Source organism: Cygnus atratus, chromosome 7, assembly GCF_013377495.2.
Source record: "Cygnus atratus isolate AKBS03 ecotype Queensland, Australia chromosome 7, CAtr_DNAZoo_HiC_assembly, whole genome shotgun sequence".
Classification (NCBI taxonomy): Eukaryota; Metazoa; Chordata; class Aves; order Anseriformes; family Anatidae; genus Cygnus; species Cygnus atratus.
The window spans coordinates 17,229,349-17,493,635 of NC_066368.1; the positions used below are offsets into that span (position 1 = coordinate 17,229,349).

General features: G+C 38.2%; 5 protein-coding genes across 6 annotated transcripts; 3 read left to right on the forward strand and 2 right to left on the reverse strand.

Annotated features, from left to right (window-relative positions):
* The first annotated feature begins 14,695 nt into the window (after window positions 1–14,695).
* PLCE1 (phospholipase C epsilon 1) lies at window positions 14,696–155,756 on the forward strand. The gene is made up of 33 exons (XM_035554342.2): window positions 14,696–14,805; window positions 25,045–26,649; window positions 66,323–66,608; window positions 98,940–99,256; window positions 112,768–112,913; window positions 114,724–114,982; window positions 115,688–115,896; window positions 119,956–120,631; window positions 121,146–121,328; window positions 122,278–122,395; window positions 122,787–122,946; window positions 127,582–127,704; window positions 127,790–127,926; window positions 128,903–129,141; window positions 130,296–130,357; window positions 130,477–130,642; window positions 132,465–132,572; window positions 132,999–133,115; window positions 133,197–133,355; window positions 134,367–134,490; window positions 138,199–138,323; window positions 139,028–139,145; window positions 143,436–143,567; window positions 144,781–145,071; window positions 145,897–146,060; window positions 146,985–147,246; window positions 148,170–148,282; window positions 149,413–149,541; window positions 150,292–150,501; window positions 151,969–152,130; window positions 152,299–152,517; window positions 153,634–153,846; window positions 154,775–155,756. The coding sequence occupies exons 2-32, from the start codon at window positions 25,462–25,464 to the stop codon at window positions 153,811–153,813; spliced, it is 6,882 nt and encodes a 2,293-aa protein (XP_035410235.1). The 5' UTR covers window positions 14,696–14,805; window positions 25,045–25,461; the 3' UTR covers window positions 153,814–153,846; window positions 154,775–155,756.
* A 4,443-nt stretch (window positions 155,757–160,199) lies between these two features.
* NOC3L (NOC3 like DNA replication regulator) lies at window positions 160,200–175,172 on the reverse strand. The gene is made up of 21 exons (XM_035554446.2): window positions 175,068–175,172; window positions 174,033–174,240; window positions 173,499–173,625; window positions 171,787–171,944; window positions 171,600–171,653; window positions 170,361–170,491; window positions 169,522–169,683; window positions 168,614–168,707; window positions 168,226–168,401; window positions 167,892–168,020; window positions 167,285–167,416; window positions 166,792–166,872; window positions 166,389–166,489; window positions 165,867–165,939; window positions 165,726–165,789; window positions 165,566–165,637; window positions 164,434–164,615; window positions 164,074–164,202; window positions 163,348–163,445; window positions 162,428–162,512; window positions 160,200–160,702 (listed from the first exon to the last, which is right to left on the reverse strand). Exons 1-21 carry the CDS (start codon window positions 175,074–175,076, stop codon window positions 160,583–160,585), a joined length of 2,385 nt encoding a protein of 794 aa, XP_035410339.1. The 5' UTR covers window positions 175,077–175,172; the 3' UTR covers window positions 160,200–160,582.
* Window positions 175,173–175,352: 180 nt separating this feature from the next.
* On the reverse strand, window positions 175,353–217,040 carry TBC1D12 (TBC1 domain family member 12). Of its 2 annotated transcripts, XM_035543220.2 has the most exons (14): window positions 216,294–217,040; window positions 202,211–202,334; window positions 194,979–195,035; window positions 189,513–189,628; window positions 187,282–187,364; window positions 185,655–185,772; window positions 185,229–185,335; window positions 184,583–184,663; window positions 183,075–183,169; window positions 182,265–182,336; window positions 180,357–180,485; window positions 179,931–180,040; window positions 177,927–178,185; window positions 175,353–177,038 (listed from the first exon to the last, which is right to left on the reverse strand). In XM_035543220.2, exons 1-14 carry the CDS (start codon window positions 216,995–216,997, stop codon window positions 176,970–176,972), a joined length of 2,124 nt encoding a protein of 707 aa, XP_035399113.1. In that variant the 5' UTR covers window positions 216,998–217,040; the 3' UTR covers window positions 175,353–176,969. The 2 variants fall into 2 exon arrangements, with proteins under 2 accessions (XP_035399113.1, XP_035399121.2); XM_035543228.2 differs by lacking the exon at window positions 194,979–195,035.
* Window positions 217,041–230,399: 13,359 nt separating this feature from the next.
* Window positions 230,400–232,150, forward strand: LOC118247023 (D(1)-like dopamine receptor). The gene has a single exon (XM_035544688.1). It carries the CDS (start codon window positions 230,400–230,402, stop codon window positions 231,768–231,770), a length of 1,371 nt encoding a protein of 456 aa, XP_035400581.1. The 3' UTR covers window positions 231,771–232,150.
* A 15,514-nt stretch (window positions 232,151–247,664) lies between these two features.
* Window positions 247,665–248,192, forward strand: FGFBP3 (fibroblast growth factor binding protein 3). The gene has a single exon (XM_035544676.1). The coding sequence runs from the start codon at window positions 247,665–247,667 to the stop codon at window positions 248,190–248,192; it is 528 nt and encodes a 175-aa protein (XP_035400569.1).
* The last annotated feature ends 16,095 nt before the right edge of the window (window positions 248,193–264,287 follow it).

Consider the following 264,287-nt stretch of genomic DNA (forward strand, 5'->3'; position numbering starts at 1 on the left):
AATGAGGTGCAGGGTGTTTGCTGAAGTAATGGAGTACAATGTATAGCAGTAAATCCGCCTTTCCAGTGTTCAGTTTTGTTCTTCCCTTAGAAAACAGCGTGACGAGCTCCTTGCATTGGAAGGGAACGAAGTAAATTAACTGTAAGTTTTACAGCCCTGTACTAGGACACGATCTCCACATACCTTGGTTATGAGAATTGGTGCCCTTCGTGTAAAAACGTCCAAAATAAAACCGTGTTATCTATGGCCAACTTACACCTCTTTAAAAAAGTAAAATAAATAAAAAAGGGAATGCTTCCTTCAAACTGAAACTTTTTGAGACTTTTTCTTCTTGTTTTACCCTGCATGGAAAAGATCGCATGTAAAGATGCACAGCTGACTTCACCGAAACTGTATTTTTCCACCGTGCGGCTGGAAGCCGTTCAGGGTTTCCCCCCACACCCCTTCCACAGGCTCCGCTCTTTCTTCCCGGAGATAATGGCTGGCACGGGCGCGCAGCGCACGGTCCCGAACCCGCTCCTCAGCTGAGCCGTTGTTTCCACTCCCGCAGCCCGCGCTCCTCACCGGGCAGCGACCAGGGTGCTGACGAGAGACAGAAAAGAAAATAACAAGAAGGAAAGAGAGCACCTCGTGGGCTGCTGCCGGGCGGGGGTCGCGCCGACATTCCGATGCGCTGAGGCAGCCGCGGCCCAGCCCGCCCCCGGCCCAGCCCCCGCTCCGGCCCCGGCCGCCGCTGAGGGGGGGCTTGAGGCGATGCCTCCGGGCCGGCTCCCGCTCGCCACGGGCTCGGGGACGGCGCCGGGCGCTTAGGCGAGAGGTAGGGGTCGGGTCTCCCGCGGTCTGCCCCTCAGCGCCCCGCTGCTCGTAGGGCTGGGGGGGGGGTGGGGAGATAACGGGACCCCCCCGGTGGGCACGGCCGGCTGCAGCGCCTCCCCCGGGGCCGCGGAGCGCACCCCGCCCGCTGCAGGACACCCGCTGGGGGCGCGGGGCGGGCGCTCCCCGGGGATCCCGCCCCGGCGGCCCCACGGCTGAGTCAGCCGGCGGCGCTGCCCCGGGGCACCTCCCTCCCTCCTCCTCCTCCTCCTCCTTCCCCCTTTCCCTCCCTCCGCCGCCGTCCCGCAGCCCCCGCCCCCAGCCCCGTCCCGCCGAGGCAGGCGCTGGGCTCGGTCCGCCGCCACGGGCAGCGGCGGCCGTGGAGCTGCGGGGGCGGCCCCGTCCCGCAGAGCCCGCCGCTGGCCCCGGGAGGAGGAGGAGGAGGAGATAAAGAAGATGAAGATGCCGGGGGCACGCTGAAAGGTGCGTGCCCTGCTCGCCCCGCTTGAGCGGCCGTCGGGCTCCCTTTCGGCCATGTTCCTCGCCCCCCGCAGGGCTGCGGAGCCCCCACATTCAGCCGCCGCTCGGGGGGCGCTGCCCGTGCCCTGCGAGCCCTTGCGGTTCCCGCTGGCTTTCCGCTTTTTTTCTCTTTTATTCCCGCTCTTCGCTATGGAAGCGCGGGGGTGCTGCAGGGGCCCTGAGCCCGCAAACACTCGGACAAGTGCCTTGGGTGAAGTGTTTGTGGGATCGGGGCCGGGGAGGCGGGTGCGGGGCTTATCGGCGCTGCCGCACGCTCTTGGGATGCCACCGGCATAGGTGGTGTGGGGAGGAGCCCGGGGAGGCGGCTCTGAACCAGGTTTCTGGGGAAGGAGCTGTGAGAGCGGGCTCGAAGGGTACGGGAACGCGTACAAAATCAACCGTGCTTCAAGGATCAGTCAAATGCTTGGTGTTCCCCAGTTAAGGAGCTTGTGTGAACAGTAGAATTAGGCTTGCTGTTGTATTTATGCAACAAAAGTTTGCTAAATATTTTAATCCCGCGCATGTTATATACTTGCGTGTTTGAAAGGGTGTTGGAGAACCCGCCGGTTATGGAAGAGCCATTCAGCAACTGTTGCAGGGCAGCGATCGCTGTGTGGTTTAAGAAGTCATGTGTTTCCAACTACAGATAATCCCCTCTGATCCCTGATACCTCATCCTGTGAAAAGTCAAAGGCAAACAACCTGTGTCTGTGATTGTTACGAAAACAAAATGAAAAACGCCTAAACAAATCTGGGAGCAATCAAACAAGGTGAAAGCAGAACCAGATGCAACGTTCAACGTGCTAAGTGCTTGGTGTTTTGTATGGCCAGTGAAACACTACAGAGAGAAATTCCCAAGTCATAAAAGACTATGTCCTCTCTGTACATAAGTTAGTAAAGGTTTACTGAAATCTCTTAGTTGTATAGAGTCTATTCATGTTCTGCCATTTTGAGGTATTAATGTAGTACGTCGAAGAGAGCTCATTCCTGTTTTCGCCCATGCTAAAAGTTTGTTCTTAAGACTCTTTGTGACCACAGACCGGAGGGTGCAGCTCCTGGCCTCCGAATTCATGATGATTTCATGTGATTTAACTTACCCAATAAAAGTGTACTGTTCAAGCCAGGGTTCTGATAGTTTAATAAAGGGAAAAAAAATCAAAGTCTCACTTTGTTTGAGAAACTTGAAAGCCATACTACAGAATGAAAAGTTTCTGAAAACTTTGTCTGCTGGAAATCATAGAACAAGTTCGTGAAAGAGTTGATGAGATAACTTAAGGTTTAGGAAACTTATAAAATGAGGAAAATAAATTCTCTATAGTAAAAGTTAAGCAAAATAATGTTGTGAAACAATTTGACCACTGTTTTTAAGTACCTGCAGAAGAAAGTTTTTGTTTGTTTGTTTGGTTTTTTGTGTGTGTGTATGTGTCAAGGGACAATTTTATTTAAGAGAAATATGAATATTAAGATCCAGTGAATAAAACTTGCACCAAAATCCAGAATGGAAGCAAGACATTTATGGAAAAGACACTGTGTAGCTGTTCATGAAGGACTGTGGTAGATATTTGATGACTGGAAATATTTAGCTCAAGATAGCGACTCTTTTTTGGAGAAGAACAGTTGTAATTTAGCAATAGTTCTTGGATTTGAAACAATAATTAGTTAAAGGAAGACTTGAGTTATAAAGGAGGCAAAAAGTAATTAATCCATGTCCATCGTTTGCATAGGGATTTTTCATTAAAGATTGCTTAAAAATAGTTTAAATCAGCTTAATTTACCTGCACGTAAGTGGTTCTTTGGTGGTTTAAAAGAAGAAAATCTTAAAGACAGCAATTTGGAAGAAGGATGGTCATTTTGTTTTCTGTTTGTATGGCACCAACCACAAAATGGATACTGGTTCATGACTGGGAGCCCTGGACTTTATAAGTGACAATAGTATTATTAACAATAATTCACATCTTTTTTTTTTTTTTTTTCTTTTTCCCATGTACTTTTTGAAAATTCCAGTAACCCAAACGCTGGAGTGAATCATGCGGCTCCGGCAGGGACAGACTTAGTGTCTCACCTGTTCACACTGTAGTCGTTGGTGGTTTCATTTCAGCGAGGGCTATCAGGTTGTGTTGGTACCTTTCATGGGCAGTCTGATTAATTTTTAAAGAACGCTGGTCATCACGGCTTCGTTATAGAAAGTTAGCATGCTAACGTGAAATCCATGTTTTTCCTTAGGTTACTTTGGTCCCTTCTCGAGCTGCCTTTACTTGCCTTTAGAAGAGGTTGCTGCACGTGTACTTGAGGGCCTTTGTGGCTGAGTGCATATTAAATGAGAGCTGTGCTGCTTACTCTGTCTTCTGCTCTATTTGTCTTGGCGGACCTACACGTGTATCTGATTGTGGGTGGGGTTTCCATAGTTGTGGTTCTGCCAAATATTGGTCATATTTCACTCTTAGATTTTCTTGAGCAAAGCTTCCTCAATTTACAGAAAATACAAAAAAATAATGGGATTTGTGTTTAAGAGTCGAGGATAAAGTGGTGGCAGTGGCATTTCCCTTGCATTTCCTATATCGGGAGCTCTAATACATTCACACCCCACCCCCATTCTTGAGGTACAGGATTTTGTTCTTACTTGAAACAGTGGAGTTAATTTTTTAGATACATCACTGTGGGATGAAAATCTGTCCCTTGGTGGTCTCATGTATATCAGACCACTCTCTGTGGGACAGAGTGGCATGCTGACATCTTTGTGCAAGACATAATTAATGTCACTGGTTTTAAGCTAGGCCATCTATGGTACTCCCTTCTTCAATGCCCAGTCATTCATAAATCATCCAACATGTTCAAACAAATGCTACACGTGCTTGCCATCAGTTACCAAAAATGGGTGAACTGTCAGAGCTAGAATACTGAGCTCAACTTTAAGCTCTTTCCACCAGATGTATCCTTCTTTCAGATCCCACTACATTTCCTGAATTTACAAACTGCCGGTAATGGAGCCTCAGGTAATTCTGGCTCTTTCAGAGAGCAGACCCAAACCTTGTGAAATATGTGACGTGACAGAGAGCCGCCTTCTGTGCTCTTGACATCTGAAATTCTTCCCAGTATAACTTCTGAGTATGGAGACGATACAGGCTTCAGTCTTGTGCAAGGAAGTATATTCTGTAGGCCAATGTATTTACTGTAATATTTTATTCATAGTAGTTTGAGGCATATCTTAATAGTTTAAGTAGGCTGTCAACTCTTGGATACTTTTTATTCTATGTTGCTACCACTAATTAATACTTAATTTGGTACAACATTTTCAATGGAGCAGCTCATTTAAACAAATTGAATATTGTTAGATTTTGCAAATGCTGTACCACTTCATAAGTAAAAAAAGAATATTGAAAATACCGGAATATTTCTTTTTTGTTGTTGTTCGTACTGAAATGTTTTAAATAAGACAGAAAAAATGGAAACATTGAGCGCAAAGGCAAAGCTACCATTTAAAAACATTTATTTTGGTGGTAATGGTTTTATTCCATTAGTATGCACAAGTGCTGCATAACTTGCATCTAATAATAGTATGTTTTCTTAAACAGATGACTCTCCAGTTGCATTGACCTTGCCTTGTGTCGTAGGACCTTGCTGTCTGTTGTTTCAGACAATGCGCTGATGTGAGACCTCTCCTCCCACAGTATTTTTCTGCATCTGTGCTACAGCACACAGCAAGAATGCTGCTGCAGCGATCTCTGGTATTTGAGGTTTTCGTTACACTGCATCTTCATTCTAACATTTTTATAATGCATTCCTTTATTCCAAATACAAAACTCTATTGCTTGGATTAGGTGAAATTCTTCATGTAGCAGCGCAAGGATCTTTCAGCAGTATTAATGGCATTTGGTTTCCCTCTGGAATTCAGCAAGATAAAAAAGGGGTCATGTAGCAGAGGAGCTACTGCTTTGTCCACTACCAGCAACTCGCATTAAAGAACGACCTGTAGACTTCCTCTTGTAGAACTTCCTTGATGTGAATGCCTCCTTTTAAATTCCCTCGGGATTGCTATGATTGTTTTGAATTACAGCTACCTACCAAATTGAAAAGGAAAAACAAAACCCAGTGTTTTAATATCCAGGCTGAATTACCTTCTGAAGACAATATTCTATTTTTGTTCTAATTTTATGTAGTTTTCATACTCTTAACATTTCATACCCTTAACATTTTTCAAACACATTTTTCTAATGTGTAAATGTAGATTATAGTTAGTTATTTAGTTTATGTTAAAATGCATTTATAATCTGATTATGTTGTCGGTGGGCAGAGATTTCTAAGAATTGGTATTACTACTAACTTTTAGTAACTAAAATTCTGATGTTTTTCAAATATATTGGATGTTCTGTGAAAGTCTGCTTTATTTCTTCTGAAAGCTATGGGAAAAGGATCTAACTGCAGGTATTTCTTGTGAAAACTTCAAGTCTCTGCTCAGTTTGTCTGCACCCATTTTAGTTCAACAGGCTTATGGGAAGTGGTGAAAAAAGAGGAATATCTCTCCAAGGCTGCAACTGCCCAGATCCCAGACTGTAAGAGAGGCTGTCTCCCTGTTTGTTTCTGTAGTTCGTGTTCACGCTTTAGCTGTGCTGTGAGCTGCTTTTCTGTAACATCTTGAGTGGCAAAGGTGTCAAAGAGTACCAGGCAGATAATGTTCCTTGAAGTCTTTCATATTGCAATACTTTGCATTTTTCAGATGAATAATACTCCGTAACGTGACTCCTCTAGAGCCCTTGACATTTTTCAGTGTAGCTGTTACTTTTGTGAATGGTCTGTTGTTTGCATGTTTCCCCAGAGAACAAAGTGGGCATACAAAAAGGGGGGAATCTTACATAATTACCTTTGATTTGTTGTGATTGCACCTTTTCTTTTCTTTCTTTTTTTCTTCTTCTTCTCCTTTTTTTTTTTTTTTTAAATAATTGTGCATTTATGGAAGAGGCAGCAAAAATGGGAACTATAAAATCAAACAGACAGTTGCGTATATTGGAAATATTTTAATCTTAATAACCACTCAAAATGTTGCTGTTATAAGTGATTTGAATATACATCTGCTCTTATTCTGTGCTTTAATTTAGCAAAGTATAAACAAGAAATCCCACTTCGGTGGTGGTGTTCTCTCAGTAGACACAGAAATGAAATACAGACAAATGTTTTATAAAAAAGAATGGCTTCGTATGTGTCTTTAACTAAAATCTCCACGGCTGCCTGTTTAGAGACATTCCCAGTATCATTAGTCTGAGCAATTTAGGTATGTGAGGCCAATTACAGGGCTTTTCCTTTGTATGTTTTATTTTCCTAGGATGAATTGGGAAAGTAGCTATCACCATGTCATCATCTGCCACTGAAAGACAGTTTTGGCAAGTGACACCATCCAAATTAAATACACTAATCTTTGGATGGTCTTGATACCAATATGCAATATGTAGACTCAGTGGTTCACTTCCAAGACGGTGTGTTTGACTTTGTTTTACCTTTGTTTTTTACAGAATGATCTGTTCTTGTAAGATATGGCTGTTGGGGGGCGCTTCTAGTAAGTGTTGCGTGGTGCTCCCTGCACACCAGTAATTCATCTAGTTTCAAATTCTGCTCATTCTGCATGCTTTCCAGTTTCACCTTCATCTCCATAGTGCCAAATCTTGTGTCCTTTTATCCAGAGTCAGATGCTAAGCAGGCATGGTTGATACTGGGGGAGAGTGACACCTTTCAATTCTTTTGTCTTTGGTACTTTTGGTTTGACATAACCGCAGTGTGGTGTTAGTGTATTGCCAGTTGTTACCTCAGACTGTGTTATGTGGAGTTAGAGATTGCTTTCCACAAGAGAAAATTCAACGGTTGCATGCTGTCAGTTCCTGCAGCGTGACTTTCGGTGAATGGAAGTGAGGAATGTCCCTGTTTTCAGGGTGTGTTTCTGTGTGCCTATCAGGGATGCTTGCCTCAGTGACCATGCCCTTGCAAACTGGACACCTGCAGAAGCTGGGCCCAGCATCTTGAGAAAGGGTCAAATCTAGTAGAAGGTTGTCTGTGTGTTTACACACTGCAAAGTCTACTCATCCAACAAGCATGTTGCTTGACAGCGCTGTGACCGTTCCCTGCGCGAGACCTTCCAGGGAGCCAGTATCCAGCCAAGCAGCTCAGTCATGCCTTTCCCCTGTGTTGCAGAAAGTCTGCAGTGTTTCTGAAAAAGCAGAATTATCATATCTTACTGTGAAGGGAAAAGTAGACATCTTTATCTTTCCTAAGCATTGAATCTGCTCTGTGTGTACTCCTCGCTCATACCTAAAAGCGCTTTGCCTCCCATAACTTTGTAAATACAGGATCTGCTATACCATGTCATAGAAACCCACAATCCTTCCTGTATTTTGGGTATGTAGATCATGGGATATGCCTTAGTTTAAGTCAAAATTATAGAATAGTTAGCATTAAGATGTTACCATTCAACTAATTAATCATATTTAAAGATGCCAGCTGCATGTATAGTGTTGCCTTGTATCTGAAATGTTGAAAGGGTTCCTGACTTTATATGAAGTCATCTTTATGACTTTTCTGATTCTTTTTTAAGCAAGAGTAAACCTTGGGTCTGTGCTGTGTCTGTCAAGGTATTTATGGATAGTTTCTTCTTGTCTCTATTGAAAATTATGCTAGTTTAGCCCAAACCTATGTAACATAGGATGCTGGTCTTTTTATTGTGTTACTTATTCTGTGTTGGCTGAAATACCATGTATATAAAAACGGTTTTTGCTATCCCATCCCCTTTTGGTCTCCTGTTAAAACAGATTTCAGAGAGTGTTATAAGATCCAACTACAGGGTTGGAACAACTTGCAGTCTGAAACAAAAATGTTCTTCTTTAATTTTAAAAAAAAAAGGACACAAAAAATGAAGGAGAAGGGGCTTTTTACTTAAGCCAAACTTCCTTCTTAGTACTTATCCAGAAAACATTTGTAGATGACGATCTAGAGTTTAAACTTGTTTGGGAATACAGTTGAATCCCAAAGTGCATGACTCAATTTTTTCTGTTCACATCTAACTTTCCTGAAATCAGATGTAAGTTAAGTATGTCCATAGTACCCAGGTACCAGAATGTCGCATTCATTAAAAATTGAGATTTAGTGGTCAGTTTTGCTATATAGCAGCAGTGTCAATTTATTAATGTTCTTTCCTGTTTGTGTTGAGCAAATATTGCCAGCTACCAATGTAGTTGTGCAGATTAAACTTGATACTGCTTATATATAGTTTATGGAAACATTTTGGATTTGTTATGGAGACAGAATATTTATCTTTTAAAATGTCAGTATAGGTAAGAGGGACTTATGAATCTTTAAAATTATTAAATGCATTATTTTTCTAGTGGTCTGCTGAGATTCTTCTTGTTCCAATGAATTCTGAGCTATAGTAGTGTTTTACTTGTAACAGAATTTTCTGTCATTCAATTAAGAACATTTTTTTGAAGTGTTTTGCTCATTGTGATTATGCTTGTGCAGCAAATTCTGTAACTCCCTTATGTCCTAAAACTGTGTAATAGGAGGTATAATCAACTGAGGTGGATGCAGAAAATATGAAATATTATTTTTTTTAAGATTTACTTATATGGAACAATAGGAATTTCTTGGAAATCAGCAAGAGTTTAGGTTGTAAATGGATCTTTCCCCTTTTCCAAGATAAGAAAATACTAAAATTTTAGATTTCTTTGGTAGAATCAGAAAAATAATAGGTAATTTCTGATATTAATAAATGAATCATATTTAGATTTGAAATTAATTTTCACAATTTTTTAGTCACTCTAATCAAGTCCATTCTAGGGGTATATCAACAAACTGATTTTATTATGAAAACTGTGTTTTCATAATAAAGAAATAAGAATATTTCATAATAAGAAATGTGGAACCTTACTCTTTGTCTTAAAGCCCTTATTGTTCCCATTTTCCTATTGTTTTTTATAACTAAATATTCTATTTTTAAAAGTAATAGTATGAGTAATTATATAAAAGTACAACTAGTGGCTTCTAGAAAAAACAGCGCATTTTACGAAACTGAGTACATGACTGCAAGAATTAGCAATACTGTGAAGCCTATTTAGAAATTTAATTCTCCACACTATTTGAACTGTGATTCTAGACTTACAAGCCAGGTTCAGTAGTGGTTTGCAGAAATAAACAGTTCCCTAGACAGCAGGCTATAAAACAGGTCAGCATTAAAATATGCAATAACATCTTTCAAATGGCCATATAGTAATGGACTACTATGGCTGCCTGAATTCTTTTTCAGGATCCAGATCATAACATCTGTTTGGTGTTTTGTTACCTGACAGGCATAAGAATGGGGGGGGGGGGGGGGGGGGGGGGGTGTAGACAGCAGTGGATTTCAGTGTCTTTTGCAGCCACCCCTCCAGAAGAGTAAAGTTCATGTGTTCCCTAAAATTTGTAAACGGCATTCTCCACTTAGCTAAAAGCTTCCTCCATGTTTGTGTCATCCACTCGTTTTGTCCCACATACTATTTATTCTTCTGTGCAAGTTGCTAATTAATTTTTTTTTTATCCTAACAGGCAGTTATTCCAAGTTGCATAGGTTCATAAAGGGCTGTTCTTGAGGCCAAAAATTCTGAGGACAAAAGATAATGTATGGCAGTTATAATGGTGCAACACAGGATTTATCCTATGTAACAGCTGGTGCACACCTGGACTTCATCTCAATTGAGTGCTTTACAGAAAGGTTGCTCTGGGTTTTGATTTATGAGTTGGGGGAGAGCTGTAAAAATACCTTGAGGAAGGTGTGTGCAAGGCAAAATTGTTTGGTATAACAGCTTTTGAACTATGACAGCCAATAAAGTTTTAATCTGTACGTGAGTCATTCTCTGCTTTAAACTCATGTGCCTTCCTCTGACTTGACATGATGCTTGATTACTATTCTTTTGTCTTATAATGCTATTTTCAGTCTTTTATCAGCTTTTCTGTTCTCCTGAGCTCTAAGGACAGTATTGTGGATACCAGAAAGCCCCCAAGAAAATAAATAAATAAACCCCGAAATAATAAATAAATAAATGAAACACAAACCCTTCCTTACTCTCCTGCTTGAATTACATTTACTGATTTTTTTAAACATTTCATGTGCACTTAAATTATTAATTTCATTGAGTCAAAAACCTGATAGCCCACTTCCTGATAGATTCATGTTTTTCCCACATAACCCATCTTGCTTACAGTAAAGCTCTATTCTGTTAGCAACCATATGCATCCCAATAAAGTTTTGAAGTTTGAATTGAGACAGAGACTGTCTCAGCTCTTGGCCAGCAAATGCAAAGAAGTTGGCCATGTTCCCTCTTCTGCCAGAAAAGCAAGAAAGCTGGGGCCCTTCCTCTGTCAAAGAAAAAAGGGAAGCTCTGATCTTTCTTCGTATGGATTTGCACGCACTGAGTCCCTGACCTAATCTTGGTAGAATTTGTCAGTCTCCTGCTTGCGAGATGTGGCCCAAGAGCCCCCAGGAAAAGAGCTGTCATGTACAGCAAACTTGTAGAGTCTCAGTCTGTGCTTTCTCCTCTGACTACTGGTTTGACAGTGCTTTTTCCTCTCTAGTTAGTCATAACATATCAACAAAAATCCTCTCTACACTAATATTATGGTTTTTATGCATGTTGCTTTACTCTGTTACTCTTATACTAAATTTTGCTTCATTTTTTAGTATGTAATGTACACATGAATGTATAATTAAAAGAACTCAGATGTCATCATCTAGTACCCTGCTATTGTGGGTTTGGGTGTAGGCAATTTCAATGTCTGGTCTTCTCCCATACATAGCTTTAAAACTTTCACTATTCAGATAATCTGACAATCCATTACATGATATGTGACCATATAAAAGAAAGTAAAAACATTAAGAAAAAAGGAAATTATCATTAAAGAGTAAAGCTTAGGCTCATTTTTAATATATACTGGTACATTTTATGAAGGTTTCATTCATTATTGTCAAACATTTTTTAAAACCTTAAAATCAGAATGTTGAGTTTAATAATTGTACAGTAATAATAACTACTGGAATTTATTGCTGAATAGAACTGACAGACAATCTAAACCCGTTCTGTCCATATATGTTAATTACATGCTGGAAAGTAACTAAAGCACTGACATGGAGATTTGTATCTAATAATTCTATGAACTGACATAAAATTTAATGCATGCAAACCATCAGGATAAAGGTTCCACACTTCTTTGTTGTTGTTGTTTGTTTGATTCCTGTTTCAAAGAGTTCAAAATAAAATTTAAAGGATGAATCTGCTGCAGAATTTACTTTTCATTTCTGTTTCCACTTTGTATATTTGGTCTGAGCTCTTAAATTCAGAGTACTTTATTTCTGCCACGCTGATTATCACTGTTAACAGTTATGCCAACAGTTAATTGATCTCAGACTTTTTCTAATTGTTTTGTGGCTGCAGAGCCACAAAAAAGTGGCTCTTAAAAAGTATAAACTTATTTTGTTAAAAAGGCAACTGCTGTTTGGACTATGCACAAGAAGCAAATTGGTTAATTATAGAATCGTATGATACCTTTTGTGTACCCTTCTTAACATAACTCTACTGAAGTATATATTGAAGTTGCTAAGTAAGTTTTTTCTGGTGAGTGAATGATGAAACAAATTTTTAGGTGTATTTTGGCCTATGAATCATCATAATTATAGACAATTATGTACAACCTGAATTTCATACAACCATTCTACAGTTATATAATTAGTGGACACCTGACTGCTGGCTTCTTCCTCTATAGTTATGTGAATTTTTTTTTTTTTTTTGGTGAAAAACCTTTTTCACAGAGAAGTCACATGCAAGATAGGTGATGAGATACATATATTGTAGTTTTAAAAAAATATGTTGAACATTATAGTACTATTAATGTTGCTTCATTTCCTGCTTCTGCTTTTATAATTACATTAGAATGCTTAAAGTCAGACAGTGCTAATGAACTGTTAATAAAGCCAGAAAACTATGCAGAATCCACGAAGACCTTTGTGGGGGGAGCATGCTGTCTGGTTCTAATTTAGCCTGTTCTCAGGTTGTTCTTGGGAACTGCTCAAAGTTTGTCAAAAACTCAGAGAGACATACAGTAGATTTTGGTTCAGGAGGCAGAGTTTGGTTTGCCTAAATTAAATTTCACTCTACTGATTTTCTTTTACTTAAAGGAGGTAAAAAGTGAAAGCATTTCTAATAGCTTTGGAAGTCAATAAAAAGATAATTTGAATATATAGGGGGTCAGTGTGTGACAAGGTCTCTGTTGACAGGAGCAATAAAAGCAGGTGTAAGGAGGTACTAAACAGTTTGCAACAGAAATCCATTATAAAACAGGTGCCTGTTTTGAGGTGTGGCAGTAACATGCCTAAGAGAACAAATGAACAAGATTTGAAATCTCAAAGGACAGGTTAGTCTGCATTTACCTATGCTGGTTTTATATGTTGTTTTTTCATAGTTCATTTGCTGTTATCCATGAACTTTATTCTAGATTTCTAGATAGTATTATTTTCCTTGTGTATGATCTGCTTCTTCCTTGTTGGCTTCCAACAACCAGCAAATGACATACAGGAAAGCAATGGCATCCATAATGCAGATTTGTGTCATAGTTTGAAAACCCTAGACAAGTGGTGTTTCCTTATTCTGTTCTTTTGAGGGGTTACTGTTAAATGTTCTGAATGTTTTACATTTTCTAATTGTTTCTAAAGGAGACTAAGCTATGTTAGCTTTTTTAATTTTTTAAAGAGCTATTAGTAGATTCTACTTGTTGAAGAAGAGCAATATTTTCCTTTTATTCTCTGCACTGAATGCTTGATATATTTTGTTTCTTTCACCATGTTGGTTGTTTCAGTTAACGTTTTTGTCTTGTCAAAGGTGCTGTTGCCAGTTATTTTGACCTGTTGTTTTCTTAAATGCATAAATTTTTCGGCTGGTGTTCTCAAGAAAACTCTTCTGTGGGGTTACTTTGTTTTATCTCTGTTTATTTATTTTTAATTCTGTAGCTCACAGGTAGCCTGTTTTTAATCAATTATATAAAGTTAATCTCATAGGGATAAGTCGTTGCTCAATTCCATCTTTCTAGAGACGGTCTAAATTTCTGCAGGTCTATTTGTAGACTTTTTTTTTCCTTTTCCTTTAGAGAGAAGGATAAACTAATCCCTCTCTCTCTCTCTCTCTCCTTCTCTCTTTTTAATTGTTTGAAAGGTAGAGAGAGGTATCAGTAGTGTAGTAGTAGCTGAAAGTTCAAAGCTGAAGTTTGTGTTATCTTCCTTCTCCATCAGGGGTACAGAGACTGCTGTAGTTCAGCAGATTGACTGAATAACTGTAATACAGATTTAACTTGCAGAATTTGTAGTGTAATGTCTCTTGATTGATTTTTGTCAATGAAATCAATAAAATCTGAAATCTTTATTTGAAGAATAATCTCTGAAATCTTGATTTAAATCTGCATTCAAGGTGGTAAACCCAAAGATTGACTAGATAGAAGGAAGACTACTTCATCATAGTGACTGGGAGATTAAGTTATTGCTGTAATCCAATCCAAATAAATAAATCTACCTACATAAAATAGTGAATAAACTCTTTAAATTGTAAGAGTTCTGTAAAACCACAAATAATTTTATCAGCAGTCAAAAAATCCTAAAATTGTTGTTATATGGAGCTGTTTTTTATTTTAAAAAATACATGAGATACTAGTTAGGAAAACTGAGAGCTGTTGAAGGCCCAACAGATAATCTGAAGTACTGGTATAGGTGGTGCTTCAGGTAATAACCTCCTTGAGTAATCATTTAAAACCACTTTTTCTACTTATCTCCAACGAATTTGACAAGTTATGGCATGCAGCTGATACACGTTGCATTACAAACTGTTTTGAAATAATTTTGTTTTTATACTGTTATGAAACATTACATACAATGTTTATGTTGTAAGCAAAGCACTGTTGTTAGCTTAAGCAGATTTTTTGTTGTTTTGTTTGTTGGTTTTGAAAACTGTGTAGATCACACAGACCATTAGTTTTCATTGCTGCCTTGCCTCTCCTCAGGGGTCTCTCTTCATTCCAGATATTGTTTCATAACCCTCTCAGCTGCATGCCAAGGTCATTGATTGCTCCAACCATCAGTTCCCCAGGTGAGTCTGGGTATCTAGTGTACAGTTTTTTTCCTTAGCTAGATGAAGTCATTATTGCCATCTTGCACAAGAGAAGCTGGATTACAAGACTTTGTGCTGTTCCTTATCTTCTAGTTTGCCACCTGATACCGGCCTGATAGTGTTTGATTGCGCACTTCAGAATAACCTCATCACTGTTCTTGGCCTTCCCGTTGCTGGTGACGTACAAACGTCCATATTCAGTGCGCTGTTCTGTGTTACTACATCATAAATTTCCTCAACAGCGTCTTATCACTTGCCAGGAGAACGTGGTCCTAGCTCGCAGTGAGTCAAAGACCTTCCTGGCAAGGAAGCCGCAGGTGAGTGCGGCGGGAGGCCGAGTTGGGCCTGGGGCCCTGTCAGCAGATGCTGAGGGCAGCGCGAGCTGGGGAGTCGGGCCTGGTGTCAATCTGACAAGTCTGGCTGGAAGGCGAAAAGTGGCAGAGGACTTTGCCCGCTATTGACTCATCCCCCCCCAGGCTCATCCTGGGGGGGACAAGCCTGAGCTAAAAGGGCACCTGGGGTGGCAGGAGGGAGTTGAAGGTGAGGCCGATGTGGCAGTTAAGTACTTGGTGCGCACAGGGCCCTGACACTCCTTCTGAAAGAGATTTGTGCTGTGCTGTCCTGTCCTGGGTTAGCATCACAAGCTTTGTGCTAGTCACAGCATTGGTTTGTCCTTATCACGTCCAAATACGCTACAGAAAACAGTAGTTTTATCCCCATTAACTGTTACAGCTGAAATAACCTTGAGCATTTCAGCATGTATTTGCTGGTTTATCTTTTCCAGTACTTTTGTGGTTGGGTTCTTTGGCTTGTCTGACTGTGCCACTGTTTTCTTTCTTGTGCTTTCCCTCCTTGCTGGATCTTGGGATATCTATTGGGCATGTGTATATGACTTCTGCCTTCTAGGACCTTTTTGGGCTAAATAGTAAGTAACTTGTTATCAACAAGGATGCACAATCAAATGGACCTAAAATAATCTTCCTGCTTGACTGAGAAATTGTAGCCTACATATGTAACAATCATTTAAAGTAATATCTTATTACCTAAGCATACGGCTATTAGAACATACTAGATATGTATATCTAGTTCAGGGGAAGAAACCAACAACATGCCTTAGTAGCATTTTCAGATTTTAATGTAGCAGTGTTGTTTGGATACTAGCAGAGTCTCTGGCACATATTACTGCTTATGTCAAAATAACATAGGGTGTTGCAGAGAAGGAAATGTCCTTTTCCAAATTATGACTGCATTTTTAGCCTGTTTTTTTTTTTTTTTTAATGACTTTACAAAGTCACACTGTGTCTCTTTATGTCTTTTCTGCCAACTTTTGAAGTTGGCCTGTAGCAATCAGTTTTATTACAAAAGCACAAATCTCAAAGATGCTAAAGACAACATATTTCATGTCAATGTTATTCAGGTACAGAAGTTCTATAAATCATTCTGGCTGTGAAGGAGTTGCTCTGAGAGTTCACACTAAGATAGCAGAGGCTCCATATAGGAGCTAGTCCTTAGTAATACCCCCGTTGTAAGAAAAGCTTCAGTTGGAGCAGGTGTCTCCTTAGACATAATTATTCAACTTAGAGAAAAATCTGAGAAAAGCCAGAATTTATTACTTTTAGAAGTAACTGAGGTATATAATGCTGTGTTCTGTTGTTTTTAGCTGCTGCTTACTCCACAAGGATGTCAAATATCCTCTGAAATTTTTGTCCATTAATTTTGCCAACAACTTCACTGTGTTAAAATCGCCATCTATTCAGCTAAAAGTACAAGATCTTTTAAGCAATATAACAAACTTCGAACAAGCGATTGTTTGCATTAGATAAATATAGAATTAGCTTTTGGCACACATTCTTATTCCAAATAACTATATTGTGAAGACTGAAGTACACTAAAGATTTGGGATCAAGCCCCATCTTATCAAGGGAGATGATTTTCATGTTTAGAATTCCAACTTCTCACTATTCTTGAAGCAAGGAGCTTGACCGTACTAGCCAAGAGTGAGTTGTTTTATGATGACTGCACTTGTTGAACACTTGCTGAAGGTTATTTTTTTCTCCCAAAAGAAAGGATGAAACCCAGGTGCACACAAATAAGTCACTGGTTCTAAAGAGGAATCTCACAAGCAGAAGAAAATGCTTAATGAACTACTTCCATAGAGGCTCTGCAAGATAACCAAGAAAAGCAATAAATGTGCATTTATTCAGCAGGGATGCAGGCATTCGTTGCAATTATTTTAAAGATCCTCAAATAAAGGATCGCCTAAGTGTATTATAATTGTATATGGAGGCAAGCTACCTTGGTCTTCAGATGCCTCTCCTTCAGAGGTTTAAACTGTTAAAGAAATACAAGCAGAATTTGAGGAACATGGAAGTTGCTGTGAACATGCAGTCTTCTTTGTGTCTGATTCCATTTATATTAGTGTGACAGCATATTATATAGAAACTTAATTGTCACCACACATGTATTTCCGTTCTACATATTTATTGAATAAAATTGAATTACTAGTATCTATAATGAGAGCTCCAATGATAGCTACAAGAGCTTTTAAATATCGAAGTATTAATTTAAAATGATCACTTAAAATAATTATATGGGCAATGACCTCTTATGTTAACATAGTAAATATCTTGGAATACTACTTAAGTTATTTGCAGTTGCATGGTAATTTGCTGCTTGCGCATTTAATTCTGGCAAGAGCCAACATCTTAGAGATTACTTCATGGCTTGAATGAGTCAGATGTCAGGGTGGGCTTTCTCCCAGGGAATGATGTGGTTGATAAAGCCATTGTAGGCCAAAAAAAAAAAAAAAAGGCAGTATGGATTTGCTGAGACAATATTGTTTGCTGTATTTGGGTAGTAGTGTTTTCAGTGTCACTGTGCTTAAAATGTAGAAATGTTAGAACAGTAGTGGTGGTATAGAAATTATTTCCTGTGTTTTCAGGGATGCTTGATCTGATGAAAGTGACACTTCTCAAGCAGATAACTAATCGCTTCTTAAGCAAAACGACTTTTTTTCTCTTGCACTCTCTGTAAGACATGATAATATGCAGATGAGATGGCAATAGTCTCTTAAAATTCTTTTTTTCTTTTGAACAAATATTAAGATTCTTGAATGAATGGTATGAATAGGTCAAGAATGATATACAAAGAAAATAATTGAGAAAGGACAAGACTAGCACAGTAATTTCATAACATTAGTCTTCACCATTTGAAACATTTTTGTATGCTTTTCTATAACTGAAGTATAAATGTATAGCTTTGACAAATGACCAAACTCTTTTTCACTTACAGATTATCTTTTCATTTTTATTTGAAACACATACTGAGATTCCAGTTTTAATAGACTTACTTTTGTTATAGTTATGACAGCTGGGCTATAATATATGTTATTACTCATGTAAAGGTTTTTAATGGGACTACTGTAGCATAGCATAATATGAATATAAGTGTTAGTGTAGATTTGTAGAAGATAAACTCTGGTGATGTAAGCACCTCTAACATGCCATCAGACTTTGAGCAGTTAGAAATATTTTTATTACAGATTTGTTCTGTTCTCATCACATGACTAGTGGCATACATGCAGGGCTGTGAGAGGGGTTAATGAGAGGATACTTGAGTGCTCACACAAAAAAATGCAGCAAGGAAGGAGGAACAAGATGAGGAACCTGAGGTGTTCTTTTTTCATCATTGTTTGACCTGGCTTGGAGTAATATTAAAACTTGAGCAAGGAGACAGTTTTCATGGCAATGTGAAGTAGTAGTTTTCCAAATGTGTCATTGTGTCACTTCATGTACCTTAAGAGCATGGTTTCCCATCGGGCAGAAATGAAATACTACATGAGCTCAGATGGGAAGGCTACCTACCAGCAATGCTTTATTGTTAACTGGGACTAGATAAGAAAAGGGATTGCCAGAACTGGAGATTCCTGTTAGAGGGGCAAGGATTTCTGTCTTGTGATGCTAACCTCTCTGCTACCCCTTCAGGAGAGGGGAGGATGAGAGATAATGGTGCTGGTAAGAACCATTTCCTAAATGCCTTGAGTCTGAAGTGTTGCTCAGTTAAAAGCTGCTGAGCCAAGGCATGTAGATCCTTAGGATTAATACTTGTTCTTGCAGTGTCCAGGTAAACAAACCTACCGATGTGCTTGTTTCTTTCACTGCCGAAGCTTGGGTGCCAGTGGAGACATAGATGGTGCTTCAGGCAGAGCATGGAGTACGGCAGGCATGCTGTGATGTCTCAGCCCTGTCCACAAGTCTGAAAAGGTCAGCTTGCTGTAGGGCTGGGCTGGTGGCTGGCTAGCCAAGGCACTAACTTCTGAAGGCTTGAAGCAACTTAGACATACAGTGTCCTTTGATTAAGGTGACATCTGTGAAAGCATCACTGTACCAAAATGTGCTAGCAAGAGAACAGGTTTTGAGCATGAAACACCAGTTCTGTCACTGGTCTACATTTCTGAAATTGTGTGTGTGTTTTTGTTTTGTTTCATTTTGTTTTGTTTTTCAAGTGAGTGCCTGCGATCAGTCTCCTACTTAATTTTCCTTAGTATTCAGGACCTCATCTGGCTTTCAAATAATGTAATCTCTTCCTGTTCACAGGAAGAGTTTGATAATGATTCTTTGAAGAGTGATAGTTTGATAGGAGGGAGTATAAATGTTTACAAATGACACTTGTATGCAGTCTGAGGTTCCTGTTGACTGTTTATTGTTGTGAACAGTTAGTATTTCAAAGCGGCAGATTTTGAATCTGATAAGTTCTCAGAACAATAATGCTTGTATGCAAGTTATTCTGTTCTGAATCAACATTTTGAGGCCACAGAGGTGACTGGCAAATGACAGGAAATACATATAGTCATTCTTCCCATATTTATTATTTCTGTTTTAATGAAAGTCATTGTTGTCATTTGTATTTTAACAGAAACACCATTCACAGTATTTTGAAAGATTTGAGATTAATTGTGTACCAAACTCTTGCACCTCTCCTTCTGTTTTCTGGATTTATATTCTTTTTCTGGATTTTATCTTTTCTTGTGTTGTATCAATGGTGAAGTTACTGCTTTCAAAAAGTAGGTTACTTAGCATGAAATGCAAGTAACCACTGAACAGAAAGACTATTTAAAGATGTTATGGCAGATCAGATCTAGAAAGAAATAAAGAACTGACACTGACAGTAAGATAAATTCAGTCATGGGTTCTCTCAGTGCGTCTCATACAGAAAAGGAAGATGTACAGTAAAGAAATGAAGTTTGGAGCTGGTATCTGTCAGTGACTTCAGATTCTGCCTGACGGAGTGATGAATGATGAGGCAGTTGACCACCTGGCAGCCATTTGCAAAACGTGAGACATCTAATACTTGATCATGTTTTGATTAGTGTTCTAGAAATTAGGAAAAAAAACACAAAACAACAACAACAAAAAACCTCTGACTTGACAGGATATACAAATACTGTAGTTCTTTTTTTTTTTTTTTTTTTGTTGTTGAAACACAGACACTGGTGGTAAATCTGAGGTTCTGCGTGATGCTCTGTGCCAAGTAAAATGTTGTTATAACTTGCCTCCAACTGTTCGAACAGAGTTTGTGCACATCTTGAATGATTCTTAAGAGTCTGGCTATTTCCTCCTTACTGTTGCCTTTGGTTCCCTGGGCAGAAGAAAAGTTTAGAAGACTGATAATGACATGTTGGTGCCCTGTTCTTGTACTGGTCTGTTCTGCTCCTTTCTGAGATAAGGCACTATAGTTAAAAACTTTAATGTGCATGCTACAGGGTAAATTAGAGGTGTTAATAAATGTGGTTTTCTTATTATTTTCAAGAACTTTGGGACAAACTATAGTTTACTTAAAAAAAAAAAAGCAACGGTTAAATTTACTTTTATTGCAAATGGATAGTTGTAGTATACTAATAACCTCATGAATCAGTTGTTTTCTTAAGAGCTTAAACTGAGATTATATTGTTTAAACACAGTTTTGAGGGTGGCTTGAGATAATGATTTAAAGTTTTGTATCCGCTTACCCAGTGCCAAATTCTTCCACTAGTTTGCTTTTTCCCAAGAATCTCTTACTCGTTGATGGTTTATACCATGGGCACTGTGTCCATAGTTATTAATTTGAACTAATTAATATAAATATTTGATTTGTGTGTGTGTTTTCTGTGCTGAAACTTGATTTAGGATTGATAGTCACCGAGTATATGTAACCTGTAGGATTAAAGTTGGATAAATAGGTATAGGCATCCCAGCATAGACTAGGAAGAAGGGGGGATTTTCAGGCAGTTTCCACATGCCCTTCAGCTGTCTTGAATTACTTTTCAGCTTGGTCTAATAGCAGTTTGCCCATGGAAACCATCCATGTGCATTTCATATTCTCACATATCTTGTCTCTCAGTCCCCCTCTTTCTCTGCACCTTTGGCCCCTACCAGGCATTCACCCAGTTCCCGGTAAATCTCCCACAGCATCCCGCATACTGAATTGCATTCGGCATCTCCGACAGCATGCAACTTCTCTAAATAATTCCCATCTTTACCCTTAGTCCTGCTTGCCAGGGTAAAGAGGCAGTTGCTGCTTCTTCCCACAGTCCAGCCAGCATCCTCAAATATTTATCTAATCATCTTTCCCTTGACAGTGTAGGGTTAAAAGGCTCTAATTTACCGCATTGTGTGACTGGTCTGATCCTTTAGATGCCTTTACTTAGACTAAATAGTGCAGTACTTGACATAATGTTTTCTTCTCTGAAACAGCATTTCTCTGGACTTCAAAAAGAAATTAGCCTGAGTAATGTACTGAAGGTTAAATTGATGCTAAATTAATACAGTTTTATAGTCTTATGTTTATTGTATTTTCTGCATCTTAGGTTATGTTGGAAGTTTTTTTTACCCAGTCTGTTATCGTCTATAATCCCAGATAGCTGAGGAATAAGGAATTATTAAACATTATTATTATTAATATTAACTAGAACTGGCTTGAACGTTGTCTTAAAGTGTATGCAGCAGTGAAAAAAGTATACAAATTAGTTTCATGTCACATGTTTTCAGGCTTAATACATTTTGTGAATGTGTGTACTGAAAGGTCACTAGATTGTTTATTTTCATTATTTGCCTGTCTTTGTTGGCTGACCTCTGAATCCACGATGATTCACTAATGCTGGATCTAGTTTCTTATATTTTTACTTTCCTTTACTGGTCGAAGGAGCACATTACATTTCTGACATAACTTAAGCCTTGTAAAATGAACCAGTGTAGTTATTAATGGATTTCATCAGCTAATCTAGTGGCTTTAGAAAATGTCAGCATGTGTTGAGTACAGGGTAGGTTTAATCATCTAGTTCAAGTGCTTTTAAATGCAGATTTAACTGTGGATCAGAGTGTTTTGAGTTGAATGTGCAACAGGAAGAATATGGTTTTGAATAATTTTATATGCAAATGCACACATATGTTTGTATGAAGCTTTTATACGAGGATCTAGGCTTTGGCCACCCATGTGCAGACATGTGAGTACGGGAAGCCAAGGGGAGTGAAAGTTCTGCAGTTTTACAGAAAGTTACAAAATACTATTTTATCGGTTGAGCTTATGAGTTTTACACTTGATAGCATTTATTGCACTGTTAACATGCTTCATAACAAGTTTAATGAATTCCAACAGTTTAAGGAATTTGCTGGGCACAGTGAATTGAATTCTGTTGATTACAGTGGAAAGCAGAGACTGGGAAGAGAGTAATGGGGGACACATGAAACCCTCGTCATCTGTTCAGCCTAGCTGCAGCTTCAGATATTTTTGCAGTTGTCCATAAATCAGAGGCTCTACCATCACACTTCTTACTTGCTATTTTATGAGATTTTGGCATACTGATACACTAGATAACTTCTCTTAGTCTATGATTTTATCTTCAGAGTGTGTTTAGACAGCATAGCAAACATTTAGACATCAGATCTAAACTGAAGCTACTACTGGGATGTGTGGTCCCTACCAAGCATTTCTAATATTTCCTTTCCTCAGGATGTAATGATCACATGGCCACAAGGTAAGTCAGTTCATTTGGATGAGAAAGAAGAATTTCCTGACAAATTGGCTGGCTCAATCAACTTAAGCTGGTGGATTTGTGGTGTCGAGATGTGTGAGATGAGGGGAAATGGGGATGGAGGGCCAGGAGTGAAGGTAGAAGGGAATCTGCCAGCTTTGGTGGTAGCCAGCTGCTAGAGTGACATACCTGAAACAACAAACCGCATTTGCAGATAGCAGAGGTGTGTAAACTGATTGAAGCAGCCTTTTTCTCCCTTTCCCTTGCTGCCTGCTTCCCCCCCTCGTGCTGTTGTAACACACGTGTTCATACGACCATACGTGTACTGGATTGGGAAAATGATCTAGCTGTAAAGTAACTTGAGCAAAAAATTCTTGAGGTGGATCAGTTCCCTATCATATTGCAGTGGCCATTAGAGGATGGGAACAGCTGGACATAGGCAGGGAGCTTCTTATGCAGACATGATTCTTGAGGAAATGTATTTCAAAGAGGGCCCTAAAGAAGAGTGATGGTGGTGTATAGAAGGGGCAGGCACATAGCCTCTGGAGCTAGGGAGAAGGGTGAGCAACAAAATCTGTGGTGGGGAAGAGTTGAGATGAAAGTTTCTAGAAATGAAAAGATCTGAGAGAAGCGGCTTGGAGGGAGCATGTGTGGAGACTCTAATATAAGAGAAACAGGAGAATAAAGTTGAAGGAAATTTTTGGGAATGCTGTGGAAGAGCAGTCTTGGCCTCTGAACGAGCTTTGTGGACAGTCTCTCGGATATAAATGGACCTGTGGTTATAGCAGCTTTCTATTTACAGAAGCAAATCAGCAATATGTTTATTTTTTATTTTTTTTAAGTTTTTCTGTTAAAGAATGATGTAAAAAACGTCAACGTGTATGGCTGTTTTTGCGATCTTGAATTCGTTGTGTGGTTGGAGTTGTGTAATTAAATTGTTGTTTTGTTTTCCCTGTAGAGTGGTGATGTTTTGCAAGAATTTCATTCAGCAGCCACCATGATAAACTATATATTCTTTGCAGTAACAATCCATTCCTTTAATATCTATTCATGGCTTAGCAGTATTACAGGGAGTACATTTATGAATATATTTCAATTATTTATATTTTCATTGGATTGCCTAGAATCTTTCTGTAGCAAACAGGAAAGATGAATCAGTAGACTGAGATGTTTTGATCAGATGAAAGAAATCCTTCAAAAATCAGTACCGAAGACTAATACATGTATGTGTTTTGTACCTTTTACAAACTGTTATTGTTACTTCGTATAACAACAAAGAGACTTAAGAGTAACATAAAAGATCAAGAAAAAACAGCTTTCTCTTGTCCAGGACCTGAGTCCCATCTTGACTGTCCTCCGGCTGCTCTGGCATGCGCATGAGTTTTGTAATGCATGGAGAATGTAAAACTTGTGGTTCTTTGTTCTGTCAGCATCACTTTCCTTTATAATCCTCCCGGGTCTCTCTTCTGTTGTTAAACCAGTAAAGTTGAAGTCTCGATTTAAACATTAATTTATTTTGTGTGTGTGCGTGCATAAACTCTAGTGACTTTCTGGAAGAGAATGCTCTTCACTGGCTAGCAAACCTTAAGTCATCAAATTTATAGCTAAATGTAACTTTTCAGTAAATTTGTTTCTGCTTTCTCCTGAGATGGATCAGGAAAGCTGATGCATTCAGTTACACTGCTGTGTTTCCTTGTGTAAGAAAATGGCATATTAAATATCCTGTTAACTAAAGAGTGTTTTATCTTTTGATTTGTGCCAAACTACTTTAGGATATAAATCAATAATAAAATGTCAACTTCCTTTTTTTTTGAAGGTCAAAACAAAGTTGTTAGCAATCATAGTTACTTGAGCATCAAACTAGTTTCACACATCAAATTGCTTTATTAACCTTTCCTCATTTTTATTTATTTATTTATTTTTTTAAATGAATATGGGTTAGTCTCTCGGCTTGCTGCTTGTCTTTTTTGGTGATAAACTTATGGCAAAAAAAGTGTGTTTTGTTCATGATTGGAAGGTAACTTAGTAAAGGTTACTGAGAAGAGAAACCATGTAACACCAAAGCAGTTGCAGTTGTGGTAGGGTTCAATTCTGAACAGGAAAAGAGTTAGTTTTAAAAGACAAAATAGGTTTAAAAATAATATATTTCTGTTGTATTATCCTGGCTATGAGTCAGAGAGATTATATAAAGCACATTTCCTTTTTTCTCTTTATATACATTCACTTGTATGTTCAATTTCAGTATTACAGTTTCAGCAAAATTATTTTTCTGCAGTTATGTAGCTTTCCATAGTGATGTGAATACAGCTTTTTGAACATGCAAAATGTGACTGGACTTTTGCCAAATTGTAAATTGAGACTGTAAGACATTTACTTGTGTATTTTGTGATTTTGTAGGTCTCAGTACAATTATCTTCTGTTGTTTTGTGTTTCTTCTCTTTACATAAAAGCAATTTTTTGTCCTAATTGTGATGATGGATTTTGTGCCATGGATTCTGTTCAATACATATAATACATATATATATATGTATATTTCTTTTCTTTACAGAAGACCTCAACTTCTTGAATGTCCCACGGGGGGATGCATCTCTGGAATGGATTATGTGTTTGGTCTTTTTCTGCAACCAGAGGCAACAATGTATGTGCAACGTAAGGTAGAAGAATTAATTTTAGGAAGAGACGAGTCTAACGGCTACATCACATTAAGAAGCTGTTTTTAAAAATGTTTGCATCTCGTGCCAGTAATCCACAACTGGAAAAGACTGGTAGTCCAGTAGTTAAAACAACAACAACAACTTATTACTTTTTTTCCCGAATTCAAAAAGAACAAGTAGTCAGTTAGTATTTTACCATGTGTTTCTTGATTATTTAGCACTGAAATTTTTATTACACTGAAATCGTGGTGTGAGGATTGCTAGACACTCCCCTCCCCAACACACATCCAGCAACTAAAGACTGTGGCAAGATGACCTCTGAGGAAATGACAGCTTCTGTTCTCGTCTCTGTGGTACAGGGTAAAGTGATACCTGCTCAGTCAGCTGGAGATGAAAATACTGAAAATGCTTTGGACACCAGTGTTATAAAAAGACATACTGCCAGTCCAGGAAGGCAAACCACACGCGCGCTCTCATACTTACACAGACTGGAAGGAGAAAGTCTTCGGGGCTCAGTGCCCAAAATATTCACTCTGGCAAATGAACAAATGACTGATGACAATAGTAATGAAAACTTCTGGGAGAGAAACAGCTCCATCCCTGATTCAGTGGAATTTCTTAACATTAACTGTAACATTGTACAGAAAAACTACAAGAGCAATATCCCGTGCAGCCAGATGTATAAATCTTGTGGCACATTATCAGGGGGAGAGGCATGCCTAGAAACTGGAATTCCTGTTTCACTGGAAAGAGCCATGCTTGCAGAAATTCAGTTGAAAATGAATGGACCTTCTTTAAGAAGCCAGACAGCAATAAATAAGAATGACAGCAATGATACTGATAAAGTAGCCTTTTTTCACTTTCATTGTGCTAGTGAAAGGAATATATCAAAGGCTTTGTGCAATTTACACAACAGCTTCATTTTGGATGACTGCTTGCAGCCAGTAAGTGTTGGCGGTCGTAACACCACTGGTTCCACGGCCTGCACTTGCACGTTAGTGGAGTTGACAAACAACTGTGAGGATGAAAATGGGCAGCAGTTGTATGACGACGCTTTAAGGGATAAGTACTTCTGTCTGGAAAGAGCACCACGAAAGGTTAAAGTGGCATGCTCAGGTCACAACTTCTGTGGAAATAACTTTACTGGAAGAATGCCTTCAAAGCCCTTTCTGAGCCATTTTGAAGACTGTAATGATAACTGTGAAGAAGAGATGGAGGAGGATTTTTTTAGAAACAAAAAAGAACGTTCCACATTATTAATAAGACGTTTCTGTAAAAATGATAAGGAGGTTAAAAAATCAGTTTATACTGGAACGAGAGCAATTGTTAGGACTTTACCTTCAGGGCACATAGGAAATGTTGCTTGGAATTATGTTGAGCAAAGGAGAAACAACAGGGGCTTGAAGTGTTCTAGGATTACGACAGAACAGCTAACTATAATTCAGTCCTTAATAAACTGGGAATTTAATTCCTTTCTTGAGACCTCTTTATGGCATGAGGTAAGCTTTTCATAGTTTGTTTTCACTTGTAAGAGTTTTGCAAACTTGATGACCTTTCGTTTAAAAAGATGCCTTCAAATAGTAAATATATGGTAACTATAGGACATTTCACTTAACCATTGAACCTTATATTGAGCACTGCTTTTCAGAAGAATGTCTTGTCCTTAAAAACTCATTTTGGTTTAAGATTGGCATGAGGGAAAGTGCATAATTCTATATTTATGTAAAATTTATACATATGTGTGTGTGCATATATATACACATTCATATGTGTATTTGTATAAAATGTTTATAGGTATGTTTTTCTCTACATATGTATGTATAAATTTGACTTGATAGGTTTTTATATAAATAATGTGTAATATACCTATATACAGATATTTCTGTATACATATACATTTTATAAATGTTTACATATAAAATATAATATACATTTATATTTTTATATCTGTTTTAATATATATTATAGACATGCATAAATTAAATATATATGGCATATTTGTGTTTATAAAAATCAATTGTATAGAATGATATATGGTAGTATTGGATCACAGTGATAAATTTTTTTGCTTTGAAAAAGAAAGCATAGTATTTTCCCCCAAATTACAGATATTTATAATCCTTCTACACTTGCAAAGAATTTAAGAAAGAAATTTATTAAATGTTATTCAACTATTATGAATGTGCAGTTATTGCCCTAATTCTTATTTTCTTAAGATAATACAAAAAAAAAAAAAGATTAGAATGAAATCATAAATGCCTAAGATATTATCGTAGAAATGACATAGCACATCTTATGTATATTATTTTAAATAGTAAAAGATTTTCTGTGGTGGTAGCAATGAAATAGTTGTCAGTGGGATCTATAAAAGAGGGTTTTTTCTGTTGGTACTCAAGAAGTATTAATCTGAAACATGACTACTGAGAAAGAATGGCCAGCAGGATGATCACAGCAAGAGAAACCGTTCTGAGAGGAGTAAGAGAAGAGAGGCTTCCTGAGCTTAGCACAAAAAATAAGGTGTGATTCTTCTCCATTAAAATGTGTGAATAAGGTCTAGGGAGGGGAAGACAACCATGGTAAAGAAGACTGTGGTCGGATAAGCAGCCATGCTTATAAACTGGTCCTGAATAAACTTGGGTTGAGAATTGGGAGAAGTATCTAACAAATGGTGATGAGACTCTGCAACAGCTTTCTGTAGGACGGAAATGGTAGAAAAATTAATTACTTTCAATGGTGGAACTTGTTAAATTGATGAAATGGGTTGTACGAAGTTTTGTCAGTGATAACAGAAGAAGGGACTTGATAGCTCAGGAGCTTCATGACAGTTTTGCCCTCTGGTAATATTCCTCATATTCATCCAAAACCTGATATTTTTCCATTTAAATAGACAAATGAAGAGTTGTACAAACAAGTATATGCCTTTTTTTTTTTTTTTTTTTTTTTTTTTTTTTTACTAGGTGGCAAAGCTTTATGGTGCAGTTTATTCTTGTGGTAGTCACTGTCCTAAATGGTGGAAAGCACGAACTTGCTGGTACAACATGTGCCCTGTATGGTGCGTGGTCACACTTCCACGAAGGAATTAACATGAGCCACATATTTACCTAATGTGATACCAGCTTACTATGTTTGCATTTACATTATAAGCCTTTTTTTTGGAGTAAAAAGGGAAAATATTTTGTAGCTGAGGTCTAGGGTAACTTTAATTTATGTACGTATGAAAAGGTAAGGATGCATTTAGGTTTCTTCACGGGGCATTTCCAATTTGACTCGAATTTCTTGGCTTTAATATGCTTGAATTATTCACTAGTTTACACCACTGCCATGTAATACTGAATGCATATCATCTTAGGGTTTGATGGATTTAATTAGAAGACTTCCGTGATATATAAACTAACTCAGCAATAAATGTAATATGTTCTTGCTGAATAATAACTTAAATAGGAAATATTCTGTCTCTGAACAAAAGAAACAGGTACAGTGAAGCAGTCTGCATAACTACAATTCAGAGAATGTTTTATTGTCAGAAAAAGTTTCTATGTGCATATTTCTAAGCATTTTTTTCTTTCAGATGGTGGCTACAAATATTTTCCTTCTTACCAATTGCTGTATTTGATTACTTTATGTATAACGTGTATCAAGCATTCTTAGCATTTTTTCTGTTATTTTAGTATAATGTTATTTTTGTAATAATATGGCTGTATTTACGGCTTATATTATTAGTCTTATAGATTTTTTTTTTTTAACACAAACATGGAAATTAACTCAGTGGACGTGACAAATACAGACCTGTTGTCCATACGCTGTGGGTTAAAATAATTCAATGAATTATGGTCATTTGTAGGAAGCTTTCATACCAATAATCAAATGAAGGATAAAGTAGTAAATGAATGTAGTAATTTGTTCTTTCTTTCCTCTTATCTCACCCTTTGAGCATGCATTCTGTTTGAAACAGCTAAATGAACAGTAGTACTGTTCTTTTGGGGGGGAAAAAGTCAGAGAAATTAAGTTTTCATAGCAGTGCTGGTGTAGCGTGGAACAATAGAGACCTTTATGTTTTAAGCAGGAAAATGTGCGTCTCATTTGTGCATATCCCTTACATAAAAATTCTAGTGCTAATAAAGGAAAGACACTGGACTGTTTCCTTGCTACTTTTTTTTTCTTTCTTTATATAGGAGGGTCGAGATGAGGCTTTGAATTATATAGAAAACACATATATATTTAATGTATTTTTAATGATTATTGTTTAGAAATATTTTACATACAGACTTAGACTCCTCTGCTCTGACCTTAATGTATGCATTGCATAAGAGAGATTTTTTTTTTTGAATTATTTTGAAATTTTGCATTAGTTTTTGCAGCTGTATATAGTGCAGGGCTTACCTTTATCAGGTGGATGCACATAATATGACTGTTTTAACTCTGTGAGAAATTTACTTTTCAGTGTTGAAACAGTGAATGAGTAGTAGTAGTTCATCATAAAGGTGTCCCAAATATGAAGAATTTGCCGTAGAAGCAAATACTGAGAGCACAAGTATTGGTGTCAGCTTTGCTTGGCCTGGCTGCTTCTTTGGGCCACCTCAGCTGCATCATATTGGCAGTATGCATAATCCTAAAATCCAAAGTTTCTAGAATCATTGAACCACCAGCATCTGTGAGATGTTAGGTTCGTAGTGCTGAAGTTGGCTTCTTTTTTTGTTGATACGCTGCTTTTGTGTGGTTGCAATGCACTATGACTCAAGTATCCACGTCCACCAACGACTGCGATGTTAGACTTGAGTAGCTCACTAAACTACCACTGGGTGATTCTTTCAAACAAGGTAGGTGACCTCAGGATCTCCAGACGACAGCTGCAACAACATAGTTGCAATCTGTAATAGCTGAATTCTGTAGCTAAGCTAATTTTGTAGGCGTCAGGGCCATCTTTGCTGTGTCATTACATTCCTGATGCCAGTAGTTTGAGCTTTAAGAAGCAAGAATTCTGCTGGCTGTCTTAACTCTGGTCAGCTAAATGTTAGTGCAGTAGCGTTGGTCGTGCAGTAACTCTTGGTAGAACCTAACATCTAAGAACATCAGTCATGGAAACGACGTCTGTAACATGCTGTTTCACTCAGATGACTGATATGATTTTGAAAGCTTGTGAGCATGGCCACATGAAGGCACGTGGTGATAGGAGTAGGAGTTGTACTAGTAAAGTTATTCTGCCAGACTCTGTGAGCTTCCCAAGCCACAAAGCAGAAACAAACAAACAAACAAAACCCCACCACCTTATAGGTTTTCACTTTTCAGATTTTTTGTTTTTGTAGGAAATTCAGATCTTGGTTTGCTATGATAGCATCATTCTGATAGGATTATGTGGTTTTCCCACAGTTTTTTTTTTTTTTTTTATTTCTTGTTCCATACTTAAAAGGTTGGAATTCTTTAAATGGACTCCCTCCCAGTTTGCATGCATACCTAAAATGCAGCACTGCTCTTTATACTAAAGTTTATGCTATACTCACAATTCTATAAAAGAGATAGTCCACAATAATTGCAAACTACAGACAGATTTGGGGTTTAATTTTTTTGTTTGTTCGTTTTTTGACTTTGAAATAAAATTTCTAGTCCAACATTGAAAAGAACTTACAAAAAAAAAAAATGACATGAAGCAAATAATCTGCAAGCTGTTGGGGGTCCCTTCCATACTGACAAAAATTTTTTCTCTGTGTATAAGGATTTTGCCTGTTACTACTGTTGGTATGTTTTTAAACTTAAAGGTTTATGTTCATATTCATATGTTAAAGTAGTTAGCATATATGGATGAGCTGTTTGCTATCTGGACCTGAGTTTCTTTTTTTTTTTTTTTTTTTTTTTTTTCTTTCATGGGAGTTTGTCTTTTGTTTAAAGAAAAAGAAAAGTGAGCAAAATTGGCTGTTTGGAAAAAAATTCAGGGAAGCAAAAGAGAAGCCAAATAGGCAAGAAATTATGTTTTCCTTTCAGTAAGTGCTGTAAAAATATATTGAACTTTGTTAAATGGAGCTCTATGCTTATATTTGCTTTGGGTTGAGTTACTTCAGTTTTATAGGCTAGCTTTAAAAATAGGAAATTTAGCCTCTGTCTGTTGAAGTAGTCAATGTTATTACCATAATGCGTGATAGAGTTAGACATAAATCTCTAGATAGTTTGTGTCATTTTGTAGTTGACTTAGAACTTTAACAATCTGGGGCCAAATGATGAACAATAAGTTTTAGCTGTGAGCACACTTAAGTATTCAGAGCCAATAGTGTGGGAGTCTTGGCAAGAGCAATGTATTATGCATTCAGTTTTTCCACATTTTCTGACTTTCCTTCTAGTGACTGCTCACCAACTGTAAAGAAGCATGAAGATCTGTTTTAGAAAATCTCCCTGCAGCACATTAAAGTGTTCATTTTAGAGTGTTAGAGTGTTAAGGTTGGACACTGTTCTGAATTCTTTCTCAGGTGAAACTAACTTATCTCCATTACATATATGAACTGTTGAAAAGTTTGAGTTGCTAACTCTGGTATGCTTGAATAAAAGCAGTGACATATAAAGATCACTCTGGCAAGTGAATAATTAAAATCTGAACTTAGGAGGTTTCATTTATATTTTAATTTATCTTGCTTTTCTACAGTCTTCTGGGACATTTTAAAAAAGTTTTCTAAAATAGAATAAGCTTGGGTTGACAGTAATTGGTAGGCATATAACTTATTGTTATGAAATTTCAAGAAAACTCTATATTGTAAAATGATACTTGCCACAATATTTAAGGCATCTTCCATGAGATGTAAGGCTATTCGGTTTATTTATGAAAAGCGATTTGATATCGTATGGTTATGAGCCCCTGAACACAAGGAATTTTGGCTGAAAACACAGACTGGTGACAGCTTAAAAAAGGAATAAAAATTGAACATAATCCAGCTGCCAGGTACTATCCAAAGACATACGAGCTGCAGTGTTAAGGGGCAGGAAAGTTCCGAGGGTGCTCCCACAGCAAGCAGAGCCAATGACATCAGTGCAGCGGCTGGATCCGGGGTGACTCAGGGCAGCGAGACAGCACACAGCTTTCTGCAGGAATGTCGGAAGTGGGGCAGTGCTGGAAGCAAACATTCAGCCCTCACATTTGTAACTACATTTTTTTCTTCTAGTAATTTCACTCAAAAATTGCCTAATTAAAAGCTGTTCCCTTCCTGCAAAACATGTCTCAGTGCTGTGAATTGTGTGATGGTATCCATTTTTAATATTTTGAAACTGTAACTGGATGCAGTCATTTTTGGGCTGAGATTGAAGACTCATTTTTGAGATGCACTCATCAATCCCCTAGCTGAGAGAGGAAAATATGTTGGATTGGCTTGTGATCATTCTTACTTACCGATGTTATTCTTGTCTTCCCATTTGTATAAGATTCAGAAGAGTCTTTTCATCTCTGTAGTCATAACCGTTGCTGTACAAAGTTATGATTTCCTTAGCATAATAAATAGATTCCTACAGATAAGTGTGCCATCACAGTATGGGACATGCAGCAGTAGCAAAAAAAAAAAAAAAAAAAAAAGGTAGGACTGAATAATTTAACTCCTGTGAAAATAAAAGCTTTTTCTTTTTTTTCTTAGCATTTCCAGGAACTGTAATATCTGTTGATTTTTGCAAAAATTTGGACTTCAATTCTGTAATAAAATAATGTGAGCTTCTTTTAGGATGATTAGAGGTGATTCTTGTAGTCTCCATGATTATTGTGATTTTATTCTCCTGACGCTAAAAATTGTTTTCAAGCAATCAGCAGTTTTACTTCATTAGTAAAACGTGGGCAAAACAAAGGATTATTATTGACAGCACTAGTTTCATGTTACAGCAATTTTAATTCTTAGAGTTCAGGAATTCCCTTCAAGTATTAGAGAATGGGTGAAATCCTGGTCATATTGAAATCGATTTAAAATCTACTATTGGGCTAAACTGACTTGAAGGGAGAAAAAGAACCATGTGGAAAATGGAGCTATCGGTTTCATGGGATCCATAATTTTGTGTCAAATACTTTAAGAACAAGACATACACCAAACTTATATTAAGCAGTTGTTTTAAAACTACAGTTTTAAACAACAACAAAGTTGTTTATATGAATATTGAAGATGAATTGTGGAAGCTGCAATTATTAACTTGGTATATAAAACCTCTTTCAGTACTCTTCCGTTGCACATAGCTACTTACTTTTCATGTTACCACACTGCTTGGAAGCCTTTCTTCTGGATTCGAATCTGTTGTCCTCACTGTTTTACAACCCTTAAAGATCTTATCTGCTCTGCAGACTCAGAGGCAGTTGTTAAGGAGTTCACTCAGGTGCTGGAGGAGACATATGGCTCCCAAGCACTTCCCTGTTGTGGCTAAATTTTCTTTTATCTCAACAAGCTTAGGTAGTTGTGCCGCACTGTAGTCTGCAGAAGAGATGTATCCTGTTTCCAGTAGTTTAAAAAACAAAAATGTTTTTTTTTCCCCACTCATTCCAACTTTTAATATTTGGTAATTTGAGATACATGCATAAAAGTAAAGAAAAACCAAGGTTATTGTTGTTACTTTTTAATATGTAGCCAATCAACGCTAAAATACTTGCAGGCTGAGTAAAGGTCTAAATAATTATTCTGAATAGTTTGTCTTTCAGCAAGAACTTAAAGTATCTGAGCTGTGGAGAATTGTTTTAAATATTGCTGTGAGATGGATCAAGAAAAAGGCCCTTGAGAGACAAGTCATCAATCTTTTCTGTTTTAAAATAGGAATTTATTTGAGTAACTTTGCGGACTTAGAGCATCATGCTACAAACCTGGTGCAGTTATAGTCCTGACCCTGTGCGTATGTCAGCTATTTCACTCTATATAAGCACATTACAGTTGCTGTGGGAACCATACCATTGGACTTCCACTCTATTGTTTACAGTCTGAGAATTGCAGTGGGTGAGTTGTGTTTTAAATGTAAATGTATGTTTTCCTAAAGGGGAAAATATTTATAAACATTCAGAATGGCTCCCTGTTTTTGAAATTTACTTGTATTCTGGCTCACCTACAAATCCTTTTGAAACTTACAATACAAAAGAAGTATTTCTTTGACATCTCAATGGTTTGCCATGAGTGTAAAGGAGGCTTTGGTCTCTGCTGGCACCAAGTCACCCAACAGCTTGAGCTGTGTAAATGATACGTAGAGGTAACAAATGATACATCAGAGGTAACAAGCGGGAAGTATAGCATGGATTATATTTAAAATGGTAATGTATCAATTTTGTCAATTCTCCAGCATTCAGAAATATGTTTTTTTGTTTGTTTGTTTTTGCTTTTTACTTTAACCAGCAGGTTGAACTTTCCTTTGAGCAGCAAAGTTCTTTAGGTTTTCTGATTAACAGGCATTTGTGAATCATTTCATATTAAGTTTAGCTTGCACATTGTTTCTGTGCCATTGGTTTGGAAAGACTGGAGATCCAACCTTTGTAAATGATGATAATTTTTGACTCATTTTTTAGTTTTGAACACATTTCTCATCGCACCTTAGCTCTGACCAGCTGTTTCCTGTTTTTCCTCCCAGTGGCTCAGCAATTGAGGAGATAAAATGCATCAATGGTTTGTTTCAGAGTTAAAATTACCTTTATAAAATGATGGGAGATTAAAACAAATAACCTTAACTTTTAAAGGTGTCCAACTTGCGAGAAAAGTTCAGATGAAATTCAGAAGATGAAGGTTTGTTTGCTGTGTCTAGAAGATCTTTCACAGATCACAAAGCTTTTGATACACAAGGAGCTCTTTTGATACCGGAAAATTAATCCATCATCAGAAACAGCAGGGTGAAGCTTGTGTGGGGAATTTGGGTGTGGGAGACTGAATTTTTCAGGCAGTGTCAAGTTTTTTTTTGTTTTGTTTTTGTCCATATGGGAATATTTTGATTTATCTGATCTATATAATGACCTGATCATTACAACATAATTGTTTTTCCTCCCTCTCCCTTAGTTTATTAGACTGATTTGGATTGAGAAATATATTTGCTTTTGTAATTATTTTTTTTTTGAATTCTAGAACTGAGTTTGTACATATATTTTTCCAGAATAAAGCAGGGCAGTTCTACCAATAAAGATGGGGTGAGAGTTGGGATATTACCTTTCTATTAGAACTGGCTTGTGCAATACCCTTTGTTTCTTTTTGTTCGTGGTAAAGTTACTCTGTGTCCAGATAGCAGCTCTCTTGTCCTGGCTTCAGACATCTTTCTTCAGTACCTTTAAATGAGTTATAAACACCCTTCTGGTTAGTAAATGTTTCGGCATTTTTCCTCTTCCTTTCCATGTTTTTTTTTTTTTTGTTTTTTTTCCCCTATTAAGTTTACTAAACAGGGTTTAAACTTCATATTGGACAACTGAGGTGCACATGGTTGTAGTATTAGACTTTTAGACTGGAATCAGCTTTCCAAAAGAACTGGTGTTCTTGGCTGAAGTTAACTGTCCATTTCATCATACTATTATAGAGAATAGTAAATTTGTTGCTTCTTTTTTCTGTTGTACTCATCAGGAAGTCCATTAGTCTTTATATTAAGCATTAATGATCAGATTCCTCTGATACTTCCTAATTTTAATTTCTCCAGTCTGCCAAGAAACACAAGAAAAACAACAGCCAAGATGAAAGCAGATTCACAGGAAATACCCATGTGGTTGTGACTCGGTGGATCCAAGAGAACAAAAAAAAAGGAAGAAAACTTTTTCATTAAGTGAAAGAAGTGGGAACTGATTTAACAGTACAGAACAGAATTTGCTAATGAGATATAAAAGATAGTTAACTGAAAGAACTAGTGAGAAGGAGCCAGGGTTCTATGAAAAACTTGGAAGGAAAATAAAGGACACTGTTCACAAAGAGTCCTTTGAGTTTTGGGACTTTAAAAGTGTAGAGAGAAAAACAACAACAAAATTCTATTTCTAAACCTACCTTTCAACCTAACAAGAAATAAACCTACCTAACAAGAAATAAAACTTTCACAGGTTTTTTATGGAAATAAGACCTACGTAAACTAGTGCTAGTACTACTGTGATGGTAAAACACAAAGGTTATGCTTCCAAGTAGAAGTGCTAGGAAAATCAAAAGAATTTGGAGAGAGATTGTTAGTCATCATTTGATTTCTAAACCATTATGGACAGAAGCACTCTGTCAAGGGTTGGTATGACAAGGCCAAGCATGTGTGGCAAGGCTCAGTTGGGCTATTTTGCTAACTTCTTCGTTTTTTCATTATATGATACTTCATAGTGTTGCCTTTTTTATTTTGTAATTTATTTTTATTGTTTCCCCAGCAGTGTTTTCTCCTACGGAAAGTATCTGATGAAAATAATGTACTTCTTAAAAAATGGTTGTTGGTTTAAATAATTCAATTCTGCAAGATGAGCAAATGAGTTTCAAAATATCATGTTTGAGAAAAATTAGTTTAAAATTCTTATCTGGTAAATAAACAAAATCTCTTTATGGTAAAAATAAACTTAATTTTGGAAAATTTAGAATAACAAAGATTCTTAAAATACTAAGATGAGGCGTATCAGAAAATTCAACACTTCAATTTGATATCTTGAGTGTCCATGCTTTCCAGAAGCTTAGACTTCCATCTCTCTCCCAGGAGGGGCAGAGATCCCAAATTCATCATGCTCATATATTACCATTATCGTGGTAACAGCAGCACTTGACATGCATATGCAGGAAGAGTTGTTTGGCTGCTGAGGTGACATTTAAAGTATATGCACCGCAGTTTGCAAACCCATGACTGGATGCACAATTTAGTTAGATCAAATATTGTAGTTTTCAACTGAGATGAGTTTGTGCTCATGTTCTCTTGGTAAATGTTATATTGCCCTAAGTCTAAGACAGACTAGACTGTACTACTGTACTTTAATTTTTTTTTCTGAAAATGGAAGGAAAAGTTGATGTTAAGTGTACTTTTTAAAAGAAATTAAAATGAAAAGCCCCCAAAGACCCTTATAAGTAGTGTCATCATCTTGTAGTCTAACTCCTGCCTCTGCTGTCTCATCCTGTTTCCTTACCTGCCTCTCCTCTGCCATACAACCTGCAGTCTAGAAAACTTTCACCTTCAGATATTAAACTGCTACCTTCTGCCTTATGGCCCTCTTGTCAGATGTGCTGATTTCTTTCGACATCGTGAGTAGGCTGGGGGCCTTTGAGCCCACGGTCCAATCCTGCTAAAAGTTTGGTTTGCTGAAACTATGGATCTGAGTGATGTTATTACTGGGGGCTCACAAACCTTTTAGAGCCGCCATTTAATGTCCAGATTTAAAAAGGGGAAAGGAAACGATATTCCACCCATCAGCTGCTCATCTCAGGCTTGGAAGAAACACATCCTTGAGCTTCTGTCTGGGCTGTTTGTCCCTCTGTCAGCTTCAGCTACTCAGGAGGGGATCCCACAGCTGTATCAGGGGTCTGGAGCAGCCACAGGTGCTAAGTGAGCAGAGATTGGATGGCACAATAAGCCTGCAGGATAGGAAAACAAGTTCAAGTTTTCTAGATGTTTATTTCTGGAAAAACAAACAAACAAACAAAAACCCTTGCCACATTGCAAGGCCACAGTGTTAAGGTTTGAATGTCTTCAAGACTCCTTGAGACTGGGGAGCAGCTTCCTAATGAATTGTCAAGATTACCTACCATTTGTGAGAAAATAAATAATTTATGGCAACTGCCATATAACAAGAAATAATTGATTGGAGCATATATCTGTAGAATAGATTAGTCATTATTGTCTAACACTGAAAGGCTTTTTTTTTTTTTTTTTTTTTTTTTTTACCCCTTCTACATACTTGCCTCATTCTGAAGGCTTTTTTTTTTTTTTCCCCTCTTGCAGGAAGAAAAGTCTATAAAGTTATGACTTGTCAGAGCTTAATGCATTTTAAAAGGGAAAATTGAAACTACACTGTTTCTTTAATGTGTCGGAGTGGTGTTGCCACCGAGCATCCAGCAGTCTTAATTTCTTTATTTTTTTCTGATGTTTAACTCGCACATTGTATAAGCAAGCAAGCATTGTAAGCAAGTCGCTGAAATCTGTCTTTACTACAAAGCTTATTGAAAAACATTACTTGTTTTTCTTTATCCGCTCTTCTTTAATAAGAGGTTCTCCTTATTAGTTAGTCTGTTAACACATCATCTAGCTGTTGATCCTCCAGAAGACTTAGGTAAGAATGAAGGACATAAAAGCAATTCTGTTTTGTCTTTTCTGCCAAAAGCAAGTTCTTGCAAAAGTCAAGTAGGACTTGCTGGATCAAATGGCTCTAGGACCATGAGACTTTGTAGATCTTCAGCTCAGAAGTTTGACAGTGCAAGTTGCTACTGTCCAACCAGCTGTTGGCATGATGTCTAACATGGGGTCTTTGTCATCACCTAATACCATGGAGAGGTACAAGTGATCTGACCAACATCAGTCAGTCAATGAAAGCAAGGCGGTTATGAACTATTCTTTATCAGAGTTGATCCCCCAAAACAGGAGGGGGATGACGTGAAAAGCTTTGTAATTTTCAATATACTTTTTGGAAGGTAGAATCCACACTTTAGTGTACTATTCAAAAAAGCTACAGCTAACGTTTTTAAATACAGGCATTGAAATTGGACACTAAAGATTCATGATTAATTTACTGGAAAAACCATCATGATTTTAGAGGTGCTGGATGCCTGGTATTTTTCATATTCAGACCAGGAACATTTAGGACTCTTAGGGATTTTTAGGAGGCCAATTTGAAAAAAAAAAAAGATGGACCTACATTCCACTGAAACACTGTCTGAAAATGTTGACCATACTTATTTCTGTTTGGCTACAATATCTGCATAACTGTCATCACTGTTTCCCAGTTAGATCTGGTTTGCATACGTGTATATATATACACATGCACATACAAACAGATAGGTGTAAATATCCAGATCACAAGTAATTTTGAGTATGATATCTGTAACAATAAAATCTTTGTCTTGCTGTGGTCCTTTGACAATACAACTAGTTTAATTAGAGAACTTGGAAAAACTGTAGTCGTATAGTAGTATGTGTTCTTCTACCATCTTTATCCTGAACCACATCTCTGCAAGGATAGTTTTGCAAGTATAACTTTCCTAGTAAACTATATTAGCATCTTCTTGCTTGGAGAGAAAAAGCTGAGGTTTCAAAACAGCTCATGACTGTGGAGTTTAAGTGTGAAAACTCATCATTATTCAGTACCTTGGCTACAGCATGTCTTTTATTTTGTCTAAAACTGTATAATTTCTAAACTGTTATTGAAATTTTACATTAGAAGAAAAGAAATTGGAAAGGTCTGATCTTCATGCATATCACTGAAGTTGACTTTATTAGAAGCAAAGTGTGAGGCATATGCCACCTGGTGGATAAAAGTATTCATACAGTTTTATTGGAAATTTGATATATTTAGAAAGCAGCTTCTATTAACATTTTAAATTTCTGTGTTATGCTGTGTTATCACTTTTAATTGGCATTGGTGGATGTTTCTGTAGTTGGAAGTAAACAGAAAAAAATGTGGAAACTGAGTTCCTTTGTTATTTCAAAGGCAAAATGAAGTTGTAAGCTTGGCTTTGGTGTATGACTAATGAACTGGTTCTTACTGTTGCTAGGAAAGAAAACACAGAAAAGTAACCCATTTCCCCAAATTTCAATATTAATTCTAAAGGTTTAAAAATATTTATTATTCAGAGACTCTGATACGCCTTACTGAAGCTCATGCATTACTGCAAATTGTAGTCTGTCTGACCTGGTCTTTGCAAAAAGACTAGATGTTGCTGTGTGTCTGCACTGACATGGCAGATGAGACTGGAGTGGCCTTTCGGAGCCCCTAGGCTCACGTCGCACAGCTGCCTTCAGGTTCTGCAGCCTGCAGAACGGAACTGCGTCTTTCCAGCAGTTTGGGGCACTTGTTAATGAAGCACAGTTTTATACAGAAAGCTGTGCTTTTAAAGATGTTACATTGCTCGTGGATGTGAGTGTAGACCTGAGGAGTATTTGAAAAACCTGGATTAGTCAAATACTGTAAAGAGTATGTGGCCAGTGTTCAAACACTGCTCTTCTCACACAGACAGATCTGTGGCTTCAGGACTTATGTTTCAGGGTTGTTTACAGAGTTAGCATAGTGCGGGGTAACAAGCAGCAGAGTGGTCAATGTATATGGATTGTGTTATAGAACTTCTGTTATTTGTGGGGATAATTTTTATTTTCCGTTTTAGTAGACATGGAGGAATCTATCATCCTGTTATACACTGGAAGGCAGATATTGTGACTGCCTCATTTTTTTCTTTAGACTGAACAAACCTAGTATATTCACTATATTTTTTTTTTCTAAGCTTATTTTTAGCATGTAAGGAAAAAAATCGAAAAAGTACTTCACGCTGTCCTTCATACCATAGCTTACTACAGATTGGATCAAATAAAAGCAAGTTAGTGCTTATAGTCTGAAAAGAAATAAATTACTGAAGTACATTGTATACAATGTGTGTGAAGTGGAATTGTCATCACCACGTTATGTACAGTTATGTTTCCATTAGCTAATGTAATGGCAAGGAGAGAGCTGAAATATGACACAATGGAAAAACCAGGTAATGCTATGCTTCGGTGCACCCCTGGCCCCACAGCGCTGCTTCAGGTGCCCGCACCATGCTGTGCTGAGTTCCCAGCTCTGAAGCGTTATTAGTTCAGTCACGGTGCACAAACAAGATGGAGATTTAATGGCACATGGAAACATTCACGGTTTGTTTTAATGCGGGAAGTAACTGGCTTCTTCAGAAGTATTTAAAAAGATGCTTACTTCTTGACAGTAAATTTACTTCCAGTAGACTCAACAGATCTGTTATATGTGACTCTAAACCTTATGGCTCTGTTACTACTCCTGTAACTAGTTTATTTCTTAACATTCAAAGATAAATAACATTTAAAAATCTAGAAGAAAGCACTCACTTTATTGGCAAAAATTACAATTGTACAAAAATTACAAATTACAATTTTATTTTTTTTCTTCCCACCTTGCTATAACACAGCTTATTTCTGAACTAAGCTTCTTTGGCACTTTTCTGTGTCAAATACTTCATGAAGGAACAGCATGTACAAGCTCACCCCATTTTTAACTGTTTCACTGGTTGGGAAGCTCTCCTTCAGTGGAGCATTGCCAGCTTGGCTACAGGTTTATATATCTTCACATGGTCCTGTATTCTTTCAGAGACATGTATGCTACGTTATTTCATTTTGTGCTATGACTTTTACTGTGTCTAAAAGGTTTTATGTGATTATTTACCCTAAAAGGCCCACAGCACTTCAAAGGCTTCAACAGACATTGGTTTCTGAAGTTGCTTTGAAAAGATCCTTTCCTGTCAATTTTTTAAAGTGTTTTCCACATATTGTTTTCTTCTTCCTGTGACATTCTGAATGACTCCTACCATATTACATTAAAAAAAAAAAAAAAAAAAAAAAGGAATTTTTCCCAGTCTGATTGGAATGGTGGTCAGCCAAAGGAAAAATACAAGTAAATTCTGGCATGAATTAGGCCAAGAGAATTAAAAAAAAAAAGGGGGGGGGGCGGGGGAGGGAAAGGTACATACATTTTTCTAATGTTCTTGTGGGGTAGAGGGTAGGTATTTTTATGGTATTTAAAAGGTATTCAAGGATCCTTTCAGGCAAGTTCTGGTGAAGCACTCCTCTACTTTCATTGAAAAGATGGGCAAAAGTTTTTTTTTTTTTCTTTATTTCCAACTTAAGAGGTACACCTAGGGAGCCAGGTCTTTTCCCATGCTTTGAGACCAGGTGAAAGAGTTTGGTCAGTCCCTTTTATCTTTTTACAGGCTTTATGATAGCATGTAGGTCAACCAGTCCGTATCCCTTTTTTATTTAGAAGAGTAAGGTCCATGGAGTGGACCTTAAGTATGACAAACCTTAATTTAATGATTTTTTTTTTAATGAGATGAATATAAATAATAAGATTTATTCTAAGTAAATTATACGAATATAAAATATTCAATTTGCTTTTTGTTGCTTCAGATATACTGTATATTCATACATGTATTTGAAAAACATTTAGGAAAGCTGTATTTATGACGTTGCTCTTGTAAAGCTCTTGCTTCATGTAAAGAGCGGTGCAAGCACTAAATAAGATAGATTGTATAAGATAAAATTTAAAAATGGATTTTATTTTTTTTCAGTCTTCACTGTTCTGTATTTCAAACAAGTTTGCTTTTAAATTAGGAACTTTTACAAAAACTCAGATTCCCTGTCCAAAATACTCAGTTGTGTATTTTACTTTCTACTAATTGGATAAGATTGTGGGCAAAGCTTTTATGCTTGTTTGTACCATTGTCGTGGTTGTAGAAAACAGTTTTCCTACCAGTAGGTGGAATCTGATGAAAATCTTAACTGTTAAACACAGTGTAACTGTTTTATCTGACCAACAGTAATCATCTGAATAGCTGCAGTTTCACAGTTCTCAAATAACAACAGCTTGCTAAAAAACTGTTTAGCTCAGATGAGTGAAAATGAGGTTGATATAAAGTTAGCCTTTATGTTTAAGAGTAGTATAGCTAACTTTGATTCTGGTTGCCTGTGTGTACTTTTGAAGGGTGTTCCTGAATGATTTTAAAATGTTGTATTATCATATCATGTTTATCACCGTCAGACTGCGAACCTCCATACAACCATGTTCTAATATTTTTGCATAGCATGAGTGAAAGAAAATCCTGTTATTTATTAATATCCAAAGCTGTCCAGTAGGCAGTTTCTTCCAAACATTTTTTTTCCCACCCCTAGAAATGTAGAACTATAATCTTCTAACTACAAATACTGACCTAGACCTATATGGTGGGGAAAAAAAAAGTGCCAAAAAACTTAGAAACGTGAACTTTGTAGACAATATTTTAGAAAAGCATTCTGATCACCTTTTTAGTTTTTTAGAATTAGGTTTTCTTTCAGTTATTTTTTGAAGAAAGTTGGCATTATAATTTCTTTTCTTTGTAAGTCTCAGCTGCATTCATTAAAAAAACAAACAAGCAAAAAAGAAAACAAACAGAAAAAGAGGAAAAGGTAGTGAAGGTTTGACAGCTATTTCGTGTGTGAAAATGTCTGGCAGTATTGATTCTTTACTAATTTTATGTATAATTATTGAGAAGATAGCAAGGTTCTCATATATTTGCAAGTGCTTTGAAAAACAGGAGTTTGTGCACAAAACTTTATCTAAGAGTGACTGATGCATACACCATTTTATCTTTACCCAACTCATCAAAAAGAGGTATCTAAGGAAAGGACATACAGTAGAGAGTGGTTCATCTAGCCTTGTAATTGTGGCAGCTGAATTGTTGCTTAGGTAAGCAACAATTTGCAGTTGGTCTTTGTCAGGTATAAAAAGTGCAAGCTAGACTTGAGTCTGTTTTTATGAATTCCTCTAAAATGGTCTCCTGAATTTTTGTCTTCCTTCCTTCTTACCAGTAATTTTATGAGCTGGAGAGTTCCCATTTATGTTCATGGAGGAAATAATTTTTCACAGGAATGTTTTTCTCCTTTCACTGAGGAGCAGCCTTCCAGGAATGGTTTGGATCAAATCATACAGAATATTTGTGATGAAAAGCATAAGTTACTGGAGCTCAAAACATAGCTCACCCTTTCTCAGTGAGAGGACAGGAGTACTTAGCATACATAGCATACATTGCAAATGCTTGTCTTGGTACAGACCCAGGTTCCAAAACGTCTAAGAAGTTAAAGCTCTTAGGGAAAAACCTACACAAACAAATTTAACGAAAGGTGTGTAAAATTTGTAATGCCTATGTTGTGCATCTCTGGGTTTTTCTGCTTTGGGACAGACTTGGCAAGTAGACCAAAAAGGATTGGTTGGTTGTTGTCTTTGTTTTTAATGTTTTTTTTTCTTTTTTTCTTCTTCTTTTTTTTTTTCCTTTATTTTTTTCCTCCCCCTCCAGGCTACTTCTGTATGCTGTAATACCATTCCCTGCAGAGTTGTGCTCTCCTCAGTTTCCATTCATATGGAGAAGTAGAAAGCTAATAACATACGTATTTAATGATTTGAAGGAAATACGTACTTTACTTCCATGCTATAGCACAAATTCTCTGCTCTTTGCAGTGTCAAAGAAGGTCACTGTGAAATTAAAGCTAATTTAGAATTGACAGGCTCTTAATTAAGAGGTACTGGAGTCAGTCTTCTGCCGAGATGGTTTGTTCTCCTTGGAAGGAGAACAAAGCTGAGTAATAGTGCACCTTCAACATTTTTGTAAAGAAAATCCTGCAGCTGGGGTGAATGTCATCTTCTGCTAAAGCAGGTTGCACCATTTATGCCTCATGAGTTGGCAAACAAACTTTAAACTGTCATCCCTCAGGCATTTTGCAGTGGTTTGTTTACCTAAAATTCCTTGAAATTATTGAGAAAATATAACTTTTCTTCCTGGGACTGGAAGAAAAACAAATAACAAAAAGCTGTTGATGTGGGTTGGAGGGAACCACATTGTTCATCTGACGAATTCCACAGACAAGTGGAATCTATTGTAGATCTTCTCACGCCATTAGGTCCATATGTTGTGGCATTGAAAAAAAAAAACAACACCCTAAAAACAAACAAACAAACAAACAAACAAAAGACAAAAACCCAAGTAAAGTGTATTTGATAGGAAACGCATTTAGTTTTCTTGCTAAGACAAAGAGAGCAAGAATGTTTTGCCACTGCCTGACTCCTGACTGGTTTAGGCATGTCATCCCTTACCTCTTGTCCTGCATCCGATACTTGGAGCTCTTGATGAGATCTTAGAAGCAGATCAGGCCTGAAAGCCTAATGAGCATAGGCTTGTCAACCACCTCCCCGTCTTGCCTTTTTTTGTGTGTGTGTAAGGAGGGTATAAGCACTTTAGGGTGCTGTGAATTCAGTTAGTTCAGCAAGCCTGTTTGTGAAGAGAAGAATACGTTCAAGACTGTGGGGACACAATGATCTTCAATTCAGCTGGTAACATTACCAAACTATACATGGAATTTAGATACTGTTTTGATCTTCTGCATAAACCTTAAGTCTCTAAAGAGAAAAGAGAATTTCATTGTTTATCTGCCAGAAATGCACTTAAATTGTATTTGTTAGAAAATCTGTTAGATTTTTGTTTTGTTGGGACTGCCAAGAACAGATTGGCTGTCTTGAAGTGTTTCTTTGCATAGTGGATCACACTGCACATTAAAGAAGCTTAAAAGAGTAAATCAGTTTCTGTACTAGATGGTATCAGGGTTCATGCTATCTGGGTAATGACGTGGTCATAGGCACTTAGACTGAAGAATTTATAATGGACTCCAGAAGTTTGAAACTTTCAGTTCAAATTATACTTTTCATTCAGATGCTGTGTTCTAAATTTTCAAAGAATTCTTTTGCAGCTATTGTAGAGTAATAGCTATGAAATAATGTGTACTTTAGCAGCATAGTGTAGCTAAAGCTACAGATCCTAGAGCCGCTTAGCTAAATACATTGCATATTTATAAGTCATTATTTTTTATTTTAATAGTGTTTCTTATCACTTCCTTTTTTCAAAACCATTTTGCTAGCAGATTGCTAGTGTGTCCTTTAAAACATCCATATACTTGAAAATGTTCATACTTGAACTAAATGTCTGTACATGTTTGCCAACAAACTTGAAGTGTATCTTTGAATAAATTCCATTGTAGTTAGAAAAAGCAATTAAAACTACGCATATGAACTTTATTACATTCTCTAGTTCACTTAATTCAGGGTGACTGCTCTTCCCCTACTTTACAGGGGAAATAGAAGCTGCTGCTGGAATTGGAATGTTTATAGAAAAGTTGGGCATCTTTTCATTAATACCTCCTACGTAAACATGGGGCTACCCATTATGAAGAAAGAGGTTTCAGTGAAATGAAGGAACAGACTTGTTATGTAAGATGTTCAGTTAGGGGACAGAAATGAGGCAATCAGTAGACATTTCTCTTTGTTTCCAGTAAAACTTCTGGTAGGCCAGGTGAGGAAGAATTGCTGCTTTTTGTAGCTTGCAGTTATAGGGCACAAAATTATAGAGGGAGCTAATCTGTGCTGCAAACCTCAGCTTGGTTACAAGCGTATCCAACATGTTTCGGTGGGAGAGGTATCTTTAAATATTTGTATGTCTCTGTCTAACATCCTTGATTTTGACTGATACACTTCAACAGAGTATATCAGTAGCTAGAAAACAGAAAGTGAAGTGTATGTACCTACCCCATTGTTGTTCTACCTAGGAACAAAGTCCTTATTGGCATAAAATAGGCAAAGAAGGAATAGACGTCAGCCATCTCAATAATGACCCTGGCTCTCCTTCCAGTGTATGTTTTCTGTTGCCCTTCTGCTCAAATGTTCTTGATCTATCCATATTTCCAAATAGTATAATGACATGGCTGCGGGTGGAAAAGGTGTTTACCCTGTCTTTTTGTGCTTGGGAATTCCATGATGGGACTTCAGCAAGTATTGATACTACTAAAATGAATAGTCTTCTAGACACAAAGCCTGACAGGAAACGAGAGTCAAATTTTAGAATATCTTGTAGTCGTGCCTTGACATACAAAAGTATATTTTTCCTGACAGTAACAGGTAGGAAACTTATCCTGGTTTCCAATGCTTAAGGAAATAAACCAAAACTTATGAAATTTTGGGTGCCAAAGCAAGTGGTATAATCTCAAGGAAATACCAGGAAATTAGTGAGTAGAAACAGAGAAACTATTTTCTTGAAAGAATAGTTTTCTGTATGCAGTCACTGATAGTTCATTATTTTAGTAAAAGTAAGGATTCTGTAGAAGCATAGATGCAGATCTTGATCAACAAAACCATGCGTTTGAAATCATTTATGCTTCAGTTTTGGAATAGTGAAAAAAACTGTATTGTAACAGCAGTAATAATGATAGAGCCTACACTATTTAAAATGGCTGTGTTGTCTTTAAAGCATTATTGTGATTTTTTTTAGACTATTTTAAAATGTTTTTACATAATTCTGCTATTTTCCACTGTCTTTACGTTATTTGCTAGATGATTTGGTATATTGAATAATGATAATCCTGTTAATATTAAAATATTTGTTACAGGGCTTGTTTTTTTTCTTTTTTTAAAGTAATTTTATGTGCTTTCAGTGGATAGGAAAGCCCTGGTCTTTGCCATGTGCCCTTTCTCTGTACTTGCTGCTGTCTGTTAGTTATTGTATGAGCACCCTGAAGGAACCTATCTGGTTTGGCTGGTAGTTGGATATTTTCCATATTGTTCACTTTACCTACACTCTAGCATGCAACAGTAGCATCACGTTTTCATTGTTTTTCTTCTGCATTATTTTTTTTTCCATAATAAAGTAAGGGAAAGTATTTTAAAGACAGTAAGGGGGTTGTGATGTTATTTTAAACATGTTTTCAAAAGATATGCAACTGTCACATTTCCTGCATTTTTTGCTACCCAGTGGCTTTCCTACTACCTTTATTGTCATTGCCTTTATCACATATTCCTTTTTTTTTTTTTTTTTTCCCTTCCATGGCATGTTATTCTCACCTATCATTGCTCTTCAGTCAGTGTTTGTCTGCAGTAAAGTTATTCAAGAGTGGTATTTGAGGGTAATCTTAATAGTAGCAAGGCCCGCTTCTGAGATAAAGTTACCCAGGTTACCAGATAGAGATTTATGCAAGAAGTCTATGTGAAGTGTGGCCTGTTTAAAGAGTCTTCATGAGGAGTATATGGCCATGAAGCCACAAAATACCCAGTGTGCTGTAGCACTTCCATGTTGGCTTCTTCATCTATACTTTAATCAAAAGAAAATGAATTTTTAATGCTGCCTATTTCAGTTCCTGTGCTAGGAAAAATTCTCTTTTGTGCACTTCATGTTCCTCTGCAACTCTTAAATACTCTTCAGGTAGCACACGGTCGTCTATGGAATTTTTGAGTTTACAGAAATTACACGTGAAACAGGTCTTTGCTTTCCAAATTGTGCCCCCTTGTGAAGAAATAGGGTGGTGAATGGGAAAGGACATCTACAACTTCACAGCAAAGCACTGTGCAGCAACCTCAGCAGCATGCTTGGGAACTGTTTCAAGAGGATAGTAATTAGAAATCATCTCATTGTGCTGATATAATTTGGCTCAAAGTTTGTATCTATTAATCTGTGTGTTTTCTGCAATAATGTAATCGTATTAGTAGTTTAGAGCTGAGAAATCTAATGTGGAAAGAATTATTTTACTTTTACTTACAATGAGTTTGCATTGTACCAGTGACATTATTTTCTGTATTAGTAAACAATTTTTAGAAATTGCTTAATAACTAACTTTGTAAAATATTCTTTATATAAATTTGTGTAATATCACACATAGTCTATAGCAATGTTTTCCGATAAATTTAGCATTGCATCATTTCAGTTTGCAGTAATATAAACACAAACTCCAGCATGTCAGCACAATTAAACGTTAAATATTTCATATTTTATTATCTATGTGTCAGTGGTTAAACTAAAGTGCTTATGGAGTTTTTACAATGAACACATTTCCACTGACCGTTGGAAAAGTAGCCTTGTAGGAGCTGCAGAGGTGAAGCAGGACCATGTGAAAAGCAGTGAAGGGATTACGATTTGGCAATGCATGTCTTTTCTCTCTGGGCTCTTAATCAGTCTCTGTAGACGAGAACAGACTGTCGTCTTGTATTGCTGAAAGCTAACTTGCAGTTTCTGCTTGTGTCTGCATGTTTCAAGTTCTATACAACTGTCATTTTTACTACCAGTTGATAACGATATGGATATGGTGAAACACAAGGGAAAAAGGTACGGTTCATGTAAGATAAAATATTTAAAAGTTTTTTTTACTACAGGAATTACAGGAAAGTTTTCCTTCAGAAAGAAGAACGTAGAGCTGCAGAAGAATATATTCTTGGTGTATTAAACAGAATATTTCTTAATGGAACACACTTCTTTTTCAGTCGGTACTTTGCAGATGTAAACTATTATTAATTTCTAAAAGTCTGTGTTGTTTCACTTTTGTTCAAGTTAGGCATACTGCATGTGAATGTTTATTAGTTTGTTGTGGTTAAATGATTGTAGTCACTTAAGAGATGTTAGTATTTAAAGTTATAAAACTTGTACAAAATTTTGCCTACTTGTTTGCTTAGGATTATATTCTAACTCTAGAAATAATGTAATATATTTACAGTCTTTGCTTTTTCTTTTTTCTTTTGGTAAACAAAATTCTTGTTCTCTAGACACAGTTAATGATGTCAGCAGTGAAGCCCCTAACAAATACTTTGCTGTTACTGTATATTGATAAAGAAATATTGCATGTACAGTGAGGATTTATAGAAGATGCTTACAATTCACTAGAGAAGTATATTGAAATAATAAACTGAATATATAGGGGTTTTTTTTGAATATTCGGTAAAAATATACATGAAAAGTAAATTCCATGCCTATCGGTGTAAACGATAGAAAAAGAAGAAGGAAAAAAAAGGTTTTCAGTAGAAATACAATCAGGATAACATTTGATTATTATGCTTGCTTTTATACATACTAAAAATATTCATCTTACTCTCACATCATATATGTATGAAAGTAAAATTAAAGGCAGCTCACACTACACAGTGTGGTAGTGAGAAGTCATTCACTTTCCTCAGACGCACCACACTTTTAAATAGTTGGAAAAACTTCAGAATTGTGTAGTGTTTAAGTATACCAGACTGGTCTTCCAGTTGAAGTACTGTATTTCAGGAATTTAAACTATGAACAGTGCTTTTGACTTGACCCAAGCAATGTATTGTGTGGGTTGGTAAGTGAGGAACACAAGTACCTACTTTTGGAAATAATGTAATAATGTAATTTTGTACATGTGATGATTAGTAGGAGTAAGTTGTGTTATTCTTAACACTTGATAAACGCAATCTGTAGCTTTGTGACACCTTGTCTCATTTTCACTCATATAGCGGGAGGAGTTTTGCCTCTCTAATGCTTCTGTAGTTCAGTGTCGTACCTTTGCTTTATTAAAATAAAATAGGATGGGAATATTATGACAAAGATTTGAGGCCTTCAGAAAAGGGTCCAAATAGCAACTTTTTTCTTTATGCCACTATGAAGTTGTTGTCAGTAGGTTTTACAAAAGGTAACGGAAGGTTGATATATTATGATTATTATAAAAAGTCATGTATACTGTGTTAATTTCTGGTATCATAAGGCTGTGGGACTTATTTTACAAGGATCTGAGTAAACACATAGGAAGATAATTGTTTTGTTTTAAAGTGTGTACACAGTCAAAGAATTGGTAAGCTGTGGCATATAACGCTATTATATATTGTTAAATTATTCTGATGCTTAGCAGCATGTATGGGCTTTTTTTGTTGTTTTAGTAACTGCAGAGGAGTAATGCCCTGTAAAGAAAGTAAATACAGAGGCATCAGGCAATTAATTGCCATCAGGCAATTAAAACAAAAACAAGCAAGCAAGAAAAAGAAAAAAAATAAATTGCAGTAACATAAGTTTTTCCAGTATAAATTGAGAGTGCAGGGTTATCAAAACCGTCTTAATGTAGTTAATGGACTAGCATTTGCTTCCATCTTTACTCTTCACTTCTCTATTAGTTTTGAGAGAGACTTTGATTCTTAAGAAGTGACATTTTTGTATCAGTTATTTTAACAATACACTAGTGCTCAAACTTCCCATCTTAAATTTTGAAAAGCAACTGAACTTCCATCATTGCTTCATTTTCTGTTTTCATATGCTCTTTGACAGATAAATCTTCATAGATGGGTTTCATTGTAGAAGAATGTGTTAGTCCAGTGTGTTAAGTGTTGACTTTTGGAATAAAAAGACCTGATTTTAAAATGGATTTTAGAAGTAAATCTCTGAAATTACTTTTTCAGTAAAAAAGTACATAGAGTACTTCAGGCACAGTATTGCTTTTTTCTATGCTGGTATTTTAATAGATTTACATAGTTTATGTGGATAAAATATTTTTGGGTTGATGAGACCTCTTATAAAAAGCATGTGAAATCTTTACCTTCCATGGGAATAGATTGTCTGTGATATGCTGCTGAGAAAATAGGGGTCTGGAAATTCTGTTTGTTTATTCTGTGCTACAGTAAAGATCAATTAGATCCACATAACCTTTATAAAGGATTTTTTTGTTGTTGGTGTTTTGGTCCCTGATGCCGACTCAAGTTCTTACTGTAGCGCTGTTTGAACAAGAAAGGATTCCTGCTTATTCTCAGAATGATGCTACTGTGACAAAAATGCCATCTAGAGATCTTAACAGTATACTTGTGTAGTTTAGAGTATTTGAGACTTTAGAAAAATGTTATGCTACTGCTGGAGTTTTATGGAAACATACAGTGCTTTCAAGGTTTTTCTGTCCTTCAGTGATAATTATTTAAAACTATAGAGCAAACAAGCATTTTTGCTTGTTCACTGAAACAACACTACAAATTCTCCTCCCTCAAGTACATGCATACTTCATTATGTGCATGAAACCTTGGTGCAGTTAATTCAAAACAAATCTGTACTCAGCTCTCCCAAAGTTATTCAAGAGCACTATTTCTTACCAAGATGAACCTTTAGAAAGTTTTAAAAATCTTAAATTGGGCATATGTAATTACAGATAAACGAGTCAGTTTTTTTTTTTTTTTTTTTTTAACTGCTATGATGGTATTGAAGAAAAGCTTTTGGTTGGAATGTAATTTTTATCCTTCATTTTGAGAGGATAAACACATACATAGATCACTTATGCATGTAATTCAGTGTAATATAATTGCAATTTATAAAAATGATTGCACTGAGCAGGATGGCTATGAATTCTGGTAAGGAAGCTGTTGTATATACAAAGTTTAGTTGAAGCTAAAGCAAAATAAATCTCATGGATGACTAAACTGTAGTCCCTGGGTCTGTAACAATCCCCAGAGAATAAGGAAAGTTAATTTAAAATATTTCTGTTCTTCTGGTCTTAAGCCAGATGCCTTAAATTCTGAAAATCAAGCCTCAAGTGACATTCCACTCCAGTGGGAAAAGAAAGAACATATACTCTGGTCCTGCAGAATCACATTTACTTTATTAACAGCTAAAAACCATAATTTAAATACTAAACTAATGCAGTCTTGTTCCTGCTCTCACACCCTCGTTCCCGCTCCCGTTTGTTCATGCTCTCATTGTCTCTCTGGTAAAGCAAGCATATTTACTTTAAGAACATCATTTAATCTGAGGAGGGAATTAGAATTTTTGAAAACTGCAGAACATTAGATTATTTATTTTGTGGATTTTGTGTAAGTAGAACTGAACTGGAAATACAATGAATGAATAATCATCCCTTGTTTAGATCTTGAAATTGGTTTCCAAAACTGTTTGGAGACAAAGAAGAAACTCAAGAATTTTATCCTAATTGTAGTGTTGCTATCATTTCATCTTTTTAGCAGATTTGGATGAAATTCAAAAACTCTTCTAGTAACAATTATTTCTGTAAATACAATTTTATTCTGGTATACATTTTAATATGAGTATGGCTATTAGTGTATATTAGGTATCCACTATCAAAGTTGTGTACCATACAAAATGTTATGTGAAAATTGAACATACTGCATTCTGCAGTGCAGTTATTTAGTTTAAGGGAGCATTTGAACTTACCAACTGAAAATGAGGAACAGTGGAAATTAATTCTTTAGGTCACTGCATTGTGTATTGCCTGTTGACAGCTGCTCTCTTCTCATCTTAAGCTCTCTAATACTTGAGATGTGTTCTATAGATACAGCATGCTTTTCCTGAGCAGCTAATGGCTAGGGAAGATGAATAGTGTTGAAGGTACTCCTACTGATTCAATATCAACATCAGTACAATTGCTTCATTGTACTACTCTGGATTATTGCAATTGTTTATTTTTAGCCAAAAATTTTCTTCTAAAAATTTACAAGATAGGACCATACCCCTACCCAGTTTTTTTTTAAAGGATTTTTATTAAATGTTCATTTTGAGCAATAATGAATGAAGACTCACTCTATTAGTAAGCTAAGATTAAATGTGTTATTTAAAAATTAAGTTCAGTATATGAATGTTCTGTTCTAACTTTGGTCAAGGAATAGTGCCTTTTCTATTTCTAGGTAATTTAAGAAAAAAAAAAAAAACTTTAAGTGGAAAATGCCTCTTTATAGAACAAAGTTGTTTTGTTTCATGAAATCATGTTCTGTAGCCTGACCTAAAAGTCTATTAAACAATTCAGTCATGAAAACTCTGAGAATTTCCTGGCCCCTAAGTACTATCCAAAATAATCTTATAATTATTCATGTGACCCTATGAACCCAACAGCTGAAGTACAAGCAAACAAATAGGCATGGATTCAAAGTCTACAAAATTAGAAAATGAGAACTAGATTTCCTGTGTGAAGGAAAATGCTTCAAGTTGCTCTTCTGTTAGCTATATGCCTTGATTAGAGATGCATAAGTTTTACAGCTGTAGTAATATACCTCTGAGTCTTTTATATCAATATCAATTATAACAGGTTTTAAATGAAAATATTTAAAGATACAGCAAAGTTCTGTAGCACTTCTCATTTATGAAATACTTAAGTTTCTGATAGGTTGTAGCTCTAAATTGCAGACTGTTTCTGGTGAATTTGGAATGCTTTGCCTTTCAGTATAAATCCACGGTGTATGTTAGCATGAGTGTTTCATTAATGCAAGTAATAATAGTGGCTGTATGAACATGAATATGGTTTTCTTACAAATATTTTATCTTAAAATTATAACCATTTAATTACTAATTATAAAACTTTATTTTTAAGATGTTTTTTCTGATAGGAGATATTTTATTTTTCCCTTGTACTGTGGGTTATCCCTCAAACTTACTGTCACTTTGTAGCTCAGAAACATGCTGCGAAGCTCATCTTTCAAAGCTCTTTAAACAGTTAGTTCACGTGTGTGGGTGCAGTTATTTTTAAGTGTATGAGTTCTGTGGGAGTCTTTCCTCAAATGGGAAGACTGCTATTAGTAAGGTACAAATGCATATGGATTTCTGCCTGTATCTGATGCATGGTTTTGTTGTTTGTCTGTTTTGTTTTAAAGGAAGTGTAGACACACTATCACACACGTAGAATAAGCGCTGAAAAAAAGCAGAGGTGTGGGAAGTGGGCTGTTCGGCTCCCTTGGTGGGCCAGACGGTGGTTTCCTCTGCATTGAATGCTCACCATTCATCTCTCTTGAATACACCTATCATACTGCCAGTGTTTGGGAGATAGTAAAAATTAACATGAGGCTTGTTTGAACTAATTAACTTATTGAGATAATTAAAATAATTAATTTATCTACCTTTGAAAGAAGTAACCCTATAAGAAGGTATTAAATACATTTTTGATGGTTTCTGTTAGTATTTCTTCTTATTTTTATCTGTGTTTGAAAAGCTCAGGGAACCTATTTTAACAGTTGCATCCCATTACAGTCTGTTGTTCCAAAGATGTATAACGAGAGGTGGAATTTACAATGAACATCTGTGTGATCATTCTTGAGTTGAAATTATTCAGTCATGGCACATTTAATTTCTAACATCTAAGCAATTTAACTGTGAATGATGTCAGTTGGCTTTCTGACATGGAGTTTTAATCCTAGTTACTGCCTATTTTAAATAATGTACTTAGCTACAGTAAAATTATCTAATGAAGAGTTGACCAGCTAGTCTTTTCCTTGTTTTAAATACTTTTATAGCATACCTATACTCTTTTAAATGAATAGAATATCTTTGGTTTTAATCAGTAAGTTACCAAAAGACATTATTAAAATATAAAAAAGGTAATATGACTTAAGAACAAAGGTATTTGCAGCACTCATGCTTTTGTGCTAAAATCTTAGTAGACAGTTTGGAAGTTAATAACTCAAGAAATTCCATTCTGCATGATAAGGTGTTCAAAGACACGAACCACATCAGACTACTAAAGCTATGATCTTGGTAAAGAAAGGTATGCATTACCTTTGTAGTTGCTTTTAGACTAAAGCTGAAGTACCAGAAATTTTTGAGCACAATATATTTGATTTCTTTTGCTGCAGATTGTTGTAAGTGAAATTGTTGGTAAAAGCTCGGAGGAATTAAATAAGCATCCAAAATAAAAAGGGAAAACTTTCTGCAAGAGTAATTAAGAGTATTCATTTATCTCAGAAAACTAACTTGAGAAGTATTAGAAAAATAGAAAAATTATGATTTAGACTGAAGAAGTCCTCAAGAGATCTTAGCAATTAAAAGCTATTAAGAAAAATATATTTTCATTTATACTTCTGTGTCAACAGGAATATGAATAGAGAAGGCTGACCAGAAGGTGACTGGCCTTTTCTGGGTAAGATTAGAGAAGTCTCTCTTGCTGATAAGGGCATTGTTTCATGTTGCTGAAAAATGAGGCTGCGTTTTGTTTGGTGTCATCCTTTCAGTTTCTCCTTGATCAAAACGAGCTTTCAAGTACTTATGAGCAATCTTTTGAATGACAGTTAATTGATGTGTCTTTTTGTCAGCCTCTGTTTTACATCTGAACTTGACTGTTCTTAGTAGTTACTTGGATCTAATGTGTAGTACCTGCCATGAGAAGTTAACAAGCTCTGTTGTACTGATCCTTCTGCAGAGGACTGACGATTCTGTAGGAGCGGGACATTCTGGGGGTGGAGATGCTGAGGTAAATATCTGCGCCATTTATATCACACTCTTTTTGTTGTCTTCCAGGTCTGTAAGGTTCATTTGTAAGATCTTTGTCTGTACTTGTTCCATGCTAATATACTATGAGGAAAACCACTGAAGTCATTATTGTTTCTTGAAGATCTTGAGAATTTAATCACTCAGTGAAGTAACAGCTGCCCATGAGACGATAATTTACTTTGAATGTTTATCCCTCTTGCTGTTAAGGAGATCATCTTAAGAAGCCCATCCTTCCTTTGGTAATGGCTTTTTAAATACTTAGCAGTGCTGTCTTACCAAAATGGAAAATTGGTAATAGCAACCAGGATTTATCGAAAGTGAAAATGACAACTTCTTAGAAGTTTAGTCATGGCTGTAATGATTTACTAAGTCCATCTCTCAAATGTTCTTGGGGGAGGTGTTTGTTTTGTTCTGTTTTGTTTTGTTTTCCTGGCGTTTTAAAACTCTATCATCATTTTCAGGAATTAAAAGATTTCCTTACTAAGGCACTGATGGTGTACCAGAACTGCAAGAAGATGACTGATATAATTTTTGAAAAATGTTGAGTTATGTTTAAGGTTTGCCTCTGCAAGACAGTTTGATACTCGTTAAAGTCAGTTTCTGCTCCTTGAAATGATCTCATCCTTAACAGGATGCAATTCATAAGAAATATTGGCGGGTGAGGTAATGCACATCCTGTAATTGCAACTGAAGCTGCAGAAAGTTCACAGAACATCAGTTAATGAATATTACAATTTGAGCACATCTGTGCTTGTTCGCTGTTGGCAGCCTTCCAGCTGCCATTGATGCTGCTTCCCATGTTGCCAGGACAAACTCATCTGTTTTCACGTGTGTCTTCTGCTGCTGTGTGCTGCATTGCCCAGTTACGACTTACTGTGTAAAATTTAATACACAGCAAAATTGTTGCTGAATAAGTGGCCATTATTGCTCTATGGAAGGGTACTCTATCTTGCGCTCTGTCCTGGCACTGTAAAAATCTGCATCTTAAACATTGAAGAGACAGAGAGTTTGAAAAGCCTTTGAGGACAGACATTGCAGACATAGCAACAAGGTTATGGACAAGACGATTGCTTGAAGTGTGACCAAAGGATACAGGTCACTGCAGTATTTCATCAAAATTGTTAGAACCTAAAGCTCAGACAGGAAAGCAAAGGAAGACATTTGTGCCTCTTACAGTGACTGTAGCACTGGCTGTTGTTAGAAAAGCAGGATTTTGTCACGTGCCGTGAGTGAATTAGAACTTGTAGTGAGTGTATGCTGGAACAAGCATTGACTCCTATGATGAAGAGGTGCCTGAAGGCCATTATTCCTTTCCTGTGATGTGTTCTTTCCTTCAGAGGTATAAAGGGACCAAAACAGACACTGCTGCCCATATCTCATTTGTAGTCCTACACACTCTTGGCAGGACGTCTTCCTTTAGACTCAGTAAACTGATCCCAGTTTATTCCCTGAACTCTCTGGGTTTCTGGGCAGTGAAGGTACAACATACAACATGTTTGCTTTTACTCACTACCTGCAATTGCAAATGATGCTAGCAGAGGTCTTTTTTGAAAATCAGAGTCAGTTTCAGCACCACACAAAAACCTTACTTCATTTTACCATGTTTACTTTCTTTCCTCTTTTACCTGCTCATTCTGTGGACTGCATTCAAAACTTCATCAATGCAGTGATATTTAAGTCCTTACTACCTCAGTTATTGACTGAGAAATCTTTCTCTTTGCCTTTCCTGATTGTTCCTGTTTTTTCTTCTTTTTATTGTCCCAGAAAATATGAACAACGCCCTGAACATGTCTGAACCACCCCCATAGAAAATAGTGCACTTGTCAAGTACTGGGCGGAATAGTAGCATCATTGATTACTGTGTGTTTGTGACATTTTAAGCAAGGTTTTCTTGCCCTTTTTTTTTTCCCTCCCAAGTGAGACAAGTGTTCCTAGGATGTTAAGAGGTAGTTTTCAGATTGTACCATTGCACTGTGTTCTAGGCATTCTTTCAAATGCAAAACAGCATTTCAACAGTCCAGAGATATTTTAAGGAATTTTTCCATTACGAAAATTAGCATCTCAGCAGTCAAGATATTCTGTTTAAGCACCATGTGAAAACACATAGAGATAGCAAAATATGAGAAAATTAAGATGTAGAGAACACTGTTAACCCCTGATGTTCTGAACAGTCTTTGCACATTTGCATATATTTCGCTGCAAACGTGTGTTTATAGCTCCAGCTTTCTTGCTGATGAGCTGCTACCGCAGTTCTGAGATGACCTGCCTACAGACCTCCTGAGGCTAGTCTTTGTCATCCTGACATGCTGTAGTGCATGATGGCCGTGTCACACTGCCAAAACAATCCTTTACTGCTGTTTCTTGAATGCAAACGTGCCAAATGTCCGTGTTTCAGCAAAAGTTCCTTCAGGTGATGGCAGTTCTCTTTCTCCTATGGGTAAAGCTGCAGACAGCCTAGATGGTAAGTTATCTGTTACTGAAATTGCTACCAGCTCTGCTTTCTAGGGCCATCATTGGCTTAGAGCCAACTGAAAGGCAAAATTCAACTATATCTCCAAAACTTCTGAGTGTGAATAAGTGTCATGATGTGTAACACATTTCATTTCATTTTATTTTATTTTATTTTATTTTATTTTATTTCATTTCATTTCATTTCATTTCATTTCATTTCATTTTATTTTATATCTGAGATGGTTGTTAATAGTTTAAGAATGTTGCCTGTTAGCCAAAAAAGATGGGTCATGAAATTCCGGGAGAGGATTCATGGGAATTTTCGAGCTTGACCCCAACTCGCTAAACTGTAGTTGCTTCCAGATAGCTTTTCTATATTTGCCACAGTATACCTAGGGAGAAACCCTGCAACAAAGTGTTGTGCCAAACAAGAAATCAAAGGACCTTGGGATACGTAGTGAATCTCATGCAAATCTGAGTGGCAGTACAATTTACTAATGCCCGTGGATGACTTTGTCATCATCTACTTCATCTTGAATAGTAAATTAGGAGTGGAATTTAGTTAACTATACCTTTCATCTTTTGCACTATTTGTCTTGTAAAATACCAGAACCCTGTGAGACACATGGCCAAAAATTTGATTGGCTGTATGTGCTTATTTGGTCACAAGCCATAGATAGCTGAGTGCCATCAAGAAGGTAATGCTTAAGCAGTCTAAATGTTTAACTTTTTATTCTGAACACTGAAAAATACTTAAAAAAAACAACAAAAACAAAAACAAAAACAAGCTCAAATCAATTTCTCAAAAGGGTTCTAAAGCCTTCACATATTTGGTTACTGATGTGAACAAGACATGTCAGTGAACAGAGCTCTAAAACAACCCTGACCCAACAGACATTTTGCTGTTCACAGCATCATCTCTGTCAAACACAGTAAAATCCTTTAGCTCTGAACTGCATACATAACTCTTTGGGATATGGGGCCCTGACATATCTTATTGGTAATATAAATACATGATAGAGATAAATATAGATATATACAATATTCTAGACAAAACTGATGTAACAGAAAATGCATTCAGTGTTTAATATATTTCTGTTCTCATGTTTGATAATTTAATAAAAAATTGTTGTAGCAGATTCATGTTTTAGACAGTCCACTAATTAAAGATTTCCTTCTTCCTGTAAATCAGGAAAGTATACATACTAAAGTTGTTACACTCTTCAGTCTTCTTCTATGAAAGTCATATAGGGATCATCAGTCTTTTTACAATGCAGAATATTTGCAGTGATAAACATTTGAACCCAGTGTCTCCTGCTAATATCCATCTGTACAGAATCTGATTTTTTGCTGTTGTCTTAACCAAATTTTGTAGTGAATTTCTCTGCAGAGATGCCAGAGCATTACGAGAACACAGAGAGGAAGTTGATAAAGGGAGCATAATAACTAGATTCTGTAGTGCTGGAAGCAATAACCATGTACAAGTAAGTAAGCCTGCCCAGAAGCGGGATCTCTTGTGAATACAGTGCTGAGAAATGGGTAAATTGTCTTAAGCTAGCTTAGGCCAGAAAGTTGCAGTGCTTTTCCAGAGCTGGCCTACAAAGTGTCATCCTAGCGTCTTTGTACCTGTAGCTTTTACTTAAACCAGATAATTGTAAATTACATAGAAAAGTAGAGAATTGACTGTATAAAATAGTGTGATTCCTTTCTATTTATGCATAGCAGAAACTATTTCTAAAAGTATGTGGTGGATGAAAAGCAAGGTCAGTGATGATTCCATATTGGCTTAGAAATCTGTATGACTTGACATGACCTGACTTTAAATCCCAAATCAGTAGCAGACCATTTTTTCATAGATTGGTCTGATTTTCAGTATTTTTTCAGATCCTGTTTGACAACTGTCTGTTCCTATGTCTGTGAAAATCAAGTCATTAGCATTGTAGTGTATGGACAGTAATGCAGTGACTGATTCTACCACAGTGAGTTAGATCAATCGATCCATGTTAAAAGTGATGTCCAAAATGGCTTTTGCTTTTGTAGCTAGAAGAAATGCTCCTGAGAGTATGGCCTCATTCTTTTTTAAACAGAATATAGTTGGGTGGTATTTTGAGATTAATGAGGTAAATAACTTTGCAGGTAAAAATGTCAGGAAAAGTAATTTATTTCCACTTTTAAAATAAAAAAAATAATTTTCCACTTTTAAAATAAAAGCATTTTTCAAAAGGTGATAACAGAAGTAATAATTTCACTTTTTGTTTTCTTAAAAAACAAAAAAAACACAAGAAGAACAAAAACACCTCACAACATCTTTACAAGAAAGCTTTTCTTAATCTATTCTGCAGTGTTACTTTAGCAGTGGTCTTGAAACATCATGGGCTAATCAGTGTAGGTAAGATCATAACTTCAATGAGTTTAAGTCTGAGAAAACGTAAGATTCTTCAGAAAGAAATGTGACTGACAGTATCACCCTTTTTTCAGTTTTATTAAAATCAGTGCTTTAGAGTGTGATGTTGGCATGCAATGTTGGAAGACATAAAACTGAAGTATTGAGCAAGTGCATTAGTATGTCTGATTCTTTTTGTTGTTCTGAGCAAATTCTCATTCTAGTAATTGCTTTCTCTTTCAGTCACCCTCTCCTCTGCCCAAGTTCGCTTTACATATTCCTTTTTTTCTGCCCCAAATGTTTTATTGTTGTGGTTTTGTTTTTGTTTTTCACAGCAGAATGCTATCAGATTCCATGCTCTAGACACTTGAATTGTACTGTTGTTGAATAAATACATATTAAATCTTACGGGATTGGTCTTTGGACATGACATCCAAGAGATCACTGTTAAACTCACTGAATCAATATTTCCAAGGGTATAGTACTCTTCTGAAAATCCTGCCATGCCAAAACAAACAATCACTATCAGAATTCATTCATATGAATGGAATTTTTCTTGGAACAGCAGAAATTTTGAAAGAACAATATTTCCTGTGGTGTTAATAGTTGTGTTTAAGCTCTCCTGTTCTGTAAATCTTTCATGTTTTCAAAGGAGACATTTAAGTGATCTTTGACACATGCTGTCCTGAGAGTTATTACTTGCTAATCTGCCATTCTGGTTTACAGGCATTTTAAAAGGTTTTACAAAACTATAACAAACAAAGCAGTTGTGTTGCAGATACACTGCACAAGGGCTTCCATCGTAGAAGCGTTCTGTGGGTGGTGACTTCAAGAGTAAGTTGTCAGCGTGTTACCCAGAAGTTGGACTAGAGTGCATAGTACCATCTGAGCATACCTCTTTCATTTCAGTGTTTCATTTTGATCGTTCTGGCTACATCAGTGAAGATTTTTTTTTTTTTTTAAACACTGGACGGATACCCATCAGAAACAATGCACGGAACTCTTAAAGCCCCTTTAGGGGAACATTTTCTATTATTTTTATAGCATAGTAGCAATAAGCATAATTTTGCATGGCTGTGTGCACTATTTGGGCTCACATATTCTTTATTACTATAATAAAGTTAGAGAAATTAAGCTTGTTTCATAGTACATGGGGATCTTTGGTCTGTTCTTAATTCCAATTTCTGGAGTTCATATAGGCTGAGCAGCTGCTAGATGTTTGGCAAACTGATTACATGCCCTGAGGTTCTAAGCTAAATACCTGAGGCAGAAAAAAATACAAAATGAGAAACAGCAAAGCCATTACAGTAAACAGGAGGAGATACATGTAAGTTTAACTAAGAAATCATAACAATTATTTTTGTGAACTTCTATATCAAATGTTTCCAGTACAGCAGTACCCATGAACTGCAGCTTCATTTTGGGGGAATATCTGTGTTAAACTGTAAGACTAAGAATGGCCGTGCTATTTGGGTTTCTGCCACTTTCATGTGGTAAATCTACAGTAATGTGTGAAGAAAAGGACATAATGCAATTTGCATTTGCCGTGATGATTAATCAGAAGAAAAGACTATAAGAGAAAAATGCTGAATAGTTTCAAGGCCAGCATGAATTCCTTGTTCTTATAGTTATTTTTAAAGAATATCTTAACAAAATATGTCTGTTGTCATTGTAAAGAAGTTTTATTGCCTGAAGGTTATCAATAAGTTAGCTTGCAGATACCATTTTAAATTACTAGAAGCAAAACTGAGTTTTCTTAAAGTTCTGATGATTTATTAGATACATTAGTAACAGCTAAAAGATGTATTTTGTTTCCATGTATTTTCCACATATGGACTTGTTTGAAAGCCAAATGGATGGAATTCGGCCTGAATTTAATCCTTATTTTAAAGCTAATTTTCATTTCTTAGTTGGAGGGCATGTTTTTCTTCTGCAGTCTTGTGGAAAATGTCATATTGCAAGTAATTTTTGTATTCTTTTTACTTACCATTAAAATCTTTTAGGCTTTAAAAACAGAAGAAAGTAAAAATCTTTCATAGTCACAGAATACTTTTACTGGAATACTGCTGTATTAGTACATAGAGTTGCCTGCTTCAGCTCATTTATTTAAAAAGTATCATGTAAAATCATGAGAAAAGAAAAAAAGATTAGAATGTATTGCTTTTATTTTCTAAAGTAAAACTTGGGATAATGTAGTTGCATTTAACTTCTACCATTTACACGTGTTCATTACAGTGGTACAGAGAAGAATGTCCACCCATACAGATCAATATAACTGCTAATAAATGTCAATGCTCTTTTTGAAACCACTGATTTATGTTACTAGTTAATAAGTTATTAAATTTTGAATAAAAGTTTTCTATTCTTCCCAAGAGGTCATTAATACAAAATTAAACTCCGTCCTGTAATGAAATTAGCACTTTACTCTGCACTATCTACAAAGAAGCTTGAAGTATGTTTAATATTGCAACACTTTTAGATCCAGATACTATCCTCAGTTTCTTGTGAATTACTGTTTTATATAAACTGTGCGAGATATGGCAGCATCAGACTGCAGATGGCTTTGAAATCTTTAATTCAATAGAGAAGGCAAAAGTGAATCAGGAGTGATATGCCCTTAGGAGATGTTGTTTTTTGGTGAGTGGCTATCAGTTTAGTGCTGCATTTTATCCTTCTTGGTTCATATTCATTCTTAATTACAGTAAACATTCTTCGGTGGAGAAAATAAGTGATACAGATCAATATAATATCTGTCAGGATGAGCCATAAGCCCTGGTTTGGAATCAACTGTTTTATCTCCCAGGCAAAATTAGTCTTCTGCATTGTCTGGTGCAGTCTCATTGAAAGATGATTTTCTATATCAATTACCTGAAGATAAATTAGAATAGAATAGTTTAGTTTAGTTTAGCTTTTAGGTGAATTGAGTTGAGTTGTGTTGGCAGGGACCTTCAAAGATCACCAAGTCCGACTGCCTGACCAATTTAGGGCTAACCAAAAGTTAAAGTATACTAATGAATGTATCGTCCTAATGCCACTGAATATGTTCCTATTGTGATGGTTTCCGTTCATTTCAGTGGCTGGTAAGTACATACATTGTAAGTCTATTTTTTATTTTTATTTTTTGTAACTTCATCTGTGTGCAGCAGCAGTAACACATTCAGAGCTTTAACACATCAAAACAGACACTATTTGAAAATGTTTTATGAAGCGCAGAGTCTCTGGAGACAGCTAGTGCCCTGAAGTCTACTTTATACAATAGAGATTAACACCATTATTCTCTGTATAATCTCTCCAGCAAAACACTGTCGCCTATTTCTGTCAACAAATGGTTTCTTTGCTTTGGCAGCTGAAAGAACTTTTAGTTGTGTAGGCAACAAAACATGCTTTTATAAGTTGCAGAACCCAATTTTTAAAATATTTTGGAAGGTAACTGTGGTTTTGAGAAGTTATTTTCATTAACTAAATATTTTTTAAACAAGCTAAAAAGACTAATTATGCCTGCTATGTGTGACATGTTCATAATTTATGAATAAGGCAAGTTCACTATCTCACAGTGCACCTTATGGAAAGGTGTATCATATGGACACATATGCCACAGTTCCCTGCAGGTGCATAGCCTGCAGAGTAAAGGTCTGCACGTATCCTGTCCAGATAGTGTACGCTCTAAGAGTGTATTTTTAAAGGTGGACATGAGCAGTGTTCTTAGTGAATGAGTCCATAAAACTCTTATGTAGCAAAGAAAAAAAGATAAAGAGGCTCAAGTAAAGGCTTAACATTTCAAGAAGCATGAGACCAAATATATTTTGGAAAATTAGCAGGAAAAAAAAAGTTAGATACCACAGCATTTCACTGTGCAATGAATCACAGAAGCTGTATTTCCAATGAAATTGAGTTATATGTCATAGTCACCATGCAAAAGAAATTTCTTTTTAAATGTATGTGTGTTAATAAATGTCAATGCTCTTTTTGAAACCACTGATTTATATTGCTAGTTAATAAGTTATTAAATTTTGAATAAAAGTTTACTATTCTTCCCAAGAAGTCATTAATACAAAATTAAAGCTGAGATAAGAAATATGTACATTATTGCATAGTATTTGATATTTTGTGTTCTGGAAAAAAAAAAGAAGGAAATTGTCATTGAATTTAGTAGGTGAATCAAAGCTTCTGCTATTCTCACAGGCTTTACCTGAGCAAAAGAGTTATATCACCCTTCACAGTTCATTGAGGGTCAGATACCTTGTGGGGATTGGGCATTGGAACCTCCCCAGCTTAATGACTTGGGATGTGCAAGGTTAGGACAGAAGTGTACAAGTGCAGATCTGTGCTCTGGGGGCTGCTGGCCTCCTTTTTTTGTGTTACTGGGCATGGATCTGTCCCCTGGTGAGAGTGCCAGTGCTGCAGCCATGTGACTTGCACAGACTGTGCAAACAGTGTCTGATCATTTGCCTGAGCACGTGTGCTTGCAGTGTAGGATTGGATGCGCTTTCTGCCATGTCAATGGATATCTGTATTTTTTTATGTGAAGGGAAGGACAGCAAAAAGTAACAAGCCATTAACCAAAAAAAAAATAAAATAGTAAGGCATCACCTTACTCCCTGTGCACTTCTAAGGACTGAAGACAGCAATATTGTACATTTTGATTTCCTACATTAACAATAAAGCTTGTGAAGTTGGATGAAAACTGAGTTTTAAAGTAACTATTTCAATCAAAACCAATTTATTGGCTTATGTGACAATACTGATTTAACGATAAGGTGCCAGTTATATGCATTACTGAGTGTCTGGGCAACAACCCCCTGAAAATTGCCTTGGCACCTGTCCCACCAAGAGTTATAATGACCATTTCCTATGTTAATCTTTTAATTCGGTAGTTTACACTATGCAATTAGAAAACACAGAACATTGAAACAAATTATTAATGTTAATCAGTAAGTCAGCATGCAAGAATGCAAAGAATCAAGTCTCTCCCTGCATATTAAATGAAAATATTTCTTCCAGATTCTTGCTTTGATCATTATAGTCTTTTAAATAAGCAAACATTACTTAGTTGCTAAGCCACAGACTGAAGTTCATTAGTGTGTTAGTACAAATATTGGAAAAAGAGTACTAAAGCAATATTAGATAGAGGACCTGTGCGTAGGCTGGAAGTAATGCAATGAACATGACACCAGAACATTTTGAATGATTGCTTACAATGATTAAAACCATTTCTGTTTACAAAAACCCGCCCCATTCGGCAAGCAAAAGTGCAAACCCTGAGCGGACCTGTTTTTCTGCTACTGATAGCTGTAAGACTTTACTGGAAACACAAAATATTTGATAGTTTTGTAATAGATTTTGTGTATGTTCTTTATTTGAAATGTTGACCACAGTTGTATTGCTGTGGCACCTTTTTGTGTAATGATGATCCTTAGAACTGATTTTCATTAGAATGCTATTAATCATAGATTTAAAGCCAGAATGTTATCTTATTTAAATAGACAGTGTGGAAACCTGACGCAAAATCTTTGCAAATCAGTTCTGGATTCTTAGAATCTTTAGGTTTAATGCATAAATGCAGTGCTTTGACACAATGCCTTCTTGCTGTTGATCTTTACATCAATTCATGCTAGTTTGGAATTTTTTGATATTCAGTTTATTATCCTAAACAAATGAACTAATTTCATACTTTTGTATTTCTCACAGATCTTCAATACAGTGAGAGAAGAAGGAGCAGAAGACAGTTTTGAATATTTTCCTCTTATTCTGAGAAAGCTCCCAGCTTTAGATACAGACTATGTATGCAAAGGTGATGGTTTTTGTGTAGAACCATGTGTAGTAGGTGCTTACTCTCGATATCGTGCCACTTTACAGAGGACTGCACTCTCTAACTATATAACTGGTGCTTTACTAGAAGCAACTACATCATTGGGAGCAAGAAGCGGTCTTCTAAGTATCTTCGGAGGATCAACTGGAAGAACAATGCTTAAAGGTAGGAAAGATTTAATTTTTTTGAAGCCTGTCCACTTTAAATATAGCAAGTATTGCAAAATATATACTACCATATAATATTCTGTACTTTATATACTCATATATTAAATTAACAGATAAATAGATTTTCATGTTTTCAAAGATTTTTCTTTGCAATTCATTCTGTGTCATAATAACTAGGATTATTAGTTTAATAAAGTAAAAATGCATGCAAAACTGAAAAGATTATTATAAAACCAGACAAGTTTTTTTCCTTTTTTTTCTTTTTTGAAATGTTTCTGTTAGTGTTGAAATGTTCCAAAGTTAATGTTGAAACCATTGTAGTTATGGTGTTCCTTTCTGTAATATTTGTCATTTATGTAGAGTCCTGTTCATGGTCTGACTTGGTTTAGGACTTCAGAATGTTGTATATACTACACTCAGTTCTTGTTGTTGTCATTTAACAACTAGTTGTCAGCAGAGCACTATGCGCTAAGTATATACAATTGATAACAGATTTACTGTTGGTCTTCTACTGAATTCCTCACCTTTCTAGGATCTGATCATTTTGAATAATGTGGGTATTGTCTGTTTGGATAATACTTATTGAGGATGGATGCTGCATAATAACCTAAACCTAAATAGTAAATAATAAATAACAGTAAATAATAAATAAATAATAGCAATAAATAAATAAAAAACAATAGTAAATAAATAATAAACTAAATAGTCTTAGTATGCAATAAGGATACCATTCTGTGATTTAGTTTGGTCACTTCTGGAAGTTAAACAAGAAAAAGGCATTCTTGGTATGAATACATTGTATTAGAGCAGGATTTTGTACAGAACATTAACTGCATTTTATAGTAATTTGTAATTAATTCCTAGAATATTTCCTAAGGTACTCAAGCATCTGGGGATTTATCAGCATGTTATCCTGTAACTAAAGGAAGTAGTATCTCAGTTGTACACTGTAGAATTGAAGCATGTGGATATTACGTCTTGTTTAAAGTTTTACAATAATATGACAAAATCAATAGAATTCTCAGTGTAGTTCCTTAATGCAGATACTGACCTCATTTTTTCAAACAAAAAGTCGTATAGTTTGTACTCAGATCAGGTTATCTTGTGTGTGGCACTTTCTAGTTTTAATTAGTCTATCTTTAGGTAAATCAAATGACAAAGGATATGTGATGGTAGAAGAACAGGTACAGATGGCAGACTGTAGCACCTGAATGAAATTCAGTAGTACGTTTAGACGTATGACTAAGCTTCACATATCCCCAGAGAGACAGAGGTATGTACAGTGTGGTATCCTATTTTGATAGTTTTTTTTCTTTCCCTTTTGTTTGTTTTTTATTTGTTCTGGGGACAGGGAGATGATTGCTTTAGAAAAATAAACATACACATTCCTGTGACAATGATGGAAGTCAAGGTTGAAAGAACTGAACCGTGTTCTGGGTGGTACAGTGTGATGGACCTTCTTCCTACAGACTGGGAGAAGAAAGCATGTCTTTGGAAGCGTTTGATGTCCTAGACCTGCCTGAGACCCTAAGGATGCTCAGTCCCCTGATTACCAATGTCATCCTCCCATGGGGCATGTTGGTGCGGTGCTCAACAAGCCCAGCTGGCGACCGTCGTCCCAGAGCTGAGGCAGCACCAACTGAGTTCTGAAACTGGAAGCAGCAGCAACAATTAGCTCAGGCTCAGACATGCTAATGTGATTGTACCTTTTTTTAGAGCCTGAGCCACTACCTGCACTTGTGTGCTTTGTGTACCAGCACACTTCGCACTAGTTTGGGGATCTCTGCAATCCCCATATTATATGGTATATGCTTGTGTTGATATTCTGAGCCCAAGCAATTGAGACCTTGAAGAAAAAGACCAAGATCTTGAACTTGATTTACAGTTCCAGGGGAAGTCAGTGTAGAGAGCAGAGGTTAGATTTCATTTGCTGTAGCTGTCTCTGTTGAGGAAGATTTGTATGTATGTGTTGTAGCTTTAGGATATTGACATTTTCTGAATGTGGAAGGTTCATGTTCAGGTATCACAGTGATGTAATATACTTGAGAAATGTCAAATATAACAGTAACGAAGTCCTTTCTAAAAACATTTACAGAGTATTACTTGGCAACATTATCACCTGAGACATCAGCATCAGCAAAGAACCCAACACTATTTTGAAGTCAGGGTTGCATTTATCATTCATGGGGGTGTGTGTACCTTTCAAGAAAGAAAATTATCTTGTACATGCTGGTTCTTAAAGGCGTTATTATAATCTGTCCAATGCTTTCTTTTACTCTTGGATTTAACCTCAAATTTAGATGGGATTAGTTTATGGTTGAAAAGTTTTAATTGATGTTGATAACAACTCTGATGTCAAATACAATGGAGGATTTACTACAAGATGCAGCATGTCATCTGACCAGTTCACTTCGCTGTTGAAAAGGAAAATAAATATATTGGTCCTGGTGTGGTTTAGTAGTAAAGGTAAAACTTCCATCAGCTTGTGGCTCTTAGCCCTCCAGAAATGGTTCAAACTGTTCTATCTAAGCCAAGTGTGATAAGTTGCAGAGAGGCCAGGGAGATTAAAATAAATATCTACTTTGACAGTCAAAAGTTGTGAGTGCCCATGTAGTAATTTCAGTGTTGTGTACAGCTCTGAATTAGTAATAGCAACAGGAAATTAGCATTGTATCTCTTCAGGTTGTATTTCTTCATGTTGCTTAGGCTGCTGAAGAACGGAGAGAAGACTCCTTGGATTTTGTTTTTACTATTTTGATCAGGAATAGCAAAATCTTTCCTGTTACTATATTTCACAAGCTGTGACATGAAAGGACAGATTTTTCAAGTGTTGTGTTAGAACATAAGTCTTACAGTTCTTCCTTTAAAACAGTGTTTGAGAAGGCATTTACAGTTTAGGAAGACGTCATAAAAGTCTGAGCATAAAGATCCTGTTAGAAGTACAGGACAACACCGATTTCTTTATTTCAGAAAGAAATTACAGACATGTCTGGTTTGTGCAGCACTGTGCAGTATAGAGACACTTGACCTGTTGCTGACTCATTCAGACACAAACTGGAGTGCTCTCATGATGCAGGGAAATCCCCTATAGTGATTGGTTTGAAAACAACATAGGCAGCTGCAGCTAACAGTCCTTCAAAATATGATCCTTTCTGGTGATGGCAGCAGTTGAGATGGTAGTTTGAGCATTATGGCACCATACTTCACCGTATGGAAGTAGGCATGCCCAGAAGCACCAATTATATTAATCACTTGAACTAAAAAAAAGGGACCACTAGCAAATGAAAATTTAAACAACAGCACTGACATGGGTGGAAGTAGGATATCTTATGAAAGCAAAGGATTATATACATTTATTTTAGTATCTTCAAAAGTAATTTGGGATGTTACATAGGCATAAATAAAAATTGGTGGACTACCTAGTTACTATTCTGCCACTCTGGAATTTGAACTCAAAGTTCCTTTCTCTTATAAACATTGTGATATCTAGACATGCCAAATAAATGCTGAAAGAAATGATAAATTATTATGAAGTAATTATAATAAAACATTTTGTGGTGAATCTGGTTTGATAGCTATTTTACCTTGGGAAAATTAGGTACATAAAGGTGCTATTGAAGACTTGCCATGTTGCACTTTACTTCCAGAATTTGACAATAACAAATACTCTTGCATATTAGAGTAAAAGCTTACATATGTGAGGCTCTTTACTGCCATTGTAAGTGGCAATTCCAGTGTCAACTTTCATCACCTCTCTCTTCCTCCTGGGTTCTTGTTCCTAGAAACTGATTTCACTTCAGAAAAATCCTGTAAATGAGGGGAACAATAGGGACAAACTCACCTTGGACTAATATTGCTACTGAGTGCTTCATTTTGTCAAATCATGTTCTGAGTTTGAGATCTCTAAATTGTCTTAGGTATTTGTATACATCTTGTGCACTTTGTTCAACAGGACTTCATCAAAATGTTTACTTGTAACATAGGCAAAATTCTACTGTGTTAAATACATGCTGTGGTTAATATTTTAGTTTTCAATGCCTGTATACATCCTCACGCATTTTATTTAAACATATCATTACCTCTGTGCAGGCATTGCCCAAGTATATTCTTAAGTGGAAGAGAATTATATTTATATTTGATGGAAGAGTAGGGATTATCTGGGTAATTCTAATTTTATTTTGTAAAGCACTTGGGAGTAGGAGGTTGCATATGCATCTTACTCTTAAATTACCTGTGACAAATGATTTTGAATAAAAATGTGTTTTAATAATGTATATGAAACAAGAACTGTTCTGAACTAGGAAGCAGGTTGGATAAACCCTTTATTCAGGGCTGGGGAGTATTGTCTACTGACTGTATTCTAAGTTCTTTTCTTTTGCTGTCAGAGAAACATGACATGCTGGAGGAAGTAGAAAGAAACAAATGTATGACTGTACTGAAAGGAAAAGTTGAGTAATCCACCTATGTAATTTTTCATTGAGAGTGACAGCTCTCTGTTGAGAAAAAGTTTCCATGTGAACCTAAAAGGTAGGATTTTTATTCTACTTGTAAAAATAGTTATCACAAATTGGTTAGCTAATCTTTTAATGCTGATGGGGTTTGTTTGTTTGTTTGTTTGTTTATGGAGTTCATTTATAGGTTCAGTGTAGTCATATATTTAACTGCATCATTGTAAAGTGTAGTAGAGTGTCACTTAGTGGACATTTGGCTAGGCACTAGGTGTAGAACCTGTTTGCTTCTCCTCATGCCTTTTGATTTTGTGGGTACTACCTTTTCAGTGCCATTTTTTTTAACTCAGTGGTACTCAGAATTGTGCTGAAGTGCTTCACTGACACAACCTTTTTACTGACTTTTTCTGAAATTGTGAAAATATACAAAAATATACTTATTTTTTGTCTAGAGCACAATGACTTACTGTCATACCTTAACAAAATGTTTAAAACAGCCATCAGAACTCTTTTACCATCTCATCTAGTCACAGAAGCCCTTACAGTTTAGCTGGGAATAGATGTTTTTTTCAAAGGTGAGAGGCCCTCATGAAAAGTGCTCCCTTTCTCTTTACAATAAAACCATTATTGCTTGTACATGCACCTATGCTGATCACTAGTACACCAATATGAGGGTGAAGGAAGTTTTTCTGGTAAGTCACAAAACATTTAGAAAGTTACAGCTCAGACTTCAGTTCAGTGTGAAAACAGTAGGAAGCTGATGCACGTGGGATGTAGGGTGGGTGGACAACTGAGTTCCACACATCATAATTTCTGAACTGCTCTAAGGAGCCACCACATACAGATTACGCTGCAGTACATCCAGCCTTATGCCAAAGACATGGCACCAAGGTCCATGTCAAGTAGATGTGTATTTTCTGCCAGGTAAAACTGTTCCTCAGCAACAGATTAAGTTTCAGTACAGATCTGAAGCTGTGGGCATAATTTAGGCATGGTTGTCCACTCTAGAGCAATTATTACTGCACTTGGAATGTTTTTCCAGATGGTTCCTAAAAAAAAAAAAAGGCAAAAAAAAAAAAAAAAAAGCTCCAAAAGCAGAAGTGTGTTTAAAATCTATCTGTACCAGCCAGTCTTGAAAAGATCTCACAGGCTGTTGGATTTAAGTTTGGAGGACCTCTTCTAGACCAGGCAACCTTCCACTACTTTTATTCCAAAATGTGTGGAATTCCTGGAGGTGAAGTTCAGCATGCTCTTGCACGATCTGTTTAAAAAGGAGCCTATTACTTTAATTGGAGTGTCCTTTCACAATTTAAAAGGAAGATTTTTCTCAAAACATTTATATGTTCTGTAGTTAAGCATTTTATGTGACGTTTGTCCCAGAAATGGGGAGCCTCTAAATACAGAGTCCCTAGTTCAGTGATAGCCCCCTGGGATTATGTCTCCCTAGTACTAAGAGAATGGCAAGTCTTAGTGTTCAGTCCTTCAGGAGTTCATTTGGTGACCTGAGCAATGAACCTTGCAGTCACAAGTTGTCCAGCTCTTGGAGGAATACCTCGTTTGAAGGTTTTGTTCAGTAGCTAAAGACCCTAAATGCTCTGAGTCCGCAGGGTTAGGATTGTCTTGCTGGCAGATGTGTTGTTGAGAGTTATAAGATCAAGTGAAAGCTTCCAAACATGTCAAAGCTCCAAAACAGAATTCCAAGTCACGTGAATCTGGGAATGAGTCTTTAAAAACCCGTGTAGGGTCTACTTTGTAGGAAACTCACTTCTTGGGTCTACAGTACGGAGCCTGGAAGCCGTGCTCTCAGACGGCTCCCTGCTGAGGAACTGCAACTTGGGTTCTGGTAGTCCAGGGACAATCTGAGAGTGGACTTTTGGGAACAACAGGTGCCTGGAGTTCACACAGCTAGTCATTGAATTCACATACTTGTTGGCATCTTTGTTAATACAAAGAACATGATTTTCACTTATGAACACTGAAGAGATTTCAGCTGCATTGTCTTAGTGTCTGTATGTAATTCATAATTTCTGGTTAATAAGAAATTTTGAGATCATCTTTCAATATGGTTTGGATTGAAACCAGATTGCTTCCCCTGGAAAGGAAATCCTGCTTTTCAGCCTGTTCTGTTTCTTACAAATTAGTTGTTACAGAAGTTTGTTCATAGTGGTTAATGAGCCAGAATTTTCACTAGGATCACATTTGAGGATAGAGTCATTGTTGCAGTTGTTGTTGACCTTTTTAAACATAAAATAGAAGAAGTGGTGGGGTCTTTTTTTGTTGTTCTTTTCCTTCTTTTAATCATAAAGAAGGAACTAGGGTATGTGAAAATGTTTTTGCTTTTTATTTAAAACCTATACCCAGCACCCAAAGTCATTGTAACATAAAAAAGTTGTACCCTTCTCTCGCCCCCCACTCCTCTCATTACAAAGACAACTTTGTAGCTTTCTAAATCAAACAAAAACAAAATGGAATTGAAAAGACATATCTGAGGATGAAGCACGTGGCAAACATTTTGTCAATATTCTTTTCACTTTAGCATCTTTTAAATTTGCTTCAGTCTGATGGTGCTTTCTTAGTTGATATATATTAGACTACATCCCTGACCACTGTTGTTCAGATTCCAGAGCAAGGTCACCCAGAACTTGCTGGATAGACAACAACAATTTTTGACCAAGAGCAGAAGAAAAGTAATTTGTCGTTTACATGCGGGCAGACTGTATCATTCTTAACCTTACGAGGGTTTACATGTCAAGTTTTTGGTAGTGGAGGGCTGCAGGGGTGGCCTGCATGAGCAGAGCCCAGCAGCTGCCCCATGTCAGATCAGAGCCAGCTTCAGCTGGCTCCAAAAGGACCCGCTGCTGGACAGAGCCGAGCCAGGGAGTGACGATGGTTGGGCCTCTGAGAGGGCAGATTGAAAAAAGGGGGGGGGGGGAAAACCTGCTGCACAACAGCAGCTGGGAAAGAAGGGTGAGAAATGTGAGAGAAGCAACCACACCTAATTCATTCATCCCCCAGTATTCAGAGAAAACTCTTTTTCTGTAATCAGACTTTGACATCAGCAAAGATTGGTTAGCAAACAAGTCTCTATGACTTTTCCCACTACTGTTTCTTGTACCCTTTGCACAAGGCATGTTTTTACAGTAACAGGGAAATTCCAAAGCTGAGGCAGTTGTATGTTAGTGTCATGGGTGTTATCAGCATTACGCACACAGACTTGGGAAGGCCAAAATAATTTAGCTTGTCTATGTGTGTGTTTGTGCCCAAAGGTTAAGGCCAGCTAGAGTGAGGGATAAAGCCAAAATATTGTCAGAATGAGCAGAGGTTCACACCTGAAAAGATGGGACATATCTCAGGCTTAGAATCTAAGGCATGAAGATGGGTCAGGCAACACATTGCAGGCGGAGAAATCCAGGAAATATGTCAGACAGTAAGTAGATGATGTGGCCTGAAGCAAGGGTGTGGGCCAGGAAACCAAGGATTTCATGCTGCCTGCTTGGCTCCAGGACATACACCAGGAAGACAAGGGCAAGTTCAGGTCAACTGGTCCAGGGTTAGAATTAGGGCTGACGTGGCAGGAAGCACAGGCTGAAGAAGAAAGATTTGGGAGGATAGCTTAGCCACGGGACACCTGGGACAATCTGGAGCTGCCTGTGGGGGTGGTCTCCGTGAACTGGCAGAAGGGGACAGATCACCACAGTCAGCCTCCCAGACCCATCGTTGTCTGGTCAGTCCCAGTTGCAGGCAGCTTGGCACAGCAAGGGCAAGAGGAGTAGGACTTAAGGAGAACCCTTGCCAACATTAATTTAACAAAAGCTTCCTTTTGTCCTGCTAGTTTCATACATCGTAGGCACAAAGAATTACGTTCTGCCAGCATAGCTCATCTCGTCCTTATAGCCATCTCTCTGGGTGCAGCAATGTGTTTACTGCAGGATGGGAAGATAAATAATTGAGCTGGGTAGTAGATTGAAGAAATTAACTAATGTAATCTAAGAAAAAAATATAAATATAAATATAAAAATTGGTCCTTTTGACAGAACAGGTAACATGGGTGCAGGAAGGTACGTGGTTATATGAACGAAGATAACGGAACTAATGTATAGTGCTAAGCAGTTAAGAAACAACTGAATTTAGGATAGTTTTGTATAGATTTTAGTTCCAATAATAATTTTTGGTCCTTTCACTTGTGTAGGTGAGTCTGCTTCCTGCAGTACTTTTGTTGGTGGTCTATGGCTGCTGTTTCCACCAAAAGACGGAGTTCCCACTAAAAGACAGGGGCAGTGAGTCTGCCCCTGCTGTGAGAGCTTTGTTGTGGAGAAGGGAATGATATATGTACTAATGTGTGTGTGCATGGAGGCTGAGAGATCAGTAGTTAGTGCAGTGATTATAGTTTTAAAACTTTTTTCCTTTTTTTTTTAAAGAGTAATTAGTCTTCAGAAACACTGAAGTGGGATTCTAAGTGCAGATAGTTAATCCCTAAACTACTTATTATTGTTTATTGTTTTAAAAATCTGAACATTTATTTGAATGGGCCTTGTAAAAGTAATGTCCATGGGAACTTTTGAAGTGTAGAATGGAACTTTTTGGTATGTTTATGTTAGCATGTCACTCAGAAACAAAAAAAAAACCCCAAGGACCTCAAGCCTAAAGATGACTCAAGAGTCATCTCCAAAGATTCCCTTGAAGTTTTGTTTCTAGGAAACAAATTAGAAGAAAATCAACAATTATAGAATAATGCTGTTCTATTTATAACCAGAAACATTTTTTTTGGTTAAATTCTAAGGCACACTTTATAGTTTTCTTCTTAGAACCAAAATTCTTCTGATTTTTTTCTTTATATTTTCAGGTAGTAACTTTTATAATCAGTGGAAAATTCTTTAATATTGACCCTATAATGATGAGAAATATTTAATCTAATGGTTTATTTTGTATTTTTGTAGGGAGATAGCATTAATGAAATTGATATTTATGAATAAAATTAATTTCAAAGTTCTATACTGTATCCCCATAATGGTCCTTATACTATCACGTTTAATAGGAATTCTTCAGAAGTCTAAGCGTACTAATTTTCAACCAGAACTTGGAAACAATACTAAATTGCTGCTCCTCCAATTAAGAAAGAATATGTTGGTGTTGTCAATGAAAAAATAGTGGTGCACTGGCTGTGTTCCATGGTAGCTTCTCCAGTAGAAGTTTTTCAGACAAGACAGAGTCACCTTATAAACAAAGTGACTCAAAGTGTACTACTTGCATTCCAGTTCTGAGCAAATCACTCCTCAGACTTCCTGGGGAAATGGAGAAAGGTTTCTTGTGGCAGTGTATTGTTTTTCAACCTTGTGTACTCTAGCAAATTTCATAACTAAAATTTCACTGATGTAGTCCTGCTGTTTGTGAAAGTGATGTAAACTGTGTGTAGACAAGGCTAAGATCAGAATGAAGAAAAGTGATAAAAATGCCAGAGCCAGATATTGACAGCTGCTTGGATCAAGGCATCATTTTGGTTCCTATGTAGTTTACCAACATACAGGCAGCCTGGAAAACTGTGCCATCTTTTTAAGTCCCTCACTCTGTGAATTCTTTACAGTTAAACACACTTCTGGAAGCCTCAGGGAGGTTTTCTTCTTCTTTTCCTCTCAAATAAACTCTTTTTGGGTTGTGCTAAGTCATATCCCTTTGTCCCACTAAAGCCAGTGCTATTGCATTTTATTAGAGACTCTAGTGCAGAGCACATAATAGCTGTGAAGGTAGGGCTAATAAAGGAACCCATGCCGCAGTTTTTGTAATGCTTCAGCTGAAGTTTCCTAAAACAAAACTAACTCAGTTTATTACTTTTGGCCTGTTTAAACAACACTGATATAAATATAACTTGTGCAAAAGCTTGGGTGTAGGCTAACTTATTTCTTAATATATTTGAAGACAAAAATCCAGCAGAATTAAAATGGTTCTTGTTTATAACTCTGCTGTCAAAATCAAATGCTTTTAGTCTTAGCAGGATGTATGCTAGTCCTTAATTTCTAAACTTCCTTCCATTTGAATCCCAGTGTTACAACTTTTATCTGAGGAGGTGGGTAACCTGACCTTTTAGCTAGCGAGCCAAATGCATGTCTTCTTCATGGCTTACACAAGGCACGTCAGTTATGCATTTTGCCACAGTTTGTAGCTTTAAACTGAGCAGCTGTTGCCTGACTGTTAGTTTGGACAAGTGCAGTGTGCAGACTTTCTGTGGTGTTGGAAGTACCTGCTCTTCTGGCATTTTAGGAGGAATCTGAGATTCAATGGAGGACGCATTTGCTGGTAAGATTTACATTTCTGTGGTCTGTAATACAACTCTCTGATTATATATAGGTAGCTAAAACAAAGTGAAAGTTTTATTTCCAGTGTTAGTAGATTGAGTGGGTGTGTTCTAATCTAACGTTGTATCTATAATGTCTGCATTTAATACCAATGCTTTAAGGACACTTAGAGCTGTTGCTAGGTGGAAAATGAATTTTGTAGGGATTTTGTTCATATTGCAACTATTTTGACATCAAGTTATGTAGTAGGGCATTCCTTTGTTTCTTGTTCTACAAAAATAGGTGACATAAAAAATGCTGAACTAAATAGGAATGTCAGATATAATGAAATTTTTAAGAGCACTAGAAACAGGCAATTTTTTTTTTTTTTAGTTTATAAATGATTTAGGTGTTAAAATTTAGTAACATATTTTTGAATGTAAATCCACTTCCATTTTTTCTTTCCCTTTTGCAAACTTGTGTTCTTGGATCTTCAGTATACAGGTATATATGTATACTGAGTGTATGTGTTATCTCAGTACACTTGTAACTAGCTTGTGTTTTGTAGGTGCTTAAGGCAGCGATTTTTTTCCTTTCTGAACGACATGAATGCATAGCAGCATGTAAAAAAATGTTTTGTTACTAATTGGCCATAAAGAAACGTATATTTACGAATGTTGAACTGTCATGTGTAACTTGAACGAAAGTTAGTATTTTGCTCTGTGTAAGGAATGTCTTTTATGTGCTAACCCTCCTGTTTCGCTAAACTGCCTGTTAGATAACGGCTATGAAAAACATTCACCATTCAAAGAGGTAGTATCTCATTGCAATAGAGAGATTGTATTGGTTGTCAACACCTTTATTTTCACTTCAGTGATTGAGAGAGCACAGGAAAAAAGAAAGAAAGAAAGAAAGCCTGCTATCAACTGTATCATTATTCCTTGTAAAATAGTGGGATTTTTGATGCCTTTTATTCAGTCAGTGATAGACAATGTAAGATACCTAACTGGATTAAAAGAAATTTAGGGGAAATGGTGTTAGGTAATCTCAGCAATGTTAACATTATTAACTCATCTGAGACATCGGTTTTGATAGGCTGATTTGTGATGTTTTTAGTTTTGATTTGAGGTAGAATTATGCATGCATTTTCTAGAAAATAAGCTGATACGAGAGTTTTTGCTAGTGCATAGTTTGTTTGGTTTTTGTTTAAGGAACTTCATATTGACATAGTTTTGTAATGTTTAAGTATTTTCTTTGGAAATAGTTATGTATAAAAATGCATTACTGCACATTTTAATTATTCTGAAATAAGTAAATTACGAGTTAGATTTATCAAGCACAAATTGAAAATACTTTTCTTACAAAATACCAAAACAGTAATAAAAGAACTGGAAGTACAACTTGAAGATAAAAGAACTTTTAAATGTTTCTTGTGAATACTTTAAGAGCTTTGCACAACTGTACAGCATTAAAATATTTTTATCCTTAAATTCCCTTGGACTGGGTACAACAGATTTCGTGCACATCTTCAGGTTTCTTTATGGAATCAAGTGTTCAGATCTTCTAGAAAGGGGATAGGTCTGATGCTGCTGCATTAGTTTCTGCATTCAGTTTTCCTTTTCTCTGATATCTTGGAGTAAAGCACAGGTACATGCCTTTTGACGTAACCGTGTTGCCACAGGGAGAAGTTGTGTCCTCTAAAATCATTGTTCATTGGGGAAAAAAGGAAGTCTCAATCTGGAAAAAAGTGAAGCTTTGAATACCTTTTAATAAGTTACTGTTAGATTTAGAGAAGATTTGATCGGAAGTTGTTCACCTGTATTTGCTTGTTCAGAATTAAATTGCAAAGCTCAACAAAGAAATTGAAAAAAGATTTCTTTAACATAAAGATTTCCTTATAAAAGCAGAATAGTGTATAAATGTGCACAACCTTTTATATAAATTCTTTTAAGATTTTTTTTTTTTAAGAACTTGCTCTTCTATTGGGTTTTCAGAAGTTGAAGAATTTGGGTCGGTGACATTGTCTTTGGACCCTAATCCTGAAAAATAGGAATGCCTAAAGCCATTAACTACGTGGGTTTGTTTGTTTTACTACGCTTGGTTTTGTAGAATATTTGTAACTATTAGTACAATTTCCTACTATCTCCAGGCAAGGAACTACAGCCATTGCAACTACATAGAAACTTCTACAAATCTCAGAAGGCGACAATGTGCCAAACATCCAACCTTATTTTTTACATACCTCGTCATCCAAGTTCATAAAATATGTAGGTTAAAGACTTGACTGATCTTTTTAGAGATCCTTAAGAAGTCATTTTTATCAGTGAATAAATTAAACAAAAACAATGTTAACAAAAAACACAGTAGGTAATTATGGCATGAACAATTCCAACTAAGAAACCAGTACAATAATTAATTTGAAGTTTAAGGGATCAAAAAATGGTTAGAGTAGTCAGAAAAGAATGATTTTGCTGTATTTGCCAAGAAGAGTTATTTTATAATAATTATTTGAGTTTTTGTGTCAGTGTAGGTACTTTTATGAACTTACTTGTGGTGACACGCATTAAAGCACCATGAAATGATTTTGTTATTATTTAAGTTTAATAATGTTTCAAGAGAGAAAATAAGCATTAAAAGTAAATTTTTCTTCTGAGTTTCAGATTGTCATAATGTGCTGTTCTCTAGCTGCCATAAAGTAGAAAAAATCAAATTAAAGCATACAGTTCTCTTCTGTGTCATATGTAAAAGATTTGTGAATATAAAACCTCCGAAAAACTATCAACAAACCATCCAAATATGTGCACAGAATCTAAAAAGCAAAGTGGGGCTGACCACAGTGAGTTGGTTATCTTGAATGTAGTATCAGAAGTAGGATTTTGCATATAAGCTTGGTGTTCAGGGGTAAAAGGCTTTGGGAGTTTTCTATAATCATATATAGAGTGAGTTGCTTTCAAAAAGATAACAGAGGAAAACTAAAATGCAGTTAAAGTTATTGTATGCAGAGATACAACTAGAACTGTGTCTGTAACTAAGATTTTTGTTTGCTGCTGGAACTAAAAAATACTAGATTTTTTTTTTGTGTGTGTGTATAAAAGAAACGGCCAACCCCCCAAAAAAACAAAACTACTTTTGAACACCAAAACGAAAAAAGTTGTGTTTTATATTTGTGGAATTATATAATTTAGAAAGAACAAATACAGATTAGTTTCAGAATGAAAAGTTGATACTTTCTATTTTGAAAACATGATTTCTGCAAAAGCTGTCTACTAATTGGCCAGAACATTTGGATGAATTCAATAAAAATTCATAAACATTTTAGTCACTCAAATACAGAATTTTCAATTGAAATAATTTTATTCTAAAGTTTTGTGCACTGATTTGGTGTTTAATATGTTAAATTTTGCACTTCTGCAAAAATGCATCTCTAAAATATATTTCTTCTTACAGATAAAATGTTATATCTTTTGAAAAAGATCATCATTCTCTTTGCATTTTCCATAAGCCTGAAAATGGTAGTTTTACTTTCACATTTTATTTGACTTACAGCAGACTCTTGTGGACTGCATTCCTGCATATTTTACCTCTCTTTCATATGACTGTAAGTTAGAGAAATACAGGCATGGTGGGTGGCATGTGCTGATTAATACAAAATTATGTCTTCAAGTTCCATTTCTATTAAAAAAAAAAAACAAAACAGTATTTGTGTAGTTTAGAAAATCACGTTTTTTCAAACAGAAACAAAATTGCTCATTCTATTACTTTTGGATGCCACAAAGAATGGAAGTTGCAGCCACTTAATTGATGTTAAAATGTGGTCAGTATTATAATATTTTATTTCTCATTTATAGCTGTAATGACAAAATAATTCATGGAATCATGTAAGTAAGAGTTTTCTGCTTCTGCTGTATGGAAAATTGTCTTATTCTTTGTCAGAGTGGAGGGGCTGGTGGGAAACAGTTGGCAAAAAAAAGCACTTGGTAGTTACAGTGCATCACAAGGTGCCTGTTGTTTAAGTATGGCATGTTGTGGTAATGTGTTTGCTGCTTGACTGAGAGGAACAAAAAGAAGGAAAAAAAAAAGAAAAAGAAAAGAAAAAGGAATTATAAGTAAAAGCCACACAGTAGTCCTCTCAGTCTTGTCACAGATGACTGTACAGTTGATTACAGTTGTAATACCAGATGATATGGAGCAATTGAAGAGAGTGCAAATCAGAGCTGAAAGAGAGCAAATATACAGAAAATACTATCAGTGAAGAAAAACTGGAAAAAAAATGGGTTGCTGTATAGAGAAAAGTGTGGAGATTCATGATAACCTCCAGATAGGTAATAATTACTGTAAGGAGAAGTAAGCGGTGTCCTTTGTGTCTACAGGGAATGTGACCAAAAATAATAGATCTGAATGGCAAATAGCAGGTATCGGAGAATGATGGAGGAAGGGATCCAGTTACATCGAAGAACTTCTCTACACAGATGACACTTGAAGAAAATGGACATAGGCAGTGTTGGCTGGCAAAGCTAGCAAGACAAAAACAGCAAGGTGCATGCGGCTGAATACGGAGGGACTGATTTCAGAAAGATCTTACATGAAAGAAGAGTCTTGAGAGGCAAAAAAAAAAAAAAAAATTAAGTGATTGAATGGATGATGGTACAGCCAATTTCAAGATAGAAGGGCTATAGGTAATATTATTTTACCTGATGTTAGGTAAAATAAGACAGTTTATAAATTGTAAAGCCTATTGTCAATAGAGACTTCTAGATATAGTCTAACATCCTTTATAAGATGTGATTTACTTTAACACAATAGTCTCTATTTTAAGCTCAGTGATTGCAACAGTGTTCATGTAAAGCCTTTGGAGGAAGCCTCGGAACCACCACCAATGTGCATAGCTTTTTCCCATGGTCAGTAGTGCTCAGAGTCAAAGGAGTGTGACTTGTTTCTGGTTTGAGTTTATCTGTTATCAAGTACCAACTGTTTATTCTTGTTAGGCTTTTATTCTGCTGGATTAAAGTATTTAAAAACTGATATATTTTCCCTGCTGAAAATGCTTATATGAATTCTACAGTCAAACCACCTCCCAATTCTCATTTGGTGAATTAAAGCTATGTATTTCTGATCTAAATCTTTCCCTCCAACTCATACCATTCGACCCTGGAATAATTTTATGGCTCTTTTCTGCATGCTCTGTGGCTTGTTGACATCTTTAAAAACAAAAAAGATACTGTGTTATTGGTGTCATCAGTTTAATTAATGTTTAATTAATGCAGTTTAATTAATGCAGAAGGATCTCTTTTTGCCATCTCCTTTTATTTTTTTTGCCATCTCCTCCTCCTAAAAAAAAAAAAAAAAAAAAAAAAGGGAAAGAAAATGTTTGTTTTTAGTGTCATGGAGTCATTCAGGCTGGAAAGGACTGTGCAGGTTATTTAGTCCAACCTATTTAGTCCAACCCTCAGCTCAAAGCAAGGCTGAGGTGTTTTGTTTTCCTACTATGCGAACAATATGGTTGTCAAACTTGGCCCTAACTCTACTTTAAACTTTAACCACGCCACAGATAGCGGTGACGCCACAAGGAAGACAAAAAAGGACAAACGTTAATTTTTATTAGGTACTTCTAGAGAAGGAACTAGTTTCACTTCACATTAAGAGATATCTCAAAATCTGAGGAAGTCATCTCAGATTTGGGGGTTGTTTTCAGATATCAAAATAATTAATTTTTTATGTTTTCATGTTAGAAAAGGGTGTCAAGCACCTTTTCCAGTATAATCTGCTAAAAGCTAGTGACAAAGACACAATTCATTAGTTAAATCTTGTGACTGTTTAGAAGAGCTTTTGTGTAGTAAGCATATTAATCCTGGGGAAAAAAAATGGAGTAAATACTTTCATTTTTATGACGATTGTCAACAGTAGAATATATATAGTCACGGTCCATTTCCTTGAATGCAATCTTTTATAACCGTATCCTTCCCAAGTCAGCTTACCCTAATTCCCCAGTGACATGCACCAAACAACAAAAAAAAGATAAAGAAAATAATTACATATAGCCTAGCAGAAATAGAGATAACTACTGAGGCTGTAAAAAGTCTTAGATAAATAGTATTTGAAGCTTTTATATTTGAGGTAGTATGAAATAAGTGGTATTGAGGCAAGCTGTAGGTGTTGAAATTTCTGTTACAAAGTAAAGGTTTGTTTAATGCTTTATGTAGTCTGTTGTTTTCACTCTCAGCTTCCAGACATGTGCCAGCCCTGTTCTCTGCAGTTTGCTGAATTTCACTAATCCTTCCATGGCTTAAACTTCTGAGCCATTGAACAGATTTCAGTTCCAAGGTTAAATCACACAGGCTCATCCACTCTGTAATTTACATACATCCAAAGGAAAGAAACAAAAGCTTTTCAGCTCTGAAATCTCATCAGTTCTTGTGATTTTGTTGAGTGTTTTTCATTAAGCTACATCATATTTTCGCTGTCTCAGGACTATAGATTCTTCTCTGGACTTCACAGTTTGTTAAGCACACTGGCATTTCCATCGAGATGAAAGCATACTTTAGAACTTTAGAACTGAGGCTTCTGAGGGCCTCAGTGAATTTCAGCAGACAACATAGTTGTTCTGTGACTGTTAGCCTAGTTAAATCATGATGTGGAATAAACTGAATTGAGACAGCTAGTAAGAACTGAATGGAAATTTCATAAGCCAAATAGGCTATTAACAAATGGTAAAAAAAAATAAAAATAAAAAAAATTGCAGTGTATCTAACTGCTAGATCTTATTAAGAAATTTATTCTTAAAAAGAAGAAATAACAAATTGAGAGATTAAGATATTTGCTGTAGTTTTTCAGGAAATCTGTAACATTCCCTCAGATCTGGGCCCATGCCATGTACTGTAAGTCAACCAAGAATTCAGCTTAAGACATGTTGTTGCTGATTCTCCTAATAAATTTGCAGATCAACTTTTATGTACTGATATGTAGATCTATAAATAATTAAACTAAAGAAATTACTTAAATTACTGGATCTGAATGTTAAGTAATTACAGAAACAGTATCCAAAATACTTAATTGGTGGTTCATGGTCTGCTCTCCATTATGAGTGCATTATATGAGTGAATACATCTACTTACATATATTTAGAGCAGCTGAAAATCTTTTGCATTTGTTGTTGATTGCTATAATCTGCATGAATTTGAGTATTTTGTTAAGTGAAAATTTATAAATTGGTACAGAGTTGTGGTACATTTATTCTGTCACTAAGTTCTTTGCTCTCTGGTACTTTTATGGATAATTTTAAAATGTTCTAGTTTGTTCATACAGCTGCACTTTTCACTTAGTGAGATTTATTTTTTATTATAGGAGTAGCAAAAGTTTTGAAAATTTCTAGCAAGTTTAATTTTAGGCCACACCATTGTATTCTACAGAGTTTAAAAGAAGCCCTAGCATTTGCTGACATATTTACAGGTGAATTGCTTTTGACATTTTACTAGCTCATCAAGAAAGATGTACAGAAAGATTTAAAGAGTGTAGGATATGGCATTATATATGGCATGTAGATGTACAAACCAAATGCAATTCTGAAGTAAAATAACTAGGATTTTATAGAATCTAATTTTTGATTAGGCAATTTATTTATTTATTTATTGTGTTTGGAATACTAATTACTTCTCCCCCCAAAAAAGTATTTTAAATGTATACTGAGAGATTTAACTTCATACAGAATGCAAGTAATAACTTCACAAATAGAGAAATAATTTTGACTAGTTGTATATTCACAAATAATAATGCATTTTCTTAATGTTTACTGTCTTTCCATTTCCACACCTATTGGCTGTACTGTCAAGAAAAGTATCTTAAAAATAGTCTTTCTGTCATAGATGGACTTGTTGAACATGAGAATCTGTTGCTAAAACACATAGGCAAATAACTAGAATTAGAGGAGTTTCTGCAATATAGGTTTCCATGAGGAAAATATTCACAAGGTGCTGTCTTGGCCCTGTCAGTTGGTGGCAAAATTGCCGATGACATCAGTGGAGTCAGGATTTCATGCAGTATATTTTTATATTTGAGTTAATACAATTTTAAGAATGATTCCCTCCCTCTATGTCATCTCAGGATTGATTTCATTACATGTAGCCGTCCTTGACAAAAGTTCATCTAGGCTAAATTAAATTACCTTATATCATTATTTGATTTCTATGACTCCTCTTTGTCATTCGTTTCATGGCTAATATCTGTCAGGTTTGTATTATGGTCATTTTACAGTAACATTTTTATAGTGTATACTTAGCTCATGTCAGACTAGCTGCCTTTGATCCAGCAAGTAACTGGCTCAGAGAATTACTTGTTAACCCAGCTAGACTGCTTCTTATATATAACTTTACGGTTTACACTAAATTCTAGTTTGTCTTTGGTAAAATTCATGAGTACCTGGGTGGCTCACCTGTCTGTGTCTGGACTGTACTGCAGTCATGGTTCCTACTGGAGTGGCGAGGTCCTTCGGTCACTGGTATAACCACTGAAACGAAGTGACCGTGAATTTCATGTATTCTGTATGTCAGTGGAAGGACTCTGATCATATTGATCTGACCAGAACACAGGCTTTGCTGATTTTCTCTCTTTTCTTTTAAAATGCCTCCCAGCATCCCTTAAACTGGTCTCCTGGCACAGCCCTTGTGATTCCGGAAAGCTTGCTAAGAAAAGCTTGCTAGTAGCAATACTTTCTTAAAAGAAATACTAGCATGATATAACATCACAAATATGACATACTGTGGTGGGAAGTTGTAAAATCATGTTACTCTTTTATAAAAATAGCATATTAATTTCCCTTAGCTTCCTGTCATCTTCCTCATATGGGAAAACGAACTTGCCAAGGATGCCTGCTGTTACAACTTGTTTGAAAGTTTTCTGGTAATTGGTTTAATTAGATTTTTTGCATTAAAAGATACCTTCTAAAATTCCCTTTTAAAATTTGGAAGCTGCATTCTAAAAGGAAGAAGTTATTTAATAGCTTCTATCATTTGTGTAAACATATTATGCAATCTTGTTCTTAGTATTAGTTATGGGAGCTACATTCTTTACCAAGTAGTAACTGTTCTACACTGGAAACATGCATTCAAACTGCAGTTTAGGAAGAAATGTGAGACAGGGATAACTAAGAGAATTGCTGCTATTCTAGTCAGAGAGATTGGTTTTGCTTTTCCCAGGTTAGATGGGGAAGTAATCTGCACAAGCAAAAGAGCTGAATTACTTCCCTTCTGAAACAACACGATGGCAAAAATTAGATTTTATTCATGTGTAGTTGCATGCTTTCCTTTTCTCCGGCTGGATTCCTGGGTTACAGTTTAACTCTACATGGGAAAAAAGAACAAAACAAATAATAATAATAATAAAAAAATCTAATTTGACATTATTTGTAAATGTACAGTAATCTACTTTTAATAGATACTACATATTTGCCAGTGAGCTTGGAGGAAAGACTGTGTCTGAGGGAAAAAAGAAAGAACATACACTGATTCACCCAAAGTAAACAATAAACATGTGTTAGGAAAACCACCTGTTCTTTTTCTGTACTGATCCCTTTGTGTGTGTTGGAGTTTTATATGTGAGATACTCTCCGTGTCTCTTTGGCTACCTGGGTTGGCAGAGACTCATCAAGCTCCCAGAGCTTTCAGCTAGTGTACGTTTCAAACTGCTTGGATCTTTGATAGTACTGAATGTACATGGAAAAAATATGTTACATGACCATCGTATTTTTAAACGTTTCTTTTAAGACGCTCGTAAAGCAACAAACTTTTTGACCTGAGAGCACTTGTAGAACTTAGCCTGTGATATCATATTTCTCAGGGAAAGAGTAAAACCTGTTTCTAATTCCTTGTCTTCATTTTATATCCCTTTTTATTGTTTTTATTATGTCTCTCCTTCACAGCCAATAAATGTTGAAGACATTTATCAGTTGTTAAAATCATTTTTAAGCCAAAGTACCTTTTATACTGCCTCCAAGTATATTCCTTTAAAACACGCGTGCTTAACTCAATGAGACTCTGCCTGTATATTCCAAAATTGGTTTTACAGTAGTTTACAGATGTGCCTCTATTAATACTAGCTTTGAAGAGAATTCACACTTAACTCCAAGAAAAAAAATGTAAATGGATTATAGCTTGCCTTAATTTCTTTTAATCCAAATATAAAATGTTGTATTTGTATTTATCTATGAATTTATGGAAGGATTACAGAAATTACATGGGCTCTTATTTTTCTTCTGTGTTTTTGCACACTCTAAATAGGTAAAATATTATTTTGAGTGTAGCACAGCTCTGGTGTGTGGAGGTAGAGGTAGTTGGCCATCCTTCCAGTACACAGCAGAATGTGTAAGCAGAGCCATCCACTTACCGCACAGCATTCCCAGGAAATATTGTGGCTGCTGCCATGTTATTGAATGGGTCACTAATGACTGAAGTTTCTATGGGTTTTCCTGTCTGCTAATTGTGTATTCATTTTCACATCTAAACCAATGTCCTCTCTTTTTGACCAAATCTAGTGAATACTCTTAAAATTTCAAAGTACCTGTGTGCTATTTCTTTAATAATGAAGTGCAAGTGCTAAATGAATGTTGTTTAAGAGTAGTATCTGCTCTTCACACTGTTGTGAAACCCACCAATTTATTTTCAGTTCATCATTCTTCTTCACTTTTTGGTATTTTGTTTAAAAGTATGTATCCTTGGTTCATTCATTTAGTCATGGATGAAAGTCCTTTTAAATTTTTCTTTATATAGTGAATTTTGAAATAAGGAGTGGAATTACTGCATTGTAATAAATATATCTGTATAGCAATACAGAATTCACTATTATTATCAACTCTTTTTTAGGAATCTTTCTAAATCCTGCTACTTTTTATAACAGCAATTTGAAAGACCATACTGGTTTTAGTAGTTTTTTCCTGCTGCCCACTGCTGACTTGTAATATGAAATTATTATCACAATAGTGGAGTAATATTCTAATACATTTTTTTGACTTATACCTTAGAATATTACACTACCTTAACTATTAGGCATGTTTAATGTCTTAGGACATTTATTCTGTAAGTTGATTTTTTTTATTTTTTTTTTTTAAACACAGAAAAGATTTCCTGGGTTTTATATTCATTTGCAATGTAAAAGTCTTAGATATCGAATTAAATTATAGTTTATGCATTAACTCTCATATTCATAAGTATTCTCCTCGTGGAATGTTCAGATCACACAGTAAATTAGTAAGAGAATTCTTCCCAAAACAAAGTGGTGAAGGTGTATGTCGGAGCATTTCTGCTACAGCTACAAGGATAAAAAGTTGAATTTGTGTCAGATAAAATGCAATATGAAAGAGTGAACATGATTCCTTAGCAAATCACACAAAGATACTTTGAACACAATGTCAACAGTATTTTCTGTTAGGGGTTCTATTCTTTGTCCCTTCTCTGTGAAATAATTACATAGAGGACAGAACTTGACCTAGTGTTATAATCAGATTCAGTTTAAGTAACTTCTGAGAGCCGACGAGAATGATGAAACCTCTGAATTGATCAAACATTTTTCAAGCGCCTTTACATTCCTTTAAAATTCTTTCACTGCTAAGCTTCAGGGTTTAAATCTGGAATGTTTAATCTAGTGTTGTTTTTACTGGATGTGACTTGGATTTGTTTTATTCCAATAATCAGAAATAATAGCAAGCAAAATATCTCATACAGCAGATTTGCCTCTTTTGGTTTATGTGGAAACTCTGGTAGCATCTTTCGCGCACCAGATTATCTTTTATATGATGATTCAAGAGGAAAGATTAATTAATCATTAAGACTACATGTATTGGATATTACTTAATTCTCATGTTATTCCTTGACCAAATTATCATTAAAATCAATTCCTCCTTTTGAAATCGAAGTCTTCATCTTGTAAATGCACTTGTAAATACACTGATGTAAAAATATCACTGCAGTTTTGCTGTTTGCTTCGCTCGGTATGACACTGAAGCTATAGTGAGCGTCTTTATCATTTTTACCTTAAAGGACTGTATTTAGGGTTGGTTTTAATCATGATTTTAATGATCGACAGTGAAACAATTTTCACTGAAATAGTTCCTTGAACTTAGGATTTCTTATTCTCTGCAGTATTTGGGTAGCTAGACAAGGTGGGAAAAGATGCCTGTCTTTCCCCCATATCTTTAAAGTGTCTGTTGTCATGCATAGCTTGGCGTTCAGGGTGAGACCAAAGTAAGGAAAAGGATGCTTGTTCTGAAATGTATTTCTGAAGACCTTTTTTGAAGGCAAGAACGCAAATTGGGGTCGTGTTTGTGACAGCTGATAAAAGTTGTGCAGCTGAGGAGCAAACTGCAGCAGCTCATTGACTAAATACATGGATAGGCAGTGTGGAAGGCCAGTGCCCTCAGGCTAGAAAGAAATGTTTCAAGGCTGCGGCTTTGAAACATTGAAAATGTTTCAAATGTGAAATGTTGTGGTTTTACAGTCATATAGGTTGTGAGTGCTATGGCTTACTGCAACTACACTTCATATAGTCTATAATACTTTAAAAAGGAAAATGTGAAAATTTGAGATGATGTGCCTCAGCTTTAATGGGTATCTGAGTTTATATACATGCTATGTTTACGTCCTTGTTTTCCACAGGTATACATGTACTGCGAAAATATATTTTTATTTAACTTTTCCCCTGTTCTCACTGATTCATAACAGATTTGTTTGATTCTTAAAACTGAAAAAATATTTGTGGAAAAAAATAAAATAAATTTAATTTTCATCCTTCTTGAACAAAATATACAAATATTGAAACCTGATCTGAACTTCTGGTGCTGCCTTTAACCACTGGGTATTTCTCTATTGCAGAGTTAACTCAGATGTGTGTGTTTTATTTTAATTTTGTTCTGTCAGTGCACAGAAACTCTTCTTTGATTTTGGAAGTATTTTGTATCAATTTTTGTGGACAAATGTTAAAGCATGGGTTCTGCTTTAACTCAGGCATAAACTTGTTCATTTTGCAATGAGAATTGTACAGTTCTTTTTCTAGAACACTTTTCTTCCAAAGTCAACTCATAAATCATCCTTTCTGACTGTTTCTTTCGTAGGTGCTGGAACTTATCTAGTAATTTATATATACGTTTATTTAGCATTTGAACTTAACATTCCATGTGGTACAATGTATTTATATCTAGTACTTTTAAAGCTATTGAAAACATGAATACAGATGCTGCATACAGAACTGTCCTGCTAGTGTGTTGCTAGATTGCCAGAAGCCCAAGTCAAGATTCTGATGGACTACTAATGTACCAGCTTTTAGCAGAAAGATTTGTGAAATGTATGTGAAAGCAGAATATTACTGAAAAGATCTCCAGAGGATTGGCAGAGGAGAGGATTCATTAGATGAGATTTCACTGCAGGAAAATAATGAAAAACCTGAAATAGTTCAACAAGAAGTCTGGCAGCGTACCTATGATTTCTTTCCACTCAGAGCAGACATAATCTGAGCATGGAGCACCCTAATTTGCTGGAGAGATTCTTCAAAGCAATAGCTATTACTACATGATTTGAGGCAGCAATATGGAACAGTGGGACAGATATTTATTGTTGTGCAAATCTGACACTGCAGTCTTATCTCAGGTTACCAGAAGATTAGATTTCTTATCTACCTGTAGAAAGAGTTCAACTGAATGGGCACAATTGCTTCAACCCACCCACCATTTCTGATTCGCAATGAGATTTTAAAATTCAAAGACACAGGAGTTCAGGTTAGCACTGGAAGTAGAGATGGTCCTCCTAAGTAGCCTGGATAGAAAGTGACAATAAAGCCATTGCCACAGACATAGTTAAGTAGGTATATATGTTCATCTTTACTGTTGTTATGGTGGATGAAATATCAGTGTAATTAGAAAGAATTCAGATATTATGCCCAATAAAATTATTTTGTTAGGAATAGTCAGTGCAAAGAAATGCCTTTAGCTTTAATATCTTGTGGAAGCTAAAAAAAAAAACAAACAAAAAACCACCACAAGTTCCTCTTCCATCCCACAACTGTCTGTCCACAATTGTTGATCCCAACTAGATTTCAGATTTGTGTGTGTATAACATTCTTCAACATACAAATCATATTTCATTTTTATTGTTTCAAGTGAAATTTACAGGGTTTTTATTTATTGACATTAATGTTCAGCTAAATATGAACTTTGTATTTGTACACACTGCTTGTTCTTGTAACCCATGACGCTGAGATTGATAAAGAGTTATGTTGTTGCTAGCACTCAAATAATGTCCAGACAGCATGGCTTATGAATTCCATTTAATGTATTGAAGAAAAATACCTCTTTGAAACAGCGATATTTGACTTCCTGCTCTTTTCTGTTAATACTGTGACAGAGCAATGAGAAAGTTAGGAACCAGCTGAACCTGTTGGCAAAGCCCTGCCCCTTAGTTGACCATCTTGTTGAGTGTCTTGTTCATCTTCTGTCTTTGAGAATTTTTCATAGAGTAAGAACTCAGACTTCAATCAGTTGTTTGTGAAGCTTCCTGTCCCTTCCCGTTGCCTGATATGCTGTCAAGATGTAATCTCCTTTTATAAACAGATGTAATTCCAAAAGTGGCTTGAAAAATTTTAAGTTGGACATGTCCAACGCTGGGTTCACTAGCCTGAAATGAAGTTAAAATTCTACTCTTAATCTGATGAGGAAACTGAATTCTCTTATCCTTCCTCTGGTCCTTAAAACACCTCTAAAAATGTTGATTTAATGTTATTTCAAAGTAGAGAAATCTGAAATCTTTGCCACTTTAGGGATGTCATCTGGCAAGGTGGCTAGAAGTTGTTTTTAAGTAGAAATGAAATAAAGGTGTATTGACCTGTAGACTGTCATGGCACAGAATTTAAAAAGGGGATTTTATTTATTTATTTATATGTTTGTTTATTTATTTATTTATTTCTGTGGGCAAAAAGCAGTATAGTGTGCTCTGTTCTTCTTAGGATGTTATATCAAAGCTGGACTGAGCAAGTCACTCAAGCATATCGATGGTGTGCTTGAGCGTGACCTGCTCTGTGCAGTGGATGGCAATCTTAGTTGTGTGTGGTATGGGTACCTGGACTGCCAAAGAAGAAACGAGTATCAGGAGATTAAGGAAGGAAGGAAAGAAAGAAAGAAAGAAAGAATTTAGAATACAGTGGTATATCTGAGATGAGAATAAGGAAGAGAGCAGACTCAAAAATACCTTTATGAATTAATCCAGCCTTCATGATTGTAGTTGCCTCTGAAACAATAAAACCTTGAGTCTGCTGTTGCAGTGTGAGGTGCAGTGTGCCATGTTGTGTCAAACAGCTTTTTGGATCGAATTTTCAACTAGCTGAACACACACTCACTGCCTATCTACCAAAATTGTAATCAAACCTTCTTCTGGCAGGTGTTTTGAAATCAGGATATAGTTTCATGAGCTACAGCAAGAGGTAAAGGTCCCCTAAAATAGCAGGGCTTGGGTGGCCCATTGCCAAACATGTAGAGTGGGAGCAGTAAGGCTGCTTTCTGACTGAACATGTAGATGGCGGGTCTCCTCAGACTTCTGGCAATACACACTGCTGATTCATCTCTCCTTAATGTCTGTGAACAAGCCCTTGTGTTCAGCCAAACCTTGCATAAGACCAAGTGCCCTTTGTAGCTGAGGTATCCATTTGCTTCAGTGGTAGCCCTGGGGTCATTTTTTAAGGCACTGCCTTCAGAGCCTGTTATTTCAGGCACAGTAGAAATGTTTGCTATCTGGGTTAAACCACAATATCACACTGATTCTTATGCAGATATTTTGGAGGCATTACTAGTCATCCTAATGTGTCTGCTGGAGGATGCAGTCCCAGCATTTCGCTAGTTGCCTTGAACTGGGAAGGAATTAGGAAATCAGAACAAAACAGGACTTCTGCTCTGGGAACTGCTAGTGCTTTTGCAGAGTCAAAAATACTGTTAAAATGCCGCTACCTATGTCCTTTTTTTTTTTTTTTTTTTTTTTTTTCCCTCCAGTGCAAATGCAGCCGGAAGCAAAACCAACTCATCCATTTCTTATGGATAGGCCTGGGATTGTTTCTATTGGCTGTAACCAGTACCAGTCATGTGGAGCTGGAAATGGTTGGTCAAATGTGTTGACAGTATATGGAAATTCAGAGACAAACAGACAAATTCTTCTTTGGTACAATGCAAAATATTTCTGTCAATGACTCAAGCTAGTGGAGTGGTAAAATTTCTGGGATACACTGCCAGATATCTGAGCAGCAGTGTAGATGTATTCACACAAGGCTCCTTATTGCTGTCCGCTTTGGATGTTGGAGGCAGGCATGGCAGGCTCAGGTGAAGTGAGCTCATGGTGTTACTTCACTTTAAATTCCTTCTATATATTGAGTTGCTGTGCATATATATACATAGGTTAAAGCCAAGATCTTCTGAATCCAACCATAAACACAGTTTAAATGGATTTTCAAGTTCATGCTTGTCAGTAGGAACTTTTGAAAAGTGTAAGGATTGCTATGTACCTGTTAATTTAAAGTTAAATATTAAAAAAGCCTTCATATTGGTTTTCTTTAATCAACTTTAAAATTTGAATTAATGTTTCTCTGTGCATAGGTTTTGCCCTGTGAGAGTATTTACGCATACCTTTTGTGGAAAAAAACAATTATTCTTTCCCAGGCCTATACATGTCTCACCTGTGCTAATAAGCCATTTGTTTAGTCAACTTAAATGTGTTTTCAGTCAGAATCGATACAGGCAGATTATATCTCTACCAATGCTCCTCAGTTTTTTTCTGGGGTTTTGTTTGACTTATGCTGTAACTGCAAAAGATTTAGGAAGAGAGCACGGTTCAGTCTGGTTTTCAAAAATTCCTAGGAAAATTGTTTTCTATAGCTGATATCCATCTTTTTCTTTTTCCCTTTTTTCGGTGGAAACTAATGTTCTTTTCACCTAGCCTGTTGTGACCTCACCGCTGCTGCACTGGAAATCACCTTTTCCAATTATCTTGTTATTGCCATGATCAAATTAAACTCAGAGTAGGTATTCTCAAACTAGCTATGAAGTTTGTTCTTTCTGTTCCAAACCTGAAAAAGATCTTGTGCATCTGGCGTATGCCTGTGATATTACTTGTCCTAATAAAAGATTATTTTCTCTGCCGACCCTAGCTAAATTCATTCTCTCTTCTTCAAATAGTCATCTGGGAATCTCCCTTTGCTCAGAGTATTATCTTCTGTTTACTGATGCTCAGGTCATACTGAACAACGATTTTATTTAACATGAGTGTCCTGTAGTTACAGAGCTCCCCTGCTAATGATTTAAATTGCATGCTGATACACAGTTTTAAGAGGTAACTCATATTGCTAGATTTAGGGGTATGGAGAGAGAGCATGTAGGTTTTCGATTCTTTGATTACATGACTCATATGTAAATTTGAAGAAGAAATGGGGTCTATTGATTTCAGTTACTTCTACAGTGAAATTAAATTCGCACTTGATCCTGTTCTGTGGCAAGCTTCCCACTGAGTTTAATATCAGGCTCTTTGATATCGGAGTGGGTTGTTTGCATTCAATGTTGATAATGGGGAATTCATGTTCATTAAAAGATAGAGATATGTTTTTAATTATACAGAAGAAGAACAGGAAATTAATAAAAGCTTGTTGGTTTGGTTGTTATGGTACTGCGATACATTGCAGCTGAGGGACACCAAAGTAACACTGTCCTGTTTATGCTGATCTGTATCTGAAGCTGTTGTTCAATTAAACTGTCATGTGCTGCATATTTAAGGGTATTCTGCTTTGATAGAGTTTTTAATTGTATTTTTGCTCTTTTTTGAACAGAATGTTTCAATATTATCTATATTGACAGTTGTTCGCCTTTGGCTCTTCAGTTTTTCTGTGGTCTGCTTTTATTTTTTCATTGAAAACATACTGCGTGTTCTCTTAAAGCATAGGAACAGTTTGGATGATGTCTGTAGCATTGTTTGTTAAAAAGGCTTCCATTAAGAGACACGTATTGCAAGATATTGGTACAATAGGAATATGTATATTTTTTTTAATGATGTAGATGTTTAACATTGTAGTACACATTACCTTTTAATATGGCTTTTCCCTGGGTATACTCTCACTGTAGTGATGCATAACGCAATACTACAAGTATCAGATTTAAGAGCTGTGGTGTTCAAGTTTGGATGAAAGCAATTCTGTACCACTGTCCATACTTGGTCAGAACTCACATGGAAAGTGATGTGATATTATCAAAGTACAAACTGCAGGGTTGGCAACTGTAATTTTGAGCAGGATTAGCACTTCTGACATTGGTGTGATCACAGTCAGCGCTATATTTATTTTCCTTCTGTATTTCTAAAAATGCCACTTATTTGCTCAAAGCCAGTACTGAATTTCTGCTAAGGGAAAACTTATGGCAGCAGCCCAACATTTATAATGTTGTGTATTAATAAATCATCTGGGTGCATGATGAAATAAAATTTAACAAACAAGCACATTTTAGCTTTACGAGTAATGTGGTAAATAAACATATAATTTTGCTTTTGTTGTTAGGTAGTGTCACGTATGTCACGTAACTGTTGTTTTTAGTAAAAATGTGGAAAAATAATAGGAAAGATTACAGATAATACTAGTCTTCTAACAGGATTTTTTATGTTTTTATTTATGAAATCTTCTTTTCACTTTTTGTTAAAATGAACTCCCTGTTTTTCATATTCAACAAATCCCAAATCAATCTCTTGCTAATATGTCAAACACAAACTAATAATAGAGTTCAATAAAGTGAAAACACCAGTAAAAATCAGGTCTTCAAGACTGTCTTGAAACTTTGTGTATACATGTACACACACACACAGTTTTTACATACGTGCATACTTGAAATTTGTTTATTCACCGTAGCTTTTATAGAGCCTGTATGTATCCAGGATGTATGGAAATTCTAGGTTTTATAATAATAAAGGCTGAGTTAGTCTGAGGCTAATCTGTTGATAGACCTCCTTAGTAAAATCTTATAAAAAGATTCTTATAATAAAAAGAAGAATGATTCTTGAGACAGTGTTTTTTCAAGAGTCTATGATGTGCCTAGGCTGAATAATACCTCAAAATCAGACATTCTGCGTTTTTCTCTCATTCTTAAATAATTTATTCTTTTTATAGAGAAGATGAGGCACTTTCCCCCCATGTGTATCAGCAATGATTAAGTCAACCCATGAGCCCGTTTTTAATGCTAGGTTATCTTGTTTTGATTAATGGCAGCAGTGTTTGCTATTTAAAAGATTATGTGCTTCGGTTGTTTATCAAAAGGATAAACAAAGATATCAACTCCAGCATTAGACAGCTTGCAAATGAATACTCAGGGTCCTTCTCATTTTCTTCTGCTAGCTTTAGCATTAACTTGATGTGGCAGTGCACAAAGAATAATGCAACTTGCTGCTGCAGCAGGTAATTTTATTGAGGATTGTATCCTGCCTTAACTCTAACAAAATATACTGTGATTTTGGCCTGAAAGTGGTTCTATTCTGTGAGTTAATCCAAGAACCTCGTCTCTGAAGCACCACAAGATTGTTTCCTGGAGAACATAAAGTGACAACACAAAGCTCGAGGACTTGTGAATGGGACTGCACAGGGAGTTTCACGGCAAAAACTAGCAGACAGAGCAATGCAGATCAATTGCTGGCATGAAAAATGACAAAAGTCATACAGGAGAAAGAGACAAAGAAATAGTCCAGAAAAAAAGGTTAGATTACTACAGGCAAATAGAGGGAGAGAAAGAAAAAGTAGGAGGAGACTTTTGTGCAGGGTGTAAGTTATGGATGGGAGGGTGGGGAAGCTGAGAGTGAGAATCCTGGATTTCTGTGACAGTGCAGAAAAATGGAATGAGGACAGATAAAATATCAGACTCGGGAGAGTTATGTGTATCAACAGTGAAAATGTGCTAGGATGTGAATGAAAGAAATATTTATAGCTGTAGAAATAGTCAACAGAAATTATATTATATTTCCAGTTGTTCATTTCTATCCACACTTCAGCCATGAGCTATGAGCCTTTATAATAGTGCTTGGCTTGTGATCCTTTCCTTGGATATCAGCTGCACTCCTGCTGCAGCAGTTTCTTCCATGGACTTTGTAGGAGTTTCACTGACAGATTTCTTGATATCTGCAGAGACTGTGCAGCAATACTTAACTGTCCTTGAAGTTGCACCTGTTCCCCACTATCTAACCACAATATTGCTTGTTGCAAATTAAGTCCATTACTTTTTTTCTTGCCAGTCTAGACACAGAAACGATTACTCCTTGGCTCTTTCAGAAGCTTTTCAGTACTTGAAAGTTTCTCAACTGGTTTTGTTAGCCTGAAGGCTTTATTTAGATCTGCTATAATTTATCTTTTGACTTTTAGTGGACTATTTTAAGAAAAGGCAATTTTCTTTCTTTTTAACTTCCCACTGGTTCATAATAGAGTTTGTGTAAAATGAATGTAACAAGGGAAACATCATGTAGCGTATTTTGTTTGTTATATGAGAATGGATCGTAATCAGTCATTATGAACTTTTTTATTTAGAGAACAGAAAGGATATTTGCACCCTGTGTAAAATGAGAGTTTATTGATATATAAAAGATCAAGGTAAAAAAAAAATATTTCTGGAGTGTATAATCCATTATGTGTGCAAAAAAAAACTTCTAAAGCTATTTTACGAAGCAACACAGAAAAATAAACTGCTTTTCCTGGGAAGGAAGATGAGTACAGAATATACTACTATGACTGTTTATATATTTAAGTAATTCTTGAAAAATTATTGTTCAGAGTACCCATTCTAAACGTATCTAGTCGGAAGACTCATACTAACTATTTTGGAATCATTGTGTTGATATTTCAGGCTTTCTACATGGTCTTACAAAGCTTGGCTTCTTCCTTCTTAGGAAAAGTTTTATTTTTCAAGGGACATTGCTGCTAGGATATTAAAAAAACTTCCATGAATCTTTTGTAATAATGGATAAAACATGCATACTCCCAAATATATGCATTTTCCCAGAGGAATGAAAAATGTTTTGCAACTTCAGACATTTAGTTTTGCAATGCAGTGAGTTCAGATGAGTTGTGTCTTACAGCAAGAGGAATATGAAGCAACGCAGTAACAACAGGGGTTGTGCTATATTATTATACATTATTTCTTGTGCCAAGAGAGTCCTGCTGCCCCAGTCTAGGCCTCAAATCCCTCTGTACTGCTGACTCTAATATGGAGTTGAAACAGAGTCATACCCTGCCAAGACGATCCTTTTATTTGGAGTTTTGGCAAGACTGCAGATGATGGAATCAGGTGTTTGGATAAGTCAAGAAGCAAGCACATTTTGGCAGGTAGCTCAACAATCTCAGAAGCCCCCGTTACCAGCTGTCTAGCTAATACCAGGTGTAGTTTTATAGATGTATATGGAAAGACCCCAACTAAAAGAATGTGTTAGGTTGTTTAAATATAAAGTAATTATAAATTACTATATGGCTGAGTAAATGAATGAATAGTTTACAAGAACAAAAGGAACAAGATGTCTTACTTTTGCGCAGCACAGTCCGAGTTAAAGGAAGAGAAACGTAATAAAATTTTTATTTGTTTTGTTTTAGAACGCCAAGCGTGTACATCTATGGCCGGTTCCAGTGTCCTTCCCTCCAACGTGGCTGGTATCAGCAAAGAGCTGGTGGACCTGCAGCACCTCATTCAGTTCCCGGAGGAGGTTGCCAGCATTCTGACTGAGCAGGAACAGGACCTCTACCGCAAAGTCTTACCCATTGACTACCTCTGCTTTTTAACCAGGGATTTGGGTAATGCTGAATGTCAAAGCAAGCTTCCATGTATTAAAGCTTCCGTATCTGCTACTATCCTTTCTTCCCCAAATGGTGAACATAATGCTGTAGAAGATCTTGTGACAAGATTTAATGAGGTAAGACCAAACTTCTGAATTACTTTTCATAAAGGTTGTTACCTGTGGGTTAGTTATTTTTTTTATATCCCTCAGAGAAGAGTTCATCTGTAAAGACAGTTTTTAAAGTGTAAATGAAGATGACCAGGGAGTTTAGCCAAATAACTTCCACTGAATTTGATAGGAGTTATGTGACCCATTTGCTCGGTGAATTTTGAAACCTGCAATCTAAGTTTTTCTTGCATGTTGCAAAGTAAACAGGAAGAAAAAAAAATACAGCCTTGTATTTCTTTGTATTTATACTGACAGTGTTGGGTATGCTTTCAGTCAGTTTATTATTTTGTTCAGGAGCTGGAGTTTTATTTATTTGTTTTGGGCTTTTGTAGACTAAGCATGATCTTAGGAGTCAGCACAGAAGTATTATAAACTAGAAGTTTCTGTGTTCTGTATAATATAACTACACTAACCTGCACTATTTATTTATTTATGTTATCACTATGGGTGTCTTGAATGTTATTATACAAGAATTGTTGTTTGGCATGACAGATTTCCATGAGCCAAATCCTGAACTGTTTACTAAAATTTTTAATTATTTTTCATAAGGTGGTCTCCTGATGAGTTTAATAGAAAAACAAGCAAACAAACAAAATAAAACAAACCAAAACCAAACAACAACAAAAAAAGTCTGATGAATAAAACCTCAGGTTTCAGCTACAGAAAAATGGATCAGTTTCTTTTGTTTGTGTATGTGTGAACCACATCAATATTAACAGTTTTAAAAATCATAGAATTGGAATGAAATAAATAGTCTTGACTACTGCTTTTTTAGTTTGTCATCCAATGCATTCTTGTGCTTTAATAAAAGATGAAAATTGTGCAAGCATCAAGAAGACAGCACAAAATTAAGTAGATAGAGCAGAGTATGTGTTAACCCCCAGTGAACTTCCTGCTTCTTGGGCAAATAAGAATCAGAGACCGAATATATAGCATGCTTCAAAGTGTTCCTGCTTCTTGCGTGTTACTGAGATACAGGAATTAAAATACTGTAAATATGTTGGCTTCTCTCACCTAATTCTATTATAGGAACATAAATAAAAATTGCAACTGCAATATTCAGTCTTTAGACAGAGCCTAGAAAAGTTAGCTCTAGTTACTATATTTTAGAAAATACTATGTCTGGTGCATAGCTGGAGGGGAAATCAAACTTTTGATCCAGCTCAGGTCCCTGTGGTATTTCTCTTACGGCAATCACTGTAGGGAGGGCAGTGGGAAAAAGGTGAAGTGCTCAAGCTCCTGTGTGCTGTGGTGGGGCATGGTGCCAGAGCAGTTGGTTGGAACACTTCTGTAGAGATGAGACTGACCTTCATGTGTTCTGCCACTGAAACAGTCAACAAGATGGAAGGGCAAATAAGTGGTGAAGAAGTCTTGTCAGAATTGACTAAGATTATTCCATGTCAAAGTGAAGTTTAACTTCCAAGTTGTTACTTAGTAAAATATTCTACATTATCTTTTGGTGTTAGAGGTTTGTGACTTTGCAATTTTGTAGTCTTGCATTTTTTGTCTATTAATGCTACAGGATAATTTTTCATATCATTTTAATTAATTTCTGAATATATGGTGCATAGTTCATATAATGTTCAGTGCAGTGGATTATTTTTGCAATCTGCTTTATCTTATGGTGGAGTGTATCAGTTGCCACAGCGAATCACAGGCATGAACTTCCAAAATGTCTTTGTTTATAAATGGCAAGAAAATTCCTGTGCAAAGAGTCATGCTTTTGTTGGCAAAAGTCAGCGAGTGCCTGCTGATTTTTTTTGGCATCGCCTATAGAAATGCTGTGGTGTATTTATAATGTGGGAGCCAGAATGAATTTTAAGATGACGGGCTTCTGATACATAATGGGAAAAAATAATTTCATGGCATTGTTCTTTTAAATGAGCAATTCTAGTATATAGAAGATTTTTCATATAGCAATATGCTTTTTAGTCATTTTTCTGATATATATTAATGAGGAACACTTGTTTGTAACACTTGTTCAAAACAACGATCAAAAATTGCCATTTTGTGATACAGAGGAACTTCGCTTTTATTTAATGGAATAAATGCTGACATTTTTATGGAAGCTTTGAATGAGCACTGGAGTACTATTATAAAATAAATTATTAATTAAAATAATATTAATTTTAAATTATTGAAATATTTAAAAAGTGAGCTTTGGTGAAAAGTAGGGAAAATTCTGGTCTTAGAAATGTAAATTTTACTAGTGGTATTTGCTGCTCAAATTCCAGTAACATCATGAACCCTCCTCTTCAGAGAAGTTGCAAACTGCCATTGACTAGGGTGCGTGATCAAGCTGTAGATGCTGGGAAACATCACATGGTTGCCCTCTACTTTAAATATTTTTACTGTTACAAAACTGTTGTTTTCTAGATGTAAGTAATTTAAATATTGTCACTGGTGAGATATATACATATTGTGAAAATTTTCTAATATATATTTTTTAAACCTTTCTATTTGCTGTTGGTTAATGTTGCTTAATATAAATTATTGGAAGTGGAGATGGAGGTGTTGGTCTCTTCTCCCTGGTTGCCAGTGACAGAACAGCAACACAGTGGAATAGCACACAGCTGTGCCAGGGGAGGTTCAGACTGGATATTAGGAAAAATGTGGTGGCAATCAAGCACTGGAACAGGCTTCCTAGCGAGGTAGTTGATGCCCCATGCCTGTTCAGGGGGCACTTGGACCACTTGGACAATGTCCTCAGTAATATGCTTTAACTTTTGGTTAGCCCTGAAGAAGTCAGGAAGTTGGACTGGGTGATCTTTATAGGTCCCTTCCAACTGTACTATTCTATTCTATTCATTTTTCCTGGCTCTTATCTGGAGGGTATTTCAGTTAATTTGTTTGTTTGTTTGTTTGTTGTTGTTTTTTTAACACTGATTACAGTATTTAGACTTCAATAGAGTCTAAAAGGCATGGAAAGAGGACTTACACAGGAGAAGGTGTTCGCTATCAAGAATGACAGGAAAAAAAATAGTAGTAGTAAGTAGTGTAGAGACACTGAAGATGGATAGCACAGATTAAAGCTACTGTCAAACACTACATGAATAGTAAGTAGCACAAACGTGCAACTGGCAAATCCTGTACTTTTGAGGCTAGAAAACAGAAACTGCCTTTGTTTAAGAGAGCATGGTTATGGCTTAGATCTGGCATAGTTACTGGAGGGTATTCAGACGTAATATATTTCCCCCTGTTTTATCTTGTCATGGGTTTCCAAGCATCAGTTTATTTCCTATGTGTTAATCGAGATGGCTGCCACAAGGAGCTTGAACACTCAATGACTTGTTTCAAAAGTATGTTGGGAGAAAGGTCAGTTGTGAATACTCTGTGAAGTAAACTCAAAATGGAATCACTTTCAAAAGCAAATATATTCTCTGAATACATTTCATCTGTATTCTAAAAAATTTGGGCTGTTCCAGCTCTCAAGTTTGTACAGAAATTCAGAGGGAAATAAAATATTCACAGGGAAATAAAATTCTCGTAATCTGTTAAAGTTGTAGTTTGTCTGCAGGATTTACTGTCTCTGATGGAGCTTTCATGCAGATTGAAGTTCATATGACATCTAGTCCTGTCACTAAAAAATTCCAATCTTTAGATATATAGATGTGTAGATACATAGACTTCACTAGAGGTGGCATAGGAAGATGATAGTCATGGTGGAGATGGCCACTGAAGTTTAAATGATTTCTGTGATGCTGCTATAGAAAGGCTGGTTACCATTGTTTAAGAAATAGTTGAAAAAATGAAATTAAAAAATAATGAAAGAATGAAAGAACTTTTCAACATGTGGAGTAGACGCACCAGGCTTGAAAAAAAACAAAAAGTTAAAAATGATGGATAACCACAGAAGGATAAGAGATGCCAATGAAAAATATTATGGAATCACTATGATTACATGCTACATTGCAGAATGAATCCAGGTTACTCTAAAATAATTATGAGTTATTTAATGAGGGGCAGAAAAGAACTGAGGGAAATGAGACCATGCTCCTAATGCATCTGCAATGAGCATATTTCAGAGTTAACAGAGCAAATAAATAGTTTTTTCTGCTTAGGAAGAAAAGCATCCTGGTGTTCTTAATTAACAAGGTGCTAATACACATGTGAAGAACAGATCCAGTCAATTGCTTTGTTGGGGTAATACAATAATGTGGCATCAAACACTGAAAAACAAGCAAGAAATTTTGTTGGATTTAGGAAAACATGAGAGAAAATTATATAACATTGAGAGAAAATTATACCTGTATTGCGTCTACAGGTCTTCTGGGCAGTGCATTCTAGGTCATCAAAATGTGGCTGAATGGAGACTTTGTTTATAGGAAATATTGTGCTATATTCCTATGGATTATCTGCTTCCCTACCTGTTAGTATCAGCACCTATTACTTCTTTATAACCATTTGAAGAAACACTGCTTCAGATACAGTGAATGCATTTAGTTCAAACTTTCAACAATGGCTGCCTAATAAGAGTTTACAAAATAAGTTTGGTAGAATGTTCTAAGTTTCTTCCAATTCTGTTTTTATTACCACAAGGCAGTAAGGGAAGCCTTCTTTGAAATTATGGATTTTTCCTGTGTTTTTAAAAAGTATATAGCTCCAAACTTGGAAGTGTTGCAATAGGGAATTAACACTTCCCTAATCTTTTTCTGGTAGAGGAATTTTTTTCTGTGTATTCTAAGGATGCATAGTATCCTTATATAAGTAATAATAAATATATTGCTAAACCAGATGTATGTGAGAAAAAAATGCAAGTCTGTTACTTGTACCGGTTTATAGCACGTAACTTTGATTCAGTATTTATTTAGGATTTAGAAGAGTAGAAGAGGCAAATCTACCTGTAGATACTTCAAATATTGTGAAATGATTTAGCTTCTTAGATTATTTTTTTAATTATTTTCACCATGCTGGCAGAATTTAAAACTGAATTATAGCTTGTGCCATGTATACCCAGATAATTAAGAAGGTATTTTGCTATTTGCTTTTTTCTTTTCCATGAAGATTTGCGCCTATACACATTCAGTATCACCAACTAAATAAAGCCCATATTCTTAAAAAGTTTCATTAAATCTGTAGGTATGTGATAATGGAGACTTGGGCATAACATGTACTCATCAGCTGGGCACAGCAGATATTTCATTGGCTTCTAATAATATGGAATTGATTATAGAGTTTTGTAAGAGCAAGGCAGTGGATCAAGCTAAAGACATAGTCTTTCCTGTCATTAAGCATAATTAAGAGTTAATTGTGAATTAGCAGCTATCGTGGAAGGAGGAGACTGAAATACAGTAGTCTAGCTTTACAAAACTATTGTATTTTGAGGCTTTTTGATTTTCTAAGACTGTACACGTAACAATAATAGTCATATACTTTTCTGCTTTGATAGAGAGACGTTCTCATTTATCTGTGCATTACATTAAAAAGCGGGTTATTTCAGTAAACATAAACATGCTTTTTAAAAAGAATTAGAGATGACTGAAGAGACTATTCCAGACTATAAGAAGGAAAGGAGGAGAGGAGGGTGCCATTCTGAGTGCCTGAATGGGTATGAAAATGGCTGAAAAATTATGTGAGAGAGAAAGAATATGGATCTGGGTGCATCAGTTGTTCATCTCTAGATCTTTAAGGGAGCTTTCAAGGAATAATGTTTTTAAAGATGTTATAATATGAGTCGATACTTAGCGATTTATCAATTTATTTTTTTTAATGATTACCAGAAGTTTAGTTTTATTGGGTATATAAAAACTATGGGACAAAACTATCAACGAGATTCTATAGAGTTAGCAGAGCCTTGGTAGCTAGGAAAAGATTAGGAGAATGGTAGCTAAGTAGGTTTTAGGACACTGAAAATTGTAACAACATACTTTTTTTCCATCTCTTTTTTTGATTCCTGTGCATTACCATGTATTCTCCTTTGTGTATTTACCTTTATTCCACACTCTTCCTGGGCACCTCCTTTTATATTTATATTTTTATTTTTTCCATATCCTTGCCCTTCCAGTCTCTTGCACATTTATGGTTTTTACTCCCAGCCTGTCTCTCTGTACCAAAGCAACACAACACAATTTCAATTTATATGTTGAAAGCATATGTTTGCTAACATTTTAAATAACTTCAAGCATTGCTTTATACAAACATGGAAATAGGCTGTTTTTTTAACTTGACCTTTTCTGGCCACAGTTTCAAGTAAAAGAAAGCAATAAAAAATTAGAATGAAACATTTAATATTCCACGCTGAGATATTCATATGAAGCAATTGTGACATTTTAGATCAAAAGTTGTACCAGATTGAAAGATCATTCAAACAGCTAGCCTGATCTTAGTCTAGCTGTAGAAGTGAGAATACAAAATAAGAAGTTCAATACATAAGGTGATTTTTTTGAAAGATTAAGATGCCAAAGAAGAAGGTTAAAATGTCTGAACTACTCCAGAGCAGCACTGCTATGGATGTGATTTCAGCATTTACTAAGCTGTTCCTGGATTCAGTAAAGTTAATAACAAATCTGGCTATTTGGCAAAATAAATTATAACAATAGTTTTATTTTAATGGGTTAAATTTATAAGTTTTCTTCATTGTCATTCAAGACAAAATTTAAACCCCCTACTCACAAAACAGAGACATATCATTTTACTGAAATTATGGAATGTAAATAAATATTGCGCTCTGTCTCTTAGTTCAGCATTTTTTTGCAATGCCTAAATGGGTTTGCATAATACTTTTTAAAAGATTGTGTTTGTACGAATATCAAACTGTTTCCAGTCCTTGTTTGGAATAGTGTTTAATCAGATTTAAAATGGTAAATGTTCTTTGTAAGGTTATATAATTTCACTCAAGCATGTAAAGTGAACCATCTGTTCATAAGACGTGCAATTTAAAATACCCAGATTTTAAAAACGCATCTGAAAATTATGTTGCATATTATACTGAAAGCCCAAAAACTTGATAAAGAAACTTTAGTGAAGCCTGTTTAACATAAGGCAGTGCTGTGTTCGATTTTTGGACCCTTACAATCATCAGTATGCACTGATGGGTTTGTGCCTTTTGCAGTACAAAGGAACTCATGGGTGCCAGCTGATCAGTGCTAACGCTGCATACTGAGAGAGTTTTTAAAAGCCTCATAAACATGAATTTGCTCCATACAGTTTTAAGAATAACTTCCCTTTTTTTAAAGAGGGAGAAATCAGGGTACACTGATATAATAAGAATTATACTATTAAACAAGATAATGTATGTTTCTTCCTCTTACCATAAATACTGCTTAATATTTGATGAGGGTTATTGTTTTACATGGATTTTTTGTGTTCTTCAGGTTTTACTTAAATTTCCTGGTTTGTCAAACAAGATCATTACAAACAGAATAGCTTGGCTAAATGGGTTACAGATTGTCGTGCTTACCCTTTGGGTAACTGAAAAATCAACTTCTTGTTTTGTATTCAGAGACTTCCCATACAGAGAAGTCCTTCATGAAACTCCTCAGTTAGTCACTATTAAAATTGCTATCTTTCTTGCTTCGGTGTAGGCAGTAGTTGAATCAGTTGCAGTTTATTCTAGCAAGAAGTTCATGGCTTATTTTAACACGTTTGGTGCTAGAGAAGGTATGTATTGTAATCTTTTTTAACTTGATACCAGTGGTAAATGTTAAACTTCAGGTAGACAGCTGCATTAGCTAAGTTCACCTATGAAAGCTGCATCACCCAAGTATTATGAAGTTGCTAAAAATGTAGTATGAAAATAGAAGACATCATTTCTTCCATGTAGCATTACCCTCTGAAGTATGTAACATGGGAATTGCTGAAAAAGCCTTGGAAACATAAGAGCTGGGGTAGTGTAATTAAAAACAAACAAAACAAAACAAAACAAAAAACACCTAGAATTGTATAGATCAATATGTGTTGCTGTGCCTGAGATCATTCATCAGCTTCAGTTTGCATTGCCCAGTTGTCTGATGCAGATACTGTTGTGCTCAGACTCAAATTTAAAGGAGGCTCTTGTACTTCTGAAAACTTCCTAATGAGGCTTCTTTACAAACTGAAATTTGGCATAATGTTCAAGTGCTTATCTGTATTAGATGACTAGAAAATACTTAAATCTTCACTAAGTATCTATTTGATACTTTTTTTTTTTTTTACTATTTAATATTGGAGTGCAGTAACCCTGAAAGACACTTGTTTTTATCCATCTGAATGGGAAGACGGATGTTATTATCAACTTGAGTGGATCGTGTTTCAATTTATGACTTTTCTTGTGTCTTGCTGTCATGTGGATTATAGTAATGAAGCCAGGATACATTTTCTCATACTTTTCAGACTCATCAGCAGTGCAGCGGAAATCTAATTATAGGCTTGCTGTGATGATTTCTGCTCTAAAGGGAGTTTAAAATGAGTTAAGTAAACAGAATTATATAAGTAGACTGTGAAAAAAATAAACTAAGGAAATCATCTTAAAAATATCAATATGTAGATTGTGATTTGGTGTTAATGGGATATCTAACACAAAAACTTGATCTAAAAAGTGTTACTGCTGATTCTGAGGAATACTTGCAATGTATTTTGATCTTTTTGGCAAGGCTGCTATTGAACACTCTTTTGACTGGGGCGTACTGCCTCTGGTCCCAGAGCCAGTTTGTTCAGGCATCGCAGCAGCTGCAAAGCCTTCGTGCTGCCGTAGCTGCAGCCTGATAACTATCTGGCTTCCTGATGGGATTTCATCCTTGGGTGAGGTGCTCCTCGAGTGTGATGCAGGTGGTGGCTCTGCAAGCCACCCAGGAAGGAACTGCTGGAAGAAGAGGTTCCAGTTCTGTATCCAGCTAGCTGAAGTGTCCAGGAGTCAGTGTCTGCTTCTGGCCAGGAAGGAGCCTCCTATTGTTCAGTTCCTCATGCTGGAAACCCCCTCTTGGAAGCAGAGATCACACTTGGCTTTAGTGATAGAGAACAAGTCCACTGCAAAACACAGTCTGTGCTACTTGGCATGCCAAAGTGGAAAAACAGGGTTTTCATTACAACTTCCAGGTAATTTCCATACAGGGCTGTTCTCTGCTCTTCTGTTATGTGAGATGCAGCTAGCTCAGGTGAACATAACATCTGAGGAATGACACTTCTGAACCTTCATTTGAATGAAAATCTGGAAGAGCTTGTTAGTTCATAGAACTGTAGAAGCACAGAATGGTTTGGGTTGGAAGGGACCTTAAAGACCACCCAGTTCCACCCCGCCCGCCATGGGCATGGACACCTCCCACTAGACTAGGTTGCTCAAAGCCCCATTCAGTCTAGCTTTGAACAGTTTCAAGGATGGGGCACCCACGGCTTCTCTTGGCAGCATATTCCAGTGCCTCACCACCCTCATGGTGAAGAATTTCTTCCTTATATCTGATATCCCCTCTTTCAGTTTAAAGTCATACTCCTTGTCCTACCACTCCACACCCTTGTAAAAAGTTCTTGAATACCATCTGTAGAGAGGAAGCTTTATGCATCCCAGGCAGCAAAAATGCATTATATGCATTATAAGGTACTTTGGGGATCCAGCATACAGTTGTTTGAGAATGTCAGTGATTCCTATGGAGGCATACCTTTGAGCATGTTCTCTGGACAGCTCACATATTTTTCAGTAAATAACCAATTCAGGAGTATGTCTACTGAGTATTGTTTAATGTGTGTATGTTTTAATTAACATACCTAAGTTTCTTCTCAGCTGTCATACATGATGTTTCCTGAAGATCACGGTTCTTTCAACTTACCTGCATTCCAGTGTTGGGTGCATGTGGTTCATTTTAGCTATGGCCATTATGAATGATCACATCAAATTAATGCCACACAGAAGTTATTTCAGTATGCATTTAAGAGCTTCAGAATATTGATCTTCAGGATAAAGTTTTTGGATCCATCAGTTCAATCTGCCTGGGCAGAATAAAATTTTCAGGGCATTTAGAGCTGGGAAGTGACCTCAGTCAGCTATAGTTCATCTTCAGTTTTCTGCTCCTTTAAAGCGTTCTGATTCAAGCAGATTTCCCACCTTCAAAATTTCTATGATAAATGTCCCCTGTGGCATTTTAAATGGATAACTGATAGTTCTGTTTGTTAATTCTATGCTTGCTTCCTAGCTGGGCTCCAGGGCAACATTTAATTTGGGAGTAATGCTCCCTCAGCTCTGTTACCTGACTGAACTCTCTTCCTTTTCCAGCTGTCCTCAACTTAAAAAGCACAGAGTAGGAAAGCTGTTGCAGATATTAGCCACAGTGCTCAGCAAAAACATTGCTGAATGAAATGAAATGGCCTTTGTTCACAGCTCCTTTTCTCTGCCGCCTCCTCTGTGACAGTGCTGTTGCCTTTTAGTGGCCTCACTTCTAATCTCAGTGATGAAACCTCCCAAGAAATCCATTTTGGAGTATTAGGCTATTGTGCTTTTTAAGAAAAAAATCCCCCTTTCTGGGTGTTATATGGTGCATTCAGATTAATGAACTAAAAGTCTCTTCATAATTTGAAGAAAAATTTTATGGAGAGCTGATGCTTTTCAGAACCACCAGAAAAGTCAATTTATACTCCTGGCTACTACTAAATATGACATAAAAGCCATATGAAAATTAAAAGCAGCCTGTAGCATACATAGAGGGACAATTTTATTTCATTCCTAAATTCAGCAACATATAAAACAATATGAATGAAATTTTCTCTTATCTGCCTCTGACTGAAACCTCACAGTCTGCTCCTCGTCTCCAGAAAATTTGGAAATGCTGCAGATTCTAAAGCAGGCATGTTCAGTGTTTTTTGGTGGTGTGGTGTGTCTTTAGACGTTCAGTTCCGTCTCTTGAATCTGCCCAGAGCTTTATATTTTCCTTTGCCCATTATGTTTTGTAGTTTAGATATTCAGACACTTTATTTTTCCTTCTTGTTTAGTGAAAGATTTTCTAAATGTTTTCTGCTCTTCCTGTAAGTCTATTCTTGTCCTGCAGAAGGAGCGAGCATAAACTTCATGGGAGACTACTGCCTTTTGCACCCTTAGTTTGCTCTTACATATACATATGCCATCTCGAGGCTGCAAAGGCTTGCTCATGTTGACCTTTATCATTTTTTGTTTGTTTTACAGAGTGTTTGTAAGAGATCATCATAACTGTTTATAGCAGTTCTAAACTCTCTATTAAATAAAATTTCAACAAGTAACTGTCCTAGATTCAAGTTGCTTCTTAGTGAGGAGTCTAAATTCAAAAGCCTTTTTAGACATTCTTTATCAGTTTTGATACCGTTCTCCCCTGACCATTACATCTCTATTACCTTAGATTAAAACAGACCTGATTAAAATTATATTATTATCTGAAATAATTAAACACAGATTAATCAAACTGTCATTACCACACTTGGTATTTCATAACAAATAAATGCTATTATTTTTTCTGTGTTATTATTATTGCGTTTAGCATTTGTATTCTCTAATAGAGCCATTTCTGGAAAGTGAGAATAATATCCAAAACCAATATGTAATTTTGTTCCAGCACACACAAACAAGTCTATGACAACCTTGAATCACAGATTTAACTGGTTTGTTTCACAATTTCTGATTATTTTTATGCATTTACTTAATATCAGTTTATTCTGTACGTGCTCTTGTCTGACCTTTGTGTCATGCAGTTCTGTTTTTTGTATTTTTCCATACCCTGATCCTCTTCAGGTATGCACTTCTTAGCTGATTTAGTTTTTACATTTTAGGAATAACCAGTAGAGCACTTCAGATAAAATTTCAACCAAATTCAAGTTCTCATTCAGACCTGGTGCAGTGATTTAATGTATCTCTTATAGGGCAGCCAATATTCATAGCTGTATTTTTATTTTTTGTGTTGTGGCCTCTATAGCAACAGTCTGCATAAAGGCTATAATTGGGAAAGCACCTTGAGCATATTTACATGTACAACATGTATCTCTGGTGTTTGTTCCTCCTTTGTTGAAATCTCTGTACCAGCTATCTGCTTCTACTAAGTCTTTTCTATTGTTAGATGTTAGTTATAAAAACATACAGTAATTACTGAAACGAGAGCTAACCTCTTATCTTTTGATTATTGCTAGACAGGAAGCGTGTTTCTTCCAGCTCCGACCTTCCATAACCACTTTGTTTGGTGAGGGTTGGAGCAGGTAGAACACTGCTACTGAACGGGTCTGTTGTCCCCTGATCCTCACGTCCTGTTAGAGCATCCCCAACCCTATGGTACGCATCCCTGAGGATGGGACAGAATGAGTTTATAACCTCATTTCTTTGGGAATTCAATTTTATTCCTTTTTATAGCCATATACATTGCATATGTTGGAGCTGGGGCTTGTTTTCTCATTTGCATATTCCTCATTTGTTGTTCTTAATTGGTTTGGGTGTCAGGAAGATTAACTAGCAATTTGTATTTTTCATATTCTTTGGCTGTTCTCCCTCAGGAGTGAGACTCAAACATTGTGTCTGTATAGACTTGCATAAATGGAAGTCCTATCTATATATTTTTAGTGGTTCTCTTTTCTTATAAATGCGTTTTCATTTTATTTCTTACAATTTATTTTTTTTTAAATAAAATAGTCTATGCCCCGTGAGGGGTAAGCTAGCATTTTCCAGTTTTTATAAGCCTCTCCTTACACTACTATTGCCTGTAAACTCTTGAGTCCTTCAGGACCAAAGAATAGAACTCGATGTCAGTAAACAAATCACGTTTATTGCTTTCTAAGTGTTTACACAATGACAAAAATGAAGCCCTGGGGAATTATACTGTAAAAAGGAATAGATGATTTGAATTAGGTTGCCATGTGAAATATAGCTACTCTTTATGGATGTTGTGGGAACATAAACTGGAAAGAAAATCTGCACACTGTTAAAATGAAAGTTTAACATTTTTTTTTTTTCTTAATACAAATAGAATCTTGTAATAAGTTAATTCCTACTGGCATTAATTAATTATCAAACAAAAGCTAGTAGAATGGTCATGCTTAGGAAACTGAAATTTTTTATTTTTTACTTTTATAATTTTGCAAAGAGGTAGTATTAATTATTTTAAGCATTCAGTGCATGAAAATAAAAAACACAGTTTATCAACTTTCACTCTCCATGTTGTAAGAACAAGGGTGAGGCTGAGATTTGTAAGCTGGGTTAATGGGAATTTACATTACAGATCTCTCTGACAGCTTTAGAAATCATCACTAGCTTAAGCTGTCCATATTCTTTGGTGACCTGAAAAATATCTCATGTTACTTTATAGTAGGTTTTTTTTTGTTTGTTTTGTTTTGTTTTTTAACAAGTATTATCAGAATAGTTAATGATTTAACTGTGGAACACAAGTTTGTCTGTGTGTCGGGTGTGTTTGTAACACATGTGAGATATGGCCATAAGTGCATGCATAGTCTTTTCTCGGATACCATCCTTGCAGAAGGAAAATGAGAAAAAAGATATTAGATGTGAACAAATGCTCCAAGTAACATTGCTCTGGCTGACTGTACTGTCCATTTTATTTTACAAGGTGAGCTCATGGGTTACCTGGCTGATCCTGACTGCAGGTTCTATGGAGGAGAAACGAGAAGTCTTCTCATATTTAGTACATGTGGCAAAATGCTGCTGGAATATGGGCAACTACAATGCTGTAATGGAGTTTTTGGCAGGGCTAAGGTACTGGCAACTCTCTTTTTAAACGGCTTTTCAGTGATAGATTACACTGCAACTTCTGTTAAGCAGATGTCTCTGGAGAACAATGGACTAAACAGAAATCTGTTGGTAAATTACATCATCTCACCCTGTGACTTTCTAATAATCCCTTTTTTTAAAAAAATAAACATGCTAAAAGGCATTTTTTTCAAAATGCTTGGGAGACACCATCAGTTTTTCTGGTAAATGTTAAATATGATATGTTAAAAAACATACCTTTTTAAACAGAATTTTTTAAAATGTGGAAGGAAGATGGCAAAAAAGTTATGGTTTGCCAACACTGACTAAAGCGAATGTAACTTGGGGTTGGAGTTTCCAGAGCACAAGTCAAAGATAATCATGATAACGTCCTAATAGAGTCTGTCTTAAATTGTAAAACGAAACAACAACAAAAAAAATAATAAAATAAAAAACCTACCAAAATACCACCCCCAAAACAGCTAAAAGTTATGTGTGTTTTTTTTTTAAACTCTCCAAGTTTATTTACACTGACTGATGCAGGGGTCTTGTGCTGCAATGTTCCTATAGCCAGACCTGCCGTGTCTCCAGGAGAAAGACAGAGTATGGGGTTAAAGACGTGTTGGTAGCCTTCCTGCAGAGCTGTGGGCTTGTATGGGGCCAGGTGGGTGAAAAGGTGCTGCCTTTGCTGGGGTGTGCAGTTTACTGGGCAGCAAATTAGACTGAAGAGAGGAGTTAAGATCAGATTTCCCCATCTCTTAGCTCTGACCCTCCTTGTATTTCATGTTTGTGTAACAAAGCTTTAATGTGTTTGTATTGTCGGTCTTTGTGGTTTAGTAAGGATTCTATTGAGCTATTTATTTACATTCTTGGTATATAAAACACATTTGAAACACTCATAGACACAAGGAGTCTTTTTCAGCAGAATGCATCCACAGTCTCCTAGCCATGTAAGTTGTGAGGGAAAATGCAAAACAAACTAAGGGCTTAATTTTATCTGTAATGCATCTGCACAGCAAAAGGGAAACCAAAGAGCAAGGCTGGTGCACGATTTGCAGTGTTTCCAGGATTAGGACAGAAAGCAGGGTTAAGGACATTGAGCTGGTAGTGTTTCTACAAACCTTTTGGTAAGTCTGGGGCCAGGGATGGCCATGCCTTCACACAGACATGCAGCTCAGAAGGGGGGAGACCTCCAGCAGTGCTAGAGGTCCTTCTCAGGGAGCACCAGGAGCCATTTCTGTTTGAAATCAAAGATTCATCTGCGGCACTGCATTGGTTCCTGAGAGATGGAAAATGATCTTGAATTATTTATTTCCATGGCAGAGTTTGAATGAAATGGGAAGAAGTCAATGTAAAATATTTTAAATATATATATTTACTTTTGTTCACTTTATTGATTATTTATTCATAATACAGCTAAAGGAATTTGTAATAAACCATCTGGTTTGTCTTTATGCCATTTCTTTCATTTTTTCTTATTTTTTCCTAGGCCCTTTTAACTTTAAGGCAATGACAAAATGGAAACGTTAGAGAGCCTGCTTGTCTTTCTCTTGTGTATGTGGGCTTTTATTAAAATCCCAGGTGTTACAGCACTCTTACATAGATCAGACTGCTTGCTTCTCCTTGTTAGTTTTGGTGTTTGATAATTCAAAGGGTAGAAGTGGCCTACTAACCAGAATTTTCATAAAAATAATTAGCTGAATGTGATTCATTTCTGAGTAATGATAAAAATTTCCATTATTATATGTATGCTGCAAGTGTTGAACTTCAGTGTACTTTTTTTTTTAATAACAGTTATGATCTCTTTTTGCAATAGATCCAGAAAAGTTTTAAAAATGTGGCAATTTATGGACCAGTCTGATATTGAAACTATGCGAAGTCTGAAAGATGCTATGGCACAACATGAGTCATCATCAGAGTACAAGAAAGTGATCAACCGGGCACTCAATATTCCAGGCTGTAAAGTAGTTCCTTTCTGTGGTGTATTTTTAAAAGAGCTTTGTGAAATTTTGGATGGAGCATCAAGCCTCATCAGACTCTGTCCACGGTACAATTCCCAGGAAGAAACATTAGAGGTAAGTAGGACTGATACTCTAAGAGGTTATGTTCATAGCCATCCAGTGCATTATTTGATATTATTTATTAGTTTATATGAGATCATCATCTAATTAGAGTTCCCTAAACCACTGTTGGATATAGCTCAGTTATATGGACCTCTATTTAATTCTCATAGTAACTGTAGCAATATAAATTAGGTTTTTATAAATAGTTTGATATAGGTGTACTGAGAAATTACTATCTGTACCAAAGGACGATGTTTATACTTAGGTAAAATAAGTATGTAAATACTTAAAGGTGCATCTATTTTCTGTTAAATGCCCTGACCTCTGCATAGCTTATTGGGAATTGGAAGGTTTTCAGTTCCTTAAAAACAGAGTTCAGAAGCTCAATGGATTGAGTTTTTCCTTTATGAAACAAAGCAATTCCTTTGAGTTTTTTCAATTTTTCTTTAAAAAAAAAAAAAAAAGTCCCTGTTACATCAAAAGATTAAAGCCTAGGCTTTTAAAAAGTCTACAGAGAGTTATTGAAACTTGTTACTTGATTTATGCAGTGATTTGGTCCGTTTGGGATTAGAATTAGGTACAAAATCCCATTAGAAGCTACTTGGAAATAAATATTAAATATTCTTAATTCTTGTAAAAAAAATCCTCCAGTGAGAAGTAGATGACAGTGTTCTAGTGTTTCTGTTGTTACAATACTAACATTTTAGACATCTTTAGTTTGTTTCAGATTACAGTGGACAAGATAATTTCTTGCAACGAGTAGGCCAAGATGGTTTAAATAATCCAGAAAAAGAATCAACAGCAAACAATATATTCCAAACTATTCGGAGCTGTAATCGCAGTTTGGAATCTGAAGAGGGTGAAGATAATTTCAGTGAAGGAAGTGATTCAAGAAAAAACTCTTTGAAGGACAGAAACCGGTACCAGTAGGTCTCATTTTCTATCTCAGTCTGTATATTTCACATTTTTCATGTTTAATTTCATTTTTATCAAGGCTCATTATAGAAACATAGGCGACTTTAACCTCTTCCCTTTTATTTATCGTCTTCCAAGTCAAAACCTTTTCCGCCTGGAATTATGCTAAGTATCTGCTACTCAAATGCTTGGGAACTCTCTGTATAGTTATATTTTCCCTCATGATGTAATTACTTCCTCTAGTGATAAGGGTAAATCCCTTTCATCTTACACATAGAGCTTTAAAAATCCACAGTTACGATTACAATTTTGATCTGTTGTGCCAGGAATAGCACCGGGACATATCTGTTATCAGAGCTCAGAACATTATATTCTGCACACTAGAGCAGCGTCATGTCCTTTCCAAAATAAGGGTTATTTATTATTGCTCATAGGACCACTTCTTTTAAGGTCGTGTTCATTTGAGACTTTAAAATTATGACCAGAAGATGTTTGTAAGTAATTCCACATTTTGAAATTTCATTTTGATTTAGTCCTGCTATTTTGCCTAGATGTTTACTTGATTGTGCCCCATTAAAGAGCTCAGTGTTCAAAAATCCCAGATTTTCACTTTGAAGAGCCAGTATATTCTGTACTATTCACCAACAAGAAATATGCCAAATGCAAAGTTTATGATGTCACTTGACTGAGTGTTGCTTTAGTGAAATTGCAGCCCATATAGACATAGGTAGGTCAGCTTTAAACCAGGTACCTGTTAAGATAACTTCAAACTGAGCATCAGAACCATACTGTTCAGAGGTGAAGCGATGTAAAATATCCGTATGTTCAGAAATATCCAACCTATTTCAGCTACTTACACAAAAATCTAATAAGTGACTGCCTGAGAAGGAACTACCCTCTTCCTGTTTTAAATGCATTTATTTCATTAACATGCAATTGTAAACCTCATTTCAAATAAATAATAATTATTTCCTGAAAGAATGGTTTCTAATAGAATTATTCACATCTGGCTTTGGTTCCTTCTGGACAGTGGCACAGTAGATTATGCCAAGAAAGACAGTTCCACTTTGTCCATTTATGTTGTCTCTTGACCTACTGCAGTTTAAACACTTTCTTCCAGAAATTATTTTTTTTAATTAATATACTTTGAAATCTGCTTTTAACTCTCAGTTCAAATAAAGAATGAGCTAGGGAAATCAACCTTTCACTTGGATACACAAAGCAGAATTTAAATATAAAATAAAAATATGGGGAAAATAAAGTTATCTTTGTTACATGTTTATGAAATCAGTTCTTGGTAAATTAGTTATTTATGCTTCATGTTTAAACATAAGCTAGTAAGTTCCACTCTAACTAAAGTAGGAATTAATGTTAAAAACAAAAAAAAAGTTAATATGACATAGAAATTAAAGTTTCAAATTGAAATAAACAGAACTGCAGCTTCCTGATTCAAGTCATTGGCTATACAGTTTATTAGTGCCTGTAGTTCTGGTGTAGTAAGTGCTGATTTCAACATCATAATGACTTGTAGAAAAATTATCTGTGAAAGTGTTAATTTACTTCAATTCCTTATTTTCTTGCCATCTCTTTCATGGGCATTGAGAGCTGGGTGAGACAGAAACAAATTCCTGTAGAGAGGCAGAAGAGCTTTGTGCTCTTGTCCCTGTTGTATGGAGGCTGTAATATTTGATTCATTTTTAATGCTATGAACAACTAAAAGCCTTTCTTTTGAGACCTAAGCTATATTTCCTATAAAGTATTATATAATCAAAATTTTATAAAAATTATTTATTACCTGATAATTGTATTATCGTGGCTATAAAAGCTGAAAAATACACCTTATAATATAATTCTCTCTCTTTTTTTAATTACAAGGAAAATTTTCAAGTAGTTTGCTTTTTGCTGATTCAGATTAATATTGTGGAACATGAACCCAGCAAAATTGATTAGTTTGATTTGAAAAAAATGAAAGGCATCTAAAAAAAAAAAAAGTGGGTACTGGGAATAGCTGTTATTTTCCCAGCTGTGTTTGCAAATAAACTCAACGTCACTCTATAGACAGAGACTTGTCTAATCACCCTGAGTTACCTTATATGCCCAGTAAATATCAAACTTTAATTTCTGTTAGAAATCTTACTTGACAATTCTCAAAGAAATAAAGGCAAATAGGAAAAAAATCAAGTTTGAAATACAATTTTTATAGAAATGTTAATCAAATGTCCTAGTAAGATGCTCTAAACTTTGTCACATCTCTTTGTTGGCCTGAACCCATCTTCCTTTTTAAGCTTTCTTAATTATAGTAAGTATCTTTTACAATAATAGTGAAAAAAATCAAGTTTTTTCCTTTTCATATCCCATGCAATTTCCCCCTCTAAAACAGCAATCTGTTTTAATGATTCCTTTATCCTTTCTTCTCATTTCCTTGCATCTTAGTGCAGCACGTGTAAAGAAAGCTTCTGATTCAAACCAAGTTCTGTAAGTTTGTTCTCAGTAATTCATAGCTATGTTGCTTTTGCTAGCTAATGTCAGAGGTTTTGTTTCTGCATACGATTGCATGCATGCGCTTGGTTTACCTAATTGTGCATTTTAATCTGCAGCGTGCCAGTGCTATCAAATGTGAAATAAGGCAGGAACGAAGCTCTGCCATTTTGGCCTCCTATATATAAAATTTCTCTGGCCATGCACATTTAGTCTCAGAATACATTTTCTGGGATTTTTGCAGAGACTTTTTTGATTATTTTGAGGGCATGGGGGAGTGAGACACTTCAGTTGTTAGTTTCGTTTGAAAATTTGAATTTTGCATAACCCAGGCAAATAATGTATATAGCATGGTAAGACTCAGCAAATTTAACACCAGTTTATACCTGCTCAAGTATACGATATGACCTTTATATTTAGGAAGATTTCTTAACGAAGTACAGCTACATTTAAGGCTGATACAGTTTTTATATTCTTGTTTGTCAGTCTCCTCAACATCACCAAAAATCCCTCAGCCTATTGGCTGAGAAATCATTGATATCTGGAATAAGGGAAAATTCAAGTGAATTAGTGCTCTGGGGAGAGAAAAGTTTGAGGAAGACCTAATGGTTATGTGTGGTGTTTCACTCAGTGAGATGGTGTATGTGGCTTGGAACAAGTCATAATGTGAACTGCCTTTTACTCAGCTGGTAGGACATGGGCAGGAGCTGAGAGTACTGTGGCAATATGAAGGGTATTGAGGGTATTAGGACAGGATGCCTTGAAGAATATGCAAAGCAAGCTGGTTTGGGTATCTTCAGGAAAATGCGCTTCATTAGTTCTGCTGTACGTGGAGAAGTTTACTCTTTTTATGTTCAATTTAAAGCAGTATCATTCATTCATACATGCTAGAAGCTTCTGTAGGGAAGAATTTATATTTAAACTACTTCATTTATTAGTGCAGATATTGTTGTTCTGTATCCAGTATTTCTTGTCATAAAATATTTCAAAAAAATAATAAATGTTTCATGTTAAATTTTATTTACATAAAATTTAAATTTTCTGATGGGAAGTATCTGATAACATTTGTGCTGCATTCTTTTGAGGAAGGCATATATTTTAATCCCTGTTTCACAAGCGTTAATAAGAGAAAGGTCTGCACATTAAATCTGCATATTAAAGGGATTAAAAATCTTGTCTTCCTTCCACTAGATCTTGTTACCGGCTTCCACATACAATACTTAATGATATTTCCACTGAGGTGATCTTGTGCTATTAATTTAGAAAGTGGAATCACTTGACTTTAAGATCCAAACTGAAGTTATTTATTATTAATGTAATCTTTGGAAAATTCTAAGAAAACATATTTATATTTTTACAGGAGTTATAAGGAGTAGCAACATCTTTTAATTCAAAAATTCAGTAACATAAGTTGTACTATTGTAAAATCTACAGATGTTCCTGTAAGTCCATGTATTCTTTTCAATTTAAACTGCAAGAGAAAAAGTATTAATCAGTCATAGCATACATCTGCACATTAATTATGTGCTTCACTAGGTAGGAAGTGGGTTTACGAAACTAAATATAAGTCCCTCATCTTTGTTCACATACAGATTTGTAATTGGAGATCTTTCAGATTCTGAAAGTGATATATTTGAGCAGTTGAAGGAGTGGGACACAACCTCAACAGAAGAACAACAAAAGGCTTTCTGCCATGGCATAGAACTCATTCCCTGGTACGTGTTATCTATCAGAGCTGATGTCCACCAGTTCATGCTGCAAGGGGTGACTGTCATTCATTATGACCAGGAGACGCATCTTTCAGCACGTTGCTTTCTTCAGCTTCAGCCTGACAATAGTACTTTGACTTGGACAAAACCCACAACAGTTTGCCCTGCAAATGCTAAGGCGAAACTGAGTGTACTGGGTAATACTGCTGAGCTTGGTAAATACCAGTTTCTTGGCAATACTGGACTAAATGGACTTCTGGAAGGTTTTCTGGATTTGTTTTCAGCCAAGGCTGTGTACATGGGACACTCTGGCATTGATATGCACACTGTGTGTGTTCAGAATAAACTTTGTAACATGTCCCTTGAAGAAAATGGTATAACACTACTTTATGGACTTCAGACTACTGATAATAAATTGCTGCACTTTGTTGCTCCAAAATATACTGCCAGAATGCTATATGATGGATTGCTGGAATTGACTAAAGCTGTAAGAAAAATGAGAAGATTCCCTGATCAAAGACTACAGTGGCTACGGAAACAGTATGTCGGTCTTTACCAGGTAAAAGATGGTGTGATTTTATATAAAACAAGTTCAAAGATACCAACAACGTAATGTCATGCAATTAGTTTCTATTATAAGTAAACTAATACTAAACTTGAATGCCAAATCTCCAACTTTGTAACATGGCTTGAGTGAACAAGATCTGGTTCTCCACATAATGTTTCATCAAATGGTGCATGTTTTTGATACGCTCAAGTTAATCTTTATTATTGTCATTATTATTATGAAATTCTTTGTAAATTTGGAGCTTTGGAATAAGTGTTTTATTAAAGAGAAAGCAATGACTGTGCATGAAAAGGATGCTGAAATATTGAGTGCTGAGAGTTAAGGCCAAAAAAAAGAAGGCAAACAAAATAACCCTATTGCATTCATGCAATAAGTAACAATTGCCTACTCTTGTTGTTTTGTCTTTCATTGGTTCCTTAGAGATGTCTGTATTATTGCTTAAGAAAATGTGTCTGTTCTTTGGCAGTTATTCTTCTTGTTTTGTTAATGCTGAGAATTTTTGTAGGAGGATGGAAGGTTTGAAGGCCCAACCTTGGCTCAGGCTGTTGAACTTTTCGGAGGCAGACGATGGAGTGCAAGAAACACAAGCACAGGAACGCTTACCAAAAGCACTGAGAAACCTAGTGTTCAGAGAAACAACACTCTGGGAATAAATGCAGCTAAGAAAAAGAAGAAAGTACTTATGAGGGTAGAATATTTTGTTATTATTGTATTTTGTTGCTTATCTGGCTGATAGGTTTCCTTCCTACAGCTACTGTGTAGCTAGCTAGCTATATTGTGAACCAGGGCAAAGTTAGATGATAATTTTAAAACTGCTTATTGCAGCATGTTTTTTTTTTTGTTGTTGTTGTTTTTGGTTTTTTTTTTTTTTTTGGCTTGTAGTTTTCCATTAGTTTGTGTTTCTTTTGTCATGCTTGAAGCATTCTCAGGAAACATTGGCACTGGGACTAGCAGATGGGGGACAGAATTGTATTAGGAACTTTAGCTGCTACCTTAGTATAAAGGTAAGATATTGTTAGTAACAAAAATAGTAACCTGCAAAGTAATGTTTGGAGGCTGTAGTTGGTTTCTTTGCTCCTTTTTGTTTTCATGTTGCTGAAAACATCACCTCAGTTCTTCTGCCTTACAATTGCATACAGTTTTATCTTACATGGCTGACAAGAACACTGGACTTTGGCAGTTTCCACTTTCTTTTCTGGACCCAACGACTTCCAGCAGTAGCCAGGAAACAGAGAAAAATGCAGGGTCTAGCAGCTCAACACTATCCACTTTTTCTAGTGTGCAGGTAGGGGAGATCCAGATGACAAGATTCATCCTCTTTAGGGCACCCGTGCACCAGTAGAATAGTGTAAAACCGTTTGGACCAGTTTAGAGAGGCACAATCATTGTAGTCCTCTGTGAGATGTCAAACTGAGTTAGCACCTGATGTTCCTGCAGTCATTATATATCCTTCATCATGATTAAGTTGTCTCTTTTCTACTTAGATGGTTTTACTGACAGCATAGTTATTGGCCTTAAAGAAGTAATTTCTTAAGGAATGGCTGATTCATCTCATGGTCTAATTGCAGATTGCACTGATAAATAATGAAAAAATAGTGTATTGAGGATGTTTATTATGGTGCTCACTTCATTTCTAGGGTGAAAGTGGAGAGGCCACTGATGATGAAATGGCCACTCGGAAGGCAAAAAGCTGTAAGGAATATCGTAATAGAAGTGGTTCGGATCCTCAAGATATTGATGAGCAAGAAGAATCAGGTAGACACATAGCTTCAGTATCCAAGAGTCCCTCAGGGTTTTGCTTAAAATCTTTTTATACAGATATTTTTTACGGTGCTAAAGATATGTTTATGATAAGAAACTACTTATACATTCAAAACTCCAAATGCTATAAAATTTTAAAAAAATTCTTTTTTTTTTTTCATGATTGCTCTTTCATTTAGTTTTAGTAACACTTCCTTTCTTGTCAGACTAAATGCATATATAAGCGTTATTCAGATCATATCTTTTTGACTGTCTTGGTACAAATCTAGAATCCCAGCATCCCTTTAGTGTTTTACTGAGCATTAATGAATTATGAACATCAATGAAAGCATTTTTGTTGGGCCTGAAGCTGTAACAGTGCTGCAAACTTTTGTTTTCTCCGTAGATCAAAATATTATTATTAATGCTTCTCCATCTAACACCTTGTCGTCAAGAAGAACACACTCTCTGACAACATCTGGATCTCCTAATTTAGGAGCTGTCACATCCTCACCAGCCAGACCAGTCTCCTCTCCTGTAATGTCTTCAAGCAAGAGTCAGTCTAGGTAAGGACAAAATCAGTGCTTTGATTTTAAAAGAAAAAAGTTACTGTTATTTAATTATGATCAAATGTGTTTTTCTTGCCCAACTGACAAAATCTGACAAAAACAATGCCAGAAATGCAATTAGGCTTTTGACAGACATCTGAAACATGTTGTAGCATAACATAGGGCATTTAAGCTGAAATACCATGAATCGGAGGACAGCTTTGTAGACAGTCCCTGAGCAGCATGCTTCAGTTAATAAGTCTATTACAGAAGCACATTGGAATTCATCCCAAAACTCCACAAGTTTAATTATTTCTCCAGATTGTGTCCAAAGCACAGTTATAGACGTTTTCTATATAAACTCAACAGAAATGTAGATGTGTGAACTGAAGTGCTGAGGTTTCTCAGCACAAGTCATTTCTACGTGGGCGATTATTAGCTTTTGCTGACATTCCTGGTGACGATTTCAATACTTTCTCAGCCAATTGGAGGAACAGTTTTGAAATCTTTCTTTTCTTACAGGCCCCTCTCTTCTCCTTTAATATTCACCATTTTTCTTACGCTTACGCAGTTCAAAAGGTCATGCTGTGGCTGTGCAATGACATAATGCAGTAATGTATTAATTCTATAAATAGTAGTAATGGTAGTAGTACTAATAGCAATAATAATATAGCAAGAATAATATATCAGGGTTGTGGATGGTACTTGATGACATACAAGAAGCCAGTCACAACGGAGACCTTCCAGTGCCTTTTAACAGAATGAAGGCTGTGGTGTGGGTTGAGTGTGAATCTTGGTGTTCCCTGGAAAGCAGTGGTAAACAATGGAAGAGATCGATGCTTCGGACAGAACATTATTTTTGAAGAGACATGTCTTATGTACTGGTTTATATTGCCTATTTCGTAGGATTTTTTACACTTAACATGGTTAGGTTTAGCAGTGGAAGTGAGTATTAGAGCCAACTGTGGGCGTCTGTGGCTGGGTGCTTCTCCTTTTACCTCTGCTTTCTGAGACTCTTATTATGTTCTTTTCTTTTTGTTCCTCGCTGTCATACACAACGATGGGATGAACATGCCAGACTAGGAGTTATCTCTTTAAGACATTTATGGTTATTTTGTTTGTGTGTTTATTTTCAAGGATCAGAGAAATTTCATATTAAACTGAAGAAGTACTGCATTAATACCTCTGAAGAATGTTTCTCTGTTTTGCAAATCTGCTTTTTGCTTTTTATGCCAAAAGAGTTGTTGTTCTCTAAATGAGATTAAAAGGCTCAACTGAGAACTCACATTCCCAGGGGAAAGGGCAGCTACTGTTTCTTTAAATCTTCTCAGTCCGTCCTGGGTTTCTCTACAGATTCCTGCACAGCTTAGCACTGTAGGCATCCCAGAGTTATGTCAGTTTTCCCTGGCAAAGTTGTTTGAAGACTCCACTGTGTTGCCTGGTAGAGCTCTCCCCAACTTCATAGGATCCATCATGCTAGAATTTGCAGAAGGTTACTCTGGATGCAGCTATATGGATGCTTTAATCTGTTCTGAGGAAATCTTCCTCAGAATTAAGACACTTGGAGCACTAGAGAAAGTCTGAGTCTTGGTATTTTCATCCCTTGATAAGCCCAAATTGTGCTTGCAAGGTTTCACGTGTATGGACATTTCACATGTACTAAATGAAATTATCTTTAGTTCCTCAATTGCTAGCATAATCATAACAATCAATTTATATTCTTAATTTTACCCAACCAATTTTGTCAGTAGTATCGTAAATTAAGATAAAATGAGCAATCCATTTACCAAAGTAAAAAAAAAAAAAAAAAAAAAAAAGAGCTGAAATGACCTAGATTATGAAGTAATCTAGGAAATACATGATCCACTGGGACTGAATTGTAGATGTTTCTGTGGCTCTGTACAGATCAGATTCAACAGAGCTAATTAAATCAGGTTAGCGTCAGCTTTGCTGCACCTAGATGTAGACCCAAACCTGGAAGAGGCTTAATAGTTGGAGCCACTGTTGGCCTTCAGTGGTTGTGCAGCTGTAGGTGCCTGTATGGTCCCTCACAGAACCCATGAGTTAGCAGAGCAGGGAGAGAGTGCCACTGGGCTCTGCAAAAGCCTTTGCAGCACAGAAATATTAGCTGGCAACAAATGATTAAAGACGCAGTGTAGCAGCTAGGAAGATTTCTGGTTCTTTTTCTCTTTCCATATTATATATACATTAAAAATAACTTTCCCTAAACAATTACTTATATCCATGTCTACACTATGTGAGAAGCTCTGAATAAATCAAATTTCTTAAAGTGAAAATATATATATATATTAATTTAAAATAAGAAAGAGCCGGTTTTGTTGTACATTTTAGAGAATAGTACTTCTTGCAGGTAGAGAATGAAGAACTCTCTTTTTACTTATATAGCTCAGACCCTTGATATTCCTTACCTCCTTACAAACAACTTACACTGAAAATAAATCCTTATGCAATCCAGATGTACATATGATTTCCACACACAGGTAGCCTGCAGCTGTCTTCTGTCATTCCTTCCAAGTGGATGTGCATGCAGCAACTTCCCAAGTTCTTTAGAAACCTAGTGCTGCCTGTAAGGTGGAAACAGGGTGCAGGGTAGCAACACCACTCATAAATATATAGCAGAACACGGAAACTTAGAGATGGGGACTTATTTGTGAAGAAAGTGTGAACTTTCTCTCTCATTATCTATATACCGGTATAATCTATACCATTCCTAATTACACAGTTTTGATGGTTAGTGGTAGTGGATTTTTCTTGTTTGTTTGGCTTTTTTTTAACAGTCTTGTACTTATTACCTATGGAATTACTGTGGAAGATAATCTTTAGTGATAATTCTGGAGAAATGGTGAGCTTTCTCATCTGCTGCTGGTTTTCCTTTCAGTACTCTACAGTTCCAGTCTGTTTTTGGGAGTCAAGAGACTTTCTTCGTGGTGGTTTATTTTTCTTGTCTGATAAAAATGTTAGGAATGATTTTAGCCAAAAAGTTATATGCAGTATGTCAGTACTTACCATAGTGATGTCAAACAAATTGAACACTATCAACCAAAGTAGATGGTATTTTTTAATACTTTAAATCACATGCTGTTTTCAATTGCATGCATGCACCCCAGGCCAGGAGTGAACTGAGGAATCCTATCTAGTATATTTATGTGAAGTCTGCTTCTAACACAAATTTCCAGGGACTGCAAATGTCTTTAGGGACAGTGGACAACAAGCTGGTCCTGTTTTTCCATCACAGCTGTTGGAACTATTTGTACTGAACCTGATGGCAGAATTCCTAGACCAATGGATTTGTAGGTTTGTACATTAGGGAGCAATAAAGTCTGACATACGGTCACCCAGTCTTGTACTTTGAAACAAAAACTGTAACTTCTGGAGTTAGTTATGGTTTCAACTAGACAATTCTTGTATTGGCTGTTTAGGTACCTTCCTTTGCAGGATGCTGGTGCTGGTAAATCCCAGTCATGCATGTGTGGTCATTGGTGTTTAGGCCCTGGAAGGAATGTGGGATCTTGACCCATCTGGCTGATACCCTTACAAATTAGTACTTGAAATTTAGTAAGTACTTGTTCATACAGCTCAAGGAATAGTTCAAGGTGGGGACTAAGTACTAGTCTAAGTCCTGTAGTAGCCTGAAAACTTTGGGATGCAGCTTTTGAAAATTCATTGTTTTGCTTCAAAAACTTTGTTCAGCTGCACAATTCAGGTTAACAATTGTTATAAAGGTTATAAAGAAATTATTGTCAACCAAAATAATGAGCACCAAACAGCTAGTTATTTCTGTGATCATTTTCTCCCTTTGCTCTCAAGAAATTCCAGTTTGCTTTCCTTCCTTCAGCCCAAGAAGCTGAAAGGAGGAAATCATTATAACCTCATTTCTGGAAGGAAATGGCCTCCAGAGGCTACTGTCCAAGTCTAAAAGAAGAAGAGGACTGTAGCTTGACCTGTCTTTGAGGTATCTGATGATAATCTGGACTGTTTTTGGAAAGTATGTGAGAAGTCCATGTGGATGGGAAATGAGAAGGGTTGACTGCCAGGGGAAGGGTTATACTTCTTAAATCTACACCTTTAATTCTCCCAGACATGGAAACAAACAAACAAACAAAACTTCATACCTGTACAGGAAAATATTTGTTTTATTGTGTATCCAGTTGTAATATTACTGTCTTTTCTCCTTTTTTTTTTTGACAGTGCAGAGCTCTAAGGAATTCTACATCCCTTTTATTTCTCCCTTAGAAAATCTTTAGTGAACCTCATGTACAGCAGGACATGGTTTTAAAAGCTTGTGGTACAAGAACACTGGCATTGATTTCTTTCAAGAAAAAATGAGAATGCTTTCACTTGTGCCATTTGCATCAGGCCCTTTCGCACATGGAAGAGCTTTAAATAGTATGCATATACATTAATTGTTCTGGCAAAGTTAGCAGTTGTCTTGAGGGGAATTAATAGCCGTTATAAAACAAGTACAAACAGTCATTGCAGATCTTATAAGGTACAGCTCTATTTGCTTCTTCCAAATATTGCTAATAAATACATTAAGGAGAATACAAATAAACTATTAATGCAGTAATGTATAATATTTCAAGAAGTAGAAATTTAATGTAACCAAATTACAGCAGTTGCTTTCTGATTTAGCACATGGAGCAGCAGTAGCTGGCATGGCCGTGTTAAAGGAGGAATGAAGGGGTTTCAGAACTTCATGGTTTCTGATAGCAACATGACTTTTGTGGAATTTGTGGAGCTCTTCAAATCTTTCAGGTAAAATAAATCTTTATTCTGTATTGATCTCATTCACCCAAGTTTATAAAAGAGCAAAAATTGAAATTTTCAACTCTTTTTGCAGTGTCCGTAGCCGCAAGGATCTGAAAGACCTTTTCGATGTCTATGCGGTGCCTTGCAATCGATCTGGTTTAGAGCCTACTCCACTTTATACTCATTTGAAGATTGATGAAAATAACATTGGGTTCCAACCTGATTTAGGTTTGTATAAGAGGAAAACACAGCCATTAGAATACTGAACAGCTTCATTTATTGGCCTCAAGTAAAAGTGTCCCAGTCAATCTCATAACGGCAATCAATTATAAGTTCAAATACAGGATTGTTGCCGTACCTCCAGTAAGACCTGGTTAGCTGGATGTAAGACAGGTTCTCTGTTCAGAAATGAAGAAGAGGAAAAGTATTCCTGCTTTATATTAACCAGATATATCTGTAACTGGTATAGCAGAGGCAAAAAGCTTTTTGCAGATAGGCTGGGCCCAACACAGGGAGTATGTGGTTGCAGGAGCTCTGGAATCTGCTGTAGGAATAAAACAGAGAGCAAACATAGGGAGCAGAAATGAAAAGGCTGTGTGCACTGTGTCTCGTCTGGTTGATTTTTTCCTATCTGTTTTCCTAGTAGATCTGCTTTACGTGGGACAAGGGGGAAGGAAATCTCTGTCCCTCTTTAAGTTCCCCAGTTACCATAATCTAAGTCTGGAGCTTTCTCCACTGTTAAAGAAAGCAGTTTTTATGCCAAGCAGCCTGTGGGGAGGGTACAGTACCACTGGCGTATGGGACTGGAAGAAGAAAAGGTCTGATCACACAGGCAGGCTATGGGATTGCACACAGCAAAGGAAAGGCTTCGAGACTGTACGTGGTTGTGAGAGGAAACAGGAGGATCCTGGGTGACACCATGAGAGATTGTGAATCCATGTTAAAAATTCTAGGATTTTGTTTATAATAATTGAACACTTATGGCAGTCTGCTCCCACTGCTTTATGTACACACTTAACACTCTTTCTCCTATCAGTGGATAGAAACAAGTTGGTTCTATTCAGATTTACTGTTAATGCTAAAATATTCAATAAGATATTCAAGTAATTTATAATTAAATATTCTACTAAGTTAAATTCTATATAATGTATATAATACACATTAATTATGTATCTTATATTTATATTTATATTATTTTTTTAAGACTTGTTGACTAGGAATGTTTCAGACCTTGGTTTGTTCATTAAGAGTAGGCAGCAGCTGTCAGATAACCAGAGGCAAATATCTGATGCTATTGCTGCTGCCAGTATCGTAACTAATGGTACTGGAGTTGAAAGCACATCACTGGGGATATTTGGTGTGGGCATCCAGCAACTAAATGACTTCCTAGTGAATTGCCAAGGAGAACACTGCACCTATGATGAAATCCTCAGTATTATCCAGGTTAGTAATACAAACATCTTGCAGGTCCTTTTACTAGGAGTCCTGTTTACTTCTGTTTTCCCTGCTTGTCTTCCTCAAACTCAGAATAGTATATCTGTGTCATCTCCTTTCACGCTAATGTTGTCACTACAGATTATTCTGTAAGTGTGCCCAACAATATTGTTTCAGGTCACAAAAAGCGTTTTACTTTGTAGTCATTGTTTCCATTTGGAGAACTTAACATGTAATTGTATCTTTATTGCAGGCTATAAAATTGTGCAGGTGTACATATATATACACCCATAAAAAGAAAAAAAAATCATGCAAATAAACATATTTTTTTTAGCTATATATGCTTTACCTGGGAAGGGACATCAACACTTGGGAAAAGTATTCATGGCAGTGCATGGTTTTCTTCTTGTTTGTGATACTTTTGGTAGAGATTAACCCTAACTTAAAAAATTTCCACATATTTTTCTTTTATTGTTTAAAACAAACGAATGAAAGAAAGAAACAAACAAACAATCAAAAAAACAGACCTTAATAAAACATTCATCCTCTCAAAGTTATTTTCCAGGAGCAAATGTGAACATCTTATTCCACTATATACAATGGCTGAAGTGATTAGAAAGTATTTAGCTAATTTTGAATACCTCCAAATGTGTAATTAGTACAATCCAAAACCAAGCACCCACTTAGCAGTTAACTAAGGTTAGAAATTGGATATTTCAACTATCAATATGTAACATAAATTTTCAAAGTTCAAAAGACACAAATTCTAAAGGAATGTCAGGGTAGCACACCACAAGTCTCTAATTGTGTTGTATTTGAGCACAATTGATAGGAAAAGGGTGCATATTATAGATCCTTTTTAATTTCAGCTTAAGACCTGACTCTGCTTTGAACAGGAGGTTAGATCAGGTGACCCTTCAATGTGCCTTCTAACTTGAATGATTCTATGATGCTGCAATTAATAGTTTAGATTGCTTGTTTAGTGATTTTTAAAACAAGCATGAGCATTCTGCAGACACCACTACTACTGTATCCACAAAAAAGACTGGTTTTCGATATACTAATTAGTTAGCTCAGTGCGAAAACTACACTATGAAAATATGAAAAAGCAGTATTTCTAAAAATAATTATTATATATCTCTTACATTTCTTCCTCCTTGTAGAAATTTGAACCTAGTGTGAATATGTGCCAGCAGGGGCTGCTATCTTTTGAAGGATTTGCCAGGTAATTAATTAATTGATAATTTATATATATACTTATATGATGACACCAGTATATTAATGTTTGTATGACATTCACAAATACTCAGCATAGCATAAAATTTTTTGACATCTCACTTTTAGGTTTTTGATGGATAAAGACAACTTTGCCTCCAAAAATGATGAGTCACAAGAGAATGCTGAGGACTTGCAGTTTCCACTGTCATATTACTACATTGAATCTTCACACAATACTTACCTTACTGGCCATCAGCTTAAAGGGGAATCCTCAGTGGAGCTCTACAGCCAGGTATACAGGTTTAGATCACTGCATAATTTTCAACATGGAATTGTTTGTTTGACTGGCAAATTGCAGAAACGTGACCTTTTTGCTTTGTAAATCTGAATGTTCTAAGACCCCGCTTGTAAAACATTGGAAAACATGACGTGTGGGAAAGCTGCCCGTAAGCACAGTTGTGCTCAAATGTCTTTTCTAAGGCAAAAAAAAAAAAAAAAAAGAAAAAAAAAAGGGCTTACTTTGAAATTCATAGCATCTAGACACCAGTCGGTCTGACCCAACCTACTAAAATTAGACTTTCCCACAGGAAAGACTGATCTAATATTTTAGTTCATTCAGATGTCAAAAACACTATTCAAATATTGTACATTGCATTGCAAAGACAAATATCAAATGGAACTACAACTTCTAAAAACATTACTTCTAGGAATATTCTAGAGTTTTTTAGACTTTATGCCTCTCTGGTTGTGAACAGGAAAAGAATGATTTCTCCCTAGGGCATTTGGTTCTGTGTGTGTTTGTGTGCATGTATATGTATTTGTGTGTTTGTATATTTACCAAATGCTAGAGAAAGCATCAACTTCCCTGTGAGCAGTGTTTTCCTTACTCTAAATGTTAGTGACTCACCATTGAGAAGGGCTCATCTGGCATCCCATGTGCCGCTTTGCTTGGAGTTTTAAGATAGAAGGGTGAAGCTGTGTTAGGAAAGCCTGAATAACACGATTGTGTTGAATAATGTAGTTGCAAAGGAGGTTCCCATAACAGCACTGCACAGAGTGATGTGAGTATTTTATTGGGAATAGATTGGAAGTGAGATAGAGCTCAGCTGGCTCTAATATATGCATGATGCAGAAAAGCCTCTTCCTGTCCCCCAGGCAGTTGTCCCCAGAGGAGAGGGGGCAGTCTGTTCTGGCTCAGTGTATCTGGCTCTTGCAGAAGTGATGGTGTGCCAGCCATAGACACAACTGCTTGAAGCACGATAATCTGCATTTTGCATAGGAGAAGTATTTTTTGTTGTTGTTCATGAATGTATTTGCTGAAAATGATTTTGCTTGTAGAGATGTTAGTTTTCAGTAAAATATTTAATTGTAATATAGATAACTTTTTTTTTTTAGCGATGAGCATTCTGTAAAAAAAACAGCAATAAAAAGCACAGGGCTGACAATAGATAGGTTAGCTTATCTTTCCCTCCTTCCTTTTTTTGCTTTCTTCAATGGTTTTCTAAAAAGTAAGTAAATTCGTCTAATATCACTAAACAAGATGGCCTGGCACATTTGCATTCTGACTATCCTCATGGAAGGTGTTCACTAGAAATTATTTTCAGACCTTCTACTTAAAAAACTAACAATAACAAACTAACAAACAAAAACCCAAACAACAACAACAAACCATCCCAAAGCAAAAACAGCAAAGAAGCTGCAGATGTTGTGCCCTTAAGCTGTCATATTAACAACCTAGAATAAATTGCCATGTTACTTTCCAACTGCTTTTGCAGGTAGAAATATGGAAAGGTTTGTCTCCCTCTGGACATTAAGAATCCCTCCTAATATTAAAAACCCCTTTCTGCAGATACCATATGTTCCATAAAATACCGTGAATTTTCAAGCTTTATGGTATTTCTCCTAAGAACTTAAATGCTTTCTGCATTTTCCCACTAGGAAATGCAGTTAGCCAGGGACTGTAGCTTCTGTGGACTGTTTACTCTTCAGAGATTGCTCGTTCCAGCTCTTTTTCTGGATCACTGGGCTTTCATTAGCTCTGCAATGCTCGTCTTCTGCTTTGATGATATGAGTCTATGGTTTCTACATGCTCACACTGTTCAATTGCATTGTAGGTTCTCTTACAAGGCTGTAGAAGTGTAGAATTAGACTGCTGGGATGGTGACGATGGGATGCCTATCATTTATCATGGGCACACTCTTACTACTAAGATCTCTTTTAAGGTATGCTAGTAATTGCATATAAAAATAAAACAAAACAAAAATCTGTACTTTTTTCTCTAATGAGGTAAAAAAAAAATGTCTACAGGAAATACAAATCCTAATAGGCTAAATCCTAATAGGATATAAACTATGTACTACATCAGACACAAACTCCTTAATTGTAAACATGGTTTTCAAATTAGTTTTTGTAGCAAATGTATGTAATTTTCTGTGTGTTTTTTTGTGTCAACATAACTATAAGTAGCTGTTATCAGTTCTGTTGTAACAAGATGCTAGACTGATCTGGAGGGTCTTATTATGGAAGCATACAGTGGATTCTTCTTAGAGGGGAAAACAAATGCCCCCTTTTCTCCCCTTTTAACTGAAGTAAGTTGACTGAATGCTGGAAACTAATCATGTTCTTTCAATGACATTTCATTCTCGTAGGAAGTAGTTGAAGCTATTGATCGCAACGCATTTATCACCTCTGACATGCCAATTATCATATCCATAGAAAACCACTGTTCATTACCTCAGCAGCGCAAGATGGCTGAAATTTTCAAGGTAGACCATAAATTGTGGTAAATTATTCTAAGCACAAGCCTTAGGATTCTTTCATAATATATTACATTCTTGATATTTCAGAATGTATTTGGAGATAAGCTGGTAACAAAGTTTTTATTTGAGAGTGACTTTTCTGATGACCCCATGCTTCCTTCACCTGGCCAACTGAAAAGAAAAATCCTGCTTAAAAACAAGAAGCTCAAAGCCCATCAAACACCAGTGGATATATTGAAACAAAAGGTACAGTTCTTTCTTAGTAGGAAGCAGTGAGACCTAACTATAGCTAGAAGTAATTCATTTGTATTTTAAGTTTATACTGTGCAATTACCTAATGCATTATCATGCTTGGAAGACTCAGAGAGGATTACAACACTTGCAAATAAGTAGACAGCATCACAAAATTTTAGTGTATTTTATTTTTATAATACCTCATGATACTATGATTAGCACCAAATGTTCTATGTGATGAAAATAAATGAAGTTTCACTCTGAGGCTATATATAACATGCTGTTCATGCATGCTCATGAGAAATAGTGAGATGCATCATGTGTGTATATGTATAGAATACTCAAGTATACTCATATACATGTATATATATGTATGTATATAAATAGTATGTTGTAATTTTTGATAGAACTTGGCTTTATTTCTTTTTTCATATTCAAGCCAGGCAATTATTTCCTTTTTTTCTTCCCTTGTGGTGGGGGATGCTGTTTTTCAGATAGATTGCAATTGGATTGATTCATTGCAAACTAATTGCTTTTACCCCAAATGTAAATACAGTTTAAAATAACAAATCTTAGGAGGCAAAAAAGGGATTTTTTCTTGAATTTTAGGGCTTTTACTCACAGAAAATCTTTAGACTGGCATGCTTGTATCAGAATAAGTAAATCACACTGATTGTACCAGTATATGGATGTTCTTCATTCTTTAAAAAAGTTTTAAACTGATTCTAAAACAGCATACCTCAGACTGGGAAAAGGCAGTCTTGTTCTGAATAACATGCAAAATGGACATTTCCCCATAATTAATCAGGATTCATATATTTGTGTTTTTCTACCAATACATGTTTTCTTTGTATTGAAGCCCTTAGAATGGTATGTTGGTTTGATCTTGACAATCTTACTTATTCCTCACTATATGTATTCAGTACTTTCATATAAACAAAATAAGATTCAAATACTGAAGAAAAGACTTTTGCTTTTTAAAAATACTTTCCAGTAATTTAATAAGTGTTTCTGATGTGTTAGGCTCACCAGCTGGCGCATATGCAAGCACAGGCTAGCAATGGTGCTAGCAACCCTACAACTACGAATGAAGAGGAAGAAGATGAAGAGGATGAATATGACTATGACTATGAATCTCTTTCTGATGGTAACAATATGTATTTATTTACTACAGTATTTTTGTTAGAGAACTATAGCAATAAGACATGCACATATCATTCTAGTTCAGGAACAATATAGGTAAGTTGATCTTACCTTGTGATATGTACTAAATGTCCTCAGTGGCACTTTGATGCAGTAGTGAAAATAATTTGAACATATAGAGAACGTGAGTGTGAGTTTAATTCCAACCATCAGATGTTTTAACTGTGCAATGTATGCTGAATTTTAGTCTTTATGGATTATTTTTATGTTCATTATGAAAAAAATATTATCTTCATAGTGTACTTTATCTACATTCACCTGTATTGTCTTTTCGAAGGAGTCGAGACACTTGAAAGTTCAAGGTTCGCTACAGGCTTAGTCCTTGCATCTGCCTGACTGCCATTAATCTAAGACGCAGATTCTTCAAAACCCTCTGTGGCTGCTTTCTAATCCCAGAAACCCCTGAAATACCTATTTTAGTTCCATTTTCAGTGTCAGCTGTTTGCTTCATGCATAAAGGTAGAGAAGCTACTGTATCTGGGCTTGTTCAAGTGAACAGGGAATAACAGTTTATGAGTATTTGTTTTTTGTTGGTAATTTTCAGGTAATATATTAATGTAGATCAGTGCATATGAACAATCATAGAATCACAGAATGGTTTAGGTTGGAAGGGACCTTGAAGATCATTCAATTACAACCCCCCTGCCATGGACACAGAGGGACACCTCTGTGGCTTTTGAGACCAGGTTGCTCAAAGCCCCATCCAGCCTAGCCTTAAACACTTCCAGGGATGGGGCATCCACAGCTTCTCTGGGCAACCTGTGCCCAGTGCATCACCACCCTCTGAGTAAAGAATTTCCTCCTAACATCTAACATAAATATCCCCTCTTTTAGTTTAAAACTATTCCCCCTTGTCCTGTCACTATCTGCCTGTGTAAAAAGTCACTCTCCATCTTTTTCTAAGCCCCCTTTAAGTACTGAAAGGCTGCAATGAGGTCTCCCCGGAGCCTTCTCTTCTTCAGGTTAAACATCCCCAGCTCTCTCAACCTGTCTTCATAGGGGAGGTGCTCCAGTCCTCTGATCATCCTCCTGGCCCTCCTCTGGGCCTGCTCTAACAGGTCCTTCTTGTGCTGGGGTCCCCAAACCTGTATGCAATACTCAAGTGGGGCCTCAATGATACAATAGTGATGCTGCAAGTAATATCATGCTCTTTGGGAAGTTAAATGCTGCAACATTGTTAAATAATTCCAGATATGATTCACAAAACTGACCAAATGGACAAAAATTTATAGATGTGCTTCAGTGTAGACAAATATAAGGTAATACATAAGGTAATATATAAATATAAGTGGGAAAGAAAAACAAAAGCTTGCTATGTGATTTGAAATTCTACACTGGCCATAACTACTTGGGAGATCTTGTAGTGATTGAAAGTTCCCTGAAGTCCTCAGCTTGGTGTATGGTGGCAGCCATAATAGCCAATAAAATATTGGTGATCATCAGGAAGCGTACTGAAAACAAAACACCTTTTTGCTTCTGTATAAAACCTTGGTTTGCCACAACTTGAGTTCTGTGTCCAGTTCTTGCCTACAGATCTTGAGAAGGTTATCTTGGAGTAAGTCAGAGGAATGGCAACCAAGAAAGTAAAGAGAATGGGGCAGTGGCCTTGAAGGAGTCTGAAAAGGCTGGAATTCTTCATGTGATAGAGAAGAGAACTGAGGGTTGATTTGGAGAATATGAATGACGGAGTAGTGGATAAAAGGGAGTACAAAACTGTTACTCATGAGGTCTAGGAGGCTCTCAGTAAAACAAGTAGATCGGTCTAAAAGGGGTAAAATAAAGTATTTTTTTTAAAGTGCAGCCGGTAGTAAACATCTGGAATTTTCTGCCACATGAAATTGTAGTGAGACAAACAGTATCAGCAGGGCCAAATATGGATTGGACAAATTTATGGACAGAATTATAAGTAAAAGTTATAAGTAGAAATGTACAGTCCAACATCCCTAATATTCAGCAATTGTGGATGTTGGGGTGGTCCAAGGGAAACAGACTATACATAGTGCTCTCTTTAAACAGCATCTCCTGTTTCCACTGTCTGAAACAGAATATCAAGCTATTGGTCTGATGCAGTTGGGTATGTTCTCCTAGCTAAACAGTAAAATACTTTACTTATTGAACCATTAAGTCTTATACATACCTATTTAAGTTCTAGATGTCATGTTCAAAGTTGTGATGCTTGAGCATATCTTGCAGCACAGTCAGTCACTTTACTTGCTTCTGTGTCAATGATTTTAAAAAATTATCAAAAATTAATGAACGCAAGATCTGACTGTTGCTGCCTGCAGGATTCATGCTAATTATTCATGCTAATAGAAAAATTACAGTTTAATTCTGGTGCTACCTGCAGTTATGTTTTGCTAGAAAGTAGGCCTAGCTGCCTATCTGAGTATTCTTCTTGTGTGGGGCAGGGTAGAGAGAGCATAGCTGAAAATTGCTGTGAAAAACTTGGATGTTTGTTAACACGTTTGCAAGGAAAATATTGCAAGCCAACCGCAGTAAGTAATGTTTGAGCAATGTTCTAGTTAAGAGAAGATTTGAAAAATCTGAACCTAGCAAGGAACATTCACAGCGTGCAAAATATGAAGGAATCTGAGGCATGATCTACTGCCTTATTAGAATTATTATTCTTTGGGATCTTTATTTATGTTGATATTTTGACAAAACTAATCTAAATAGTCTGTAAACCTTCTAAAAGATTTTCAGTTTTATATTTCTCACTGATCCTTTAGGTTTGTGTAAAGCTAATAGTTTTACAACTGACACTTAATTTTCATTTCTCTGGCTGTAAATCTTAATTTCCTTTACTCTTATTCCCTCTCTGACTTCGTTTCCCTGTAGCTGATGTCCTTAATGCTTCTCCTGCTCCTAACAGCCAGGAAGGTAAAGGCCATTTGGTTGAGCATTTTAACTGCATGAAATCAGCACTGCATCTCCAGCCTGTTAAAAATGACCATGTGAAAATATGGTTTCTACTTCATATTAAAAATGTAATCAGATACTTTTATATTGCATTGTTAACTGGTCAGGAACTGTTAGAAGGCTGCATGTGTGACACTGGTTATGCAAAGAAAGAATATGGTCAAAGCATCAGGAATATCAGGAATAAAATCAAACCATTCCTTTTGTGACAGTTACAGTATATTGATCCAGAAAGACTAATTACTCGGTGTATTATTCTCTGATAAATATGCAGCTATGAAGATGAATTGCTATAGATGTGAAAAAATATTTGTGCATGGTGAATGTAAGGAGGAGAAAGCCAAAACATGCTGTTCAAAGACACATTATACATATTTGATGTGGTTACTTGTTTGGACCAGCAATTCTTTGTTGTTGTGGGGTATCAGTTGTTTTCAGATAGCAAGCTTGAAGAAGAAATTTTAATTCATTAAATTATTTTTTTTTAAGCATCTTCTGAGCACAAAAGGATGGGCTTTTAAAAAGCGCAACATATTAACCAAAGCTGAGCATTAAAATTTTTAAGTAGAAAATTACTACTAAAAGAGAATGCTTTGACCAGTAAATGCATTACTCTAGCATCTGATTATTCAGATAAAATTCATGGCATTATCCACAGATACTGTTAAATCAACTTAAATTTCCAGGTAAAATTGTTTGGCTTTATGTTTATTAAAATTCCATTAATTTTTAGATAACATTCTTGAAGACCGACCTGAGAATAAATTATCAAGTGACAAGCTGCAGTTTGAATATAATGAAGAGACTGCCAAAAGAATAAAGAAGGCTGATTGTGCTACTTACAGTAATAAAGGAAAGGTAGTTCTGCTTTTTTCCCCCCTTCCTTCTCAGCCCCACTTTGATATATAATCAACTTTAACGGGATTTGTACAGCTTAGATAATTGAGATATCAGATGGTAAATGCACTTTAATGAAGACAAATAGTAGAAGGCATGGAAACACAGCAGAGAAAATAAATTAAATAGAATAAACATTCAACATACCATTCAAGTAAAGTGTTTAGAGGTTATTGGATGTATAGGTCATTTGGCTCAAAATTTAGCTGTTGGTGCTGTCAATAACTGTCAATAAAGGACTCAATTGAAGCTAAATTCTGAAGGTTATTGAGATATCTGTTTTCTACTGACATTGACAGAACTGAAAATTTCATCTGAATATTCAGTGTCTTTGTGTTTCTAAATAATATAAAATGTTCTACTATGATATCAAATAGCCACATTACTATTTATTAGCCAAACCACTGCATTGCTGTAGTTGTAGTTTCTCCTGAAAACAGATTTTTTTTTTCTAAACGTGCAGAAATGACTCTGATTGAGGCTTTTGCACACTGTCCCAGTGTCAGTGACAGGAATTGATGCATAAACCAGAGATCTGTTAGGTGAAGACAGCCAACTATGTAGAAAGAATGAGATAAAAGATTTTAAGGACATAAGTAAGATGTGCCAGAGTACTTCCATATGCAGTAATTTTATTGTTGTATGTTACTGGAATTGTCACTTAGGTTTACGATATGGAACTGGGTGAAGAATTCTACCTTCCACAAAATAAGAAGGAAAGCAGACAGATAGCCCCAGAGCTATCAGATCTCGTCATTTACTGTCAAGCTGTAAAGTTCCCAGGTAAGTACCTCTCTGTTTTACTGTATTAAACTTTCTAATTCTTTGAGATACTATGTTTATGTTTTGAATTGCTTAGCACAAGCTTTTTTAAATTTAAGTAGTTGAGGATATTTTTTTCTTGATGATTTGGTAATCTACAAAATAATAGCTTCTAGCTGAGAAATTACATACTTAAATCCATCACGAGAAGATATATTGCTTGCCATATTAAAATGTTTACAAAATGGAAATTTCCCAGTCTTCGCAATTTAGACAACTGCTTCATTACGGCATGACAGATGAAAGAAAGCCTTATCCTAAGAGCTCTGAATTTCCATGTAAAGAGGTACTAAATTAGGAAGGAAAATACTCTTTAAAACCTTGCATGAAGAGCTTGTCACGTTCTTTAAGTGATCTCAGTTTAGTATTTTTCACTTTTACCTACAATCTGCATTTTCTGTCCTTTCCTAAGTGGATAGGAAGGGAGCCATTTGTTGGGGTATTGCAGAAAGCTCAAACCTTCTGAAGTTCCTTAGATTTTCTGACCACTGGGCTGAAGAAGCCAGTGGGGATAGCTCCAGGAAGAAGGAAGACAAAGCAGCCTTTTCATGGGGTGGGTGAGAACAGCTGACTGTGCACTCACACACACATCCCCAAACACACACACACTACCTGGAAAGGGTTAAGGAAATAAGAGTGTCTTATTTTATAGGGTAGGAAAAATAATGTTTGCAAAGCAGAAGGAGAGGGAGTAACTGAAGAGATCACTGATAGTTACTTGTACAGTACTGAAACATGACGTTGTGTGTGTTTTGGCTCATGCTTTGTACATAAATACTTTTAAATTGAGATTTTATTGTTTATTGAAGTATTTAATGTTTTGAATGAAAAATCTACATTTTAATGGAATGATTCTCTGTGGAAAAGTTAGCAATTCTGCCAAATCATGATGTTATACAAATAGAACTATAATCAGGTTAGAGAAGCTAGCCAAACATAAAATAGTGTCAAATAGGCAAGATAAACATGCTGAAAAATGGAGAGACATTCTTTTATTATCTTTTATAACTTTAAGAATTGTAGGTGTTACTTGTAACAATAATGACTTCTAAAAATTCAAATTTGATACGCTTTAATGAAGTCTACAATGAGATATCTTTCAAATAAAATATTTTCTTTTAAAGAATGATATTCAAGATTAAACAGAGATAATTTACATTTTTCCGAGTATTTTGACACACAAAGAAGTTATGGTGATCTGTGATAACTTTAAAATATATCAGGTTTTTAACGTAAGTTCAGTTAGAAACAGAAATATTTGCTCTCTATATCACATTTTTTCTTGCTTTAAAGGGCACATGAATAGACCACTTGAGAAAAAAAATGAGTTCTGTTCACAGATGAACACATGAAGCTACAGGAATTAGTTTTCCAACAAACTCGTGTATGTTTCCCCCTTTGAGACAAATACTACCTTCTCTGCAACACATGTAGACATCAAAGACCACCATGCTACTGATTTGATTCTTCTGCTCAGCTGGAGGTCACAGACATAGTGAATTTCCTTCCTCAGCTCAGAAAATGCAGGACTTTTGGAGATAGTGAGGGCAGGATCATTGTCTCAGTGGCTGACCAACAGTGTGAATACTTTATTTGTCCTGTCACCATATACTTCTATTCTGTGTTTACAACTGTCCATGTCTCTGAGCGTTATTATTTGTGACTATAAAATGAGACAAGGACCATTATGTTCACTAAGCCTAGTCTACTGAGTAACATGGACTTCCCAAAGTGCTCCCTCGTTGAAACAGACTTCATGTGGAGAAAAAACATTTCTTGTTTATACAACCTCTGGTAAGGAGGAACCCACCACTGCTCTTGGTGTTTCAGTGGTATTTGACCTTTATGGTCCTTATTTAACTTCAATTTCAGTCTGTCATGTATCAATGTGCCATTATCTAAGAGAATTAGATAATGTTCTTAATGTCTTTTGGGGTCACCCAAAATGAGGGCAGTGAAGTATACCTGAGCACAGTATTGCTATAACTCATTTGCACATGGCTTGTTGGCTTGGTGCTGAGGATTCCTATACAATGTGTAGAGAAAGTACGTGAAAACAGGATCCACACAACCAAGTGCAATGAGCAGAGAGTCACGTAAGGTAACCATCATAAAATTCAGATACCATCTCCACTGTATCAGACTATCTGCCAGTATGGTATCAATTTTGAAGAAATTAAGGTGAACATAAAAAATGGCACTGTACTGTAAAGTACTGTAAATTATTTTCAGGGTCTGCAAACCTGCAGACTAACTGGCTGCTCATCAGAAACACGTGGCGAGATAGTGACAATTATAGTTTGACCTGTTACTTTGGCATGGTTAGAATAAGAAGGGCAAGGGAGTTTGCCATCCTCTGGATTAAAACTCCAAAAGCAGTAGAGTAATATGCTTATGTCTAACAAGAGAGGCTGGTACTAAATTCTGTAACCTGAAGGATATAGCATAGGGGTTGTAGGGAGATACGAAACATTTGCTCTGTTATCGTGGTGGTATGATGGAATCTAAGTCAGTCCTGCTTTGACCAGGGGATTGAACCAGATGATTTCCAGGTCCTCTCCAACCTCCATTATGCTCTGAATTTATGATTCTATGAATAGGTGATGCTATACTTGGGAGCCCACTTTAAATTGGAGTGAAAAATGGAGCTTACTTCTGGGAGAAGGCCTGTCACTTGCAAAGCATGCCCATGGGAAAGACTGAAAGAAAACTCCAAGCTGCAGCTTACCCTGTGGCCATCACATACAGTTCATTTAACCTTGATGTTTTGCATTGCAGTCTCTGGTGATTTATGAGGTTAGTCTGTTTCCTCAGTGACAGTCTCCACAACAGGATTTTGAAACCTGGATCTTGTGTGCCAAATCCGTTTGATCCATTGAAAACTGGGATTAAATTATTCTGGAAGGACATAGTGCATAACTCCTCTTTCTTCTAGTCACTTCGTATTCCTTGATCTCAGCTTCTACCATCTTCTATTGTTTATGTGTATGCTTTGGCCCAAAGTGATAGTAAGTCTCCAGCACTGAAAACATTTATGCACATACTAAATTTTACTAATCCAAAGCAGTTCCATTGAAGCTATCAGCATAGTTTTATGAAGTACATGTAGACGTGCCATAAAGATTGAGACCTGAAAATTTACAGCTGTGGGCTTGACTTCAATAGAACAGAGATCAGTGTATCCTCTTTGTGATTTATATTTGTAGAAGAAATATAGGTATAAAGCCAGACGGTCTTTAGGCAGGTGTGAATTGATGGGAGTACATGAGGATCATTTTCTGAGTCACAGTTAGACATATAACAGTGTACTTTGTTATATTTTATATAAAAGTACATCATGGGTCTCTAAGAGCATCCCTCACCTCTTTGCTGTGTGTGTTAGAATGAGTATCACACGTTTTGACTTAGATTTTAACTTTGGTCTGCCATGAGCTCTCTCAAAGTCAACAGAAATAAACTGACCTTAAAGGGAATGAAGTCTGTTTATTTCACAGGGATTTAGATCACGATTTTAATGATTATTTTGTTGGAATGTGTATACTTGAATAATAGCTATAGTAGAGCTTTCCAGCTCCACTTCTAGCATGTATTGGCCACTACATGCTTAATGGATTTCACATACCTACCATATTTCTCATCAGTGAAATACAAATAATTATTAAGATGACTCTCAAAACACCTCGAGGTTAAACTGTTTAACCATCAGGCCTTTGGGGTTTTCCATTGCATTATGTCTTTAAATCATATTTTTGCATTTATTTAATTGTGTAGCTACTGTATCCTAGATGAATACCATGATATTCAGTACTGTACAGATTTTTTGCTTCTGTAGAAAGGATATTTTTTGAAATTACTCATAGGATGAATATATTGGGACTGTTATTGCAGATTTTTTTTAGTATTAATTAGGACCATTTGACAATTTGAGGCACTCACAACTTTCTGAAGCCAAAAAGTAAAATGGAGAAGTTATATCACAGAGATACAGGTGTATATCTATCTGTATTGCTTCATATACGTTATATAAACATTATATATACAAATATATATATTATATGCTTATATAATATATAAAGGCATGTATGTATTAAGGATGTTAAAATTAAATTATGGAGGAAAATACACTCCTTGCCCTGTTTACTATATAAGAGGAGTATTCATGCCTCAAAAAATAATGTAAAATGGGATGGAAAATGTCGTGCCCTCTTGGTCATGTTTTTTGGCTCATTTATTTTACATTTATGGGAACAGGCTTGTCAACCCTAAACCCATCTGGCTCTAGCAGAGGAAAAGAAAGAAAAAGCAGGAAGTCCATTTTTGGCAACAATCCTGGCAGACTAAGCCCTGGGGAGTCAGCTACTCTTGCCAAAGCATCTGGAAAAGGTAAAGTTAGCATCTTCTTTCATCAGTCACGTGGAATGACTTTGTACCAGACCAAGTTGTTAAAGATCATATACTTCACAACGTGCAAGATATTGAACTCTGGAATGTTTTTTTGTTAGCACAGCAGCTATTACAGTAACACTATTATAGCAAGTGTTGAGTGTATAGTAGTGGAATGTTAGAACAGGATTAATTGGTCGGGAAAATAAGACCCTAATTTATAAACGATTCAAAACCAACATATATTTTAAGTACTCTATCTTCAAGTTTGTATTTTAAGAGATACGAATGAATATTTTTGAAGTACAAATGGAAGGCAGGACTATTGGGCTGGATCCCAAAAAGGATTTTTAGCGTCTGATGTAGGACTTAGTTACCTAAAATTCAGCCAAGTCCAAACGTGTAATTGTGCAAACTCCTGTGTTCCCCCTTAGAAATATTTAGACTCCACAGGTGAACTCCAATTTGTGAACTTGGGAATTGTACTTCTGCATATGAACAGATGTAAAGAAACACAAAGGAAAGTATAGAAAAGGTCCTGGAGCAGGGATTGAGCCCAGATGGCCTGCCTTTCAATTGAATGCTGTAGATGGAAAGTTACAGAGCTGTACCCTTTCTTGTGCTCATTTTCTGGCCCAAAGAACATTGCATTTCTTTCAGCTCAAGTGCCTGGCTGTAGCAGACAGGTTAGGTTCCCTCCAAGAAACCAGTGACCTACAAACAAAGAACTCTAGTGCCTAATTCTTAAGGTTATAAGTATTTTGCTAGACTTGTCACCTAACTCTTAGGGCACTGTATAAACTGCCTGTTAGGAGACTTACCAGATGGCTTTCAATCTTGCCTCCCTTCCTAATGTAAAACGTATAAATGAGAAGAATGGCATAGTGTCTCCCAGAAGACCCTACAGCTGGGTAAGTATGTGATAGTTAGGGATGCAAATCCTACAGAGGCCAACCCTACAACCCCGTGTTTGGACTTCAGTGCTCTAAGTATTAAATCACAGTATCGTTCCAATATTTAAACGTTGTTTCCTCTCGTAGATTGTTCTTACTGTACAGGAAGCAATGTGACATTTATACTCAATGGTATCATTTTCCAGGATTATCTTTTTCTACTATTTCCAAAGTATACGCAGACAGCTCACTAGAAAACATTGAATTCTTGGAGTCTCTGCATCTGCAGCTGTGACTTGAGGGTATTGTTAATTTTCCAGGTCCTTTTGATGTGATGCGGCAGACATGGGAAGACCCTTGCTCTCCTTACAATTCTCCAGCTTCTCTCAGTGCTATCATAAGGACGCCCAAATGCTATCATATCTCCTCCCTGAACGAGAACGCTGCCAAGCGGCTGTGCCGGCGGTACTCCCAGAAGCTGATCCAGCACACTACCTGTCAGCTCCTCAGGACATACCCTGCTGCCACACGCATCGACTCCTCCAATCCCCATCCACTCATCTTCTGGCTCCACGGTGTACAGCTCGTGGCTCTTAACTACCAAACAGACGGTATGGGTACTGGAACACACAACTTTTTATATATTTTAAATGTGAATTAGGTCCTTGGAGTATGAAACTGCATTTGACCTTCAAGGTATCTGTCTGTGCTCCCCAATACAAGCAGCTTCATACAATGGCAATCTAATTCTTAAGAGCAGCAATTCAGGAGCTTTATGCTAATGCAAACATCATCTGATACCACAGAAATGTTGGGACCAGCAACAACTTCAGTTTTTATTCTATTGCTGAACACTTTTTTTTCCCCTCAATATAAGTGGCTGTTGTCCCCTTATGATAACTTCAAGTATAAAAAGGTAACTCAAGTACAAAAAGTATATATTATGTATATATTCTGATAGTTTCAAGTATAAAAAGGTAACAGTTCAGTAACTGTTTTTATTAGAAGTGCTGGATGCTGGTTTAATGTTGGTCAGAACATTTTTTTTCTATCCTATGTTGTATTCCCACACCTTTTCAAAGGTGGATCTGTTAGGTTGCCTACAAAGCTAAACAGATGATGCTTTTTCATTATGTAGTTCATGGCAATTATCTAGATACTTCTCAGAGAATGGGTTTAGGCGGGTCCTACAGTTGGATAAAGACATCAGAAAGGGATAGAAGAGAATGAACTATTCTTAGAGTTTTGTATAACTTACAATTGGACAGATTGGGTACATAAACTATAGCTTTCTCTGAAAACCAAACAGGATTTGATAGTACTAAAATTGGAAAAAAATATATATATATAAATATTTAAAACGTGCTGTCTTCACTGTTACTGTTTTTCCACTGTACCATTGCTATGTGTCAGTTTTGGCTGCCTTACTTTCACAGATCTTCCTCTGCAACTTAATGCAGCAATGTTTGAGGCTAATGGTGGCTGTGGATATGTTTTGAAACCTCCTGTTCTGTGGGATAAAAATTGCTCAATGTACCAGCAATTTTGTCCGTTAGAAAGAGATCTTGATAATAAGGAGCCAGCTATATATTCTTTAACAGTAAGTACATTAAAAGGGAATTTCATACAGCTGAATAGATTGAAATAGGCAGCGTTTAACTACAGTCTTAAACCAGCGTTACAGTCATGCTTCTGTGTGAAAAGACAGAAGCTTTAATTGCTGCGTTTACTTCTGAAGGCCAATATATGTAAAAGAAATTGGAGGGGGAAGCAGCAAATGATCACCTTTATTTTATTTTATTGGCTGTTTTGTATCCATAGTTACTTTCACTGTTTCCTTCACAATGTTTGTCAAAATCCAGTCCTGACGACATTTTCTCTGGGACTACACAACTGTATAGAAGTACACTTGTGCCTGGATGTTTCACATTTGTGAACACTTGAGAAGCGGCACAGAAAGTCACTGTGAAAAGCTGTACTGAATATTAAAAAAATATTTTCAAAGAAGTTATATAATCCCATATATCATTCACGGATTTATGGCAAAAAGTGCTGTTCCAAGAAGCCAGTCCCTTCCAGGAAATGTTTCATAAAACTGAGGTTCATAAGAATCAAGTCTCGCAGCCACAGTAATTGCAAACCTGATTCTTCTGCTGTGTATATCAAAGCAAGCCAGAGGTCAGTGCCATTACCCAGAGTAACTGAGAAGAAAATTTGATCCCTTTTGACTATGTTACTGGGACATTCTTTCTGGATTAACTTTCAAATGCCTTGAATGGTTACACTCACGATATATAGTATATTTTTTTCAGAGGAAAGATACCACAGCAAGGGCATGTGGGGTTTAAGCAGTGCTGCTTCTGGAATTACTGCCCTGGAAATTATGAAAGTAGGGGAGCACTGTAATTAAATCAGTGTGGTAGCAAACTACTTAGGGATGTGATAAAAGCAAAGTTTAGCTCAGAACTGTGACAGAAAAGAATGACTCAACTAATTCGTGTCTCTGTGTACTCCTCGGCTTCAGATCGTGTCTGGACAGAACGTGTGCCCTAGCAATAGCACAGGAAGTCCGTGCATCGAAATCGATGTGCTCGGGATGCCTCTGGATAGCTGCCATTTCCGGACCAAACCCATTCATCGCAACACTCTGAACCCAATGTGGAACGAACAGTTTCTTTTCCGGGTTCACTTTGAAGATTTGGTCTTTCTTCGATTTGCAGTTGTCGAAAACAACAGCTCAGCTGTAACGGCTCAAAGAATCATTCCACTGAAAGCTCTAAAAAGAGGTAACACAGTTTGCAGTAACACCTTATACCAAAATGGCCCAGCAGATTCCTGGACTGAATCCTGCCGGAGGGATATTTTCAATCAGCTGGTTGCCTTCTTCTGAAGGATTCAGGGAACAAATACCAGGCAACATACTTCACCTTCGCAGTGTGATGCTGGTCTAATACTCACTAGGAGCTGGAGGATACCCAGTGACTTGTGAGAAGCCCCAGATTTGAGACGGACCGTGTGCTGTTGGGGGGCGTGTGCTGATCTCAAGCTGTGGTTGTGAGAGCTGAGGCTGTGTTCAGCTCAAGACTTGCTGCTCCCTTGGGAAGACCAGAGTGGTGTCACTCCACTACTTCCTTTTGCCCAAGAAATTCCTATAACTAGTCATCATCAGGGCAGAGGAAAATTGTACTTCTGGCAGCAGTGGCAGTAGGAGAGGTGAAAGAAAGGTGAACAAAGATTAGAGAAAGACTAAGAAGCAGCAGTAGTTCTACAACACCGGGAGAGGGAGTTTCCATAATGCCAGCAGCTCTTGAGCAGAATGGTAAAAAATAGTTTCAGGTTTACTTTATGCCACTGCAATACAACAAAACAGTCCTAGCATATGAGAAGATCTGGCAATATATGTACATTTCCTAGGGAGACTGTGTCCTTGTTTCATTCATATTCTAATATTTAGCTATTTCATGTATGAATATACTGAATATTACAGCAAGATAAGGATAGACAGCTATATGAGCCACTCAGCAATTCAAAGCATTTGGTTTATGCTATTTTGCAGACAAGAGCGGTAATGCAGTATTTTTCCAGTGTTTTTAATGCTATAGATATAGAAAATTCTAGCTTTAAATACAGCAAATCTGAGATTTCCATTTCCAAGCCTTGTGTCCTAGTATGTGGCAAAGTACTTACAAAATTTTTTTTTTCTTTTTAGGCTATAGACATGTCCAGCTCCATAACCTGCACAACGAGGCATTAGAAATTTCTAGCTTATTCATAAACAGTCGGAGGATGGAGGAAAGTCCTTCTGGAAACACTGCATCTATGGTAATTATTATTTATTTTTTTTTTGTAAATGCCATGTATTTTTAAATTAATGACTGCTATGGTCTGGAGACTTTTAGAATCAGACTGTTCAAAGATTTTAGCCCTTAAACTTGCACATTTTTCAGAAGTTCCTGAATGCCTAATTCTTCTGGGCTTCAGTGGTAGTAAGTTTATCCCACTGAAACTGTGGGAGGGTGAAGATTTTCCAAGGCTGGCTTACAGTATATTTGGGTATAGCACAAGAAGAACACCTGTGCTGCAGAATGAGTGTGGTTGAGCAGTAAGGTTCACAGATGATTCCTTTATGCATGGATCATAAGCAATGCATTCTGGACAAATTAAAAAAACAAAAATGCAAACTACCAACTACTGTTTCCCTTGGCATAATGAGACTAAAATTGTAATCTGTTACAGTAAAGGGTGGAATCTGTATTTGCACAAATACATACTTATACGTGTGTATATGTTCAAATGTTAACGTTAAACATAAAACTTTATGTTTATATGTACAAATATGCACATATGTATACATAAATGCACGTGTATGTATGCAAATGTGATTTTATATATATATTAAGAAAGCCCTTAATATTAGGTTATCCGGGTCACTTGTGTTGCAGTGTTTTTAAGTGCGTACGTCGTCATTTTGCTTATTGCTGGAGTGTTAGGTTTTATAGCAGGTGTTATCTTCCTGCAAATATGTGCCAAACACCTAGCTCAGTGAATCAATAGGGAAGAAAGGAAGAACAGAAATGGTTTTGGGGAAAAAAGCTTTATAGCTTTTCATCCAGTCATTCATATTTCGAATTCAAATAGTCTGAGTTCACCTACAATGTTTCAACAAGTGAGTGATGGAGGTGTACCGGTTGTTCAGTGGCAGTTTATGTACCCTCACTGTAGAACTTCCTTTTTCTTCTTTCTCTTCAAGGTAGGGTGGCATGTTTTGTTTTTATGTTGCCGTTTTTTTTTCCTTTAAACTCCTTGATCTGTAGTGTAAGAACCATGTATTAGCTAGATAGCTTTGCTCTGTTAAATTCCTTACAATTTGTGTACAGTTTCTCTTAATGCAACCTAAAAATCATATGCCTGTGTAAAAACAATCAGTAACCTGTTGAATATTGTCTGAACAGTTGTTTAGCTCAGGTGAAAGGAAAGCCTCTGTGCCTTACAAAGTGACAATTCATGGAATTCCAGGCCCGGAGCCTTTCACTGTTTTTAACATAAGTGGGGGGACCACAGCTGCACAGCTTCTTCAGCAGGTAAGCTGCCCACTGTATTGCATGCTCTGATTGCAAGAATCCAGGATAACTTCGTTCTCAACATGCATCTCCCTGCATGTCTCACATGAAGAATTGTTGTAGTTCATTCAGCACAGTAAGTTGTTTTAGAAATGTATTACTATGGGATTAATTGCATTGCGAACTCAGAATATCTGTGATTTTTTTTTTTTTCCAAATCTTGGCTTCAGACAATCAGTTTGTAAACTCAGAACATATTCCCTATTAGTATTTTAATGTTTGGGCATCTGAGAAAAATAATCTTTCTGACTGACAGAGTCAGTGGGCTGTCCTTAGAACAAGGGCAAACTTTTCTGTGCATGTCTTTGAACTTGAGCATCTTAGGAATACAGAGTAAAAGTTAGAGGGCTAAGTTCATGAGTAGGAAAACCAGTTAACTCAACAGGGATTGTTATTCCAGCAGTGGGAAAAGACTGTACTGTCCTGAGATTATGAATAAATTGTCTGGCCAGCCAAACAGAACAGAAGTAAGCTTAAATAGTACTGCCTTGTCTGGAATAGTTGAACTGCCTGGCTAGTCTAAAGAGAACAGTACATTACCCCCGAGTAAAATATCTGAATAATAAATAGCACATCAGAAATCTTGCCTACACTATCAGAATAGTTACTGATTCTTAAAGCTTCTTTATTCATATTCATTTATAAGTACTGATTATACAGTGTTTATATTTAGCATTCTAATTGCTGTGTGTTTATTGTGGTCTGTCTTAGCTCTTGGCTACCACAAAAGGCACCGAATCATGTGCTGCAGACTATTTTCTGATGGAAGAGAAAAGTTTTATATCTAAAGAAAAGAGTGAATGCAGAAAACCTCCGTTCCAGAGAGTAATTGGTTCTGAAGAAGGGCTAGTGCAGCTTTTGAACAGCTGGTTCCCAGAAGAAGGATACGTTGGAAGAATTATCTTTAAAACCCGAGAGGAAGTAAGTCTGTTTTAGATTAATTGTTATTTACAAAGGTAGCTAAAAATAGCTGTTAGAACCAGGAAACAAAAGCGCATGGTGTTTGTTTCACTACTTGGCAAGTAATGTCAATGCTGTGTACACCACTTACAAACAGACATACCGCTGAGGGAGCACAACTGGACTTCATGCACCTGTCAGTAAGTGTACCTGCGCAGCACTAAGCTCTAATGTCAGCTATATGGTGTTTAATCACTGACTCAAAACTGCAATACCACTAGCTTACTGTTTTGACTGATGATAATTCTAATTTAATGTAAATAAAGATTTTGACATTATAGGAAATGAATATAAAGAATGATAATAGGATCATAGATAGCAGAACTCCAGACTACACTTATCAATCAGTTTAGATGTCAGCAACTTTTTCATTCAGAAAAAAATTAGAAAGGATTTTACTATTAAAGAACTTTAAAAATCTCAGTAGATTTTAATTTTTTTCAATGATAGTCTAAAATAATGAAATAGGTGATTTCTTTAAATTTGAAATAGGAAGATGGAGAGATTACTTTAGTTTAAACTATTGGCAAAACATCTACAGCTTGCATATATGCTAGTGCCCAGGCTTGTGAGAAACAAAAAGTAGGAGAAAGACACTTAACGATCTAATTTTCAAAGGTATTTCATTTGGCTAGCTCTGCATGTAATGTAATTGCTTCGTCTGAACACGGTGAATTATGTACACATATGTTTGTATACACAGAGTTTACATACACAAATGACAGAGACAGTATTTACATGAAAAGTCTTCAGGCATCCTTTAGAATGAAAAAATATGCACAGCTATATTATAAATTTTATACGATAAAGTGTTTTCAACTCTGCTTATTTTAAGACCTTTTGCTAAATCTTTGGTTGGCAAATTACTATTCTATTACACAAGTCAGTATTTTGTTTTCCTTTGTTTCTAATGTTTAGAGCCAAAATTACAAAGAAGACATTTGTTTGTACAAATAGTAGCTTACTTACTTAATTCAGTTGACCGCGACACTTACTTTTTAAGTATATTCACCCACAAATGTGTCACTGCTTGAACTCCAGTCTTTCAGAAAACACAGGTTAAAATCTGTGTTAGCATGGATGAAAATTATGCTGTGGTTTTGGCCTGTGATGCTAGTACCTCAAAGCATTAGCTGTACCTTTCAGCTCTTCTGCAGAGAGCAGTGAACTCATTTTTACGTAATGCAGTCCTAAGCACTACTTGCCTACTATGAAAAGTACTTCAGACACCGATTTTAGAAACACAGCTATTAATTATGAGCAATATTGACTTGTCAAAACTGGTTTTATATAGAAGACTTTCACTTAATGAAATAGAGCCAGGGCAACAGCACAGTCTCTGATTTTCATGTAATGAAAACTTTTTGTGACCACCAGCTATTAATTACACTTTGAAGTAGTTGAATTTGGCTTTTTTTTTTCCTCTAGAATTTAAATGAGAGAAATGTCTTTCAAGAAGCAAAGGAAGATGTAGCCATCACCTCTGAGGATGACAGTTTCTTTGTTCAGGTACACGATGTCTCCCCAGAGCAACCACGCACCGTCATCAAAGCTCCCCGCTTTAGCACAGCTCAGGATGTCATACAGCAGGTAAACAGCATGCCACTTCCATTAACAGGTTCTGTAGTGTGTAGGCTGATTTCATGCAAGAGAGGTGGGTTTTGTTCTCGTCACTAGCTGAGGAATCTGTCTAGTAAACTGCATCTGAAGTAATGCCTCCTTTTTCTTTTCCTTCTTTTTCTTTCTGCTTTTAAACAGACTCTTTGTAAAGCAAAATACTCCTACAGCATTCTGAGCAATCCAAATCCAAGCGATTATGTCCTCTTGGAAGAGGTGACAAAAGAGCCAGCAAACAAAAAGTCCTCAACATCTAAACCATCTCAGAGAATTCTCTCTGACCAAGAGTGTGTGTTTCAGGCCCAAAGCAAGTGGAAGGGAGCAGGAAAATTTATCCTTAAACTCAAAGAACAGGTTCAGGTAAAAGATCAAATACTTTGCTGTAGGTTTTATAGATGGTACATGATCAGCTCAATGGGAACATACTTTCCATAGGAGGGAGACACTGAATGGTCAAATGAGATTTTAACTTACTTTGTTTCTTGAGGCTTGTTTCCAGACTTCTGTCAGTTCTACAGTTTGCAGGTTTTGGGGTGTCATTTGTTTTTTTTTTCCCCCAAACTAATTGCATCACCACAAGACATACGGCTGCAAAAAAAAAAAAAAAAAAAAAAGAGTTAAGAGGTGCTGCATTTAAAAACTCTAACAATTGTTTTAAGTCTGAATATAGTATGATTTTTTTTAACAAAGCAGAGCCTCTTGCTGCTATGCTTTCAGGGCCATGCTGCCACCTCTTGTACTTGTATGACTGGCTAGTATGAGGGACTCAGTACTCCCGCTTCACATCTTTATCAATATTTATTCAAGCCTAAGATCAAGAGGTACACAATATCTTGCAGGAGATGCCTTAAATCTTTACAGGACTGGCATGAGGCTGGGTGGAAGTGGCTGAGCAGAGAATAGACTGCTATAGACAGCAAAAAAGCTGTATCAGTTGTATGTAACTGTATCAGTTACATCCAGCAACATTATTCTTTTTTCTTTTTTTCTTTTTTTTTCCCCCCATAGTAAGACAGACAGAACTATTAGAAGGGACAGAACTTAAAAACTACTGAAATGCAGTCCCTTTTTCTCCTGCCCAATGGAAAAGCTGTCCTGTTGCTTTACCTTGGGCTTTGGAAAATGGAAGGACTGACATGATTGGGAAAAGGAACTGCAGTCTCCTTCCCAGCATATGCCACCCGTCCATGGCAGTTGCTGCTTTAAAGTAAATGTGTCATAAGCATAGATTTTATACAAGTTTATACCGAATTTGCAACATATTCTTAGTCTTTGACAACACATAATTTTCAATTAATCTAGTCAGAACAATCAGAACAATGCCATTGGCTATGAAAGCACAGCCTCATTGAATTTCAAAAGGGATGCCTGCTTAGAAAAATGTTGTAAGTTTTTGTGTTAAATTCTGTTTTTCATAGCTAAGAGTCTACTAAACTATTTCTGTCATCTGTTTTTTGTTTGTTTGTTTGTTTACAGGCAGCACGAGATGACAAAAGAAAAGGCATTTCCTTTACCAGTGAACTCAAGAAGTTAACCAAGTCAAGTAAGCAGTATCGGGGACTTGTATCACCACCTCTGCAAGTCTTGCCAGACAGTCCACAGAATAAAGACGAACGGTCTGCATGCAGTTTGACTTTTAGCGACGTTATGGAATAGTAACCTCCAGTGCCTACAGCATGGTCTGTTCAGGTATGAGATATAATTGCTCAAAGTTAGACTCAATTTAGTACGTAAATTACAAAGTATTTTTTTCAAAGTTGCAGTTGGTTAAACCACAGAAAGGCCACCGGAGACTGACAGAACCCTAAAAACCTTACTCATTGGTGTGCACAGGCACAAAAAGATCAGTAAAATCTCCAGTTATTTACTAGGGCATTAGATACAGTGAATCAGAATGGTGTGAAGACTGGAGTTTCACTCACCTTCTTTGCCCATTTATAAAACAAAACTAGAATGCTGCATACAGCTTGATTTTACAGTATGCATTTTAATCAACTAGCTGTGCTTAATTATCACTGTCCTGTTATTCTTTTGCTGCTGGCCAAAGTAAACAAAAATATCCAGTAGAGATTTTGTTGTTAGTTGTTACATTACATGCATATAATAAAATCATTCAGATTGATGAGCTCCATTTTAGCTAAAACAGGTTTATAGTGGTAATGTCGCGCTCTCTGCAAAATTTTTGCCAGAAATGTTTGAACATTTTTACTGTCCTTTCTGTAGCTCTCCAATTTCTTCTTGCTTGACTTAAATAACCAATGAAAGGCACAACATAATACCGTACCGTTTATATAAAGACAGTACATCTAACTCGCCCACTCGTTTACATTAACCAGATATTTGCATAGTGCTACTACAGCATTGAGCTCTCACCAGAGAAGCTACAGCTCATTGTAAATGAAGAATAAATCTGTTGAGTGTCGATAATCCCATCTCACATAAAGTAAATTTAAGGAGATTGTATTTCTTTTTCACTTGCTTACACTTAGCTATTGAAACATTTTTGACATGCACTGTCATGCTATTGCTAAATCATCATACTAACAAAATTCAAATAATATGTTCATTTGCAAAATACTTCAACTATGAATGGACACGTTTGCTGTCTTCTTTCTAGGTGACTAAGGCGACCCTAAGTCATCACAACAAACTGAATTCAAGAAAAGCAAAGTAAATTATGGATAAATCCCAATCACATTCCCTCTTCTTCAGCATTTGTTCTTTCATTTTTCTGAAAACTGGAATTTACAACACTGAATCCTTCTGCAGTGCCCTTGACGAAATCTGCTGTGGTCTGAACAGGTCAGCAATTGTTTGGCCTGTGCTTTAGATGCTTAATCCTGGCAGTGCTGCTGGATTAACATCCAGAATTTGGGAATGCTAAATGGGATGCTAGATTGGAAAGCTGCCTGTCAGCTATGGGAAGATTCCCCTCTTCCCCTGTATCTTCACATCTGCAGATTCTTGATAGGCAGATGGAGAATTTTTCTTGGACTATATGTTGTAAACAAACATGTCATTACCCTCTCTCCCCACTTTTAAACGAAATATTATTTTAGCTAGTTGCCTTCAGGGAAAATGAAGGCAGAGAACCAGAGTGGTCTCTTGTGTGTATTATATTAAAATAATGCACTTTTACATAAAGATTCCTGTTAAACACTGTGTTTAGTGATTGTAAAGAGATTTAAATATGCTGTAACTTCCTTGGCTTATCAGTTTAACTTCGGTGAATATACACAAAATGCTCAAGTTATTTATGGTTTATCTACTTTAACAAAGTAATGTACAATAGCTAAATACACCTAACTGATAGTGATACTTTGACAAGGAACAACGTTTTCTTCTTATAAATTCTAGTTTTCCAGGCCTGTGTTTAAAGAAAGAATATTTATTATCATGTTCCAAAGTATGTGTCATTGTGTAATATATTTATCATATACTACCTTTTTAGAAACTGCAGAATTTCACCCCTCTCTGTCTTTAGAGGAAAAAAATGTTTGAACTTTCATGCTTGTTTCTTTTCAACACAAGAATTTTAATACCCAAAACTGACCAAACTCAAACAATATACTGAAAAATGTAATTAACACTTCAAAATTATGAATTCAAAATACACTTTTCCATACAGTAAGGAAATGTCTATAGTTGTTTTTTACTTGCCTGTTAAACCCAGAGAGTGTAACCTCGTTCACTATAACTCCTGCCATTTTTGTTTACATAGAAACACTGCTATAAAGTTTAATGTTTGCTGAATTCACCTTTTGGTATTTAAGTTAGTTATGGTTGTCGTTTTTTTTTTTTTTTTTTCTCTCTGGGAGTTCTTAATGTGCTTAAATAGTTAAAATAATCCATACTAAGTTAAAGGGGCACAAATGAAAAAACTGCTGAAATCACCCATCCCTTTGATTTCCCATATGAAGTTTATCTGTCGTGAATAAATTGCTCTGCATGTTTTGTCTCCCTACAGCAACCCCTGAACCACGTTGAGTTAGTTGGTATGACTAAATTAAGAAATCCATGCATAGAGAGACTGGTTCATGCAATCAGAGCTTGCACACCAACTTTAGCACTCAAGCATAAAAAAACTGCTGCTCCTCAGAGAGAAGCTGCATCAGGAAAAGGATAAAACTGCAGTGCAACTGAACAGTGCAACTAAAATGATGTTTACTTTTGATAGTACAAGGATGGAAGGGAAAGAAGTTACAGGTGGTATACCTGAGACAACAACCTCCACCCCCCCATAATTAGAAAATAAACCAAAAGAAAGCAGAGTCATTAACTTCATTAACTGACTTATAAACAAGCAGACAGAACCTACATTCTCTCACCAGATTCTTTTGAAGTCTGACTATACACAACAGAGAATTCCTATAAATTAGCCATTACCAAAGCAACAAGTGCCCCCTGGAGGTCATTCCCAACTTTCAGGAAAAACAGCCACAGACTTGGTCAAATTTCCCTGTAGCGCATCCTCCCAGAAGCCACACACTTCCCACTCCTCATCCTCAGTACTGATGTAGCAAACCAGCAAACTGCATTTCAGCAATCATTATCCAACTCAAAAACCCAAACAACTCCTGGCTCAGCCTCTCCACTCAGGTATTGTCCAGTCTAACAACAGAAAGAGCCCCTGGAAGAATAAGGTGTGCTCTCCCCCTGCCCGCTCCCCTGGTATACACATGATGCAAGAATGATACTGCATAAAAATATGTCAGAAGCTAAGTACAAATTATCCCTAGTTTTATATGCCTAGTTTGCTTTGAAATACTCTGGAATTACTGGGAAATAACCTACTGCTCAACTCAACTAGTGCAACAGGTTTGTTTCAATGTTAATATCATTCTCTCTGTTATTTTTAACACAGTAGCAGTAACGCAACACAATATTTTTTCTTTCAGTGCTTTGAGGCATTTTTAGAAGTAATACTTTTGTATAGAGTTTGTCCTTACCTGTTTGGCCTTTTTTGTTCATTTTTTTAAAGATATTTAGCAACACTGAAAATAAAATTCTTACCATCACTTTTAGTATCACAGTAGTTTGGAATGCATGCTTGCTCCAACACAGGAAGTTGTTACAGCCATGTCATCATCCACTACTGGTTTTCTGTCACACAGCTTTAAAAAAGAAAAACACTTGGGAAATTAGGGGGTAGCAGTAGCCATGTCACAATTGTAAACACTAGCCTAAAGTCTAGTGGCAATTTAAAAACAGCTCTTATATACTATGTCTGCTAATATAGTAATTCTCTAGTTGTGGGAGAATTTTATTAATGTAAGTCTTACTTATCAGTCGAGGTCTAAAGCTGCTTTTGCTGCTATTTGTCACAGTGAAACAGAACAACAAAATATTTGGCTTTCTATTATGAAAAGTCTTAACAGGCATACAGGTATCTGTAATTTTGTAAGGCTAATTATACTGTTCCAGTATATTATTTTCCAGTGAACATTAATGTACACATATCACAATCTCAAGTTACGGAAAGCTTGGTAAACACAAGAGTGAATTGTCTGTTGGATGTTGTTTTTGTTGTGTGTTTTTTTTTTTTTGCTGTTGAAATGTGGTTCATTTTTGGTGCAGTTGGAAATGAAGAGCATGCTTCCATTTGTGCTGGCTCCAAATATCCTACTAATGAAAAATGTTGAAATGAAAACTTGAAGCATTAAACAGGTCTGGGTTTTTGTTAACTTTTAAAAAAGCCCAGTTAAATAGATTTCATGGGCTGAGTTATTAATTCTAACAGGAAACTTTATTCTACTTAGCCACAGATGATTTTCTTTCTACAGGAATACTTGTCCACACATTCCTCTGACAAGGCTGACAAAATAACTTTGTTCCTTTCTGTGCTTTTGGCTGGGTGTGGACATCAATTAGGAAAATACATTTATTTTCACATTACAAACTATTTACAGGAAGCAGCTTCCAGGATAAAGTCTGAAAGCCAGGAATGTAAATAATCAACACCTTCCAGACAGAAGCAGTCTCTTAGTGGTAGCAGGACCAACAGCAAACAGTTTACAGGTGGAAATCTCACTCTGTTGCATGTTGGCCATACGGAAGTATTTTCTTTGATACTATTTTAAAACCACTGTTACTTTTCTACCAGCGTCTTCTACTTTCCTTGCATAGTCAGGGCTGCCTGCAGTGCTATGACTGGATGGGACAGAAGTCCAGGACCCTGGCCTCACTGCAATACTACTCAATTTTCAGGAACCAGGGCATGCCAGGAGGTCTGAAGGGTTTCCTGTTTGTATGTTACTGATCCCAAGTTTAACAGAAGAATCCGAAATACTATCTCTATTTTAATTTTTAAAACCTAGTCATATTTGTATTTTTTATTGATACTATTGAATATTACTAGATGAAGGATCTCAACAGGCATCTTTTCAAAGCGGTCTGCTTCTGCAAATCACATGCTTTCAAGAATAAAGACTTACTTTAACATGGACATACCTAAATACGTCAAGAACACATTCCCTTAAATTAATGGTTTGTCTTTAAAAGAGAACTTGCTGGTAGGTTTACATTTCAGTGACATGTTGAATTTGCAGCTTCTGAAACTGAACTGCCCATTCTGTTCTAGCTCTCTGAATGCTACTAAGCTTCAGGTAACATTTGTTTTTTAATCACTGGCTGTTACTAGTCCACTATAAAACTCAGTTTACTTTTAGGGTAGCCAGCTAAATGTAACAACGGTGGAGTTTTTTTTCTGTCTGCGATAAATATTTTGTAACTACAATATACATTTGGCAGAGTTAGCAAATTAAACACAGAAATAAATAGCAGTGAATAGATTTGGCTCCGATACTCATATAAAGTATTTCAGAATGACTTACTAATTAGTTGTACACTCATCTTCCACTTCCTCTCAGAGTCTATCAAAGTATTCTAACAATGCAGCATCACTATGTGCCAGTCTTTAGATTGTCTGGAAACTATGTAAAATTAACAGTTTAAAAAGTGACTTTCCACCTATTTTCTCTCTGCTGACTTGAAGAATAAACTTGTATCTGCATATGTTGCAAAAAAAAATAATGGTTTAAGATGCTGACTCTTTGCTTTTGCCTTCCTGAACTGACAAAGTATTGGCTAATGGCACTCTTGGAATTTTTCAGAATTTATGCCACATCCGTATTTGCAATCACTTAACAGCTGTTTAGAACTACACAAAACCTATGGGAATGGCAACCTGAACAGACAGAAACACGTGTATTACCATCAGTATTATGCAGACTGTTTTGTAATCCCCATGGTAAATATGTATTTTCTAACCCATTAATGGACAGATGTCCATTGAAAAATTGCAATTTACGTTTAACCACTTGGAATTTGGTCCACAGTTCTGATTAACACTAAAAATACACATTAATATCAAAATGAATTATTATAAAAGAAGCTGAGAACCATAAATCAGGATAAAGCACTAAATGCCCTACAGAAAAATAAATATTTTATACTTACTGTAAAGAGGTCAGCGACTTGAACAAAAGCTTTGAAAAACTTTATTACAACACACATTATCACATCATAGACTAAATGCTACAGCATATATTAGCTGCCAGCCAGGTCAGCCCACCACACTGCCCAACAGAATGGAATTCATAGAAAATCAATTATCATTCTTCATTTATTTAATATATTTTACTTACTGTTTGCAAAGCCAACATGCAGTTGAAAATGGATTCTAAAACATCAGACAATAACTAATATTCATGTAACGGAGAGAAAACTACTTCCAAGATTAAAAAGATTTAAAATTCTTACCTTCAATTTGTCCAGTATTCTTGATAGCGGTGGTTTACTGAAGATACTGTTGTAGCATTGCCAATTATGAGGATAGTGCAGAACTGGAATGTGGTAATCTTGATTTGCTAATGAATACTGAGATTTCAGTGGAAGAAAACAACAAAACAAAACAAACACCAAAAGCAAAATCATTTCAAGACATGAAAAATGGTTAGGAGACATCGGAAGAAAAAGAGAAAAAAATGCAACACATATGCCAAATCTGCAGCTATCTTAAACATCAAAGAACTCAATAGTATGTTAAAATTTTCAAAATATTTATTTATCCACATAACCCCACGTTTTCTCAGAAATACACAGATGTACACTCAATTACAAAAAATTAGGAAGTATATAAACAAAAGTACTATAATGCATGGTTTCAGACAATTTTAAAATGATTTGGGTTTGTATCTTTTTAAAGTATTGATGTGACCATTCATTGTGGTTGCCAAGCCCTGAGAACATAGGCTAGATGGTTACCTGGAAAGGCCTCGTAACTGTAAAAACTGCCACTATTTTTTGTTTTCTTGTATACGCAAACAAAAGCCTACTTGAAATCGTTTAAAGATGAGTGGAAATTTCTTTCAACCGATCCTTCTCCATAATTAAGAAGCCAACTGAACATGACTGATAGATCCATTTATGACAACGATGATTCCTTTAAGTGTTTAGCAAAATCCAAGTTTTTGTGAATAACAGTCTTGCTGATGTGTTGTTGAAGCTCTTCACTTAGAAATGATTCCTTTTTTGAGAATGTATCCTGAAAATTACAGAAGATTAGTTACATTAATAAACAAGGCCAGTATAATGTTTTCAATGGGTATCTTTAATTATCAGTCCTGTTTCTCATGCCCCTGGTCATCTCCTAGACCAGACCTGTAGAACTATCTGCCTACTGAGGTCTGGCCTGCTGGTAAGTTTCACTTTGATGGCAAAGAAGTCTTATGTCCTGCAGTCCTTCAGATACTCATGGTTTTGGTGAGGATTTCTGTTTGTTTGTTTTCTTTTGTTGTAAACTGGTTTCTAGAAGAATACCTGTTACACATAGCCACAGCTTCCAGCTCTGAACAAGCTTACACACTGCTCCTGGTCAACACACCTTACAAAAATAAATAAAGCATCTCTGACTGAAAGATGAGTGAAAGCGATAATGGAAGCAGTAGATTGAGAATCTGAGAAAGGAATGCCCTGACCCCGCTGCCTCAGGAGATTCCTTCCTGCTGGAGCCACATCTGGAAACCTCCACACTTCCCTGGTGCTCAGGTGAGGAAGGTCACCCACATTATTTATAGCTCCCTGTTGAAGTTTTAACACTCACATACTCAAGTAGTTTATGCGCTCGAGGACAAATGAGATCCTCTCTTTAGCAGTGCACAGGGAAAGAAAACTCCCCTTCAGAGCCTGTGTCAGCAGGAGGGAGGTGCTGACAGACAAGAGCAGTATGACAGAAAAATTTGCAGGACAGACAAGGTAAAACTTAGATACTGCCAAAGTTTGTTAAATGAGTCAAACAGCCACAGAGTAAGCAACACAAACTAATTTCCCAGGCATAACCATTATAACCATCTAAGTCAGCTTGTTCTATTATTTTCTTCCTTTGTTTCTGCCTCCATAAAGAGTTTATGCATTTCCTTATTCAAGTCCTACCCAACCTCTTTCCTATCTGCTGTTCCCAGCCTTGTTCTAACAGAACTGCTGATGTCCTAACAGGACAGACACATCAAGTTGTCATTATAAAAGGACAGAATAACTACATGCAGCTAAATTTTCAGAAGAAATTGAAAAAAAAATGTGCTGAAGGCTTTAACTGACATTACTGAGTTAGAAACTGGAGGCACTGCCAAGGTTAATGGGTTATAATGTTTTCTTTAGGAAGAGAGAGAATTAGTTACCTCTTGTTAGAGGACACACCACACACTGAACATTTAATGGAGGTTGGCACGTGGAACACATCCAATGCTGAAGATCTAAAAAGTGTTCACCGTTTCTCCTCTTCATACATTAGCTCTTTGTTCAAATTTGCACTTAAAAGCTACAAACTGACACTGACAAGGATCATTGTCCTACGTACTGCATCAAAGGCTCTGAGAATCCAGCTTTCCTGCCAACTATCAACACTGGGGAGACAGCTGTTTTTTGTTTTTTTTTTTTATTACTGCTTTTTAAACAAACATTAATTTATTGGTACGGAAACAGACAAGAAACCTGCACTGAACCACTGCAAAGTGCAAAAGTTAAGTAAAACTGATACCACATGCATCTTGCTATGTTAACTGATGCTATAGGAGATGGAACTATTCATACAGCTTTTATTCCTTATTTTGTAGTCAGTGCTATCTTATGTTAAAAAATACTTGACTGAGAAAGTACACAAACCAGAAAGCCAAACTGAGAGTGCTATGCCTGGGCACTACATAAAGAACCTGCAAATACTGGTTGCATTGGTACATCATGTGGTCAAAAAAAGGACATGGAAAGACAGTACCTTTCTTCTGGGTGTTGCTGATGGAACAGGAGGATTGAAGGTCATTCCTTTCATACTGTATGCCTCAAAAAGTTCTGTAGCAGGCCTATAGCAAAATCAGTTTCCACAGGGAAAGAAAAATGTCGTTAGATACACTTCCAAATAGTATACCACCAAACCAAGAGCAGCTTGTCCCCCCATACCATTCATACCCTTCCTCCATGCTTTAAGTGAACTCCTCAGAGTAATGAACATCAATTGGAACCGAATGGAAGCCAACCCCTTGGAAACAGGGTAAGTAAAATATGTCACAAATATGCCATTTCCCAGAGCAAGGACCAAGGACCATTAGATGATGCATGCTGGTACCAGCTTCAAAACAAAAGGTAGTTCTTAACATAATGAGGTGCGGGCTCATAGAACCCATACCAAGCAATGCTGTATTTGCAAAATGTGTACTTTGGTTCGAGGGACATGGACCACTTTTGAAAAGTCAAAAAAAAAAAAATCCAGATATTTTGCACCATGGGAAGAAAGCATGCTGCACTTGGAGATTTTTTACTCCTGTCACAGCCTGGAAGCAAGCCTCAAAAGATATTTAAAAACCAAAAATTAAAATAATAAAAAAAAGCAGACAATTTTCTGTGCTAGCAGAAGAATAAAGAGAGTGAGTTCTGAAGAACAGAACCTTTTAATTCTATGGATAATTAGTTTTAGGTGTTCCTTTAACACAGTGTGAGCAACTGCTTTGCTAGGGCACTATTTTCAAAAACAGAATCATAGAATCACAGAATGGTTTGTGTTGGAAGGGACCTGAAAGATCATCTAATTCCAACCCCCCTGCAATGGGCAGGGACACCTCCCACCATACCAGGCTGCCCAAACCCCCATCCAGCCTGACCTTAAATGCTTCCAGGGATGGGAACCCTTTGACAACTCACCTTCGGCTCAAATCAAGCGAAAGAGCTCTGGAGCCTTCATCTGGAGCTCCAACAGCAAGGTGAGCTGCAAATTTCTTCACTGTTGGATGATAGTGCCTCTGAAAGAAAGGAAGGAAGAAGGCAGGTGAGTAAGCGATAAGAGGTAATGTATCTACCCATGCATTCTCCATTTATTTTGATTCCAGTAAGATGTGAGGCTCTCCTGTTTTAGATAGAGAAACTGGGCACCCCAAAATCAGTCAGTTTCTAATGTTAAGTGAATAAGAATTAAGTCATACATTTATTCACTAGTAGCTGTCATGCTGTGAGCAAAATTATCTGCTGTTAATATAACTCCTCGCAGTAGGCAGGAGAAAGGGCAGAGGAAACCCTCGCCACGCCCCAAACCCTAAACACTGCCTGGATTGACAGACTGAGGTGTAAGCTGCTCCCTGCTAGAGCAACTAGGAAGGCTAGATCAACCAGGAACTTAACAGATTGAAAAAGTTTCCAAAGGAGTCTTAGTAGGCACTCTGCAGTAAGACCCAGTGTGGTACTGTCAGGCTAAACCCACAGGTGATGTGTACCATCCTCTTTTGAGTTTCTTCCTTCCCTACACTACCATGCTGCTGTTCCTCTCTGTAGTGAATAGGCTCACGTGGGCCAGATTTGACTGATAAGCCTGAAGAGCTCTGTTCTTCAGGTATTTACTGCTCACATTCCGAAATCATCCAGCTGCTCACTAACCTGTAGTAAATGCAGCTCCCACAGAGCTGTGTTCTGGGCATTGCAATGCTCTGGTTCATCTAGTTCTGGGAGATAAACTCCACTGCCTTGAGATTCGTTGTCTAGTAAGAGGTCCATCTTTGGGAATGTCTAGAACACAAAGAAATGGACTGAGTTGCTTATATTACACATCCAACTATAACACAGTTAACTGAAGTCCAGGATTCATTCCATGTTATTCAGCCTTTAAGAATACATATTTAAGGATGCTCTGTCTTCATCATTCTTGCTTAAGATGCTTCAAAATATTTTGCACAAAATCAGTTTGTCAAAAAATAGCCCTTAACCAGTAAGCAAAAAATTCCAACAATTAAAACTTACTTGCATTAATACCCTGTTTGTTGCCAAGATCCCAACACTGGAGTTTGGAAGTACATGAAGAGCAAGCGTGGCAAGTCGCTTCAGGAAAGCGAGAGCTCGCTGCTGGGAAACTTGCTTTCTCCGCTTTGCAAGCATGACATCCAGGCACTGGAGCACAATCTTTATGTCATCGTTGGTAGCACCTCAAAAGCAGAATTTCATACAAGGAGTGAATAATCATGTCAAGGAACATAAAACTAGATACTCTGCTACTGACTGTACATCAGAACCTGAGAAACAGCATGAAAGTCCAAAAGGTTCTAACACAGCACTGATGTGTAACACAGGCATAAACATTCACCCCTTTTTGGTAAAAACAGCTTTGAACAGAAAAAATATATTGTTGCTTCTGTGCTCCTTTCTAAGAAAATATTTATTCCATCAAAAAGTCTAAATAGCAGTTAGTGTTTTAACCCTACATGCACTCTTTGCATCATCTTTTATAAATTGTTAAATGGTGCACAGATGTACACTTTTGCCCATCCAGAACAGTACATTCTTTTCTCAATCTTTCATCCTTTGTCAATACAAATTTGTGAAGCTCATTAAAATATGAATTTCAAACTTTATGAGTATCTTTTTTCATAACTATTCAGCCTCAAAATGATTAGAAATTTTAGATTAATTAGAAAATTAGAAAATCAGAAATATAGAACAAGATTTTAGAAAAGAGTCTAAATTAGAAATTATTTTTTAAATATTAGAAAAATTAAGAGATTTTTCTCTGTTAAGAGACAAAATTAGATAAAATAAAGATTTAAATTGCCAGTGAGAGAAAGAGCTATAAGAAAGTCAAAAAACTTAAGCTGAGGACAGGATAAATGCTCATCCAAGATCCCATACTTAGCATTCACTAATGAAATGACATGGTTAGAACCTGTTAACATGTATTGCAATAATAATTCTGGTATTTCTATTGCAGTAGTGCAATGTGCAACTTGAGAAAAACTAGGTTAAAAAAGACTGCACCCTTTTCAGAATTCACATATCTTAAAATAACTGTAGTTTGTTAACATCATATTAAGGTTATAATACCAAACAAGCAGAATAAACATGATGTAGTTAGACAATACAAGTAAGAATCTGGAGTTACCTGCATGTAGGCTGAACAGCGTCTTGTAAAGATGTGTGTAGAATTTCATCGGATCAATATTAAGAACATCACCTATCAACATAATCCCAAATAAAAATGTTCACTCAATTTATCAGATGATACTAGACTAAAGTATTGGTTTTTTTGAAAGATCTCTTACCTTGACCAGAGAGTATATGAAAAGCACTGAGAATGCAATGAAGACTCTCCCGATAGCTTAAGTCCTAAGAATAAAAAACTGATTCAGTACACAAAAGAAGCTAATTTTAAGAAAACTTTAAGAAAACGAAGCTCTACTTACCCCAGATGCAATGAGAGAATGAAGAACAATCAACAGGTCATCAAAAAACTCCACATTTATGAGGTGGGCAAACCTTCAATCAAAGAGATTTATTTTTACGCTAGAGATATTGCCTGCAAACTAATCTCAAAGCATTTTGACTTGCTAAAATCCACACCTTAAAAGCAGAGCTAAATCAAATGCTTAACATCTGTCGTCTTCCCATACGCAGACAATTCAGCCCCCAACTGCTAATCACAGCTCCTCGATAGCACTAGAGACATGCTCAGGTTCTTCACGAAGTAATCAGACAAAATGAGGCAATCACATCCTACCCTGCTGGGTTTGCATCCCATCAGTGCTGTTGTGGCAATTTCACATCACATTGAAATGTTTTTAGAAGAGGTTGAGTATCTCAGCATAGAAGAATTCCAACAAATTCAACAGAGACAGTCTTCTCTCATTGCTTAGGGGAGTCACATGTCCTTTAAGCACCTTATGCCTTCTCTAACACATACAAAAGAAGTTGGATTTGGTTCTTACTTTGCAAGACCTTCTAGCACAGCTGGCAAAAGTGGAGACTTCTGAGCTTTCTTCAAGATTCTAAAGTATGTTAGAAATACAACGTTCAAGGTTTCTGTGTGCTGATGGAAAGAAAACAAAATAAATAAGTAGGTATGAAAAACAGACATTTCTAGTTCACTTAAAATTCCACTGAAAATGCACATAGTACTATTGTACTCTGTTCCTGGGTACACTGAAAAGGCTCTGCTTACTAAAATCTTGACCTCTAGCACAGGCAAAATGTCTGTAAGCTGCCAACATTATCTAGAGGTGTGGAATGCTGACAGTCTGGGATGAAGGGGAGACTCCTGGTTTCTTGGTTGGAAAGGGATTAGGAGATCCTACTTTGCAAAAATGGGAAAATAATTTCTAAATTACTTACCAACTTCAGTTTCTTTTCTTTACTTTCTGAAGCTTCTGCTTCCAAGAGTTCTCTTTCCAACTTCTCTTCTGCTTTTTTCCACTGAAAACATAAAGTTGATTTTAAGTAAACAAACATTCCAGCAGACTAAATGTTTCCAACCAGCCTGGATATTCAGGTTCCAAAGATACCCAGCAACCAAATCTTCCGTGCTTGGTTAGTACTTAAGTCATCCTGTGATGGATGTTACAGGGTAACCAATTTAGGTATATTCCTTCGCAACAGAAATGTTGGATTGCATGTATGATTAACACCCCAAAGACAATCAACACAAAGAAGAGAACGACATTAGGAAGATAATTAAATTCTCTACAGAACCTCGTAAATGTTTCTAGTGTAATGCAAACACTAATCACTGATGCTGAGAGTTACCAACAGCAACAGAAGTACAATTGTTAGAACAAATTCCTACATAAAGCCACTGAAGCAGAGCATTAGGAAGCACAAGTCATACCTTTCTCTGCATTCTTGAAAGATTTTTTCTTTTCTCTTTGTAAGTCATAAACTTTTTCTTTGGTGCAATGTCTTCAGAATCTTTCTTTAATTCTACTTCCTTAATTCTTAAGTGAAGGAAAACTTTTAACACCTATAGTAAAAAATAAATAAATACATAAAATGAAAAGTAATCCACAACAAAGGAATGGAGAAGTTAAGAAATCCTGAATTCCATACCAGCTTGTGGGCTTCGCTGGTCACAGATTCTTCTGTTTACACCCCTCATATTCCTTCCCGTCTGTATCACTCATCTCTGTTCCCAGTTCCTTCCCCAGCAACATTAATTTCTATCCATTCCTCCACTTGCCTCGCACTTCAAGTCTTCCTGCTTGATTTAATCTATGCCTCTACTGGGATCTGCTCTTTTCCTCCCAGTGTTTTTCCCCTGCCCCATATCTCTCTTTCTAACCCCTTCTGGCTCAGACCACTCCTAATCTTCCTCTGTGTTCTGGCAGAATGACAAAATTCTACTTGTCCATAGCCAGCAGCTGCACTACTTTTAACTTTCAGATTTTTTTAAACCACTGACAGAAGAAAATTGTGGAGTACAACATAAAGACTCTTACCTCAGGTCTGACGTTGTAATTTCTACCCTTCACAAGGCCAGAAATGACCTTAACCACACCGAGTGAAGCAAAGCCCAACTTGTCTTGTTTAAAGAGCTTCTGAACTGCCTCACAGCACAATTCAGAAATCTGAAAGGTCAATTCAAATTTTTCTATTAAGTCAAATCGATGACAACAGGTAACTGGTAATACTGATGTTATTTGCTAATTAGAAAGTGGGTGCACCCTGTAAAACAGTGAAAAGATACGGCCGCAAGATGTGGAATAAAGCTCAGGAATAAATTATTTTTTCAAGCAAAACAAGAACTCTTCTCCCAGTCAGAAAATCACTTACTGTTTTTGATGTATCATTCATCAGTGGTACAATGAGAACAATGATGTTATTGTGGAAGTTGAAGTGGGGTAAGGCCACGAGCAGCTCACATAGACACTTCACTGCAATCTCTGCTAAACCTTTATATGCTTTTAATGAGATGACGTTGCTTTTCTTCAACTTCCTTTGTTTCCAATCTGCACAAAACAACATTTTTAGTAATTACTGTTCGAAATGTAGGGGATCTTCTACATATTCACATTTTTAGTTACTGCAGGCATTTTTACAATTATATAAAATCCTACTTGCATGAAAGACAGGTGTGGTTTGCATTCAATCAGAGGAGGTAAACTGTGATGCTGAAAACAATTTTGCATTTACTTCAAAAAATGGGAAGTTTCGACTGTACCTTTAATAGTTTGTTCCAGATTTTCCAAGTAAAATTTATACTGGCTTACAAGGCCTTCTTCAAATTCTCTCAGTTTCTGAGTTTCTTTTTTAACCTGTAAACATAACAGAAGTGAAATTTTGTTTGGAGAGCTGAAGACTGAAATTAGCCAGTGGTGCATTAAAAAAAAAAAAGTATCATATATCTAAGAAGTTCTTTTCTTCTTAGGTACAGACATTCCTGGAAATGTATTAAAAATAAAATATTTCTATATATATTCTTGTGCTCAGAGGGCCTTTTCCAACTAGGATTATTTCATTTATAGGGACTAAAGTGAAATTTGGAACATGATGTTATTTTAGAGCCATGACTAAGCCACGCTGCCTATATTCAAAACACCCAAAAAAAATTGCTTACAAACAAGCGCCAGAAAACAAGTTATTCCAAATTTGTTCAGCAAATTATGAACACATTTCACAGAAATCTGCACCAGTGAGGTGACAATGCTGTCTAATTCGCTTTCTTTCCAGCTCCCTCAGTGTAACACAAAAAAAAAAAAAAAGTGTAACACACAAAGTGTAACACAAAACAAAAAAATTCCAAGGTTTATGATGAAAATCACCCAGGTTTGGTATACTAAACATATAATGTTATTTTCCTCCATTACCATCAGAATGTCACCTGGTTATTGAAGGAGGTCTGTAAGAATTAAAGGTTCAAAACAAACACTTCTGCCCCAGAAGTGTCACAGTTTCAGAATTTCCTTAAGTGCTTGTGCATTTGTCACCTTTTGCTCAAAACCCTAAATTCATATTAAAAAATCAGTATTAGTATTTGGCATGATTTAAAAAATAAATAAAAAAAAAAGAAGTGTTCAGAAAAAAATATGGAAATAGAAATTAAATACAGAAAAAAACTTGGTATTTCACCTTAGTAGCCTTTTCTGCTTCAGTCAGAGGCCGAATTTTGTAAGAAGGCACAATATCTTTGAATAGCTCCATCAGAGAAACCATGACCAACTTCCGAACAATCACAGCCACATTAGGATCCTGTTCCATCAGCATGGCGCGCAATTCCTTCACCTTTTTAATCTGATTGAAAAAAGGAGGCTGATGAAATCAGCTGGAGATCACCCTTTAAACCAATTGACAAGTACAATGTACACTTCAGCAAGCTTGCCACAGGAAATGTGCCTCATTTTTAAACACTAGAAAAAGAAAAGCAATTAACTGAGTAGCTACTCAGACTCTACTTAGCACTGCATAGGGAACCAAGAAATGCTATATAACCCACTAAAGTGGATAATTTGGGAATGCAGTAGTTTGAGAATTTCAAACTATTATGCCATTACAAGCTTAAATAGAATTATAGCAAATTCTTTGTATATACTGAGACACTGAGAACTTCTATATACAACCCTGAAATCAGAGCTGAAATAGGGGTTATGCTTAAGGAACAACATCGTTTGGATAGGAAATACCACAGACATTATTAAACCTATAATCACTAGTATTTAGGATCAAATGACTCCTGACTAGAGCAAATGCAGTTACCTGGACCTTCACTTGATTCAAATCCTTTGTACCAACCTACAGCGACACTTTCTCAGTTTGCAGTCCTCTGGGAGCAATGCAACACTGACATTTTCCCTTGTTGTACTGATGTATTTTTCTGCTTTCACTATTACTTGGTCACTTCCAATCTTTATCTATTGACTTCCTGCACAACACAGGCATACATATGTGTGTGTTAAGTAAAAGCTACCTACGTTGTTTTCTGGGTCAGAGAGAATGGCAGATGCTAAGGCAGCAATGTGCATCTTCCTTTCCTGCAGCTTTCTTTTCCTTTCAGCAGCCATTTCCTCGGGAGTGAGAACAGGCAGGGGTTCTTCACTGAAGTCTAGCACAGTATGTAAGAGTTAAAAAGAAGGGTCACTGGGGAAGCCACTAACAAATACCATATTGCAAACTACAGTTCTAGATACTGCACTTCAGAGGGGCTATAACCCCATGCAACAATACCACATGCAGTTCCATGGTAAAAGCAGTTTTAAGAATGACTCTGCTAGAGCATGTAGTAACCCAGAGCTTAATTCTTCATCCACTTCTCAACCTTATGCATGCAAAAAGAAATGGACTGCATCTGTTTGAATCTGTAAATATTATTCCCCAAGTACAGTGATAACATATAAACTCAGCACATGATCGCAACTCTGCCAAGAAACTGCAGTGCCCTGCAATCTGCAGCAAATTTTTCACCACTCACTTTTTCTTTTAAAAATACAATTGATATTTGCACTTTCTGAGTATTACTTTGCTATGACTATGTCCTTCCTCAACTTCACATTACCTTTAAAGAATAACAGCCCAGAAGTAGTTCTGCAACTGTTATTTGAATATGACTGTTAACCGGATAATGAACTGCAAACCGAAATCTGAATTTCCTGGTATCTTGATGTTTGACATTAAATAAAAAAAATCCAAGGCAGTGTATTTTCAAAAACCAACGCAAGTCCATGTCCTGAACTGCATTTCAAAATGATCTCAGAATATCAATCCAGAACCACAGCATATATTTCTTAGGACTAAAATTTCCCTTCTCACTAGTTAAGATCACACAACTAATATAAAGAACTTTATGTTAACGTCATATTATAACAAACGTTATATCATATATTATTACTATATAATTACATCGCTAAATATTAAATGATTATATAATAAAATAATGATACTAGTTCCACAAGAAAATCAAAATAATCTTAAAGAAAGGGCAGTTCTGAAGCCAGCTGTAGAGAGCTGTTCCCTCAGGTCCTGGGATCCTAGCAGGTAAGAAAGCAAACTGACTTGCTGTTATGCTTTGGGGGTAGCATGGTAATGAACATATTCAAAAACACCCTAAACAAAATTCATTTAAATTACAAACTTCCTTTGGGAATGGCAATGGACTCTTCATATCTGCCAGTGATCTGGAAATATATATATAAATAAATATGATGCTTTATTACCCTCTGCTACCTCCATTTCTTCTGCATCTTCTTCATCTTCTTCAACATTGAGAACTGCAAAAACAGAGTGTCTATGGTCAAGCATGTGATAAACACTGTGGAATTTTGAAAAAATAAATATTTTGATTTTTGCAATAAATATTTTGAATATTTTGTAAATACTCTGATTCCAAAACCCAACTCTTACCTGGCTTTTCCATGGTTTGGGGAATAATGCCACCTTTGTCTTTGATGGGGAGAAGATGGATAAGTTCTTTTTCTGGTTCTGTCTTCATGCGTCTTGGCATCTTCTCGTATTTTTCAATCACACTTTCATGTTTTCGTTTCTTGATGTGAACAGGTTCACTGGAAAATACAAGGTAAATTAAATCACTTAACCATCTAATTAGAGATGAACCATGTATGACAGTATACTAGCTGGATTAAGTGTCCAGACCTAGAAGAACAAATAATGGCTGATCATATTGGAATCAATATCAAGTGGAATGTTCAAGTGTATTCAGTGTGGCAACACCAGTCACCACTCAATCAAATGACGTTAATATGGATCTACATAGAATCTTTGAATTCAGGACAATACAGTACTTCCCATCCTTTTTTTTTAGAGGAAATTAAAATGTGAAATGAGCAAAGACAAAATGAGATTTATTTAATCTAGCAAGTCAGTCAACTTACTTGCTGAATATTGAAATGTTTGCACGAGTATAAACACACACACGCAAAATGCTCCCGTTGATTCTGAATTTACAAAAAATAATTAAAAGTTGTAACCTCTTATAGTGCAAGTACACCTGTGAAGTGTGTTATCTGTTTATCTTATTCATAAGCTAAAAGCCAGGGATGACAAATCACCTTCTCGAAGGGAGTCAACCAGTCACTTTTAATAGGAACACTGCTTTTGGTCTTTTAAGAGGCAGTGTTTCAACTATGGAGCCGTGAAGGACTCTGAAAGCCCTGCATTCCAGAGACTGATAGGCTTCAGAAAGGAAAATCACTCGTATCCGAAGTAGCTTTATATCACACAGTCACCCTACACATGCATTGTAAGGTCAGCACCAGCCTCTGCTTTGCTGTCCCTGTGGAGATCAAACATTTCTTATGTGCTCAAATCCTACTCAACAAGCAAACCAACTTTACACCTGTGACTGATCTGTTCAGCATGAAGAAAATACAGCTCTTTTGAAAACAAGGGAAATTCTGGGACACACCAGAGATTTGGAAAACCTATTGCTAGCTGATGGTTTTTGAGATGGCACAGCTCGCATTCATGTAGCAGTAAGGTACTCAAGGGACCCTTCAAAGTATGGCAACAGTGAACAAATCAGATGAAGTTTGCAAAGGTAAACATTGTTCAGAAACGTAATTTCTGCCCTAAAATATGGAAAAAAATGTAAAAGAGTAAGTAAAACAAAGAGTTACAAAGCAGAAGCTATTAGGATCTCAGCACAGCCTCCCTCTCAGCTAGGCCAGACTGCTGTTTTATCTGCCTCCCTCCCACTGTGCTTTCCACTGTATGAGCAGCTAACCTGGCACAGCTAAGGCTCGCTGAAAACTTAGCCCTGAGCAGTTCTGCCATGAAGGACTACACCAGCAAGCAAGGAGGACTGGGGCCCTGCTGTATTTTTTTTTTTTTTCAGTTTGAGGGATGCTACTTGTCTTGGAGTCAGGGACCTCACAGGAGCGAACACTGCAGAAACAGCATCCTAAAGGTCAGGCAGAGCAGGCGAATGTACTGATATACCTCACCACATGAATACGGAATGCACCGACAAAGGAAACACTAAATGAACTGCAAAGGAAGACCAGACTTAAAGTGACCTCCTGATAAACGTGTTACATTACATATAAAACCAACAAAGCTGAATTACTACAAAAAGTAGGTACCACAATAATACTCACGTAGAAGAAATATCTCTGGTTAAAAATGATGCTTTTTGAGCCAAATCTTCCATTAATTTCAAGTCATCTTCATCCATCATGTCCAACGGAAGCGCATCATCTTCCTCTTCTTCTTCCCTTTTTTCAGCTATTTCAGAAACGATGTGTAAAAACTCAGATCCTGTACATATATTCACACTTGAAAACCTAATGTTGCCTACACCTGAGAGACCATTTTACACCTTACTTCAACTCTGATCTCCTCAACCTTCACGCACACGTTCATGTTTCCCCAGAAAATCGCCCCTTTGTTGTGACGCTCAGTAATGATTAGAGCAAACACATTTCTACCATCTCCAACTGTCAGATCTTGTTGTTAGAATGGCTAAATTTTCCACAACTCACATTTCTTTCTTTTAAACGAGAACAGCAAGTACTTGTGCACAGTAAATAAAATGTCCTTTTCTTGAAACATAATTTTACAATGTAAACCAGCAGAATATTGGTAACACACGCACCTTTTCTTTGCAGAAACAAGTTTGAACAAACACTTACCAACATGTTTTTTCTTGTATTCCTCCAATGGAAAAGGTTTTCTACAGACAGCATCTCTGACAGCTTGCCTAAGCTTCTTTTGTTCTTTTCGATACTTCTTAGCAGCACTCTGCTGCTTGTACTGCTTATTCTTTAACTTGTTGTCAAGTTTTAGTTTACTAGTTCTCAGTAACTTGCGAAAGCTTGGAACTCGCTTTGTGTTTTTTCTCTAGGAAACAAACAGAAAACTACACGTAACTGACGCGCTCACGTCACAGCCTTTGTGAAATTTAACGTTGTTAGTTCTGCTCTCATTAAGTTTGTGCTTCTATCGGCGCTGAAAAAATTGTTTCTTTCAAACGGTATCATCGGTTAGCTCCACATTTACCCAAGTGCATTAAATTTATGATAAGAGAGGCGTGAAGAACGTTTTATGGAACCAATCTTTGACAACTCCCAAGCCCCGTGCCCGTCCACGTTCAATCACAAAACGGACACGAACACTTAAAGCACCGTAAATAACTTGCTCGGGCACAGTTCACTGCCCCGCGTGCTCCCGAGCACCCTGCCTCCTTTCCCCACCGCAGTCGGGCCTGGGACTCCTGTCAGAGGGCTACAGCTCTGGCCAGCGTTCTGCTGCAGCACAGGGACCCGTTTGGATACCACCGCGGTCACAAGGGCCCCAACGCCCCGATGGAGGCGGGCAGCCCCGTGCCAAAGCCTCAGACCGCTGCGGGCGGCGGGAAGGAATGGGGCAGCGCCGAGGGGCACGGTCAGTGGGCTCTGACCGGGGACGTTTGCCCCTTCCCCTTCCAGAGCTCAGCGCTGGGGCTGCAGGGACGGGGGCAGCGGCCCCCGCCCGGCTCGGCGGCTTCTCCCTCCCTCCGCGCCTCAGCCCGGGCAGCCCCGCTCCGGGACGCGCCTGAAGGCTCGGGGCAGCCTGCGGCTGGCCGGGTAGCGGTGCCTGCCCCGCTTCACCACAGCCCCGCAGCGCCCCGGGCGGAGCAGCCCCCGCCCCGCTCCGCCATCCCGCCCCACAGCCCCGCGGCCTCCTACCGGCTTCATGGCGGCGGCCGCGGCGCGTGCGGTGCCGGCGACGGGCAACGGAAGCTTTGGGCCGAGGCGGGGCCACCCCGCGGCGCCCCGGCCACAGCGGCCCCTGGCGGCGGAGGACAAGCGGGCCCCGGCTCCTCCCGGCCCCCCTGAGGAAAGGCAGGGCCGCCCGCGTAGCTCCGCCGCCTTTCTTCATGAGTAAATAGGGCAGGAGGGCTCCACTTATGCAAAGATAATAATAAAATAATAACAATGAGTCCTGTACTAATCAAAAAAACCACGGCGCAGTTCTGGTGTAAGTTTTATTTACACAGGAAGTGTTACTAGTGGTCTTAAAGGAAGGCTTGATCCTTCTATTTACAATTATATACAGATTTATACTTGAAAAGTAAGAAAACTGTACAAGATAACACAAAAATATAAGACAAATTGGATCCAATTAAAGTAGTGAATACATAAGTTAAGAAAAAATCTGACATTTAAATTGCAAAGTGTAATGTTATGAGTAGTATATATGTAGTTTTTAAACCAGATAGCAATGTAAGTTACACCACACTAAATCTTTACCCCAATTATGTAGACTCTGCTTCTGAACACCAGACAACCAAAAGCCTCCTGCTCTTAAAAACACATAATAATGGTAATTTCAACTCGATTTCCACATAGGGACCAGTTACAAAATCCACATGTAAGGAATTTATTTACATTAAATATTAGCAAGAATGGACCAAAAGAGTGCAAGTGCTCCTCACCTGCAGTGCTATCCATTTTAGATTTCCAACCCCTACAATCAAAAGTTGTTGTACAGTATCCTTGAGAAAAGGAAGTGTTGAAAACGGCCGCTGTGACACATACAATATGACATTTTTCACAGCTAAAAAGATGTTAAAGAACTAAGTATCACTAAACCATATGCTTTTGGGATTTCAGTATTGCACACTAACAAGAGAGTTTCAAAAACTATTGTCGGCATTATTCTGAAGTGTTAAAAGTGGATGCTCCTTTGACAATACAAAGTCCACAAATAGCTTTGTCAGTTTCTAGTGTTTACTATTACATATATCTTAGTTGGAAATGGCTCAACAAAAAAAACTTCTGGTGGCAAAACCCTTTCACAGAATACCCACTCAATTTTTAAGAAGCTGCACAACCAATACACCAAAACAAATGCTTAACACCACTCGTTTTGAAAGCTGTACACTCTGAAAATAGTAGCCCTGATCTTACCACTGTTTAAAATTAACAATTTTTGCTTTAACAGGTTTGGGCACAATACTTCCACAGTTCCTGAGTTAATAATGTTTGCCCAGACTGAAGAATGAAGCTGCAACTTAAAAAAAACAAACAAAAAAACAAGTAAATAAGACAATACCCCTTCTCAAATTTTAACCATCTTGCACATAAATATACCAAACAACCTTATTTGGTCCTCAATACTTTTAACTGGTTAATTTTGGAGGTATTATTTGTACCAAAGCATTTGGTTTGGATAGCAGTTTTGGGGCCTTAAGATTTAGCATTTCCCTCATCTCCCCCCGACCAAAGTGCCTTTGTGGTATTTGTAAAAAAAGTTATGCCTCAAAATTTTTTGTTTTAAGTACCAACAGAAGTTATTACAAATGTTTATTGCATTGAGCTGATTCTTTTAAAGTATTAAATATGAACTCCCCCACTTCTCAGTTTCATGTGTTTTAGTATTCTGCACGAAAACAAATCTTCCCATGAAATAAGCTAATACTGGCAAAGGGTCAAGATTTCATCAGTTCATTACTCCACTGAGAGCTGTATCATTTTTCCTCTCACTTTTCACACTTTTCTACAGTGGTTTTCCACACAAATGATGTGAAAACTCCTCTGTCATCAAGTGGTTTTCCACATTTTCGGTTGACCTCAACATTACAATGATTAGCTTTTCAGTGCTGGGCTATGGTTCTTGTCCCCTTCTTTGTTGTCCTTCATCAGTGAGGCAAACACCTGGAAATGCAAGTTATTTAATGAATATAAAAAAGCTAGTCTTACAAAAAAAGATTAATTTTAACCACCACAATATTAGCATGGAAACTCATTTCTAAAATGAGACACTAGGAAATGAATTACCTCTAATCCTTAACAAATTCAGAAGTTTTTTCCTCTGTCTTAGGAAACGGACCATAATAAAAATGATGAGGAAAAACTGATCTCATGGATATGGGAAGATACAGTGAGGTACAGCATTCCCAAGTCCTCCTTTACTTCCTAGCTATTCCTCACAACTCTGTTTGCATCTGGAGTTGAGCCAAGAACACAAGCCAATTCTTCTGCCAAACCTGACTACTTGGCTCTTCTACTTTAGTGTGGGTTTTGTCAGCAGCAGTTCCAGTCATTTGTAATACAGGTATTTTCCACCAAAACTAGGAAGAATTCCAGTACAGTGGATGGAAGTGGGAAGATTATTTTAAAGGTCCTAACAAAGCTGTATGGAAGAGATTTATTTATTTCAAATGGGTTTTATTACAATTCACTTTAGACTACATTTGGGTCAGTTTCAGATAGAATGTGGTTTAAACATTCATCTGGCGTACTGTCTTGTATTAAAAGCTAGAGATTCTTCAGCAAATATTTTAATGCTCTCAAACATATAGTGCTCAGTTTGTTTTCCAAGAAGGGAAGAAAAAATAATTCTCAATGACAAAAATCTGAGATTCTCCTTGAATACAAACCAAAACGCATCTCCCATCTGAGGTAAGTTTTAAACTAAGTTCCACATGAACAGCATTACCCACTGCTCTGAAGTCAGACATGCTGAGTCACTCAGAAGTGCCCCATGTACTCATGGGCTGACATGAGCCCCTGAGTTTTGATATGTATATCCAAGAAACTCACCTGTGCCCATTTTTTGTTACTATTCTGCATCTGAATAGCTGCAATACAACTAAAAAGCTTTTCTGATGTAATATCTTCTGGAAGTTTCGTTAGAAACTGTGCTATATGAATAAAGTCCATCTGTAGGAGAATATCTTCATATAACCGAAGGATTCCTAACCCTGTCCTAAACAAAAATTCTTCCCCATCTCTACAGAAAACATCCCAGACACGACAGGCCAGATCAAGTGGTAATGACTTGCTGTAGAGCGTAAAAATCCTACAATTGAGAAAAAAGGCACAGTTATAAATTTAACCTGTTTCAGAAACATGAAAATACATCCTCCTTTAAATCTGTTATATTAATGAAGAACAACCACATGACAAGTTACTTCACATGTTCTTATTTGTCCACATTTCAAAGATACAAAAGTCTCCAGTTTTTCAAGTCAGAATTCTTATTCTGAAACCCACCTCTTCTCAAGCTACAGGGAATTCTCCATTACAAAGCCACATCCTTTAGAAAGCTCTAGCTTACAACATCTAGTTACAAACATCTTTACATTCAAATGGTGTCACATAAATACTTAAGACAAAGATTTTAAGTGCAGAACTTGACCCTTCCCATTATTTAAGTCATACAGACTAACAGCTCTGTTCATCATTTTTTAAACTAAAGCTAGAAATCACCTCAGTAGAAGACCACATCCCACTGATAGGAATTCAGCAACTATATTTGGGATACATTTTGAATTTATATTCATGTTAAAACTCACTAAAATGTAAAGACAGTCACTTTTTTTTAGTATCAAAGTCCAATTGTGTTTTTTTTGAATCGATAAGTTTATTTTAAGAATGCATTCATTATACTAGGGCAGAGCATCCAGTCTGCTGTATGCACCATATTGTAAAATCCCACTTATAAATTTGTAGTGGTTCCTGTGATCCAAAGCACATATTCTGTTTTGCCTTTATTTCTAGTGGGAAGTGGTTCAAGAACTGCAGAACACCACCACCAGCTACCACCACCTCTTCTACTCTCCCTTCCTAAGAGGAAGCTCTCACTGCCTCAAGGCCATTTTCAGAACATCGGCAGGAATAAGAATCTTTATTTCTCACAGATAATCAGAGGCAGAGTAATCTAGGATTTTGCAGAGCACCACTATTTCCAGACCATATATACACCTCTTATCTATCTGAACTGTGCTGCAGCACACTCCTGGCTCACTGCAGTTATTGTATAACCTGCTCCTGCTGAGACTTACTGCTTACTGATAAGCTGCATCTTAGAGCAGAAGTTCTTCATTCCCAAGTACTTGGATGACATGCCATTTCTTTATTTAATTCTATCCAATTCAATTAACACTATTAGAAATTTCTAACACATATAATAATCCTATGTGAACCGGATACTTATGCACACACACTTCGGAAGAGAAACTCAGTATCTGGCAGCACTACAAACACTTGTACAATGCCTGCATTATTGGCTTCCATTACAGGCACATACCATTGTTCAGTACTCTCTGCTTTAGGGCATTCATTACTTAAGAGTATTCACTGTATTTCCAAGTTTATCCTTTCCTGTACCAGGTCCTATATTTCATCCATCCTCTGCTTTGAAGTCTATACTCCTATACTCTTACTTTCTTCAGCAGATTATGCTCATTTCATCAAGTCACTTACAATCAGTCAAACAGCTATGACGTTGTAGCCTCCTCTCCTCTACTTATGTTATGCATAGCTGACTTACCTGCAACAATAAAAGCCCACAAGATTCTTGTGTCACATTTTCTGTCTAAACAGATGTCCCTCCTAATCCCAGAGTCTATAAAGTTTGAATCCTGCCAGAAGAACTGCAGCTGCACAAAACAGTTCATCTGGATTTCAGGAGACCTAGAAAGCCGAGGTACACAAGCATCTAACAAATGCTTTTCTTACGCTGTATTGCTGAAAAGAGCTATAGCAAAATTGAAAGTGTTCCAACAGTTGTAAGATTCAATTTGCTATGTTCTCCGAACTCACCAGTCTATCAAATATATGTCTGGAGTAAGACTGTATGATTTGAAATGAAGAAACAATTTGGGAAGATTTTCTTCAAAGAATACTTCAAAGGCTGCAAAGTATTTCAGCATCTGTAGGGATAGTAAAGCACCACATAAGCAGTCATCACAAGAAAGCCAAGTCATAAAATAACACAAATCCCACCAAGACTTGAGGATCTCAACACAGCACAACATGACTACTTAGGATAAGTACAACAATTAAGCAGTTCTAGAGGAAAAGTCAAAATAGGATAATGTGCTCTACAGATTAGTATCTGGTATTCTCGGTTTTGTAATGCAGGTTAAAGTTCTCCGTTATTCAATAGGACAACAGGAAGTCAATAACTCAAATATGCTTCAAATCAAAAGAATGCTGAGGTTCAAAACCAGAAAACTATGTGCATACCATGCTGTGGTCCACACGGAAAAAGGCCAGCTGGCATGGCTTGTTTAGAAGGTTAGCAAAGGCAATGAAAGCATCTGCCTCCTCCAGATTGAGAATGAGCACAGCAGCAATGAAGGACATCCCTTGTACCTTCAAGTGGGAAAAGCATCAGGCAAATATAAGTGAGTAAGCTCAGTTCATCTTTGGAAGTGCAAGTATTTTACATTCTGCAATATATCAAACACCATAACGTAACACTTCCATACGAGCAGAAACAACACAGATAAATCTTTATACATGCAATCAGTTAGATTTCAACAAGAAAATTGAATGTGTTTCTTCAGATGCAGGCTTCAGGTGCTTGATGGAAATTCTGGGTGGTCTCATGATTACAAGTCCTCAGGGACTTGGAATGCAAGAAAATTAAAACCGCACAGGTTGGACAGAGACAACTTGGCTTTAAGTTCATTCTTATGCTATGGGAAAAGCAGACAAGGAAAAACCTCGCATACGGGACAGTTTAGACCCAGGCAGATATGTTGGAATTGAGACAAAATTCTGTTCCAGAACAGTCAATACATATCTTCCCAGTGGCCAAACAGTATTTGTGAACAAACATAAAACTACTTTTAAGAGGTTAGCTACAAGTTATTACATTTTTTCTGATTACTTTCTCTCAAAAAACACTTCAGTCTGCAGTAAGTGAAGATTATTCTTGTAGTTGTTAAGTGATGATCTGAATATTCATTATACTAAAAATAATTCTACGAATTTCAGCTGCAATTATGATCGTTCTGCTGTTTCTAGGCATTTATGCTGCCTGCTCCTTATTTTGAAAAAGGCACTTAGTATGTTAAACAACTAGGGAAGAAAGCATTAATGTACATCAAAAACAGCTAGCAGCTTTCTATTTTTTGTGATATGGACGGGTACAGAAATAAGATTACATTAAATTTACTATCATATTAACATTGAAAAAGAGAGGTATGATCAGAAACATCCAGGCTAGCTGTGATTGTTGTATTATCTTTTCCTAGGAGAAAGAGAAGATCTATCCATGAAAAATTACTTAATTGTCTTTTAAAACTCCACCCTGGGAACAAGCAGTCTCAGAATCTGCAGAGTTCATAATCTCATTTAAAGACTATGATCTCCAAAAATGATGTCACAGATGACAAACTCAGAGCTAAAAACATTTAAACATGAAAAGCCAAATAGATATTGATGTCCTATGCATGTCTGACATGGAAGAAAACACACCCTGTGCTAAATAATGTGTTGTTGCATGGATCAGACTCTCTCAAGTTCTTCAGCTAAAAAGCAATTACAACTTGTGAAAAGCATTCCTAGGAACCCTCTGAAGCAAGAAAAAAAGCATCTGTTATTTTAGCTGCTTCTGTAAACCGACACCACTTTAAGCACACAGTAAGTTTTAGTTGCAAAGAATCCTATCCTCAGTAAACTCAGATGGAGCAATTTACTTTTGATAGCAAAGCCAACAAGGAGTTTCTGGATTTTAAGATGTGACTTAGAATCATAGAGCATCACTATGGAAATGGCAGCAGTTGGAATAACACTAGGATAGAACAGGCTGAGCATTTACTGGAAGCCTGCTGGCAGGTTTTTTTTCCTGTAGATACTCTTGGTTCGTCAGAGCTAGAATGCCTAGCGAACAAAATCTGTTTTAAAAATTTCCTGTGCAAGCCAAATAGTATACTTGTCCATAACATCCAATACATTTTCAGCTGTTTAAATAACTCTAAGAATTATCATCATTATAACTACTATGAAATGAATAAGTGCCAAGGTTTAAATTTTTTTTGAAGAGCTAGTAGCATGGAGTTTAGAGAATCTACTTATCTAATATATAAACATATGACATTTTAAGCATATGTGATATGCTATAAGTATTTTACAATAAATACTTACATATCCCACATCCGGCCTGTAACATGTATATGCTCCTAGAACACTATGCAGGAGATCATGATAGGGACCACCCTAATACAAGGTGAAGGAAGAGGGGGAAAAAACTTTTCAAAAAACACCTTATAAACAAATAGGTAGGTAATGAGCCAGTATATTAGGATAAAAGTGAGCCATGGAATTATTGCTTTGTTCACACGTAGAACACCACCAGTTTTTACTCTAAGCATTACCTTATATGCTTTCAAGAGGTTAAGAGAAAAGCAACAGACCAACAATTCGGTATAAAATAATTTACTGGAAATCAGTACATAAAGTGAGGTTACCTGGTACACATACAGTTGGCTTTTCCTTTTGAGACACTGGATGTTTTAATTCTTAGTAATGCAAGTTACCGTAATACAATAATGCAAGTTATTTTATATACACGTGTATGTATGTATCTGTATAAAAATCAAAGCCTGAAACTGTATACTAGCATGCATCAGGATTTCTTTAGATGTGAGAATATTCACATATTGGCATGTAAGTAATTTTGTAAGCAGTAATAGGAACTGCATGCAATTTTTACAGGAGGAAAAGCCTTATAATCCTTCATTTACAAGCATTTACAAAACCACTTGAATGTAGTAAGCATCCTACTTTAATCTCATCACATTTGCTGTTGTATGTGGGAAAAAACAAGTAATTTCACTGTTGTTTTACACAAACAGCTTCTGAAAAGTTTTCCATACTTAGGTGGCCAGGTTACTCTTTTTAATTTAACTATGCAGAAGTTCAAAGTTGTTATAACTAAAGTTACAGAACTCTCACCTTCTGGAAAATATACAGGGATGGAAATGTGCGTGATATATCCAACTTAATTAGCTCCAGACTGGCCTCACGATCAGCAACAGATGCACTTGCATCTGCAAGCAAAACCAACAGTCATTAAAATTGACAGGCAATTCTACAGACTTCAGAATAAAGCTGCCATAGTATATGAAGATTTTCAGAGTCTGAGGAAAAAAGGTTACTTAGCTTTGTTCTTGGAACTACTTCTACAGTGCTAAGTTAGCTGTCTTCTCAAGAGCTACATTAAAAGCCTCCATTGATACCTGGTATCATCAGGTCCAAGAATTGAGGGAAACAATCAGCAATTCTTATCTCTATCTGCTCATTCTTTTTCAAGTCATACAGCTTGAAACCATTCAGACTTAAAACCAACAGGTTCTCTTCTACTCCTAAAACACTACACCAGCCCAGACCACCACTATATTTCACTAGAATTTGACTCTGCCCAGCCCATTCCTCAAAACGTTTTCTCCTCTATCTTCTACCATGGCCTCAGTTCCCGAGTCTCGGCAAGAACGTGGAGTGAGAACACTGTTGTTGATCGAAACATGATGCAGCGAGACCTCAGTTCTCAGTTTTTTCATTCCTAACTGGCTCATTTCAACCAACAGCATTGAAATATACTCTGTACACTAGTAATAAAAAAGACTAATTGCATCATTATATCAAGAAGCCAGAACTACGTCACCTACAAAGTCAAGCATTTTTTAAAAAATGTACTTGTTGCAAAACAATGGTATTTTCTCCCCCAAAAGAAAGACCATCTCAAAAAATATATATTTCATAGGAGGTAGCACTAACAGTATTGCATAAGACAGCATTAAAAAAAGCTGTTAACTGCACGAGAAGTTACTACATGTGACAAGGATCTATCCATCATTAAAAATCCATTGGCGATGCTATTTTTAAACAGAAAAAAACCTACAGGAGATAGTAATACTCCACTTATAAAACTCCATTGTATATAAAAGTGTGCTAAAAGGCTCATTTAATAGGTTTGGGAGGAAAGGCCATCTGGGCAGCCTATGTGGGACCCAAAAAGTATAATAAATTATACATTCATCACTTTCCAGTTCCACAGTGAAAATGGAGAATTTTTTTTCTCTCCCAAAATTGTGGAAGGGAAACCAACATTAATAATCTAAGCAGAGGTAAGCAACAGCACATGCTGTAGTTTAGTTTTGTATTTATTCCTTTTGTGTTTCATCTAAAGTTTTCATAGGTATAGCCTTAGAACTTCAGGACTCCAGAGAAACATTCATTTGAAAGTGAACTAGCATGTGCAATACTTTAATGCACCTTTATTGATGCAGAAAATACTGTTAAGGTCCTCACTGACTTGTTATAAAACAACTAACATTTAAGTAATGAGTAACCCAGAGGATTTTTAACAGGTATTCCTAGTGCTGCAATTGTAGCTAAACTCATGAGATTTAACGTGTTCGTAAAAATAAATAGGGAGCTGTCTAGCATTCAGGAGATCTCACCTTCTACGTCATTCTCAGAACTTGTCTCACTGAAGCTTTTCCATCGTTCCTTAGCTCTAGATAAGAAAATTTCATAGAGTTCTGCAAGAAAAGAAAACAGAAATAAGAGAAGAAAGGCACCCCTGAAAGACAAAAGCATGCTAGGTATTTTTGGCTTTGTTTTTCTTGCTTTGTTTCATCTTACCATGAAGGTGGGGAGGGTTTTTGCTTTTACTTGGTTAGTAGTAACTACTGGAATACAGTTTTATAGTATGCACTGTATTATACCTTCTGTGGTGAACATTCCAATTACAGGAAGAAAGTCATGTCTTAAAATCATCCAGATTTTTACCTCATGTATGTGTTAGTACAATTCCGGTTCAAACTGGGATTTCATTGGTTATGGAATAAAACAATTTCCCTTTCCACACCCCCAAGAAAGTACAACTACGAAGTCTCAATTTTAAACATCAACGTTAAATTGGGGTGGGGGATCTGCACCTTAACCCTAACAAGACTTAAATGTTTTTATAAGCAGATTTTAAACCTTACTTTTATAAGTTACCAGGCTATGACTGTCCAATTATAAATATACCGAAACACGTGCTTCTAAGCAAATACATCCCAAGTTTCAACCAACTAATACGTATAATCTGTTAAGGCATACCAGGAGTGATATTTAACTCGTTTCCCACAGCTAGACTCCAAACCTTCCCACGTACACTTGGTGGTAATCCCTGCCACCACAGCTCTCGAACTCTTCGAGTAGCACGCCTAGAATAGGGATGCAGGAGGGGAGGGAAAAGCAAGCATATATTACACATCTTGTTTTATGAAATTACTGGGCAACTTACAAGCAAAATAACATACTATTTCCCAAATTAAAATTCAGGGATCTCTGCTTATGTTAAATCCCCATTAGAAAAACAAAACTTTAAGCTCCCAAAAAGCACATTTCATGTTGCTCTGTAATGACCTCTTACTAAAAAGAACTTCTTGACAAAACAGAAACGAAAAGGAAAGTACAGTTCCTCAGGTTCCAGAGGAGAAACAAGCTACACTTGCCTCATTTACACAACAAAACTTCACTTACATGCCTTCCCAGTTAGGTAGTATTTCATTGACCCAAATCACCATAGCACTAGCAATATTCTCTTCTTGCTTAAAACGCTCTCTCATTATTTTTTTCCTTTTATGTGCTTCTTTAATTTCTGTTAAGCAAAACACATCAAAAATTGTTAGTATACATAAATTGTTAGATAAATCATTCAAATTATCCAATTATTTTGTGTCTGAAAGATCAAGGGTAAACTACAGTTGCACATGAACTATCCAGTACTGTTTCTGATAACTGTAGGTAAACAAAAGTAATTCTATAGAAAAGCTAGGCATTATAAAAACAAGTGAGATAAAAACGTAACGGTTACCACGTTCCACTCTGAAAAGTTACAATTACAAAAAGCAATACAGCTACAACAAACGTGGAACTAACATTTCTATATCAGATATGCCCAGTTTGCGTTTTGCTTCACCTACCAAATATGAAGGTAATGTCCAATGGGTAGACCTATTCAGTAAGGATGAGCAGACTTACACCACTCTTCAGAACAATTAAACAGGAGTAAGGCAAGAGTATTTTGTTAGAAATAGATTGTCTGTAGGTGCCTCTTTATTAAAATAGCTAAAAAGGACAGAGCTTTGCCATCACTGAAAAATCATTCTGAAGTTGCAAGACGTTTTCTATTTCTGCATGCATTAGATAGATCAAAAAAGTAAACTTGTCATCCCTAATAAACTTATAGGGCCGAACAGCTTCTTTAAGGTGTATGGTTTTTTTTAAGCTTTGTGTGTAGCAATAGTTAATTTAATGAATACTAGGGCACACATACATACACCATTACACATGGTTGGCCTTTCAAAAGTGCAGTTGGAGTGTATAGCCAACAGATGACACCTTACAAGACTTCACTCTTCTCTTGTAGCGTGCATATGTTGTCATATGCCTTGGATTTCTCATTACATCTTTCAGAGTAAGCTGCTACAGATCTATATAGCAGCTCAATGAGTTCAGAAGCTTATATCCTACTAACAACAGACCAAGTAAAACACGCAGCATGAACTCTTAAAATAGCTTATTGCCTGAATACTAGTCATGAGAACACAGAAGTCCTTTCAACAAACTACTCATTGATTGACATAGCACCAAATGCTACAGATACATTTAATTTAAAAAGTAGATCTAGGAGGAGCAGAAAGGTTCACATAAGTACAGCTGATTGGTAAAACAAGGTTTTCATCTGTATTCACACTGTAATTGATATCAAATTCCTGGAAAAAAAATAATCTTTAAGCAGTCAGCTTTAGTATATTTTGGTTCTCAGTGAAAACTGTAGCAACATTGCTTGAAAAAGGAGCCTGAGTATAATGAGCATAGAGAAAGTTTCTAGCTGATCACATTACACAAGTAGTTTAAAAAAAAATCAAGTTTCTACTTAAAAATTAAGGAAAGTTAAATTGTGTTCTGAACCCAGTTACATTCACTGTGCTAGAACAGGAAACAAATTGAGAATTGAGTTTGATTTTAAGTTGTGTGTACGTGGGTACCAGAAAATACCCTGAATATTAAATTAGGTTGTTCTCTACCTACTAGCATGCAAGCCAGAACTTATTTTTGCTGTACAGTTAAATACAGTTATAGCAGTTACTTGCAGTTAACATACCTCGTTTCTTTGCCTCTGCCACCATTTCATCATATTCTTGTCGGTGACGTAAAGCCTCCTCCACTGATTTGGCAGGAAGATTTCTGAAAACAAGTTGTTCCTGAATTCAATACACACAAGTGACATTCTGAACCATTTCAAAACAAGTTTTAGTTTGGCTTCTCTGTAAGGTGAGCTCTGGGGTTGTCACACTATCAGTGTTTCAGTAACTGCAGTGGAAGACTGCTATTTATGCACAACTACCAGATGTTTACTGCTTCTGTTCATTTCCTGTAGTGTACCCCAGGGCATGACCAGAAGACAAGAAACTAGCACGCTATCTTAAGTCACTGTGACATAGCCAAGATCTCCAATTTTCCATCTTTTTCCTTTCAACTTACATTAAACCACTGCCAGAAAAGTTTTTCTTACTCATCTGTCACCAGTCTCTGAAGTTTTTATTTGTTGAACATCTGAAATGAAGTCCAAATGAAATTTGCTTGAAGTGATAAAAGGGAAATACTGATATTCCTTATGAAATTATTCTGATACATTTTTGTACATGAATATTTTAGTCATTAAATATACCTACATGTCAATTCTGCATTTATTCACACAAGAACTGTGATTACGTATTTTCAGTGATATGTACAGCTTTTTATTAATTACAGTTAGGCCCATAAAATTCACAATAGAAGACAGGTTTACCAAAGGAAGAAAAGATAGATCCCATTCATGTCAGACCTAAAATTAAGGATGCTTGCTACAGAACTGGCTGTTAGCCAGCTTCAAATTTGTTTTTCCTTTTTTTTTTTGGCTGCAGTGATCCCCCGAATTTGCAAATACACACTTCCTACTGACCATGCAGGATCATTCCAAAACAAAACAGAACCCATTGTTTGGTCCCAATCTCTTACCCAATCTCTGTTCTACTTTGGTTCAAAATAAGCAGGAGACAGTTCTGTTATTTTAACATGCAAAAAAAGTTTCCCTACTTTTAAACAAGCAGAACAGATTGTTTTCTTAGAACTTCCAATGGAACTGAGAGTAGAATTTATTTTCAAGAATGACACTTCTGGCAATGTGCTATATTCTTGGGACAGCAGTCAAATTTGAAACAAGTAGAAGTGTCATTCTTAAAAATATCCGTAAGTTTGTAAAACTGTAAAATTTTGAAAGTATCGAAACATATCAGAAAGCCAGTTACTGTATGCCTTATTCTACCCAAACATTAAAGTAAATAACATTTACAAAATCTTACAGTAATCTGTACCTTTGTTCAAGATATTTCTGTCTTAGCACTGAGTGTGGTTATACACCACTTGAGAGAATCTCCACGGAAACACTTCAGTGCTATACACTCTACTTTCCATTTCCTAATTGAAATTGGTTAAAACAAACACTTAACAGTGCCACCACAAGTTTTCTCAGGGTGCCATTTGAAAGCTTTGATCTATTTGCTTTCTTCACAGCTTCTGTTCCTAGTCAGCAGGTCCTCCTCTTTCCTTCAAATTGCTAAAGACAGCATAGTAGCTGAACGTACTGCCCATTTTATTACTAATTTTTCATTATTATTCTTATTTGTACTTAATGAAGTTTTTGTTGCATCTACAGGTGCTGTTTTGTTGCCTTCAGCTGTAGATTTAAGAAGCCAAGGAAAAATAACAGGAACATGGGCAAAGAACTGTTTCAGTGAACTCTGTCTTGGTAGCAACAAATCAGTTAACTATGCTGGCATAGTACCTTCCTGTCATAAATGCTGAAAGCTCATTTTTTATTTCTTGAGTTTCAAAGGCAATTCTTTCCACTTCTGCAGTTACTTACCTAATACTTTTTCTTTGTTTTGTTAATACACTTCTCTGGTAAGCTATCTCCAAATTCACAAAAGTGACAGCTGCAATTGTGAAGTCTTTCCTACTGGTCTAGGAAATAAGTTTCCAGAATGGGGGAGTTGACACAGGGAAGAAATCCCTACAAGTATTCAGTAGTTTTCCTGATTAAGGGTGCATACAACACTGTCAAAATCAGCTGTGATACGCAGCATATAACTGACCAGTGGTCCCATTATGGTAAGAAAGAATTTCTCATATAGACTGTTGTATATTTGCAGGTTCTTCTGGAGGTACTTGTTAGTTTATTATCTGGCATGGAAAAATACAGATACTTTTGTATAAGAATTATAAGAGTTAGCTTATCGGAAACATATCTAACAAATTCAGTCATCATCACTTCCACAGAAGAATCATACTTACGCTGGTCGATCCTCCAGAATCAATGCAGTAGTTGAAAGTGGTTCAAATTCAATGTTTTTACGTCTTGCTGATGGGGGTGGAGGCTTACACATTCTTCCTGTCCGTGCTTCATATTCCTAAACAACATTATTGATAAAAATTAAATTGACTTTCAGACTCCCTTCTAATCTGTAAGCATATTACCTGTATAGCACTTAATGTTATATGTAAATATTATTTAATAACACAAGGAGCTAACATTACAAGGTTGAATTTATTTATAGCAAGACAATGCAGTTTTCCAGAACTGCCAAACAAAAATGAATGAGAAAACAGTTTCTTGTATCAATTTAACATTTGATCTATTCTTGTTCAATATTACTACAGAGCATCCAAGGATCAGTTATAGTTAGGAAATCTGCATAATCTTCCCATACAAATTACCAAGCAAAAACATTTAAGTAATCTGTGAAGTTGAGAAAAAAAACACTAACCAAGAAAGTGTGTGTTCCCATTTCTTTCAATTCTAGCCCCTCTTGGGATGTGGTATCCCCTCGAATTTTTGCAGCCTTTAGCAAGACCATTGAATCTTTGTTATCCAGTACTAGGTACTCAATGGCAATACAACAATATTTATCATTAGTCTGTTTCACATAATTTCACTCTCAGAAGTTAAAACATACAATCTTAGAAATAGTTAAGAGCCTTTAATACACAGATGATTCTGAAAAAGAAAGAATACCATTCTATTTTCCGCATCAAAACAGAAATATGATGCACTCTTTAGGAAAAAGGCTTGTCAGAGGCAGATGAAAGCCTTAAATCTTACATATTGCCTCTTTTATAGGCTCTGTAAATGAAAGTTTACTGCCAAGTTACTGAGGAACACATTCTTAAAGTTCAGCAAATATAAAGTTATCTGTGAGAGGACTTTCAACTTGTTCCCAATCAAAGGGTAGGCATGGATGCTAGATACTGGTTTCTCTGCAATTCTTACACATGCTAGAATTCAATCAGAATATTAAGAGCTGAAAAATCGCCTTCAAGAGAACAAATTCAAGATACTTTAGTAATGTATTTTCAAAGTCACACAATTTTCAAAGATTAAACACAGCCAAATGAGCTTGCAGAAGCTTTTTTTTCCTCCTTCCCCTCAACACAGTTCGTTCTTGTACATCTGTTGCTTTAGGAACTGTGTAAGTAAATTCAGTCTCAGATTAACCAAAATATCTTAGGTTGGTTAAGTTACCAAGAATAAAAATCGATCAGTTACTAGTTAGGTCATATCTTCTCAATCAAACAATCTTCTCTAAAACCTGCTCACAAATGAACCTTACACCTAACAGAGCTTCTCATATGCATTAGTTCTCCCAGGGTCAGACAGAGGACTTTGCACATTCAGTGTTCATTGCAGCATTATAGAAACATAGCTGACAATTTTAAAGCTATTATTTAGCTTAAATATTCAGTGCACAGTTGGAGTCCATGAATTTAAATGAGAAAATACTTCTTACAAAAGTGACAACACAGCCTCAGATTTCTAGACAAGACACTGTTTGCCCAGTACTAAGGTCACTAAGTTTTCTGCTCAGCCTCCTTTATCCTACCCATTTTAATGATCTCTGACAGGACTTCTGCTCTTCCACATTGGGCACAATCCATGAAGTGGTCCAAAAATCTCAAAGTCACGTTAATCTCACCTCAAGAGGAAGTTACCATACCAATGAATCAGTGAGGCTGGATACCTCTGGGTATTGCCTAGTCCAGCCTCCCTGCCCAAAGCAAGGTTGTGTGGGGTCTTGTCCAGCCAGGTACTAAGTGTCCAACCTCTATTTCTGAGTCTGAAGACTCTGCTCTTGCTAGGCAGAGGATACAGCACCCAGTATTCCCAAGTGGTTTCCCATCCAAGGGCTAGCCAGGCCCACTCCATTAGCACGTTCACAGTGTATTATATGCCACTATACTATTCAGATCTCAGGAGTTATCCGGGCTTCTGACACCTTTCAGTTTCTAGTCTGTGGGAGTCAGAAGAACAATAGCTTAATGGATAAGAAAAGGCAATTACACCTCCACAAAACAAAAGCTAAAGAATAGTTGGAAACATTCTCAATTCCCCCCCCCTTCAAGTCTTTAGCTAGCTTTCCAGCTATCTACACAGCTATTAACCTCTGTCTCATACCCCACCCCACAGCAGTGCGTCAAATAACTTCTTTTTAGTGCCCTGAGAAGAGAGGCGCAAGCCTATCTATTTCAACTAGAGAAGTTCTGTCACTTTTCGAAGAAGAGCCCCAGTGCATACCTTGATAGCTGTGCTATCATTTATACATACATTCACACTAAAACATGAATTATTTGTAAATGATTATTTTAAAGTTATTAGACAGCTCTTCTTTAATACAATTTTGTTCTAAATATTTCTAGGTGTCTGGCCAAGAATAGGATATATAAATTTCCTAAGACATATCTATTCCTGTCCTGAAGAGCAATTCCTAAGACAACTTTCAATTGAAAACAATATGCAACCAATATCATTAGGCACATTCAAACAGGCATCTTGAACTGGACATGCAGAAGTGTTAGAGCTCTACTGTAATGTACAGAAGCACAAGAAAAAATAGTAAACCCAAAATATATTGTATGAATGAATATACATATTTAAGAGCCTAAAATGTTTTCGTCCCACCTAAAACCATAAGACACTGTGTGTACTCTTGGCATGATTTACACCTCAGGCTACCCTTACATATTCTTGATTAGGAATGACAAGACCCCTGGTCAGCACCCAGGCTGCATACTGAAGAACCAGGCCCAAACTGCTGGAGGACAGTAGCAGGGAAGTCTATCAAACTCTTGGTTGAATTTCTGAGTTACACTTTCCAGTACTTTGTAAAAAGAGCAACAAAATCAAGTTAATTTAGCAGTCAGAGATGAGGAAACTCAGATGATACCAACGTTTTGGGCATTTTAATTCCTACACACCCAATTTGTATGCAAGTTAAATAAAAAGCACCAGGAAGACAGATACTAGAAATGAAGCCACTCTCACCTTTATTACAGACAACACATTTGAATGGTGCCAATGCCTTTGGCTGTCATACATACTAAGAACTGATAAGCTGTTCCCAAAGCAGAGACAGGTAAAAAAAGAAAAATCTTCATAGGGATTTCCACAAAAGGCAGAACTCATTATCAGACTGTGCTTCTGGAAGTAAGGACACTTCACTTTAAAAAGAGTATTTTTTTTTGCAGACTGTGAAAACTATAAGCATTGCTGGCTTGGACTCTTTCTAGTAATGAAATAGCTTCAAGCTCAAACTGTCATGGCTGCACATTCCCCAAGAAGAAATATACTCCAAAAGTATCAGAGAAGACATTTCTTGCTCAAGAAACCTATGCTCTATGAAACTTACTTGAGGATTAGATCCAAGAACCATCAGACATGCATAGAACTCGTTAATTTGTGCAACTAATATATCCATTTTTTTCCTGGAATATGCCTCTCACATTTTGTGTTACTAGACTTAAAGATTCCAATAGCCACTTGATGCAGGATCTGAAATTGGCACTGTCAGCTTGAGCTGATGCAGATTTTCACCTCATAACATGTGAGCAAGTACTCTTCCATAAAAAGGTAAAAATTCAATTTAAAGCATTTGACAAGACAGGGGCTTAAGGTGCAGGACACATACCAGAGGGCAGAACTGTTGACAGCTAATATTCAAGAATTGAAAGACCTTTTTACATAATAAAAATAACTTTGGAAGTGTCAGTTTGGAAGTATAATAATGTTTTAGGAAGTTTTGTTCCTAAAAATTCTTTATTGCAGCATATCTGGCATTTATTAAAAGTTACTGAACATTTCACAATCTCAAAATAGATGAAACAAATCTCTGCTTTAATAGAAAGTAAGAACTTATCTCCTTATTAATGCTGGAACTGCATCCTCTTATCTACTAAGAATCATAAACCTGCAAACAGGCTGAAAGTATTTTTTCCTGAGGAAAAAAAAAGCCATGACAACATAAGACCACTTTGATATATGAACAGACTGGTATTTCCAGTATTTATTCCCACAGAAATACAGATAAGCCTATTAACCTACAGACAGGTAACAGGTAAATGGGTCAGGACAAGACTTTTGCTTACGAAACTGCCTTTGTGCTTAAGATAAAGATCTCAAATTTTTTTTTTTTTTAAGTAGTCTCTTAGGAGGGTACGCTGCATCATCCTAGTAAAACTGATACTGAATTTAGGTAAGGAGAACTTCCGCTTAATGAATAAGGACTCCCTCCTACACCCCAGCCCCCCCCCCCCAAGTTAAGTGTTAAAATTGGTGCACTAGAACTGACTACAAGGTGCTTAAAACCAAAATGGTGCTTACAGTCATCACTGAAAGATTCTGAGAATCATAAACTAGACTTTTTTATAGACCTTAGAAAGCCAAATGCCATCAGGACAGATAGTGCATTCGTTCCTAACTTGCAGGTTATATAGGAAGAACCTATATTGAAACAGGGAAAAATGCTAATCTTCACGCAGTCGGAGAAAACAACCAGATATATACAAATGCATTTCTAGGTCAGCCTTCCAAAGTAATGTCATCCGTCTCCAATCTTTAACTTACTGTTTTTCCCTCAATTGAATTTTTCACAGTTTGCATCAAGTTTCATCTCATTGCTTACAAAAAAAAAGATGAAACCACAGGCTTCTGGGCCCAGTGAAGAAGTGATGAAAGTGCCTGGACCATGTAACGTGAACCACAGGCATCACATATCCACTAGCAGTCACATTACTGCTCTGTTTCGTGAAGCCAGAGTAACAAATCCACAGAATAAAAAGAGTGAACTTGTACTATTCCAGTTAACATAGGGTATAGGATTACTTAAAAGTTTTCGATGTAACAGACATATGCACTGGACCAATTTCAGAAGCATGCCAGTCACAGCAAAAGGAAGACATAACAGCATATAACACAGGAGTTTCAATAGCTGCACTTCCAGTGCAGCTTTTCTACATTTCCAGTTTTATATTGGAAAGAATGATTAAAAGCATCTGGGATTCTGAACTGCCACTGTTAATAGCTTGTGTGACTTAGATAGGAAAAATATGATTCTAGGATATCAATTTTCCAAGCTAACATAAGGTGTTATAAAAATATTACAAATTAAGCCATTTTAACAACTTTTACCATTAAGCAAGCAGGCACAGCAAACATAGGTAATGCTAGAAGTTGACAGTAATTTACTTTACCTCCTGCTATTCAAGAACATGCACTATGTTAATAAACAATACTCTATCACTTTAAGTTGTTAGTGAGATTCACGTGTGAAACTTTTTTTTACTAATGGTATCTAATGAGTTGATGGTTAGTGCCATAAAATATTCATGCTACTGTGAAAATGTGATGTTTGTTCTATTTTTAATGAGTACTACATTGTCCCATGCATGGCATTGAATACGACTAGAAAAAAACATTAAATTCCATACCCCTGTGTTTAATAGACTGAGAGCAGATATTGACGCAAGACTGCCAGAACTGTCATCCTAATGAGAAAAACAGAAGCAAAGCCTTAGTGAATAAATGAAGGAAAAGACCATTATAAAATAGCAACATGCAAGCCAAAGTTTAAATTCAAACTGAGTATAAACATCTATATGTGAAGAATCAGATGCAGCTGTTCCTCCTCTTTCCACAGGGCTCAAAGTTCACAAAAATGCATACAAAGACTTTACACTTGACCAAGATGTGTATAGACTCCCACTAGAGTATTTTTCTATTTTAAGTGAAGTTCTTTACTTTCTACAATCAGCACCTTTTCCCAATGGGAGATCTTTTTCCATAGTACTTTTCTCAAGTGAATGACAGAATATATTCTTTGATATACCGTTCCTCCCTAGACCACACCACCCATAAACATTACAGTTGTTTAAATGCTACCCTTGGCAGGGGCATTGTGAGAAAGAAAAGCACAAAACACCATCTAGGCTGACACTCCAAAAAATGAATCACGAAGACTTTGCTTTCCTTCAGCTTCTTAGACTGCATTTCATACCCAACTGGATCCTCACCTATAAACTCGTTAGCTTTATAGGATTTCTACATCAATCATTTGGGTTTTTCTATTTAGCATGAGAGAGCAGACTTCATTAAACTGCACCACAGCATACATTGGGCCTTTACATCCCCACCTTCCCCCTGCCATATCGTGGCCAGTATTTCTAAACTGAAAGCTCAGAAGTGAGCTACAGCCTCACAGATGAGCTGATGAGAACCAGAATACAGGGACAAGGCTGTAAAACAGTCACTTGAATTACACAGGACAGATGTAAAACTCTAAATAACAACTTTGAAACCACAGCATATTTGATTCAGGTGATCTGGCAAAAGCATGCCCAGCTACAGGTATTCATTCTAGGCTAAACTCAATTTTCTAATAGAAAAATCCAAGCTTAAAAAGAGTGCCTAAAAACAGACAGCTGTTCCTTGTAAGCATTATATTACAGTACCAGAAAGAAATGTTTATTATGATTTCAGTGTTATTTCTGAAATATCTGTCCTGTTCTTATACCCTACATACCCCAGACAAAAAGAAAACACACAGAACCCCCACAAATTTCAAAGGATTTCCTCTCCCTTGCCACATTGTCTCCTTTTCAGTACTGAAAAGCCATACCAGCCTCAGAAGAATAAAGCTTATATAAAAGAAAGAAACAAAAGCGTACATGAAAGACACCACACCTTCACCACTAGAAAGGATCTTTTTGCTAATTTCTATTCTTTTGGAATTTGATATAGCCTGCCTGAATGACGACTTTACTATCAGTGCACCTCCAGTTCACCAGCACGTCTGCTTACCTCACAAAATCTCAATTCTTAGGAGGAGAAAAAAATAATTTTTTTAAAATCTGTGTCACCCTTTGCTAAAGAAATTGGAAGCCCAATAGAGGGTGAGACATCCTGTCAAAAAGCAGAACCAAAAGTTCTCCTTGACAAGCTTTCCTTGTCAAAAAGCTGGTTAAGTCTTTTAGGAGGAGCTGGATGTCCTTTATGCAAACAAGGAAAGGCATTTGTCTCACTGAGGTCCTACCAGCTTCATTACCATTTTATGGACAACATAATCATTGCCCAAGCCTAAAATACTGGGGAAGGTCTTTGAAACTTTTAAACACAAGTGTTTTACCTGTAGTACAGCATTTCACTGACTACACGTAGGACTCTGGAAAGATGACAGACATTTCTTGAGAAGCTCACCACAGCCTTCTCACTGCTACCAGCATACAAACTGTTATTCAAGTGTTACATGTTTCTAGCAAGACTTAACACCACTTTTATTGTCTGTCCTGTTTTCAAGGCAGTTTGTTACTAATGTATTTCTACACGTATCTGCTAAGCAGGGAGAGTTCTTACCTCTTTCTTTCCAGCAGTATGTGCTGAACGAGCCAGCATGACCTCTATCTAGGTAAGAATCTACTTAAGGAACTCTCATGGAAAAGCTTCCAGCACTGTATTTACCTACTTCTTTCAGATATTCAATTTTTAGATTTGTTGACAAACACACTGTCACATACACTTTTTAAGCATTAAGAGCTTAATGCAGTTTAAATTGAAGCCATAAAGACTGGAGTGATGAGTTATATAGCAAGTCAGAAATCCTGGGCCTTATGAAGACTGCTTCAAAATGCCTGTGCTCCTCCAAGGGGAACCTCAGATGGTTCTTGTCCCTGGGAGACCAAGGGAGTTCTGCTGATTGAGTGCAATTTCACCATTAGATTTCAGACAGGAGATAACGACACTGGAAAAATATGCAAGTGAAGACAGTTTATTAGCTCTCAAGTACAGTACTTTTTAAATTATTTTAAGATATCTGAGCAACCCAAAAGTAGTATTTTCAGATGTTAAAAGAGTGACCCAGTCATCTAAATCAGAGTTAGTATTTAATTGTCTAAAATTAATACCTTCCATCTTGTATACAAGGTGGAAAAGCTTTTGGAAAAGATGATTTTACTTCACTTCTGAAAAAGCAATTAATTCCGAGTCACTGCAAGCTTCTCTGTTGTGTCAGATTTGAGTAGAACATCCTCCCCTCTCTCCCCCAACCCTCATTCATTTAAGGCTGGGCTGTCACTGGCAGTACTTTGTTAAAACTGTTGATAAAGTGACTTATTTCACTTCTGTTTGTCTTGGAAGACAAACATTAACATTCTTTGAGTTTAATTTGGACATATCAGAAACAAAATCACACAACTTTATCTGAATTAATAAAAATATTCGATAGTGCTTTAATAAAAACAAGAGCGTAACTACATGACCTGATATACAGAATCATTTTGATCACGAACACAAACATCTTTTCTTTAACCATAAGGACAGAAAATTAAGTTGAGTTTGCTTTTTAAGCAAAACTTGCACTTCAGTTAGTACACACCACCCCACAAATCATTTTCTGCCTTAAACGCTGCTATTTCAGCAGTGTAATTTAAAGCAGATTTCTGTACAGACTGAAAAGAATTTACCCAGCTGATCATTAATGACCACATACTCCTCATAATGGCCAGTTTTATTAGCTGCAGTTCATGAAAAAAGGCACACTTCCTAAAAGCATCACATGCATTTGTCATTTGCAATCCTAAGGAGCTGCTATTTTCCCTTTTTAAAAAACAGCGAAGGAAGGAAGCCCAGAGGAGGGAGATGTCCAGCAAAAAAAAAAGAGTTGGCCTCAATCACATCCTGCCTGGGCAGCTCTAAATCCAAGGAGAGCCGGGCGTGCCAGCAGCTGCGAGCTGGGAGACGCAGCTGCCAAGAACTTTCAACCTCTGACCCAGTTTGAGCTAGAGCATCTCGCCCAAAGCATGCTGATGGCAGCACAGCTGCGGGGGACTCTGCCATCTCCCAAAACAGGCAAGCCCTGCAGCTTGCTGCAGGCAGGGTATTTATCATCATCTACATATGCTATGAAACTTGCAGAGAAATTTACAGTCATATTCATTAGACAGTCTCAAGGCAGAACTGGCTAGCATCATTGTCTGAAAAATGCCTGAAACGGTATCCCAAATTAAGTTTCCAGATTTTCTGGGAAGTTATTCAAGATACTAGAATCACCACCCGACTTCTTCGCAGAGGCATATATAGCAATATCTAGTTGATAGACAGTGACTGTGAGCCATAAATACTCATTTAAATGCTACTATCAATTTACTTTAAAATCCTCACCAAAACAGAAAACAAAGGAGGCTCCTACCAACCAGGATGGAAAGATGGAAATTTAAGACTAACATTAAAAAGGCTCGTCACTTATCAAGCAGCAGCATTGAGCAAAATATTCAAAGTTAAATATTTAAGTTTAAGATTTTCAAAGGCTGGAAGAATCCCGATGCATTAAACTTTATTTAAATAAATACTCACAATATCAAGGTTTTTTCTTGTTTTAAAAAAGAAATGTAGTCTTAATCAATTTCTTACTGAAATTTTCAATTTTCCCGGAAGCAAAACAATTACTATCACATAGCACTTCTGCAGTACCACAGGCTATAGCTCAAGGGGCTCATAGTAGATTCCCAGAGCAGACCATCTGCCCTCTGCCAAAGCACTGTCACACCACTCACTGAAGAAGTGATGCTAGATGAGCTGGAGGAGGTAGACCAAAGATCTTAACCCATAAAGGAGAATAAAGCAAACAAATGCTGAGTTTAGTCAAAAGAGATTTCAAGTAGGGTGAGCCAAGCTAAAATATTCAGACCAACCTGACCCAAAACAAAGTGTTTATTTTACCTGTCTTCTCTATCTCTTCACTCAGAGAGGCATGGATGGGCATGTGGGACATGGAAAACTATTTCTCCCCTTCAAGTGTTTTTACAACCCTAAGCATCATGAATGTTAAAGTATTGACAGCATACACATTCCCAAAAAAAACACACAAAACACACACACCCCCAAGAATTTTAGGTTAACTTTGTTTTAGAATGGCATGTGGGCTCTACCACCTTTTGGACCATAGGTATACAAGGATGCATTTTTGTTTCTTGTTTTATGAATAGGAAAATCCTTTGAACTACAAGATTGGTAGAAAGCTATGATATAAGCATTACCCTTAACCAGAAGGCTCTCCTTTTATGAATTAAGATTTTCCTGTCATGATTTAATTTTCCTGCAAAAGGGCTTCTTAGGACCTCACCTTGCATCTGAGGGATACTGACTCATTACTCATTCTCCTTAACCAAAGGTTTAGCCACACCGCCTCAAAGCTGGCCACCAGCATCAGCAAAGTCAATGAGCTTTGTGTTCAACCACAGAGAATGCCATAGCTGTGCAGGAACTGCTAGAATTTCTGCCATAAATAAACAGCCATAAAAACCCTCCTCTCAGGCAGCTTACCTACTGCTTAAACCCATTCTACTTGAATGGCCATACATTACAAACTTATTTTACACAGGCTGGTAAACCATCAGCAGCCATTGTTCTGACTACAGATGGCTAAAAAAAACTTGGGAAATAAATCTGTTATTTTAGTTCAGCTCACACTCGAACCCCTGACTTCAATTTAGCAAGTTAACATAGAAGCCTGCAGAGGCACTGAAGGGGGGGCGGGTGCCTCACCTACATTCCTTTCAGTCGCATCTCCTTAATAGTGAGGAACTTAATCTAGGGACCTCAGTCAGCCATTCAAAAGCGCAGATTCTATTTTCCACTGATCTTCAATAATGAAACGTGCTTATATTCATTCTAGCCCACTGCCAGATCAGGAAATCTGAATAGTTTTGAGAAAAAAATGCCTCTTCTTCAAAGGCACGCACAAGAAGCTATATTGTTGATTTTAAACACACATGTAAGACATTTGATATAAGTGAAATATGAAGACATTGAGTCACCTCTCAATTTAAGAATCAAGTTCTCAGGCATTGTAGACTTAACTCTGTGCAGAATATACACCAATTTGCACCCCCCTTTCGTAATGAGGAATTTTAGACCTTGATGCTTTATGTAAAGACCATGCATGGTTTGTTGAAATTAGAATTTCAAATATTAGACATTACTGACACACCAATCAAGATTATATAAATCCAACACTGATCCTAATCTGGCAACCATTATAACTCAAACCACATGACTAATCTCTAGGACCAACTCAATCACGAGTAAAGACAATACACCGTTTTAAGATTTTCTGCCACTTCAGAGAAGTTAAAAAAAATGGCAATACTACAGTTTAAAAGGAAACCAGTAACTAAGAAACAACAGGATAAAAAAATAAATATTTCTGCTGATTATGACTTGTCTGTCAAACAAACGTCTTCATTACTAGAAAATGGGAAGCAGATGACTGGTAAGCATTGTGCATATTCTCCATTGGGACGGATGAGACATCTGGATTTTTTTGCACAGTATTTTCATAGCACAAAACCAACAGCATTCATCTGCAAGTAAACTATGAGCACCTGCCCTCTTTCCCACCCAAAATAGAAAAACATCTCAATAAGTAGTATTTGAAAGTGTTGAAAAAGTATCCAGTTTAATTCAGAGTAAACAGCACTTGCTGCAATCTCATCATTTCCTTATTTTCCTACATTTCATTGTGTGACAACTCCCATTACATTTATGTCCTTCAAAAAGAACCTCTTATTTTTCACTTTAGTTGCTCCCAAAAGGCCCTCTTCACCATGAAACTCTTTTTAGAAGATGGTTGAACACTGCTTTATTCACAGCCATTTGCACCTGCCAAACACATCAGCTCATGTGGAATTTAAGAGAGGAGATGAAGCAAAAGCAGCCCAAGAGATTCAAGTTACTGTTTTCACCAGCACAAGGGACACTCATATTTCTTAGGCCAACAAATCTTTCAACTTTAGTATGGTACGTTAATATTAGAAATATTATCAATTACTCATCTTTAAAGACTGAGGTCTTTTTTATATATATATTATTATTTCAGCAAATCAAAGACATAGTCCACAGGAATGAATATTTAGAAGTGATGCAGTGGTACAACTTGGTATTAGGGGACAGAAAATTGAATCGCTTTTCTGTAGAACCCCAGTAAATCCCAAATAAGTTCAACTTACACTGCTACAACTATTCTGAAACAAAAATACCCTAGTAAGCTTAAAAACTTAAGTGAAAGATTACATGTTTCAGAGTTCTATGCAGTTTATCACCAGTTACCAACACAGCAAGTCTTACAGGCCAGAAACGAGGACTACAGCAAGGTCAATTAGATCCAAAAAAATCAGTTTTGTAACACTGCCGTAGTCAAGAATGCTTTAAGAGGATACATTTTACTAAATTAATACCTAGCCTGAAGAAAAACTGAATATACAAGCATAACTATGGTTTTATTGCACAAACCAGGCACAAGTAACTCAGAACTGAACCTCAAAGGAAGACTAGAATATTTCGCAATCACTCTACCATAAAAAATATTTAACATGTTAAATGAGGCAACATTTTATGGAAAATTAATAGAAGTGCTACTGTTTTGATCTAAACAGTTTGAACAGTTTTTAAACACATCAACCTTTTATTAGCACTGAGGCGTACAGAGGAACATAATAGACAGTCATAAAATTCAAACTCTTTTCTCAGTAGCTCTATCCTTGTACTCTATGACCATATGGACTATGGCTATGGACTCTATGACCATATAGTAGTGATGCGGAGATGACTGCAATACTTGTGTGTTAATTCCTACAAGTTTTATGTCTAGACTTGTGTGATGTTTACTCACCTGCTGAATTATTTTGGAATCTTTCGGAAGGTTTTCCCTGGGGGGTACTTTTCCAAACAACTTCCAACCAGGAGCACTTTGGACAGCAGGTTTGAGTTCCTTTGTCCTTTTAGTGAAAAAGTTTCTGAAAAAGAGGAGGGTTTTCTTTTTGTTTATTGTAAGTACGTCATAAGTTATATTTGTACCCACTTACAGCTTAAACTGATTTCACCATTGCAGAGATTTACTGCTCAGCAAACACAATGTGCTACCTCAGTTTTCTCTTTAAAGTCATTAATTTGAAGTGAAGCAGCTTTCATTACAGGTGCTTTGATGCTAATATATTTGTACTTAACATTCAGTTTTACCTTGGAATTCCAAGGTACTCCGTGCAACAGTAATACTGGACATTTCCTCAAGTGTAAGTTAGGAGCATTCAGCAGCTCTGACTTTTGTTTGGAGTTTACCAAGCTATTTGGAGATTGAAAAGAAAACAGCTGGAAGTCTCTGTGCAACATACAGATTTAAAAAAGAAATGGGGAACTACTATTTCCGCTAACATTTTCCACAAACTTTGTTAAACATTTTCAAAAGCTGAAGATCAAGAAAGACAGGAAACACACACAAAGCTTCAGTTTCACAGATATTCTTTGCCAGTCCCTAAAGCAATTACACTCAGGCAGATGACTGCATTGCTTCACAGAAAGCCATCAGTCAAAAGTTCATACGAGCTACCTTATTTTTTCCCTCCTCTGTTTGAGGTCCTACTCCAAGATTCTTCCTGATATGCTTTATCTAACTTACACTGCATGTCTCTTCCTCTTTTGTTTTCTTCTACCCACTGCTTTCTAAAATACTTGCCTGCTGTTTCAGGCCTCTAACAGTGGTTTTAATTCAGTTTGCTAAGCACACAATATTTTGTTCATTTGTTCAGAAGCGTATAAAGTTAACGTTATTAAAAAACTCAGCCAAGAGGCTCTTAAATATGCTCAAGTTAAATTCAACCTCATTGAAGACATTAACCCGCAGCAGGACAAGAGTTGACTTCTGACTAAACAATAAACAGGATCAGTCTGAACACAAATACACACCCCATGTTATCACTGCAAAGCACTACAGAAGCTCTAGAGGACATCCTGCTCCACAGGGCTACTAAAAAGCTGGTCGAGTGCTCAAAGGATCATCAGGAAAACAAGCCAGACAAAGTATTCTGTAGGCCAACAAGACACTAAATAGTATGCTACAGCCTTATCCTGAAATCCAAACTACTACAGTGGCTGACTTCGGACTTAACAGGAGAAGACGCTTGTCCGAAATGCAAGTGCACAAGAAGACACAGCCTGAGTACTATTTTTGAAATACAAAATAGCTCACGCATCCCGGCTTCTGCAACAGCAATACTGTTCAGTCCCTGCACATAGTATGGGATACTGCCAGGACTACCCAATAGCTCAGCCTCACTGCTCCTAGCACTTGTAGAAGCTGGAAGATGTAAGCCTTAACACTGATGGCAATCTATCACCGTATCAAAGCTGTTTTATGATTAACCAGGAAGCTGGTAGATTTAAAATGAAAAAATGTGTAAACATACAGAAGGTTGTCCCTAATATTTCTGTGCAAAAGGTTAAGGCACACTTGTGGCTCTTGAGACTTGATTTTAAGAAAAAACAACCATAACATTAAGACAAGCCTTACAGAATAGTCCTCACCTCAATAAATCTTGGGCTTTTTTTTTTTTAAATACACACATTCATTGGTGTACTGAATTAAGCAAAGGCTTGTTTTGCTTTTTATGAATGCACAAGTGAAAAGATACAATTGTATTTAGAGCCAGATTTCCATTAAAGTCTGCTTCTTCTGAAGGCAAAAAAGCTGATCAAGCTTTGTATCATTTGTTAGAATAAGCCTCCCATAGGAATTCTAATCCAAGAGTAATTAATGAGAGGTTTACAAATAAGCTTTGCTTAACTTAGGATGGAAGGACACTTTTAATACATTGCTTTGGCAGCTAACAGTATCACATCTGATGTGCCGTTGACAACAGTAAAGCCTTACAAAAGGCCTGTTTAATGAACAGCATCTGTGAACGCTTACAAATTGCATTCACTGAATTGCAGGAAGTGTACTAGATTTGATATATTTGTTGCTGCTTAGAATATTCATGAGCTTCACTGATCCCAGAAAAAAGTCAACCAGAAATTAGCAATTCGTAATGAATCTCAAAATCCATTTGAAAACTTCAAAATTCCTTTGAAAATAAATCTACACTTTAGAACTGAGCAATGCTTTGCTGGAAAGGGATAGAGGCATTAAATTAGCTCACTAAATTACGCTCTAGTTTACAAAAGCCCACTGAAAGTCACAAGTTTTTCTCCCTTCTAGTTTTATGTAGCCACAATGTAGTACACAGAAACACTCTCAAGCAATCCTCTGAAAAACATTGCAGTAGGCGCACTGAAGAGCATGGAAAGTAACAGAAACATGAAAAGCCACAGAATAAAAACTCATTACTATCACCTGTCAAGAAATCTATGCTTAGCATTGTTTGGGCTACACTAAACAAAACCCACGGGCTCTCACAATCACACAGCTAAAACACCCGAAGTGACAGCAACAAGTGGCAGTTCTTCCTTCCTGAAGGACGCTGCTGGAAGTGCTCCTGCCTGTGCCCACCACACTTTGTGCCAGAGCTCCCGTACCAACGGGATGCTAACGCAGAGATGCTCCTACAGGTGGCATTCACGTTGTGTTCTAGTAATGTAATTGCTTGTTTCCACACTGCTTTTCTCTTTCAAGTCATTTTTCTTGCTAAGATAAGTTAGTGAAGTCTGAATGCAGACCAAACGTCATTTTGCTACAGTTCTTACAAAATCACATATGCTTATCTTCCCTCCCTACAACTCTGTGTGCCAGTAATAACAGGCTACGAGTATTTCACAGCTTTGTGCATCCCATCAAAACCTGAAGTTGCTTTCCTGCCCACTCCAAACACACAGCCTTGTGTTTCCAATCTGAACTTTGAGTCCGAAAGGAGCCTGTCAGAAGAACCACCACAGAGAACAGGTCTGGTGTTGATGAGTGATAGTACTATACTATTGGAAGCAATTAACTTCATTTTTCAATTCCCGTTTGAGTCCAGCATTCCTAACAGTAACCCTAAGAAAGCATTCACAAGCCTTTAGTCCTCTAGCTTACATCTAACAAGACGTAGGTTCCGACTCCCCCCTTCACTCCCACCACAAAACCACAACCTGTAGCCTTTACGCCCATGCACTAAGCAGCACTGGAAAGTGCCAACCACAGCAGGGTTAGTCCTTAAATGCCCACAGAAGCAAGGAAGCTGCTTGGTAGCCCAGGTATTCTGACCAGTTAGAGAAGCAGGAGGTGGTAATTGTATTCAAACCACAAAGAAAACAGCAAAATGCAGCTAAGTTGCAAGGTAGGAAATGGAAACGCAGCCCTTGTGTGTGTAACCTACTCTGCATTGTTCAAGTACTTCCAGCGTGATTGCGCAGAAAAACACCTCAACTGCTGAGTCAGTTTAGTGACGCAATTTCAACCAGATTTTAAGAATGCAGAGCAGCCAAAGTACACAGGTACCCCAACAAGGCTTTGCCTCCTCCCCACTGAAGGAAAGGTTGCAGCATCATTCTTCTACTTGTATCAGAGAATGAAATCACCAGAACTCCAACTAGGGAAACACTGAGAAAACAAGATCTGAAAGCCACAAGAACCAAAGGAAGCGAGGGCTGATCACATTTTCCTTTTTAATGAGTGCCCTAATACCTAATGGTGAACACTGAATACAACAACTGTCTCGTATTAAATCCAGGGAAGACAGACACCAACAGGAAAGAATCAGCATCACATCAAGTCATCAAGAGCTTCCCCACTCCTGCCAACATAACTTTTCCTCTCAGAATCATAAAGGCTTAATAGAGGAAAACCAGCATGAAGTTAATGCTGCAAACGAGCAACACCCTGTTTGACTACAAACAGTTCAGGGTTTTGCTTTGTGGTTTTGCTTTTGGTTTGCCTTTTAAAAAAACTATAATTAAAAAGATACAGTTAAAAACCCTGGAAAGCTGCTTTACTCTGCAATACATTAAGAAATCCAGTAACTCCAATAAAATCCCCAGATGAGTAAAAGAAATATGAAGTAACAAGTCAAACTCATAAAAAACTGTTTATGTACTATGATAAAACTGATTTTGCACCTCCACAAAGAACATTTCTGCTTGTGTACACTGTTTTTGCTCCATTCCTATGTTAATTTTTAAATAAGCTTTGTAGATATACAAAATAGGTCTGTTTGAAATCTGAATTAGCTGAAAGAAACTGATTAGGAAGCTACTTGATTAGGAAGCTACTTATGTACCCAATAATGCTTATCCAGATAGCTGCATCAGTGAGGAGTCAGAAGAGATATCCCAGGAATTGTTACAGACTTTTTTTTTTTTACCCATATAGCATTAAATTAATAGTTTTGACTTAAAGCCGTATTTTCAGAATGGTCTGCACAAGTTCTGAAGACCCCTGCAAGCCTACAACTCCCTATTCTTTCATGGCTATAATTGAAAACATGAACTACTACATTCACATGTTTTTTACCATGTATAAAACACAAGAGCTGGTTAAGAACACAACAGGTTTTTCTTCATATTCAACCTCATCCAGTCTATTAAGGTTTTATTTGCAGAAGTTTGGACATAACAGCATAAAAACATTACCTGCCTATAAACGACTAGCTCTATGCTTTAAACAAAACTTTTCAATAATTTACATACAGAAACAAATGCAACTCAACTAAGCATAAATAATGAATCATTAAAATGAAATAAAACCTTCTTGGTTAGCTACTTGTTGGTCTGCAGGCTTTGTAAAAGTAGGATTCTATTTCTACATTTTACACTGTTTATATACAGTGCACAATTTGTAGGAATTGATGAAGTGCCCCAAAAAGGTCCACAATATGTCCTAGACCACCCAGCAGGGTGTCACTGCTTTCCTGCTACGATAGATTTAAATTTTTGCAACACTATCCAGCTGCTACCTGCTCACTTTCAAATGCTCTGAAGTGTTTTCTCACATTGTTATGTCTGGGAAAGTCCCATGGGCATAAAAAAAATTAAGAGCAAACACCACCTACCTTACAAATACACTTTTCAATTAATCCTTTACTCTCCCATGTCAACCTTACTCTGTGTTAGATTCAGCAATCGGTTAACATGCAAGTGTTTTCAGACTTAGAATTCCTAACGTGGAGATTTAGAACAAAACAACTCACCAATAAATGTAGTACTTACTGAAACTAAAAGTGTGGAACATATAATAACTTAAAACAGCATGAGCCTATTCCAGTCCAGTGTATATAGACAATTGTTCCAAGCACAAGTTGCTAATCTCTGCCTATACTGGAGGAGAGGGGACCAAACCAATTTTACGGTTCGCATCCTCCACCACTTTGCTACAAGGAGAAGCAAGTAACCAGCTTCTCTTCACATTCTGTTATCTCCAAATAGATTCATTTCAGGATGGTGCTAGTTTCAGCAACTTTCAGCAGCATAAAGCTCTCCTCTTTTCAAACCAAGACAATCCAAGAAGTTTCCCAAACCACCTTCTCCAAAGGAACTTCAGTGTTTGCATCTGTAATACTCAAAAAACAGCCTTCAGTACTATACAAATGAGTTCTTGGTTCCTCTCTTCTTCCCTCAAAAAATTAAAGAAACCAGAAATGCTAAACAGGGAGATATGCATCTTCCAACAAGACCAAGCTTGTAGTTTGTTTGTGTGTGGTGTTTTTGTTTGGTTGGATTTTGTTGTTTTAAACATAGCGATGACATTCCTATTGATATTACTGGTAAACTAAAGCCTCAGCTAAGATTAGGTAAACCTGAAACCCAATGAATGGCCACGGAGTAGCTGCAAAGGGCGGAGGGGTAGAGAAGGAGGTTCCTGACCTCGGAGTAGACACCAAGATTAAGGGAATTGTTGTGGGACTGCACTGAAGAGACTAAGTTAGGAAGAGCTTGAGCAGTACGGCTGATCTAAGTATTGCCAGTCCTAAAGTGGCTTCACAAATTCTGGTGGCAGAACAGTTTTACTACAGGTACACAAACACGTGGAAAGCTTTAAGAGCTGGAAGTGTTTAGCAGCATTACAGAACACCCTGTCCAGCACACTTACTGGCAAACAGCACTTTAACAGTCTAAACGGTGCTCCTAACAAAGAGCTGTTGCACAGGCCTGCTGTCAGACAGTGGGCTCACGTACTGAGAAACGTACGTACACAAGCAGACACGTGCAAGGTAACTGATTAAATTTCAGGATGCTCAAGTACAAACAGAGTAAAGGAAGACTATCAACACAGTCTCGCATTTACTTTTCCAAGTGAAATAGCAAAACAGAGCTCCGTGCCAAGGCACTGTATCATCTTCCCATTTAACCAGGCACTTCAGCAGCTCTTTTGACACTACACCAGACTCCATGGTCAATTTTTTTTTACAACAACCAAATGCCACTTGCTCATGGAGCCTAACGCCAAATCCTGGATCACTGGGCTGCAATAAGTGGAGAAGTGACCACCTGACTGCTTATGGCCTGCTGTTTCCTGCGTGGCCCAGAACACGTACTCCTGCCAAGTCACAGGTGGGCAACCAGCAACATGAACAAAACAGCGTGAGGGGAACCAGAGCCCTTTCCCGCACCCACAGGATGACAGAGCTGTTTCAGCTCCGCTGAGGGGAAGCCCGCCTCTCCTCCTTGCACCAGTGACATCCAATGTTTTCTCTCCTGTCTTCATCCCCAGAGTCTCCATACTTTACAAGTCAGTTCAACTCATCTCACAGAAAGCCACCCGAGCTTTTCACTCCCTAGCTCCGTGAGCTACAGCAGCTCACAGGATCAAATAAGTACCAGAAGCAGGGAAGAGGCATTCCCTTTGTTTCCTGACAACAAATTCTGAAATCAGTTCACCAAGATGTCTCATGCAAGTACAACCTAATGAGGCAAACTACCTAAAACTGTTCTTGCTGTGACTCATTTCCAGTTAAGACAGAAGTCAGCAGCTTTATCATCACCACAGTCACTAAAGTCTAAATGCTCTATACAATATACATTTTCAAGACAAAGGTGAGAAAGATCCCAAGCGTTTGACAGAGCCCACAGATCAGTGAACTAAGTTCAAACAGGACAGTTACTTGATGACTGCCCCATGAGCTCACAGTGCCTACTGCTGCAACCAGCCTGGTTAAGCCTCAGTCATGAGTCTTCCCTTCAGGTCCTAGAGACAGTGCCCGTTGATTACCAGATTGTGCAGTGCAGTACTACAACACACTACTGTGAATTGCAGCCGATAAACATACCAGGTATCTAACATGGTTAGCGATTTCACAATATATCCAATGTCACTGCTTTCATGATAAGTCACAGAAGTATTAAAAAAGCAAGAACACATTTTAGATCTGTTATACTTCTGATGTTAACACGCAGGAGACTTTCAGTTTTGCCTGATGCCTGTTTTACAAAGATACTCCTCAATCTACCACTCAGCTGCCTACAGAACATGAGGAACAGCAGCAAGCAACCCGCACAACTCCTAAAGCTTGTAACAAGCTAGAGATACTTTGTGCTCTGCAATCTGCACTGCTTCTAATTTCACAGCTACAAGATCACCCAGATACCTTTGGTATCTGATGGCCTGTTTACTTCTTATAGGATTCTGGCATCCAGCATATAAACAGCCTCATTAATGCACAGCAGCAGGACAGACAAGATCCTACATTAACGGTTGTATTGGGCAACTGCAGCAGCACAGAGAGGACTGAGCTTGCCGGGGCTGAGACCCAGCCCTGCTGCAGAAAGGAGAGGAGCTGGCATCAGCAGCTTGGTGTGCTGCTCCTGCAGCACCAGCAGGATGTGACAAGTACCATCACCATTCTCCTGGAGCACCTTCCTCAGTACATCAAACCAGACTTCAGTGATGGAGGTGGCAGCAGCAGCAAGCCTGGTTTTCTGCAGCTCTAGCAGATGGAGAAGGGCTACATAGAGGTTTTGTTACTCTCTGCATCTCTGGCCTCTTTTCTCATTTAATCCTGCTCCAGACAGTCACTTAGTTTGTCTATTCCTACCACTGGCCTTCAGGTTTGTTTAGATCTTTAGATCAACACAACTCCCCCAGGGGAGGGGAGCTAACAAGGCACTTGATTACACAACCTGATCAGGAAAGACTTTCATTTACCTGAGAGCACATTAAATAACAGTTTCCAATACAACAATGGAAGTTGAACGTGACTTCTTAAATAAAGGAGTACCTTGGTGGAGAGTGAAAAAAATGGCCAGGAGCTTCCTCCCAGAGGCTACAGGTGTTATTTTCAGTCTCGAGATAAGAAAGGAGGACAGGAAATTGAGAACACTTGCCTGAGTGCTTAGCCCTCAGAAGTTCTAGAGAAATAAACTCAGCTACGACCAAAACCTAGCTTTCTACTAATTGAAGTCAGAAATTCATGCATACACTGCCCATCTACCTCCCACACTGCTACCCCAGTGCGCAGCCAGGAGTCACATGCTCTGCAGTCACTCATTCTGCCCAGCCTGCACTCGAAAACCTGTAGGATCTTTATATTCAAGTCCTCTCAGTCTCAGAGAAATTTGACAAACGCAGCCAGCAGGCTAGAGTATTACAGACCAGGCAGTATCTGCCTAAGCTTCACTTCCCTAGGAAGCGATACCAAAAAGCCTGAGAAGCACAGCAGCATCATGACCCCAAAGAAGCTTAAGGCAATACCTACCACCCAACCTAACAACAGACCTGCCTCTTCCCAGCTGAAGGACAAACACCACCACTAAGGGATAAAAAAGGGCTGGGTTCACATGATAAGCACTTCAGCAATTCCCAGAAACTGAATACAGGGATAACTATTTCCTCATCCATGTGAATAAAATGTGATCAAAAACCTTTAATTCCTCTTGCTGTCTTAAACAGTCAAGACAAAGTATCCTAATAACCGAACAGTCTGAAGAGTACAAGCATAAAAGTGACTTCAGGAAAAATCCTATTAGGATTATACAACTCCCAGTGCAAATAGCTGTACCTGCACAGAATATTACACTGTCTACCAAAGACAGCAGAGAAATAGCTAATAATATTTAGGGTAGTTGAAACTGCTGAAGTTTATACCTGCAGCTTTAAAGTCTTGGAGGTACAATCTGTTTAGTCAGCTTTTTAGGAGAAATTAGCAGGCTGCAGACAGAAGTTGTAGCCATACAGCAATCTGATCCATATCCAGAGTTAAATCAATGTATGTTCTTCCACCTGTGCGCGTGAACATGAGCTTTGGCTCGCTACTCAACAGACATCGCTTTGGCTAGGATAATGGGTATACAACATCTTAAATAATCGTGGTGAAACACCCATTGCTCATGTTTTTCAGGAACAAAAAGCTCTAAAAGCTATATAACATGAGGTCTAGGAGTGAAACTTGCTCCAAAAGCCATTTTCAACTCCTAGACCCTGAGGATTTGCTCATTTTCTTGAGATGCTTGGAACTCGTTCACAAACGAAAACAAGGCTGCTGTTCGTACAGACTTCATTTGCTACAGCTAGACCTGCACTTGTAAGAGAACCTTTAAATATGCCGAGATACAGTAAGATCACACACCTCTGGTAAAGTTTTCCATGTGAACGGTTATTTAAAAGGTTGGGAGCTGAAATGTTTATTACAGTTTGTCTTTCTCAGGAGACCAGATTTACTTAAGTTGCCAATACGTTTTGTCACTCATATGACTGAAAGCCAGAAACCAGTCACAGTGTCAACACAGCTTCATCACGCAAATCGTTCTTATTGAACGGGGTGTGAAAAATCCATGGAAAAGCTTCTGATTTTGATAATATGAACACTTGTTCTTATTTATATTGAGTTAGTTATGCTTGTAACTCAGGGAAAGAGAATGCTGGTTGAAGTTAGCCACAGCAGTTCTTCCAAGAGTTGGGCCCAGGTGCTCTTTCCTACTTTCACCCAGCAGCTGTAATTCTAATCAGTTAGAAGTATCTGCTTCTTCACTTAAGTTACAAGACTGCTTGCAGAAAACAAAAAGCTATGTTTGAGAGACAGAAGGGTGAAGAGTGCCCTTGCAGTTTCTGGGGCAAGCTTTGTTTTATCCCTCCTCTCTCTTTCCCTTTCTTAAACATTGCCAGTGTATTTCCCTGTTAGAAGCTCTGTTCTCTTCCACAACCCCCACTTTTTTTTTTAATCTGGACAGAAAAAGGAAAAAAAACACAAGTCTTTCAGGATGCCAGCAAGAACTGCCTAGGATAAAGGCACAGACAATACAGGAATATAAATTAATCACTGTGAAATCCCATCAATCAGTTCCTCGATCTTTACACAAACAGAAGGTTTAGAAGATCTGTGGCAACTAGGACAGCTCACTCCCCACTTGACTCCTTTTTGACAAAAACCCCACAAAACAGATGTGCAGCCCTTCCCCCGAAGTTCATGATGATTTATGAAACTGAAAAGCTTTCATATTTCTATTTGTATACAATTCTGGCATTAACCATTCAGGAGGTGCAGGCATAGCCCAGGTGTGCCTATACAGTTAAAAGAGCTGCAGGTGCTGCTTAGTAATAAATTGAAATGCAAGCTACAGATCTCTGGTACACAAGTAGCAGTGCTCAGGAGTGAGCCTTTCCGCAGCCCTCTGTCAAGGACGTTTTTCAGAGCAAGGAGAGCAGCAGCTTTTGAAGACCTACCTACTTAGCGAACCACAGAGCCGTGCTTACAAAGCTTACAAAGAGGGAGAAAGATGCAGGCTCAAGTGATTCCTCAGTTCTCTGCTCCTGCACATACCAGCTCCATCCAGCTTCCCACCATCCCCAAGGGTAAAGATTTGTCAAGACTTCCTGGCAGCAAGGGCAACCACTCCCCTTGAGGAAGGAAGGATGAGACTAATGACAGTTTTTATAAGCATACGCACGCCAACTACCACACGCTTGCAGCCCTTACCACTATTGCTCACAGCACATTCTAAAGACCTATGAACAGCAGCAGTTTTGATTTAAAGTCTTTGTGATTTTACCAGGAAAAGAAAGCTTGTTATATGATTTCTGGAAAACAAGGATTTGGGAAAATGGGGCTTTACGATAACAAAGTATCACTGCTATTGTCAACATTAGGCTTTGACTCCAGGAACCACAAAGCAATCAGGAACTTTGTCAGCTCCCAGATACCTAAATTTATCTAGGTAAACACGCAATTCAGAAAGGAACAATAGCTACACAAGCTGAGAAGGTGCCTGGTACGCGCATGTAAAAATAGGAAGTCCAAGTCACCTTCAAAAGAGGTGCAGGATCTCTGGGGCTCCATCTCTCCCCCAGGAGATTTACTGCTACTTGCCCTGTTCTGCTCTAGAGGTGCTGCTTTGGGGACCAAAGCAATCTTCACTGCCCTAATTGCAGTGCCCACACAACACTGCTCACTAAACCATCCCATACGCAACAGCAACCCCTGGGACTACCCAAAAGCGATCGAATAACCCAAGAAGAGAACGCCATGCTTGTACGCTGTTACTCAAGACCTCAGACCGTAAGAACAGTGGCTATACATGACCGCATTATGAATCACACACAGGAGCACAAAGCAGTGGCAGGTGACTTTCCAGGTGCCACTTAATGCTCTGACCATAGCAGCAGCAGCATGGAGACATGCGACCACAGCCACAGCTCGCCTTGCCACAGCGCTCCGCTCCACACACCTCCGATTCGCTTGAGACATCCCATTTCATACATGAAGACACACACAGACGTGGAACCAAGAGACAGCAAAAACAATTATTTTTCCAATAAAAAGCTGTTAGCACTGATTTGATAGGCTTCCTAATTTTACACAAACACAACTTAAGATCCCAGGACCAACTGTTACACCCCATACATACAGAAAAATAGCTGCAAGCACTGTCAGTAGCAATTATTCTAAGACCTTGGGCAAGTTTCTATCAATCTAGAGGGCTCAGCCACTCTCCCCATAGCACAGCAGGTAAAAAGCTGCTGTGCGCAGCTGCCTGCTTCTCCTCTGGCCTCCCCTCATCAATTTCTCCTCAGTTCATTCACATGAACACAGTTACCTCGGATCATTTCACAGAGCTGCAGAACAGGCTGGTCGGACAGCTAAGCAGATAGGAATAAGCAGCTGGACAGAGCAGCCCCCTAGCCCCGACCTGCCAGGCCAGAGGAGTTTGTCTGACCGGGCAGCTAGAGAACAACAGAGCCTTCCCACAGCAGGCAGCATGACTTCCCCCATGCCTGCCCTCTGCTTTTAACCAAACAGTAGGAAGAAACATCCACCTTTAAAAGAAAGTGCCATATAATTACGGCTATTGGGAGGGGAAAAATGGAGCTATCAAATTTTAGACAGCTTACGAACTAAGCAAAGAGCATTACAAGCGTGAAACATCCCATACAAGATGCATCAGACCACCGAACCACCTGTATTTAGCACAGCCACCACTTTCGATAGAGCACCACCACCCAGTACAGCTGAAAACATTGGGGAACAACATCATTTATGGCCCTATGCTCATTTAAAAATTCAAACAATCACCTGGTGAGGAACTTCACAAGAGGTATCGTTGCTACAAGCATTCAGTCACAGGATTCTTTTCAACAATTTCTATTGAAGAGCCGAGGTATTTCTTCTTGAGGAGCTCAAGAAAAACCAACTCACAACAGCAACTGTTGGTTTTATATTCATCTGAGACTTTTAATAAAGATGTTACAAGTCTAAGCTTTTGAAGTATCAGAAAAAGGTTAGAAGACAAGAACTGATTGCTAAAAAAGTCATGAAAAGAAGGTTATCACTTTTCTAAGCAATGGAGGACACAAACACTAGCATTATTCTACCTAGAGATAAGTCTATCAAGTAACAGAAACTTGAGTTTTGTTTTTAAGAAAACAGTAAAAGTGTGCTTCATTAATAGATCTCATTCTGGCTGCTGAAATGATATCGGCTGCAAGCCCGGCACTCTCACAACTGTATGTGCGGAGCTGAAAGCAGAGCCTCTGAAGCCGCAGTTGCTGCCCAGGCCAAGCGCACGTGAGGAGCAGCCAGCCGGGCCAGTGAGGGGCTGGGAGATCAGCTCCCTGGCAAACCCTTTTTTTTAAACAGCGGTGTCAGCACTCTAGCTTTTGCCAGCATAGAAGCAATTAAATTTTTTCCAGGTATTACCCAGATCTTCACTGAAAACTTAAAGGGTCACTGTATATTGACAACTTCAACGGCACACCGAGTTCAGCCTTTTCTAGGAGCCAAAGTTCTCCAGAATTTCATTAAGCTATTGCTCTGGGGCAAAAAGCAACAAATAACGCAGCTGGTTAAAGTGTTAGAGCAATGAGGCAAAGGGAAGGCAATATACTGCCAGCCACGTAACATGGAAAACAGGGAATGTAAGATCACCGATGGGAAATAGGGGAACAGAGGCACAGCTCTCGGTCCATCTGTGACACAAAGCAGTGGCAACAACCTGGCTCTGCAAGTGACACTGACCCTAAGCTCAGGCAGGAACCCATCCGTCCCTTCCCTGAGGGCTGGCAGAAGCAGCCTGTTTCTTGGCTTGGGGTCATGCCTCGAGACCAAATCCCTGCTCTTTCACATCAATTCTTCAGTCAGTAATTGAATCTCAATCTGTTGTCTCCAACCACTCAGAGACCCGCTGTGCTATCAGAGCAACTACCACACAACTGTAACACCAGGGCTTGGGGATTAAGAACTAGTGGAAACTGGGAAATTTAACTCCCATTGTTAAATTCAGAGAAGTAACACAGAGTGTGCTGTCAACTGTTACAGTCAAGAGGCACCTCCCGAGTGGTGCTCTCATTAAAGAGAGCAACATGCCACAAAGCAATACAGGTGGATGCCCCGAAGTTCAAGTTTCTGCATCAGAAATTTAGCAGGCACCCCGTTAATTTGAGCACAAAGCCCAGTGGCGGCGGCTTTCCGCCCCACGCTGTGGAATAAACCACCCCGCAGCACCCACACCGCCGAGAGGAAGGCGCCAGAGGAGGGTGCCAGCCGCCCCTCGGGGCCGGGCCCCCTCCCTCCTGCCCGTACCTGCTGAAGAACTCGGCCAAGCCGCTGCCGCCCGCCGCCCGCCGGGCCCGCTCGGCCGCTGGGTGCGGCGGTCCCGGCGGCGCCGTCCCTCCGCGGGGCAGGTGCTCCGGGGCGCTGCGGCGGCGGCTCACCTCGTACGTGTTGCGGGAGCCCAGGCTGACGTCCGTGAAGCCCGGCGGCGGCCCCGGGGCTGCCGGCGGGGGGCTGCCGCCGCCCGGCCCCGCCTCGCCCCGCAGGCAGCAGCTCCGCAGCGGCTCCTCCAGGGTCGTCCCCGCGGGGCCGCCGCCGCCGCCGGGGCCGGGCGAGCAGAGGAGGAAGCCCCCGTTCTGCACTTTCGCTTCCTCCTCCTCCTCATGGCGGCCCGGCGCGGCCCGTCCCGACGCCCGGGGGGCCGGCGGCGGCTCGGCCCGCAGGAAGCCGACGTCCCCGTTGGTCATCGCCCCCGCGGCGTGCGGGGCGGCGCCGTTGGCCGGCTTCTCCGGGCAGCGCCTCCCGCCCGCCGCCGGGCCGAGCGCCGCCAGGTACCGCTGCAGCAGCAGCCGCTGCCGGCCGGGCCCGCCGCTCCCCGGCCTCAAGCCCCGGCTCCCATCCCGCTCCCCGTCCTCCTCCTCCTCCTCCTCTTCTTCCTCCTCCTCCGCCGCCGCCGCCTCCCGCCGGCCCGCGGGGAGCACGCCCGGAGCCCCGCCATCGTCCGGCCCCACCATTTGCCGCCGCCGAGCCCCGCCGGTGCCAGCGGCGCAGCCCCCCCGGCGCGGCGGGGCGGGGCGGGGGCCCGGGGGGCGGGGCCACACGGGGCGTGGCGGGCGGCGCGCGCTGCTCAGCACCGGCGGCGCCGCCACCGCCCGCAGCCGCCGCTCAGCGTGAGGCAAGGCGCATGCGCGCGGCGCCGCCCCCCCTCCCGGGAAAGGCACCATAGAGAGGCAAGGAATGGAGAGCGCCCCCGCCCGGCCCGGCGGAGATGGCACCTGGGGGGGGGTGCCGCACCGCTTTACCGTATTGCAGGCGGGCACCTGCACCTCCCAGCGTGTCCCTCAGGGGAAACGAGGCGCTCCCGTGAGAGAGCAAGGCCAGGAGGCACTGGTTAAAGAAAAGGCAGAGGGCTTCACGCCCCTACTGCAGCCCTAACACTGCAGCCCTAACACTGCAGCCACCACACCACAGCCACCAGGCTGCCACCCCCAGGCCAGCCCCAGCCCCTCACAAGCGCTCCCGTCCCCGCCGCACTGCACTCACAGCCGGTAGCAGGGGAAGCGCAGCTCCCCGGGGAGCCCCCGGCCCGCACAGCCCTCCATCCGGCCGCCCCGCAGCACCTGAGGGCCCGGCTTTTAACCGCTGCCAGGTGCGGCGTGCCCGGGGACAGGCCTCGGCCCTGAGGTGGAGTGGGGAGGGGGCCGGGAGCTGCCAGCAGCCTTAAATGGTTGTGTCTGACCTGAGGGTGTCTTAGGAACAGGGATTTTAGGTAGGAATCTTCACCAAGATAAAAAGCTGTTGCATTTCATTATGACCTATTGTAAGGACTTTGCAGTCTGAAGTCTTCCAGGCTTGTCTTTAGTAAACAAATAAATAAAAAATGGTCTGTGGTGTGTGTTTTTTTTTGTTTGTTTTGTTTTGTTTTTTTCCCCTTGTCACTGTACTTCTGAGGTCAGGCATGCAGCGCTGGGTGTTTTCCATAGAACAAGCAACTCTGATCTCAGCCATTTTGACATGAGTAGGTAGCAAATACTTGGAATCTCAGAGGTTAGAGAAGACACACATTGTTTTGGTTTGTTTTTCTTCTGCCTTGCCTTTCTTTAGAGGAGGTACACAGCCTTATCCAGTGACAGCTGGGTGAGATGAAGGACCATTGGCCTTCAGCTGCTTGGAAAAATGCCCAGTAGAGGTTGCCAGCGTTACCTGTCCCGTGGTATGCCAGCTGGACTGCTTGTGGGAACGCTTTGTAGGCTACTTCAGTCAAACCAAACCATTAGAAAGGATGAACTAATTAAGCTTTTTTGGTTAACTAATTTTTTTTAATTAAGCTTTTTGCTGCTGTAACTAAAATGGTAGGTTTTCTGTTCTACGCTGTGACACGTGGCCTGATCAGCATGGCTGATGAGTGGACATAGATGATGGGTGCTACAGAGGCTCTCTGTACTCTGTGCAAATGGAACATGCAGCTTGTGCAACACATGCCACAGATCCTCTTTTAAAGTAGGGGTCTGGGCACGCGGCTCATCCATCCACCTTGCATTTCTTCTAGAGTACTTTAAACTGATGCAGCAAGCAGAATATCCCAAGGAGCACCTGAGTAGTCAGCAGCTATGGGCAGCACACATACAGTGTCTTCAAAAGTAATAAAAAAGGAGGGGACTGGGTAGCGTTCTATCTGTCTTAAACTGGAGGTTTCATACACAGTAACAAGGGATCAACAGTGAATTCATTTAACGTCTATATATTCATTGTTACCCTGGGCAATGTGCTATAAAGTGAGCTGTTGTGGAGGCATAGCAGCTTTCTTTGCCTTACATGTAACAAAGTAGTGGGTGCAGTGTGAATCCATAAAGTATGAATTATCCAGGAACTCATTCTGTGCCAGAAAAAAATGAAAGAGAAAGCTGCCTTAGTTAGAGCAAATTTTAGGTTTAAGGAAGCACTCAGAGGTCCACAGAGTATGTTGTGTGGATTTTCAACTGTTTAACTGGGGTGCTGCAAGATGCAGCGTACACCCCAAGATGCTGAGCAAAAAAAATAGACTATATAAAACTAAGAAGACTATATAAAACTATATAGACTAAAATGTTACTACATAGATCCTTAGTATCCAGTATTTTATATAAGAAATAGCATAATTTGTTAGTGAAAAGAAAATAGATGCTTAGATGAATATTGTAAATAACTTACGGGGCAGTAGTTTTATATTGCCCTGAAACTGATTAGGGCAACTTGCATATAATAAAATCATTTGTGCTCCTGGCTCTCTCAGGTGACTGTTATGAAGGGGAAAACTTTACCAAACAAGTTTGTAAAGAAACAGTCACATAACAGATTCATTGAGCTGAGTTCTTTTTCCTTCGCTAAGACCTTTTATGCGAGAACAAAGCCTGTAGCTCAGTTTATAAAATACCTTAACTGTGAGGAAGATACTCCAGGTGTTTTGGATGACAGAAAGAAGAGAGTTTCTTTTCTACCTTAGAAGGCTGTCAGCTCTGAGTGCAGTGCCAGTTGTGAGGGGGTAGCAAGAGAATACACATGAAACAGGAGCTAAGCGAGAGAGTCTGACTAGTTTGTTTTCACTTTTAGCCACTGAAAGAGAAAGAGAGCAACTGTCACTGGTTTCATTATTTTATGTTACAAAGAACATGTGCAAGTTCCATGTAAGCAAATCCCCGCTGAGATGGTGTACAAGTAATTAATGCATGCAGACTTTGCTCCAAAGAGTTTACAATTAAAATACCATGTAAGGAACAAGCCGGGCTTTACAGTACTCCTTACTCAGGGTTTGCACAAACTGCAATGTTTGCAGCCCTCGTTCCAAAGATTTATAGCGTGCTACAGTGACCCAGTCTTGATGCCTGAGAGGGCTGTTAAATACCCAGGCAGCAGAGAACTAGGCCTGTCTGCATCCTTGACTGTTTTTGACAGCTGACCTTTCAGTACAGTCCCTCATTAGGAATAGCCCCTGTCTATCACTGCACCCTTTCAAAGGTCTGAACGCTTAGGAAATGTCACATATCTCTCATATAATTGACACAATTCTAGGTCACTAGTTTTAGTTCTGGTTTCCATTTTGATTGGTGTTGCTTCATATGGTTATGGATTTTAGTGCTACAGACCATTTTTTATTCCCAAGTCTAAAAAAAATTAGGAATATCCTGCAATAATGTAGGGATCCAATGTTGCAAATGTTGCAAATGACAAGGTATGCTGTGGCCAGTGCTGAAAACACATGGCTATGAACTCTGCATATTTTGGTGAGTGGTCCTTCCAAAACAAGCCTTACACAGTGCTACTGGCAATACTGAGAAAATACAAAGATATTTATTCAGGAACAAACCATACAAACCCTAAGCCAATGCCCATCAGCACGTTCTTGTTTTCAAAAGAACAACGTAGCTAGGCATCAACGTAGCTAGGTTCACCTCTTATGCCAAACAACACTGATAACTTAAATACACATTTATTAGTTACACACATAACCAACATGTAGCTACTGGTTTCCCTGTGTCATTTCATTACTTCTGTAATTAAAAGATGGAATGGCTTCCTCAGATCAATATACGGGAAGAGCCGTACCCTCAGGCTCCCAAATCCTCAGGTGTTCTTGTATGTGCAATACAGTTGTGCTCTTTGGCAGTTCACTACAGAGGCTCTAGTTTCTTTGGAAATGCTACTTTGGCAAGAACCTCTTTATACTCCACTAATAGCAGTTTGCACTTTTAATACAATGCCTTCTGGACTAGATTTCATCACAGACTATAGCTAACAATTAATTAAGACTTCAGAGACGTACTGTTTGGCAGACTCCCACACACTGCAGGCTTCTCCTTAGAACATTCCCAGTTGTGCTGCAGTCCCAGAATTAAACTACACTCAAACATGCCGTGTACATGTATTAAGATAATTCAGCCTGTGGTGCTTTTGCTCATGTATGCTCATGCTTTCTGTATTGCAAATAGTGTCAAAACCTCCCTGAACATTGGAATGGGTTAAACTTATGTGATGTCATCAATGGGTTAAACTTATTCCTATGCTATGTCATTAATAGTAATAAAATCACTTATATGGATAATAAAATACAAGCAGGAAAAAAAAAAAAAGAAAAAAAGAGAGGATTGTTTGGATTTTCCCTTTTATTTCATTTATTTATTTATTTATTTTGCCAAGTCATATTGGATTTGTATTCTATTCGCTTTGTGTTGTAATAGACTCTGGGGGCTGTGAGAACAGGACTCTGTCTTTGCATTCTCTAAACACCGTAAGCTATGTTCACATTAATTTTTTAGGAATAATCTAACTGACCTGATTTTATGCTGCCCTGACCCTACAGTTGTTACGTAGGCATACACAGAATGGCTGTACAATGTTTGCTGAGACTGAGCATCAGGTCCTGGGCACCCTGAAATTCCATCCACTAAATTTAGTGGCAAGAGAAGTCCTCTAACAGATGAAACAGTCCTTCCTCTTGACCTCAGTAAGAACTGAACTGGGGTTAGAACTATGTGCAGATGAAAAATTTTAATTGAATTTCATTATAAACTATTTTGTTGAGATTTAGCCAGCATAGAAGCTTTCAAACCTGTCATGGAAAGTTGAAGAAATTGTCACAGTCTGTAAGAGCAAATGGTAGAAAGAGGAAATAATTCCTCAGCGGCAATGTTGTCGTGAACAACAACTTACTGTATCCCAGCTCCTGGTCACGCATTCATCTTCTTAATCTTGCCTGTTGTTATGCCACCTCAGCTGGTTGTGTGGCAATGCAAAGAATCAGACTGATGAATTGATATGGCTGGAAAATATCTTAATTTTTTGCTGTGTCATTTTACAGCCCCAGCAGTTCTGTTGGTTTTGCAGCACATGAAGCTGGGTGAAGCAGGCATGAATAAATAGCCAGAAGCAAGAGTTGCCTGCCTCAGTTTACAAAGTGCTGCTTGTGAATGCTGAACCAGGTCCTGAGCAGTAGTAAACAAAAGTTTATCCTTAAAAGAACAGGCCTCCCTTATCTTGGGCAAACAGAATAACAGGGAGCGGTTGGAAAGGGTAAGGTTCAATTTACTGCTCTGTGCTTAAGCTGTGCAAAACTGGCAGACGGGCCCTTAGGAAATGGTGCAGCCAGGCACAGCCAGTACAACTGGGGCTAATCACAGGCCAGGCAAAAGGGGCAAAACTTCTAAAGCGCATTATTTCTTAAGGCTACTTGTTGAGTGTATTTACTAAGAAATGTTTGTCTATCTGTAAAAAACAACATGCAACAGTTGGCACCATGGACGGATAGGAATGAGGAAAACGAGGAAGAAAAAAAAGAGACATATATTTACTATGCAGAAATATCACCTCCTGTTTATCCAGTGTTGCATCCTACGCATATCCTGAGCTATTTTCCAGACCACACTGAAAGCTTATGTTGCTGAGTTATTCTATACAGGTTTTTATGCTATGTTCATCACTATGGTATCCCAGTCCAGCACTGCATTAGGGAACGGCTGTAAGTACAGCCATTAAGAAATGGATATGTCTAAACTGTGGGACAGAGGAACACTTCTCATTTCCCAGTTCCAGAGGTATACCTCATTTTACCCCAACTTGATGTCAAGAGCTAATCATGTATCAGGCTCCCCGCTTTCTCCATGCATGGGTGTGCACAGAAGGAAAGCCAAAGAAAGGCTGAAAGGGAGCTGGTCCCCAGCGTAAGCAGCTGGAGTGTCTCACGGGAAGTGCTGGTCATGCAGTCAAGATGTAACTGGTGCAACTAATGTTTGTCATGTTCTAGCGCAGGGAAAGGAGCACATGCTACAGGTAAGAGTTTTTGGTTGTTTTATATCTGAACACAGATTTGCTCCACCTTTTGCTAGAGAAGAAAAGCAGAACACCAAGTGGCTGGAGCTGCTGGGGATAACACTGCGATCAAGTGACTCCTGCAGGATGAATTTTGTCTGAGCAGAGAAAATTCCCAAGTAGATATTAACCAGGATCTTCACTGTGAACATTTCATGTGGTCTTTTCAAGCTTGAAGTCTAGGAAAGCCTTGAAGATAAAGAACAAGAATGGAATCTGAACCAATTCCTGAGGTAGCCAGAGTCGGCTGTGGAGGCCTGATTTTTTGTGCCCACATCTGTGCCTGCGTGTCTGTAAGTGTCCTCAAACACCAATGCCCTTAAATGCAATGACCTTAAATGCTGTAGTCCAGTTAGGCTCGCAACTGCTTGCCAGTATGGGATAATAACCTAGCTTAGATAAAAGAAAGTTTGTGCTGTCAAATGAGTGTTCAGGAGGAATCCTAAGATTGTTCCAAAGTACAGGGTGGATAGATTGCAGGTATGTGGGATCTTCAAAGAAAGGAGAATGAATGCAGGGTTGTAAAGCCTTCAAAAGGCTTTTGTCTGTCTTCTGGCATCATTTCTGTCTTACTTATATTCTGTGTACCTAATTTTTGTTATTCCTCAAACACAGGTCATCTTCACAGTTGGCAGTGGCATGGCCATCTCTTCAGGACAGAAAAAATTGCACATCATCTCTGTGTTGCCTAACCATGTACTCCAAACACTTCCAACAGCAGCTGCATGCAAACTTTTAACAAGACTAGAGATCAAAATGGTCCTTGTGAAACACTAAAATACAGTGGTTATTGTGTGTCACATCTGCAGGGCGCTAGAAAGCTTTCCACGTTGCTGACAAGCACTGTTTCACCCAATCTCTAAAATGAGCAAGTGCAGAACAAAACAAAAAGCAATGTTGTGGCTGTCTGAAATTCTTTTAAGTCAAATCATTTGAGAACAGATTAAATTGCACTTCTTAATGCTGAGTGCTGGGCACTATCCCGTGTAGACAGAAAATCCATTTTCAGTCTAGCCTCTGAAAATACCACATATCTTCTGTCAGAAAACTATTTCCACATCGTGGAGACTTGGACAAAACAAAGTAAGAAAAACTCACATTGCTTTTCTGAGAAATTGAAGTTTGCATCTTCTGAAGCAAACCAAGCGGATACATTCCCAACCTAGCACAGAGCTTTTTGTCAGAAGTGGAGAACAAATGATTGATTTCTACAGGAACCTGAATATGATTTGGCGATAATTCTGCCACACCAGTTAGTACGAGTGCGTATAAACAAATTTTTATTCTGCAAAGTGCTGCGTGTGCCCTCTGTTGGAAACTTATGAAAGATTCCTTTTCTTAATTTTAATTTTAAAGCTTGCTTTATAAACGCAATGACAGTCAATGAAATGTTCGTATCCTAAAGAATACGGAGGTAACATTTTGAAATAATCAACGCTTTATTATAGACTGGTTTTCACATTGTTATTATCTTGATTACTTTAATCTAGACTAAACACTGGTTAGAATAACTTAAGTAGTGATTTCTATAGCAATGTAATGTACTTTGCATTTCTGTTTACAAAGCAAAATCAAAAAGCTCTCTGCTCTGCCCTGCCTCTCTGAAAAAGGGCAGCCGCTGTCATACAGCACCCGAGCAGCTGGAAGCGTTGCTTTGTTCAGTAAAGTTATGGCTTTTCTGTGGTGGAACACAAAAATACAGCTCAGACATGAGGGTAAAGATTGCATCGAAACCATCTTTCTGCCTCCTAAATTATGGGCTGTGTTAGGAGCCAACTCAACCCAACACGCCTCCAGGCAGCCTTGCAGGCTGTTTTACCTTCCAGCAGCGCTTCATGCCTGCCAGCAAATCGTGTCAAAGATCAGAAAAGCCATGAGCCCTGTCCCAGGGCTGCCTGGGCAGCAAAGCTTCTGGATTTTTAGACCATACCCTAAATGTCGTACTGGGCCTTTCATCCGTGCTGGTACTCAACTTAGTTATTAAATGTCAATTATTAGCACCTGCATGAAGGCGTTTGCATTTGAAGGTGCTGAGTGAGAAATACTGGGGTTCAGTCACTGCCGGCCCTCCCAGGACAGTCCAAATCAGCAGGCCGGGGTGATGTGTTACCAGCCAGCTCCTTGGCCTGAGCTGTCCCGTGAATGCAGCAAACTGCAGCTGTGCTGGGCAGGGATGAACCAGGGAGCTGGTAAATGTTGGGCCACTGAGAACAGCAGACAGAAAAACAGGCAAGAGATTCACTTATACCAGCTCTGGAGAGTAATAGGAGGAACAGCATCCTGATAGAAGAAAACTTGCTGATGGCACTACCACGTGATATCAGTGCAGAAAGTCACTGGAGACAGGGCTGACTTACTGAGGCTGATCGGAACAGTGCTGGAAAACATACAATGCAGGATGCTCAGAAGATGGATTTTGCCTTTAAACTGAGCCTCACCCAGCAGACTAAAACAAATTATTTTAGCATTACCTGTTTTGGAACACAAATGTGATTTTTCTATCTAGTAATAAGTATTCACTTGTTTCTTGGCACAACACTGAACTCACTTGTTCAATCACAATAATATTATAACTTATTCTAAAGCTATGACCTTTTTTGAAGGAAAAGGTCTAGAAATATTACATTTCTTTTTGTATATTTATTGCTAATAGAAAAGATCAAGTAGAAACAATTGAAGTAAGATAGTTCATGTTCAATGCACAGTTATGAAATGTTCCTCTGAAAAACAAGCTCGTTGAATTAGTTGTTTTCTTTCATGCTGTTCTCATTAAAGCTGCAATTCAAATGATAGTTGATTGGACCTCCTACACTGCTTCTGCCTGCTCAAATATTAATTTCTATAGTTTTAAAAAGATTTTTAAATCTACCTATTATTTAAAAGTTTATCACTTCAATACCTTTTGTACTCTTGTTATTTACAGTATTCAGTAAATACTGTATTACAGTATTTATTATTTACAGTAGTCATTTGCTAGTCACATTAATTATATGTGAAACAGTAGACTTCTGTAAAATGACAGAATTAATAATAATGTTCATAAAGGGGAATAGTGAAGAAGGTAGAATTCTTACCTCAGTGCTACCTATTGCCTAAAGAAACAACAGAGACATTCAAACAGAGGTGAACTTCTGAATACCAGGAGGTACTGTTAGCAAAAACATGCAACTTTTGTGTCAGACCTGGACTGTGAAAATAGTGCACCTGTGTTTAAACTGATTGTGCTTATTCTTTTATGCTGAAAATTCTTTAAACATTATCCTTCAAAAAAGAAGCTTCCATTTATCTCTCATGGAAATCTGTTTAGCTGCTGAGTGGCCCAAACGCGCAAGAGGTGGCATCTTCACTGCTGAGTACCCGCTGCATGGTGATACCAGCAAATGCTGTGGAAGAGCCGCTTGCCTGTTCTCCCGCTTCTTGGTCTGACACCCTTATGCAGGAAATCTCCATGGTGAACAGGGACTGTCTTCCAGATTAGATCATATGAGAGCATCACGGCATCACCACAGCCTGGTTTTCATGAGCTATCGTGGATGGTGATGCTAGGAGGGCCTTTCCAAAAAGTGAATTTGACATCTCTGGTCTATATAGCCGAGAGAGAAGACAGGCACTTCTCCCAGAAAAGTATTTCAGTTAGGTGTACATCACTTTTATTATCCTTACTTAACCTTAAAGGTATTCCAAATTCAAGAGCTGATTACTAAGCAGCTCTCAGTGAAATCACTCTAAGAACTCTACTAACTTCAAATGATGTGAAGAGCTACAGTGGACTCTGTATCCGTGGACATCACGGATTCAAGTTATTTCTATTAAGCCTGAGTAGACTAAGCATGCTTTTGATACTTAGCTGTTGATTTAGTTATTCTTTCTTTAACTTGTCTAGACAGTTTCTAAAACAATGAATTATTCAGTGACTTCCAATTCTATCATACGGCTAATCCATATCTCTGTAACAAAAATATCATTTATATGGCTAATCCATATCTCTGTAACAAAAATATCATTTACTTTCAACGGTAAATGCTGGATTCACTATGCCAATAGATTGGCAGTCTCAGTATATGATCAAGCTCATAAAATTCACATAGCAATGAAAGCAAGCATAAAACATCTAAAGCAGGGTGATAGGTACACACACACGCATATATAAGTACATATCATATCTACTATGTGCAGAATTGGATATATTCTTTAGCTACATGGAACAAAACAAATAGGTGGATGGATAGATAGGTAAGAGATGATCATATTTGTTTCAGATGTTACATTATTGCCTTCAAAGCTATGTGACATTTTCTTGCAAGACATTTAAAATCACAAGCACAGCTGTAACAGTCACAAGCAGTAGCTGTAAAAGCAATCACAAAACCCAGTTTAGTGTAATTCAAACACCGCCAATGGTTTTTAAGAATGCAAGGAAGACAACTTACTTATTCAGAGCATCATTCTGCCAACACCTTAATACAGCTTTACAAAGTGTAATCATGTACCATTTAATTATACTGCTTCATGAAGTTGGTTATAATAGTGCTCCCCCCTCTGGACGAAGTATCCAAACTAAACGAACTCTTCAGCTGACCGCTGTTGGTATTACATTCACTTGACAAAGCAGTAACGACTGGCACTGGAAAACGGACACGTTACTGACCTGCTCGAGGCTGCTGCTGCCAGCGAGGGCTGTGGTGTCCTCCCAGGGGACACCTCGTGCCTTGGGCTGAGGCATCGCAGCCTGGCAGAGTGCTCAGTTTCCACCCGCTTCAGTTGTCCAGCCAGCTGAAGCACTGGGGTCCTACACAGAGGCTTGTGCTCCAAATGCAGCAACAGTATATTATGAAAGGCTTCATTTTAAGTTCTGAATCAGATCTCCTCTTAATCATAACGTGTGCTATAAATGTGTGAGCTCTCAGTCTAGGATGAGAAAGTTTCACAAGGGAGAAGTATGAGAAAGAGAAGGGAAGGAGAGGGAGAAGGCAACCGGTTTTGGTTTCTTGCTAAGGTCTCGCTGACCAGACTTCCTGCTTTCCATTCTTGGAGGCAGACAGCTTTTCAATATGATGACATTTTTAAAATGTACAATATAGAGGGACTATATACATTCATATGCATTGCAATATGTTTTACATTTGTTCTCTGCTAAGTTTATTTTTTCACAGATGGAATGAGCTTGCAAATATTCTGGAGTCACAAGAGGCTGTTTATCCAGTCAGTTAGTATCTTCTACACCATTTTGCTCAGACCCTTCTTATCCTGCCCTGAGTAAGCTTAATGCATGAAACATCTACACACTTTAAAGACCAAGTCTCCAGCATTTTCAATACACTGCACACACCCATTTTCACACAGCATTGTGTTTTTCACTGTCTCTTTTTCCTCTCTCTCCAATAAGCTTGCTCTCTGCTCCACTATGCCCAATATAGGATATGAGTAGGGCAATGTTTCTATTCCTGTCTTTGCCACTGACTCACTGTACAGTTTCTTAAGCATTTACATCTTGCAGATGCCTCCTGGTATCTAAGAAGATGAACACGTCTGTCGATGTTTTCTTTAGGATCAGGGCATTCATAACATCTCCCTTTGTGTGGATTCACTTGTGCTTAATAAGCGTTTAGTCCATGCAGACGACTTCTACCAGTGAGGATATTAGTAGGATTTCTCACTTCTAACCAGATTCCTACTTTAATTACAATCATAGGAAATTAATTTTTTGAGAGCTCTACTTCTCAGTTACATTTGACGTCAGCCTCAAAATGTTGAGGTAAGGCACTTGCATAAACACATTCACGCACAAAACAGTCTGATTGCATTCACTTCCCTATTTATGAATGCTAAACTGGACATACAAAGAGACAACGAACACAGTTGTTTTTATAATGCTAACTACCTTCTGCTACAGATCCCGGTAGCGCTGCTGTCTGTTGAATATATGAAAGCACTGCTCTTTACTTCTTGGTATCATGTTGCCTTAATTCCAGCTACTGTCTCATTTACAGTTCTTTACAATATTCTGGTCTTCAGGGTTTTTTTGATTTTTACTGATTGTTAAATAAGAGTAAACATATTGAGTAAAATTAACAGGTGTGTAGCTAATTCTTACAAACAAACCTTTAGTCCTTAGTATTGGAATGAAAGTCAGAGACCTACTATGCCTTGCAGATGCTGGTAAAATCCACATACATGGAAATGCAGATGGCTCCAAATAAGACAAGGTGTGCAGCCCACGCATGTCTTACAGCCTACACTACTTTGAGAGCTATTGTAAATTTTAAAAAGTGTATATTTTTTTCAGAGATAAATTTATCTAGATAAATTCTTTAAATTATGAGTTTGTCTTATAGACAAACACAGTAACAAACACAGAAACATATTCCAATTTCCAGTGCAACAGCAGAAATAACACAACGGGCTGCACTATGACGACTGTGGTCTCCAAGGCACAAAGTGCCTTGGATCTTCAAAAACGCGACCAAATGTTAGCAATCTGTTATGAACTGACACAATCCAGCTATCTTATCCTAAATATGCTAATTTTTACAGAATAAGCTGCCAGCTTTATTATTCCAAATTTGTTTTAAAAGGTCCAGCCTTTAATTACCATGAATATCTTCACAATACAATGGAAATCAGACGCTTTCTGTCTTGGAAATTATTCATATTGACACTAGAGGATAAAGCAGTTTTAATCTGGAGGCAAAAGAAAAAAAAAAAAGAAAATCTCCAAGGATTATCATGTTAAGTAACTACATGAGTTGATCTTTTCGATTCACACCCCAATCTCTTTTTTATTCTCTTAACAGGATTACCGTATTTCAATTTCAATAAATTCTTCCAGAATAAAGGATTACAGCCTATTTCCATTAGGATACTTTCTCTAAAGTAGGCTGTAAACATACGCAAGACACGTTTACATGACAGCACTTATATAATTGTAAAAGCAAGCAGAAGGCTGTTGAAATAGACCTGAAAACGCCTTGGGCTGAAACACCCAGGTGCCGGTCCTGGGTGCCTGTGTCTGAGGGCACGCACGAGCAGCCAGGACTGAGCAGATCCAAACCAGCGATGTCCGAGGTTCCCGTGCCCGGGTCGCTGTCCGCAGGGTTTCAGCCTAAAACAAAACCAGCAGCAGCAGCAACGAACCGGCAGGACGCTGCGAAGCGGCGGCTCGCACGGCTCCTGTCAGGCGCGATGGCACCGTGGGCACGGGCGGGCACGACGCCACCGTCTGACGGCGGTGCCCGAGGGCAGGCGGCGGAGCAGCGCGGCTCCTCTCCCCTCATCTCCCTCACACCCGGGCTCCGACGGCGTTGCGGGACCGTCCCCCGGCTGCCCCCGGCCCCGGCCCCTCGGGCTGGGGGCGGCCGCACGGCGCCGGCAGGCGGAGGCCGAAAGTTGCCGCTCGTCCCGCCCATGGCGGCGGGCGGGAAGCGGCGGCTCCCCCTCAGCGCCAGGCGGCCGCCGGGGGCCCGGCGCCGGCCCTGAGCAGCGCCCCGCTCGCCCGGCGGGGCCGTGCCGTGCCGTGGTGAGTAGCCCGGGCCGGGGGGCGGCCGGCGATGCCCCCCCGGGCGGCGGAGCGCCCCCATGGCGAGCGCGGCGGCGGCGGGGGGCGGCCCGCGAGCGCTGCGGGCCCTGGGCGGGTGCCTGCTGGGCGCCCTGGTGCTGGGCACGCTGGCGGGCAACGCGCTGGTGTGCCTGGCTGTGCTGCGGTTCCGCCACCTCCGCGCCAAGGTCACCAACTGGTTCGTGCTGTCGCTGGCCGTCTCCGACCTGTGCGTGGCCGTCCTGGTGATGCCCTGGAAGGCGGTCACCGAGGTGGCCGGCGGCTCCTGGCTCTTTGGCAGCCGCTTCTGCGACACCTGGGTGGCCTTCGACATCATGTGCTCCACCGCCTCCATCCTCCACCTGTGCATCATCAGCCTGGACCGGTACTGGGCCATCGCCAGCCCCTTTCGCTACGAGCGGCGGATGACGCAGCGCCTCGCCTGCGCCATGATAGCTACGGCCTGGGCCCTCTCCGTCCTCATCTCCTTCGTCCCCGTGCAGCTACACTGGCACAAAGCCAAGGACGGGAGGCAGCCGGGCTCCCAGCCGCCTGGGACGCCGCGCTGTGAGGTCAGCCTGAACCGCACTTACGCCATCACCTCCTCCCTCGTCAGCTTTTACATCCCCGTGGCTGTCATGATCATCACCTACACCAGGATCTACCGGATCGCCCAGGCCCAGATCCGCCGCATCTCCACCCTCGAGCGAGCAGGAGGGCAGTGGCCAGCCCCCGGCAAGGAGCCCACCTCCGCTCTGCGGAGCTCCCTACGCAAGGAGACCAAGGTGCTGCAGACCCTCTCTGTCATAATGGGAGTCTTCGTTTGCTGCTGGCTGCCCTTCTTCCTGCTCAACTGCCTGCTGCCTTTCTGCCAGCCGGAGAGTGACGGCGAAGGGCAGTCAGCCTGCGTTGGCCAAACCACCTTCAACATCTTTGTGTGGTTCGGCTGGGCCAACTCCTCAGTGAACCCAGTGATCTATGCTTTCAACGCAGACTTCAGGCGGGCTTTCAGCAACCTGCTGGGCTGCAGGTGCTTCTGCTGTGGCACACGTAGGTCCACCGTGGAGAGGGTCAACTTCAGCAACGAGCTGGTTTCCTATCACCATGACACCACCTGCCAGAAGGAAGGAGCCGCCTCATCATCAGTGCCGCCCACTGCTGTCACTGCCTGGGTGCAGCCTGTGCCCCACGCTGTAAGCCTCCGGGGGGAGGACAGCAGCGAGGAGCTGCCTGCGGAGAAGCAGCCTGGGACTCCTCAGACAAAGGCTGCCCCTGGCAGCAGCCCTAAGTGTCATCATATGCCAGCTATTTTGCGATTGGATTGTGGGGCAGAGCTATCCCTGGAAACTATTACCCCCTTTACGGGGCTTGGTGGACGCGAGGGACCTTGTCATCCTGTTCCAGAGGGATGATAAGCAGCTGCATGTCTCACCCATGCAGAGCCATCCCACAGGGGGAATTCGCTCTGCCTCCATGTAAGGTGCACCCGTCCCCCAACAAAAAAACGTCACGCCAGAGGGATGTTCATGCTCTTACCCCAGAGGGGTGACAGGCATATTGAGTCCATTCCACAAGTGTATAGCAACTGCATATTAACCTCTTTCCACTGCTACCTTCACCCCTTACTATTTTTAATAGTAGGCAGACATTTCCTATACATTCGTTTGCCCTACTCTTTTATCAAACTTGTGATATTTATTAAGAATTGTGAGATAATTAGATCAAAATAAAAACAACTGATGAGGCTCTATAATATGAATTTACTGAGAAAACTTAGATTTAGCTGCATTTCTAAAAGCAGCTCTCCTCCCACCCCCATGGTTTCACATCATATAGGTCTGAAAGTTGTGTTTGGTTTTATTTCTGTGTTTACTTCAAAGCTGGATGTCTGTATTTACATATCTGAATCTGTGTTTAGACTAATAAAAATCGCTCAATAAAAACATCATCTTATGCTGAGTGCAAAGACTGCTCAAAACCCTGGAAAAATCAAGATGCTTTTATGAAGGTCCCCAAACAGTTTCAGGTGTCTAACTCTGGTATCAGCGCTTACTGATATTGACCTAGGTTCTTCACGTCCAGTTGTTAGATGCGTTACTGCATTAGGCTGAAGTTACAGCAGTAGCTAAGCAGTGCAGCGTTTGAGAACTAACACCGCAGGTCCAAAGCGATATAAGCTGCTGCCAACTGAGATGGCTGCAATCCCGCCTTTCTCCTACTAGTTCAGGCGGCCAGTCCTTCCAGAAAGTAACCTGGTCCCTAGCATAGAAAGTGACCAGGTCACCTCTCTGAATGCATTCACTACTTGTGAACATGAACAAGAGGCAGAACAAATGGGTGGTGAATGGCTTACAGGAGGGAAAACACAGGTGGAACTTAATTTCTAAATGTGTAAAAGGGTTCAGCAGATGGTAAGGGAATATGGCAGCCATTCACTGTTCTTCACTTCTCTGTCCATCACTTATCAGCTCAGCTGCTGACCATTTCATGCCATGCTCCACTAATCAGCATTACCCCATTTTTCTGTCACCTATGATGGAGTTGGTTGACCTTGGTTCATCTACAGAAGATGAAGATGCAGCTGTCCAGAAAGAGGCATCAGGAAAGCTTACACTAGAAAGCTATCTGGGACATTCAGTCTCATATATAGCACAGCTGATATCTTTCAGAAGGGTGATCCATGCTGAAAAACCAAACTCTCCATCTAGTGATCCTTCTCCTGCCCCTATGAATTTAAGTTGTGTGTAGCTCTTAAGCCCATGGACGCGTTCTACACGTCCATTTTCCTTCCTACATTTCTTCCTTCTTACACAACCAAAACATTATGTTGTAAGGGCATCAGCCTCTTTTATCTCCTCCAAAACCACAAAATTATGTCCTGGAGCTGTATGACTTCTCATCTCATTAAACCCCATCCTGGGGAGGTCCTGGCACACCTGATAAAACACCATGCTGAAGCACAGCTCCCTCTGTGCCTGCTACTCTTCTGTCCCTGCTGCAAGAGCTTCAGCTCACTGCGTCCTTCACTTAGCTCTCCCTGCCCAGAAACATCTTTATTCTTGCAGGCAGGCAGTCTTTGGCAGTCAAGGACACACAAATTATTATTCAAAAGGAGCTTTTTTTTTTTTTTAACCTACTCCCTAAGTTTACCTACTCACAGGGTTTGCCCTGGATATGGGGCCTGTCTGGCTTAGGAAGACTCTTAGACTTAATACGTATACTGATGAAAATTTAACTTTTAAGTATTTAAAATGTAAAATATATTAAAGTTTAACCAAATGGGCTGCAGAAACTAAGCAGTGAATATATGAGTAACTTTTTCTTAGGATTAATCAGAAATGCCCCCTTAGCTTTGAATCGTGAAACTATATTTGTGTTTAGAATTGAAAAAGCTATTCGTATCAGTTCTTGTGGCTATATTTAAAGTTCACCAGCAGGTCAGATTGTACCTGAAAATGAACGGATATTGGCTTAAGAAAAAAATCTGGCCTTACAGAAGCTTTTTAAAATGAAAATTTTAAATTGCTCTTTGTAAGTGATGCTGGAAAGATTTGTACTCAATTCATAATGGTCATTATTGATGTGCAGATATACATTACAACATTTTACAACTGTAAGAACTGTCATAGTAAATGCAGTGTAGCTCTCAAGGCTGTAATAAATTTCAGAAATTGCATATTATCAACAGTTTATACTCATTTTAAGTGGCATATTACTGCAGGTACTTCATATGAAAGCCACACCGCATAGTCCTTCGGGCTGCATCTTCTGCTGTTGATTTAATAGGATGTAAATATTGATGTTGTGTGCATTTTTTTCCTAAACTGGGAAGGCTCTTGAACATTACTACAGACCAAGTAGCTCTGTGAACAGTAAATCAGCAAGACTTGTGTTCCTAGGATATTGTTTTAGTGATGGACTGTGAGTTCTGACATTTTTCTCATGACAGGGCAAGCTGCTGAGTTAGGTTGGGCAAGATTCAACTAATATTGTTAGGCTCAAGTCTGATGAGGTGTATTAAAATTATTACAAAATGCCAAAGGTTTACTTCAGCAGAAATAAAGAAACAGAATTATTTCCAACTTACACCACTGCCGTCCCTCAAAAGAAGCACCATCCGAAGCAAAACTTTGGCAGGACTTTGCTATCTATTTCTGGGCCACAACTTCCTTGGCTTAGCAGGACAAAGCAAGTCACAAATAGCGAAGGTGTTATTCTAGGGACATTATTATTTTAGGGACATCTGCACAGAGCTATTCCTCAAACGCATTTTTGTAACTCAGATCAATACATCCTCCTTTATGTGTGTTCACCATAATATGAGGTATTTTCCTGATTGAAAGCAGTTCAGTTCCCTGCCTTGCAGTTCCACATTTACAATACCATTAACGTCACAACGACCTAAAAAGTAGCTTTTAAATATCCTTGGTGTCAAAACAGTCCAACCTGACAAATACCTTATCTAAACATTGTTATCAGCCAATGTCTAAACATTGTGATCAAAACATGTTCCAGTTCAGTGAAGTATACATTGCAGGGCTTTAACCAACACCATCTCCTGGAAGCTCCTACTTCTTTGTCACCCAACTGAGATGAATACTAACTCCTTAGGGTCAATTAAAAGCCTACCCTGCAGCCTTTCTTCCTCACTGCCACATTGCACATGAGAAACAGAGATAATGTCTGTGTAGCCTGCTTGGGTGGCTGTAGAGATGTGTATCCAGCAGAGACCTTCTCCCTACTGTCAAATTTCTCTGAACTGCTCATTGAGTTTAAGAGGTAATCATGAGGGTAAACAGAGGCAGAGTCTTTGAAACTAGGCTAAAAAGAAAACCATGTTCTTCAAGGGAAAGGAAACTTAAGCCCCAGGGCAGAGCTCTCTGGGTCTGGAGAGGACCCAGCAGGAAGAGGATGAAGACTCTTCTGAGGGAAGACCAAGGCTGGTTCCCACACCCCTGCATGGCAGAGGTGCCAGGTGACGGTCCAGTAACCAGCCATCACAGTGCTGCTTCTAAGACCGAGCCAGTGCCTCCAGTTACACCCAGCACCTCTGCAGTGCTAGCAGGAGCTCACAGGAAAGATGCACTTGAACACCATATTGAGACAAAGTTTATTTTTGTTTTCAAAGCAATGCTTTTAAACGATTAACTACAACACGTGCACACACTTGACATTATGCTTACATTTGTGTTGTTTTTATAGCTTATCTGTTTGCCTGTCATCTCATTTTTGTAGCACTATTTTGCATTATGCACGAACTTTGAGATTGTCATTGACTAAGAAGTGTGTCCCAGCTGCAGCACTGCCTCTACGCACACCAGCTCCAGGAGCTAGAAGGGACTGAAAAACCATGCGGCAGCTGGCATGAGAGAACACAGCCTTGGGGCATCGCTGCAATTCACACCTTAACAACAGAAAAATAGTCTCAAAGAAATGCCTCATTAGCAAAATCTTAAAATGCAAAGCTTGAGAAGAGCAGATCTCCCTCCCAGCATCCCTCATCTACCCTGATTAGAGGTCTACCCATACATCCAAACTGTAGGGAAAATCCTTCCTCTTACCTATCACCTTTCTCCTTCCCAAATGCACACAGAAGCGCAGATATTGCAGAAGGAGAGGGTGTCCAGCTCTAACTTCCCACAGCACATTGCTACATTGTTGGATAACAAGCAAAGCAGGACAACAGAAAATCAAAAGGAAACCACCACCAAAATAAGACACGATTCCACCATCTAAAGTCTAAGCAGCCACTTCATACAGCAAAAAACTGTAGAGTCACATATTCAGATTGATATTTATATGAGCTTTTCAATTTTTTCCACTTGGATGTTTTCATGAAGGTTTCATGAAGGGTGCTCCACAGAAGGCTGTGACAGTTATATTAGCCTTAACATATTGCAAAAAGTATTTCCAAGCTATTGGAGGAGATGTTTTTCCAAAATTAGTCTTCCCTCCACCTCCTCCTTTCATTTCTTCCTTAATTGCCGTTGTTTTGCTGAGTTGAATACAGAATAAATATTGCACCTGTCCTTAGAAAGTTCCTCTAAATATCTGTACAAATGAAAAAAGGACAAATAGCTCTGGTTTAGCAGCTATTATATAGAGTTGGTGTAAGTAAAATATTAATTATTGTCTACAAGTTTATAATTAGCTGTAACTTTAACAAATGCTGAATTCAGTGGAAATATCAATGTAAAGGAAGCCAAGATAATACCTCAATTGTATATAAATATATATTTTATCTAATACTAAACATTTCAGTTAAACTTCAATTTTAGTGAAAAACAGCTGACCTAGGTTGCAAAAGAGAAATCTGTTATACAACCCGCTTGTCACAAGCATCTGTTGTTTTGCTTTTGCCAAAATCATGTCTCCTGTGTCGGATTTCAGATGCTGCACCTACACACACCATATTAAGTACATTTCAATCAGCTGAGTATTTCTCAGTTAAAAAAAAGTGAAAAAATGTATTTTTCATAAACTGCTTTTTCCTCAACTTGGGGGGAGGGGGCATGCTGAAGTGGCTTTCCAGGTCTTAAGCACCATCTGCTTGGACTCTGATGTACATAAGTGGTTTCATCCCTACAATTGCATGACTCCCACCACAAAGGTCCCAACTCCATCTACCCCACTGTTATAATTTGATTCAATTTTCTGAATCCTCTCACCTTTCCTCCGGCTAAGGGACATGCAGCAGGACATACCCCCTGGGTAGTGGCTACCCCTCAAGATTTTATTTCTCTTAAATTTACACCAAAGAAATATCAGGTACAAAGACACTAAAAGACAGATGTTTTTCCTAATTTATTGAGCTTTAAAAATACTCCAGTTATTTGTTATCCCTCCCCAATCCTTGTCTACTATCATTCAAGACATTACAGAAAACCCAGTGAACCTGGCCTATACCCAGATTTCACATTTTCAATGCGAATTATCTATATAAAATAAATGCCTATCAGTGGAACTACAACATTAAATGAAACGTGGACAGGTATGCAGGATCTTTATAAGTGCATAGTGTAAAGTGAATAAAGAGACTGGAGAAAACGTGTTTTTGTAAAAATCAGCTTTCTCCACATGAATATCTGTACTGAAATCAGCAGGTTTATCTTCAACTAGAAGAACAAAAATCCATCTTGAGCCAGTTTTATTTTAGTTTAGGTAGTGAGCAGACGTTTCATTTTTTAAAATTTGCAGAAGCTGTTGCTAGGTTCCCCTTTTTCTTTAAAGATAATTTTCAGAGAATTTTTTTGCAGTTCAAATTTTCATACATTTTTAGCCAGTTCAGTTTATCTTTGTGCCTGCCCTCAGTGAGAACACAAAACTATCTTACTCCTTTCGTATTTAGATCTGAACTAACTGAATGCAGTTTTATGTGCACTGTTCAAATCTTGCGGTGGCTTTCCCTGTGAACAGGAACTAAACTCAGTTGGATTTGCTCAGGTGTGAAACTACATTCCTGATGACTTCTGTGATTAACAAAAAGTATATCTGATTTTCTGGGGTAAAATTACTGCTAGATAGTGAAAAGCAATAGACATATCCTGATCCACAGCCCAAGAAGAATTCAAAGAAGGGCTTGCATTGCCTTTCATGAGTGATAGCTCCTAGTAATGTTTTGGTGGATTTGTTTTCTTGCTTTTCTCGCAGCTACTCCCCAAAAGGTATGCTGTGACAGTTTTGTGCCAGTTCTTGAATGAAAGTTACCCTGGCATCTTCTTTACAGCTATTCCACTAAAATTTGAATCCTCTGGCTGTGACAAATAACTCCTTCATCCAAAACCTGTGAATAAGAATTGTATTTAAGCAGGTGTTGAAAGAAAAAAGCATCACACCATTTAAATGCTGTCAACAAAACTACCCTAATTCACCACATGCAAGCAAATTGATCTCTGGCAAATCCCCCATGAAGATGCTCCCTAATGCTCATCGTGGTGGTTTCAGCAACCGAGCAATCACACAACTGAAGAACACCGGTAGCATCCCGGTGGCCAGTCCCCTTAACACACAAGTCACACCTATGGCTAAGAGCCACAAGACACGTGCCACATGTATGTCAGAGCTGAGAAGAAAGCTCTGGAACAGTTCACGGGCAGGACATGAGCACTCTCCTGCAGAACAAGACTGGCCTTGCTGCAGCCTGGCGCACGTCACTTGCGGCCATACTTGCTGATTCACTTCCGCAGCCAGCAGTGATCCTCGTTCTCCAGCAAATCCCGTACAAGAAAAGCTCTAACGGTCCCAAGACAGGAACTGTACTTGGAGTGCGTGAGAGCTGCACACCTGTGGAAGTTCAGGGATGTGACACCCAAGACCTGGCATTTCATACATATCACCTATCAGCCTTGATGCTGAAACAGCCTTTAATCATAAGTGACTTTTAATGCTCAATACGGAAGACTGCACAAAGAATAGACCCACAACCAGAAGAAAATAACATTCACCAAATTAATATTTAGGACATCGTAAGTTTGCAGAGCTACAGCTGGAAGCTTTGTATTGCTGCAGCAGAAAATCCCTTCCTAATTTATTACCTCACTAGAAAGAGATCTAATTCCAAAGTGTTTCATTTCTCGCTGCTATCTTTTCTTCCAGATGATCAGCAAAGGCGAGATGATTTGGGTGGGACTGGAGGTGTCACAGTACATGCACTATTTTCCAGTGGCATTGAAATACCCTGACAGTGTGAGTTCTAAAGACCAGGCTCTAGATTAGGTAAGCACTTTCAGAATAGCAAGTTTCAAATCAACAAAGGTCACTGGTGGACAGTGTGTTTGTGCTCTGTACTGTTTAAAAATTATTTGAGGAAGAACAATGACAGATTTCATCCCCACAGACAGCATTTTATCATCCTTCTGTACAGCTTTGTGTTTGTGACATATCTTTAGAAGCTTGGCACAAGGCAATAAAATCTATTTCTGTGCCACTAAGACACCAGAACCCATTGTTACAAAGGTATTGCAATATACAGAGGTAGAACTTTCACAACAGGGAAGCTTAAATGATATGATTAAATCATTTTGCTTTGGTATAAACGAAGGCAATTAAGTGAAAACATCTTAATAAAAGACAAAAATCTGAAGAGTATAGAAACTTTGCTTCAGCTCTATTCTACATTAATAGCTTTTGACGAGTCTTCTGGATAGGGAAATTGCAGAAATGCTCACAGTGCAGGCAAAGAATACAAACTGGTTCTTCATCCTTCACCCTTTTCTTGTTCCATTCTGCTGCTTACCATTACTCAAAATCATTTTCCAAAGTAGGGCAATATCTGCAAATTAATTTTTTTTTTTTAATGCATCTGCCTTGGTGCTGTGGCCAGCCTGCATCAGACCAGTAACTGCTCAGACTCCTGAGCTGGTAGATGGGACTGGTAGAGCAGCTGGGGCTGGGACGTGCCCATGGGTCTGACACGCACTTCTGTGCTCTGACTGGTGTCTGCAGGCAGAGAAAGAATGGCTTCCGCAGTGATTCAAGCAGTGTATTTCTGCCATTTGGCACAGATGGAAAGACTTCCAGCGCTTTCCTAATAGACATTAAATTTTCTTTTAAGCATATGTTTTGTAGACAGATCCAGATTTACTTTAATATCTTCTCTGCCACAAAAAATAACTTTCATAATGATTCAAGCAAGGGATAATGAATAAAAGTACAGCATCTGAATGATCAACGAGGTGATTACCTAGCATTCAAGCAAGATGCCTTTGACTATCGTTATCTAAATTTCAACCATGCAGGTGCCACGATGGATCACTCGGCTTCGTTTTCACCAGAACACTGGCTTTCCCAGGCTTGGCTCTGGCATTTTCTTCAACTTTGTTTTCACTGGATGTTAATCATACTTATATTTAATATCACCTCTCCACTCTAAGAAAGGTGACAGCTACACTTTGATTTGATTTTGGTTCTGACTTTAACTTTGAAAATATGGTGAGAATTGAGCAGTCAGTCTGGCTTTTAAGAAACTCTAAAGGGGTTGCAACATTTCTGTTCCTAAAGGACCTTTCCACATCAGGGATAAAAAAGTCAGTACTATTTAGTAAGATTTTTTTTGAGGAGCTTGATTTTACCACTAAAGTAGTTGACTTGCCCATTGACAGTTTCAGTACCACATCACTTGTGAGAGAACGACATGCTACCTGTGAATATTTATAGCTTTCTGTGAAAAAAATGCTTCCTTAACAGTTTTCTCCTCCTTGTATTCTTTTCCCCAGGACATCCAAGCTTTACTTACACAAATAATTGGAGAAGGAATTTCAGACTCACATTGTTTGAAAACTAATTTTAAAAGTGTTGTTATTCTTACACTGGGACTTGCATGTCATCCAGTCAGCAGAAAGGTTATACTTGAAAAACTTTGAAAAGAACAACAACAAATCACCTAGCCTTTTCAAAAGGCACTTTAAGGACTTGCCATTTTCTTACAGCATGAACCACATTCTCAGCTGCTACCGGCCGACAGTCTCAGCCAACATCACTGAAGCACTACTAGTTTAAATGCAGCACCCAGAGATGAAGCTCTCACTCATCTGAGAAATTGCTCTCTTGGTATCCTAGGCTTCTGGCAAAGTAGATAACTCCCAGGATTTTACTTCATCCCAAGCGTGACCAATCTGAGGACTAGCTGGTGAATACATCAATTCCTAATGGTGAATCAGGAATTTTACAGTTCTCACTAGAAGCCACATCAGATTAAAGGTGTGGTTGTCTGCAGAAATGGGAAACCCAGAAGTGACGCTACCCATTAGCTACGTAGCATCTTGACACAGATCAAGTTATACTCACCTGACTTCACCTTTACGAAATCTAAGCAGCACATGGATGACACTGAAGGGTTTGATACAAAGACTTTGGAGATCACTAAGAGAAGGATTCATCTCAATTGGTGTTCTACGTCTATAATAAAGAGGTATCTACTTGTAGGTCAGTTGTCAGGGGAGATCTAGGCCAAACAATCAAATGGTGTCTAGAGTGATTTATTGAATGAAGTGAAGATACCTACTTCAGGATGAGAAACTCCCGAGACTCTGACTAGCTGAAGGGAAAAACAGTGATACAGGATAGAAACACGGGACAATATAATCCGGTTTTGCACACTTGTTGACATTTTTGCTGTTGGTAAAGCTGAATTAATCAGTTAGAAATCATACTAGAAAAAATACAACAGGAAGTAATATTTACTACCTATGCAGAACTGGATTTGTCTTTTATTTGATGATCAGTCTGAAAAGTATCTAATATTCCATGTAGATTCTGGGAAATAAAATACAAATCAAAGTGCAAAGAACTATCAGTTTTCTAAAGTAATTTAAATAAATGCATATAACAACAGCATAGGGAGTTTACTAATGACTGAATTAGTAATATAGTCACCAGAGGCATTATCATGGAAAATGTTCTTGGTACGCATTTGTTAACAGAGGGAGGCAGATATCTAACAGAGCTGGGGTTCAATACAGCAAACCAGTAATTAGATATTTGTCTCTTATGTTTTGGATTAATAGCAGAATATTAGTGCTGTCAAGCTAAATTTTGCTAATAAATTGATAATGGTAATTAATAACCATATTTTCACTCTAAGCAAGCACATCATGTAGTCCATTACCCTGTGCTTCCAAGCTACGAATTACAGTAGCACCAGACTGATAATGTCTCCTTGGTGTGCTGCCAGCCTTCAGTCTAAAGCTTTTTAAGAGCTTAAAAGAGAGAACAGCTGTGCTATCATAACCCAGAAAGTCCTCCATTTCAACAGCTCCCACTATTAAGCCTTTTACACCCACAGCAATAGTTGAAAAGAAATATTCTGTGTAGCTAGGTGGGCCTCCAAAAAAAAATATAGGCATTTCAGGAAATGCTCATTGTCGTCTCCTAGGCTCAGCTGTAGTATGGCTTCAGCAAAACAGTTTTTCCTCACCAACATTGCATTCTGGCTTAGCCTACAAGATTTCAGAGGCAGAAGACCCACTCTTGGCAAGGGATATCAGGTGTAGTAAGAAAGAAAAAGACATGGCATATTGCTCCAGAACCAAGGAAAAATATTTTACAAACTATTCTTGAAGCAAACACTTAGCAAACAGGACACACATTTGTATCAAACTGGAAAATACTCTTTCAGAAACAGTGGCCGATGTAACATCAAGGCAAAAGCACCAGCAAGAACATAAAAAAAAACAGCTGAGCAGTGTGCAGTGGGTTCTTCTCCTTTTAACCACAAGTCTTTCCTTGATGTTTCCTTGTTAGAGGTATGTTTTGTTTTGTTTTGTTTTTAATTCTTATGCATATTATAGTTCTATTAAACACAATATCAAACTGTTTTAATTTTGTAAAACAAGAGCAATGAATCATAGGTTGACAGAGTATACATGGACTTATATAGCCTGTGTATTCCTGCTCCATAAAAATCACTAATTTATAGGACAGGGCCAACTTCATTTTTTGCTAGCATATAATATACCAGCATTATCCCACTGCTTCAGATCTTTAGGTAAAACCACAAGATAAACATCAAAACAACACACCATTCTACAGTCAAGGTGGTTGGGTGCTTGGTTGTTTTTTTCTTGGAGGTGGAAAGGGCAGAACCCCCCATCTTTTAGATGCACGACATCTTCCATAATTCTCTTGACATTCACTCTTCCTTGTAATAGCCTTCATATCAGCTCACATCATGGAAAACCAGTCTCCAGCCTTCAGATTTTCAGCAGTTCAGTAAAAAGATTGAGCTCTGAATAAACCAAACGTCTGAGCTTACTCCAGTTTCAGCTGTTGTACTATACTGTGATGACAATGTTATCTATGTTAAATTTTTCTTTGGAAAAATAGACTATTTCTACTCTTCATTTAAATAAAATTAACTCTGCCAAGTCAGTTTGTTGTGTTTCATTTATTTGCCATTTAGGTTTTCTGGAATTTTAACTGGAACCTTGTACATCACACCTTTTGTTCTAGTAGTCAAGTTTTTAAAATTGTATTGCAAATAATGGTTTTGAAGTTATCTACTGTAAGCATAAAATACTTAATCTATTTAAGAAATCAGTCTTCCAGTTAAAACTTATTTGTCTAATTATAATTTTAGCTTCCTTTTTGAAAAGCTCTGCAACCACATTTTGTTAATGAAACCCTCACATTTTTGTAATGTTAAAATTGCTCGTATTTCACAAAAAAAAAGATACCACCCCTCTAAGTTTTCTCAGTGATCTGTACAACGTATTTCCTTTCCCATACGGAAAATTGGGAGTTCGTGTTGCAGTACCGGGTTTTACACTAACGGCCTTCTGCTGCTGTCCTCATGTTGTGCCTGCTGCTTCTTGAATAAAAATGCTCTCACACACCACCTGATACAAATAGTCTGTGTGGACTTTTTATTGGCTGATGTCCTGCATCATTTTAGCTCTTCGTCCCCCCTTTTCATTCTTGAACTCTCCTCAAATGATGAAATACATACTTTTTCATAGCATGGTGGTCATCTCCACCACACTGTTTCTTTGGCATCTTTCACAGTCTCCATATATATTTCTTAAGTTAAAACAAACACTTGATTTTTCTAGAAACATCCAATGATTTTCTTTCCAAAATAAATTGTAAAAGTCAATTTAAGAAGGAAGCTATTTTTTATTCTATAGCACTTGTATAAGTTTTTGACTTGCAGTGTAGGTCTGTATGTTGCTACAACAACAAGGAATAAATTTTCTTCTTTAAACGAATAGAAGAACGACCAGCTGTAAGTTCTTTTGGAAAAAATGTTCTTTTTTGGTAATCTAACGAGGCCCTCTGTTAAACAGTAGTAGAAATCAATTATTTCTGTGATTTCCTTCACTATTAATAGGCAAACTGATTTACTCTGAACCAACTTAAATAATGGAAAAGGCAAAGCTGAAGCTCAGCCTTACACAAGACTTCAATTTTTGATCAGCTGAAAGTCTGGGGCAGTAGAGGTACTTTAGCAGACCTCATGCTGCGCTCAACAAGGGGCATTGCCAATGCATGGGTCAGTCCACTAACTGTGGAATGAAGAATGAAGGTAGGAAACATACATTTGAAAAACAAAAACTTCTTCACTTTTTTGGAGAGGGAAACTTACAGTAAGCATGATAACTTTCACATAACTGAAAAAAGAAGCATCCTCAAAGACAGATAAAAAAACATGAAATAGGGCTATAATGAGAAAAATTACACGCTTAGAAAAATTGTAATGTAGTTATATCTCTTATCAAAAGTATGACAACGAGTCTGAGTAGAATGTTTGTCAAAGCAAGGAAGGAATATACAGGATGCAAAGAGCAAACCAACTGCTATGCAGCAATGGAAGCACTACCAGGAACAACAAACCACAAAGATTTCCTGAACTCCACTGTGAAAAAACAAAGCACTGGAGAACTCCATATGAATGACTCAGACCAGCTTGTGAAAAGACCTGCAGGGAGTGAGAGACAAAAGATGGTAGAAACATGAAACACCTTTGTTCAGACAAACGAACTGGGGGCAACACCACATTCTAGGATTTCTTCATGAAGAAATTGAGAAATCTGTCTCTTCATGGCTCTTCAGCCACCATTTCTTATCTTTTATACCATTCAGAGCTTGGCTTGCCCTGAACAGAACCAGGTAATTGAGAAGACCAGTCTACCTGCCTGTAGCCAATGTTTATTACCACATTAAACACGACTTTATTCTCTTGAGCCAGTAGAAAAAATATCGAAAATGGATAGCTCGGACAAGTAGGTTAAGTACAGCTATGTTAATATTGTATATTTAGAACAATTTAGGCTGATGAATCATCACCATTCTTTATACCATCCACTTTCCTGAAAACAAAATGCACCAGTAAAACATTCATTAAAACACAGTAATATTTCCCTCCAAATGTGATAAGCTTAAGGAAACCTGCCTTAAGTGATCTCAAACAGGCAACTCCATTTCACGTTGCACAAATGTGAATAAGAATGCGGGAAGTGGACTAGGAGCTCGGTGTAGTAGTATATAGCAATTACAGGTGGCCAGACCTTAATCTGAACGCAACACCGACGTTTGGTGGACTAATAAGCTAAGGCACATGATGTGCCTTATGCTCACTGGAGCCACAGAGGGTCTTACAAGTCACAATGCACTTCATTGTGGTGCTTCCACATCCCTAGATTAGATGCCAAGATCCCTCCTGCAGACATGGGAAGTCCTCAGCACCCATGAACGGGATTTACATGATCCAGCATACCGAGCTGAGAGCCACACACAGCTAACAGTCAGCTCAGCCTTGTCCTTCAGAAGTAGTTACGTACTTAACTCCTGGACAGGAGATACTGGTTTCTACTTGAGATTCTTGGTCATACACCCTCTCCTATGGCTTGCTGCCCAGGCTCTATTTCCTTCTCGTGACCCTCTCCCTCTGCCATTTCCCACCCCAAAACAACTAAATAGGGAAAGTAACATCCCCTTACTTTAAGTATTAAATGCATCTAGGAAATGTGAGATCTGAAAATTTCACAGCTGTTTTCAGACTCTGCAGAAAATCTTTCCTTTTAAAGGCCTAAAGACAAAAGATAAATGAGTCAATATCAGTCTCCCCCTGCCCTCATTGAATCCTACTGTAAAGTAGTTGAGTAGTCGCTCGAAACAGGAGAGGTTCATCAGGAAAGACAAGAGTGGTTCTGGTGCCCCTGAAAACCCCCTGAAAACGCATTATTTCGGGGTGTTTGGGGGAAAGTTGCTGCTCCTGATCAGGCCCTTGCTCTGACCCATCAGGGCAGCTGCCCCACGAGCCAGACTTGGAGGCAAACCAAAGCACCCTTGGATAAGACTACAAGAGCTGGTGCCTTGCAGAGACATGGGCAGCAATGGGTGGCTGAGGGGAAACAGGGAGGGAGCCACACTTAACGTAACCTAAAATGCTGATTAAATCACAGCTGCAGCCACATGAGGATTTAGAACAGAAATGTGTGTGAGAACCGATGTCTGAATGCCTGCACCTAAGCACCCACTACTTTGTGTCTGTAGCCACAGATGTCTCTCCAAAGGATACCTACTGAAACCGTGGGGGATCTTTAAAGAAGTCACCGTAAAGGAGAGGTGACAGGAATAAAGCCTAAAGCAGGCGTCCCTCTCCCAGAGAGTCTTCATTACAGTAACAAGTACCTCCCCGCACGTTTTAGCCTTTTGCTCTGCCAACCGGTGCCGGGCCGTGCCGCTGGGCGTCCCCCTCGGGCCGCAGGAGCTGTCCCGGGGCTGCGGGCACCGCCGGGACGGGGCCGGGCTCCCCCCGCAGCTCTGCCTGCTCCGGGACGGCCGCGGTGCTGTCGCGGCGCGACATATCGCCACGCCGACATACACGGGGATGCGTGGGTCTGTGTGCGGTCAGCAGTGATCCTTCCACGAGCTTGCAGCCTGAAGCCGTCTTGCAAGTGCCCTAGGCAGGGAGCATCCCCGGCGTGCGGCGCCGAGCAGGGCCGAGCTCTTTGCCGACAGCGGGAAGCTGCTGGCGGGCTGCGGGCTCGTCTCGATGTTAGGGAGGGGGTCGAATGGGAAATCGGAGTATGGAGCGGATGCGAAGGGTACATCACCCAGAAACCTAAGCACATGGGGACTTTAAGAGCTTAATTCCGGCCAGAGGTTGCTAAAAGTGGTGGCCGATCTTGCATCCCTAACCGTGCGGTAACACCAAGCTCTAGGCAGAGACGTTATCTTCAACCTCCTGGCATGCCCCCATTAGAATCCTGCCTCCACATTAAAGAAAAAGCAACCATCCCAAGATTACTCACACCGATATTTTCCTTCGGAAGTGAGAACCCTTTTCTCTTTACCCCGATTCTAACCCCACGAACTCCAAAGGAAAAAAAACAAAGTCCCTTTCCGGAGCGAGGCTGCCGGCAGAGCCACCGGTGCCGGGCCGGTTCCCCCGCTCCCCCCGAGCCGGTTCCGTGTGCGGCTTCCCCGAACAAGGCGGGGGGACGGCAGGGACCCCCCCCTCCCTCCGGTGCCGTCGGGGCACGGAGCGCACCGCGGGCGGCGGCCGGGGTGAGGAACACCCAGCGTCGTGCCCCACACCGGGGAGGGGCGTCGCTGGGGGCAGCCCCCGGCCGTTGATAAGCCCCGGGCCGGCCCCACCGCCGCACACGCCGGGGCCGGGCACCTGCAGGCAGCCGGCCGCGCACCGTGAGTTGCGGCGGGGGGGCGGAGGGGGGCAGCGGGGAAACCCGGGGAGGGAGGAAGGGAGGGGGGCAGCGGGGCGGGGGCCGAAGGGCAGCGGCGGCTTCGTGCGGAGCTGGCTTTGCCTTCCCACAGGCACCGGAGGAGGCTCCCGCGGCGCCGAGGAGATGCGGCAGCCCCTGGCGCTGCTGGCGCCGCTGGCCCTGCTGGCCGCGCTGGGGGCGGCGGGCGGCGGGCCGGGCGAGGCGGCGCAGACGGGGCGCTTCTCCACGCCGGAGCGGCACCGCTGCCAGTGGGAGCTGCGCTGGGCGGCGGGGGCCAGCGAGCTGCGGCTGAGCTGCCGGCCGCCGGCGGGCGGCGGGGCGGCGCGGAGCTGCGTGTACCGGGGGGAGCCCCGCCGCTGCCCCGCCTACGGCGCCCGCAGCCGCCGCTACTGGCGCCAGGTCCTGGCCCACCTGCGCCGCCGCCGCCGCCCCTGCGCCGAGGGCGCCCCGCTCGGCCCCCGCCTCTGCGGCCCCGGCCGGGCTCCCCCCGAGGCCCAGCTGCGGCTGCTGCTGCCCGGCCACGGCCACGGCCCCGGCCCCACGCCGCCGGCCCCGGCCTCCGCCGAGCCCCCCGAGCGCCTGGCGGAGACCTACTGCGCCCAGCGGTGGCACTCGCTCTGCAGCTTCTTCGTCGGCTTCTGGCAGGGCTGAGCCGCCACCTGCCCGCCTCTCCCCGCCCTTTGGCTTTTTTTTCCTCCCCCAATAAAGCGCTGACTTTTTTGTACCACTCTCGAAGCTCGCCTCTTTTCTCCCCGGAGCCCTGCAGTGCCTGCTGGTGCTGAGGGGCACCCACCAGCCGAGCGCCTGAGGAGATGAGGGCAGCCAGGGACAGTCCATGCGGCTTAGGACATCAACATTTCCCGAATTAAATTGCCACTAGAAGAGCTGCTCCCTCCCCACAGAACAATTTCTGTAACAGGTTCAAGTTGCACTGAAATTTACCAACTAGAAAACCAGACATTTACATCAAAATGAAGCGCAAAGACTAAAGTGAGGAGTCCTAGGAAAGCTTCCTCACCTAAATTTCACGGGTTAAGCTAGACTGATCCTGTTTCCACGGAGTAGATGAAGGCAAAGATCAAATGTGAACATGAATGGTTAGGTGAGGAAACAGCTGTGAAGAGACTGAGAAGCAGATGAGTTTCACACAAACTGTCTTGAAAATCAGTGATATTTTACCTAGCTAATGAGCTATGGCCAAAGCAACATTCCCACTTAAGAGGGAAATGCTGTTCTCACATTGCTTCTGCATTACACAGCATTCTGAAATAGGGGTTGCTTTGAAATAGGTTTTGGACACAGAGTGCATCAGCAGGCCGAGCACAAAGGAGCAATATCCCAGCAGCAGCTGAGCACTTGTGGTCTGCTCACCCATGATCGAACATCAAGTCCCTAGCAGTTACACAAACACAAGCTGTGGATGAAGCACACCGTGCAGTGTCAAAAATAAAACCCAGTCCCTTTCAAACAAGGCTCAAAGGAGCAGTCACCTCAAGAAGCACCTTCCAACCTGAAGCATCTCCTAGGACAGCAGTTGGGTTAGAAGCAGCAGCCAACAGTATTTTTTACAAGACTAGCAGTCACTGTGACCAGCTCTCTGCCTCAGGGAAACACCTCTGTCAAAACTCTAGCATTACAAATGAACGAGTGTTTAGGCATGTAATATACATTTCTATGGCAACATTATTTACCATGCTGGATTACAGAGTTTTTGGATTATAGAGTTTTACTTTTTCATACAGAAAAAATGATAATGTGTTGCAAAAATTTGACATTCACTGCTAAGTTGATGACAAGTTTTGCTAGGACAGAGTTGTTCCAGGTGAGCACAGCAATCTACAGACATACGAGCCAAGGCAGAATTTTAACAAATTTAAATGGAACTTAACCCTGACAAGAGAAACAGTTTCTGACTTATGGCCTTCACAATTTAGGTGCTCAAAAGCTGGGAAGATAACAAGTAACATTTTCCTTGATGTAAATTCACAACACAAGCATTCAATTAGACTTGAGGCTGATGAAATACTGCCTAGAGACATTTAATATTGGTTTTGAAATTATATTTTAGTCTGTATTACAGAATGTTCAAAAAAGGTTATTCAATGAGCGCTACTTTTTACTTGTCCTAAACATGGCCACTTCATATAACATCTAAACACACCCAATCTACAACTTACCGTGCTTGAAGAAAGCCACATGGAAAGGGTAGGATGCTAAGAAAAGGACCAAAACAGAACTCCTGCTCATGTAGTAGCTCTGTAAGCACACATGCCTCAGCAGTCTATCCTTTAGCCCTTCTTTTGCACCATTAATCTCCATGTTTAACAGAGCAGCAGTATTAGTGTTGAATCCCAAGCTTGCAGCCCCGAGACCTGCTTCAAATACCAAGTGCCACAGATACACCTGAGTGTGGTCACAGCACTGGTGAACACTTTAGGAGAGCAGCCACCAGCACACCCTGCTCTGCAAACCAGCCCTCAGACTGTCCCCCCAGGCATTTAGGCATCTGTGGTCCTACACAGCCCAAAGTGCCTGCCCATGACTGGGATCACTTGCAGGCTATGTGGCTTCAGGGATGGCCATGAGGAGGCCAAAAGGAGGCAAAAAGGATCTGTCCAGTTGCTTCCACAAGAGGACCAGGCAGTTGTACACAGCTCTTGGTGCTGAGGCGTTCTCCTTTACAGCAAGTAGCTTGAATGCTCAGCAGTATTATGCAACAGGTTGACTGTCAATGCATGACGTGCACAAAGTTTTATTTTTTTTTTTAATTACAATTCACTTTTCCTTCATGTACATAACACACAAACAGCCATATAACAGGCTGTTGGCCATAGCATCACGTGGTATCTTGCAATAACACACAGCTTTCTTTTACCTCCATGGCATTGGCACAGCAGTTTTGTGCAGTGCCTTTAGAGCTTGGGCTTCATACTGTCAGATGCAAAGGTGGAACACCATGACAACTGATCTAATTATCCACATCACACTACTTTTACAAAATCCCAATCAGGATTTCTGAACAAATAATGCTATTTTACCCTAGAGGGAGGAGAAAGAAGAGGATCCCTCTCTCAGAGTTTTACCACATTATTCCCCCTACTCTGCAAAAGAGCACAAAGTCTTTCCTGCAGCCTCACCAAATAATGAGATCGTAACAACTCAGGAGACCATATTCATTGCATCTACTATGGTTAATAACATCAATGCCCAGAGTTGAATGGCAACAAATACTGAGCTTTTGTACTTTGGGTATTAGAGACACTAAAGGCTAGAAAACCAGTCTGAGCCTCACATTTGTTTTTAAGCGGGAAACTGGCTCTTCACCTCCTAGCACAGTGTTTTCATCCTCTCCCATGGTAAGGTGACAGCTGACACCATCAGTTAATCCAAGGAAACACAGAAAGAAACTGTAGCCAAGATCTTAATCTCCAAGTGATTCTGTTCCTTTCCAGCCCTGGGACAGCTTCATCACATGCTTGTCACACACAAACACACACCCCCAATCTAATTCAGACACCCAAATCTACCCAGGCTTCCACCCTGCAGCCAGTCTTACCTCTGCTCTCCCATTGCAGCTGTAGGAGTCTATCACCAATCCTCCAACTCATTCCCTGCTTGGATGGCTCCTCCTGTCATCTCATCCTTCTCTCTTCAGCACTCCATAGCTGCCCAGTACCTGCAGCAAGAAGGACCAGCCCGATCAGGCTACAAGGAGCAAACCCTAACCGCCTGCCCTACAGGCTTTATAAGCTCTCCCCCCCCAGAGGCAGGTGGTTTCAGGCATCATTAACGAGAGGGCACCTTCCCCACATGCCGCTGCTGGTTGTGTTATCATTACAAGGGTGTTGCCAGCTGAATCTAACAGGATAATAGATCTGTTTGTCAAGGAACAGAATGAGCTATCTTTAAAAATAATGAATCATTTGAGTTTTTAGCTTCTGGATTTTGAATTTTGGGGGCTCTAACTCTTCGCAAGCTTTCAGGGATAAAAAAAAAAATCAGCTTTGTCCTATATTGTACACAGTCAAAATTGTTTTCTTTCCTTTGGCTGCTCTGTAGAGGTGGCAAACAGTTTGAATTCACAGTTCATCATCCATTCATGAGACCATACAAACAAATATCCCAGTGTCTAGAATTCCAAACAGATTTAAAGAGCTGACAATACTGCTGCTTGATTTTCCTTTGGAGAAAAATCATGATGCTGAATCTGGGCATATTTTTAGTGCAGCTGGCTTTACTTATGATTTTTACACATACAAAACCCTTGAGCTTATTAAATAGCAAGCTAACAATATTTCTTTCACCACTTTCTTATTTTGAAGGGACAACTACAAGATGTTACTCTAGCAGACAGTAAGCTGTCTTCCTGTTTGCAACAATCCCTCCTATAAAGTGACATCACAAGATCAGGAAATGAAATTAATCTTTCTTCAATAACTGAATAGAGCTGAACTAAGAACAGGAATCTGCGAATGTTCTGCATAGTGGTGATATTCACAGCAACAGCTACTTTAGGGCTCACCGTGGTTGTTGATTGTTTTAAAACATTTCCATTTCTGTAAGTTAGTTTGACACCTGTGAGTTAAGTCTAGACTGAGGTGGGAGAACAGTCCAAAATCCACAAAAGCAAAGGTGGCAAATGTGCTCTGCCCTATGGACAACACTAGCTCTTGTTTTGAAGTACCATCCATCCATCTGTCCTTGGTTTATAAAGGAAAACTGAAACAAGCCAATGCATGACAATATACTGCAATATATAGTGTACATATTGCAAATATAAGATGCTACACTGTCCTTAATGTTACTGAGCTGTCAGATGCATATTTCAAATACTTACAATTTTGACTTGACAGGCACTGGCTTCTGTGTATCCCTAGTGTACCAGTTACCGCAGTGTGGCAACTGGGCCCTCTTGCCCACATCTGCCTTGCCAACATTGACTCTGCAAGTTACTTTTCTTTGTCTCCTTCTCATTTGCCACATACTTAGGACCTGCAGAAACTGTCCAGAGCTTTGTTGATGCTCCTGCCCACTTCTTCCCAAACCATTTCAAAGACGCCAAGCCAGATGAGGAGTGCTGACAGGCCACGAGGTTGTGGTGCCTCAGTATCAGCAAGCAAAGGACAATGCTATGGCGGTGGCACTTTGTGGCTGCCACCACCAGCATGGTGCTGAGGGAAGCAGTCTATGGAGGTCACTTGGAAAAAATCCTTGAAGTGGCTGAGCCACAGAGCGCTTCACCCAGAAGCTTTGGTGGCCATGAAAGCTCGGATAAAGCTGGGGGCTGCCGGCGGCCATTGCCTGGAGACGTGGTGCCTGGCTCCAGACAGCAGCCAGCCCTGTGGCGACTGCTCCCATGAGGGCCCTGGGTTGTAGGCCCCAAACTTTGGTCAGCTTGCTCCTTTGTTCTGGTACACAGCTAACACAGCTGGAATTACCCTTTCCATGTTTCCGTGTTGGGCACTTTGGTGTGGAAAATGCCTAATTTTCAGAAAAGAGCAGGAGGATGGACCAGAGAGGTGTACCTGAGGAGCAAGATGATATTATTTACATGTGTGACCATGCGAAAGTGTACCTAGCAGCTACTGCCTCAGGAGCACAGCATTTGCTGTGGCAGCTGAGATGTCTGCAGCCAAGAGGATGCCTGAAAAAAAAAAAAAACATTAATTCACACTGCAGCTCTCACCAGACAGTGGTGTTGCAGGCCACTGCCACACTGCTCGGCACCCACAACACTTTGACTTAAAATATGCTCATGGCAACTCAGTAAGGCCACAAAGGTCCTTCCCACAAGGTAGCTTAATGCTGTATGCTCCAGTGTCCACAGGCCTGGCAGGCCTGTCACCACCAGCATGGCAGGCAGGCACAGCATGGCCCAGCCCCGCCTTCGGCACCCCCTCAACGCTGCCTGTGGCCTCCAGCGCTAGAGGCCCTGATCGCTCTGTGTGGAGATGTGTCTGCCTTCCTCATCCAGACCCTGGTTAAACCGAGGCTTCAGCTAGGCTGGAGAAGTCTTAGTTATTGCGGTTATTTGTGAGAAACTGGGTTTTGGAAAAGGAGATGAGGCCAGTGTTTTGGGCTAAGGTGACGCATCTGATGACTTGGCACTGACATTTTCTACCAGGGGTTAAGACCAACCTGTTCTGGGGGGATCCTGCAGAAGGAGGCTGTGTCTTTGGAGATTTGTGGTGGAATTTAAAAGTAATCGTTGACAAAGAAGAATAAGGCAGAGTACCAAAACAAACAAACAAACAAACAAAACCAAACAAACCAACCATTCAAGTGCAAGCAAGTTTGATAAGGGAATCTTAAATCTTTGGGAATTTTCTTTAAGTGATTCCAGTGTATTCTAGGCACTCCCTTGTGCTGTGAGCCCTTTTCTGAAACCCAATGTAAAACAAAGCAGGCAAGAGAATGGCAGGTTTTGTGGTTTTGCCAAACACCAGACCCTCTTCTTTGTAATAATTTGGATTTTTAAGAATTCTGAGCTCAGTTCATAAACACGGTTACATGAAAGAGGCTTTTAACCATACAGTATTTCAGAGCTTAGATTAACTCTCCCAGCCCTCACACTCTTTCCTTAAGTGGGAGAGCTCTTTCTAAGTACAATCATGTATAAGATATCGATGGCTTTAGAAACAATTCTGAGTTTTAGGGCTTAACCTCGCTTGGTATGTGCCTTGCTTTGTGCAGTGCGTACAGTCTGCGCTGGCTGCTGTGAAGGCAAATATTTTGCCCAGTGTTTTTCAAGCATTCAGAAGGTTAATGATGCACGTTTCTCCAAGGGGGGTGAGGGCGTGAGAGGGGCGGCAAGCGGCAGCCCCGACTCAGCCCACATTCCCGTTGTGAATAGCAGCGCGGCCTGACCGCCGTGGTGTGATTTCACCCGTCGGCTCCAGCCTTCCCACGGGAGAGCCCCCCGCGCCTCCCCCCGGCTCCCGCACAGCCCAGCTGCGGGGAAAAGTGCCAAGAGACAACCCGTGTGGTCTCAGAGCACCAAGGAAATGTGCAGATCTTTCTTTGACAGCAAGAATACGAGATATCATATGTCATCATATAAGATATATGTATGTGTTTCAGAGCTCTGTCCTTGCTGCTGGCCCTTGCACTCTGGATGGGTGCATGCATTTCATGACTGCTTGCTGCCAGTGTGTGTGTGCTGGATAGAGAGCTCTGCTGCTTGCTGTGTTGGTACCAGAGGTGCACAGGACCATTGCCACATGAGTGACTGTCTTATAATTTACTCTAGGAAAACTGATAAAAATAAGCGTGTAAAATTATTGAATATATAGAGCTAGCCTGTTCAGTTTTGCTTTGTGTCATGCAGAAGTGTTTTGTTATAAATGAACCGCAGTCAATAGTTCTAACTTTATTTCCATTTTACACCCACTGCAGAGCTATTGGATCAGCTGGAGAAGTGTTATATTCGTCTCTCAGAGAAAATGTTATTCGTTGTGAAGTAAATCTTCTTAGTATTAATTCAGACTCTAACATAACGTTATTTTTTATTTAAACTGTCATAAAATGAGAAAATGTTTGATGAAAGGATCATGGTGAACATAGAATTTCATCATTTCTCCTTACACATTCACAAAGTACTGAAGATAAAATAACTATTTATCAAAGGGAATACAGTATCTCTTTATCAAAGAAAATACATAGAACAGATTTTTTTTTCAATTAAAGAGATCCAAGCCCTAGAATGTAAAATTGATCTACTTCAGCACACACAATGAATTGAATAAACACCAAAAAAGTTGTATAGGATCTTTTCTGCAAATCGTATCTAGAGACACTCTTTAGTCTGAGTGGACCTACTGGATTGAGCAGATTTTGTTGCATGAGCAAGTGAAGGTCTTGGGTCCCAAAATGTCTATAGGGTTAGAATTGTTGGTTGAGAAAGAGCAAAAAATACTATTTTTTTTTTTAAGATTGCACATGGAATTAGAAAATAATGAGACATCATCCTCTGAAGTAGTTTAATGAAAAGCAGAGGAAGAAAACATAGTGGCTGACTTTTTTAAAGCTGTGCTTCTTTTCAATTGAAAAAGTATTGTATGCTTCCCAAAGTCACCACCCTTAGCAGCAGCATGATTTTCACAGGAATAAGAACAGAAACAGGAATTAATACAGCCTCAAGTTCTTGTATTTTCTTCTTTAAAAAAAAAATAATTTTAAGAGCAAAACGTCCCAAAAGTATGAATAAATTTATCACTAGTATTCTTTTGATGGGAAAAAGGTAACAAGACAGCCACACAAGAGCGTATTATTTCATGTTAGTAGAGACAAGATGTTGAGGATTTTGAGCTGATCTTTTGTCTCTGCTCAAAGACAAATGGTATAAAATTTATATGCATGCTTCTATCCTGACAGCAAAGGGCTTCGACACGACTCTCACTGAGAGCTAATGGCTGTTAGGGATTCTGCTCTTTAAAGTACCCTGGCATGAAATGGTCTCTTGCGATTCATCTCCTGTTAATAGCAGCTCCAAGACTACAGTCTCTCTCGCTCTTTTTTTAAAGTTCTTTTATCCCCAGTTGAAGCTGTCTGTGTTTTCATTGGATCCGAGACCATGTAGTGCGGACGCTTTCTCCCCTCAGCTCTATTCTCTCACAGCCCTCAGCAGACATTTAGGCAAACTGAAGGCCCTATTGAGAGCAAGGCCTGATGTCATCCCACCCAGCGAGGGGCCAATGAGTGTGCTCCCGCGGCCCGGTGCAGCCGGAGATGTACATATCAACAGCATTTAATAGCTTCTGGGAGCTTTGGAAATTGTTTATAGTCCATGGTAAATAGCTGAGGTAACGTCGACAGTTTGTTGCAATGGACTCGTCTTAGCCAAGAGCTTGACAGCGCCATAGTCATGTAGCAGAACAGTACCAGGAAACAAAAAAATACTTTGGTTTAAGCAGTTAGTGTAGATCTAAGGGAGATAAAGGCTCCTATTTTCTTCCCTGGGAGACGAGGCAGCTCCAGAGCCAGGGCCAGCAGGATGTACCTGAGAGGACAACACATCACTGGGCCACCAAGAGGCCTTGGGCTGACCCTGTCTGTCAGCATTGGGCTGGCAGGGATAGCCCAAATCGCCTGGTGCTGGCAGCTTTCCTGGCCTGCTTCCAGCAAGACATGAGCCCCTCAGCCAAGCCACGCTACCCACTTCTCCTTTTAACATGCCTGCGCAGCGAATGTAGACTAGTAACAAAATAATGTCACAAAACTAGGAGTACACAACCACTAGAATATCATCCAGGTTGCTCTGCCTTTTTTGTGTGTCTTCACCTGCCATTCTTGTGCAGACATTTTGTGGCCTTCTTCATGCGCCTTGCTGCCCAAATAAATGAGATTGATGGCCATGTACACTTCTGCCTTTCTCTAGTTGCTCTGCCCACAACTGAATAGTGTGGTGGGAGTTGCAGAGGTACCAAATCCCTTCAAGTTACTTAAACCAAGATGCTAGAGCAGAGCAGACTTCTTGTTAGAAATTCAGAGCTAACTAAGGTTAATGAAAATACTTCTGTCCTGCATCACTCACAGCAAAAGTAATTGGCTCTAGAGAGAAGATACCATCTAACTTTATATCAGAATGGAAGTGAGTGTAAAAAATGGAGCAGGGAGATCAGAAGATGATGCTGGTAAAAGTCACTGTTTCCTGAAGATGAATAGCTGATTTATTTTTATTATTATAAATTCCAGGTAAGAAGTACATAAAAGTACTATTTGCAAATTTTAAGTAGTGATTTATTGGATAACATCTCTTTTCTAGGCACCTTGGAAATCCCTTTCACCACGTACCTGTGCGGTTAACCCGGTCATCTCACGCCAGCAAACCAAGGCTGGAGAACATTGCTTACGCCATCCAGAAGCTGCCCTTGTGGCTGAAAGAGGTGGCCTTGTCCTTCTCCTGTCATTGTTTCTATTCCCCATTTTTTTAATACCAGTTCAAGTGTTTATGCAACCTCATTACAGATGATATCAGGGATCCAGTCCAGGTTAAAGCATTCTGGGGCAGGGCATTTTCAGCTGGCTCTGTTCCCCCAGTGGTCCTCACAGCAGGGAGGTGATCGCACAGGAATGAAGTGAGTGTCCAAAGCCAGGCAAATGTGGCTTTCAGCAACAGGCCTGGTGAAGTCTCACTGAAAATGGCTATGAGCCTACAGCATAAGCTGTTCATTTCTTGCAACTGAATGCAATTAGGAGTCCACAAAGATCCATTCATTCATCTTTCCCTAAACCTGGTCTTAAGAAAGAGTGATTTGAAACTAGCTAATGGCGGTGTATCCCAGAGCATCATGTGCAGCGAATTATACAGCAGAGTTAAAGTGACCCACCATATCTTCCAAATTCTCCAAGCACATTCTCTAGTGGATGAAGAGGATGCCAGGCTGTCCCCAGCAGCAGCACAGAAATGATGATGCCACAGTTGTCAGAGAAATTGGATTTGGATTGTGTCTTTCGGTGGTGAACTGACACACTGCCTGGAAAATAAAAAGATTGTAGCAGTAGGCCTGAAACTGCAGAGGCTTACTGCAGCTAAGTTGTGCTTGGGGTCTACATGGTGAAAAATTTGTGATTATTGCTTATCATTTGTAGTATAGCAGCACCTGAATGACCCACCTAGGATTAATTATATACATCTGGGTAGAGACAGTGCTTAATCCATAAAAAAATTGCAAGCCAAGAAGAAAATGTGTGAAGAAAGGAAGTACAAAATATTTAATTTTGAGTCAGTTTTAATGTGTCCCAGAGGATTCTCTCTGACCTAGATTGATCACTCAGAGATGTTCAACTAGTTAGATTATTGAAGATTATTGAAGCAAATTTGTTGTTGTTGTTGTTGTTGTTGTTTTTCCCCTGTGATGACAGAAATCATGGCCTCACTGACATGAGTTTGTAGCTTCTTTGCCAGTATCTTGATCAGAAGCTGAGTTGAAAACATTTCTTGGCCTTATATTTCATGGGCCTATAGGGTGCGTCTAAGCTGCAAAGCCTCCTTTGGGTCATTTTACATCCACCATCACTTCTACCCACCCCTGATGGCTGATTAAAGTGCATTAGTCATTCACGTATGTGTGTGCAAGCTCATCCCAGGTGAAGAACAGCCTTCCCCAGGTGAAGTTAAGAGTTTACTGCAATTGTTGCTGCCCCTGATTTACATTAAGATTTTGACTGGAAGAGGTCAGACTGTATGATTCCTGCTAGGTCTATTAAACCAACGCATCTGTGTCACTGCCAACAGTGAGTGAAAAATGGTAGGATGTAAAGTGAGAAAGCCCCCCACAAAAATCTATTAAAATGAGCTGTGAACACAATACCAGTGTGGTAAGTCAGGGCAATATGCAAATGGCTGCATGTCCCAGAAACCCTAATCCTATCAAGAATGCAGAAGATGTTAATTTGACCATCTTTCACAGCTCATAAATCTATCTGTAGCAAAGCCAGGCTGCCAGATGTCATCAAGTAACGCTGCTTTGAAGCTGGCACTTTCAGCATAGATGCTGATCATGCCTCAGTAAAGACCAATAAAGAGCATTGTATGTGTGGCCTTGAGAGCAGCTTCTCACATTTTGCTACAATAGAGGAAAACAGTGGGAAATGTGAATGACTGATTGTCAGAACTGGTGGTCTCCCTTGTGCTGCTTTCCACATGTAGAACTATAGATTTCACATTCATTTTACAGTGCTACTATGCTGATTACTCTACCTTGTTTTTAACAATTAGTGGTATGTGCTCCTCAACTTAATTTCTTGAATTCTAAACTAAAAATAGAAGGTGATCACAGCTTCTGTCTCCGAGGCAGATACTCCGTATTTTCTGGAAACTATGTGAAATCCCAAACAGCTTTTATTATGGTGTGATCTTACTCTCATACTTTTAACATCGAGAATGGAAATATCCTACTTCAAAGCCAGCACAGTTTTTAAAAAATAAAAGGCCTCTAGAAATATATACGTGCTTTTATTCTTCTCAAATACAGGGTTGAAAATGGCCCATTGCAATTTAGGTTCTTTAGTATTGACCCAAATTAATTCATTTTGCTTTTACAGGTGTACATTGAAGAACAACATCAGGTATTTTTGGGTGAAGTTCTTACCTAGGAGTAAGCTGGATAAATCTTCCTGCCATCTAAGCTGAAATGCCCTTCAGCTTCTCTGTGGATATTGAGGCTATCACAGAACTCTGGAGTGAATCACCATATTACAGAGTTTGGCCTGACAAAGAAACCAGTCAAAATTATAGGGAATGCTGTAGAGAAATGGAAGAATTTCCAGCACTAAAAGTGATCTTGGGTTGTCTGATACCTATAGGTACAGAGGCCCTCATGGAAATTACTGTTTACTTAGGACACGTACATTCCTGTCATGAGCCATCCAAACCATCACTAAAATATTTTCAGATCACAAACCTCCAATCACACAGAGCAGACTTCTCGCTCTTCTTCAGATCGGGTGTGGTGTCCATAGCAGGACAGGCCTGAAAACGAGACGTTTTGGCTTTTAGGCCAGCAAGTCCCTGTGGCCTGTCACGAGTGAGAGGGTGCACAAAGCCACCAACGACACCACGTGTCTGCCAGACACACACAGGCTGCGATGCACTTTGGTGAAGTCTTTGACAGTGGGGTTCTCTGGAGCTACCCAGAGCACTGATGATGGAAAATGTGATCGGGGCCCCTTGTTGTTGCCGGGGGAAAGGCATGGGTGGATCATCCGGCCTCCTGAGCCTTTTTCCCCCCTCCTGGTGGCAAAAGCTTGGCTGAGGAAGTAAAAATATAGACAAGATAGATGTATGGCTTTTTCCCTGTAGTACCAAAAGCTAAATCCTATTCTGATCTCAATGTAGGGGAAAATTAATAACAACACAGCAAAGCTTATATTTTTTTTCTTTAGGTAGGCACACTTAAATTGGAGCTAGAGCAGTGCAGTTAGAAAGGGCCTGCAAAGATCATTGAGTCCAAATAAATAAAGTAATTCCACTGGTCAAAAGAGAAAATATGTTACGAAAAAAAAAAAAAAAAAGAAATCTGAATTAAGTTTTTAAACTAAAGGACATATATCATGAATTTTCTTGGGAAATCCTGGTTACATTTTACCTCCAGAATTAGATACAGAAGGGACAAGTGAATTGTGCCTGAGTTTGAGGAGCCAACTGTTCCAGTTAATAGACTTAAAATAGCTGTACTGCTAAATTAGGGTAGGTATAAATATAGTTCTGATGATTTTTTTTTTCTGAAAATACTGAAATTCTGAGGCAAATACATGGGATTTCATCATCCTTACCAATATGAGATCATTCATTATACTGAAATTAGTAAGTAGGTCAGCGAGCCCAAACCCACTATTTTTAAGAGTATTTCAGGAGGTTGAAGATGCTGAACAACAAACTCTCCAAAATCTGTACTTTAAAATCAGTCCAGTGAAGGAGACATATTATGCAGTATTTTTATTTTTTTTAAAGGAAAATATGTTATTTATTGATATCTCAATAAAACATCTGTAATACATAATAATGCACCCTATTACACAATAAACAGTATTTAAGCTATTAATTGTACAACATTGTATCATTACTCTTTGTTCTTTTCACAGAAGTAAACATAACCAAAGCACGATATACGAAATATTTAACTCATACATTGTGTTAAACTCCTTTACTGAAAAGCTGGCATTGTCTGGGAATGGGGACGGCTCAGAAGACAGAAAGCAGGCATATATGTAAATGCCAAACTATTTGATTACAGACCATTTTTATGGGTCCTTGGCTACTAACAGTTGCAACGTGTACAAGATTTTCACATTTCTTGCCAATTATTTTCATGATTTCAGTATTTCTACTGGACTACTTCCGTACAGTAACATATCTGGCACTTTTATATATAAAATTATCCAGACTGGTTTTAAAGCCTGTCCCTGAATAAATCTATTTATATTAAATGTGAAATATTCTTTTTAATTGGTCCAAGTGTGAAATTACTATTTTCTTTCTTGCATTTTACAAACATCTTGTTTCCTATGTTATCATTGATTAAGCATGCTTCTAAGAGCACATGGTATTTCAGAAGAGAGGGAGTGCTTTGGAATATGGTCAAACCCACAATTACATAAGGAGAGCATATTTCTATTTATTTATTTATTTATTTATTATTTTATTTATATTTTATACAGTCCTGTCCATAATGGATTACTCCAATTAGAACTCCACCCCGGGACTGGTCTGCCCTGCACATGCTAGAATCAGGCCCACACCTCTGCCATCAACCTGCTGCTCCATTTCAAGTCTGACTATACAAATGCTCAGAGGTTTTTAAAGGTATTTTGAACATTAACAAGGCATATATGAATAAGGCTTTGGATCAAAGACTCATTTTATTTTTTTTTCATTATTTATATATATATATATATATATATATTAGAAATTCAGCAACCTGACTTCTCCAACATTAATAGCAGCAGTTTTCTCTTATTTTTGCCTGATTATCAAGATACTGTCTTTCATCCTAATTTTGTGTAGCCAGCTTCAGATCTTCCAGTACACCAGACCTCCTGTGTTGATGTATCTGTCACCACTCTCAGAGATGCTCAGTCCACTTTCTCTCTCTGTGTGCCTGTCCTCCCCCCAGCTGTTTTTAACCCTGATTTTTCTTCAAGGTCTGCCTGTTCTGCATTGTTAGCAATCCATTTCACCAGCAATGCGCTAACCTGCTCTCTTCACAGAGCTGTGGCAGAGGTAGGTGAACTCTTTTCAGCAGCTTCTACTGTGTTTTCACATTCCTTATCTTTTGAAATAAGCTTTATCATTCATTAGTCCCTTTATTATGAAGTCAGATTTATTCCTCTGATTACTAGGTTTTGAATCTTTGCTTTAAATAACACATTTACACAGAAGCCTCATGTTATTATTGGGACTATGCTATTTGTGAAACTCCTTACTTATATAATTTTCCCTTTATCTATTAATCTTTGCTTTTCAGTAACATCCTATAAGTTCTCCCAGTCCTTACCCCTAAGTCCTGAATTAGACTTTGCTTTATGAAAGCAGGTGCACTATCATGATTATTTATTACTCAAAATGAAAGTCTCTCCCTTCAGGAAGCCCCTTGACTCAAAACCAAATCTAATTTCTTCTATTACATGATTGCAGTGAATCAGTAAAATACTTCCAAGCACTATTCATCAGGCATTGCTCATCATATACAGATTTATTTAATTAAAGATGACACTTTTACACTGCTTGGTAGTTCATTCAATCATTAAATAAAACAATAATTGCTGTAACTTATGTCAGCTTCCGCTTTGACTACAATAATTAGTAGCTTTTAGATGCAATATTCTCCTCAGTTGGCTCATAAATATCACACACATTGATTTTCCCCTTATTTTTTTCAACGAAATCCATTTTTTTCCTCTGTTCACATTACTCCAGTTCTACTTACATGTCAGTCTCATTTTCCTGCTTAATCGATATTTACCTGCTTCCTTACCGGGCTAGTAAGAACCTACATCTTTCTGTCTATGGATCTACCATGCCCAATGCCTCACAAAACTGAGTAACTGCCTTGTTGTGAAATGCTTCCAAATCTAGAAAGCAGCTAGAAAACATAAAGCCATGCAACACTAACCCAGAAATAACAGACTGCTTTTCCCCGTTTGTTTCTCAGGCTTGGTGTTAGCTTCACGGTTCCATACTAATCCTTTGCGACACGCACCGCCCCAGCCCTGTAAGCAGCATTATCAGCTGACACCAAGCTGCTTCAACTATAGAAACTCTCAATTACACACTTCTAGGCATTAGGGCATTTTAATTTGCTACATTGACATTAAGCATTACGGTTTGTAAATGCCACCACTTTCTGAAAACTCCTAACGGTCCAAACTCAAAAACTCCGCTAGTGCGTACCAAGCTGTCAGTGCACACTTGCTGTGCAATGTCAGCATGCACTGCATAAGAAAGCACCCCAATCCCCTCTGCTTCCCCCCATTAAAACCTGGGCTGAAACATACTTCAGTAGTACTACATCCTCCTCTTAGGGTAGCTAAGTAGATTCAGCAATTTTATCAAGATCACAGAGAGGTGGAAAGAGGCTTCTGACCTCCACCTCCTTCTTCCCCTTTTCTGGCTGCGTGACACCCCCCAAGCAGACGATTTAATGTGGTACTTTTATTTACTGGTATGATCCACAGAGGTTTTTTGATTGGCATTTGGCTTGTCTCTGATAATGCTCAAAAGCAATGTTTTTAAGAACAAGTGTATAGGACATATGCCTTCAGCTTTCAAACTCTATTTCTTGCTCTTGCACACGTTATTTCCCAGGTCTATCATTAGTGTTTTGAATTGGCTGCAACTTTCTCCTCCAAAGTATTTGTGTTATCAAGAATAGGTAGCTATCCTGAAATCCCCGTAACGTCTACATGTACATAACGAACATTCGTTTGCTGCTTTAACTCAAAATGGGACATGCAACCCTAACTTTACAGTACTCTTACAATTTGTATTTTTTTAAAGGTTATTAGTATTTTTCTCTCGTCTTCTCTCAGTTACCAAGCTTGCCCCTTTTAGCAGAACACTAACTCCAAACCAGTCTTCCACATGCTTTTGCTTTTTATCTTGCACTCTGTTCTAGCTGCCTGCAGCTTTTTTTTTGATCTAGTAGTGAGGCAGAGGCAGATTGAAGAAGCCCTTGGTCCTCTCAGAAGCATACCACTGCTTACACCTGCTGGAGTGGGGCCTCCCTCCACACCCTCAGCTCTAGC

Bases quoted from the DNA above. Each gene is read 5' to 3' on its own strand.
- PLCE1 (XM_035554342.2), top strand. From the start codon at position 25,462: ATGACCTCTGAGGAAATGACAGCTTCTGTTCTCGTCTCTGTGGTACAG. The intron at 121,329-122,277 runs GTAGAATATTTT...CTTCATTTCTAG, and splicing joins AGAAGAAAGTACTTATGAGG to GGTGAAAGTGGAGAGGCCAC. The intron at 122,396-122,786 runs GTAGACACATAG...TTTTCTCCGTAG, and splicing joins TGATGAGCAAGAAGAATCAG to ATCAAAATATTATTATTAAT.
- NOC3L (XM_035554446.2), bottom strand. The intron at 168,402-168,613 runs GTACAGTCGAAA...TGTTTTGTGCAG, and splicing joins TCTGGAACAAACTATTAAAG to ATTGGAAACAAAGGAAGTTG. The intron at 160,703-162,427 runs GTACTGTCTTTC...TGTAATTTTCAG, and splicing joins CAGCAACACCCAGAAGAAAG to GATACATTCTCAAAAAAGGA.
- TBC1D12 (XM_035543220.2), bottom strand. From the start codon at position 216,997: ATGGTGGGGCCGGACGATGGCGGGGCTCCGGGCGTGCTCCCCGCGGGC. The intron at 183,170-184,582 runs GTGAGATCTCCT...TTTTGCTTGCAG, and splicing joins TTCTGAGAATGACGTAGAAG to ATGCAAGTGCATCTGTTGCT. The intron at 182,337-183,074 runs GTGAGAGTTCTG...ACCTTGTATTAG, and splicing joins CCCTGTATATTTTCCAGAAG to GGTGGTCCCTATCATGATCT.
- LOC118247023 (XM_035544688.1), top strand. From the start codon at position 230,400: ATGGCGAGCGCGGCGGCGGCGGGGGGCGGCCCGCGAGCGCTGCGGGCC.
- FGFBP3 (XM_035544676.1), top strand. From the start codon at position 247,665: ATGCGGCAGCCCCTGGCGCTGCTGGCGCCGCTGGCCCTGCTGGCCGCG.